The following is a 288358-nucleotide window of genomic DNA, read 5'->3' as shown; positions in this document are numbered from 1 at the left end:
CAGTTACTGATATTACTCAGAAATAGAAAAAAAGACACGTCTAGTATTTAAAGGAAAATAAATCTATAGCAATAATAAGTCAAATCTTCATTAAAGCGTATTCTCATTCTCATTATCGCTAATGTCCCCTCCATTATCATTATTAATATCCCCCTGCTGCTGACCGTCAAATTCGAAGTTGTATTGTTGTCTTAACAAGACTTTCATTTTGTCCGCTAATGGGGCTACTACTCTGAAGGTCAGCCGAAGCTTAATTTCCTGCCCACCGCTTGGTATTGGGGAACGTCTTGGCTTTGCATCTTCAACTGCTCCAGTAATCAATCCACCGTGGACCATGAAATAGTGGCACAGTTTACTCACTTCATGGGCAAGAAAAGTGAGAATCACGGTCCACCCTGAAATCTGATTTCTATAACCAAATTGTGATTTTTATAACGAAATTATGGTAGCAACCGCCAATAAAGTTACAGCCCTCCATCCACTGCTTCAAAAGTCTTCTCTAGCACATATGAGACTTCAGGTAAAATATGATGATCACCACCCCCTTGGAACCCCATAATCTGAGTCGGCGGGTTTTTTATGACTGGTAAAATTTTTGACCGGGAAAAATATGGCGGAATCTTCCAAAACCCACCACTTTATCCCGGTTATAATAATTCCGAGTAAGGTACATAATATGTGAATTAATTAGTATACATAAAGAATGGATGGATTGTCGCTAATTATGTGGTAATCGAGTAAATCAAATATTCCTGCTTTTCTTATGACAATTTTTGATATTTTTGATAAGATCGCAGTTATAAAAGTTTGTTTAGAAGTTCCAAACGAAACGCCCAGAACTGAACGGAAGCTAATTCGATCGAATAAAATGCAATATCTGCCAGCCAGCTATCGAATAGCAAGCAAAGTGATATGTGAATATCTCTCAAAATCCGCTTTAGTTAAGCCCGTGTTTTGTTTGTCACATTGTAACAGAGAGACACTGCTTTACCGAGAAGCGCCGCGCATGCACGCTTGTGGTACCGCTATGTGGTATTGTATGCATGACAGAGCTACTAGTGCGATCTGTGGAGTGTGAAGGATTGGTACCGCCTGTAGATTTGGATGCTAGTGGGGTGGTTACTGGTTAACAGACAACCGTATGTTTTGACACGCGACACTGCAGTCCTGAGTTTTGATTGGTCAACGTGGGAAACTGATTGGCCAGTTTGCTTCGTGAGTTCCGCAAAAGAGTGTGATTTATCTTTGTCATAGACGAACGTTGAAATACAATGGTTAAAAATAAATCTATACGATTTAACTAGCAATAACGTGAAAAGTGCCTTAAAATACTAAACTAAATTGAAAATGTAACTATATATTATATTGTTATATTTGGCAGTTATAATTGATATTGTGAAAGAGTTATCAAGAAGAAACCAAAGAAAATTTCCAATTGTTCGTCAGTTGGAATTCTAAACCGAGTTTTGAATGTAAACTCCGGATTGGAATATTATTTATGAGTCGCATAGTTGAAATGTATTCTTGAGTAAATTTCTATTGATCCCGTTTGGTGCGACAAGGAAAAGGCTCTTATCAGGAAAGGAATTATTCAACGTTACAATTTGACAACATCGTATTCATGATCTAAAAATTATATATAAAAATTATAAAAATTTAAAAAAATCCACACAACTGTAACAGTAGAAGCTATCAAGTAACTAATACTAATAGTGAAAATTCTTACCTCATCATGGCTTACTTACGAGCACATACCTCAACAGAAGACACAAAGATAATAAAATAAAAGAAATCAGTCCTTTGAGTATTGAGTAAAAGAAATAAATACTTTATAAAGATTATGAATTATAAAACTACGGCTACCCAGTCCAAAGGCAGCTCAGGTCGTCTGTTTAGATTACCCAAGACTTCAATATGATATCCCCTCACTCGATATGATTGTCTGAGTTTGTAAGCATGACTATAATAGAAAGTACGTGTCTAAGCCACACTGACATTTATCTTGAAACCAATTACTCAATTAGAATAGTACACGTGCACAGTATGTATAGCACGTGCATATTATGAAGCACATGCCTTTATTAGATTTATCATGATCGTTAAGCAGCTTGCAGACGCTATTAGATGTCGCTTTCCCGAATAATTTTATCTAGTAATGTAGTGGATAATGATACTTGGTAGGTTCATAAAATTGGACCGTCGGATATTATACCGTATCTTCGATTCTTCATCGTGTAATCTTAATTTAAGTCTAGAAATCACATACTAAATTTACCAAGGATTTGATGAGTTATTGATTCGTGATACCAGATGTCGGCCATCATCCGTTTAACATGTCCGTCTCCATGGTAACTGTCTCAGTTCCACAAAATTAAACTATTTTAATAGTCACATTTTCTTGCTCAGGTTGTAGTTGAAATTGGAGAATACCAGAAAACTTTGCTAAGATCATGGTAAACCGAATTAAATGTTAGGATGATTGTTAAGACAATAATTGTCTATTTGCTTATCCAGTTCAGGAGCACTTTTGTTTGTCCGATATAACATTGGTACAATAAAAACAATCTTGGCCAGCTACCTTCAACAATTCCAAGTTTAATCAACAGCCATTGTCTGGATGGTTGAAAAAACCAATCTCCAAAGAACTAAGTAAAAATGAATCAACTCACTTAGTTTATCATGGCTTTTGCTATCATCACTTTCACTTTCACTTTCAATTTCACTTTCACATTAACTTTCACCTTAACTTTCACTTTCATTTTAACCTTAACTTTAACTTTAACTTTCACTTTCACTTTCAAAATTACAACCAATTCTACAACTAAGAAGTAAAAATGGATCAACTCGCTCAGTTTACCACACAGATCTTGCTTTCAGCTTGGTCACTTGTTGAATTAAGGACGTTGCTAATTCTTTGCTTCGTCTTGCATCCTCGAGAGTTTAGTCCCCCGATCCTCGTTCGGCCGAAACGAATCGACTTCGAAATCACAAGGATACACACAAACTGAGTTTAATCAAGTCTTCCTCTCGAGGTAGCAAAGTGAAGCTATAAACTGTGAAATGCAAGTAGAAGGGTGAAAGGCTGAGCTGTTCCTGATGGAGGAACTGAGGCTTTAAAGGCTGACAATTATTTTGGTAATATTACCAAAATAAAGCTGAATTTAACATTACTGCCAGTTAGAGTTCTTATCGAAAAGCCGCCATGCCAGGGATTAGTGCCGGGTCAGGGGTTAGTGCCGGGTCTGGGGTTAGTGCCGGGTCTGGGATTAGTGCCGGGTCTGGGGTTAGTGCCGGGTCAGGGGTTTGTGCCGGGTCAGGGGTTAGTGCCAGGTCAGGGGTTTGTGCCGGGTCAGGGGTTAGTTCCGGGTCAGGGGTTAGTGCCGGGTCTGGTATTTCTATTAGTGCCGGGTCAGGGGTTAGTGCCGGGTCAGGGATTAGTGCCGGGTCAGAGATTTGTCGATGACAGAAAGTCAACATGTAAGTGCGTAAATTTTTTTCGAAAAGTACGTTACGCACTGCAAGGCCTTGCTGGCATGGGCCTTGCAGATCTGGCCTCTGGGCCTTGCTGACGTTTTCAAAAATGCCTGTAAAATGGCCAAAAAACGGGCTGACGTAATATATAAACGTGCCCTAACAACAAAAGAGCAACTGATAAGAGATATGATTATTCTGACTCTGATCAGTCTTAAATACAGTCTGATATAAGTTATCTCACAGCATATGGGTATGATGATGTGTAATAGTGCAATCGTCATGCAGCTGACTGACGCCGAGTAGGGTATTTTGGTCGTTCAAACTTAAGACTTTTAAGAATAAAAGCAGCCGTATTGATCCTCCAAACCTACAACTTTTAAGAGCTGTATTTTGCCGTTAAAATACCACTTATACTGTTTTACTTGGGCCGTAATTCAAAAGCCAATTTGACAAGAAGTGGAGCTCATCGGCTCACTTAACATCACTTATCGCTCGGTTGGGCGACCATGTCTTGCGACTTGACATGGCAATGCAGGCATATGATCCGAATACGAAATATCCTTATGTTTGGCATGGAGTAGCCCTAATTGGGTACTTCGTCATCAGTTATGATACCCAGGAAAAGTTACTGGCTGGTGGTGGTACTAGAGTTGGTTTAATTTAAACAGACGGTTTGACCTCGCGCACGACATTAAGCATGATTTGCACGCGTGGCGCATTCCAATGTTCAAGCAGCTAGCTGCTAGCACGTGACACAATTCAGCCAATCAGAGTACAGGAATCCGCAAAGTTAAAGTTGTGAACTTTTGATCGGCCCACAATGGGACTTTTCTGGAGATTTTGAGATAACTCAACAACTACGTTGTCTTAAATTTTCCTCCTGGGGAGGTAACGTTACTTTTACAAGACGAACATGTTACAAAAAACCGTAAGTGTCTAACTCTTTTACTTTCAAAGTTAGGCCCCATGCAGTAAGGGTTTCTGGGTCGCGTTAGGATCATTGGAATGTTTATCTACTCACCAAAGAAATTTTGTGTCTTATTAAGGTAAACGAGGATATTCGGCTGAATTTTGTTCCGGCTTCAATTTCGGGTTACGGCCCGTTTTAAAAGCTACTTTGACAGAAAATTCCACAAAAATGTATATATTACTATTTATCCAGAGGTTGAAGGTATCAAAACTTTTCAGAAAAGTTGTGTATCTATTGAACAATTGGAAGGTTGAGGGAGAGGGCCAGGGGGTTCAGACCTTGATTACTTAATATTGCTGACTAAACTCGCCCAAATTGTTCTAATCACTGAACAGAGGAGTGAACTCAGCTCAATTTTTAACTGAACTCGCACCAATTTTTCGAAAGATTAATTCGTAAAATTATGAACAATTTTGCTGGAAGTTCCAAATTGTGCAAAAAAGTGCGGAAAACGACTGTTAGTGAGATATGTGCGGGAAACTGCTTAAAATGTGAATATGTGCGGGAAACGGCTAAAAGTGCAATGGCGCAACCGCTGCACTTATATGTTGCCTTTGACTGAGATTTTACAGAGATGTTGTTAACCAGGCAATTATAAAGGTCAATGACCAGGTTGATATCATGCACTGGCACTGTTTGATCAGGCCAGATGTCTGGTTTATTCAGTTAGTCAGCCTTACAACTAAGAAGTAAAAATCATCTCACTCAGTTTACCATGGCTCTTGCTTTCATCACTTTCACTTTTATTTTCACTTCCGCTTTCACTTTCACAATAACAACCAATCTTATAACTAAGAAGAACAAATGGAGTTTACCCTGGCTCTTGCTTTCATGATTCATCACTTTCACGTCTTTCACTTTCACAATAATAAGCAATCTTACAACTAAGAAGTAAAAAATAAACTCACTTAGTTTACCATGGCTCTTGCTTTCAGTTTCATCATTGATTGAAGGGAGCTTGCTTCCTCTTCTGCTACCTTTGTTGCTCAGTCCGGACAAGGTAGGTCTAGCTATGCTGCTTCTCCTTCGGTACATCACATCGATATAAACAGGTCAAGTTCAATCAAGTCTTCCTCTTGAGGTACAAATGTGAAATTGTAAACTGTGAAATGCAAGTAGAACGATGAAATAGTAAACTGTGAAATGCAGACCATTGGTAGTGGACTTATATGATATGGGAGCACTAATTCCAGAGTCCAGACACCTGGCTGGTTAGAGAGCAAGTTGTCCGAGGTCAATGGTGTCGCTGTCAGTTCAGCTTCGAGTTCTAATTGATGGCCCGCTAGAAATTAGGGTCGTAAGCCGTGTAAATGTTCTAGAGATATAAGGGACGTGGCAGAGCTGTTCCCGAGGGAGCAACTTAAGCTATATTACCAGCTAGACAATTATTTTGGGAGTAAAGCTGAATTTAATATTACTGTTAGTTTGAGTTCTAATAGAAGAGCCGCCAGGTCAGGGGTTGGTGCCGGGTCGTGAGTTGTGTAACTGACTAGAGATTTGACAGAGCTGCCGTTAACCGGGTAACTAAGGGCCAATGACCAGATATCATGCACTGTTTGATCGGGTATAGCTGTCTGGTTGATTCAGTTATTCAGCCTTAATTATCTTGGTAAAAAAAGAAAAATTATGCATCAGGAATTAGTTTAATGATAAGGCAAAAGATGATTGAAAGATTGAAATGAACTTTCGGTCATAGTTACCGTTTTCAATTATCGAAATTTTTCGAGAACATGGACTATGGGTTCTCATAGAGACCTCCTACAATATACACAGTCCAATAACTTGAATCTAAGTAATTTCTGACATAATTCGTGTGTAGAATGTAAGGTTGCTCCTTCGTAATTCGTGTATATAAAGAACGGGGTAGTTTTATCTTGAGCTAAATTAGCTAATTGACCCGACAGCGTAGCTATGACAACAGCTCAGATTCTAGTGACCGATTTTTTTTTGCATTCTTCAAGTATATACATAACGTTGGAATGTCGTCAATAGTTTTTTTTTCACAATTATTGTATAATAAAATTTATCCTTAATGGGTTAGATGAATAACACTATTTTCTGCACAACTGAACTGTATTTTTAGTGATACTCGTTTGGCATGGATATATAACGTAACTGTGTATTTTTTTAAATAATGGAAAATTTTATTCATACACGCCCGTCGCCCATGCCCCATATTATTATTAACAATCCGTACAATTTAAGATTGCTATAATTGTCAGAGTGGCTGTATAACGTAACTCTATATTCTCAAAGTGGATCTTATACAAGTCTCGTCATGAAACTTAAAAGAAAAATGTCGAAAGTATTCAACTAAAAATATTCAAGTAAATAAAACTTTTGTTGATGACTAAATTCTAAGGTTTAGAGTGGCCAAATATTATCGAATCGATAGAATCAACACTAAAATTAAAACAGTTTTAATAGGACAAGCTCAGAGAGAAAATAATGGAATGGGATTCCACCCTTCACTAAGATAAGTATGTAACTGTCAACTAGACCAACTAGACCAACTAGACCAACTTGACCAACTAAACCAACTATACCAACTAGGCGACCTGTCCACGGCTACTATTACTTTGATCAGCCAGATTAGCTAGCCTGCAGGAGTGAGGTGTGTCTGACGCAGTAAAGTCTAATCACTAGAATCCGGAATCCTGATAACTCTAAGCCTGTTGAGTACTCTAATAATGCAGCTTAATATCGGCTAGTTTTGTAGTTAGGCATGCGTGATATAGATAATATCATGGAAAAATAAGTGAGAATGAGAGGCAGTGAGAAAGTGTGGCAGTGCAATTCAGCAAAACGTATTATATCATTGAAAAGTTCAAAGCAAGCACAAATCTTTGCAGGAAGCTAATTTGTTTTTGTCAGTTTATAATGCTCCTTTATAATGTTTTAATTGTTAAAGCTCAAACCCGCTTCCTCTAACTAAACTCTCAAAAGAAACTAAATCTAAAGTTAACAAGGTGTTTTCTAAAATGTTACCACCTTTGGTTTGAACTAGAAGGCAGCATGTTTGCTTTTAAACGTCAGCTGGATGCTAGATAGATAAGAAGCCATACCAAACTACTAATTGCCTACCAGGCCGACCTCCTAAGATCAGATATTAGGATAGAATGATGTTTTATACTTCCAGTTCTGTGCTACTATGTATTACGGTGTATTACTACGTCTATTACAGTGCGGTACTGGCGAAGTGGAGACGTTGGAGATACAGCACCGGCTATTATACGTTTATTATCTTATCCATTACAGTATTATATTATAGACAATTTGAACTTTCTTAACATGAGTCTTACAGATCGTATCTATGTCTCAATGGTTAACATATTATGTCCCTGAGGCTATTTCTTCTGTGCTCAGGAGGATGCCAGATAATATGGCTAGCCGATTTACTGACCTAGCTTCCATGTCCTAAACATGAGTCTTATAGATCGTATCAACCTAGTAGATGACGATATAAGATGGTAGATGAATCAGTGGCTCGCTTGTCCTTGTAGATAATCATGACAGTCATGATAGTCTTATTATCTTATTATAATACTTGTGGAGTGTATCTTTGCAAGATAACAATTGACCCTGATTTGATTACTTGTACGTATTGCTTCATTCTTGGATTAGATTACTGCGATGCAGACCAAATATCCGCACTGCACAACAGTTAAAGTTAGTTAACTTATATAATAATATAATAGGAGAGTTAGAATTAACCCAAATATCAGGGACACGAATGACAACTCCAGGATTTAAGAAACTAAACTTTCAACACTGAAAGCATTCAGATTCTTGCCAAATATATTTCGATTGTAGTCATCTTCGGTGACATTGAACCTAAAAAATGTTAAAAGGTTAGTGAAACTCAAGCCGTTACAAAATTAAGAATCCGGAACAGGTAAAAAGATCAGATTGAGGTTTATGGAATATAGGTAATCCAAAGGGATTGACAGTATTAAGGCCAAAAGGTCTAAGAGAATTAAGCAAATGTATGTAGCTATTTTCTTTCACTTCAAGCGTACTGGGACTGCAATTCTCTAAAATAAAAGTTCTAAAATAATCTAATCTAATTAGTTCTCTAATAATATAATATAACTTATATAATATATAATATAAACCTTCTTCTAACAATAACTTATAAACTTTATAAGTAACTGACCGTCCTGATGTCACCCTTAAACCTCCTGTCTTATCATCCTACAGGGACAATCGCGGCATGTACGGAATCGCGATTTTTCCCATTATTTGCGACAAATTTTATGTATAGTTTAATATACTGCGAAATGTAATTCGCGGTATCGCGATTATTGGCCAAAATAATCGCGAAATCCTTTTGTCCCTGCACCCTACTGAAGACGTCCTAGTCAACTCTGTTTGATAATACTGTAATTTGAATACGCTAAAAACCATGTCCTGCTTACATGATCATTGCAATGTGCAAGACTCCAAGTTAACCTGAAAACATGGTTGCAGAAAATAAATTGCAAATAGTAACTTAAGAAAGCAATCTAAATGATAAACTGATAAAAGGTTTATGTACAAAATACAAATGGCTTAGAACTTAAAATAAGTCTCTCTCTGTGTGCATAATTCTACAAGGTAAAGTTTTCAGTATAATCGATGGAGAGATTTAGATCATAATGGACTATGATCCGCCAAAATATCAAGTTGTAAACATAAAATCATGGAATTACTGAAATTACAGCAAGTTTGTAAGCCACAAAGTTCCCCAGATTATTACGGTTTAATGTGGAGCTCTATGTAGATTATTTTGAGGCGTATCTTACAAGTGGTGATTACCATGGCGACTGATTACCCAAGTGGTGATTACCATGGCTATCTGTCCGCTCATGGAATTAAGAGTCAAATATTTCACGTGCATTTCATATAATTTGGTGAAACTGTCCTTTGTGCATGCAAAATGACTTATTTTACTCCACCGTTCTTGAACTTAGCACGTGCAAAAAATATTTTGCTAAACAGCTCAAAGAAGTTGCACGTGCACAGCAAATTAGTTAGCTCAACTTTAGATAATATAATCATTACAGACGGAATTGGTATCATACTCCATAACCATTAGCTATGTTATTTGTTCGTTATTTATAATGCTTATGTTACATAATGAACCTTTATATTAAATAAAACAAAAGTTAATAAAACAAAAGTTGTAGATGAAGTGCTTTTAGCATTACCATTTAGTTTCTGTTATGAGTCCACGTAACTATAGTGGTGGAACTATCATTTCTAATGAGCTATAATATAACAAGCTAGGAGGCGAATGCAGGAAAATAAATTATGATAAAAATAATAATAATGATAAGGGCTTCAAGATTGCGAGGACAACAATATAATTACATAGAATTCGCAAGCAGAAGCCTGCAAATACAATTATGGTAACCTCAATACGTTTTATTGTAAAGTTGTAAGGGTTTACTACAAAGGGATCCACATTAAGTTGTCTTAATAAAATACAGTGAGGATTACAATATTAGCAATAAAATACAGTGAGGATTACAATATTAGCAATAAAATACAGTGAGTAATAATCATGGGTAGAGTGGACCGCTGCCAGTGTCTCTGTTTCCCATAAAATGTAATCGTAAAATATAATGCAGCAGTAGACAGGGTTAGTGTAATGAAAAGTTTGTGAAGTTTATTTTAAGAGTTGAGACATTTCTGCGATCTAATCAAAATAATGATTAAAACCGAGTTAAACTTTTAGAAACAAACCTCTTTGATATATATAAACCGAATCAACATTTTAATAGCCGATAGAATTTTCAATAAAATATTGATACCAAAACAAGCGTGTACTGTGTAATTGTAGCAGGTGTAAATTCGACTACCGAAGTGTCCCGGAAAATTACCACATTTTTCCATTCCGTTAATTTTTGCTGTAAAGTAGCAAAAAGTCGCTCCACAATCACTTTGTTGGAATTTTAATGGAGGAAAGTTGCCCACTGACCGGGTATAGGTTACTGGTTCTGAATGTATATAAGGGTATTTTATTGGTGTTCAGTCTATTTAGAGAATAGGAATATCCTGTCTAAGCCACTCTCTAAATATGATGCTCCGTTACAAACATGTGCAGTCGCAGAGGTTTGATAAAAAGATAAAACCTTAACTATTTGCCAATTACTAGTTTCCCTTCTCGTTCTAAACTTGTACTGTTGTCCATAAATGTATATTTTGCCTACTGGTGGAGTTTTCTAATTTTAAATGATAGAAAACAAGATGTCTTGGCGAGGGTGTTCTATGTCATGTCTGGACTCTGGAACGCGTGGGAGGTAGAGGTCAACAACAAATAGCCCTGCTAAGGAGTGTCAAATAACTTTATTTATAGAGGTTAATGTGACAAAGCCCCATTGCAATGTCGCTTGCAAAGTTATGATTACAGATAAAAGTAAAAGATTCGACTTACAGCGATGTGATTAGCGACAAAACCTGAGACCACAATCGAAATTATATCGTAGGTTAACTATAATAGCATAGTATGTATATGTCAATAGAAAGATACAAATATCTTTAGATAAATGCGTCACGTAGTTATGGCAAGAGTTGCAATTTATAACACCGTCTCTCAATAAATTCTTAACAAATTGCAAAGTTAACTATTTTGTCAAAAAAATTAAATGTTTATCAGCATTAAAAGCTGTTTGAAACGCTGTATTAGAAATATGATGGCAATTGTTAGACGGTAGCACATTTCGAACATCAATAGGACATTCCAAAATAACAAGCGCCTGTAAATTTACTCGATTTGCAGAAGTTAAAATTATGTTTTGAACAATAACTCATTAAAGAAGCATTTGAGGGCATTTAGTGCTTCATAACTAATATAATTAAGTAATTTATATAAATTTATATATAAATTATAAATATGCTAGTTGCGATCATTTTGCATCTATTTGGAAGTCTTTGATGTGTTCCTACCACAATTTAGCGAAATTGACATTCGGAGACAAGTTTTTAGTTATTTGAGAAAAATTGCTCTGGAAATTTCTCTAATCAGTTTCAGTCCGACAACTTATTGGGTTGGTTACGAGTTTTTATTGGGTTGGTTACGAGTTTATTCACACATTCAACTAAAAAATAGATATAAAAATATAAGTAAGTTCAAAGTTCAGACCGATGCTGGCGGCCCTAATCAGCCGCCACTGAAAGTTACTTAGAAAATGTGTTTTTAATGACATTTAAAAATATTATATTATAAAAATTTGACCAACTTTTAAGATGTGTATGGACTATGGAGGTACAGATTGGAACGAAATTTAGTGAGTTATTTATAGTTACTAAAAATACTACCTATTGAAATGTGTACGGATTGAAACCAAAGTCGGAACTTTTACTTTTAGCTTTGTTAAAATCCTATAACTTTACTTTAACTAGTTAGACTACCTATTAAGTTGTGTACGAACTGAAAACAAATTCAAAGCCTTTGCCAACATCATAGTCATACGATTTGATATTTATAGCGCTACTTTCACCCTGTATTTTTAACCTCTCTCACCGTGCCTGGGTAAAACAGCGCTTTTAAATAGATAAAAACAGACCGACTATCAAATGGAGATGAAACCATATCTAGACCTCCTTTCCCTCAACTACCACTAAAAGCAACTCTACTACCGGCAACGGTTGCTGTCACATACTGTCACATATATACAAATGTCGGAAGGCTGTGATTAGTGTGTGTCAGAGTCCAGATATCATTCGAGTGCGTTTATAATTAGACTATTTGTGTGGCGCAATGTGTGACGGAAGGGTAGGACGTGATAGAAGGTTAAATGTTCAAATGTTTAATGTTTTTCAATTAATTGTTTCAATTATTCTACTAGCTACAAAACCGATTTCGGTCACGAACTTCCGATACCAAATTTCAAGAATCGAACTGCATAGGCGATATTACATCCCAATAAAGGTGGTATTCATCTGAATCTTTATAAAATTCCAATTCAAGTGTTGTTACAACGAGAACAGATTTTCACAGTGCTGGCAAGCACGACCGTTGCATTTATTGTGGGTATACTATGTACCCCCTTTACTATTATACCCCCTTTACTATTATTCCCCCTTTACTATTATACCCCCTTTGGTACACGTTACAAGCCTATTTCGTGCACGCGAAGCGTGCACTCCGGCCGGAGGCGGCGGCCGAAGGCCGCCGCCTCCGGCAGGAGTTTTTCAGGCATTAAGAGTTAAGACTCATCGGAAGTCGTTCAGCAGATTTATTTTTAGTTCAAAACATTCTAATTTGGTGTCAAAGATGACAGGAATAAAAAATAATTATGTTGAGATTTTTAAGAAATTTGCATAAAATACTCGCCAGCACTGTTATACGAAATTCGGTAAAAAACCCAAAATCGCCATATTCAGGTGCCTAAAAAACCATGTTAAAATTGAGTTAGAGATCTGAAATTTTTCAGGGCGTCTAGACGTTGACCAAATCGACTGCAACAAAAGTTTCAGGTTTCAGGAGCATCGGGAAGTGGGTTTTCTAGAACCCCTGTTTTACGACAGATTGTCGTGATATCTATATAGATACATATCTATATTATAATTTAAACTTGACGAAATTTCCCCGGCAACGGGGACATAGAAGAAAAAACACCGAAAATCGACCTCAAAATGACCCTCTGGTGAAATCAAACCCAGCTCGCAAATGGAGTTGAAACCTCGCCATTTTTAGCAGGGTTGTAGAAAAAGGATAGGAATAGGCTATAGCATTCTTAGAATTTTGATTTAGACTTTAGATTTTTTATAATTAACGTCGGAAGTGAGGTAAAATAACCGTTAGAATAATGTCGTTATTTTAGCAAAGGTTTACTGCGCTGTTGCGTAGCAACGTTAAAATGCACGTGCGCGAGCAAAAACATCTTAACTACGCGCGTTGTTATGCTGTATGCTACGTCATAATTTCAAAACTAGCTCACATTTACGCTCACGCTATGACTTATATTCATAACTTTGGTTGTGATTGGTATTTTTTGATGCGGTAAAAAGTATCGTTTTGGGAATCCGAATACTAACAACGCTGTCGCCATTGTTAAATAAATTCCATTATGTCTACAGTATAACAGAGCTGTATGATGAAGAGAAATTAAAACATAACTGATTTTTAAAATTTCCTCGAACAAAGCTTTCGACTAGCGGGTTTCTTCGCTAGAGCTACACACAATGCTGACATTACGCCGCGCACACACCATTAACAAAAATATTGTTGATTTCTGATTACGCAAATAACTTTGCGCAGTTAAACATCACGTGCCATTTTAATTGCCTGGCAATAATTCAATTGACTGTCATTCTCGATTGAAATATCTTCCAACGATTAACATATTTTACTCATCTGTTGTTGTTTTTCAATGCCCTTTCGTGGATCTAGACCTGCTAAACGGAGATCTCTGCACAATCGATTTGCTGTGACAGTTAAAGATATTAAAAAGTTCAGACACCGTGACTCATCGTAAGAACCTACATATATTTAACTTTAAACGTCGTTACATTACCATTCTTGCTTTATAAATATCATCTAAAATTTGTTGTATCTGTATCTATCCACTTTAACATTAACATTTAATTTCACTTTCAGTACCGATGACTCGATCCTTACAGATCAAGATTCCCTGAATCTCACTCAACTTTCGCGGTGCCTTAACGTACCATTAATCTCTGCTAATCTAGACGAACATCCATCAAATTCTACCAGGTATTCGATTAACCCCCAAAATATGCGTTCCACCAGCGGTGGTGGAGACGACAGTGACAGCTCTGATTCTAATGACTCCGATTCTGGTAACTCTGATTCTGATGACTCCGATTCTGGTGACTCTGGTGACTCTGGTGACTCTGGTGACTCTGGTGACTCTGGTGACTCTGACGGTGATGACAATAACAATAGTGACAACGATTCTGACAGTATTCCCGATACACCTCAAGTTCAAACCAATACAAACCACTCACGCAACCACATGTACTATTCATATATTTTCAGTGAAGCAGGGTTCGTGAACTAAAGCATATTTGTTGGATTGTTTGACCATTGACTAGCGATGACCGATAAATTCGAACGATAAATTCGCTCCCTTATAGTGTCCTTTAATAAAATTTTCGACTACAGCGGATTTCAACGCGCGGTGTTATGCTGTATGCTACGTCAGAATTTCACAACTAGCTCACATTTACCCTCATGACGCTATATACCTATATATATTTATAACTTTGGTTGTGATTGAAATTTTTTTATGCGCTTAAAAGTATCGTTTTGGGGCTATATGATGAAGAGAAATTAAAACATAACTGATGCTTAAAATTTCCTCGAACAAAGCTTTCGACTAGCGGCGGGTTTCTAGTATATATTATATATTCAGAGATAGACGCTTTACCAGTCAATTGTAGCCTGTATTTAATTGTCCATAGATTCAAAAGTATAAAAGATACAGCCATTTCCGACCACAGGTCTTGAAAATAATTGTTTACACTTTAGTTTACATTGTATAAACAAATTATTTTACGTCATGAACACCCCTTGATGACGTCATCAAGTTAACCATTTTTAAAACTTGATTTTTGACAAAGTAATAACTTTTAAAAATGATTTTACACCATTAAAAAGTAATTGTATTCAAAATCTGAGGAAATTTTTACCTTAGATAATTGTTCAAGCATTCTGAAAATCTACCGGAATGTTTTTCTAGCTTGCTCCTTCATAAAGATATTCGTCATTGAAGTTTGTGCTTTTTTGAAGAATTATTTTATAAAAACGTCAATTTTGCGATTTAGTATTCTCTGGTGTTGGGCCATGCCTTGGGTTGTGGAACTCAGTTCTGCTTCCTATAGGTATAAATTGTGCATTAGGCTAGTTTAAAGTTAAAAATCAAAAAGTTGTACACGTGGGGACACGCCCAAATTGATAGAAAATTGCTAAAATCACTGAAAATTGCTGTTTTCGTCATTTTCTGTCAACTTTAGAGTGCCGTTGTGATTACAGTTCTTCTTGAAATACTTTGAAACTTTGCATGCTTATCAAACTATATATAAAACAATTACATGCAAAAATTTACGGCGATTCAATATTGGATGCGCACGCAACGTCCGCTCAAAGTTTGCACGTGCGAAAGGTGAGAATTTTGCTCATTCGTGATTTCCAACAAATTCTGCTTTGCCACGACAGTTTAATGTCATTATAAATGAATTTAATGCCAACTTGAATGAGTATTAAGTGGCATATTCAGTCAGTGATCGACCGATATGCTTACCTAAACACAAGGAAATGTTTTTAAAGGAAAAATTTCGAAATTGTTGAAACTTCCTCCTTATTAATGAAGATATCAGTTTATATTTCGACTTTATAAAGTACCCTGACATTATAATCAAAAAGAGATGATATTTGACCAAAACCCATAATCATGGGTAGAGTGGACCGCTGCCAGTGTCTCTCTTTCCCAAACAAAAGGAAATGATATTAATTTGATTGACCGTTCTCAAATGCAAAATGATACCGTGAATGAAATCGGTCGCTCGCCTTTCCCATTCATTTACAATTGTAATAGATTAAGAAGAACTACCCAAAGGCAGCTGTACTCGGCAATAAAGATTCAATAAACTTCAGCTAATTCAATAAGTAATAACTACCACCCTTACCCCGAAATACTAGGTATCGACCCGAACGCAACCCAAAGAGATTTTTACAGCATCTGATTGATGTACCTAATCAATCGAAACTTATTACAATTCGTAAACCGTGAATGAATGGGAAAAGCGAGCGACCGATTTCATTCACGGTATCATTTTGCATTTGAGAACGTTCAATCAAATTAATATCATTTCTTTTTGTTTGGGAAAGAGAGACACTGGCAGCGGTCCACTCTACCCATGATTATGGGTTTTGGTCAAATAAATTATTCACGATCTATATGTGACTGAGGAGCAGACATAACATCCACCACTGTCTCCAATAATAATTATTGGCTAGCATTTCACAGGCTTGGTTGACTGACATAGTACAGGTGTCTAATAAGACGTGAAATACAATCAGACTTATTAAAATATTGTTATTTGGTGCAGTTGACATGAACTCCAAATGTTAAGATTACATGGTATAGGTGAATCTATTCTGATTACTACAGTACTATTGTACAATGCCAATATTACTTACTGTTGGCATTGCAATATTAGTGTTTAGTGTTTAGTAGGGAGCAGCACGGTGCTCAGCGGACAAAGTTAGCGAGTTAAACAAGGCAAATAACTGGAGAAAACTAAATGGCTACTGGAACCGTATCATTATACCTGTACCTTGTTAAATGTAATGGCTCCTCATACTCATGTTAAGTAGATAATGCTAATCGACTAAGTATCATGTAGTCTATAGATCTTTTGCTCGATTGAAAGATTTTACGTCCTGGTCTATCAATAAAATTCTTCCAAATCAGTTTGATAAGTGTCTTTTGGATTCGTAGAAAATTTGAGCTTTCTTGAAATTTGGAATTTGATATCTAAAAAGCAGATATCCCACTGAATTTCTCAATCAGGAGTTAGAGACTTTTAGTAAAAGCTTTATCACTATATGAATGAATAAATAATTCGTAAATTTGATTCTCATTTCATGCATACGTGAAGCCTCATTAAATTGTAGTGTAAACTCAAATCAAGACTACAATGTAAAAAATAAAATAAAGTAATAATTTAAATTGGAACCTCTTGACCCTTAGAAATCATGTTGATCAAAACAACCCAGTAAATACAACACAAACGTCATCTAGGTGTTACGAAGACCACCATTAATCCACCTCCAATAATGAACATGAAAAGTTAATTCCAACGTAATAACCAGTGGTTTAATCCCCGTTAATTAACGGTTAATTAGCGGTTAATTAGCGGTCTCTCATTAGTATAACCCAGGATGTACCGTTCAGCCGCCATGGCCTGGTTAAGCTCCCTAACCAGTTCCCCCGGCAAAGAGTCAACTTCCTTTTTGAACGCCACAGCTTCTTCCTCTGAGATAGAAGTATCGCTTACACTGGGAAACGGAAAATCCCATTTTGCTCGATCAAATATAGCGTAGATGTCTCTCAGGCCTCTTTCAAAGTGCCCAATAAAGTGATAGTTCACAGTGGGGTCGCAAATCCTGCATATAGGGATGGAGGGGGCCCAGTGTGGGTTTAGATTATCTGCAGCATGAGGTCTGAATTCATCAGGAACGAGAAAGGACCAGACAAGGAACGCTTGTAAGTCCATGTAGGCAGGGTCTCTACCGCAGTCAACTATTGCTGATTTTAGGTACTTGTTCGCGTCCTCTCGCTCCCTATAATTTGCCATTGCAACGCAGATAGCCTTCCCCGTTGCCTGTCTGAAGTACTGATGGAATTTGTCATCAGTTTTACTGAAGAACTTGTCCCTGTATGCTGAGATTGCTTTCAAGATGGGGTCTCTTACAACAACAATTTTATAATAGTCCTTTAAGACCTGAGTTTGTCCTGAGTCTGAATAGTGTTTTAATATCGTGGAGTTAGGCCAGAAGTTAAGCTGGTGTGGGTACACAATCTTATTTATAGGACTAATGTCAGTTTTAAGTTTCTTTAGATTCCTGCCTGAACGGGAGAGGAACATCATTACCCTCTTGATATTAGAACTGAACGCTTTAGCAACTGCACAGTAGGCCAGCTTCTCATTATTAGCTAGAAACACCCTGTTCTCAAAAGGGTACTGCAAGTTCTCCAGTTTAGGGTGTGGTCCGTATACTTCCTTGCACCGGGTTCTCGCTAGATCTGCTCTCTCTTCTCCTGACAAGCTACCCAAGTCTGGTTCAACGTATCTCTCTGAAGCTGAACCATCAGCGTCTCTCTGCTTCACGGACAGTTTAGTTGGAGGTGACTCAGTCCACATGGTTGGTATTTTGATGTCGGATATGTTAAATAAGCAGGTCAAGCAATCCGGTTCAAAGAACTTCAACGACAACTCAAACATAACAAAAGAAGTAATCGCGACATGGAGAAGTATTCTCAACGCGTTCTTCATGGTTATACGGCGACGAAAACGATACCACATCTCATATCAAACAGTACCACATCTCATATCAAACAGTACAAGAAGACGATGATAAAGACTGGTCCCACACCGTTACACACATCAAGGTATTATACAGTACAGCCTCATGGAGCAGTGTACTATATATAATATATACATACAAGTGATATAGATTATAGGTACGTCGGTAGATTAACTGAAGTTTTTGTAGAGCCGTGGTATCACGTGTGGGTACAGAACTTGGACGAAGATTATCTTAGACCCCAGCTCAGCTAGACGGTACATAACACGTAATCGATTACTAGACGCGTTACGTGCCGTCTAGCTAGGACATAAGACCCCATCTCGCACTGTAGTACGTGAGTGTCGTGAGTACGTGAGTACGTGCCGCCTAGCTAGCTACGCAGACCGTGTTACGTGACGCGATACGAGACGCAGTCCTTGGTACTAGACATAAAACTATAAAAGTAAATTAAAACGGTTGCAAAATTTCAATGTTGCTGTAAAATGATACATATGTCGGCACTGTTTTGGAATAATTTATCTCATGCGATATAGAATCTTCATCCACAGGAGTCTTTCATTATTTTTGGATGAATAACAATTCGTATTGTGGTTTAATCGAGGACGAAACACAAACTTTGATTTAATTCACAGTCACACAGTGTTAGATTATATGATAATAACTCTAACCTATCTAATAACGCTACACAACCCCATAGGATAGTGTGCAGTGCAGTTGTAGGTTAGTAGATGTGTTAGTTAGCTAAAGTTTTGTGAACTAGCGTGCCCTTGGCATCGTCTAGAGAATCCTTCATTTATAATGGTATACGCATGGTCCCCAATCCCCACAATTAAACGATTAAACGATTCAAAAAGGTAATGAATCTTGGAAATTTCACCTGTCGCTTTTTTTCGGTTTTTAATTATTTGTATTTTAATGGTTAGCAACTGATCCTGAGTGATGTTATGACTTAATCATGACTCACTGCCCGAGTACAATAGCTGTAAAAGTATTGCTAGACAGCATCGCCAGACAACAGATTATTACAAAAGGATCAAGATTGAATAAGTAATGCTCTGGCGTGTAACATGTTGTGGTGTAAAAGCACTGGTAGGCACTAGACAATAGACATGGTATAGATTCAAACATTTTCATTAACAATTTTCATTTCCGCTGATAGTTATACTTATATTACATTCTTTAATTAGTTGCTTTTAAAGCTGAATTCCCTCCAAGGTATAACATAATATTGATAATTATTAGTAATATGTATTAACCATTAATAATCAGGTACTAATAATAACTACTAACAATTGCCAATATTGTATACATACAAATACAATATTTACAATTAATAGCAATACAAAAAGTGATACATCTGAATATCTTACCGAATTGACATCCCTTCTCCCAAATAGTGAGCTTCTTGAATTTACTATCCAACCGGGAATCCTGACTAGCCCTCCACACATTATCAAAAGGGCACACTGCCGCAGACATGTTCCGGAAATCCTCACTCCTCCCCGAGGAAACACTCCCGAGAGGTTGGTACGTGTCACCGTTGTCATGGTTACCACCGTTGGAAGGACCCAGAGAAGTGTCATGAGATCTTATTGATGCGTTGTTAGACCTGGGGAGACGCCTTAAAGTGGAGTCACGTCTCACCAGGCGGGGAGGAGGCTTCGGAGAAACGTTGTTGTTGTGTTTATGGCTGGAACTTTTGCTCCCGGCTGTGCTGGTCCGCTGGGAGCGAGGGACAGAGTAGTCAAACATTGGCATCTTCCTGCTTCTTCTGTATCCAGTCTTTTGTTTACCGTTACGAAGCTATGACAATGGTCGGTATGATTGTATGATTCCTGTACTTAGATTTCCCAGAGCCTGACAAACGAATCAAACGGAAACTAGAGAGAGAAACTAGAGAGTACATTTAAGTATAAACTAGCCCATATGGTAGTGGTTTTACTGATATCATTTACCAGCCATTAGAATATTAAAAATACCACATCCGTCCAGATTGTTCCTACGTCTAATTGTAGCTCTGTCTGCTCCTGGAGATCTGAGTCAAAAGGTAATTTCTCCGGCTGTTTGCCGGCTTGTATCTACTGATCCGGTTTTAATCTGCAGTGGTAGGTGCTGTAATCTCATCTAGATTCTGCTGCACAACGTGCTCCTCCGATCCAGTTATAGGTTGATACAATGCTATCCAGGATCAGGAGAGACAGACTTTCAATAATCCATATTACTTGCAGGGAAATTGCGTATAACTCTAATGATACTCGCGGAAATATGGGTTGAATATGGGTATACAGTTTTCACATAATTATATAATTGCAGTGAATCTAGGCGGAGGAGAGAGCCACAGAATGGCAACATCCTGGGGTGCATTTTGGTAGGCCATACTACAACTAAAAGGCCATCAGTAATAATTGGAGGCCTATCATGGTGGATTGGTTTTGGTTTTGGTTTTAAGGAGCAAATTTGTCCCATAGGTCCAGGATCGAGATCAGAATGTACAGGGTGGCCCAGAGTAAATGACCACCCTGTGGCTGTATTATAACTTATAGCGGGCAAATAGGCATGCAGTGCTATAAGGATGTCAAGGCAGGTGAGGGCTGGGGCACGCATATTAACAGATGTCAGTTGATACAGGATGTTGAAGCAACTAATCTTGACATATCAAACACATACACGCGTACACACGTACACACGTACAGTACCCTGCACAGTGTATTAAACACCTTAACAGATTATCATTTTATCGTAATAAACAGCCTTATAAGTTACAGATGTGTAAAAGATAGAACTGAATAACTACTCACATTCGTAATCTGCCTCGTCCAGGTCGAATGGGTCCCCAGTCACACTGAACCTGGGTACTTCAGATCTTCTCAGCAGGTTCCCTAGAAACTCATCATCTTTCTGTACGGGAGTTTCGTTGAAACTTCCCGAATGATTCGATTTCCTCTTTGGCTTCTTGTACTTTTTGATCTTTAAGTTGGCGTGGAACATGGTTTTCTTTTAGGGAAAATTGATGTTACTTTAGGGTGGTTGAATGGTGGAAACAAATAAATGGCAAGCAAATTTAAATGTCCGAACACTTTCTTGATTTTTAAACGTTTGCCTTTAGCACAAATGACAAAATCAACGGTACTGAACTAACATATGTCAGTTCTTTGAAATAAGCCGAGTTTTAATTGAGCGATGATGTCAGTTTATTATGTCGTATATATACGAATATTATTATTTGGGCCCTGGCAAATTATTGTTTACTCTTTATTTTTATTGCATTATATATTTTAATTACATACAATTTATTACATACAATTTATTCAATGGGTTGTTGAGGAAACCTGCAGAAATCAAACATTTCACACAAGACAAAAGTTGCGAAAACACGTCATAGAAGTTACATTTTTGATAGCATTTCTTTTGAAAAGTTTCAAACAAATTCACATGTCTGGTTACCTTAAAGTGATAATTGGCCTTAAAGTTAAATCATTAAACCGGATACTTTTTGAAACGCAATGAATCATTTCTAAAGGGCAATGTTACGAAAAATTGCGGCAAGTTAAGATTTGACACAGTTTGATCATCTCATCACCATGCAGCACTATTCAGTATTCACCAAATCACTTCTCACAAGTCACAATAAAAGCTGGCAGCTCCCTCCTTCGCAATATTATCCCATCTTAGACATAAGGACCAGGTGATGACGTGGTTTGGGTAAGGATTCGTCCCTAGGACGGGTCTGGCCTCCCTTGGACGGGTTGCCATCGTCCCTAGGGCGGGTCTGGCATCGTCCCTATAGTGGCTAATAGTAATCCTTGTTTTAGGAATGCTTAAATATACTGAAATCAATGACCGAATCCTAAACAATGCGACCGTCCAGCACTAGATCATAGTAGGATCGCATGCAACTAAGCATATGCTGTGATGCTCAGAATAGCACGGTGACAGGAATTATTATCAAAACATTCCAGCTCCTCCGACTCAAGTGGAACGAGTCTGGCAAGTGGCAATTAGAATCGAGAGTTCGAAGCCGTATGGCACTTGGTGGTACCTTGCATTTCACAGGGCGGAAGTAATGGCAATTCGGATATCCCCGTGTCAAAGGAGCACAAATACTCAAATACAAGCGATGATAAATTTACATGGAGTTAAACAAAAGCCAACCACGAGGGCATCCTGAGCTGAGGGCTATCTTTGTCCGGCCAATCTTCTCACTGTGCGTTCTTTTATCCGGCAATTAATGGGAGAGCTCGTGCGGGTTCCTCTCACTAAAGGTAGGACGGGGAAATCATTTAAATCTTGCCGAACACATGTGTGGTTTTAGATTGGGAACAAAAAGAGGTCGGGTCATGATGACAAGGTGCAGTTAAACGGTTGTGATTCAAAACAATTACACTGTCGTTGTGGCGGAGTAGTTGTGTTGTGAAGCAATCGTTCAAGTGTCTACTGCAGCTACAACAGAGAAAGAGAGAGCAGTTGATAAGAAGGAGAGTTTGTGATTATTTGATTTCGCAATTATTTGATGTTACGCTTATATTACGTAGGTCTTACGTGTATAACGGGCTCGCTGCAATTATTTGAGACTGAATAAAGTACGAAAGTTGTTGTCAAGCAGGAGTTTCAAATGTCCGCTGATGAGCTGATAGCAATATCAATGACAAGGGAAGTGCTGCAATTATTTGATAAGTGGGTTTCGACTTTCGGATACGTAACGAACTTGCTGCAATTATTTTTGCGAGGCTGATTTTTGGACGAAAGTTGCTATCTAGGAATCGTTTCAAGTATCTACTTATGATCAGGGAGGGTTTGCACACTGTAACATGAATACTTTAATAGCAAACAAAATGCGGCAATTACTGATTATTGGGTTTCGTATATATGCCGAACGTGCTGCAATTATTTTGATGATGCTAAATAGAACACGAAAGTGATGATTCGGCGATGATCAAAGAGTAATGTTAATGACAAACGAAACGCTGCAATTACTGATGATTAGGGTACGCATAGTTAACGGACTCGCTGCAATTATTTTGATAAGAGTACGAAAATAGCCATTTCGTAAGTACCGGTAGTAGTCTACCAGAAATTAGCTCAGATCATCAATCGCATAATCATGGAACAGCTTATTTTAGGAGCAGTTTACTCCCAATAGAAGACCATGGAACAGTTGAGCAGAATTCCGACAACAGCAAGAGTAGGAGAAGGTCCGAACATATCAACCGCATACATTTTTTAAACTGTTAAAATAATCTGTTCTCTCCTTTAAATATATTAAACTCCTCGCTGATCTCCTGTTAAAAAAACTAGCAGTTTAAACCTTTTTATCATAAATCATTTATGGTCGCTTTTCACCGAACTGTTTAAAACTATACAATTTCACAATTGATCAATGATTTGATTGAAATGATTTGTTCAACAATTTCGTCGAACCGAAAATGATTGTCTCCAATAAATCAAATTGACCAATAACCATTGATCAATGATCATTGTATCCCTCATTATAATGAGGGTACGTGACAGTTCAGCCTAAGATGCTAATCTGCGAATTATTATTATCTAGCAGTAACGCAGAATGCGGCATGCTGTGTTATTATAGTAGCATAGAATGCGGCATCCTTTCTCTTGGCACGAATTAGTTTATAATCTGCTTTTAATTGTAAGTATACAGAGTGGATTCAGATGAACGGTACATGATCCATTGTGTAGTGGAGTATTCACAAAAACTGCAGAGTTTATGGCGATATTAAATACTCTGTACAGTATAGTATAGTAGTTCATCATCAAAATTGTTTGACCGAAAGTAGATTAGTCGTTTCACGCGGCTCTGAAGGAGCAACCAAAGTCCACCATCATACAACTAACTTTATGCAGAAATTCATAAAGATATAAATATAATCCGGCAATGTGTGATACAGTCCGATATCTACCAACAGCACGCGATGCTAACAACTTCTGACAAACAAACACAACGACTACAGTTGTAAAGTTAGTGAACAAAATTAAGAAACAATGTTTTGCTTAGTTACGAGTCCTAGCAGCAGACTTCTAGCGGCAGAGTCTGTGAAATGAATCAAGAAGCAAGGTATAGTAGTATCCGTATAGATGAGGAGTTAAATGTGTTAAGGGTTACTCATACAACATCAGCTTTGCCTGTTTATTGCCGGCCTGGTCGCAAAACGACACGGCAATTACAAGCACTGGTGAGACTGTGAGAGTTTATTGTCTGACACTGCCCATCATCTGTTCAATGAATTAGACCGTAATTGTTGGTAACCAGGCCGTCGGGGAAGATAAACGAGAAGACGGGCCGGCGGAGAGGGTACATGAAAAGCTGTACCAGTCGTAAACAAAGATTATAGCCCTCGCACATTCAATATACAAGTCATAATTTTCATTACCACAGAATTATCATTCAACGATCCAAAATAAAAACCAATTATATACCTTGCTTCAATTTATAATACGTTTCTTTATTAGCATTTTGTTTAAAATCTTATATACGAAGTATAATTTTCAACATATTTTCACTGACCTTGAACGTCCTTGATGAGTAGTCCACCAACGTTGAAGCTGAAGGGGTCGTCCGCTACTATAACAGGGTCCCTGAAATCATTACGTTTTAGTTTCAGCTTCACTGTTTAACCTATTTTATTGAAATTTTATTGGTTTACCTAATTAATATTGATTCAATATTGAGTATTACTACATAAAATATCAACTGTATTTATTTTAAACAAATCAGTCTGTATTGATCGGATAGGATGACGTCTTCAAGATTACATCATGGCCATCCTCCGCTTATACAAAATTAAAATTTTCCGAACTGATTGTTCGTCCTCCGTACTATCATTCAATCACAAATGATGTCAACAATAACCAAATACCCGAACATCTGACTAGTATAAAGCAGTTGCGTAAGTTACATTTGTAAAAAGAAAAAATTCCCGCAATTAGCTCAATCAGTTTAAAAGAAGGGCACGCTCTGTACTGGCAATAATCTTAATCTAATAAAATTGGAGAATCAGACGGTCAATTAAATATTAAATAATCCCTCTATTTATTTATATCTAACGCATTTATAAAAGGTTACGATTAATAATTATTAATCGATCCCTTTATGAATTTGTATCTGACACAAAGATTAATTGATCCCTTCATGAATTTGTATCTGTCACATAAAGAAACCTGATTTCTTGGTACTTTATCCGATCGTTTTTAGGGCTAAAATGTGGCGTGCTGAATGAAAAGTAAAATATTTCAGTATTATTTTGGCTTATCTTCGTTGTAACTTTGTAAGTTGCTTATTCTTAGTAGTTGAGCTTATTCTTAATAGAGAAACCCTTAAAAAACTACTCCTAAACATACACACTCTTTCATGTAAATAGTTCCGAGAAATTCATTTTTGAAAAGCAAACTATTTACTAACATACTACAAAAAGACAAACTCGCAAAAATACAAATTCTTGAAAATACTCCTGACAAAACAAACACCTATAAAGACTACTCACGGTGATACATTTGCGTTCCTCTTCAGTTTCTTAACCCGCTCCCTTTCCGCAGCCATACGGCGCTGGTTCCGCAGTGCTGACGCCGTGACATTTACCCTGGGCATCTCTACCTGCAGGTCTCATGTTAGATTCAAACATTTAGATCAATTAAAGGGGAGGGGGCGGGGGCGTGAAATTTACCCTGGGCATCTCTATAACCTGCTTGAGTTGTGTTTAGATTCAAACATTTAGAGCAATTATATTAATCGATCGATCAAAGATTTAAATAAAAAATATCATACAATTATCATTAGCTGATGGTGGAAAGACGATTTTGAGAACATAAATAGTTTCCACTGTAAATCAGTACGGTCCGTTTATTTTGAAACTCTAGTTCATTGAATGAATGAACTAGCTTTCCCATGCATTAAAATTACATGTTTTATCTTTATCAATAGGCTTCCAGCCACAACCATTATAAGTTGTGAATCCGTGTCTGGTTTCAGAAACATGCTTTTCCCATTAGTGGTATAGTCATAATAGACTTGACTAATGACTTCTAGTAAAGTCTATTTTGATATGATCAGAGCAGGCTCAACAAGTTCCAAATTGTATGACAGAATCATTTGGTTTAATAGGAAGAATTTCAATAGGGCTGTGTCTGCCACGCAAAACAACTTGTATCCAATATAACCATTGAATAGATATTTGAATTCCCAACTAAAAGTATTTATAGGATATACTGAAGCACTGTGTCAAAATCACATCAATTGGGTTAAACTAATCAAACAAGAAACTTGTTCAGTTGTTCTAGCTATAATTTAATTTATATAATATTCATCTGTAAAAGCTGCGCCCCTTATTATTGCGTTGGTCGCACTTACTGGTAGAACTCTCCACGAAAGAGTAATTGAACATAAAGATTTATAATGTGGCTAATGTTCAATCGAACATGCGAGGTGAATAGATGCCAAAATTAAGCCACTGTCGAAAACGGAATTTGTTTGTTTACCAATATCCTCAATTTCAAACGAACATGTACAAATATTATCTGAATTATATTAGATTGCGGTCTATTATTCGCATAATCAAATCAAATCATAAATAATTTGGGCTGAAGCAGGGCGGCAAAATGTAAAGCAGTGTCTGAATTTGATAACGCAGAGGTTTGATAAAGAGTATTTAAATTCTAATTAAATTAAAGAAAGAGTTTTGTGAAACAGAGGTTTATTATTATCGCACTGTTGAATGTAAATCAAATCATTTCTTAAACTAGTACGTGGTTTTAAACTTTCAAAGAGGTAAAACAAGGAGGTACAACAAAAAGCAAAACATCAAATTATTAAAAATTGATTTAATCTAGAAACAATGTTTTCGATGATTGGCTTCCAATCTGGCAGATAGCTCACTTCCTGATCAACTGAAATTAAGAGAATTTATATTATTTTTCAGACAAAACCAGTAGTGAGGGGAAAGGAAATATGAAGTAAATTACCTGGTTAATCAAGGAACCTGGTAACTAGACGTTTTCCTGAGCAAACAGTAAAGTATGTGTTGCAAAAGTGAAACCCGGGCATTTCCTCAGAAATATTGAATCGTTCGTTTACTGTTAAACCAAACCACAGCATTACACTGCTCTTGTCAAATATAATCACAAACAAACATTAAAGATCCACCTTGGAAATATTTGTTAGAGGCCATGCCAGATCGTTCCCCTACAAAGAGATACAGCAAACTTTATATTGAACTAGTTCAACCAGCTGTTGTGACCTGGCAGGCTCCTGCTAAACGATCTTCTGAGGTTCATTAAGGTTCATTAAGATAAAGCAAGGTTTATGAGATAATTAGTTTTTAATTAATCTGCTCAAATTCCGCAAAATACGAAATGATTTTAATATGATGATAATATCACTATTGAATAATAATTCCTATGGTATAATATAAAAATCAGAATATTATTCCCTAGTTATTCTCTTGTGAAATGCAAACAAAGATTTTGAGGCCTATTTGTGTGGTTCCCTCTACATCAAAATACCAACAATACCAACTATGATAATGGGAATATACAGGCCAAATTCCACACTATATACCTTTAAATCCTAATAGTAGTAGTAATCCTAATATGACTTGGAAATAATATTTGAATATTTGAAAATTTGGATAATATGGCACTACTCGAGACCCTAATTAAATGCTGTCTGCTAGTGCATAGTCAACTAGTTTATCATAATTCACAGCCCTGCGTGAGGATTGGAAACAACGAGAGAAAATACTTTATATTACGGGTAAATTGCGTTCATAAACATTTAATTTAACCTGAATACAAATTTAAACAAAATTTAACTTTGCAAAGATTCGTATTTAATTAATAATGAAGAGAGAAAGAATAGTGTAATTGCCTGTAAGTCTGCGTAACTGTAACTCCATATAAATATGCAATAATAAATAAGGTTATAATTTTAGGGAGACGGTAGGTTTCTAGGAGAAAGTTACTAGGATACGGTCACTAGGAGACGGTTACTAGGATACTGTTACTAGGATGTTACTAGGAGACAGTTACTAGGCTACAGTTACTGGGAGACAGTTACTAGGATACTGTTACTAGGAGACAGTTACTAGGATACAGTTACAAGGAGACAGTTACTACGATACGATTACTAGGATACGATTACTAGGATGTTACTAAGAGACAGTTACTAGGATACTGTTACTAGGAGACAGTTACTAGGATACGATTACTAGGATATTACTAGGAGACAGTTACTAGGATACGGTCACTAGGAGACAGCTACTAGGATAAGATTACTAGGATGTTACTAGGAGACAGTTTCTAGGATACAGTTACTAGGAGACGGTTACTAAATACTAGGATACAGTTACTAGGAGACAGTTACTAGGATACGATAACTATGATGTTACTAGGAGACAGTTACTAGGAGACAGTTACTAGGAGACAGTTACTAGGAGACAGTTACTAGGAGACAGTTACTAGGAGACAGTTACTAGGAGACAGTTACTAGTATACGATTACTAGGATGTTACTAGGAGACAGTTCCTAGGAGACAGTTACTAGGATACAGTTACTAGGAGATGGTTACTAGGTTACTTGGAGCTTTGGAGGCTAGCAATGGAAAGTTCTAATCTGACACAAGGTCCATATTACAAGTTAGTGAGTTAAAGTGCCTGCGGAGGATGTAGTCTTTATAAGAACCAGCTGTAAGGACCTCGTGGTCAAGCTAAGTTCACCATGATATCATTAAGAGTTAATTTCTTATTGTTTCTGAGAACGCCGATCGGAAAGAACGCTACTTTAATGAATGAACTTCTAGTGACGCTGCTTAAAACGTGACAATAATTAGAAGTTTCATTCATTAGATTAACTTGTTATTGTCCTTACTAGCACTAAGACGGGATCTAATAACATTAAGTCTGACCAGATATAATCAGAGATTTGCTTTAAACAAGCTTGGTATGAGACAGAGAACGATTGAATCTGATAGTACAGTCTCTTCGACAGATCTCTAGCATCTGTTTTTTGTTGAACTAATAGCTGACAATTTCTGGGCCTGATGAGCTATGCCGGACCGCAAAGACAAATGCTAAAAAAGGTAGATATTTAGTATTTACCAACGTTCAAAATAACATGGTTAACAAGTTAACACCGGTTAGTACATTGTCTCGCAAGAAACTCAAATTAAAACTTCGGTTTTAATTGGCTGAACAAAATCCAGTCGCTACAACAGCTCACTTGGAGTCACTTAGAAACCAGATTTCGAGTGTGTACGCTGACATGCGAGACGCTATAAACCACGACTTTAACTACCGTATTATATATAATAACAGGCGGTAGATAAAGTGCACAGCAATACAAAATATGTTTACAGCTATGCCAAAAAGTTCTCTAAGCAGAAACGCAGCATTCCGATGCTTTTCAATGAGGCCAAGAGAACTTGCACCAATCCTGAAGTGATTGCTAACATCTTTCAGCGTCAATTAAGCAGTGTATTCAGTGACCCTTCAGCCACTAACATCAATGATGCATTATTTCAGTCACCATCCCTACAGAAACCATTCATTGAATATTGATGACATGTTGGCATTCTCGGTTGCTGATATAATGGGGGCTATCGGTTTTCATCCTAAAATCATCATCTCGATCGAGTCATTTCTTACGAATAGAATTCGAATCCAACATGTCTATCATTGCTTTTATTATAAGTGGTGCCCCCCAAGGAACAGTTTTAGATCCCATACTGTTTTTAATATTCGTTAATGACATCGCTTATAGCTGCGTGTTGCATTAAACGTTAAGATTTTTCGCTGACGACACAAGAATTTGCAGATCCATCAGTGATTCACATAATGTTACTGAGCTTCAGTCTGATCTTGACAAAGTCACTAAGTGGTCATCAAAAACAATATGGCATTACACGAGGATAAGTTTGAGTAGTGAGTACATATGTCATCTTGTCAACAAACGTAATCCTCTCTATGAGCTTCCTTTCCTTCCTCTCTGGGGTGGTCAGCAACTCTAATGGCCTGTCGAGTTTCGACGAAGCAGATCAAAGCTATCAAAGTTAAGGTATAATGCTTTCTAAACTCTCTCCAAGAAAAATTAGTCATATTATCGGCATTGATAAAACAAAGGTTAAATTTTACGGTCAGTCAATTCGTAGGCGTGTTAATAGAAACTAGAAATTAGAAATTAGAAATTAGAAATTAGAAATTAGAAATTAGAAATTAGAAATTAGAAATTAGAAATTAGAAATTAGAAATTAGAAATTAGAAATTAGAAATTAGAAATTAGAAATTAGAAATTAGAAATTAGAAATTAGAAATTAGAAATTAGAAATTAGAAATTAGAAATTAGAAATAAGAAATTAGAAATTAGAAATTAGAAATTAGAAATTAGAAATTAGAAATTAGAAATTAGAAATTAGAAATTAGAAATTAGAAATTAGAAATTAGAAATTAGAAATTAGAAATTAGAAATTAGAAATTAGAAATTAGAAAGATCATTACAAAATTACGTGTGTCAGATCCCAATCAGTTAAATGAAAGTTATTCAACCAAATAAAAAGAACATAATATCGTAGATAAATAAATAAATTTATATTATTAAGAAACTGTTTACACCATTAAAATATTCAAAACCCCTAAGAGAAATCAAGTCATCCTAAAATGGTGATCAGTACAGATCAAGACAGCTAGAGTTAAAATTTGTTTCTCCAAGCAACTCTATCATCGGCTAATATCTTAAGCTTATTAAGATCATTCAAAGAGTTAAGTTTTAAACCTCTACGGGTCAAATCATTCACAATAATCTTGAACAAATTCTTACGATGCGCACCGACGCGCCCTTTACAGTTTGTTGTGACAGCAAACTTTAACGCTAATGCAGCGGGGGAGTCATCAGCACTACGCAAGATATGACCTAGGAGCTTCCACCTTGCTTTAGGGACACGATCTGATAGCTTAACTGAGTTACATCTTAGGTATAAGTTTGCATTGGATATTGTTCCATGAGGCCAATAAATGTTCAGTAATGATCTAAGGTGTTTTCTATGGCAAATGTCTAGTTTTTCTAGTGACTTTGCAGTAGGAAACCAACTACTGCAATTGTACATGATGATTGATACAATTTGGGCTTCGTATACTGCTATCTTTCTGGTAACGGAGATATTCTGCTGAGACCAGATCTTGGTGAACTTATAGAAGGCATTGTTCCCAGCAATGCATCGAGCAGCTATATCACTTTCACTACACAACAATGACCCAAGAATCTTACTCTTCCGCCAATCTTCATTTCCACGTAACATGGTATCATCACGACCAGGGATTGTTTCTCCAACAGGAGCGAGGAAAACATGGGTAAATTCTGTTTTCTCTGTGTTAATGAACAGGTTAAACTCCTTGAAGACTTCCTTAGCTATTGGTAGGATAGCTTCTAAGGATTCTTTTTCCACGTTCATGAAGTTACAATCATCTGAATACGCTGACTCCAGTGGCATACCTTCTTTTGAAATAGGGGGATTGGGTATGTGTGGGGGAGACTCTGCTAGTCGATGGCGTAGTTCTATAAGAGCTCCTGCTAGGACAAGAGTGAAAAGCTTGCCGGAGAGACTGTCACCTTGAAAGGACCCAAGAAGACTCTCGAATACAGCAGATAGTTCTACTTCCACTCTGACCTTGAGCATGGTGTTGGTTAAGAGGAGTCTTACTAGCCTGAGGTCGTCGTCTGTGCATCCAGCTTTGACAAGAAGGTCAAGTATAGTCTGGCGTTTGATTGTGTCAAATGCTCGAGACATATCTATGCCCATCTTGTGATACTGGAAGTGTTTACGCGTGACAACCGATATCAACATCCGCTCAGCCCACACTAGATCACCACAACTTCTACCATGTTTGTACCCCGCCTGCGTGCTACCAGTGAAAGCATCAACTTTGTCTTCAATTCTCTCCAGTACAATCATGGATAATATCTTACGAGCACCATTTGATAGACATAGAGGTCGTAGACTAGTGACAGGACCAGCTGGTTTGCGAGGTTTCGGTAAGGGGGTGATGATGGCTTCACCTATAACATCAGGAAATGAATTGGTCTCCAATGCGCTATTTATGATCTCGGCATATTTTGACCAGAATTTTGTACCAGCATTTTTCAACCACTCGTTGTAGACTTTATCTGGATCAGTGGCTTTGTTGTTCTTGAGAGATTGGGCGGCTTTCTTTACTTCATCACATGTGATGGGTATGTCTAGGCAGCGTCCATCCCCTATAAATGCTTGAAGTGGTTCAATCCTCACACGTGAACTGCTTTTTCGTAGTAGTCTCTGATCACTTGAGCTTTACCAGCATCTGTGGCAACAAAGTTACCTTCTTCATTGTGGACACTGATAGTAGATTTGGGCTTAGTGTCAGCTAGAGTACGCACAGCTTCAAACATCTGCCTTGTGTCATCTGTTGACATGATGGTTCGAGCGATTGTCATCGGCACGTGTGTCAGCAAGGTTCTTGAGATGCTTACGGATGTCTTTCTGTAACCTGTTGATCCTTGTACGGACTTGAGTTCTGTCATCAACTGGGTTGTTTACAGTTAAATGCACTTGCATGGGTTTGTCTTACTCATTTTACAACTTCATCATTGCATTCATATAAGTGTAGTCCTCAAGACGTTGTAGGTCCCTCTGATTTTATATCATATGCATCGCTTTAGTGGTGTCATTAAACTTAATCTTCGTTGTGACAAGATTTGCAGATCCATCAGTGATTGACTATGTTACCTGAGCTTCAGTCTGATCTTGACGTAAGTCATAAGTGTCTCAAAAACATGTATTGACTTCGATGGGATAGGTTGGTACATGGAGTCTTTGTTATACAATCTTAATCGTTCTATGAGCTTCTATCTTCTTTGGGTGGCAGAATTATGCTGTCGAGTCGGCGAAGCATTGATCAAAGCTACAAGTTAATGGTATATGCTTTCTAAACCGCCCAAGAAAATGGTCTATTACGGCATGATAACAAGTAAATTTTACTGTCATGCATTCGGACGTGTTAATAGACAGAAATAAAAATTAAAATTAGCAAAATAGACAGTAAGAATTGATTAATATTAGGGAACTTGCAGAAATTACAATAGAGAAATTAGAAATTGAATGTTAGAATTAGATGATTAGAAATTAGAAATTAGAATTAAATATCTATAACAACATGTTGAAGCTAATTACAGCACTACAAAAATAACGAATGTATTACATTTATTGAGTATTATTATGTAATGGGATGAAAGTGCTTTAACCAAGTATAGCCAGTCCACACCTGGCTCCAGTCTCCATAATACGAAGAACGTTTTTAAATTATAAATGCTTTATTCGCCATGCCACTCTCTCATGTTTATTTTTTATTGATATTATGAAAAGGCATGTGTTATACTAAGAGATGGTTACTAGGAGACAGTTACTAGGAGACAGTTACTAGGAGACAGTTACTAGGAGACAGTTACTAGGAGACAGTTACTAGGAGACAGTTACTAGGAGACAGTTACCAGGAGACAGTTACTAGGAGACAGTTTGAGTTACTAGGAGGTTACTATTTGGCACTGTGTTTAAGTACTTTACTTCCCGAGTTCAACTGTTCAAGCTATTGATTTTGATTTCAGTAATTTGAAAAACAAAACTGTAGCTGTTATAATAAGTCCTAAATAACAAGGCATGTTAATGAGAAGCTTGCTGCCCTAATTACTCAAGAACATCAAAGTTAAGTACCCTTATTGCTCAATAACATCAAACGATCAAAGTTAAGTATGTAGCCCTTAATAAACGTGCAAAACAAATTATAAATGATTGATTGTTTAGCATTTTATTTTATTTTTATGCTTTATATAATTTGTTTTGCACGCTTATTATAATAAATGCTTTTTAATTTAGATAGCACTGATTATCTATAATTGACCCAATCGACGCTCATTTAGATTCTAGAGGCTATCACTATGATCAGTGGCTGGTGACTGGTGAGAAATGTTCTCAGCATAATGAGATAATGGGATGTACGTGGGCTTGATGTGTAAACGTGTCAAACAGCACGTGTCAAACAGCACGTGTCAAACAGCACGTGGGTGCGGTGACCATGGTGATAGCACGTGGTAGCATGTTGACCATGGTGATAGCACGTTTGTTGGGGACCGGCCCGAACTACCAGCCAATGTTTGCTCAACAAAAATAAAATATTATTATCTACTAAAAGTCAAAAACTCACACAAGATTAGATATTGTCGAAACTATTAAAATGGAGCTTATTTAACAAACATAGCTGAGCACAATTAAAGTTGCCTTTAAGATTGTAAAGTTGAAATTATCATATTAATGCACTTTCTGAGTGTAGAGTGGAAACAGGCGTATAGCTGAAGCTAGCTATTTCAAAATTTTGTTTGTACGACTGTAGCATGGTGAATGGTGATAGCACGGTGATAGCACGTGGTAGCATGGTGATAGCACGTGGGAGCATGGTGACCATGGTGACAGTACTCAATGCTTATGACGCAGGCATAACGTACTGTGGAGCAGTGACTGTTCAGGAGCTCGTATTTATCGCGAATTTTATGGCGGAAAAATTTACAGCACCCTGACAGGTTGCGGCGTTGTTACGCCAAGGGGCTGTAATCAATGATATTGGAATTTCTTTACGAAGTTCTGTGTTAATATTCTTTGAGTTTAACCCATCGATTCTGGTTTCAGCTATTTCAGATGAAAATGAATGATGACCCATATCAAGTACTGTAATCTGTATATATTTTCCAGTTAATTTTTTATTCATCCCGGGAGGTTTACACCCTCGAGTAACTCCTAGCAACCTCCTAATCACCTAGTAACTGGCTCTATATTTGGGCAGTTTGGCAAAAGTTTGTTGAGATCGGCACATTAGACTACAAAGCCTGTAATACGAACCAAATAAAATATAAAAATATAAAGGAATACAAGACGGCTATATAATAATAATAGAAATAATTGCTAACAGCCGACAACTAAAGCTGATATAAAATATCATTATACTTGACATATTATTATATTTTACATAGTATACATTAATATAATACAATATATTATTACATGATTTTCTATAGAATACTAGAAAATATATACATCTATTATATAATAATCTATCAGTGAGTTCTCCGACTGGATTTTATTTTACACACACTCATTTCTCGCCAATCTTTTGGTTGACATTTCCGGCAGCATGTAAAAAGCGTCAAATTGTGTCTGGACATGTTTAAAAAAACTCTTTATAAAACTCTCTGAACGACTCTGACTGTAACCGAATAGAGTATGATCAATGGAAGATGTTTGGCCCTATCCATATAATCCTGGTAACCTAGTAACCTAGAATCCTGGTAACCTAGTAACCTAGAATCCTGGTAACCTAGTAACCTAGAATCCTGGTAATCTAGTAACCTAGAATCCTGGTAACCTAGTAACCTAGAATCCTGGTAACCTAGTAACCTAGAATCCTGGTAACCTAGTAACCTAGAATCCTGGTAACCTAGTAACCGCCTCCCAGAAGCCAAGATTACAGTCCCACTAGCGGTATCTGATAATGTGCTTATACCGAGACAAGGAAAGCCTTGATTCAATTTATTTTTCGTTTTTTTTTAAAGAGTTGAGTATGAAATACTTGAGTATTGACTACTTTTGTGGGCTTGATGAAATTAATGATAAATCGAAGTGCAATGTTTGTGTTGAGAAATGTTGGGTTAAAGATATGTAAGCATAGATTAAACCTTTTAAAATTCAAGTTATTTTAATAATTTTTGTGTGTTAGATTCTGTTTAGTAGTTTAATAATGTTTAAATAATAGTTTGCGGCAAAAAACTTCAAAGAAAAATCGTTTCGAAAAACCCATAATTTTGAAGTCGTAATTTTATGCAAAATATCTGGTCATATAATAATATAAGGAGAATTCTTTATAAAGTACGTGACTGAAACAAAAAATCTGCAGGATATTCTCCCGTTGTCAGTGTAAAGTATCTTACTGACATGTGCAATTAAAGTGCAATCAGGAAAGAGAAAAACCGTTGAAAAACAGAAACAGCGGTAAAGATACACCAATAAGATTTCCTTAAATTATAATATACATAAATTGTAATATATAAAAAGCCTCATAGTTCTTACTGTTCAAGTAACTTATCGATTTTTGGTCAAATGGGCAATGGGCATGGGTATCGTTGGGCATGGTCTTAAAAACAGCTAAAAATTGAGTTATGATGTTCGCCGTCCTCTACTGAATAAGGGGCCATCTTGCATCCACTTAGGACGTCCGCCAAAATCTCAAATTTCCAGACCACCCCCTCCACCGGACGTCCGGATTTCCAGCTACTTTTAAGAGTACGTTTAAGAGTACAAATAAAACCAACTCAAATTCATTGTTAATAAAATTCAAAGAGTTGAAATAAAATTCAAAGAGTTGAAATAAAATTCAAAGAGTTGAAATAAAATTCAAAGAGTTGAAATAAAATTCAAAGAGTTGAAATAAAACTTTTTTGTTAATTCTGCCAAAATTTCCGGACGTCCGGATTTTCAGAAACCACCCCCCCCCCCTCCCCCTGTCCGGATTTGTCCGAAATTCCAAAACCACCCCCTCCCTATTTGCTGGACGTCTTAAGTAGATGGCCCCTAAGAGTATTATATCAGAAATATTTATTTTTCGATTTTGACCGTAAAATGATGAATTACGGATGCCCATTTATTCCTCAACTTTTGGTCAGATGGGCATCGATGGGGTCCCCCCCCCCCCCCCCCACACACAATTACTTTCTGAAATGTGGTTGATTTACTGAAATGTTGATGATTTATACTGAAATGTGGATAAAATACTTCAGATGAAAGTCGTAACATTCAAATTCCTCTAGCTATCAACGCAACAAAATTCAGATTTAATAAAAGTAACAGCTATGACAAAAGTCTCATCGCAAGGATCTCATCACGGTTAAGTCTAAGCTAAATGCTGTTTTTAAAATTGTGGGCGAGGACTTAACTATTTCTGCACCTTCTAGTCTAGACTCTAGATTAAGTAAATTATAATTAATGTATAATCAGTGATAATATTACGGCACTAACATATACAACTTTTTATCAAAAGCTGATGCTGTTAATAATTATAGACGGCATTTAGCTTTTAATAAAATCTTATAAATATATGCTTGATATAACTGTATGAGCTGTCTGTATAATAATGGTCCATTGTATAGATTATAAAGTCAAGCTAAGGTAATAGCACACAATTCAGGATGATATGGCAGGACAGTAATTTTTCGTTGCGTGTAATTCATTCCTTGATGCAATCATAGTTTATTTGCTGCGTCAAATTAATCTTCCGACGAAAATTAATGCAAGTTACGAGATGAGAAAAGTTGGATATGTGTACTATTTTCTTAGCTTAAAGAATTAGTTAGTCTAATTATATGGTAAATTAAAGCTAGATTAGTATTAAAGTGGCATTGCAGCACAAATGAAACAACCTTAAAGTACAGCTGCTTGGCATCCGCCCAAAAAAGACGCTTAAGTTGGCACACGTGTGCAAAAGATGTCTTTTAGGCTTGGCAATGTCCACTTTTCAGCACAAATAAAACAACACTAAACGCACCTGCCGCCCAAAAAGACGCTTCAGTTAGCACGTCTGCAAAAGATGTCTTTTAGACCTGGGCCCTGGAAATATCCACGTGCTGGAAATTTGCACGTGCTTTCCACGTTCCAAGATTAAATTAGGCCTAAATGCACATCACGTTGCTTAATTAGAGCTACACACCAAGTAGGCTTCAATATAATAGATCAGTTATCCAGAGCAGCTGAATATCAATATTAAGCAAACGTTTAACACAGTTAACCCCGCTTTAACATGATAAAATATCCGATTAACAACTTTAGTAGGTCAATAGTTTAGACTACTAAAGTATAGATCAGTAATCTAGAAGAACGTGTGTCAGACCACTTTCTCACTTTAGTACAGCAGAACGAGTCTGTTATGACCATGATATTAAGCATCACAAATACAAACTTAGCGAGGAGCGATAACACATGGCTAACCAGCTTATTTGCTTATATGGTTATAATATGTAATGACACATGGATATAACCACTATAACCAGAGAAACATTTTGTGTCAGACTATTTTATAAGTACAGCAAGTAAGTAAGTAATAACACAGGGTGGATAACCAGGGGAGGGAAGCTTATAAGCTTATATTATTATATACTGTATAGTTATTATTATATAGTTACATAACGGAAATAGCTTATATAACACGCAGCGGGAGGAGATTTGATTGAAAAGATCCGACATGTACGCGATTACCATGTCATCACCGTCTGAAAGGGTAACTGATCAGCAGTTATTTCTTTAATATTACTTTAATATTAATTTGATATTACTTTAATATTACTTTAATATTACTTTAATATTACTTTAATATTACTTTAATATTACTTTAATATTACTTTAATATTACTTTAATATTACTTTAATATTACTTTAATATTACTTTAATATTACTTTAATATTACTTTAATATTACTTTAATATTACTTTAATATTATTTTAATATTACTTTAATATTACTTTAATATTACTTTAATATTAATTTAATATTACTTTAATATTACTTTAATATTGCGAAATTATAGAGTCGTTATATGAATATCCAAAAGTAAAGACTTTGAAATTTATCAAAAATAGATAAATTGTGCAGGATGGATTTGTTATCAAGAAATACAGAGACACTTTTAAAAATTATAAATCTCTACGAGAAATACAGATAAACGCGTACAGTCTATTGGGAATTCAATCGACAGTATTTACTCCTAATATAAGTGCGACAAAAGAATTTGTCAATATCTCTATAACGTTATACAAGCGGGGCAAATTGTCTCCATGACCAATAAGTTATATCATAATATATGTAATATATAATATATAATTAGTAATATTATAATATATGCCACTGGGATCGAGCGTCGTCTACTAGATACCAGGGAATATCAATCAGTATATTGCTCAGGAATGTCTACCAGAAGCTTGCTCAAAGCCAGTAGGAGAGACTGCTGTTGGACGGTAAGCTGACGTGAGTAGTCTCAGACAGTCCTCGCTAGATTAGTAGGTTATGCACAATCTTTTCGGAGAATGAATTGCATCAAAAATGGAGTTTCTGAACTGATGCGAAGGGTGACACTGCAAAATTGTAGGGTCGTTTTATCAAAAAATAAATGAGACACTGTGAAATTTTAGAGTCGTTTTATCAAAAAAACATGACGAGGACACTGCGAGCCCCCACACAGCACCTTACAAGACATTTCGTCTACACCGGTATGATTTCATACGCCGGTGGTGCTGATTGAGGGTTCCCTTTTTTAAAGAGGAGTCTTCTAAGTACACAATGAAAAAGTGGGTTTCACATGCAACATAACCGATATTTTCTAATCTACCCTGTAGGAAAGTCTGGATTTTTATTTTCAATATCGTGATCGTTTTAAAATTTATGTTGGGTAAAGTCTATCGCTGGATTATATGCTAGACAGTAAAAAGATAACGTTGCACGAACCTTTCGATTGTGAAATTAAGCGTCTGAAGTGGTACTGACAACAGACAAACTATAAACATCAAAAACTGAAATTAATGGTAGGGAAATTTAACTAACAAATAAAGACCGTCACAAGTCTGTAACCAGCTTCAGAACAGCGCACTGATTGGTATGTAGTAGTAGTAGCAGTAGCAGTAGCCTCACGCTGTGCTCGGTATATTCCCAACACTACGTCCTTCCTTGCAAGTATCGAATATTTTCCAAGCATGGGTTGGCATGGTTACCAGCATGGGTTGGCATGGGTACAAGGAGGTTGGCATGGGACGATGTTTAGTAGACTAAGTCTGTATTAAATTGGAGTAGGGGAACCAAGTCTTTATTATAAAATTATAATGGGAGTACGGGAATTTATTGATTTATTAACGAAATGTGTCAAGGTCCTTAAATGTGTGTTCAAAGCCACACTCTTTCGGTACTCTGACGTCTAACATTCTCTAAATTGCAGCAGCAAGTGTCAATAATGTCTTGATTAGAGTACGTGGGATAGTATCTAGGACCCTCTTCTGTGGGAACTGTCACATCCAGAAACACGGCAGATAATCTGCGAGGATATTTTGGATTTTGGAGACAATATTGTGCCAAAGAGGAAATTTGTTGAAGAAATGACCTTTTTTTAGGCATAGAAAACGTTTTAATGGGAAAACATTGACCAGCGAAAAAAATTACAACTTTCTGGATGTGGAACTGTCAGTTCTATATAGCCATAGGGTTGTCCAGTCGACGAAAAACAGAGTTCTCGCTCAGTAAAGTAATCGGCAGTAGAAATCTGAGAATGGCTAAATAATGCTCAATAAAAAGACTTCAATAAAAGTGTGCGAATAATTCATGCTCATTGTCTCAGACAATAAGTGTCTCCAGACTTCCATCGGAGTTGGAAACATTTAAATATTTACGATTTAATCAGGCTCACAGTAAGTAAATCTTCCACAGTCGGGCTAGTGGGGCGGGGTGAACACGAGGTGGGGCGGGGACGCGGGGTTGAGATGGGGTGGGGTGGAGATGGGGTGGGGTGAGGATGGGGTTTGGGTAGAGGTGGGGTTGGGGTAGAGATGGGGTGGGGTGAATACGAGGTGGGGCGGGATGGAGATGGGGTGGGTTGGAGATGGGGTGGGGTGGAGATGGGGTGGAGATGGGGTGGGTGGAGATGGGGTGGGGTGGGGTGGGGTGGGTGGGGTGGGGTGGGGTGGGGTGGGGTGGAGATGGGTTGGGGTGGAGATGGGGTGGGGCGGGATGGAGATGGGGTGGGTTGGAGATGGGGTGGGGTGAAGATGGGGTGGGGTGGAGATGGGTTGGGTTTGGAGATGGGGTGGGGTGGAGATGGGTTGGGGTGGAGATGGGGTTGGGTAGAGATGGGGTGGGGTTAATACGAGGTGCGGCGGTGGAGATGGGGTGGGGTGGAGATGGGGTGGGGTGGAGATGGGGTGGGGTGGAGATGGGGTGGAGATGAGGTGGGGATGGGGTGGGGTGGAAATGGGATGGGGTGGAGAATTGAAGAACTTGTGAACTAATGACCCACTCTTTTACAAACATACCTCACTTGTTGCAATAGATTTAACGTGAATTAAATATAAAACACCCGGTACAAAGGTCTCTAGATAGTTGAATACTCATTATAGTCTGTAAGGGGCTTGTGTAATTATAATTTCTGATTTAAGCCAAGGAAACTGTTTCATTATATCTTTTTTTGCAAACTGCAGCAGGCACTACAGCTTTGAAGACCTCTATATATTTAATATTATAATGGTCTCTTTGTAATATCCCAGCATGTGACAAGGTATAGTTGTACTCAGTTTTGTAGATTCTTACTTGACAGTACTACCTCAGTGATAAGAAAATAAGTTCCTTCAAAACTCGCATATATAATATAATATAATAAAAACATGTTATAAACATATGTATATTTATATGCTATATCCATGGGAAATTGCACTGCAAATATAGCACAATTGTAATGTGATACATTTACTTTGACTGAGAGGTTCAAATGCGTCCGGGGGAAATTGCCACTCCCACTTGCAGTTTGGGGATTGGTCGTACTTATTATATTCTGTTGGAGGTTTCAAGTAAGTCCATTGAAATTTACCGGTGTGCTTATAATCTACCGAGAAACGGATAGGAAAACTGTACATCAAACTTTCGAAAAACTTGTCTTTTTGAAGCTTTCAACATCAAACGTTTCAGACAGTAGACCCCACCCAATCAAGGAAATTGTTTTAGTAATTTTGATGAATATTATCAAACAATGCGGTAAAACACCATGACGCCAGTCCTTGAAGATGCCGCGTGTCAAAAGATAACCTGATAACCAAAGATGGCATTGTGAAGAGGGAATCGGCTACAAAAGTTTCAGACAAAAGAGCAGACTATCACAGGATACCGATGGAGATATTACTCCAACTATTATTTAAAAGGTTGTCAAGTCCATACAGCCAATACCTTAATCTAAAAGTTTCTGTTACTCAAAGAATAATGAATTTGTATTGCTCTTAAGTTTACTAAGTTTACGAACTGAGGTCTGAGACATTTAGCCTGTCTGCTTTGCCCACAACCACCGAAAAGTATCCAAAAAAAGCATTAGTTTCAAAAATGCTGTCTGGATTGCAGCTCAGGATTCAAATGACAAGAAACAAGGACCCAGACAAAATTGTTTCTGCCGTGCTACGATTACAAAGATGAAAGAGCTATCTGCTAGTTGTTACTAATAACCAGCTAAAGCAGTATCTAAGTATTAATGAAACAAGGTACAAGTTACAATTATGATGTAGCTGTTCAAAGAAACTAATAAAAGTTAATAACTAGCTCAAGGGAATTACCCGTATGTGATGCGAATGAACTAGCTAGATGCCAGACTATTGCCAGTTTAATCCGTACTAGCAATAGAGTAAACCTACAACTATCACTGTTAAGTACTAAGGGAAGAGAGGCGTTAACATTACAACATTAACACTATTATAATATATGTGTGATTTATCAGCAATATACAACCCTTCTCAACAACATCTACCGGAAAGAAAACCACACGACAGAAGGAGTTGGCGTAAAAAGTATTAACAAATATAATTAAGAACTACAAATATAATTAAGAACGGGAGGTGGATCAAGTGTGACAGAAGGCAAGTGTGGCAGCTGCTAGAAAACTAACCAAGTGAGACGATACTTGGTACTGCCAACTTTTAACGCTTGTTAAGAGTGTGTAAGAGCTAATATAAACCTCAATTTACGTACCGTGAAGCGGAGGAATTCGTATACTAGGCACAGGTTGCACGCTGGATGCGCTGAGCGCTGTGAAGCGCCCACTAAAGTTAATTTGACACAGTTGAACAACCCAGTCACCTCCACGGAAGAGGTTGAACAACCCAGTCACCTACTCGCAAGAGGTACCTGAAAGCTTCAAGAGTAACGAGTCAAATGAGCCCACAATGCTTGCAATGGTATTGATATAATTAATACCTAATGGTCGAATGTTTAGCGGGGGATGAGAGTCGCCGGTGCAGTGACCGTCCCTTGTGATTTCGGTCCCGTTTATTGGGATTTATAACTGATTACACTGTATTTAAAGGTGACTTTTACAGGTGACCTGCTTTATCGGGCTATCGTATGACTATTGACTGCTGCGATTATTACAGTCAATATCTTGACTGTGTGGTATTCACATACTCCTCTTACTATAATAGAGGTCACTATAGTCTTATAGTAACACACGTGGGAATTAGTGGGAATTAGTCCGGTTTCCATGGAAGCTAAGTCAAACTTGATGGAACTTTGTGAAGAAGGAAACCTGGTAGTTTCTGTAATCAGTCGCGCGACCTCACGTATAACGTTAGCGATGAACACGGCAGGATTGTGATAATTGATTTCCTAAATTTATGTTGTATGCAGGCGACAAATTCCTATAACTTTATTCTCCGTGATGGGTGAACGTGTAACCCTGTTGCCATCTAATTCTTCTTGTTGTCATCTAATCTCGTACAGTATTATAGGTGTCTTGTTGTTCTACTTCTATAGCTAGGTGGCAAAATAATCCGGATTTTCAAGGATTACATGTTCTTTAGCTAGGTGGCAAAAGAACCCGGATTTTCAAGGCTTACATGTTCTTTAGCTAGGTGGCAATATAACCCAGATTTTCAAGGATCACAAAATATAAATATTCAACACGATTATAATGTGTTAAGGGGGGGGGGGGGGGGGCCAATGGGTATTTTTTTGTGAAACTTGATTTCGAGATAGCAATTGACCAACAAACTAAGACCAGTGACCGAACTTTTGAGGGGGTCCCGGACCCCAACCGCCAAACGGAGCGCGCATGGCAGCCACGCCCATAATTGGTCCAAATTAGGCCCAATTTAGCCAAATACCCTGAACATGCCCAAAACCAAGGTTTATGGTGCTCTACTTGTAGCTAGTGGTCTCCTGAACTCGTATATGAAATTTCATCAAGATTGGACAAAAAATGACTGAGTTATGAGCCAAAAACCATATGCCCATATTTGGGCATACGCACCAAATTTGGTAGATTTCGTCCCATAAATTAGTCAAATGTCAATATTTTTGAATGAAACTTACTTTATATGAAAGGTAAGCCTAAACTACATATTATCTGTAAGTTATAGCTTTATATCTGTTTAAATGTGGATACTAAGGCGAAAAAACCACAAAAAATGAACTAAATTGCCCATATCTCGGTTCGCGATATTTGCGGAATTGATCTCATTAAAATTGTAACAACTCAATCAGTTTTCAAAATTTTTGCATGAAATTTTCGGAATCGACTCGAAATCGCATTTCCACCTTATTTTAAATACGGATTTTTGATTTAGGCCTCCAAAAAAATTTGGCGGCCAAATTCTGAATTTTTGTGAGATTATTTTGGAGTTTGGCCGCCAAATTTTTTTGGAGGCCTAAATCAAAAATCCGTATTTAAAATAAGGTGGAAATGCAATTTCGAGTCGATTCCGAAAATTTCATGCAAAAATTTTGAAAACTGATTGAGTTGTTACAATTTTAATGAGATCAATTCCGCAAATATCGCGAACCGAGATATGGGCAATTTAGTTCATTTTTTGTGGCTTTTTCGCCTTAGTATCCACATTTAAACAGATATAAAGATATAACTTACAGATAATATGTAGTTTAGGCTTACCTTTCATATAAAGTAAGTTTCATTCAAAAATATTGATATTTGACCAATTTATGGGCCGAAATCTACCAAATTTGGTGCGTATGCCCAAATATGGGCATATGGTTTTTGGCTCATAACTCAGTCATTTTTCGTCCAATCTTGATGAAATTTCATATACGAGTTCAGGAGACCACTAGCTACAAGTAGAGCACCATAAACCTTGGTTTTGGGCATGTTCAGGGTATTTGGCTAAATTGGGCCTAATTTGGACCAAATATGGGCGTGGCTGCCCTGCGCGCACCGTTTGGCGGTTGGGGTCCGGGACCCCCTCAAAAGTTCGGTCACTGGTCTTAGTTTGTTGGTCAACTACTATCTCGAAATCAAGTTTCACAAAAAAATATCCATTGGCCCCCCCCCCCCCCCCTTAACTCTGTCAGATGGATATTAAAAGCAAAGATAGATAAATCAAATGGGATGACGCATGATCGGATATCTGTTCAGAAATCAGAACGACCACTGCTCGAAAGTGTGGTAGAAACTCAAAAGCTCACTTTGTTTTGACTCTAAAATCTACATAAGTCTAAAATCTACATAATCTCACGTTTTAGATTACTGGCGAAGACAACCATAAAGTACCGATTAGTACAGGTGTAGCGAAAGAGAAGAAAAGAAAACCAGAAAAGAATTGAGACAAGAAAATTTAGTATTTCCTACCAGTCATACCACCGTCTACTGCTACCGATCTGTTTCTTGTCTACTAAGTCATGTGATGCCCATATAAGGTAATTTCTTGTCGGCTACGTCAGACAAAAGAACAATAATCAATTTGGATGGTTTGGAATTGGGAGTTATGTAACCGACCGGCAAGACTGCAAATTGATAATATCCTGACGGAATACGGAGTCGCTATTGTCATAGCAACCAAGTCACGCACACGCGCACCGAATGGAACTGCTCACCTAAATAAGAACACTGAACAGCGTCAACTGTGCAATCCTACTGTGGGAAAATGTCCGAATAGTTTGGCTATAGTTATTTTCAGGGCCAGTTCATTAGGTTTATTATCACCAAGGTTTGAAGGTATTTTATGCTATGTATTATGTTATTATGCTATTTAAGTATTTACTGTTGATGTAAGTTGGTAATCACAGGCACCGTCTCAGTCAACAACAAAAAAAACACATACCTTGTCTGTACGACAATACCACTCAGGGAATATCAGGGAGTAGCTGGAGCAGCTGTGCTTGTAAATATTAATTGATTATCATTATGAGAAAGGAAGCCATGTTCGGGAGTTACTATCCTTATAAGTGTTTTCTATAAGTGTTTTCGGAATCAAAATTAGTAAATTTTTCCCATGAGGAAGTGTTAAAAGTTTAAGTGTAATTACTGCAACGTTGTTAACACCCCAGTAGCTACCAGGCTACTACACCTCTCCTTCAACCGATAATCAGACACAATGCTATTGTTCACTCGGTTAGCTCTGACCAGACTTCATAATTTCTGCCCAATTTCATGACAAGCAGTAATTTCAATATTTACAAATATTTACCAATACCATGTGCCTTTACCGTGTTTTTGGCGGGGCCTGAGAAGCACGAAAACAGAGCAACTCCAGGCGTGAACGTGTCAATATCAAATATATCAAATATTTAGGAATTCGTCAAAATAGCAACATAGTTTCAAGCCGAGTCCGGGCAAGGTCGATTATACCGAACCCAAATGAGATGCCGCAGCGGCTGGCTGTGTGCGGTTATTACTTCACAGCAGTACAATAGCGACTGTTACTTCCACTAGCCAGAGACAGGGTAAACAATGATTATCAAGTGGCTGTTCTGAGGTTATATAATATGCAGTGCAGGTAGCTAGCCTTTACCTCTGCAGTAAGGTTATGATACAGAATAGTTCTATCAGATTGAGTTCCATTACTAATATGCCACCCCACACAATCCAAGGAAATGAGCGTTGAAATTATTCTCCGAATGATTAGTGGCTAGCATTTACTAACACTTAAATCAGGAGATATGCTTATAATATGCTAATTTCTGGTTAATTATCAACCTGTCTGCAGGTTGGAATGTGAGAAATGAGTATTAGTTTCCTGTTAATGAGTTTAATGAAGGAGTATTAGGAGTCGTGTGCTGACTTTCGGTATCATGTTTTCCTTTTGGCTCATTATTTCCTATTCGGGGTACTTTCTTATGACCCTATATGCAAATACCCACTGTAAATGGCTTATAATCGATAAGAAATCTGCAATCTTGCAGCGTAGCAGATGCAGCAATGCGTCTGGATATGAATCTCCTGAAATTAACATCACGTATTACCGTATGATTTAGCGAGTTTTACGAGTTACTGAAATTAAATGTCAATAAAACGAATCATTTCGTCCGGTCTTGAACGGTCTGTTAAAAGACAAAATTCAACCGACACTTTAGCATTATCGGATTCAGTGATCCTTATATAATCAAAATTTAGAGCAGCCGGGATTTCGGAAACAGAAGCAAGAAAGCGCCGATGTCAACGATGACAGATATGCTACCTAGATCAGAGTCACGTATGCTGCTTTTGCTTTGAAAGTGCGCTGAAATTCAGCGAAATCAGAAAACTTGGTCCGGTGAAAGCCGGTAGGGTTGGGTTGAGACTCGGCCGGTACTTAAGCCGGAAGATTTAGAAGATCATTCCTAGTTCCATTATATCCGTACCTCATTACGCAAGGCCAGTAATGCGAAAATAGAAACAACCTCGGAAACGGAAAGAAATGCACTGTTAAAACGTAATATTGTGTAACCCTAGAAACGGAGTGTAACCATGGCAACTAAAAGGTGACATGCCTGCAACATCGACTGCAACATCGACTGGGTTTGATCACTAGTCCACAGTCAGAATCGACGGAAATTTCGATCGAGGTTTGGCAAAAATTCCCGGCTCGGTCGTTTCCGATAGAAATCAGACCTGGAAAGGCTGCAACAATAGACTTTAAGCTATGTCAAAACATGATAGTAACGGAAATTTCACAGATCGCTCACCAGACTAATTAGTATTTATAGCCAACAACTAACAAGTCAACTTTATTTTTAGCAAGTCAAGTTTGGTTTCACTTTTCTGACCGTGGCTTTAATTAATAGTTAAAAGTTCTATAAGTCAGTAATGTTAGCCCCATGTCTTGCTACGCTTTGACCTTGTATCGACTTTAATTTGCTCTGTAAATACACTTCATAAAGCCTAATTCCTCCCAAGTATCAAAATGATCACACTGGCATAAACTCATCGAGACGTGACCTTTTCAAAATTCAAAGTATCAGCTCAAAAAAAACAATTTTCTAGAAACGAAAATACAATATTGTGCAGGATAGGGGCTTGCAAAAGAACTGCCTGTAACATAATACTAATAGTTGAAGATACGTCAAGATGTGGCAGCAACAGCAAAATCACAATCGTAACCAGTCAAGTTTAAGTTTATTTTTAGCATATCTAGTTTTCCCCGCTTTTCTGACCCAAGCTTTAAGTTAAAACTTTCGTCGGGCAGTAATTCATTTCTATTTCTGTTAGAGAGGAGAGTAAACGCAAGTTTACTCTACTAGTAGTAGTAGTAGTTTAGTTTAAAGAAGTAGTAGTTTAAAGAAACAGTATCAGTCAATTATCATAGCCTTATATTGTAAACATTTATTAAATAAATGTAACGCTTGAACTATTTTGCCGACTATGATTCGCTCTGTAAACTCAAATACTACGCATGGTTAAGCGTTGTATAATGTTACATAGTATTATAACATTGTCACTCAGCAGGTGGTATCTGTATAAACTTATGTATTCTGTGTAAAATTATCTTTATCCCGGTTACTGCGACAAATAAAAATGCTCTTATTATGAAAAGGAGTTTACTCGACGTTTCAATGTAACTACATCGTATTCATGATCTCAAATTATTTGTTATATAGTAGTGTTGAAAGTATTAAACACTACTATATAAACTTACAGAGGCAAAGATTCGAACATTTTCAAGACTGTCAATACCTGCGATGCGGTCTTTAAAGAGAACATTTCAAGCAACGTGAAAACAAGGTTTTGCAGAGTCAGCACCTCGTGCCGTATAATAGTTGCCAATTGCCATGGTAACAGCAGTACTAGTTGCCATGGAGTTACCATGGTAAAAGCAGTTACTACGAAACCCTGTGCAGTCCCAATACTCCGCAGAACTCAAACTCGCTGCTTTGCTGGAGAAATGACAGAGAGGTCTCCTCTCTGTGGGTGGTCATACAGTGGGTTGGCCCTGTTAAAGCTTCACGAATCTCAACATAGGTGACATAGGTAGGTAGATCCTGATCGGAAGCGGGAGTTATCAAAGCTTTAAAATACCTTCACGTAAAACAGACGCCAAACTGACTATTTAGTATTTATATCGTCAATACGTCTCGTGCTTGAAGCGAATGCTGCAGGGACTACATCGTGTGGAGATGACACTTGTTGAACTAGTAAATAACATCTGCTTTTCCTTCAGACCCTTAAAAGTGGAACTTTCAAACTGAGGTCCAGCTTTCAAACTAAAGTCCAGGTTTAACGACAGCCAAACGGACGATACACACTGCACCGTGCATTTAACCCTAGCTGTAGCGTCCCTTAACATCACGAAATGCAGAGACTCTCAAATAGCCGAATACGGGAGAATAGTTCGACATACAATAAATTAATAAAGCAGTAACCGTGGACGGTGTTCAATACGCGTAAGCTACGCCACTCAGTAAAATGTATTTAAAGTAGGTACTTGACGCAAGTACTGACGATCTATTCCAATTTCCAGCTCCCCGGCTCTACTTCAGCCGGTTTAACTATAAACCACACTACATCACAACAATCCGACTGATAAATAATGTTCCTATCAACTATCAGGATATGACACGGTATAAACCAACTAGAAATATAGCGTATTTACTCACTTAAACCGGTATATATCAATAAATATATAAATAAAGAGCCGCAAGCGGACGAGATAATATACTCTTGACGACTGGTGTATTCCAGCAGCAGTAGTTGTAGTACTCTACTAAAACAATTATTTGAAAATAAAACGTCACAATCTAGCAATATTATACCACTGGTAATATACTTCAGTGTGGGTTTGAGGAGGTTTCAAGTGCCGGAGGTCACTGCTTATCGTTGGATTTGAGAGCGACCTGTGCTTGAAACCAGCTCAACCGTCCACTATGTCAATAAGCAGCACTGAAGACAGCAGTAGTATAAAAAGCACTATAACTAGTATTATAGTTGTTGTACTAGTAGTAGTAGCAGGTGTAGCTGGTAACCGGTTAATGTGGCCACATTACTGGACCTGTAGCGTTATACTCATTACTCCTTAACAAGGTGACAAGTCTGGGAGGGTGAAGTCGAGGTGAAGTAGCCCTCTTCTGCTCTTCCTCACGGTCACCTCAGTAACTACGTGCTAGGAGCAAGGAGGCAGGTGAGTGGTGCTGGAAAAGAGGTTGAGGTGAATGTTGAGGTGTGCGGGGAAGTGGGGTAGGAATGGAGTAATTCTGTCAAATTAGAGATTGGGGAACTTGGTCAGCGTGATGGCAATATAATTTTAGCAGTATTAAGTCACTTTTCCTGGCAGAGGCAGTATTAGAGTATTAGAGCTGCTGTACGTATGATTTGAGTCTAGCCAGAATACAAAACTATGTAAAGATATTATACTTATAGCCCGCTTTACAGTGCCAAGCTAGATTAACTAGCCCTGAGTTGAGTCTAATTCTCTAGCAAGGACTGAGTATTGACCAATACCATCAAATAGTCTGCATTCCATTCGAGTGGAGAGGTCTAGTAGGCATAATTTCAGAGTTTAACTGCGGAGAAATCAGGTCACAGTTTTGTGAACTGATTTCTTTGCATAATTTTAGAGTTTTACTGCGGAGAAATTGTTGAATACAAGAGAGATCACTGTACTGTGAAATGATGGATTTAGACTGCCACACTTTGTTTCTACAGGTACTCACATGTGAAATAAGCACGTACACAGACTGTTACAACTATTTCAAAAACCAGTACCTGGTACCAGATCCTTAGTCAGTAAACCATGACATGACACAAAAATTTATAATCCCCAACTATGCAGAGACAAAACGAGAGAAAACAATTTTAATTTTTAATGGCTTATAACGCGACGATAGAAATCATTGACCAGTCAGCCAAGCCCTTGTCTGTATGAGGTGTGATAATTGAGCTAACAAAGAGATTCCATGCCTCTTCAAGACTATTGAAGTAGTGACCAACAGAATCTGTGGGAAGATTTTTGCGAAATGACCGCATAAAAAGCTCTGTATAAGCTGTTGACCACCATTCACCAAATGTATGAGTTATAGTTCGGTTGAAATTAATGGTTATCTGGTTTTCATTAAATTTCATAAGCAGTATCGTGCATAAATACTAAATAGTGTACAAATCTTGATACACAATGCAACGATATAAATCGAGCAAGCTCGTCATATAACTTTAAAAGTATAAAAACTATCGCTAGCTCAGTAAGCATAGCTCACTGCAGAATGAAACGCAGGAAATATTTGTGAAGGAGCAGTACCCACTACTCGACATTTAGGGTGTACGTGGGGGTTTAATTATTCGGGGCTGGGGTTAGTCTAGATACGTCGGGCGACTTCAAGAAAAACACAAAGGGTTTTAACTTATAACGTACAAAAGTATTATGTATCTCGTACAAACATATGACATAAAAGTTAAATCTGGGTGTGTCGTGATTGAATGCTTACAGTTTCAGCTTGCATGCTGCACAAGGGAAATCCCAATTAGAAAAACTAAAATGTCACAGCCCAGACTTTGAGAGCCCAACAAACTGTTTTTACACAGTGCAGATTGCAGAAACCCGATTAGAAATACTAACATGAAACATTCAACGGCACGACAAATATACTTTTTATCCCAAGTCCTTAGCCATTAACTAGTCATTAACTTGTCTACCGCTTACACTTTACTATACTACTAAAGTATTGAACTACTGATTTATTAGTCTCATATACATGGAGTCTAAAGCTCCATGCTCCGTCTTAAATTTCACGTCTGGTAACGAAGTGCACGTCAGGGTTCCCGGTTCAAATTATCTGCTCCTTCACTCATATCTTCATGTTCTGTTTCTTTTACCTGCATCAATGCCTCATGAGATAAAGTCAAGGACTGGTCACACATTTCAAGGACTGGTCGCATATTTTAGTTGCTAAGTTGCCAAGTTGGGTCCCTCCTACAATTCTTACTATACTATATTTATAACGTAAATATACGAAGAATTCACCTATATTTGTGCTGTCTTACTATGTGTCCAAACCAAATTGATATTTATAACTTATAGTGTTTCATATGAAGTAAATTCAACTTCAACTTTACACTCGTTATCCCCCGTTCTTTTGCATCATAGGAACAGTCTTGGTCATGGCCCCTTTCTGTTTTAGAGTTAGGGTCCTCTTTTTCTCGTATTGTTTGTTGAAAGTGCTGACAATGATTGTAAGGGGGAGAGCTAGGAACACCATGCTGACCCAGATGAAGAAAGTTGCGAAGATCTTGCCCACGAAGGACTCTGGATATATATCACCGTACCTGAAACAAACCACGTGTTAGGCGTTGTCATGGTGACAAACCACGAGTTAACCATGTGTTAGGCACTGTGGTGGGAGATTATCTCATGTTGAAGCTGTAGTGAAGCGTATAAAGCTTATTAATTTATTTCTATTAATGCCACCTATTAACTTAATTAAGGGATGGTGAAAAGGCTAGCCCCTAAATTTGTGTATTTAACGTCGTGGATCACAGTAATCGTGGTGGATGATAGACAATCTAATAATTTAAACTATCTTAATTTAATTTATAAAGCAATTAAAAAGTCATAAAAGACGCGTAAGTGTTAGACACGTTCATTACCTATTAACTTAAACAAGTGATGGCGGTAAATATAATCTACAAGCTATTATAGGTAATATGGGTCACGTGATTCACACGTGGGCAGGTGATGATAGTCACGTGGGCAGGTGATGATAGACACGTGAGAATTAGTGAGAGGTCTGAGTGAATGAGTGATTGAAGTGCTCTAACTAGACTAGTAGTTACCGTAGTTACGAGACTAGTTACCGTGGTAACTATCGTTACTTACCCGACAGTGCTCATGGTAACGATAGCCCACCACATACCATCCACCCCACTAGTAATGAGGTTACTTTCACTGCCTTCCTCCAGGTAGTAAAACACGACTCCAGCAACTGTAATGTTCATAGCCCAGACTATAACCAACATGGCCAACTCACTGACACTCTTCATCAGCACCTCCGCAATCAATTGCAAGCGTTTGTTCTTCTTTATCAGCTTCAACACTCGTGCTACACGTGCAATTCTGAGTACTTTCATGGACTCCAGTTTGGAGAAGTCGACTAAGAGCTCTATGTAAAAGGGGGCGATGGTGCATATATCGAGCCAACTAGCGGGGGACTTGAAGAACTCAAGCCTGGAAGGGTGAGCAAAAGCTCTTATAAGTACATCAAAAGTGAAGAAGACAACAGTTGCAGTTTCCAGAGCAAAGAAAAGCTTGCTTTCCATTGAGCCTGGGATATCTGAGACGGCGTGAATGTGAGGGATAGTCTCCACTAACATGGTTGCTATGGAGAGCAGAATAAACAACAGATCCGCCCACCCGTACACTTTGCCTATCAGATAAGTACTGGGATCTTCCAGCGTGTTGTGTATTTCACCCCTGATACTCGCGTATTTGCTCTTCTTCTTGATGGTATGTTCTCCTCCCTCCATCAGTTCCTGAGCATCAAACACGCTCATGATCTTGAAGAACTCCACGTTGTCATGGTGAAGTGGGGCAGGCACGTTAGGATGTGGGTATAGCTTGCCGTACAGGTAGAAATCAAAGATGCTCTCGAACGCGTCCCGGTGAGTGTCAAAGAAATACTCGTTATACCTGGGAGAGTAAGCATTTAGAAGAGATCAATGAAGAACACTAGTAATCGCGGTTACCTAGAACTAATTGCCCGTTTTAGTTTTTTTCTTTTTAATGTAGAAGCAGGACAATTTATCTTTTACCTGGGGTCCCAATAGTTCTCAATCTCGCCGGATCCCAACAGAGTTGTTGGGTACTGTTCCAGATAGCACCTGGAATTAAGGAGGTGTTTAACATAACCATATAAGGTAATATCACCATAGTATCACTACCATATAAGGTAATATTACCATAATAACACTAGTACTACAATATAAACCTGTACCTTTCTATACCGAAGGGTCTACAATAAAACCTGTCTATAATGAAGGGTCTCCCGGACACATTGATAGTAATGAGGTTGTCTCTAATAGCACTCTTAGGTCCGGCTTGGTATAACTTCTTGGTCAGAAGGGGTATCTTATCCACACACAGGATGTTATCTTTCATCTGCTCCTCAGTGCTGTGGTCTGAAAGTAGGGGGTTGTTGGAGAGTAAGATGATGTTTTGGTGTGAAAATAAACGGTTTGTTAAAAGAGAGTCACCTCATTTTCGTGAAGTATCATAGCTTTATTGGGTATTCACTATTTTCCTTTCATTCAAAGACAAGTAAAGTGAAACAGATTGTTCGTCACTGATTTTATGAAACGTAAAGTTGTTCTCCTATGGTTTTAACAGTTAGAGACTCGAGTACTCTGTGATACTGTTCAGAGTTTCCATGACAACTCAGTGATACTGTTCAGAGTTGTCATGACAACTCAGTGATACTGTTCAGAGTTGTCATGACAACTCATTACTCAGTGATACTGTTCAGAGTTGTCATGACAACTCAGTGATACTGAATTTAACGTTCTCCATTCCTGATTGTACGGTTAGAGACTCAAGTACTCAGTGATACTGTTCAGAGTTGTCATGACAACTCAGTGATACTGTTCAGAGTTGTCATAACAACTCAGTGATACTGTTCAGAGTTGTCATGACAACTCAGTGATACTAACAACTCTGAGCAGAGCATTATGTCTCCTCAGAATATTCTATATAACAAGAAAGTTATATTCAGCAACACTTGAATTAACTTATAATACCATACGTTTATTTATTAATGTTATAGTCCTGTTTTTACTATTTAAAACTTGCAATAAGTGGACTGTCAACAATTAATAACTCCTTGTGGTAAATATAGTCATTGTTGTGTTCGGTCAGTACACACTAACCCGCTGTAAGTTTGCATACGATTGTATAACGTTATAGAAAAAATTGGTATTTATTCAAAATATTTAAAAGATGCCAACGTTTTTACTTAAATCATTAATTAAAGCAGCCTATTATCCTTAATACTTACTTTGGTATACGGGTGATATCCCGTACATTGTACATATAAATCGTCTACTTCCCCTTATTAAAAGTTAAAACTAAAGATCTTGAGTGAATTTTTAATGAAAAGTATGGAGCGTGACAACTTTAATTCTTGAAAGATGTCTGATTGTCGTAGAGTAAGGATAGGACAATATGTAAGTTTTTACTGTAACTTTGTAAAGTACAGAATTATGACATGGTAGTACATTTAGCATTTCAGAGTCAATCAAAGCGTGACTCTAGCATAGAGAAGTAGAAAAGATTTGTAGTGAATCTCTGCAAAGTGCTTAATATGACTATTACGTAGAGCTAAAACAAAGAATAAGTGTTGAGGTGAAAGTTGTAACAACCTGCAACCTGCAACCTGCAACCTCTACAGAACAGGACGCTTTATAAACCTGCCCCTTCTCCAATTCAGCATCATAATCTGAATCCAGCCTTTACTAAAACTATACCTAGTAGAAATGAAGCTCGTTCTTATCCTTGCCCTGTTTGGTGCCTCGCTGGCAAAGGAATCCTGTCTGAAAGCTGTCCTGCGATCTCCCAAAGAAACCCTGAAGCTGTATGACAACTTCAAGGTAGAGCAACACCTCGCGTTCAACCAGGTGGAGGATAGACTGAGGTTCCGACTTTAATTCCGGGAGAACGATGAGATGGTAGCAGATGCGAACTCTGTGGACGAAGAAACTGCCGTGTTTGCAGCTGAACTTCTTTTCTACAATGACTGAATCGGAGCAGATCTCATACAGAGGTCTGTAACAGGACACAACAAGAACGCTAAACCTGTTTTGACGAGCAGTGGAGAAGCTGATGCACCTGCAAGCAAACTCTGGACAGATGAAGGAAAGGTCACGGAAGTTTATAATAACGGGAGCTGCGGATCTTGCTGGACCTGGGGAGCTGTTGGTGGACTGGAGACGAGATATGCTGTGGAATCTGGTGTCCTGAGGAAGTTCGCTGAGCAGGAGTACTTGGACTGTGTGTACGAGGGATCTAGAGACAGTTGCAACGGTGGATGGCCTGATGAATGCTACGAGTACTCAGCCAGTAACGGGGAAAGACTGGCTGGCAAAGCTGACTACCCTTACACAGAGAGAGACGGCGTCTGTCAAGGCTCCAGAACCCCAGAACCCCAGACGCTATGATAGCTGCTAAAATCAGAGGAGCAGTGAAAGTAGGAGGCACTGGATAAGCTAACATCGAAGCTCTGGCTTCGGGTTCTGTCTCTGTGGCCTTTGAAGTGACATACAGCTTCCAGTTTTACTTTAGCGGCATCCTCAGGGACGAAACATGCACAGGTTGGCCCAACCATCCTGTCACAGCTGTCGGTTACACTGAGGATTACGTACTGGTTAAGAACTCCTGGGGATCCAGCTGGGCAGACAAAGGATTGTTAAGTTCGCAAGAAATCACCACAACTGTAACCTATGGGAGTACAGCAGCTACCCTAAACTTGCCTCAACTGGTTCCTCTGATACCGGAGGGTTATAACAGAGCAGCTGACTATAACGCGGATGGTGATGGGAGTGGTCCTGCTCCAGATCAAGACTGCGAGGACTCCTACACGGAAACTTGTCAAGAGTGGTGGTGCACACTGCACATACGAGCATATTGTTAAGGGCTACTGCCAGAAGACTTGTGGAAACTGCGATGGCAGCTGTAAGGGGTGTCCTTCCGGCACCATCAAGTGCTCTGACGGAGTCTACAGGCATGAACACATGTGTCGTTAGAATCGCATAATAACCTTCTTTGTATTAATGTTCTTACTTCATTAATTTATTGATCCAAGAAGGCTTGAAATAAGATTTTAAATTAAATAAAGCTGTGATGATTTTCACTTTTTGCCAATTAGAACGGTATTGAATCATAACAGCTGTACTTTAAATTCAACTACGATTAAAAAAATTTAACTACGATGTTGTCAAATCTGGCTAAATATTTAAAGATAGAAGACGATCGAGTTTAAAAATGGAAAATTAAATTCACTGATCTCGCCTAAGAAAATACTGACATTGGCACTCTGGCAGTAAGACTAAAAACAAGCATTAAGAAATATAACAGCCGCCTTCATCGTGAACAGCAATAAAACATAAATCTGGCCTTAAATACGACCGAACTTTAGGCCGGTCTTCAGTCTGAACCAACCCTGATCTCCGTCCTCCAACCCTCAATGTCTTGTTAAACATTCTACGTATGCATGGTACGGATATCCAACTTGAATTTTGAATTATTGACATCGCATTTAATGTTATTGGCATTAGCAGTGAGTCTTCAGACTCACTGTCCTCAGAAATAGGACAACCTTCTCGATTTTGAACAGCAATGAAACATAAATATCTGGGTTTAAGGCCTTGAGTACGACCAAACTTTAGGCTGGTCTTCAGTCTTGACGGGGTCTCAGGCCATCAATTCTTTGTTAAACTTTCTACGTGCATGGTACGGAGAGGATATCTACTGAGTTTAACAGAGTAACAGGTTATCCCTTATTGGCATATCCAACTTGAATTTAAAGTTATCGATATTACATGTTAACTTTCAAGTTATCGTTGTTATTGCATTTAAAGTTATCGATATTGTAATTAAAGTTATCGATATCGCATTGAAAGTTATGGAAGTTGTATTTAGAAGTTCAACTTTTAAGTGGTATGGAGCTGTGGTCATTATATTTTGTAATTCGGAAAGACACCCAAAGTTTGATTTCAACATTATAAAGCTTTTTAATATTTATGTCTGTCTAATGTCTAGCAGCCTTATTAATTCGAGCTAACCTGAGCACACGGACATAAAGGACGCCATCACTGGGGTGAGGGGGAGTCTGGATTTTTAAACCTCTAACTGTTACTGCCTTGTACTTGTAGACGTCTAGTGGCCACCAGCGATATGGAGGGTTTTTTAAAGCAACTTAATAACGAACAGAAGTGTAAATATCAAGTCTGGTACCTGGTGATGTAGTGTAAATTGGAATATGAGCAATTTTAAGTGCGCTTACTACTTTAATATTAGGTGCAAATTGCAATAACCGAGTTTACGAGTAATTGTTATTGTTACTTTATTTTATTGATCCAGGAAGGCAATAAATATCATCATTAAACCGTAACTGAGTGATAACTGTACTTAGAAATTATATGTTACGCTTCAAAATCTACAAACAAATTTAAAGGCAGAACACGGGTTTATGTTTAAAAGCTGGACAGCTCGGTAGAAAGCCCGGACGGAATTACACCGTGGAATTCAACGGCGCTGTGTCGGACTTTTTCGTACTATTAGTACGCCCCGTTGGATACATAATTGATAGCTTTTCTTGATATTGCTCTATAATTACATTTATATCTCTCCCGGCCATTGGTTCCGAGATTTGGTTGATCTTTGTTTTCTTGGGCGCCCTCCTTGAAGTCTTGTTGTTGTACATACATCTCCTGATTTATCCTGTATTTACCTGTTTATTTCATTTTCTGGCGTGAGCTGTCCGCCATGCTACGGTACGAGAAACAGCGGCAGTGCAAGATCCGGTTCTAAGAGATTTTTATGGTCGCGAAGAATCTCGCCAGGCTACACTGCGTCGGTGGGAGAACTATTTAGGTTCATGACATCTAACGCCCGCCCAATCATGGCAGCCCCATGACAATAGGTTGATGTCCGACCCGTTGTCCTTGGCCTATCTCGAGTCGTTGGGTCTAGGCGGAAACGCCGAAAGGGATGATGTTACCTTCTTGACTTAAACGTAATGGTAAATTTTTCTCAAAATCCTTGAATAAATGGGTAACCCCTAGTAATGTCTTTTCTAGCACTTTTAGATGTTGCAATGGTAGAGGTTGTCTCACTTGCAACAGTTTTAATCCTTTTAATACATTTAGGAGCAGTACTTTTAATAATGATTTTATCTTTGGACATACAAATTTTATATTTAATTGTAAAACTAATAATGTTATTTATGTTATTTATGTTATTACCTGTTCTACCTGTAAAAAACAATATGTTGGAGAAACAACTCAACCACTTCATAAAAGAGTCAATGGCCACAGAAATTGTGTCAAAGCCAAATCATCCACATTTTTATATGAACATTTTAATATTCCTGGTCACGTCTTCTCAGATGCTTCCATACAGATTGTAGATTATGTTGATTCTGACATGTCCACTGATGTCAAAAATGATTTACTTCTCCTGGAGGATTACTGGATAGAGAAGCTTGGGACAGCATTCCCTCTTGGTCTTAATGACAAGAAGAAAGGAACGGGCAACATCTCCCAAGATCGGGTTATGAATTATTTTAGTGGACAGATTGCTCGATACAAACGTGGCAGAGGGAATGGAAAGAAGAAAGTTCAGCCTAAGAAGTCTCTGGATACCATAGAGTCTGATATTAACAGGCTGAAAGATAACATCTCTTCAGAACATTCCATATACAAAACATTAAAATGTTATAGCTTATCAGATTTAGACACTCTCTACTCTTTGAGTCAATATAATTCAGGATTGATTTACAACGTATGTTCCTCTTTCTGTTCAACATTTTCCCCCAAATACCATCAGAACAAATCTGAATCCAGTAATAGAGAATTTATAATTGTTCCATTTAATTGCAAATTCATTGATAATCTTAACCTAAAATCTATTTTCTCTGACACTTCAGTCATTGATTTGCTTCCCATTTTGATTCAGTCTTTTACACCATTACAGATTTATTATGAGTATAATGATCCTATAAGTCTTTCTATTTGTAACTATGCTTCATTCTTAAAGAAACTTTCTATTTCTGATATTAAATCTATTTTAGGTAGTCCATGCGATTGTCACTCCTCCCCTTTCAATTATCCTCCTCATGGACATGTAGTTACTGGTAATTTAGATATTGTTGATAATGTTGAACTTAGGGAAGTACTTTCCTACGGTTGTAAATACAGAATTCCCACATTTAAATCTCCAGATGAGATATATATGTCAGTTACCGAAGCTGTCGATAAATTTATAAAATCAAAAAGTAGTAAGTACTGTCAAAAAGAAGTAAAGTTCAGCGATTGGAAGGAAAAAGTGTTATCAATAGTTTCCAATCGTATTGAATATTACAAGAAAAACTTTCCTGAAACATTTGAAATAAAAGAAAACTCAAAACACACTGGAAAAAGATGATGTTAAAAGAAGTCTTAAATTGCTGAAAAGTAAATACATTATTTGTAGTATCGACAAAGCTTCTGGTAATTTTTCATTTATTTGTAAAAAGTTTTATGTAAAAACTCTTGTCAATGAAATGGGTTTTGATCCTAATACTCTAGAATGTATAGGTAATGATACATATAAACCCTGTAGCGAAGACGAGACTCATTATGTCAATAAAATATCTGAGAGTCTAAAGGAGAGATTTAATGTACAAGTTGAAGATAAAAACTTGCGACTAGCACGCATCTTCTGGAACCCTAAGCTTCATAAGAACCCTTACAAGGCGAGGTTCATTGCAGGTGCCCGTTTTTGCGTTACGAAACAACTTAACGTCCAAGTTAACTGTTGTCTGAAACTTTTGAGGAAATACTTCAAGAAATACTGCGAGGCAATCTACAACAACAGCGGTATAAACATGTTTTGGAGCATAGATTCCTCAAGTGAATTCCTTGAAGCTATCAAAAATAGCGATGTTTATAATATACAAGTATATGATTTTACTACTCTTTATACCAGATTAGACTTGATTGAAGTAGAGAATATGATTAATGAAGTTGTTGATTTAATATTTTCAGACCGTAATAGATATATTTGTATTTCTAAAAGAGACAGTAATACATGTTTCTTTTCCAATAAAACCTATGATTGTCATGCCTGCTTTAGTCAAGATGACCTAAAAGAGGCTGTTAAATTTATTATTTATAACACTTATGTCGTCTTCGGTGGGATTGTATTCATACAAACCAAGGGTATTCCTATGGGTGGAAATTCAAGTTCCCCTATAGCTGATCTCACTGTTGGCAAAAAGGAATTTAATTATATGAAACGTTTACTTCAGGAAAAGAAAATGGGATTAGCAAAGATATTATCCAATAATAAACGATATGTTGACGATTTATCTATTATTAACTACCTTTACTTTCATAAATTGATTAAAGATATTTATCCTAATTCATTGGAGATGGAGCGAGCTGGTTCCAATAATAAAATCATTAACTACCTTGATTTAAATATTAATATTTCCACAGAAGGACTAGAAATATCAGTGTATAACAAAACTGATGATTTTAATTTTCATGTTGTATCCCTTACATTTCCTCACAGTAACATCCCAACCGAGGTTGGCTACAACGTTTTTTCAAGTCAAGTTCTTAGATATGGTAATGTTTGCACTAGATTGGATATCTTTACCTCCCATCTTCACAAAATATTAAAAATTCTAATTGATAGAGGATATAGCCGTGATAGACTGATTAAAGGCATTAAACGTTGTCTGAGGAAATATGATAACGTTTTCAGGAAAGTCGGTATTCTAGATGACCGTAACATTATTAAAGAACTCCCCTGATATCTTTTGATTTATTGAAACACGGGTACTAACTCTGCTAAACTGAACAAATTCTGAAACTTAGGTGAATAAGTGTACAACGTGCTAAACCGAAGTTCAGACTGACCAGTGAAAATGGGCGAGCGTACCAAGTGTCATTTTAATTAGAAGTTTTAGTCAGTGATTTATTATTGAAGCTTGTAATTACAATATCTAATGCTCCTATAAATACTTTAATTAATTGTTTTTCCCGTTATTCTTTTTCCTTCCTCTTTTCCTTGTCATCCCCTTTAGTTTTAAGATTCTTGCTATAAATGGCTACAGCTAACACTATTAATGCTAAGTACCAAACAACAAGTGGGAGGTGGATCGTTGGTACCATTAAATCGATTTAACACCGCAATTCCAGTCGCAAGCCTGGGACAACTACTAGCATAGTCACAACATCTACAAAGCTGCCATATAGCCTGACTGACAATTTTCTCGACTGACTGACAATGTTTCTTCTTTTTCCCCATTTAGAATACAAAGATTAGTACATTTTAGCTTATGATTAATATTATATTTTTACCTATAGTTTACTTAGATTAGTAGAACCCTCCTTTTATTGTTACATACACATAATAATTCCGCAGTAATTAGATCTTATAAAGTGTATTAATATGTACTTAACATAAGTATTAAATGGTTCACCAGGTTGTTTTATGTTACCCACAATTTCAACATCGACTGTGCGAGATGCTTTCCATTTATGTCAGTCATTCATAACTCCAAAAGGCACTCACGTCCCAACTGGGTACATATTATCACGAAATCGCTTCCTTTTTGATAATTTAAGGGGGCCATGACTTTGAAGGCCTGAAGGGCCTAATGAAAAAGTGTCGCCGGTATGTTGTCGAGTTAACCTTCCTAATAGTTCCGCAGTAATTGGATCTTATAAAGTGTAAAATGTTAAATTTTCCACTATCTACGTATTAAGGCAACGAAGGTGGTTGATAATATCTGGTATAAATCGATAGAATATTTTTTCTTGGTTTGCTACAAGACAACAATTTGAGTATCCCACAAACCGATTAGTAATTAACAAATTATCTAACTCTAAGCAGAACTCAGTTAAATCAAGTTTGTAAGAAGCCATGGAATTGTTGAGTACTTCCATTTATATGATTTTATTTATATGATAACTTAATGATTATGCAGTTGCATGCGAGTACTTCACTGGTTTTGTAAAACATTATTTGTTACTGTTGTTCTATGCATGACACTGTGGCAACGTGTTTATAAACTTTAAACAAGATACATGCTGTTTCTCTAAACTGTATGCTAAAGTTTACGATTATCTTCACCATTGTTAGCCACAGGTGTCAGATTCACATTTTCTGAACTCAATTTTCCGTCATAATCACCTCTCCCACAACTACACCATGTGGGGCTATAATCATTATCATCATTTTGTATATTTCCTGAGAAAGTGCATTATCATAACCATCATGTTTTATATTTCCTGAGAAAGACAGTCATGCAGTTACTTAATTTCAAGCATTTATTGAATTTAAAAAGTTGAAGGTATCAAAAGTCTCAAGAATCCATGAATATGCTATACTGGAAATTGAAATGAATGACGAAGAATGTTTATATATTTACGTAAAACACACCGTATGATATGATTTATATTTATTATTATTATGATTTATATCAAAGTTTTAAATCTGAGTAGTGCCTGGAATGATACTATGGTGGCCATAACAACAAACAAAATTCAGAAGTTGCCAATAGACCTTAGAGCTACCAATAACTTTTTACAGTTGTGGAACACAACAAGAAAATTTAAAATAATCTTGTGCGTTTCTAACCGAAATTAACTTTAAGGAGGCTTCTGAATTTTGAAACAACCATTTAAATATACAATCCTTCCATTGAACTCAATCAATATAGCAATATCTGTCAAATAATATATTATATAATAATATAGCAAATCTCCTAAATCATCTAAACGAAGACCCTAGACTTTAAATCTGAGCTGATAGATTAAAATGAAAGTTATCCGCTCACCATTGGCTCGACCCCCATGCATTTCTCCGTCCTTTCTGTTTCCCTTTCTGTTTCTGTTTCTGTTTCTGTTTCTGTTTCTGTTTCTGTTTCTGTTTCTGTTTCTGTTTCTGTTTCTTCTTCCTTCTCCCTAGTTTTCAGTTCTTTAGATACCTCCTTTTTCTGTAGGCTGATTACTCTCTTTATTCATGCTACAAGATTGAAACATGGTTTAAAGTTTTAATACTTTCAACGCAACTATGTAATAAATAATTTGAGCTGATCATTATGTAGTATGTAATCAGGGCGACAAGCTTGAAACTGACTGGAAGGGGTTCGTAATCCGGAATCCCCAGCATAGCAAACCTATTTTTCATTTGTTGATGTTCTAAAACATCCTGTGGGTAAGTAAGAATACTCCGAGTTACAAACGGTAAACAGTGCATGCACGCTTTATGTGATATTAGTGATACTTAGTGATACTCAATGATGCTTAGTGGTTTCGTGGATGTGCCAAAAAAGGAAACTGAAACAAATGTATTATATAAAAATATAACAACTGAATCGGATATCAAACCATGCTAAGAGAGACTGAGATCTCATTTGCGGCATACGATGGTCAAACGTCAGAATTGTACCGGAGGATTAAGGAAGAAAACGCTATTTAAATATGTACTTAACATAAGTATTTAACGGTTCACCAGGTTGTTTTATGTTACCCACAATTTCAACATCAACTGTGCGAGATGCTTTCCATTTATGTCCCAATTGTGGGATCTGTCAAATTTTAGGTTAAAACTGGATCCTGAAGACACACTGAAAGGCGACGGTCTAGCTTGCCAACACTGTGAAAAGGAAGCAAGCTATTAAAAAGTATAAAGTTAATTTCCGTCATGGCCTGATAAGGAACTGTTTATCATATCAACTGATATCTTGTTATTACGGATATAATCGAACGAGAAGAAGGATAGTTTGTTAGGAGAACAATTGTCTAAGCCAATATCAGAGTTTATACTAGTACTTAGACCCATAAAGAGGGCCTGAAATTAAATATTAGATCTCATAATATTTCAAGCAAGTGGCTGATTTATGGCAATTAAGCTCATTTATTATAAAATATGTTGCGCATATTTCGATATCGATATCGATCATAGATTTAGAGGCGGTTGAATAACCTTAATTAAATTAACAATTACCGCTCCAAAAGTCTATATTCTAGTTGGAACTAAGTACTAGAGGAAACTAAGTACTAGAGGAAACTAAGTACTAGAGGAAACTAAGTACTAGAGGAAACTAAGTACTAGAGGAAACTAAGTACTAGAGGAAACTAAGTACTAGAGGAAACTAAGTACTAGAGGAAACTAAGTACTAGAGGAAACTAAGTACTAGAGGAAACTAAGTACTAGAGGAAACTAAGTACTAGAGGAAACTAAGTACTAGAGGAAACTAAGTACTAGAGGAAACTAAGTACTAGAGGAAACTAAGTACTAGAGGAAACTAAGTACTAGAGGAAACTAAGTACTAGAGGAAACTAAGTACTAGAGGAAACTAAGTACTAGAGGAAACTAAGTACTAGAGGAAACTAAGTACTTTAATTATTATAAAGGGTACCTGATGGATCGTTGCTTAAGGAGGATACTTATGATAAGATGGCTGGGCCGGGTTAGAAACAGTGCTGGAGCGTGCAAGGTGACATCAAATGGAGACGTACATAGGAGTAAAGTACAAGTACCTACTAAAGGGTCAGGATGTTTACACGAGCGGGGGGTCGTGAATGAAATTACAGAGAAAGAAAGATGGGATCTAACGAATGACGAAATGGAATGTATGTGTAGTTCCCACTGCTGTGATCTAGTTATAATACTCTTTAACGGGGTAATGACATAATGGCATATCTCAGAGTCATCATTAATGATACAGATAGCATATTATTATCGCATTCAGGGCCGAAAATCCCATTTTGCACTTGTACAGGGATAGGGGGCGAAGCCCTCCGAAAATGTTGTGCCGTACTTAGTGTTCTGGAATGAATTTGGGCGATAGATAATCACAAATTAGCAGATTGTTTTTATGAAGCTGAGTACCCTTGTACTAAAGATTAATGAGTACATGAAACATACTTCATGTTGAGATGTTGATTTAGTAGGGTAGTTTGTGTAATCCTCCCATTTTCCACAAATAGCATGATTCATCGGATTCAAACGTGAATAGTTAGGATGAAGTTCCTAATTGGACTACATCACTCAATACTGTTAATTTTGAGACTTCAAAGACGTTAAAAAATGTGACAATATTGTGAATTGTGATCTAGGTATCTGGTATACTTATAGTGTTCCACACTCAACCCCCACTTAAGCGTTTATCTATGACACACCCCACAACACTTACCATCATCCTTGATTACACATCTTGATTCCACCGGCATCCTCCCACAAGACTGCCATACCCCAGAGGTAGGCAAAGCATTGTGGAGACAGCATTAATGATACTAGATATCTGTATCACAGAATAAAGCTGATATTAGGTTTGTAATAGGTTTGTTAAACGCCTCAGGATCAGTGGCGTAACATTGCAAGTTGGCGCCCCCCCCATCCCCCTTTATGGAGACATCCTGCCTACGACCGATCCAAATTTGGTCTGTAACAAGTTTCGTGACAGCACTTAACACATGAGCAAATTTATCAAGTTCCAATCCAATGTCTTCTTGTCGAGGAAGGTCTTAGGAGGTCGTCACTCGTCAGGCGGCCTCCGATAACAATGGCCATCAGATGGTTGCCCGAGACAGAGAAACATAGAACAACCCTTATATCATTTTGTGATATTTGTCATCCTCTAAGACTCTACTTCTCTAGGTTCGCCCTGAGAGTTTATCTGATCCGATAATATGTTCCATGGAAATCATCCCTAGACCCTAAGTGGTGCGTAATCATCAATTTGTGCTCGCTGAATCATTTAAGAAAGCAGTTTCGTCTTGATCTTGCAGGGTCATGTCTCAGAATACCGAACCATCACAATATCTACACTATATGGAAACACATTTATTACTTTTGGCTGACTATTATAAACACTATTTAAAGATGTAAACTGTTAGATGGAGTCTTGTTAGGCAGGAGCCTCTCCTAAATTGAAAGTCTTACTACGCCTACAGACCTCTCTTAACAGTGTTAAAATTGTCGTGAAACTCTTGCAGTTTGCCATTTGCGTCTAAATCATACCTTTGCGTTAGCTTTCATATCACTACATTTGCGTCTAAAGAAGACTTAGCATCAGCTCGTTTGGGTCAGAAAGTGTTACTATAGCAACAGTTTTGAAGAGGCTGGCTTTATAACTTTATCAGACCGGAGAGTTTAACGGAAAGATATTTAGATTTAAGAGTTTTCAAGCTGAAATATACATTATAAAATAAGATAACACTTGTTATATTATCACCACTGACAACAACAACACTACACTAGAGGAAAGATCATTCAAGCTTGTAAATATCTATCAACCTATACCAACACACACATCATCATATGGTCAGACAGTCTCTCCTCTATTCAAGCTATATCCTCGCCCTCAACGAGGAGTAGAACTACTAGAGACTGTTACGACACCCTCAATACACTCGGATCCACTAACACCTTAGAGATCAAATGGATAGCAGCACACATCGGATTGTGGGGTAATGAAAAAGCAGACGAGCTGGCCAAAAATGGCAGAACCAGTGAATCCACTTTGAATTGCCCAATTCCACAATCTTACATCAAACGCCTGATCAACGACAAAGTCACCAAACTTAATCAAGAATCATGGATTACTGATGGTCCCAGACACACTAAACTGACACTTGGACACAAAAATATCAACATCATCAAAAATCTCAACACTACAATCAGTAACAACAGTGCTTGTCCTAAATGCGGCGACGAAGAGGAGACTGTCTCACACTTTCTCGGACAGTGCTCGGCTATTACCCAAATAAGAGGTAAATATTTCCGGGACTAATACCTCTCTGTCAATGACATATTCGACAATCAACACATCTCCACCATTGTCAACTTTGCAAACCACACTAAACGCTTAATGGTGCCAGAGGAGTTGGACCAGACCGGTGTAACATAGCGACTACTTTAACGCCGTCTTATTTCGCCTCTCTCTTCCACACTCAACCACCACTTAAGCGTTCATCTATGACACACCCCACAACACTTACCATCATCCTTGATTACACATCTTGATTCCACCGGCATCCTCCCACAGGACTGCCATACCCCAGAGGTAGTCAAAGCATCCATATGCTATCGTCTCGTGGGCAAACCAGGCCCAGCCTCTCTTTTAAAATAATAAAAAAACAAAAAAACACTTGTAATGCCTATTTATGGCTCAGCAAAATAGAAGAAAGTGATGTTTCCAGAAGCTTAGTCGCTTCAGAATGAAACCTTACAATATACTGCGTCTCTCAAAAATGAGTTCCAAACTACAAATTATTTGATGAACAAGATTCTTAAAATCTAAATAGTAAAACATAGTAATTATCTAACGTAACAGAACTATCCCAGACAACAGTGTCACCAGGGTTAAGTATACTTTACCTTGGCGACTGTTACTATAGTAACGGGTGAAGCCATATAATAGTACGCAATGAAACTACGCTCACTCTTCTAGTCAGATGTCAGACGTACTTGAACTGTAACTTACTACGTTACTATAGTAACAGTTGCTAGGTTATTAGGGTCATTTTCCAACGTTATTATGACAGACTACTCAAATGAAAAAACGGCGGCAACTATTAGATATTTTTTAGTTCGTGATATTGAGCACTCTTCTGAGATTACAAGTACTCTGAAGTTTAGTCTAAATATCCGAGCCATTTCTACTTTACTATTCACCACTGTCCGGTGTGTCCATTCCTGTCATTCAGGTAGGTACACAGAAAATAACTCCGTTAGATTTACTTATATCGCGCTCCTATCTTTAGCCCAATAGATGTTAATGGCGACATATTAAAGACCACGGTAATGACTCTATTATCTACCTCAGATACTAGTCATGATCTCATCCATCTAGTAATGACTTCATTCACACGACTTGCTTTAATTGGCATCAATAATGGTTATTTTGAAATCGGAAATCGTTGTCGACTTAGTTTAATTCTTGTAACGGATTGACACGTTGATAATGGCGATGACTAGGATCGTCTCCGACCGTATTTTCTTCAAATCAATGGTTAGAAGCTCCATCTCGTTTTGTGCCTGGCAAACTGAATTCTAAATAAGCAAAAACGACAGAAAAACGAGGTGTGGCCACTCCATATAGTTTTACGATGTCCGGGAGCATTTGTATTGGCCAAACTTGCAAGGGCCAGGCTAAAATATTATGCAAATTGCTATGAAATTGTCGAAAATTAATGCAAAATTGAGATATCAAACGGTTATAATTTATAATGTTTATCCTGCATCACTAATTGGTTATGTCTGTTGTATGATTTGTCGGCCAGATAATTGATAATTGTAATAAAACGCCTTTCTGTCGTGCAGAATGTGCAAGGTTCGATATCAGCTTGGGATAGGATGTTACCATGGTAACACCTTGGGGTCTGATGCAACCCACCACAGTACCATGGTACCCGGTTGAGCTGAAGTTGCACATTTGCGGGTTACCCTGCTGCCCTACTACAATGTGCTGTTTCAGTTTAGTCAATAGTCACAGATTAGAGGTTTTCAATGGCAACTGTTACTATAGTTACGGAGGGTTATCATATTAACTCTGGCAATCCCCCTCCAAGTCGAACTCACTTGGACTTTGTTATTTTTATTGTACGTATAACATAAATAATATATATTAATGTCATGACAGCATTTACAAACCTATGTTTTAGTAAAATGCATTATTATCGTCAACGCAAAACAAACAAAGAGCTCTACAAAATACATGACAAAAGCTCTATAAGACCCGTAACAAGGTTTCATGTTTACAAGTTTTACACAATGAAGCTACAAATCAACGTAAATTCACTTCGTGACGTATGTTAATGTAAATTGTACATTGTCCATATGGAATTCACAGATCAATTCATTGACCTGGGATACCTTACTCAAAGGCCCAATTCTGCAGCTAATGGCTAGATAGATACAAAACTTAAGGGACGAAAGATATAGGTGATATCTCTGTCATGAACCTTGAGTCTACGTCAAATGAGCAAAACCTGATCTCCAGCCTTAATGCATATCTCCGGGAAATAAAGAATCCTGTTGACTGAACAAGATCACATTATCTGTCTCGCCCAATACCCTTTGAAGGAAATTGGGACCTTGATCATTCAATCTACATTAACAATTCTATCGGGTAATTCTGTATTGCTTCGAAATCTTTCTCTAGATAGAAAGTAAAACGAACTTACATGGATTCGATCGTACTATGTGGTATGTCTTGATAAGCTTCATGCGCACGTAAGCGCTAACATATGTATTTCGTGCATCAATGACTTGGAACCGCCTACATAAAACATCATGTTGCTCAAAGTATAGATTCATTTTGTGCGTATATAAAGCTCCAAAATAAATGCAAAGCAGACTCAAATATGACCGCATAAGTATCATTGTATGTGCAGGGTGAATTGAAAATAATGTTTGGATTGTAAAAAGCTATACATTTTTTTTATGAAGGAGCAAATTTTGAAAGATCAGTTGCTATCAATTTATAGACGTTTCATTCTGACTTCTCATTTGATCCTAACTGTATATAATGAAATGATAAGTATCATAGATACAATTATCGTATCTAATGACAGCTCATATCCGAACTTGATTGCTTAACATAAACGTACAAATAAACAATATTATGTTGATTGCACTCTTCACAGGCATAATTTAAGTATTTTGACTGCACTCCGTTTTCGTTTGATATCACTGTTGAAAAAATTTTGGGCAAAAGTCGCACAAAAATGAGAAAATAGAGGAGGCATGCGAATATTTGTCATAAAAATGTTTTCAAATTTTCCCAAATTGTAGGCTTAGCTCACATCTATATCTTTGCAGGTTTTAATCGGACGTATCAGAGCTACTTTAGCAATTGAGAGAAGCCAGAGAAGAAACCATAGATCATTTTTTAAACAACTTTTCAACCAAATTGTTCGACCTTTTAATCGACCGTTGAGGACACACAGTAAGATCTCATCCCAAGTTTTCAAGTCTGTGAATTTGACCTTAACCCAAATTACTAACGGATGAACATTGAACATTGAACGATTGAAACAAATAGTTTAAAGATAACTAAAACGCATATGTTGAGGCAATAAATTGAATTAACTTACTAATTTGACAACGCCCAAAGTGATTTTCCAAAGTGATTTTCCACTTGTGCCATGGTCATTACAGGCTTTATTTAGTCAATCTGTCAACTTTATGGTATGAAAACTGTAGAGTGCACAGGAATATGTTCTAAGAGTTGTTAAGTGCCAGAGTTAAGTAATTTTTATGAAAAGATGTTATCGCAAACAAAAAAGTCTATTGATCGGTATTTTCTTCAGAAAAAAATGTGTATCATTTGCTCGACTGTTAACAGCTGCTAGAAGGGTAGAAGGAGTAAACGCCGTCATCATAGCCAGATATAGTTAATCCATAAAATTATATACCGTATATAGATTTTTTAATAAATACAGGAATTACGTCATATATTATGCGGAACGAAAAGAATTTGGAAACTGATCACATCGTGTTGAGGGAATTGGAGCCGTAGAACTGTTGTGATTTATGAAGAGTATGATGACCGTTGTCATATTTCATTTAGATTTTATTGTTTCAGTATTCGAAGATAGTAAGTTCAGTATTGCGAAAAAGCGAAAGAAAACTGACAAAATTCCAAGCAGACTGAGAAAATTCCAAAGCAAACTGCCACTATAAATGCAAATAATTAGATATACCAACAGTATATCTATACAGTCTCTAGCGACACCTGCTATAACCTATATAAAAATATTTAACGAGAATATGTTCATTTACGCGTGAATTATTCACAACAACCAATGAGGTTAAATAAAATCTAGAAAGTTCCACACAACTGCAACCTCTCAAGTCCACCCCAGACTATAAATATCCAAACAAAGGGTCTCAACTGTCTATAAGTCTACACTGGCTGATACCAAACAACGGGCCACAAGCTAGCAGGCATCAACAGTCGGCACTAGAATATTCTAGGATAACAGTCATCGGATACCGATAGGTAAAGTTTAAGTGTAGTGATAGGCAAAATAGAGAGAGAGAGAGCGAGCCTAGAGCACAAAAATATAATACAGTATCAATTTTCATATGATATATAACTAACAACTATATATATACCACCCCCCTGTTAATATATATCTTCCTTAATTTCATCATATGTTATCATGTTTATAATATATGTTTATAATATATGTGATGGTATCCCCCCGGTTAAACAAGTACACTCTATCAGATCTATAATTGCCTCTCTACTAACAGTCCACCTGCAGTTCTCAGCTGCACGAGAGTGACTGTTGTTAAGTAGCACTGTAGCAGCACTACTACTACTATTGACTGTTGTTAGGGGTTGCTGTGGGTACTGTAGTTATGGTACTGTAGTTAGGGGGTTATTACGGCGGGTTGCTATGGGTACGGTTGTTAGGGGGTATGAACTAGCTGTAATTATTCAAACGTCAACACTCTCTAAAGGTAAGTTCAGGTGTACTATTATTGGTAATTTAGTATTTTAGTAACTATCTAGATACTTCTGTTTACTATTCTGGTACTCTTGATTCGCTTAGACCTTTAAACCGTGTCGTGCGTTGTACAGCAGGAAGATATGCGACTAGTAAGGTCCTGGTACTCAGGTTATACTGTATAACGGTACATGAGTCTGTTGACATAGCGGCATGATTTGACGAAGCCAGCTCGGTCATGCAATTTGTAATGTATTGCAACTTGAAACATTATTTTTCTGAGTTACATTTATGATCTCTTGTTTTGAAAGCAGGTCAATTGGGTTTCAGCAAGATTTAGTAATTTTTGGATCAATTTAAATTTTAAATGCAAAATTTGGCTTTTGCTCGAATTTCAATTTTATTACGCCAAGAAATGTTTAATTTGGCTTAAAATGACTTGGATCGCTTTAACATAACGCAATTGATATCATATTGTGTGATAAAAATGACACAATTGCATGATTAAAATCAATGGCATGAGATCAAACCCAATATTTTGATCGGATATGGCAGACAATTGGAATGGTGCCAATTGGAATAGTGCCAACTGCCAAGGTCTATTATATCCTCCTCCTACGGTCTGACTGACCAGGTGCAAAATTCCTTATGACGGCTTATTACTTTATTACGTTATTTGATTATAACATTTCTTTTGGTATGTCCTAATATGTCGCTTACCAAACCCCGAAGTATACGGTATACCTACTACACTACACTTTAAGCTGTACCCTTTTAACCTCTGTCCCGCATCAAAGCTTGATTCACGTACTTTAGTTTGACACACACTCTAGTTCGACAACTTAGGTTCGCTAGAAATCATCCCCGCTGAACTTCGATACGTGTCGAGCTAGAGTCCAGTTCTAGTTCGAGAAATGTTTTCCCTCTATTTCTTTAACCTTTCTCCCGCGTCCAAACTCTTAAGCTGGGAGTTTCAGAGGACGCTATCTCTGAACAGTGTACAGATTACAGGACCCTATATATAATATATGGGGTACAGGTAGTGTTGACTGTTGGACCGTGTAAATTATAACTGACAGGCCAGTACTTTGAACCTGTTACCCTGCTATTCCAACAAAAAGAAGCAATGAATAAGCAACTTCCGGCCAATATCCACTACCCCAGTAAATCAGTAAATCATGATGATATATTTAAGTATAATATTCCGGTTCCTGCCAGTCATTATCCAATATCCGGCAGTTCACATATTTCCAGTAAATTCCTGTTCTCCGCGCTAGTTATCCGTGTATTCCCAGAGTGTAGTTGTATTATTCCCAGAGAGTTCTATAAGTTGTTAACACACCTGTTCTGGGAACTACACATTATCCAACTCTTAATACTATACACTCGGGTAGGTCCACTGTTGCACTGCGTATTTTATATAGCTGCTGTTTCCTTTATCTTAATAAAGCAAATTAGCAAAAATACAATTTGTCTTAAAGCCGCCGCGTACTGTACTACTGCAGCAGTCGTGTGATTGTACCTATACGTATTCGGCTTCTACGTGTTGTACTAGTTTGTCTCATCACTCATGAGTAGGACCATCAACAACACTTTTAAGCTTCTGTTTTCTATGCTTTAACCTGTTTTTATCTACAGATTACTCTCTATCCGCTTTGAAATTTATGTTTCTGCATATTAATTATTATTATATTTGTGCATATTTATTTCACTGCATATTTTAGTACAACCTAGAATTTCACTTACATCACTGTATGATATCAGCTATGGCTCATAGCCATAGCTAGCGATATCTTTTGGTGAGTTCAACTCGAACGCAAAGCAAGAGGGCGGAGCTCTATAGATTTATTTGCTGGCGAAATGAAATATGTATATTCGCCCCTGATCGCACTTTGCTTGTGCAATCGCGAGACTACATTAACCCATTAGGGACGACGAGTTTTAAAGTTTGCCGATTTTGATGCCGTTTAACACACTAGGTCACTTTACAGCAAAAATGAGATATCCAAAAAAGCTAATCTGTATCTCGTTTACTTTAAAAGATACAGCTATGGTCGCATACGACCCACTCGTCCGGGTCGCAAACGACCCATCACGGTTTTTCGGCTTTAACTTCTGAAACAAAGACGTTAGGATAAAATAAAATAAAAAGCATAAGTTAAAAACATATGGTCAATACTGTGTGACTCTAACTTTTTAAAAATAAAGAATTTGGGTCATTAACGACCCACTCGGCTCACTTGCTTATTACTACATATGTCCATGTAACTTCTTGAATTCAGCCTAAAGCATGACATCATAAGTTCAAAATCGCCTCTCAGCAAGTGATAATCATCATAAACTGCGAAAAATCGGTTAAATGGGTCATTAGCGACCCACTAGGACCACAAAATTGATTAATTAAATATAATGTTGTAAAACTTTTACAAATATTAGTATAAAAACATGTTATATCTTGGTCATTACTCCTGTACGTTGATTTAAATTTTAAAATCGATCAACTGGGTCAATAACGACCCACTCGGAAGTTGAACCACGACATTAATTATCAGTATCATGTTGTTCTACCATCAAGAAAGACACTCGTAGGTCTTAATTCCACGCAAACCACGGGTGGCTGACTACTAGCCCTTCTGAGATCTGGAGTCTCACGGTAATCTGCAGATCACGTCACCCAATGACTGACGAATAATGGGCAGAATTGGATTGATAGGTAGGTGAGTTTATCAGCTGTTAGTACACGACCGTAAAGTCGTGAGACAGCAAACAACATGCCTATCTTTTCCCGATTCCTAGAACGTCCAAGAAGAACTATACAACTGCTGGATTCAGATTTCAGATGGCTGCATCTACTCTCTTCGCAGCTCCCTTTCTTTACTTCTTAGGGGCCGTTCATATATTACGTAATCACTTATTGGACAATTTTTACGCCCCCCCCCCCCACCACATAGCTATTATGTCAAAATTACACAAGCTTAATCATTTGGAAACTCCCCTCCCTCTCGGCCGATTACGTAATACTTGTTTTCGTTTTGAAAGCTGCCTCGTTGTTGCGGGGTTTGTTACCCAAAACGAGGTAGTTGTCTGAGAGATTGCAGGTTGCAGCACCGCCAGCCAAATGGGGGGGGGGGGGGGGGGGGGCTTTTTCCTTGTCCTTCTTCACAGAGCTGTAGATGTAGCCATCTGAATGCAGCAGTTGTTTAGTTATTCTCGTACTTTCTAGGAATGAAAAAAACATATTGGCATGTTGGATTAGAATATGCAATTTGACCACTCGTCTTTCAGTATTTACCCAAGGTTACATGATATCTCGTATACTTCGTTCAGGGGATTTTTCTTGAGTGACATGATCTGATCACCGTGGGACCCTGGGTCTCAAGCGGTGGGTTGTAGCAGGTCGTTTACCAAGATTCGAAATTGACGAAAAAGGTAACAGAATCTAATAAGCAACAACAGCAGCATGGCTATTACCTAGCAAGTTAGGAACGAGGGCCGATTCCTTTTCTTTTGCGGCACGGCCACGGTCCTTTCGGTACAGATTTCCACGCACCATAGTATTATAGTCAGGACGCAACTTCAGGCATATGCAGTAGTGTTATTCTCGCAGCTCTTTGATGAGTGATGACGGCCCTTCAGTTGGCCCTGGATCTCAGAAGGGCTAGTAGTCAGCCACCCGTGGTTTGCGTGGAATTAAGACCTACGAGTGTCTTTCTTGATGGTGGAACAGCATGATACTGATAATAATTGATGAGGTGGTTCAACTTCCGAGTGGGTCGTTATTGACCCAGTTGATCGATTTTAAAAGTTAAATCATCGTACAGGAGTAATGACCAAGATATAACATGTTTTTATACTAATATTTGTAAAAGTTTGACAACATTATATTTAATTAATCAATTTTGTGGTCCTAGTGGGTCGCTAATGACCCATTTAACCGATTTTTCGCAGTTTATGATGATTATCACTTGCTGAGAGGCGATTTTGAACTTATGATGTCATGCTTTAGGCTGAATTCAAGAAGTAACATGGACATATGTAGTAATAAGCAAGTGAGCCGAGTGGGTCGTTAATGACCCAAATTCTTTATTTTTAAAAGGTTAGAGTTACACAGTATTGACCATATGTTATTAACTTATGCTACAGTTTTTATTTTATCCTAACGTCTTTGTTTCAGAAGTTAAAGCCGAAAAACCGTGATGGGTCTTTTGTGACCCGGACGAGTGGGTCGTATGCGACCGCAGTTAGTAAACAGCGTCTAGCTCTGTTTGTGAACATCTGATTATCACGGGCTTTTCATATGTCTCAAGGAAATCGTTGCCCGCAACTATTTTGTCCTCAACAAAATAAGCCTACATAAAGTTTTAATGTCCCAATCAAGGCAAGAAGTAAAGTGAAATATTTTCCAATTATGACGACTAATTAGCCTAATTATTTAGTTGTTAGTAATTAATTGGGTCTCGACTGGAAAGTCAATAATGTAGCCCAATAAATTTTGAGCATATGTGCGAAAGATTCGTTGCGTTTAGTATTATGGTTTGTCCTCTATAGCCTCTAGAAAAGGTGGGTCGTAAACGACCCTATCGTCCCTAATGGGTTAACATACAGTTGACCATAAAGTACGACACAAGCCTTTCATAGATCTTCATATTCCATCCTATTTATTGGCTATTATTTGACGTTAAAATTGATAGACAGAATCGGCAATGTACGATCGGGTTAATATAAATATAAGCATGAAAATTGCCGTAAGTGTTAAGACTGTTCAAGATCAACATAAAACGAATATCGTATCTATATCCTATGATCCGAGAAAAAAAAATTTCACCTGAAATGAAATGACGTATTTATATCCCGCTCATACGATTAACCAACAACACAAGGAAGGTGGTTAACCATGTCAGAGCGGCTGACTGTGAGTGATGTGAGCAAATGTGTAAAATGAACAAGAGTATAACTCAATATAAGGCTACTAAGACAAAATTAAAACATCTTTAATTGTAAACCACACTAAACTAAAACGAAGCAGAAACCATACAATACATGTAGGTATAAAAAAAACAAAAAAACATAAGAACACACAGCTGAGTTCTGCGTTGTCGGGGCAACTATTTGTCACCACTAGTCTGACGTCCGTAATTATTAGCTTCGCCACTCGGCAGGATGCATCTGATGACAGTGAGCCCACACTGAGAGGAGCCGGCCAGCTCGAGTGAAGGACCAGGCGCCAGAAACAATCTGAAAACAATTTAGAAGTAGTTCGGCAGCTACTGTCAACTTGATCACCGTCCCTCTGTCAGGCTGGTATGTTCAGGGAATAATAAGTTCTTTATACTTTTATACAGTGCGTACGTGTTGTACAAGAGCAGGCGCCAGAAACGCGTCCCTAAAAACAATTTAGAAGCAGTTCGGCAGTTAATGACAATTTGAACTCAGGCGCACTTTTAAGAATTTTATAGATCTGCATTAAAATCAGGTACGTGCTGTAAAAGTTCTCTATACAGGGTGACGGGTGTTATACCTTATAACGTTAAGTTTCTCTATTTGATTTTGATACAACGATTACCTGATTAATTCGAGTGATGAACGTTATGCACGAGAATCACGATTGATGCAGCTATCACAGGAAACCGGCCCCGTTCTACCGTATTCATTCATTAGTAGTACTTATTTATTGAGTACCTACTGTTATCTCACTTATTGTCAACATTAATTAAATCTGCAACGACTTAAAATGTCGACATCAATATAGTTATTTGACGGCCATATCTTCCCAAAACGGGAAAGATTCAACTTGCCACAGAGATTTCAGAGACCTATGTAACAGTTCTTAATATTGTAATATACTGTTATAAGGTATCTAAATCTGATATTCTATATGTCAAGTGAAAACATAAGAATAACACAGTAACTTAATTCAACAATAGTACGAGAATTCCTATTACTCAGTATTACACTGATTGCACTTATTACTCAGCTATTGGATGATTTCATTATAAAAATTACGATGATCTCGACTTGGAACACCTTATGCATTTTAACACTATTGACATAACTTTGCCGTATTTGGCTAAGATTGCCAGTGTTAGCCTGCAATAGTTTATCGTAAACCGATTCGTTTTTGGTCCATGTTTGGTACTGTGTACAGTGTGTATTATATGTATTCTATGTAGCATGTAATCTTACAGCAATATACTAATACAATGTTTGTAGTGTAGGAGCTGATTATAGCGCGGGCTCGAAGCTTTAGCAGTACGATTGACTTGACAAACCTTTTGCTTAACGTGTAGGGAGTAGTGGCGTTGATAGTCAGAGTGGCCTGAAATATAGCGTTGAAAATGTCAACAGACTATATTCTTCTATCGGAACTTGACAATTGCGTTCGGTTTTAGGAATACCCTTGATTGAACAAACATTCGTTCAAATTTGTAACAACAACCCCCATGCAACTTATTATTTGAAATTGACCCCGTATTAACTGCTCATTAATAGCCCCAGTGGATACTGGACATATAACTATTTATGATAAACCCCTGATTTCCTAAGCAATGAGCTCCTCCTGGGACACATGGGTGTCCTACTTCCGGGACTCCGTTCAGAACATGATGCTTAACGAGGAGCAGATCAAGGAGTCCCTCCTGAAGGAGTGCCACACTAAAGCTGCCCTGTTTTGCCCCTCTTCCGGCAACCCTCTAGCCGCTGATCAAGGTATGGAACTGTGATTTTAAGGCCTTAATTTTCGTCCTTCAAGTTTCAGAGAAAGATTTCGTTGTGGTCATTAATAATCTGTTTAAGAAACTGATTCTTCAACTTGGGCCATGATATTCCATTCATAAACATCTCATTTTTGATTTGATAACTCACTCAATAATCGTAGTGCTCAATAATCTTTGTATTAATAATATTACTAATATGAGGTCAAAAGTAAGAATATAAAATTTCAGAGATTTCTTAGAACATTAAAAAACGAAACACAGGATTGCTATGCTAGGGGGGAGGGGAGGGGAGGGGGGGGGGCTACGTTATGTTACGGTTAGAGTCACATAGTTGGAGAAAATATGTTGTGAATCACAGTGCTGGCAAGCACGATCGTCGGTCATATTAATGTATTTGCTGGTATGGCATAAAAATAATTCTTTAAATGATATCCCCATAAGATAAACGACAATGTTTTGAGACTAAGCAATAAGGCACTCCAATCCATCATGATCAATATCTTGACAGGTAGTAAGTGACCTTGACATATTTTATTAAATAGCGCTGATTTGTTTGGGACCTAATAAATATTCCTTCAAAATCTAACACCAATTTGTTGATCCCTAAACGAAAATTTAGTTCTTAACCTGCACTGCACGATATGATATATCCTATAATATATATATTTTAACTGGATTCCAAGGAAGAAGAAAAAACGCCGTTTGAGATTAATTCAATTGATCCGATTCAAAAAGCTACTTATATAATGTAACATAATTACATGATAATATCACCACTCTAAAAATAATAAAAAATCGGGAAACCTAAACTTATAGAATTCGAACGAAAATGAGAATACACAAGATATCAAGAAGTTCAATATTTCAACCACATAGATTTGTAAAAAGGTAAAAGTAAAGGAGGTAAGAACACCGCCGCCAACAAACTGTCACACAAACTAGACGCAAAGAAACACAGGGACCTGTGTACTATTACACGTAAAACTACTAGTACACCTAGACCGCGTGAAAATTAAAGTTGGACTATGTACACAGTAATAATTGTTTAGGTCCGACACTAGCAGCACCCTAGACTACACAAAAAAAAAGCCATAGAAGAAGAAAACTTAATCGTCTAGGAGGACAACTGTCGTGCGTGTTGTGATACGAAAAGTTTTGCAGGGTTACACATGATTACCATGGTTACCAGCTTGGTTACCATGGTGACCAGTATGGTGACCAGCTTGGTAACCACCATGGTTACCATGGTTACCACAATGGTTACCGTGGCAACGCACCACGGTTGCTAAAGTAGCGTATGACAGCGACAGTTCTGTTCACCTCTCTCTATGCATCCACACTTTCGTAATCTGAAAAAGAAGAAGTGTCAATAATAATGTAAGGGTACTGAAGATGGTTATATTTGCATAATTACAGGGAGTATAAGATACCCACTGCCTTTGTGGGACACAACTGAGACGCTTGACAATACACAATACACTAAATAGACACTGCAGAGTTACACCATCTGCAGACAGGATCAGTAGACACAATGTCTATTTATAGATATTAATATTGTTATTTATAAAGAACAATAATGTTATGTCTGGTGAATTATCAATCGTTAACTTTACTGCTTTATTACTATTACCGGGGTGGGGCAGTCGATCAGATTACAGATTTCAGATGGAGAGAGTTCAAGATTATAATGGTAATAGGGGCTCCTAAATTACTGTTAGTGACTGGACTTATTACTCTTATACTGTACAAGGTGATGTACTTAGTTTTCACTGCTTTGTACACCAGTACTAAAAGGGTGATGAAGGGCTCCCTCCAAACGGGAGGAGAGGTAGAAGTTGAAACACAGGAAAATAGGCAACTTGGTAATATGGCGATTAAAAACTTATGGGTCACTAAAAATTCATTATTCATGGCTAGTACCCACTTAAGGGTAACCTATAACAATAGCAAATCCACTGCGATAACAACTTACCTCCTCTTGAGCACCAGGCCATAGCCATGCAGATCAGCTGGAAGAGCACGATCACCACGATCACGATGATAATGATAGACAGAGCGTCCTTAACCAGCATTTCGGTCGAGTTCAGACACCCGAACTGGTAAGCCTGGTCCTTGTCGCAGAGCTCTTCGTCGGCTGCATGGTTTTTACAACAACTGGCTGGCACTTGGGGAGCGAACTTGGCGTTCGTCCAGAAACCAGGTCCGTCAATTCTAGGGAGGTTTAACGTTAGAATCGGAAACATATAAAATATAATACGGACGGTTTTTATATGCAGGAGCTTTCAAAATACATTTGTTTATCAGAGTGACGTCAGAGTATTTAGCTTCAAACAGGTGAGAAGTTGAAGCTATATATGCTATGAAGCTGTATATGCTAAAGTATCCAACTTTTTAAAGTGGTGTATAAATACACGCGAAAGGTTTGGGAGTGCTGTTACATCAGAGACAAAAGGAAATCGCGAAATGTGCAGGATCGCGATTTTTCCTATTCTTTGCGACAAATTGTATGTGTCGTCTGTTTGGCTTGTCGCGGTATCGCGCCTTTTGGGCAAAATAATCGCGATTTTCTTTAATGTCCCTGTGTTACATACATTATTTTCAATGTTCAAAATTTCGCTATTAGAATAGAAACAAAATTGTGCTGTTATCATGATGGAGTTCCAGTAGTTTGGTTTCATGATTGACAGCTGACCAAGAAGTTTGTCCGGCCACAAGTATGGCCACATTCGGACAAATGAGGGCCGGACAAAAATCTTGTGAAAAGGCCCTGAAGGTATAAAGTAATCTAAGTCGATGTGTTTTTGGACGCTGATTCCGAATCACCCCCATAACAGCGGGTAAAAATGCTTCCCTGGAGAGTTATGGGCAAACATTTGTTTTGGTCACGTGACAGGCTAGTTAAATGCAAATTCGATTATTTAGAGCTCTGGTTAGGGTTAGGGTTGTGGTTAGGGTTATGGATAGCTCCGGGATTATGGTTAGGGTTGGGATTAGGGTTTATGTTCGGCTGCAAAACCATCAAAACCATAAAAACCAAAGTCGCGTGAAAATTTTGGGCGAGCGAATTAGTAAAAGATTAAATGCCGCACAAGTTAGTGCCGGACAAATTAGGACCGATAAGGTAGTTGCTATAGTTACCCGCAGCATTCAGCCTTCTCCTGATAGTATCAACAGTTGCACGGTCAATGGCGTCAGCATCAGGTCCCTTCTCATTCACGTCGTTGAAGGGGTCAGTTATAGCATCCTTAATCGTACTCTCCACTTTTCCCTTGTTGACGAAACCTGTAAGTACACTAGGTGTTACGAGTGTTTATCATTATGTAGTTGGTATTATTAAATAGCTTTAAGAGCCTGTAAAACATTATATGAGGTCTCACAAACCATAGATAAGAACACCAAGCTCAAGGACGATGATGATTCCCAGAAGAATAAGGTAAACATTAAGGAGTGAGAGTCTGCCTGTAATAGCTCCGAAACATCCGAAACATCCGATAAAGAAGAGGAGGACTCCAAGGATTATGAGGAATACAGCAGGAGTGGTTAGACTTATTCTGTAGAAAGTAGGGGTTAGCGTTACCCTTGGAAAAGAGGGGGTTAGACTGGGAAAATATATTTTTATTATTAAAGTTGTCCTCTATTTTATGAATCAAAATACTACCATAATTGATAATTTAGTTTACGATGGAATTCCTTTAAAGGTTCGTTTTTTGAAAGCAATTAGAATCTAAATATAAACGCAAAGAATTAATTTAAATTTTTGATTGAATACATTTTGTATATGGAATTTTAACTAAGCAAAATATTTCAAGTAGTAGTCGTAGTAGCCATATTATGTATGCCATGGAAATGAATATACATGTATAAAATGATAAACAAGTCAGATTTGTCTGTTTTTGTTGCTGACATTTAAAACATGACAGTTGTACAAGACATAAAGCCTCAAACTCATTACTTACAAATTACAATCTATACATCTTTGCTAAGTCAGATTATCAGGCTAAATTATACTCAAAATCATGTATGCCCATCATTATGTTGTCGCAATATTTTGCTCTCCCATGATAGAAATCAAGAAATTTATTTCATTAATATAATAATAATAATTGTGTATTTTGTGGAGAATGCGTACTGAGACGCTTATTCGTGCAAATTCCAATACCCAAACAATTTCATAAAAAACCCAAACATCAAAACAAACCAAAACAACTTAACGATAAAAACCCAAACATCAAAACAAACCAAAACAACTGTACGAAAAAACCTGCACAACAAATTAAACAACTCACCCCACATTATGGTAATCAGGGAGGTACTCCTTGCCACACAACAAAACTAAGTATGTGTAAAAACAACAAGTATAAGTAAAACAACTCACCCCACATCAGGGAGGTACTCCTTGCCCTTAGCCATGGTGAAGATGCCCATCCCGACCAGTACAATGCCGGTTAACAGGGCTATTGTGTTGATGATGATCAGGATCACCTTGGCGAACCCTTGTATGCATCCCCGAACCGATTCACACATCGTTTTAAAGCTAGTGTAGTTTGTTTTTTAGAACATGAATATGGTGTAGTTACATTGAAATGTTGAACAGTTTCCTTTATCTTGGTCGCAATATACGGAATTATCAGAAATTTTGAACTCTAAACTAGTAAATGAACAGCGGTTGATAACAGAAATAATGATAAATCATCGATATTTGAGCTTTCAGATAAATCGGTGAATGCAGAGGTGTGATTTAATCTTTAATATGCTTTTAATAGAATCTTTCTGAACGTGTCAAACAGTTTAAAAAGGCACGAATTACGTTCAAACAGAGAAATTTCGTTCAATCCAACAGTCAACAAATTCTAATTTTACGTAAGTCGCGAGCATATGACCATGTGAGATAGAAATTAAACATGCATCATCATTCCATCATTATTACCTCATTTGTAAAGAAACAACAGAGATAACATGTAACAAGCAACCATTGATTTTATCTCTCTTATAGTCACTTAGAGTAAAAAGAATAATATCATAACCAAAATTGCATATCATAATATGAATATACACTACACAGTATTATACTGTTATATAATATAATATATGTATACAAGCTATCAAATCACATTCGAAACGAAACCTGATCTGAAATTTTTCATTGATTTAGTTTATGGAAGAAAGTGAAAACTACGTTTTAGCTGTCAAAGGTCACAATTATTATGGCACTAAGAATTCACAAACTGACAGGCGAAAATTAACTTCGAAATCCTCAAATCATTTTGACGGCTCTTGTCACCATTTCTCTAGCCAGTAGGTTGCTTCAATTAACATCACAATGCGTAATCTGCAGACGACATTTGAAAAAATTCTAATAAATTCATCGATGAATTCTTTGTGAACGTATTTATAGCGTCCTGCGTATTGGATCCAATACGCAGGACGCTATAAATACGTTCACAAAGAATACTCATCTATGAAAATTCATAATTATAACCTAGTGATATATGTTTTGATTTACATATTTGTTATTCAACTGCAGTTATTTAACAAGAAGGGTTATTAATTCAACAAACAGTTTTGTTGCGTCTCTGTTTCGGATCATACTTGTCTAGTGTCTAACTGACATATTGATATGTTGATCAAATCACGATCAGTGACGGCGACTTTATAGAATTTTGCACGTAGATTATATTTGTTTGATCAATACGTCTAATATAGTGCTTACAAATAATTGCTAATCATTATCCTGTTACAATATTTTGATTTTTTGTTATATATTATCAAAGATATAAATCGGGAAATTTATTTAATTAATATAATGTACAACCTGTCGAAATTCTCATATATCCCATTAGGGGCCAATTATATGCACGTATTGTGTCGTAAATCAACGAAAAATGTTCCCTTCAAATAAAAGCGATGCCAAATAATAAAACTACAACGGTGCGTTATAGAGGGGGAATTATACCAAATAACGTATAAAATAACATCAATGGAAAGTGAATATTGAGTATCTTAAAAAGTTAGAGTTTACCGCATCTTTAAGTTTTAGGCATTACACTTTACAATTACTGTGCTACACACTATTATAATAGTCCTCTATTTTACATTAATGCTGCGTGTTAGTGTAAAGTAGAGAAGTAGTGCTGTGTGTTAATTCTGCTCATCACTCAAGTTAGGATTTAGTTTTTTTATTGAAGGAATATGCAAATGATAACCACCTTTGTTTGTATATGGAATGAGTTAATGTGTACCATATGGTCAAACTCGCGAAAATTCGAACTTTGATGAGGAATGTTTATTTGGAGAAGTAATTATCTATATTGGATTATTGGAGGATATCATTTCAATTACAAATTGATCATTGGTCTTATGGTGTAAAATATAATGTGGATCTGTGGGATTAAGGTATTTGGTATTTGTAGCACACGGGGAAATCATCAGGAGAGTTTATAAGCGTTCCTTCAGTTTAATCACGTGTATTTACTAAAGATAGCTATAGCCTTTAGGTAATCAGCATCAAGTTACTTACATATTTTATAATATTGGCAACTAATCAAGACATTTAACTCCTATGAGCTAAAGAAAGGTAGTGATTTCATTACAAAACTATTGCCGGAGCTGAGACATGACAACTGCATGGTTAGATTGCACGACATCAGTGGTAGAAACACATATCGGGGGTTACTAGATACTTAGATGTATGGAGTTTTTCTTAAAATAGTCCTCTTACAATAAGTAGATATGACACTGACAGGTAGATCAAGATACCTGTCGTCATAAGTTAAAGGCTATATATAAGCGAAGGCTGCATCTTGTCCAAATTCATTTGGCAGATGGATACTAAAGGCGAATGTTTTTAATGATTTTGCACGCAAACTGCAAAAGGCCTAGCTGAGCAATTTGGCTATAGAGATCATTTTCAAACACAGTTTCAAGAACGATTCAAATGATACGATTTTAAATGCATATTAGGGACTACAAGCAGCTCTCGCGAAATAAGTGTAGTTCGAAAAAGGGATGCATATTGTATTATCTCGAAAAATATTTCAGGAAATTTGCTTCCAGAACTGAAATCTAGCGATGTGAAATGATAAATCCAGCATTTTCTCTAATTAAAAATGACATATTTCAAGACCAAATGTAATTAAGTAAACTTATCAATAGATTCCCACACTTGATAATGCAATAATATTTGTATCCACCTAAAAATAAAATTGGGATTAAATTCGCTGATAAACTAATCGCACGACTTTACCACTTCTTAATGGTTATATCAAATATAGAAGTATTACAAGTTATAGTATTACATCACTTAATATGCGACTGCAAGACTTGCTGCAGCAATCCCCCGATTCACCAACAGAACTGTAAGATTAGGCAAAAAAGATGAGAAAAACAAGGAATGTAAATTTAGACTACTGCAAAGGGCAACTATCGTGCAGTTAGACAAAAAAGTTGGCCCCTTTTCGCCCCTTGTCCAGATTTTATGGGGAGCCCCCACCCCCAGCCCCCCCCCCCCTCTTCCTACACCCCTGCCCGTAGCACTCAACAGCCAAGGTATTATTGTATCATAACAACTTGTACTTAAATGTCCTATTCCTATGATATGTTGATAATGATAAAGGGACACATGAAGAACGAAACGCTCCTGAAACCATCAGGAAAATATGAATAATGACCACCAAAATAAGTAACAATTAAAACTTTTCTATTCAGCGTTAAACGATGAAGCTGAGGTAAAGAGGTCGCTACCCCGGCAACACATTGTTACAAATAGCTACTAATAATAACATTGCTCTGTTGTAAAAACTTAAGCAATGGTCAATAGTAAAAGAGTAAAAGAGCATTGATAAACAGTGGCTGCATAGTAAAAGAGTTGACCAGCTGAGTGTAATAAAAAAGTTCTGTCTTCAGATCATATAATTGCTAATGACCTGTGAAACCTATGTAATCTTATACACAACTCAATCTCATGAAGCGACGTGCGTTTGTTCAGTTTTACACATCATAGAAAGTTTAAAAGCTTTCACACAGATTAATATGAGATACACTTCCTCGTATTTAGAGGGTGTGTTTAGAGTAGGGAGGTTCACAAAGACAAAATATTGTTAAACCATTGCTATCTCCGGCTTATCTGTTGTTCTTAAGGTCGAATATCTACCAAAACCATTGGCAAGCTTCAACTCGAACCGAAAACACCTGGCCATACACTTTGCCGTCCAATCTCAGTTAGCATCCCAGTTGGTGTAATGAGTATTACTTAGCAGTCTCTGCAGTAGGGAGACACTATTGTACACGCAGTTATTCTAGGTGGTTGTAGATGGAGATATCTCATGAGGGCTAATTTCTAGTGTGTAAAACACAGCTCTTTAGAAACCATCTGCCGGACTATAGACCAATTATCATCACCTAGAGGCTAGACAGTTTTTAAAATAGTAATCAATCAGAAAGGTAACTAACCGCCTAACTCTTCCCTACTAAATAATCAATAGAAAGGTAACTAACCGCCCAACTCTTCCCTACTAAATAATCAATAGAAAGTAACTAACCGCCCAACTCTTCCCTACTAAATAATCAATAGAAAGGTAACTAACCGCCCAACTCGTCCCTACTAAATAATCAATAGAAAGTAACTAACCGCCTAACTCTTCCCTACTAAATAATCAATAAAAAGTAACTAACCGCCTAACTCTTCCCTACCAAATAATCAATAGAAAAGTAACTAACCGCCCAACTCTTCCCTACTAAATAATCAATAGAAAAGTAACTAACCGCCCAACTCTTCCCTACTAAATAATCAATAGAAAAGTAACTAACCGCCCAACTCTTCCCTACAAAATAATCAATAGAAAGGTAACTTACCGCCTAACTCTTCCCTACTAAATAATCAATAGAAAAGTAACCAACCGCCCAACTCTTCCCTACTAAATAATCAATAGAAAAATTACTAACCGCCTAACTCTTCCCTACTAAATAATCAATAGAAAAGTAACTAACCGCCCAACTCTTCCCTACTAAATAATCAATAGAAAAGTTACTAACCGCCTAACTCTTCCCTACTAAATAATCAATAGAAAAGTAACTAACCGCCCAACTCTTCCCTACTAAATAATCAATAGAAAAATTACTAACCGCCTAACTCTTCCCTACTAAATAATCAATTAAAAGTAACTAACCGCCCAACTCTTCCCTACTAAATAATCAATAGCAAGGTAACTAACCGCCCAACTCTTCCCTACTAAATAATCAATAGAAAAGTAACTAACCGCCCAACTCTTCCCTACAAAATAATCAATAGAAAGGTAACTAACCGCCTAACTGTTCCCTACTAAATAATCAATAGAAAAGTAACTAACCGCCCAACTCTTACCAGGTTTCGACCACTTTAAGTCTAGAGACGTATTGAGGCTATGTAACGGAGTGGCCGGGGATCAAGATGTGTTTTCAGGACTATCGTGGGGCAGTGACCCAGACTCACCCTCAGGTACCCTTACTGTCAATCTCAAGATAATAGTTTTATTAATTAAATGATAATGAAATCAAAAATTATCGTATTATATACAATATCGTATTATATACAATAATTCGTATTATATATAGTAATTTCTGATTTATTTATCATTTGGTTGATCAAATTATCATTTAAAATCAGTTGATTTGATAATAAAATCTTAGTGAATTCTAATTTTACTCTTTAAAAAACTCAGGTGACAAGCTGCTCTTTTTCTACTGTCAAGATGTCTCAGTGTCTATTTTAGCGCTTGCTGAGATAATTTGAGCATTTAAGTCAGGGAAGCTATGAAATTCATAAATAAACTGCTATATATATCAGTATAATGTGTGCAGTTTTTAAAATAACTTTATTTTACTCAGAAATAAGCTTAGTCTCCGTGGACAAGATTTGTCGAGTCAAGTGAATTTCAAACTGAGCATTTAAGTTATTTAAATAAAGGGGATTCCAAGATATTAATGGATTTTGGCACAGACGTTTTTAGTTTATCTATAAACGTTTATCTAAGATTTCTGTAAAAAGATCTATATTAGGGAGTCAGAGGGGGTTGAGGTTTTATATTTTAAACGGACTATTATTAAGTCCCCAGGACAATTCTACGACATATTTAGCGCAGACATTCTTAAATCATTTAAAAATTCACAATTCATTAATAAAAGTCATTCTGGGATTTTTTGCTAAATGATCTATTTAAAATGTAAATATTTTGAGGAAGCCACTAAACGGTCTTGTTTGCGATGTTCCAAATGTCTACTATAAAAACGCAGTGTCATCTCTTGACTCACATGTTATTAGGGAACTATTGGCCTAACTTAGGGCAAAGTGATAGACAATATCTCAGCTCCTAATTGTGCGACTTAACACAAGTTTTTTCGGGAGAATACAGCCTCACTAAAACTTTATCACGCTATGTATCAGGGTACATTATAATCCGACTAGTTACTATATAAGACTATCGTTACTGAGTAATACCTATTATTTCAGGGTACAGCATAATCCGACTAGTCACATACCCCCTCAACAGCTCAGTGTATCCAGATTTGTCTGCCAATATTCTTTATGGTAGAAATAAGGTATGTTCAGCTTAATAATTTATATACTTTTAAAATGATTCGGCTGTGGTCCTACTGAAAAATTAAAAAAATTTTTTTGACAAAATTTCACCAAATTAACGAAATTCTAAAAAGGTCGGAAATGTTCTCACTGATCATTTCCAGTTACTTTGAAAATCTATGCTTACATCACCTAATGATTACTGTTGCTCTACTTCACCTAACATCCCTCCGCAGACGTTCCCAGAAGAGAGTATATTCGTGTGTAACTCGCTCACAGCATGCGTTGTAATACTGTTCAGATTGAAGGGGGCTAACAAGGGGCTCATCCACAAGGCCATGAATCACTTTGTGGAGGCCATCTCTAAAGCTATTGATTTAGGAGTGTAGCCCTTTCTGTCAGGTTAACTTCTTCACCGTGTCAAGGGGCTCATCTCCAAAGCTATTGATTTAGGAGTGTAGCTCTTTCTGTCAGGTTAGCTTCTTCGCCATGACAGATTTAGGAGTATAGCCCTTTCTGTCAGGTTAACTTCTTCGCCATGACAGATTTAGGAGTGTAGCTCTTTCTGTCAGGTTAACTTCTTCACCATGACAGATTTAGGAGTGTAGCTCTTTCTGTCAGGTTAGCTTCTTCACCATGACAGATTTAGGAGTGTAGCTCTTTCTGTCAGGTTAGCTTCTTCACCATGACAGATTTAGGAGTATAGCCCTTTCTGTCAGGTTAACTTCTTCACCATGTCTGTTATACAACTGATCGACAGTTAAAGCCAACTGTGTGCTCTGTAACGAAGAGATTGATTTGTCGAGAATTTTGCCAGCATGTGGACTTTTTGATGCGACGGAAAATGTTCAAATATGGCGCAAGTCGTCGTATAATAAGCGACGACACTGAAACTGCTCAAAAGCTTTTTGCTGCAACTGGAACATTTGATTTTTAATGACATTTTCCTATCAAAGTAAATTAATATGTGTGATTTATGTGAGACTTTCATTGTTATGATTTGAGTGATGTACGCCAGTTTTATTGAGATGCATTAATTACTTTTCGGATTTGTGGCTTTTGTGTGCCACTGAACGGTTACTAAGTAACGGTTACTAAGTTACTGAACGTTAAAATTTGTTGTTTACTCAGATTGATGTTTTTGAGTTAAAGCAACTGGATTGGTAACAATGATGATATTTTTTATTGCTCAACCAATATTCATAAAATTATGCAGATATATATGGAAAAAAAGATGAATAAAATGCATTAATACCTGTCAAATAAAAAGAAAAATAAATACATAAATGATCCATATCTCATGTCCCTGATAGGGTTGCCATTATCGGTACCAAATTTTGTATCGCGATAATCGATAATTTTTTCAAAATTATCGCGATAATATCGGTTATCGGCGATAAATTTGGCAATATAATTGAAGTAATATTTGTATGCACTCTGCATACTTGAATTATGCTCATGTGTTATGTTGCATCTTGTGATGATTACTTTGTTAAAGAATCAATTGCAATATTGCCCTTTTATTTAACAAGCCCATATTTCATACTCATAGACAAAATATGTTCTTAAAGACTTATTGCTTCTAGCAAAATTTAAAAAAGAAATCAGCATATGCACGACGTATTTATTTGATAGTATCAGTTTCCTGCCTGTTAGCTGTGAACAGATCTATCTCCCGAGCAAGGGTATCTACTATCTGTCCTTGCTACCGTAGTCGAATCGCTGCCCTAATGTAGGTCTGATAATTGTTTTGTCAGCGGGATAGGATTGGAATCTGGCATCTGAAGTTGTAGGAGTCCAACGATACGAAGTGAAGGTTCTTTCTCTTGGCATATCGTGTACGTAGCTTATCGAGAAGGGTTCGAGAAAGTGGCGAGTCTTATATTTCAGATATCTTCTAGCTTTACTTGCTGTCAATAAACTAAATAATCACTTCTGCTTGAGCGAGCTTGCTGTCTCTTTTACACAAAGACTCAGTTACAATCTTGAACGGTGCGAGAGTCTTGGTAATGTCTTTAGCTAACTCAGTCTCTTCTACATCCAGTTTTAGATTGCCTAGCTCCAAGTCATCTAAAATTCTGTGCACTGCATAAGTTATCCGGTCATATCTCTCCAACATACTGCACAGCGAGCTCCAACGGGTTTTGTAGTTTCGTTGCAGTCTGAGTTCCTTTTCGTGCAATTCAACAAACAACAATAACTACGTCTGACCATACAACCTCCAAGTTACCTACTAGATGCGATAACGCAACATTTCAATGTTCACTTCCACAAATTCATACACACTACACAGTACACACTACACAGCACGTCAGCAGACCATCACACTGAAAATTATGCTAGCACTGAGTTTTAACTTAACAAACAGAGAAATAGATTCGAAAAATATGTTGAATTTTGGCCATTTTACCCTTTAAATAAACATTTGTTGATTATCGCGATAATTCTCGAAAATTATCGCGATAATCGATAACGATTTTTGGGAAATTATCGCCGATAATTATCGGCCGATAATATCGGTTGGCAACCCTAGTCCCTGACCATGTCAATATATGAGTTTAGCAACTTTTCAAAACAATCACAAACCTCTTGGTACTCTACCGATGAGTAACAGTGTACACTAGTTACTCTACGAGATAAGGAAACTAAATGGTCGTCAGTTATGGAATCATGTGGTCATTGAAAGTCAACTGGATCACATGACAGAAAAAATGCTGAACTTTTTTTGCACGCTCTCAATAATCAATCAAAAAGATAACGAGTCAATAAAACACGCACAAGACAGCTCATCAGGGTATAAAACAATATTTAACAAGACAGACAATAGATAGAGACAACTAATTACAATAGAGGCTGTGTGTTAACTTCTACTCACCTTTAATATTCACATAGTTGCCTCATTCCATGAGCAAATTTCCAAGCGGTGTACATTTTTGTGGAACGATGATCATATATTTTGTATCAACTTAGAATAATATCGCAAAACGCAGCAATAAAAGGTTATTGGAAAATATTCAAATTATTTTAAATTAATCGGATATTTGAAATATGTTAACTCATTAAATAATTATGATATTCATGGTTGAACTTGAAACTAAATTGCTGTCAAAGTTATGTTAACATAAGGCCAACAAAGACGAATCTTTTAGTACTAAATTAGTGCTTTTAGAAGACAAATACCTCACGAGACATATTTATATGGTACGAAATTTGAGGATTTTTGGAAAAAATGGGAAAAAATCCCCATATTTTCGTACTGAATTTCTGAAATTTCGTACTGCATTACTGTATTTCTGAAAAAAATCCCCATATTTTCGTTCCCCCATAATTTCGATCCCCGCTGATTATGATCCACATAAATATGTCTTGTAAGGTAGTCTTAAATAATTTTCTAGCTCGAACACAAGGGTCTTCAAGTATTATAAATTTGTCACTAAAAGATTCGTCTTACCAAGCTGATTACGATTCTGTAAAAATTATTTCAAAAAAGCTGATACTTTTTGAGTTATAGGCATTTTAAGCCTATAATCTGCCTTTTTTGCCCCTTTTTTACGATGAATTTTACTAAGTCGTTTGAGGCCACATTTCATAGCTTAAACCTCAAATCTGAGTGAAATCCTACTCCAAAAAGTTTGATATGATCATCAGCTACACTCACAAAGATTTTTCGAAGCGATATCTGCTGACCCGGGTGATTGGTGAAATGTACAACTTAAGAAGTAGGCAAACATTTCAATTTTTCTTTTTTCGACCTTGTTTGGTCTGTAACATCGTCATTTATCGTTCAAATATATAATCCTTTCAATGGCTTCTTGTACGGATTTTAAGTAATGTTCAGTCAAAAAATCAGTCAAAAAACGTTAAAAACGATTGAAATATCGGTATAACACTAACAGTGACAGACGGGTCCTCAAAAATATTTTTTAATGTATCAAATCTTATTGTTTTGATGTATACTTTCTTAATATGAAGTTAACAGCATGTTCAGGACATAAAAGCTTTTTGTATATGTCCCCTTAATGTAAAGTGTTTAACAAGTTTAACAATGAAATGAGATAGTTAAACGAATATGTTGGGGAATTAAACTGATCAAGTTTGAAGAAAATCAAATATTACCTACCATAAATGACTAGCGAGCACTACAAGTACATCTTAAAAATTCGTTGTGTCTCGTAGTTCCAGCACTTCCACTAGTAATATTGCACTCTACTACATTTCAAAAAACAATGTTGTTCACGCAACCAAACAGCACTAGCTGGTAATTTAGCCGCCCCACTGCACACGTGCAGATCACTATAATTACACTTATATCACTATAGTTACACACAGCAACACACGCAACAACACAAGCTATAGCACTAAAAACAACCCCTTTGTCCGGACCACACACAACTACTGCACGGAGCTTTTTCTATTATCTATAATTAATTTTAAGCTACGAGAACTATAGTTCTTATTAGGGGACCTCGTAGCTTAACTGCTGGGTGTAACTGTGTACTGTTAATTTAACTTTTACATGGTCACCAGCTGATGATGATCTTTAGACTCAACACTCATTATTATAGCTGGGAGATAATAATTAATACTAATAATTAAATTTGACCGTGAAGTTATGAACAGGTGTGTAAAGCAGGTCTTTAACAAAATGTTATTGAATCACTGTAATATTCACATGGTGATGACGATACTTAGAGGCTGCAATAATGATGAGTACTGCCTGGATCTCGGTGAAACTAATTTGATCCACAATATCACGACAGGCCCTACTATAGATGTTTTATCTTATTTACCTGAAAAAATGGTGGATGCAACATTCAACAACAATTTTCAGTGTGACTTCGGCCTAATTAGAGAATACGGGAAAATCATAAAAACAATGTTTTGAAAATATTTCCTTGTGTTTGAAATTGATAACATAATTTTGTCAATGTCACACGTTTCGTATATTTATTTGATCACTCCGCAAATACTTGTAGATTATTGATAATCGGAGATGATGTAAATATATTTGAGAGTGTTCTACTTCCACGATCTTACAATTTTCCTCTTAGACAAATATTATATGAAGACGATAACCGTGATTAAGGATTCCAGTCCTTCCAGTCCTTCCTAAGCTGTGTTTTACGTAATACTGTATGAACGATCTCTTGAACTGTCAGTTGGAAAGTGATTCGCCTGACTCATGACGCATGCAAGTGTCAGTTTGGGCACGGGAAATAAAATGTATTTAATAGTGCAGCATACCTATTATTAACCAAGCATAATATCAGGGTTAAGATTAAAATTTGACGTTGGCTACTTCGAGTGACAGTTTGGTATACAGATTGCACGTCAAACAACTTGACGACTTTAAGTTGACGCTGCTTCGATGTCATGATGGGGAAATAATAAAACTTGGCGTTTATGAGAGGTAAGAGTTTTAATCAATTAAAAAATAAACTGTGGAAGATCTTGTAGTCTTGTTATAAATCAAGAGGCTTGCATATAATGAACATATGTCAGTGCAACATGTCGTTTCTTAGAATGGGGAGGATTCTGTGCCCAAATACCTGAACCCGACCGATCTGTGCCACAATTTAGAGGACTTTTTGGGGGTCATTGCTATACCCATGTGTATTGCAAGATTGAAATTTTTAAAATGATATAATTAACTAAGTTCAGAACCAGTGAGTAAGAATATAGCACAACTAACCATCAGAAATGAAGTAGGAACCGTTAAAACCTGATTGAATAGATAGGTAAAACTAAAAACACTATTTATTTACCACCCAATTGATCTACAAATAACAAATGGTATGTATAAAATTACAACATCGAAAACACTATCAAAGACAATTGATATATTACACGCACGGTCTAGGGAGTCTATTCTTTACACTTATATCACTATAGTTACACACAGCAACACACGCAACAACACAAGCTATAGCACTAAAAACAACCCCTTTGTCCGGACCACACACAACTACTGCACGGAGCTTTTTCTATTATCTATAATTAATTTTAAGCTACGAGAACTATAGTTCTTATTAGGGGACCTCGTAGCTTAACTGCTGGGTGTAACTGTGTACTGTTAATTTAACTTTTACATGGTCACCAGCTGATGATGATCTTTAGACTCAACACTCATTATTATAGCTGGGAGATAATAATTAATACTAATAATTAAATTTGACCGTGAAGTTATGAACAGGTGTGTAAAGCAGGTCTTTAACAAAATGTTATTGAATCACTGTAATATTCACATGGTGATGACGATACTTAGAGGCTGCAATAATGATGAGTACTGCCTGGATCTCGGTGAAACTAATTTGATCCACAATATCACGACAGGCCCTACTATAGATGTTTTATCTTATTTACCTGAAAAAATGGTGGATGCAACATTCAACAACAATTTTCAGTGTGACTTCGGCCTAATTAGAGAATACGGGAAAATCATAAAAACAATGTTTTGAAAATATTTCCTTGTGTTTGAAATTGATAACATAATTTTGTCAATGTCACACGTTTCGTATATTTATTTGATCACTCCGCAAATACTTGTAGATTATTGATAATCGGAGATGATGTAAATATATTTGAGAGTGTTCTACTTCCACGATCTTACAATTTTCCTCTTAGACAAATATTATATGAAGACGATAACCGTGATTAAGGATTCCAGTCCTTCCAGTCCTTCCTAAGCTGTGTTTTACGTAATACTGTATGAACGATCTCTTGAACTGTCAGTTGGAAAGTGATTCGCCTGACTCATGACGCATGCAAGTGTCAGTTTGGGCACGGGAAATAAAATGTATTTAATAGTGCAGTATGCCTATTATTAACCAAGCATCATATCAGGGTTTAGATTGAAATTTGACGTGGCTACTTCGAGTGACAGTTTGGTATACAGATCACGTCAAACAACTTGACGACTTTAAGTTGACGCTGCTTTGATGTCATGATGGGGAAATATTAAAACTTGGCGTTTATGAGAGGTAAGAGTTTTAATCAATTAAAAAATAAACTGTGGAAGCTCTTGTAGTCTTGTTATAAATCAAGAGGCTTGCATATAATGAACATATGTCAGTGCAACATGTCGTTTCTTAGAATGGGGAGGATTCTGTGCCCAAATACCTGAACCCGACCGATCTGTGCCACAATTTAGAGGACTTTTTGGGGGTCATTGCTATACCCATGTGTATTGCAAGATTGAAATTTTTAAAATGATATAATTAACTAAGTTCAGAACCAGTGAGTAAGAATATAGCACAACTAACCATCAGAAATGAAGTAGGAACCGTTAAAACCTGATTGAATAGATAGGTAAAACTAAAAACACTATTTATTTACCACTCAATTGATCTACAAATGGTATGTATAAAATTACAACATCGAAAACACTATCAAAGACAATTGATATATTACACGCACGGTCTAGGGAGTCTATTCTTTTAAAAATTGATGACTGTTGCGCATCTTAGGAATTTGTCATTGTTATCATTGTCTGTGCATTTTGAGTGTACATTTTAAGCACATTATATGTTTGTGTAAGACTTTTGTCCTTCAATTCCGCAAGCCTCCTCTGATCTGCAATTATTTTAAATGGACATGTAGAAACAATGGTATACACGTACATTATACACATGTATGCAAAATTGATAACAAAGAAACATGTGTGTTAGGTACTCAAACTCAAAGGGGGCTTTTAAAGTTTTAAGGCTAGAAAATACTTCGGGACAGCCACAAATAATTTTCATGTCATTTGGTTCTTAACAAAATGAAAATAATTTGCAATTAGCTGCAAATTTTCTGAAAAAATCGATATTTTTACGAAAATTGCTCACCATGACATTTTTTTCTTAGTAATAGTTTAACTAGACCGTGTTCTGATCACTTTTTTCTTAAATAAAGCTACTAACTAGATAGTCGAATGCTTGATCCCGCCATCGTACAGCTCATCTTGAGGTAGACTAGATAACACCATTCCCAAAAATCTTATAATGAATGAGCTTCAAAAAATATCCGTGTAAAAGTTATGAGTAAAGGACGTCATAGTCATACTTTGACGTCCTTTACTGAGATATTGAAATAATTGTTACCATTGACGTGTGTGAGACAACAAAACAATTTGAGAGTCTTTACTTTAAATGATATAAGTATTACATCGTGACGTCAACTTCACAATCTAAGTAAACTTAGACAGTAATCTTGGAGAAACTGCTAATTACTAGTTTTTATAAGGGAACCTCGTTGCTTAAACTGCTAAATACTAGTTTTTATAAGGGAACCTCGTTGCTTAAACTGCTAATTAGTTGCTCTACAAAGATTGTCAGAGTAGAAGCTTATAAGGGTCCATGCTTGTGCAGGAGCTGCATTTGCACTCAATATCTGTGTTTTGGTGACCCTCAGGTCCTTTGGTTACATACATTTTGTCCGAGACAATTTCAACTTTGACAATCCATGCTTAGATGACAATATTATATTTAACTAATTCATTGTGTAAACTTGTATGTAATTGACTGATTTGAAAGATTTCAATAAAAAAGGAGAGAAACATGAATCACAACAAGGAATGCAGGTATCAGTGGTAATAGTCGGATATGATCCGGCTTCGATATCCGATTTATGTCCTTATTTTTAGCCACTTGGTAATTATCATACCTAGCAAACTTTATTTGTTATAAGAGTATTCATATTATGGTGGCTCTCTGTCACCACTAAGACACTTAGTCATTATTAGCAATACCTAAATGGTTATAGCTAAAGAAGTTGTTGTTATAGTAGAAGATGTAAACCGTAGCCTCAGAACATATCTATGGTGGCTCAGGCCCGCCATCGTTTTAAAATCGATTCAAGAAAAAAACCGATGTCAAATCATTTTCCATTTTAATATTAAATTGAAATTTCGTGGCTCAAACCCGCCATCGTTTTAAAATCAAAAATGAAATGACATGAACTTGGCTCAAACCCGCCATCGTTTTAAAATAAAAAATCACTCATATATGTGCGATAATGATAATTTGAGAGAGGCACAGTCAAGAAATTTGTTTCAGTCTTTGACAGACTGGCAATTCTCCAGGACCAGACAACTTCTATTCTTTAACTTACATAGTTTGATAACTTTACCATATAAGATGGTGGCTTGAAGACAACTTCTATTCTTAAACTTACATAGTTTGATATCTTTACCATATAAGATGGTGGCTTGAAGACAACTTCTATTCTTAAACTTCCATAGTTTGATATCTTTACCATATAAGATGGTGGCTTGAAGACAACTTCTATTCTTAAACTTCCATAGTTTGATAACTTTACCATATAAGATGGTGGCTTGAAGACAACTTCTATTCTTAAACTTCCATAGTTTGATATCTTTACCATATAAGATGGTGGCTTGAAGACAACTTCTATTCTTAAACTTACATAGTTTGATATCTTTACCATATAAGATAGGGCTTGAAGACAACTTCTATTCTTAAACTTCCATAGTTTGATATCTTTACCGTATATGATGGAGCTTGAAGACAACTTCTAGTCTTAAACTTACATAATTTGATATCTTCACCATATAAGATGGGAGCTTGAAGACAACTTCTATTCTTAAACTTTAATAGTTCGATAACTTTACCGTATAAGATGGAGGCTTGAAGACAACTTCTATTCTTAAACTTCCATAGTTTGATATCTTTACCATATAAGATAGGGCTTGAAGACAACTTCTATTCTTAAACTTCCATAGTTTGATATCTTTACCATATGATTGATTGATTGAATACGCCCAATGGGCGCTGGTCTGTACCGAAATATAAAAAACATACAATATAAAATTATAGAGAAACATAGAGAATAAAATTCTAGCAGGCCTCCGAAAACTATTTAGCCTTGTGTGTCGACGTAACTAGAAAATAGCATAAAAATATGAGTTGCAGTTCAGGTTCTGTTACTTTAACATTTACCAGTCTCAGCACTGAAAAAAACACACTAAATAAGCTTTCAACGCGGTTCATTTATTAATTGTAAAAAGTGGTAAATCTACACACGGCAACTCCAGTCAGCACCAAATAACACTCAACATACATCATACATTAACTCTTATCAGGAGCTTTGGGACGTTTGAGATGATAAGGTTTTATCAGCCGTGCAGATCTTTCTGTCGCGTATGAAATAATGTTTATTTGAGTCTTTCTGGATCATCTGTTTCATCTCCTTAACAAGTTTACTATGCGCAAGCTGTTCCTCTTTGGTTCTGTCCGGTCCCAAATAAACATGTTTGAAAACGTCACTGTCTCTGAGGTTTCGTGCACGCATCAAAATCAAGTCTACCTCACTGGCACAACCAAATTCGACCTTGATAGGCCTATTCTTACCCGGTTCCTTCCTTCCGATTCTGTAGACCTCACCAGTGCGGAGCACGGGGAAAGCGTCAGTTCCGTAAAGTATGTCCTTGACAACTTTGTTGAGCTCAAAATCGGCTTCTTTATCACTTTCATGGCAACCGTAGATCATCAAGTACTTCGATCGTTTCTTCTCTTCATTTACAGTCCTTACGGCTTGTTTGATAGAGTTTTCTGTTAAAGGTTTCCCGCTAGGACGCTGAGCAGTGTTTTTCTTGACAACATCCGTCCAACTTTTCATTTCTGATTTAACTGTCTCCTGAACTGAATTCATCTGTCCTTGTTGAGTTTCAATAATTAGTTTCTGATCCGCTATTTTCTCCGATTTCATGACATCAATTTTCCCAGCAGCACTTTTACAAAGTTCAATATTCTTCTCCGCCAATTTCATTAAGCTGCCGATGATTTTGACGAGTGGATTTTTGTTAAGTTTCATTAAAGCGGTCTCAGTAAAGTCAGATCTACATGAAACATTGGCAACCTTGAATATTTTCTGAAATTCTGATGTCATCTCATGGTCCATCGCGTTGAGCCGGTCCACTGAAAAATCCATGCTACACAGTCGGCGCTGTTGAAAGTCGACGTGGCGAGTAACACTTTCACTGATAACGATCACTGATAAGCGAGCTAAAAAACAGTGCAAATACAAATTGGTTTACTGCGAACTACTGTTTACTATAAGATGGTGGTTTGAAGACAACTTCTATTCTTAAACTTACATAGTTTGACATCTTTACCATATAAGATGGGGCTTGAAGACAACTTCTATTCTTAAACTTCCATAGTTTGATATCTTTACCGTATATGATGGAGCTTGAACTGTTGAAGACAACTTCTAGTCATAAACTTACATAGTTCGATAACTTTACCGTATAAGATGGAGGCTTGAAGACAACTTCTATTCTTAAACTTGCATAGTTAGATATCTTTACCATATAAAATGGGTCTTGAAGACAACTTCTATTCTAGTTAGGAAATTTAGGACTTTGCTTCGATTTCCACATGATGCAGTGCTAATACACTGTTTAGGTTGATGGATAAAATTAGTTTCATACATGGAATTGAAGTCATTACTTGGTTAAAGGGAGATGGTGTCATTTTTGTAATCTGTCAGAAGAGTACTTGATAAACGTTGCGTTTCCCTTTTCCGGCGAAAAGAGAAATGCAACGTGTGTCAAGTATGGTATACCGACCACGAACTTATGAGAAATTGAATATCAATTGTGCTAATTTCACATGGCAGATGTTCTGTCGTCAATAAATGAGCGCATACTGAATGACTTTTTGAATCTTCAGTAGTTTGATAACTAAAGCTTAAAGCATAGAATCTTCAAAATGTAAAGTCAACATTTTCCATCGAAATCTAACTTCAGAGATATACTAATTATTTCTTATTAAGATATGGTTGGCTTAAAATCTTCCAATGCGAGAGTCTGACTGTTATCAAAGTTAGATCATAATAGATCTTAGATCTAACTCAAGAACTAAATTCTGTAGTTCTAAAAGAATTACTACTATACGTAACCCCAAAATAGATTCAGTTATTATATTTTTCTCGATTATTTGGAATTTTTGACAATCTAATAAGGAATAGAAAGCAGGGTACACTATTTTTAGAAATTATTGCTGGGAATTAATAAAAATGTCATTAATCTTTGTCAAATTATGTTGTATGTATACTATTACCATTTTTGCGACAGTTAATCTGATATAATGAATTATCTCTTTAACATTATTTAGCATTTTTAATTTTATGAGACCCGTGTTTTGTTTTTAACTTTCTGCTCCGATGAGGAGAGAAAGTTTTTTGAGCAGAGCCGCTCAGACATGAACTGTAGCCTACTTTTTCAGGATATCAGTAGAACCTAAATTGAGATTGCCCAAGAGAGAAGACATAAGTGCTTTGGTTCATAAAAATGCATTCCGTAATCTCAAACAATTAATTTACAATAAGACAGTCCCCTGTTTGACGTATGATCTGACAGCTTTACCAAGGTACTAGTTTATAAGCACAGAAACAGAAAGTGAACTACCTACCGCGAAGAATTGTACGAAATGTCAAGCTACGTTCTGATCACAAAAGTTGTGTTGATAGAAAATGTGCGCATGATTTATTTTTATTGTAATGTCAACTTTTTGAATCATCTACAGTTTAATCTTGAAGGTTTGTTTTTCATTTGAAATTTAAACCACTAATTATTATTCGAATAGTTTTGTTGAGTTCTTTATGACCCCACTAGGTTCGGTTATCTTATCGAACGCATTTAAAAACCCTTGATAACTGTGAAACGTTTTTTTGTTGGCAATTTTGTAAAATAATTTCTTCGGAAGCCGAAGAAAGAAATGACAGAATTCGATTTAGCAAAAAACTTGTTTCTATTGATCCAATGATATCATTTAGTACGATAGAAATTCACCAAAATTGAAAAATAGACATATTCTGAATGATAAGTTCGTATTGGAATACTTTTGGGAACAAATATGAACGGACTCCTAAACAGGCAGACTTTATTTAAACAGACATGAATATGGACGCTAAAGGCCTCAAGCGTTCACGCAATGTCCTTTCAAATAAAGTCCGATTATACATATATTTTTGAATTGGTGCAATTGGGAGATTTAGGATATTTCTTCTCCATATAAGGATGCATCATGCAGTACTAATGCATCGTTTATGTTGAATGATAAAATTGCTTTGATTATTTTCTGCGATGTGCAGGGACCACCTTTAACTGCACCTTAACAAAAGCGTAGTAGTTTGTATTATTATTAGCAGCATTGACCGATTTATTATTCTGACAGAGCTTGCTCTGATAAATATTTTGATCACTTCAGCATGCCAGTATAAGACGAACCGAATCAATTTTACAAAATACCAGCGATCTGTCAGTTTATTGTCGACCACGAAGTCATAGGAAGTTTAACATCAGCTGCACCGAATATTCAAATATTTAGATGGCAGAAGTTGCGTCGACAGTATATGACCACATAGGTTATACTTATAGTGGCTTGTCCGTGACAATTATGTTCGATATGTCTTGAATTATTTGCAGATTGGTTAAAGCTCAATGTAAAGCTTAAAGCGCGGATTACATCAGAAGTACAAAAACATTTCCCATCAATTAAAAAATCTAACTTATTTGGAATTTCTACAATCTTATAAGCTAGGAGAGCGTTGTCAACTATTATTAGAAATTGTTGCTGGGAGTCAATCGAGCTGGGAGGCAATCGACCAAAAATTTCAACTATACCACTCACGAACTCCGATTTTATGTCATTTATTGCAGTGGGTGTGCTGTAGCTCACAGCAAACAGCAACACAATAAAAATATTTGTAGACTGTGACGTGCAAGCGAGCATTTAAATTAAAGGGTCTTTAAATATATAAAATAATGACCTCATAATTTTAATATTTGTTGTATAGCAGCGAATAAACCAGAATTAGACTTGCCTTCTTGTACATCATGACTGTAACATCATAAAAGTGTAATATTATAATAAACTATACAGAGTGTGTAATAAGAGAATTGATTATGTTCATGGTATAGATAAGACCCTTCAGAACGGAATTGTCGTTAAAGGTAAGATTATGTTGATTTTCATCGTTTTATGGAATGGAAATGGCATATCTTTACTACTAAAGTGGCCGGTTTCTGGCCTATTTAATTTTACAGGCTGAAAGACTTTTCCGGGGATCGTGTGTCGGTGTTTCTTCAGAATAATACCACATTAACAACAATATTGTTGCTACTTTATTAGTTTTTAATTACAAGTCTTGATATAGGTTGAACACTGTTTGATCAGCTGGAAATTCAACATACCAAGAGACTGATTTTCACTATTCCACCATACAAGGTTGTATTGTATAGCCCAACCAAGGTCAGCAGACCGCTACATCCACAACCTGGCCCACGAAATCACGTTGAAGAAGCTACGTGCTCTCCACACATCAAAGCCGTCCACGTAGTTACCCCACGAGATTTTAAATCAATTTTATAAATCAATTCGATAAATTACAGGGACATGCCGGATCATGATCACGAAATAAACGTAACAGGTTATGATCACAGATTCTCATGATGTAGTTTTACGATGAATTCAAGCCTCATATTGTGTGTTTCCCTTCGTGTCTTCATGCAAAATATGATCATGATATCTATAAGCTTATAAACGTGACTCAGCATACTCAAAATTCAGACCATCATCTTTACCAACAAACTGCGAATTGTCCTTAGATAGACCCCTCCCCCATATTAAAAACTCTTTCATCAAATTACCTAAGTTAAATATTTTGGAATCATCATAGACTCTAAACTTCTCTGGAAACCTCACATCGAAGCAGCATGTACAAGCAAAGCGATTCACTCAGCCTGCTGCAATAAATGGGGACGTTGAAACCACTCATTGCATCTACAAGCAGATTATCATTCCAGGCATTGCTCACGGTTGTATTGCGTGGAGCACCTACTGGACTGCAACAACTCTTTATGAAACCCTCCTCCCTCATGTTCAACGTACCGCACTCCTTTTAGTCACGGTGCTGTATACTTATATACTGATAGGCCCGCTTCCATGCAGCGTTTGACTTGTTTTGGATAAGAGATCATCTAATACCGGCTTTTAAGATCTCTCGAGACTCCCTCTTGAGTCTTGATCCTTCTTGATATTTTCAATAGATGCCCGTAATCTAGCATCACCCTTCACCCAGGCAGCCAGGCTATGACTTCCACAAGATTAAATCCATCCACATTCCACAGAGGACAAGAACTGCTTTCTCTTCGGTCCGTGGAGGGGTCCTTGTTTATCCCTCCTAACTATTTATTCTCTTTACTGTATCCTATTGTATCCCACATTGTTATATTTCATATCAGTATTCGGCTAGTCTTTAGTACTGGCTTTGCCACGGCTTTTTAGCTTAGGTAGGTCAGACTTAAATATATATATAAACGTGGAAGAGAGCTAATTCCCTCAAAGAATCAGGTGTTGTGTTCCCTCAGCGTTACCGCCATTTTCTTAGCGGCATACCTTAACAACAATATTGTTACTATATTATTAGTGTTTTGACGTAGAAGAGAGCTCACTTCTTTCCTCGTTTCCTCAGCGTCATTTTCGGAGGGACATACTTAAACAACAATACAGTTACTACATCATTATTGTTTAAATTGCAAATTTCGGTAGGTTGAACATCCTTTGACAGATCTGTCAACAAATTCAAGATATAAAGAGACAGATCTTCACTATTTAACCATATAAGGTTAGAACAATTCTTGGAGTTGACCTGTTTGATAAATTTGATATCCTAACAAAGGTCTTCGTCCCATGACTTTTTAATCAAATCAATTTGATGAAGTCACAGGGAAATGTCAGTTCATAACCTCAGTAATAAATGTGAGAGAAGGAACTATCTTTCCTTTTGGAATCACCATATGAGGGTGAGACTTGAGATTATGATCTGAAACAGTTCATATTGCCTACCACGAAGCTGTATGAAATTGACAATGAAGGATTCTGTTTAGTTGACAATAAATTAGCCATTCTCAAATTCTAACATTTTTTTATCAATTTTATGAGTTTCATAAAGACTTCCCATGCTTTCTGAGAAAGATACATCTTCAGTACTCTACAATTTATGTATACATTACTTTGTACCTTCAAAACCCAGTCCCTCCCATCAAAATAAAACACCCAAATTATTCTTCATATAACAGCAAATAAGCAAATACAACAAAGCAAATACCAACCGGCAAAGCTACACACAAACTCAACACAAACATTGACAAGCTAATGCAGGAAGACTCCTTTCACAACACAGTAAACCCAGCAGTAGCCCGATAGGATCCTGGATAAACCGGAGATCAATACTATCTGGCGGAATGTTATACCGTACAAACGCTCCCCCACAGGGTGAGTGTTTGTAGATTATCCTACCGAGCACTGCTGAGTAGAATGGGCTGTCAAATTCGACATAACAACGTTCTTCCCCACGGACAATCGCTTGCAATATTTATTCTACAATTCTAAAATTTATTCTACATAAATCCGACTAATGAGGTTCAGTTTGATTAACCATGTATTAGTCAGCATCTGTAATCATTGTCATAAGTTGTAAAGACCCGATTTCAAATTGTCTGGTCTGATGGAGTGACAGATCAGTGGGCCTAGTTTAATAATTGACAGATTAACTTACCCTTATTCGGAATATTCATCAGAATTACATAAAATGAAATCTTTTATCATAATATTTCATAATATCAAATTTTACCAAAACCCATAATCATGGGTAGAGTGGACCGCTGCCAGTGTCTCTCTTTCCCAAACAAAAGGAAATGATATTAATTTGATTGACCGTTCTCAAATGCAAAATGATACCGAGAATGAAATCGGTCGCTCGCTTTTCCCATTCATTCACGGCTTACGAATTGTATAAATAAGTTTCGATTGATTACATCAATCAGATGCTGTAAAAATCTCTTTGGGCTGCGTTCGGGTCGATACCTAGTATTTCGGGGTAAGGGACAAGGGTGGTAGTTATAACTTATTGAATAAGCTGAAGTTTATTGAATCTTTATTGCCGAGTACAGCTGCCTTTGGGCAGTTCTTCTTAATCTATTACAATTGTAAATGAATGGAAAAAGCGAGCGACCGATTTCATTCTCGGTATCATTTTGCATTTGAGAACGGTCAATCAAATTAATATCATTTCCTTTTGTTTGGGAAAGAGAGACACTGGCAGCGGTCCACTCTACCCATGATTATGGGTTTTGGTAAAATATCATCTCTTTTTGATTATAATGTCAGGGTACTTTATAAAGTCGAAATATAAACTGATATCTTCATTAATAAGGAGGAAGTTTCAACGATTTCGAAATTTTTCCTTTAAAAACATTTCCTTGTGTTTAGGGAAGCATATTGGTCGATCACTGACTGAATATGCCACTTAATACTCATTCAAGTTGGCATTAAATTCATATATAATGATATTAAACTGTCGTGGCAAAGCAGAGTTTGTTGGAAATCACGAATGAGCAAAATTCTCACCTTTCGCACGTGCAAACTTTGAGCGGACGTTGCGTGCGCATCCAATATTGAATCGCCGTAAATTTTTGCATGCAATTGTTTTATATATAGTTTGATAAGCATGCAAAGTTTCAAAGTATTTCAAGAAGAACTGTAATCACAACGGCACTCTAAAGTTGACAGAAAATGACGAAAACAGCAATTTTCAGTGATTTTAGCAATTTTCTTTCAATTTGGGCGTGTCCCCACGTGTGCAACTTTTCGATTTTCAACTTTAAAACTAGCCTAATGCACAATTTATACCTATAAGAAGCAGAACTGAGCTCCACAACTCAAGGCATGGCCCAACACCAGAGAATACTAAATCGCAAAATTGACGTTTTTATAAAATAATTCTTCAAAAAAGCACAAATTTCAATGACGAATATCTTTATGAAGGAGCAAGCTAGAAAAACTTTCCGGTAGATTTTCAGAATGCTTGAACAATTATCTAAGATGAAAATTTCCTCAGATTTTGAATAAAATTACTCCTTAATGGTGTAAAATTAATTTTGAAAATTATTACTTTGTCAAAAATCAAGTTTTAAAAACGGTTAACTTGATGACGTCATCAAGGGGTGTTTATGACGTCAAATAATTTTTTTATACAATGTAAACTAAAGTGTAAACAATTATTTGCAAGACCTGTGGTCGGAAATGGCTGTATCTTTTATACTTTTGAATCTATGGACACTTAAATACAGGTTACAATTGACTGGCAAAGCGTCTATCCCTGAATATATATATATATATTATGTATGTATATATGTATCACGACAATCTATCGTAAAACAGGGGTTCTAGAAAACCCATTTCCCGATGCTCCTGAAACCTGAAACTTTTTTTGCAGTCGCTTTGGTCAACGTCTAGACGCCCTGAAAAATTTCAGATCTCTAACTCAATTTTAACATGGTTTTTAAGGCACCTGAATATGGCGATTTTGGGTTTTTTACCGAATTTCGTATAACAGTGCTGGCGAGTATTTTATGCAAATTTCTTAAAAATCTCAACATAACTATTTTTTATTCCTGTCATCTTTGACATCAAATTAGAATGTTTTGAACTAAAAATAAATCTGCTGAACGACTTCCGATTAGTCTTAATGCCTGGAAAACTCCTGCCGGGGGCGGCGGCCTTCGGCCGCCGCCTCCGGCCGGAGTGCACGCTTCGCGTGCACGAAAGAGGCTTCCAACGTGTACCAAAGGGGGTATAATAGTAAAGGGGGTACAATAGTAAAGGGGGTACATAGTATACCCCCAATAAAGACACCGCTCGTGCTTGCCAGCACTGTGATATTTGCAGAATTACGTAAAATGAAATTTTGTATCATAATATTTCATAATACTTCGTTTTTGCATTTACCGAAATTTTGCACAAATCTTTTGCACAAATCTTTTAATAACACTGGCTGTGAAGCAAACCACTCACAGAGTATTGTTAAATTTAACACCGTAACAAAAAAGAAACATCAAACAATCAAAACATGGAAGCCGTGTGGGGCTCACTTTCGCGGGAGCGTTTCCCGGAAGCATTGTTTTCGACAACGTAACGTTTTAAGGGGTGCAGGGGGTTCACATTCGATTGCTCGAAATGTAGGCACTTGGTAAGCATAGCTACAGCTAGTAAGTCATATCCAGGGTCCAGGGGAACTTCTTTGGGGGAACTTGGGCCATTACTACAACTTGATTTAGAGTTGGAGTCAGTGTCAATGGGGATCTTTCTTGAGATTGTGTCTAGTCCTTTTCTGTAGCAGTCCAGCAGGGGTTTAGTTAGGGAGAGGACAAGTTTCTGCGCTCTAGTCGGGGCCTTGCGACACTTGTGGAGTTTCTTACTCTTTACTCGGATGTACTTCTTTTCTTTTTTGGGGTAGACGAAGCGATATGTCACTGGTTTCTTCTTTATGTCCACAGTGCTGGGCAGAGTGGGAGGGGGCAGGATAGGACTGGGAAGGACTGGATGTGCCGCCATTTGATGTGCCGCCAGAGGGTGTGCCGCCAAAGTTGTATGGGGATTAGCCGCCATGGCGTGATGAGCTGCCGTCAGAGGTATGGTTGCCATAGCAGCTGCCGTCAGAGGAATGGTTGCCATAGCAGCTGCCGTCAGAGGAATGGTTGCCATAGCAGCTGCTGTCAGTGGGATTGTAGCCATAGCGTGAGCCGGTCTTGGTTTCTGTATCAGGTATTCTCCAGCTCTTGTTTTGGGCGGAGGTAATCCAGATAATCTAGGTGGAGCTATGTCACAGTCAGGGATCACCCGTGGTAAGATGTCCGGGGCGACGGTGCTGAAGTTAGTAGCTCGGGGGTACCCGAAGGTGCGGGGTTGACTGTACGGTCTGGATCCAGCCATGGTCATTGCCGGGGGGTTGTAGTTGTAGTCCATATTGTAAGCAGCACTCCACGTAATCTTGCTCTCCAGGGGACGTTTAGGGGGTCTAATGAAGGGGGCAGCAACTTCTTTGTGTTGAAGGATTGGTAGAAGGGGGTTGCAAGTGGTGGGGTAGAGCCCGCTGTAGAGACCTGAGTGCCAGCTATCTACTGGGTTGCAGCAGGGGATACAGCATGGTATGACTGGTAGTGGTAGTGGAGTGTAAGGTAGAGGAGGGTAGGGTATGAAGGAGGGTTCTGTCAGGGCCAGTGGAGGGTACATGTTCCTCGTAGTAGACATGATGCAGTCTCCTGAGATAAGTCCTTCCAAGATGGCATCACTCACGAAGCGCTTCTCGAAGGGTGCAGACTTAACGGGGAGGCTCCCTACGAACTCCTCAAGGTTGAAGTTCTCCTTTCCGTCTCCGGTATTTGGGGGTAAATTGTCCATGAAGCTGTTGGGCCTGAACATTGCGATTTCTGAAAGAAAGTTTTCGTTACCTACCACGAAGTTTTATAGTATTTTAAATATCGAAATCTGTTACCTACCACGAAGCAAGGATTTTTTTGATTTGATTTTAAATAATTCTTTAAAATTTGAACAATATGCACTTATAGAAATAATAATGATTGCATAATATATTAATATATTCAATAATATTTACCTTGAAAAGAGAGTTGTCTGTTCAAAAATGTGCTGCAGGCGATTTGCGTGCGGGTATCTTTATCGTATAATCAGCGACTAAAGGTGAAATCAATAAAATTAGTATTACATTTATTTTTTCTGTATTACTATTATTAAAATGTTTAGTCAAAAAATTGTATAATCACACAATAATTGCAAATTAGAAAAATTAATCATTAGGGTACGTTCACATAGTACGTCAGGCCATTTCATACCGCCTTCGTCGACGTAATATGTTAACCTATCCTAACATAAAATGCTTCTGTTCAGAAAATGTTTCTGCTCAGAAAATGACTCTGTTCAGAAAATGACTCACCATTTAAGTATCTGAAATGTTCACCTCAGGGAATCCTTGATTCCGAAGAAACTGTTGATTTGAGCACATTGAACAGCATACAAATATTTAGCTCAAGATGAAAACCAAAACGGTTCGTCAAAAAAATTGCTCGACACAGAAAATAATTTGCCAAAGAAAATTGCTCAACATAAAATTGCTCAACACAAAAATCATTTGATGAAAATCAAAATAATATTCGACACAGATGTTGTTCGCCACAGATAGAAATGTGTCAGCACATGGAAATGTCCACACATAGAATCATGCCCGCAGAATCACATGTAACGCAGAATCACATGTAAGGTGGACTACATCTAGTCACTAAAATAGTTACTAGTCATTACTAGTCACTAGTCACTAGTCATCACTAGGACTATGGTCTCAAGATTTCCTTGGACCTCATAGAAATCTCATCACCACAGAAAATTGTGTTCAGCACAAATTGCAAATATTTTCCACCACAGAAAATTGCTCACCCGTAGAATCGTGTAAAATGTTGTGTATAGTTTCAAATATTCGTTGGGCAGCATGTGGCTCGGATTTCAAATTATCCAATTTGAAACAGCAGAACTCTTGTTTAGTTTACACAGATGGGGTCGAACTGGAGATAGCAAGGTTCCTCAACTTGAAGAGTTGTGATCCTAATTCAGAGTTATTGATTTTAAAGCAAGTTAACGAAACGAACGGAATTAGAACTTTAATCGATACTGATAGTCTAAGAGCATTACCAGACTAATATTACCAGACTAATATTACCAGACTAATATTTTTTGAAAACCAAAATATTTATTAAACTAGTTTAGATAAAATTGAATCATAAAATCAACATCCATTTGCATTTTTTCCTGATTAATTTTTTAAATTACCCTAAAAGACATTTTTCGTAATTTTTCTAACATAGATCAAAGCATTTCAAAAAATTTTGAAAATTGGTTTTTAAATACGGTAAAGAAATTATTTGTAACAAAAATAGTGAAATATAATTTAAGCTAATTTTAAAACACATTTCAAAACTTGCTGAATTTTGTGCTCTAATGTCTAATGCCTATGAAATGGTATCTGTAATATGGACAGATATTTTGATTAAAATGAAATAATTTCATTTCCCCGCTTTTTAAACGGTATTGGAACTATATCTGTTTAACATGGAGAAATTTATTTAAACTTGGCACTGGAACACGCAAACACTAAAAATATTAAACCTAATTTAATTAGATAAAGTTTAAAGAGCTAGCTGCCACTGCCAGTTGCCACACAGTGGAACTCTTGACCACTCGTGAACAACAAAGTTTCAAGAGGGAATAAATAATAATAATGACTTTCAGTTCCGAGCCTCTATAAGTACTAGAATCATGTCCCGCGCCGCCACGCGTCAACATGGTTATAATCATTGAGCTGGCAGGTTGGAGATATAACGCTGATTCGCGTTGCTATGGTTACTGTAATTCAGCATGGGTGGCATAGCAAAACGTCAAGCGAGCTTGTAATTGTCGTTCGACACGGGATCAACCAGGTCTTTAATTTTTAAGAGTTTATGAACTTTGATGCGTTACAGGGTCGCGCCAGCGATTGATTTGAGTAACTAGGCAACCGATTTTACCGGGTCTTTAAAATTTTAAGAATTTATTAAATTTTGATGCGTTGCAGGGTAGCGCTGGTGATTGATTGCAGTTACTATAAGCAAAATTTTTAACCTGGCTTGGTTGACGTTGGATGACGCGAGAATCCTACTCCCCTACAATTAGCAAAGTCTGCTTACTAGTTTTATAGTTGGAGCTAACCCGGCGGTCTGGCTAAAATAGTATCATGCTTTTATATTTCTCGGACTTTGTCATCATCCTAGCTGATGGCGTTATCAGTTATTAATATGATTCCCGAACGCTTCTTAGGCCCCAGCTGAGTATTTATCGTATCGGGCATATTTGCTTTCACTTTCAGGTCCACTCGTTCAGGTCACTGCACAAATCTTTTTATTCTTGCAGCTATTATATTATTGCAATTTTCCAGTCTGCTTATAAATGCTTTAACTTACCTTATTAATTTTAATACGATGCTTACGTCGAATCCCGCGAAGATTTTATTTGCAGTCGATTTAGCTAGTATTAGCAAAAGTTCTTTTTTTAAAACATTTTAATAATAATATTCGATAGCTGCATCAAAAGTAAAATCGAATATAGTTTAAGAGTTGAAGTAACTGCAGAGCAGTACAAGCTTCTAGCAACAAAAATGTATCATATAACGTTATTCAAAACAAAAAAGAAAATAAATGAACATCTTAAATATCTGATAGGTAGCCTAAATAAAAAGAATACAGATACATGAACTAAAACAATTTTTTCCATCCTACCCTATCAGAGGCTAATATTCTTTAACAAAGGATTTAAACTGTATACGGTTAATATCCAAGAAAGTAGAAGTCCATACTATTTTTTTAGATATTAATACATTTTTTCAAACGCACGTAATTTTCTTCAAAACGTACGTAATTTTTTAAAAATCTAAGTAATTTTTTCAAAATCTAAGTAATTTTTCTAAAATCTAAGTAACTTTCTTCAACGACCATAAAAATACAGGACTCCTATTCAGTGATATATTCGAAAACGTTAGCTGCGATTCTGTTTTTGGGTAGACTGTTTTCTCTCGTGAACAAGAAGGAAAGTTTTGGGCCGAGAAGTCAAGTTTTATTTAACTATAGCTCGACTACTGGATTTTGCCAGTGATTATGGTTGTTCATTTCAACATGTGACTGTGTTCCGTCACATTAGGCTTCATTTCAGGATTTTTTTGTAATTTAGTTTTGTCTGGCATAAAATTGAAATTTTTGTTTAACTGAAATTTTTGTTTAATAAAATTGAAGTTGTGATCCACATTGGTTACCAATACCTTGGTCATGGTGATGCTACACTTACAGCTCTGTCCAATTTACAATTACATTGTGCATGATGGCTCTTATCTCACAATTTCTCCAATATTTAGGTAATTTAGGTATTATTTAGATAATATTCATGTTATCATATGTATAATTACTTCAGCTGAAATAAAATTTGCATTCTTGAATCTTATGGGCTCAAAGGGATTTGCTGTTCTTTTAATTTTAAATATGGTTTTATAATTATAAATATTATACTGTTCATAAATTCGATATCAAACCCAGCTGGGTTTGGATATTAGTATTATTAACCAATAACCATCATCTGGTCTCATCAAATACCAAAATCAGTACCGTTATGCAAGCTTGAACGATCTAGATCGTACTTAAGCTTGTAATTGTATAACGATACTGATATTGGTATTTGATGAGACCAGATGATGGTTGTTGGTTAATAATGATAATATCCCTTTATACGATTGACTATTGTGACAAGTTTTATAGATTGTAGATGGCTCGAGCAGATTGCGCGAAAGAAGAAAACAATTTTACCCTGACCATATGTTGGAAATTATACGTATGGTGATTCGGAATCAGCGTCCACAAATTCGTTGATTTAAGTAGATTACACCAATCGGGGGCTCTTCTGTAAGAATCTCACCATGTAATCAATGCGGCTCTTTAACCCTGCTTATTTATATCCTTTAGCTACATTAAGTATATGTCAGAGAACACAATTAATTAATAGTCAAGTACGTTCCCACTGGTATGGTGATCCCCTGTCTCAGTATCTCTTTCAACTGTCAACTTATAGTTTGTGACAGTTGAGAAGTGAGACCATAAATGGCTCCGTCTTTCAAGATCCGATCTTGGAAAAGTGGGTTACATGACAGATGACACATTTATATTAATAGCTATTTGCTTCGAAAGAGAACAAATAAAAAGTTCTGATTTAATACACTCATTTTATATCACCACGTAGATTGTGGTCAATATTCGAGACCTTTTTCACACAGTTGGATTTTTCACTGTTAATATTGTGGGCGCTATTTGGTTGTTTTTGCAGAATTCATAACCGCGTCCGTGCTAATTTTAGTCAGTAAGATAATAAGAAGATAATACATTATCAAAGGGGTTGATATTGAGGGCGACGCTAGTGGAGGATCGAATTCAAGCTAGGCCCAACTGGATATATATAATGTATAACGTTTGAAACGGGAGGAAGGACTATAAAAGATCATAATGCTACTCGCTTTTGATTCAAACTAGTTTAAGTTAAGAATGACACCTCACTCCTAAAGCAAGTAAGTTAAGCAGTGAAACGCGTGCACTCTTTTAACTAGATTAACGATAACTTGATATCGTGTGGATGATGACAAACACAAAATCACAAAAAACTTTTAGATAGAAAGGGATCCGCCCAGTTATTGGTCATTTTTATTTTCAGTGCAAAGCCTACTTAAATTTATTTTGGATATTTGTGTTTTAGAAAATGTAATAAATGCCATGAGTTGGCACAGAATTTGTTTCCCTGTCCAGAAATGTAATATTTGAGTATTTGGGCCGGAGTGTGCTTTTTGTGAAACAAACACGCCACTTTTAATTTTATTTCGGTGTGTTGATATATTTACAATCCGTTATAAATAAAAACTAACAACACAGATTTGACTTACTTGACTTAAGGCGGGTAGTATTCCCGAGATCCATTGACAACAGTTCTCCACAGCTTTCTGTCCTCCATCAGTCTAGCTATCTCATCTACTGATTTCAGCCCAGTATCTGCTTTTAGGTTATCTAGTAGTGTTAGGTAAGGTCGCCCCCTGTTAGTATGCCCATGACTCGGCTTCCAGAGGATCAGTTTGTTCAGTGTCAGCTCCGGATGTCGGTGAGCATGACCTGCAAGTCTGAGCCTTCGTTGGGTTATCTTGGAGCTGACTTTAGGAAGATCACCGTACAGACTGTGGTTGCTGACATGGTCTCGATATTGATTGATGTTAAGGGCCATTCTTAACATTCGTGTATAGCAACCATCAACCATCTTCTCCAGCCTTTTCGTCATAGTCCAAGTCTCAGAACCGTATAGAAGCACCGACTCGACTAGTGCTGTGAACACTCTGGTCTTGATAGACTTTCTAAGGTTAGATTTCCAAAGTTTTTTGAGAGTGTGGCATGCTCCCCATGCTCTTCCTTTCCTAACCCTGATATCACTCTCACTGTCTCTGATTCTAGAACCAAGATAGGTAAAGTCTTCCACGTGCTCTATTGTGTTGTTACCCAGGGACTTGATGGTATCAGGGTTCTCGATGTTCTGAGTAATGAATTTGGTTTTCCCTTCATTCATTTTAAGTCCCACTGTAGCAGCAACTCTTTCTACCTCTAGCATCAGCATCTCTGCCTCCTTTACAGTATCTGCTATCAGAGCAATGTCATCTGCAAAACCAGTGTCTGTTATCTTCTCCGCCTTGACTCTCCTACTCCGATAAGGCTTAATGGTAAATCCTATTTCAGGATGCTTGCTTAAGGCTTGTCTCATGCAATAGTCAAGGGCTATAATGAACAAGTATGGTGCTAATGTATCCCCTTGAAGAACTCCTGCCAGGATATCAAATAGCTATCCCCATCTGGTGTTATAACTTTGCCCTTCGTGTTGACATAGAGAAGATTAATGATATCTACAATACTGTCCGGTATTCCATAGGCCTTTAGTATTTGCATCAAAATTCCCCGGTGAAGTGAATCAAAGGCCTTCTTAAAATCAACAAACACCATAGCTACCGGTAAATTTCTCTGTCTAGCCCCCTCTAGAATCCTTCTGAGTGCCAAGATGTGACAAGTAGTGGACCGTCCTTCCCGAAAACCATTCTGAGTGTCCCTAAGTACCCCCTCTATAGCCGGCTGGATCCTATTAAGCACCATTCTATTGAGAGTCTTAGCTACGAGAGAAGTCAAAGATATCCCCCTCCAGTTTCCAGGGTTGGTCAAGTCTCCCTTTTTGGGAACCGGGATGATGTTACTTATCCTCCACTGATCTGGCGCAATACCATCTGTCAGGGCTTTGTTGCAGAAGGACAGCACGATTTCATCCAGGTCGTATCTTTTGAGGACTTCAGGTGGTATGCCGTCATCACCTGGTGCTTTACCTTCTTTTATCCTGTGTTTAGCAGCTTTAAGCTCATCCACAGTAAAAGGTTCTGTACTGATGTTGAGTCCTTCAAATTGAGTCTCGATCCTAGGATGCTCGTTTTCCACATCCGGTATACTCCCTAACAGATTCGTGAAATGCCCAAGCCAATTTTTCTTCCTTTCTTCGGCTCCGTTGCCCCTTATTTGAGTTGCCCCCTTGGCCTTCCTGCCAGTTATCTCATTTATGACATTCCAACTTTCTTTGTTTTTGCATCTGTCTGCAGCCATTTCGACCCTTCTAACCTTGGCAACTAGATCTTCTTCAAAGATGTCCTGGTACACCTGATCCAGTTCAGTTTTTAATAGCTTAACAGACAGTCGACTGTCTTCACTAGGATCCCGGTGATAGACAGTCTCTGCTTGCTGCAAGGCTGTACGCACGCTTTGAACTCGCTGATCACCCGCGAAATCGTCACGTCTCTTCTTTTCTCTCTTAGGCAGTATGGCTTTGTTGGTATCAGCAATCGCATCAACAAAATGCCCATACAGTTCCGTAACCTCACTTTCATCGGTTTGCTCGCATAAAGCAGAGTACCGATTCTTGACTTCTACTGCATATCTCTTCTGTAGGTCTTCATCCGATTTAAGTGCTCCCCAATTATACCAGGTTTTCTTGGGTTGCTTTTTTGCTCGTCGAAGAGATAGCTTGATCTTAGACAAAACAAGTCTATGATCAGTACCCAGTGTACTAAAGAAGCTGTAGACTTCAGTATTTTTGACACTGTTCCTCCACTTCTTCCTCACTAGAATAAAGTCTAACTGAGACTTATTCAGGGTTCCATCCGATAGGTGAGTCCACATCTTACCCCGCTTCTTTCTGAACCTGGTGTTTGTAATCTCCAGATTACTTTCCAGGGCAGTATCCCGAAGCAGCTCCCCATTTCTGTTGGTTCTCTCATGGAAATACCAACCAAAGTCATTCTCGTCCCTCTTTGATAGATGAGCGTTAAAATCCCCAATCACCTCCAAGAAGTTGTGAGCAGGGATCTGTGAGACTGCACACCTTAGATCGGTATGAAACTTCTCTGCTGCTTCTACACTATCTGCCTCCGTAGGTCCGTAGACACAGACGAAGGTTGGTTTAGGATTACCATTTAGAGATATCTTAAGGATTCTCTCCGTTACTGGTGTTATCTCCGTAGTTGCGTCAAATGCCTTGCTAGTTAGGATGAATCCCACTCCGCCCACTGCTGCCTGGGCCCGATTCCTAGTAGCTGATGAAGTAATTAGATAGCTGCTCTTGCCAACTCTCTCTACTTTGACAGGCTCTTCATGGACTATCCTGTGCTCTTGGATACCTACAATCTCTGCTCCACTCTTCTCGAAAAGATGTACCATCTCCAGTTTCCTCTGAGCAGTTCTTATCGTTCTAGTGTTAAGAGTGCCTACCCAGGTAATGTCGGTACATGAAAATAAACTTTTTTTGTTGTTTTCGTTTATGTTGGGTGTTTCAGGTTGATTAGGCTCATCATTCACCAACCTTCCATTCGGATTTAAGTTGGTGAAATCATTACCACCTTCACGTCCAGAAACAAAAGTAGGGGCTGATACCCTAGTGCTGTAAGAACTATTCATCATGTTTCTTTTCTGTTGGCTATGTGACACGTGAGCCACCTGCGCCACTGGAATGGCTCTCTTGATAGCTACTTCATCAGTAGATGTTCCCACATACAGTAAATAAAACGGAAAGATGACAGATGGTGCTCCCATAGTTCCGGAATCTGTTACATCTTCATTAACCCAAATCACCATCATCACGAGCTCGTTCTGAGGATGCCCGGCTTTTTTTCGGGGGTGCACCCCTAGATCCGCTGTGTTCAGTTACAACTCCATCACTGAAGTTGCATGCAGCCCCACCTCGAGCAGGATGTGGCTCTTCACCACGCACAGACGGTCTGAATGTACAGAGTTGAATCTGCAGCATCCTAGGTTTACCCGTAATAGAGCAAAACCTTTGGGGCCAAAAGATTTCTGAACTGTAAATTTAATTTGTCGGGCCCTTCATGACTACTCATCGAGAAAGTTTAAAATTTCCCCTGCACGAAGCGTTGCTATTCAAATTCGTGTTTATTGGTCAAAAACGGCCGGTAAAAAAATGTGTGAAAACTTGAAAATTGGATTGGTTTAACTTTACGATATTTGTAATTATGCTCTATATGGTACATCTCTGCCGTTTTCTGACAAAAGTGCTTAAGTAACACAAGGTTCATTTTGTGCAAATTGACTTTAAAGATTTCAATTCTGTAATTGCTCTGGGCTAGCTATTGTCGAATTTAAACTGCACCCACTATGTTTCTAAGGTACTTTGTCGACTTTTGAGACTTATGACAAGGTTTCATCATCCTAACTTCTCGGAAAGTGCCTCAAAATCACAAATTATAGTTTGAATTTCTTAGAAAAGTGCTTAAGTACAGTCACATCGGCAAATACTACATGTTCTGATGAAAATGACCCGTTAAAACCATTGGTCATCGAAAGTAAAACGAAAAATTAGCCTAAAACTGTTGTGATTAAACATTGGTTGTAAATAGGGGACACGCTGAAATAGAAAATTTGAAATTTCGTTTTCTGAGAAAAGTGCTTAAGTGATTGATTGAGGAGCACTACCCGAAGGCATTACTCGGCACTAACGCCTTAAAATCTTTAATTACAATCAAATATAAATATATGCACACAATGTATAAAGTATTAATAATGTATAAAATATGATTATGCTATTAGCAAATTTAAATAGTATTAGTACTATTAAGAATTTTAAATAACTCTTATCTCTTGACATAAATTTAGAACAGCGACACAGGGTCTGAAGAATGCGCGGTGATATTTTTATCTTTTAAAAGTTGTAAATGACAGTGAAATTGCGTGGTGTCGATAGCATTGTAAAATATGCTCGAAAATAGTCATATTTTGTTATGAGGTTAAAGTTTTGTTGCTCGTTATTATGATCAACGTATGTTGTACCAAATTATTTAAATTTCTAAAAGTACGAAATTTGAGTTGTCCCAGTCCTTGTCATCCGGTTTATGTGCTTGTGCAGTAAGCACATGCTTGTTGACTGTAGACTTGAATGAATTTAGGAATTTGTCTTGTAGGCAATTGGTGACAGTACAGCCAGTAAGTACAGCCACATCAGAAAAAGCTCCATGTTCTGATGAAAATTACCCGTTCAAACCATTGGTCATCGAAAGTAAAACAAAAAATTAGCCTTAAACTGTCGTGATAAAACATTGGTTGTAAAAAAGGCCCCTTCCAGCCATTGCCACTGCGAATTTAACCTAAAACCTGCCCAGTTAATAGCGAAGACTGCCAAATTACCACTCCTGCCTAGTAATCTAATTTACTCAGTGCAGATCAGCAGTATATTACACTAAATCCGCAGGTTTTCTCTTAATTTTTATTGCAAAACCTGCCTCATTAACTAGTGATCCTGCATCAACAGCGCAGGTATTTGTTATTTGGCAGGTTTTCTATTAACTTGGCAGGATCTGTTATAAAATTATCAATCCTCGCCGGATAGATTACGGCAGTGATAAAGTTAAATCGGCAGGTTTTCCATTAACTTGGCAGAATTTGTTATAAAATTATCAATCCTTGCCGGATAGATTACGGCAGTTATAAAGTTAAATCGGCAGGTTTTCCATTAACTTGGCAAGATTTTTTATAAAATTATCAATCCATGCCAAATAGATTATGCTATTATGGCAGTGTTAAAGTTATAAATCGGCAGGTTTTCTTTTATCTTTCTTTTAAGTTCTTAAGTTATTTGGAATTTTGCCTATTTGGCACCAAAACTAAAAGTCAATAAAACCGAGTTGATTAGCACAGTCAAGAAATTGGCCGGAGTTAATAAAAAGCTGACAACCACTGCACTGATTGGTACCGAATCTCCAAATTAGAGGTATAGAACGGTATATACAGGGTGGGCCAAAAGTCAGTACCCATACGTTGGCCTTAATAGCTCCGCCGTGTTTTATATTTGAGAGCTGTTGCTTTGCAGATGGTATACTGTACTTACTGGTTCGAGGATTCCGTCGTCAAAATTTGAAAATTCGAATATTTTAGACCACACCCATTCAATGTTAAAACACCTGTATTGTTATCTCTGAACATGCTGAACGCCTAATTTTTTCAGAGACGGTAGATTATCAAATGTTGCATATGAGCTGAAAACATGAGGCAAAACGGATAAGAAATAACGAATTTATCAAGCATTTTCTGTATCTCGTTAACAAAATTGACTGGGTGATTATGTGACACCGTGACACGACACCTTAATTGGGCACCCTTAACAATTCCCATAATGTTTAACGGGGTAGTTAACGGGGTCACCTTATCACGTGATTAGGTAAACCAATCACCTGATCACACGTAATGAATAAACTCGTTATGCTTCATATCTCGGTCATCTGAGAAGCTACAGTTCTAATTCTTTCAGGACAAACGTAATTCGAATGGCCAAACACAATTCAATAACATTTAGCTTCATCCGGCTATCCAAACTATAAAATAAATGTGAAAATGAACCTCCATTTGAAAAAAATGAACGTGAATATTTTTCGAGTTGACAAATTCCTCGAACCAGTGGTGGTACTAAGTCATACCAGAAAGAAGTATTAAAATTGAGCACTCAGTGACTGAGCTATAAAGGCCAACGTATGGGTACTGACTTTTGGCCCACCCTGTAGTATGGTACCGCGACAATTGACCCCCCCCCCCCCCGACAAATGACCCCCGGCCCCCGATGCAATTGACCCCGACAATTGACCCCCCCCCATGTAATTACACTGGGGTCAATTCAGGGTTAGGGTCAGGGTTAGGGTTAGGGTTAGGGTTACTGTTAGGGTTAGTATAACTATAATAAATATATTTTTTGGGTCAATATATATATTTTGAAACTTTCTGCATTGACAAATCGGCAATTTTGACGGCGAAGCTGGCGTTTCTGAAGTTTATGACCATCACCAATCGATCCGTCGTGAAAATTTAGATTTGTTAGTACCGATTATATAGTTTCAGTTGGCAGAATCAACATTTAATGAAACGTATAATGGCACTTAAGCACTTTTGTGAGAAAACGAGCCCGTTTTCACAAAAGTGCTTAAGTGACATAAATTGTTTTCTCCCAGGCCAAAAGACCCACGATCACCAAATTGCTGTCACTAGGCCAGTTTTGGACGTAGAAAACAATGCCACCATTTTCAGTTCCCGAAATGGAACCATTTTTGAAATAAACGGCACCCGTTTTCCAAAATGTTACTTAAGCACTTTTCTCAGAAAAATTACCATTTTTTGCATTTTAGGGGATTCCAAAAAGGGGGTTTCGGGGGGTCGGCGAATGTATCCAATGGTCCTCAGGGATAGTTCTTGACCCAAAAACAAAAGTTAGACCAAAAAACCCGAAATTTCCAAAATGTTACTTAAGCACTTTTGTCAGAAAACGGCAGATCTGTGATTTAATTTGCATGATTAAAATGTAATACAGCCACAGGCCATGAGCTAAGTTTACAGAAGCAATTGATTTTTAAAACGATTGAAAATTGAATATAGGCTAGCTACTTTCTACTTTTCTAGCAGGACTTATAACTTTACTTTTACCAGTACGCTGGGGTTTCCACCGACCAGAAGCACCCTAAATTGTGGTCCGGGTCCGGTATGCACACGTGATCCACAAATATTCTATCAAGATCTCATTATACGTGAGCTGAGAGTCCTGCCTGACAGCATTCATTAATGGCACCACCTTTGACTATCGAACCTTAAATTTAGCACACAACATTTTGTTTCGTATACATTTTTAATTTCACATGCACATTGCACATCCGTCATATTAATTTCTAAATTATTTAATTTATTGATTATCTTCTAACTGTCTAATATTGCTAGTTGCTACTATTAGAAAGCACACAGTTTTGCGTCGCTTACAGTAAAAAATACTCTGAAAACTCTACTCAAAGTGAACCAACATCGAACGGACCTCCCGCTACGTTGTTCTCAGACTAGACAATCAGATAAAAGGGAATCCAGAAAATGTTGTGTATTAACTTGTCTAGATTCACGTGGAGGGACTTAAATTGATTTCGACAAATCCGACTTACGCTCGGGGGTGTATCAGTCACAGTAGCGTGATCGTAGTAAGCTTGGGTCAAAAGTCAAAAGTAAAGTGATCTTGATTCTGCATAATATTAATATTCAATCGTTAAAGACGGAGGTTTAATTTTTCAAATAAGGGCGTGAAATGTTTTTTACTTCTTCCACTACGGTGAACAGGTTTGGTGTGTTGGCCGTTAAGGCCTCTGAGACTTAAGTATGTATGATTGGGCGACTTCTGTCCGACAGCGACACCTGTCCAACTCCAAAGTTAGGTTTTTCGGACAATAGTTTATGTCGGATCCAACTATACGATTTTCTTGAAACTTTCCAGATAGCAAGATAGCTTTAAAACGAATAATCTGTGCCAGTTTGTGTGGATTTCTATGTACATGTGCTAATTTTAAATGAGGGAAGAAAACGTTGGTCCGTCAACGACAACAGGACCCCGCAAAACATGTTCTAACATTCTCCACCGACTACGGGCCACTTTTTCTGGCAATGGTTCAGCATTGCAGCGTTTATACAAGTTTTTGTTGGAGATGACTCCTGGGTACTTTATATTCAAAATAGTGCGAAGATGATAAATGTCTGCGGTGAACAGCATTTAGTTTTTCAAGGAATATTTTTGGGACGGCCCAACAGGATGAGTTGTACATTAGACGTTTGTTTAGAGGCAGTTTATCACTCCAGGCCTTCTTGTAATTGTTGAAAGCAGCATATCCCAGGTTTATGCGACGCTGAATATCAGCTTTGCTACACAAGACGGACCCTAGAGTGATACTTTTCATCCATGCTTCATTCCCCGACAATAATTTTCCATCACTGTCGACTTCACTCGTACCTACTAGCTAAATAAACATGAGTGAAGTCCGTTTTGTCTTCATTGACAAAGAGGTTCCATTTCTCTAGTATAGCTGTTGCATGGGGCAAAAAAGCTCTTAAGTTGTCTTCCTCTTCATCATTGAAGTCGACATCATCAGCATATTCAGTATCAAGTGGAAGGCCAGCAATAGTAATGGGGGGAGTTGGCCTATCTAAACTGATTGTTATAGTCCATCTAAGTTCATTCAAAGCACCAGTCAAGACGAGGGTGAACAGACAGCCGGATAGACAGTCACCTTGGAAAGCTACAAGGAGACTTAGAAACTCAGCTGAAAGAACTCCATTTACCTTCACCCGTAGCTTTGTGTTAGACAACAACAACCGGGCAATCCTCAGCTCATCCTCAGTACAGCCATACAGTTTCAGGAGTTCAAGAATCGTAGTGCGTTTGATCGTGTAAAATGCACTAGACATATCTATGCCCATGCGATGATACTCCCATTTTTTCCTTTGGAAAACCGACAGTAGAACTCACTGACACCAAACAATATCAGCACAAGAACGAGCGCGTTTATATGCACACTGCTATGGACCAGTGAAGGCGTTTACTTTTTCTTCTATCCTTTTAAGAGTAGCCATAGACAGAATTTTTCTGCTGCATTGGACAAGGTGAGTGGACGTAAATTCTTCAGAGGACCAATGGGTTTTTTTGGGCTTCTGTAAGGGTGTTATGGTAGCCTCTCCAATGGAAATGGGGAAAGTATGTGTCTCGAAACCACTATACCAGACAGTAACATTTCTTCGTCAATAAAGGTGACTTTCCTGGCCTTGTGCTAACATCAAGAGAGGATTGGTCCTTCGTGATTCTTCTGATAACGATAGAACTGTATTGGCTTTGTGAGAGTTTAAGCATATACATGCCTCACGTAGTGTAACATTCTTTAACATTTTTCTTCTCCAGTGAGGGATATCATTTGAGAAAATTTTATGAACAATATCCGAAGTCATACTCATAGGATGATTTGTTGGCGACAAGCCAAGAAAGTACTATATGACACAAAACTGGTCTGATTTATGATTTATCTGTTAAAGTGTTAATGCCGTAGAAAGCACACACATTCCATCTGCATCAATGATCTGCCACATTCTTTCATGAATCTTAATGAAGGGCTCTTACTTACGTTACTGGTATGTATAAACTTACAAGAGGCTGATGTGATACAACATTGCAGAGCTGCTTATCGAATTACACACATTTGCACGGAATGATGTTGAACCAGTATAGATTATATTGTGTTCCTACTCTTAATTGTGTTTGAGTTTCTACGATTTTTGTTGTTTCCTTCTTCACAAATATATTTCAAGGGTAGTCATTTGTATTATATATCTACTCTTGTTTGTTTTAGTTGTTGTTATTGTTGTTTATAATACCGTCCCGAATCTCGTAACGAGAAATGGTCGAACTCAAGGGTTGGGTGTAAATTTAAGTTGTAAGTCCTAAGAAGAGAAGCACGTAGGTACGGTACGTACCTTTGAAACTGAGCCATAAAGTAGAAAAATTACAATTTAGCAAAATTTTTAAAGTCGCAGCGAGTTAAACATTGTTTGCTGTTCTGAAATGTTTACTCTGATTCAAAATAATTTAACTGGCATGACACTGACAGTCTAAAGCATTTGTTCAATCACGATATTATGAAATAAGCTCTATCAACTATTAGCTTTATGCAGTATAAGTTCGTCACTTAAACATTAAACGTTAAAATGTCTTCCAATTTTGTACCGAATTTTTGTACCGCAAGAGGAAAGGTGCAAAAGTATAAACTCGCTCAGTTAAAACTGGCTGCATTAGAGTAAAATATGTAATTCTGAGCGCCTATCACGTAATACGTATCCAATAGTAATACTTAATAGGCTCCACTGCCAAATTACCTAATTATGTACAAATAGGGAGAGAGAGAGTTAGAGAGAGAGTGTGAGAGAGGGGGGAACAAAAGTGAGACACTTTAGTATCACATTTGGGGTACAAAACCATTAATTAAACCACTCACAGCTTACCACCGCGGGCCGATTTTTTTAAATTTGCTTATTGGCTTCGTCAGAGTTTTGTCGAAACTATACCGAAAAAAAACCAGTCCCATAACTCTTTCCGTTTTTTTTATCAAACCGTTAGGACATTATACCCACACACTCACAGATTCATTGGGATTATTAGTATAGATACACTTTTACTGACACACTGGACACGACAACCCTTGTTCTAATTTCACGAATCCAGCGAGATTCATTTGACAAACGTCTGCCCCAAAGTTGTATAATGCAGTTTTCACCCTTCTAATTACTTTCTAATATCCTGCGTCACTGTGCGTTACAGATCATGAGATATTATAGTGTATATATCAATTTGCTCGCAAGTGCAAGGATCGTAAGCTTTATAAACGCGACTAAACGTTTCACCAAATGTGGAAAAAACTAAAAGTTTATTTTCCGTAATTACAAACTTTACCGGGGTAACCACAGGGATCCAATGCCTGCGGAACGCGAGTCTAATCCTTAGTTCCTATTGTCAGCTTTAAGGTCGGAAATGATAATGTATAATATCGATACCAAACCAAGTGTCGAGCGATGCAGCATGGTAGCCTCGCAGTTGATTCCTGGGTTGTAGTACATGTTTTTCCAGATTTTCTTCTTAATCTTATTTTTATAAGGATGGTAGTTTTTGTTATCTACCTAGTACCTACTCTTAAGTTAAGAGTAGGTACTAGGTAGATGATTAAAAAATAGTCTTAACGTGTATGATATCATAAATGATAATTATAAATTATTTGTTAATTGTGGAGTTATAGTGAATATGGTAGATGTGATGGTGGTCACATGGTAGATGTGATGACAGATGTGATGGTGGTCACATGGTAGATGTGATGGTAGATGTGATGATGGTCATAGCGTTGCCACTATAAATAGTGGCAACATCAAAATTATATCACAATCAGGTAAATATTAAATCTTTAAAGGTAACACTAACAGATAATCCCGTCCTTTATTAGATTGAAGGCAGAAAAATCTCAAACCGCTGCAGAGATGACAGTGAAGCTCGAGTTCAACAATGATTTCACCTACTTCCTTGAAAAGGATGAATTTAATGATTCAGTTCAGATTGTAACGGAATCTGAAATCATTAAATGTAGTGCAGTGTTATTAGCCCAACATAGTTCTGTGCTCAGAGAGTATATAAAAGAGGACAATGAATTATTCCTTACAGACAACAAACACGTCAGAGAATGTTTGACCATTCTTTATGGTGGTTCAATCAGTCTGACTGAGGAAAACTTCCAAGATATTCTCAAGTTCATGGTAGCATTTGATATTCCTGGAGCTCGAAAGCAGGTCTTGGATTGGATGTCCGAAAATAGATGGAATTTGGACAATGCAGGCTTGTTGATCAATGGTTCTATGGTTGCCATCAAGGCCATTAAAGGCAAGTGGACGTGCTCAAAAGAAGAGATTTACAAACCGTGTAGGTTGTTCTTCGGACAACACCTACCCAAAATAATCGTACCAGATAGCACTGATGAAAGGTATAAGAACCTTGACAGTGCCATAGACGATGTTATCTCAGGAGTTGTAGACAAGAAGGAACTACTCACTCTACTGCTTCACCAAGATCTTATCCCTGAATAAATTCCGTGGGTCAATATGCTCCTAGACCAGTTCAACTACAAACTTTTATTGGATTCGTTTGAAAAACCCGAAATTTCAAATGCAATGTCCCTATGTCCTCGCACTCAATTTGAAGACCTTTTTGAGAAAATGGAAGATTTTGACCATATAACATTGAAGGATTACAAGCATTTAAACAGATATAAGATGAAAATTAATGAAAAAATAACCGTGCTACAGTCATTAAGATTCATGAAAGAAAGTGGAAGTCTTTACTCGTGCTGGAAGATCCTTGATGCAGTAGGAATGTTTGTGCTTTCTACGGCATTTACAGATAAATCAGACCAGTTTTGTGTCATAGAGTGTCTCCTGTCTTGGCTTGCAAGCAATAAATCATCGTCTGACTTGGATATTGTCCAAGAAATTCTCTCAAAGGCTATCCATCATTGGTCAGGACACCCGCCGGAGAACATAAACGTTCAAGCATACTGCACGGTCTATGTAGGGAATGCTATGAATATGCTGCAAATTCTACCAAAACAGTATAAAGCAATTAATAAGATCACGAAAGATCGATCAATTGTCAATGTAACGAGCTTGACCAAAACCACCTTCGGTGAAGATATTTCATTAAAATTATTGGTACAAGATCAAGCGTCAGGGGCTCGGTTCAATGTTAATGTTACTCTGTACCAGGATAGAACACCAAAAGTTAGCTGTGATCAATCCTTCGGAAACCGTAACTACCATCTTTACGTCTACGCTTGGAAAATTGAAAAACGAACAGTACACTCTTGTGTAAATGGCCAGAACCATATGACCACTAAAACTACTAGACTGCCTCTTTACTGTGATCCAGACAGCGCTTACAAAACACTCAAACTTTTCCCTGTGGCTGAAGAATACTATTCATGTCTTGTACTTAACGCTCAATATCATAAAGACCAGGACAATATAACTTTCTCAGTTATCTGGGTTAGTGTCTAAGACTATTATTATAGTACTATATAAACTTGGTTAATACGTATCTATGTATCTGTTGGTTCTTTGTTTTGGTTTTGAATGTGCCCCACGGGGATGAATTTATTATTACCATTGGTATTACATATCTTTTTTGAGAAAACATTGGCTGGTCCACGAGCCAGTCCCCAACACAACACAATGAAGGGCTCTTATTTACGTTACTGGTATGTATAAACTTACAAGAGGCTGATGTGATACAACATTGAGCTGCTGATCGAATTACACACATTTGCACGGAATGATGTGGAAGTTGGAACCAGTATAGTTATATTGTGTTCCTACTCTTAATTGTGTTTGAGTCTCTACGATTTTTGTTGTTTCCTTCTTAACAAATATATTTCAAAGGTAGTCATTTGTATTATCTATCTACTCTTGTTTTTTTTTTTGTTATTGATGTTTATAATACCGTCCCGAATCTCGTAACGGTAAATGGTCGAACTCAAGGGTTGGGTGTAAATTTACGTTGTAGTTCCTAAGAAGAGAAGCACGTACGTTACCTGGGGACCCCAGGCTATTATGTTCATAAATAAAGATTCGGCGGAATGACAGGCTGAGCGCCGCCCAGTAACACGTACGGTACGTACCTTTAAAAATGACTGTACCTTTGAAACTGAGCCATAAAGTACAAAAGTCACAATTTAGCAAAATTTCGAAAATCGCGGCGAGTTAAACATTTTCTGCTGAACTCTGAAATGTTTACTCTGATTCAAAATTATTTAACTGGCATGACACTGACAGTCTAAAGTATTTGTTCAATCACGATATTATGAAATAAACTCTATCAACTATTAGCTTTATGCAGTATAAGTTCGTCACTTAAACATTAAACGTTAAAATGTTTCCCAATTTTGTACCGCATTTTTGTACCGCAAGAGGGAAGGTGCAAAAGTATAATTTGTTTGTTTGTTTGTTTTCAAGTGAAAACTGTTTTCACTGAAGTTTTCACTGAAGTGCTGGAGCGTGCAAAGATAAATCCAGTAGAGACGTACATAGGAGCAAACCGCCTGCGTTGGTTTGGCCATGTCACCAGAATGCCAGACACTAGGCTTCCTAAGTACCTGCTTAACTGGACCCCTGCCCATGGGAGAAGATCTAGGGGCCGTCAAGGCCATTGAAGGCAAGTGGACGTGCTCAAAAGAAGAGATTTACAAACCGTGTAGGTTGTTCTTCGCACAACACCTACCCAAAATAATCGTACCAGATAGCACTGATGAAAGGTATAAGAACCTTGACAGTGCCATAGACGATGTTATCTCAGGAGTTGTAGACAAGAAGGAACTACTCACTCTACTGCTTCACCAAGATCTTATCCCTGATTATATTCCGTGGGTCAATATGCTCCTAGACCAGTCCAACTACAAACTTTTATTGGATTCTTTTGAAAAACCCGAAATTTCAATTGTAATGTCCCTATGTTCTCGGACTAAATTTGAAGAACTTTTTGAGAAAATGGAAGATTTTGACAATATAACATTGAAGGAATACAAGCATTTAAACAGATATAAGATGAAAATTAATGAAAAAATAACCGTGCTACAGTCATTAAGATTCATGAAAGAATGTGGCAGTCTTTACTCGTGCTGGAAGATCCTTGATGTAGAGGGAATGTGTGTGCTTTCTACGGCATTTACAGATAAATCAGACCAGTTTTGTGTCATAGAGTGTCTCCTGTCTTGGCTTGCAAGCAATAAATCATCGTCTGACTCGGATATTGTTCAAACAATTCTCTTGAAGGCTATCCATCATTTGTCAGGACACCCGCCGGATAACATGAATGTTCAAGCATACATATATAATGCTATGGATATGCTGCAAATTCCACCAAACCAATATAACGCAATCAGTAAGAATAAGATCACGAAAGATCGACAAAGTTTCAAAGTAGTATTGACCGCAGCCACCTTCGGCGAAGAAATTTCGTTGAAATTATCTGTACATCATCAATTCACTGTTAGTGTTACTCTGTACCAGGATAGAACCCCAAAAGTTAGCTGTGATAAATCTTTTGGGAACTACCATATGTACGTCTACGCTTGTAAAAACGTTTACGGACAAGCAGAAAACAGGATCACTAATTCAACTAGACTGCCTCTCTACTGCGATCCAGACAGCGCTTACAAAACTCTCAAACTATTCCCGTATTGTCATGGCAGTGGCACTGCACTTGTAAAGGGCCTTGCAGGTTTCAAATACATGTCCAATGTCATAGACTTACCACTGCAAGACAGTATAAGTTTCTCAGTTATCTGGGTTAGTGTCTAAGACTATTAAGTATATAGACTTGGTTCATACGTATCTGCTGGTTCGTTGTTTCGGTTTTGAAGAGTAGAGGTTATAAGTAATGTAAGGCTTATTTGGTTGGTGTAATATCCGGATCGCGTCGAAAAGTTGTTTATAAGTCGCATTTAATTGTGATGATTCTGATTAAACATTTTTGATCATTATGTTTTTGCGACAAGTGAAATTGCTCTTTTTCAGGAATATTCCCATTAAAAGGGCATTTTTATTTTTACTAAGCGCAAAAACGGAATGACCAAAAATTTTAAATCAGTGCTTATTGGCTGGTTTTATTGTTGTGAAACCTGATCTCAAAGTATGTGTAAAAATATTTCCTTTTAACAAATATTTTAGTCTATACAGGCCATTTTATGTTCTAGCCTGACATATTTTAGTAATAGTAGGTAATAGAGTTTTAAAGTTTATACTTCTATATTCATTTCGATGCCTGTTTTGCTTAACATTTGTATTTTCCTTTATAAGTTTTTTTAAATAAATCTGCTTGTCTACTGGCCCTGACGTTGCGAGTTCGAATCCCAGTTGGGCCAAAATTTCAAAATTGATGGCAGCCGTCACTCACCAAACCATGGTGTGAATGGTAGTGGCTTTCATTAGAGCTGCGAAAATAACACGAGGCGAGTGCATGTGCCAGGGATTGCGTCCCGACTATGTTGCAGGGAAATCTGTACCGAAAGGACCGTGGCCGCACCGCAAACGAAAAGGAGATCGGCCCCTCGATCCTAGTTTGCTAAGTTCGCCATTTAATTGTTGTTGTTGTTTATAAATTTTAGCTATGACGTGACAGTACAGTAGTTAGAAAACAGTTTAATGTGACTGGGTCGGGCTAATCCCAATTGTCATATTAAGAGAGATCAGAGAGATCAGAGAGAGATAGAGAGAGAGGTAGAGATAGTTGTTTGGGAAATGTGACGTCATTGAAGGGCGGATCAAAGAGAAAAGTTGCCCATTCAGAACCCTATCTTATAAAGAGAGCTCCTCAAATCGTTATTAATAATTATATAATAATTGAATAGTCTTTGAGCTAAGAGATATCTAAGAGTCAATAATAATTGTACCTAGTCAAGCAATTTTTACCTAAATCGATTTCAGAACTTTTCCCTCCTAACACACCCAAACAAGGAACGACACACGAACAAAACTTAGACTGGTTATCAATTTACTCACAGACTGACCTGAGATCTAGCATCTTTTATAAAGGTCCAATGCTCGCTATTTCAGAGCATAACACTCGCATTACATGCCCATCCAGTATATTTTCTATCAACATATATAAGAATTCGTCAAAAAAAGTACTACTAGACTTGCAAAGTGCTGGCTGCAACGACGAATGGCCACCATTTTTACTCCACAACCTACCTGGATTACGTAAATCACAAAGAACATAGTCAATAATCACTCAAAACCAAACTCATACAGCTCAAATTAAACAATCTGAATCAGGACAACATTTCAAACCACCTGCCATTCTAACAGCACATTCCTTATTTCACTGCCACATAGCGCATATCTACACTGATAACACACCTAATTGCGGTGAGGCAGCATCATAAAGTTACCAATATCAAATATGTTTGCAGATCAGGGCCAGTCGACTCGACCAATAAAATTTTAATCGAATAGTTTTAATAGATAACATCACAATTATAATCTGCGTGCCCCTCGGGGATGAATATTTAACTTATTTCAATTATATATTACTTTTGAGTAAACATTGGCTGGTACTACGGACCAGTCCCCAATCAATCAATTAATAATTTAATTACTAGACTAAAAATTTGGATGCTGGGATTCATCCTAGGGGGCCCTTGCCAGTTTTATTCTACGTGAAGAGGAATTTTGGACGCTGATAAATGAGATAAGTTACAAATTCAAATAATCGCTTGATCCCAGAAAACCTAACTGGCTAGGCCATCTCAGGAACTAAAAGAGTTGTTCAGTTTTTTGCAAACTGTTCGTAAATCTTATTGTTAAAAACGTTTTCCCACCAGGTGGAACATTGGGAAACTTGGTCCTTTCAAGTTATTTCAAAATGTTGGATTTTGGGCCAAATTAAAACTTCCAGGAAGTTAACAATAACTTTGTCAGCCAAACAGATCGAAGACTGGAATTTGGTCATTCCGCCATATCTCCAATCGTGTATATGAACACAAAAGCCTGAGGTCCCCAGGTGAACCGCTCATAATTTGATTCGTCCTAAAAAGGGCCAATATATCATACAAACTGTCAAAGTGCAGGGCTACATTTATAACTCTAAAGTGAAATGTCTTTAACCTCCATCACGTAGATTTAACGAAGGAATATATCCACACTTCATGAATATGGGTATATAGTTATTAGTTATTCTGCTGTTTTATTCAGTTCAATAAAAATTCGTTCATTAAATTCCAGACATAATGCTGTGTCCAAGAGAATTGTAAATACTCATAAAACATGTACATCATTAACAGTGACTATAACATTTTATGAAAATTCTCACAGTTTCGCAACTGCGAACAGTAAAAAGTGGTAAAACTGTAACACAAGAAATGAAACGTCTTCGGTTTTATCGACGCAGGAATCTTTTCACTTATATTTCTAAAGTCTTAATCTGGTTCATTGTTCTGCACCTCTAACACTAAGGGAACTTTACTTCCAATCTTCCCTCCCTCTGAACCCTAACGAGGTGCCGTTCAAAACTTTCTCTCAAATCTCACCCTCAAATCTGATCTCCTGAGAGACCCTGAAACAGTCCCCTCAGTACCTCCCAGCCTATCTGTCTAGGTTCTCATACTGTTCCAGTTCGTCTCGAATGTTCTCCAAGAAGTGATTTATCTCTGCTACTCTGTGTCGGTTCCTCTGCACCTCTCCCTCGCTAATTCGGGCGTTGTAGCTCTCTTTGCTGTTCCCTACCCGGGTCACTATATCATCCTCCTGAAGGGGCGGGGCATTAGATTGTGATCACAATTTTAGTTAACGTTGTCGCTGGTTTATCAAACGTTAGCAGGCAAGTAGATAGAATATTATATAAGATATATTTCCATTAAATCATAAAATGAAATTTGTCATTTTAGCAGAGTAATCATCCCTTGCAACAGATTGACGCAAGGTCGTTTTAGAGTTTTAGAGACCTGACATTGATCTGCGTAAATCAGCTGCAGACTACGGGGATCATGTAAGCCACAAGTGAACACTTATATCTTGCATCACCCAGTTACTGTTTATCTATTTCTTTACATTTTAAAGGGGGATTGAGCAAGAGTTCTTGAGCTATTGATTATAGTTATCCTTTTAGCACTCACAACAAATATTTATAACAATCTATCTCGAGTAAAACAATCTAAAAAGCTATAAAATTCACTACCAAGTTCTAAAAGTAAACTAACCTTGTTGTCAATTCTCTGGTTGTGTAAGTCATGGGACGTATTAACAGCGTTTGTAATCGTATCTTTGTCAACAAACAGCTGAGGGGTTTTAGGTGTTATGTTATTGAGCACGCTGTTTTTTAAATCTGTAAGACCAAGGGCACAATAATACAATATTCAGTATAGTGGGATTAGACAGAGCTAATTAGTGTTCCTCCAAAGAGGTAATACCACCGCCACACAGTTTCTCAAGTTCACGTCCATAATCCGGTTTCTAGCAGGTGATTAGGGCTGTAATCACGTTCACTAAATATAGACCTCCGAGTTCACCTCCGAGAATCCCAACAACCACCCGGCCTGATGGGCCGGCTCAGGAAAATAAACTTACCAATCTGAGATCTTCTGGTAGCTCTTCTTCCAGCTCGTTCTTCACCACTTTCTCCATGATGAGCAGCGCTGTCTCTGTTAACTTGTCGTGGTGCATCAGCTCCAGCTCTCTGCACTGAAGGGTTCTCGGGTTAGAATCATGAAGCTAAAGGGTTATACTTTTATAATCATGGAGCTACAGGGTATACTTTTATAATCATGGAGTGATGGAGCTACATGGTTATATTTTTATACTGGATCAAGTTTAACATTTTACAAGTTATATACCCAACGAGAGAATAATTGAGCTTGCTCTCAACCCTCAACCCTCAACTTAAGCATTATGATTAAGATGACTATTCAACTACGAGGAAGCTAGTTAGACACGTTCTGATATTAATAAACCGGATAATTTGTAATTCTTATTTCACGTCAAGCTTATCAAGCTAGTTTAGTACATACTGGTGTGGGTTGCCTAGTTACATGTTATATCAGTATAAGTGTTTAACATCAGTAAATGTTATAATAAGACCGTTCACTTCCACAATTCTTATTTTCTCCCCTTTTATCCTAGTTTTTAGCTTGAATTGCATGTGTAAGGTGTTACTGATATGAATGGGTTCCAATCACCATAAATTTTAACTATATTAAAACTGTTTTATGTATTTTTCATAAGAATTACAATGGTGTAGTTATTGACAACTAACACTAGAATTACTCTAAATCTCAATATTTGGTACTCAGATTTAATCCAAGAACCGGCTTTTTAAAGGTCAACATAATTACTATCGGTTCTAAAGAGTGGTCTCAGGTGTATGCTAAACGTAATCGTTATTCTCAATGGAAAATACAACAACTCAAATCCGCAGGAACTCCTAATAATTGAAATCGCTGCACTAGTAAGATTGTTTCTTAAAGCAAGACTCTGACCCACCAACCTGCAGTAACGCGCGCTTTGCAATAAAGTGATATGTTCCATTGACCAAGTTAAACTGTGGCTACCAAGATCAATATTTATCCTCATTTAAGAGCACTACTTTTATTGGTTAATCGTGTTCACGTGTCAGCATATTTTTTAAATTTTTTTAAAGGGAGGCTGGGCCAAAATAGCCCACGAGAGGATAGTTGACATACGTTGCATGCCACTTTTCTCTGATATTGGGATACGAAACATGTATCAAGAGGATAGCATTGAGATGCTCTGCCTACCTCTGGGGCGTGGCAACCCTGGGGAAGGTTGCCGGTGAAATCAGAGTGAATGGTGGAGGATGGTGTAAAGGTGTAAGAAGTGATATGAGTCAAAATGATACGCTTAAATGCCAGTTGGGTCTGGAAAAGTAAAAGGAGACGAGACAGCATATGTGATCGTTTCACTGGTAATGTTGTCAATGGTGTTTTGAAGTGAATTTCTATAATATTCAGTGTTATCGGCTCCAGGAGTTGTGACGGTGAAGTGCCGTCCCAGCATCATGGTTGGTGTTGTTAGGTCTCTCGTTACTCTAGGTGTCAGCATATATGGCTGCCCATAACTTACAAGTTGCAACAAAAACGGGGGAAATTAACAATAAAGTCCAAATCTCACAACTTTAGTCAACCGATTGTTTTTTTTTGGGGAAAAACAATAAAAACAAACAAAAAACCAAAAAATGTAGTTAAATCTCAAGCTACCATTTTTGGCAAACAAAAAGAAATATTAAAATCCATATTTCACGATTTTGTTTGTTTTTTTCCGGTTACGGATAATTTTTGAAAAGGTATGAATGGACTCCCTTTACAGGTAAGACAGATTGTGTCTGCTAGTCTTTTTGAATTTGAGGTCACTAAGCATCTATGGAAATGTTTATTTGATAGTGAATAGAACAGTCTAGCCTAATTTCATTGCTTCCCATATTTGTTACCTTATTAACCTTCCTATAATTCCAACATCTTAAAAATTGAGTTATGGTTTAAAAGGTTCTAACTGGATCGTGCAAAAAAGATCAGACTTATAATTTCCCCTATTTATAATTTAAATGACACATCTCAATAACCATGGCAACTTTCTGCAAATATTTCAAGGATCCGACAACTACCTCTAGAACCGTTTAAATTTATCTAAGTGGTCGTTTAAAAATTTTGGATTATTTGCTCTCAGTCTTATATAATGATAGCCAGAAATTTGATGTAAGGTATGAGCAATATATAGATTGTAATACTTGCAGCAAGACTTCCTGAGTTGACAGTGTCAGAATTATTTAATGACAGCCGGTTATTCTAGTCAGTATAACTCTGCCATTCGCCAAGCTGCCAAGACTTGTACAGCTCCTTGATATGAATTAGCCTGATGTTTATGTGAAGCTTAAGGGGGGGGGGGGGGGGGGGGTCCAGCCTGAATTTTTTTGTGAAACTTGATGCTGACATAGGGGGGGGTCCAAGGGGAACTTTGGGGAGTTTTGGGGAACTTTTTTTTGGGGAACTTCAGGAAACCTGGGGGACTTTCCCAAAGTTCCCCAAAAAATTATCAATGAAACAAATAATTTTGGGGAATTTTGGGGAACTTTTTTTTGGGGAACTTCAGAAAGTTCCCCAAAATTCCCCAAAGTTCCCCAAAGTTCCCCAAAAAAATTATCATGCCAAAAAAAATATTATTATTATTTGAATAATTTTGAATAATTTTGAATAATTTTGAATAATTTTGAATAATTTTGGGGAATTTTGGGGAACTTTGGGGAGTTTTGGGGAACTTTTTTTTGGGGAACTTCAGAAATCTTGGGGGACTTTCCCAAAGTTCCCCAAAGTTCCCCTTGGACCCCCCCCCTGACATACCAGTTGACCAACAAACTAGGTCCCGTAATCAAAATTTTGAGGGCCCACATCACCTTCACATGCCCAAAACCCAGAGTTATGATCCAAAAACTATATGCCCATGATATATTATGGGCATACGCACCAAATTTGATAGATTATGGTCCTTAAATTGGTCAAATGTCACTATTTTTAAATTAAACCAACTTTATATAAAACTACTACTACTACTACTACTATGTCGGAGCTAAGTCCGATCTACGCCAGATAACCCCTTCCATATATCCCTGTCCCGCATCAGGGTTCGCAGTTCCTCTTTAGAGTTTGTCCCAACTGCCTTCAGTAACATAGACAAGTAGCTTTGTCTTGGTCGGCCTTGCTGTGCTCTACCGTGCGTAGGTTGAAGGTTCCCATAAGACTAAATAACTGGCAAGTAGCTCAGGATGTCGGATGCAGTGTCCCGCCATTTTTAATCTCCTGATTCGTAACTTGTTTGACAGCCTTGGTAGGCTTCCATACTTACTTGTACTTGATTAGGTCTCCTCAATCATTCGAGTGGCCTGCACCAATTGAACTCCCGTTTGTGACGTATCATCTCCCTTCAAAGTTTGCGGTCACTAGCCATCTCACTCGCTCCTTCTAGGTCTATGTCAGTGTTTCCTTTAAACGCTGCAGCATCATGATGTTCACTGTGGCTTCTTTCGTGTATGGCCGTTGAGAGGTTGCTTCACCAATGACCATAGCCTCAGTCTTTTTACCATTGATTCTGAGACCTCCCTGGGCACCATACATACACAAAAGGTCAGTTGTTTCTTGAAGACCTTCCTCGCTGTTATCCAGTACAGCCATGTCATCTACATAGTCTGTATCTAACACAGTGATATCATCAACAAGCGGACTGATAGATCTTTGAAGAACCGCTCCGTGGGACACCACTTTGTTGCTTTCTGTTCTCTCAGCGGCCACATTGAGGCATACATTAAAAAGAGGGGGACCCTGAATGTCTCCTTGGCCACTGCCTGAACTTACTTCAAACCATTCTGACAATTCATCATTGTGTCTAACAGCACTAACAGTTCCATTAAAGAATGCCTGTATAATTCGAATGTATTTACATGGCAAGCCATAATGACTGAAAGCTTTCCAAATCTAATTCCTGTCGATAGAATCAAAAGCTGCCTTGAAGTCCACAAAATTTACATACAGGGGGAGATTATATTCAAGGCAGTTATGTATAATAATGCGGAGTGAATAAATCTGATCAATGCATGATCTGTTCTTTCTAAACCCACACTGATTGTCTCGTAGCAAACATTCTAAACCGTCACTTATGCGTTGTAATATGATGATGTAATATGATGATTTGAGGTATCACCCTTCTTTGGTTCAATTATCACGATGCCTTTCAACCAGTCGACAGGCACTGCTTTTTAATTTCAAACTTTAGAAAACAATTTCTCCATCCTATCCACAAGACCACTTGCCCCATACTTTAACTGCTCATTAGAGATTTCGTCAATCCCAGCACTTTTGTGGTTCTTCAATTTTTTAAGACAGTTTAAAATCTCAAGTCTAGTGGGGGGACCATCACCATCACCAAAATAAGGAAAGCAGGGAACCACTTCAACCACCTGTCCAGGTCAGACAGGTCCGCATTCGTGGGGGAGGGTTTAATAGCTCCGAAATGGCTTCCATACAAAGTTATATTGCTGACCTTGTCCTTCCATGAGATACCCAGCACCATACGCAACATCTCTGTGTATGTCCCGTCCAACCTATTCTCTTGAGCCTTTGTCAGTGTCCATGTTTCTGATCCGTAGAGCAGTACTGATTCAGAAGCCGCTATGAACAATCTAATCTTGAGGCTCTTTGAGAGTTTTGATTTCCAGATATCCCAGTCTATGTAGGGCACCCCAAGTTGTTCCCTTTCTAACCCTTATCTCCCTATCTGTACTCTCAATCCAGGAGCCTAAGTAGATGAAATCATCCACATTTTCTATGGCTTCCCCGGATCGGGTAAGTCTATACTATGAGATATATAGCTTAATACTAAATAATACTTATAGAAATGTGGAAACTAAGGCCAAAAGACCACTAAAAATGAATAAAACTGCCCATATCTCAGTTCGCGATTTTCGCAACAGTGGCTTTTTCATTTTTCAAAATTTTCCCATGAAATTTAAAGAATAGCTTTGGAATCGTCACGTTCGGCCCGGATTTTTTCCATTTACACGCTTTTGTAAAAAGGCAATAGTGAAAGGTACGAATGGTCGTTTTTGCAGAAAAAGAGGGATTTTGCAGAACGAGGTAGGTGGGTTTAAATATGTCGTCTGTCCTAACGTCCTTAATTCTGTCCGTTACCATGACAACAAGACAACAAGACGCGTGCAGCGCGCAAGGGTTAATTTTTGGTGGCCAAAAAATATTTTTTTGCACATCATTTTATTTTCTGGCCACCAAATTAAAAAAAGGCCTAACTTAAAAATATGGGCCAAATGATAAGGTCTTAAAACGATTCCAAAGCTATTCTAAAAATTCATGGGAAAATTTTGAAAAATGAAAAAGCCTTGGGCTTTTTGGTAAAGTCACTTTTGCGAAAATCGCGAACTGAGATATGGGCTGTTTTCTTCATTTTTAGTTGTCTTTTGGCCTTAGTTTCAACATTTCTATAAATATTATAAGCTATATATCGAAGAGAATGTATCTTTTAGGCTTACCTTTCATATAAAATTGGTTTCATTCAAAACTATTTAAATTTCACCAGAAGCTGTAGAAGTCTCGATCCCAGCGGCTTGATAAATTTTAAAGAGGTCATTTAAAAATTCTAAAGTTATGATAAAAGGAAGTCTTGCAAGTATTATAACCTATAGCTATGGTATATTGCCCATACTTGACATTAAATCTCCACCCATTTACAGCTATTCTTTTAGAAAATAAAAAATTTTAAACGATCGTTTAGAAACTATGTCCAAATCTCGTATATATTTGTTCTTAGTGGCTGAATTTAGTTCAATGTAGCACGTGCTGTATACTAGCTTGTTAACTACTTGGCTGGGTAATATTGAGTGAGAGTGGTCCTGTGATTTGATTGGCCACTGCTTTTATTGGTTAATCGTTGTCACGTGTCAGCATATATATGGCTGCCCATACTTATAACATTTAACTTTACTTGTCTTGTCCATACAACGACTAAAAATAAACGAAGGAGCAGTATTTAATCTTATAAAGAGATTATTTAAAACTGGTAGTTATTTAGTAATGGTTTAAAAGGTTCTAACTGGATCGTGCGAAAAAATATCAGACTTATAATTTCCCCTATTTATAATTTGAATGACACATTTCAGTTACCATCAAACCATGGCAACTTCCTCCAAATATTTCAAGAATCCGACAACTACCTCTAGAACCGTTTATGTTATTTAAGCGGCCGTTTAAATATTTTGGATTATTTGATCTCAGTCTTACATAATGGTAAGCGGAGATTTTATGTTAGGTACGAGCAATATATATATTATAATATTTGCAAGACTTTCTGAGGTAAAAGTGTTAAAATTTTAGTCAGTATAATAAATGAAAATCTGACATTTGCCAAGCTACCAAGACTTGTACAGCTCCTTGATATGAATAAGCCTGATGTTTATGTGAAACTTAATGTCAAGATATCAGAGAGGCACAGGGGCGCTCTACTTACTACCGCTGTAACAAATGAAATATTATTGAAATGTGACAAAAATAACTAAACATGAGTCAATAGTATCTATAAATACTATTGACTTATGTTTAGTTATTTTAAACTATAATATGTTATATATAATATAAGCGGCAGTATTGCGACAGTACTGCGACAGTACTGCGACAGAACTGCGACAGAACTGCGACACTGACAGTACTGCGATGACAGAACTGTGAGTGTGACAGAACTACGATGACAGAACTGCAATGACAGAACTGCGATGACAGAACTGCGATGACAGGACAGCGATGACAGAACTTTTTATGACCGTAAATAAATTCTGCCGCAGTACCATGTATCTCTACAATTTAAAGTAGGCTCGACCCCCAAACCTATGGGCACGTTACTTGTTAGGCTCCTCTCCCTTTCATATAATGCCGTGTATATTATATATATATATTATGTACTTATTGACTTATATTATATATGGACACGTTCATTTGAGTTTGAGGATATTGGTAAATATAAGTGACCCTATTAAAAGGCACAGTGTAGTTGACTTTGTCACACTATGAAATTACACAAACCCTTGATGGTTAGGATAATCGTCCCATCCTCTATGCTAACTTTGTCACTTAACGATATCTTAATCAAGTGATAAGATATCGTTTAAATACGGCAGGCACGGAAATGGTTACATTGTCACACTATAAACATGTGACGGAGTAAATATGGACCCCTTGCAGCCGTTTTTGACCAAATTTTTGATTGTCCAGTTGATTGGATGGGTACATATGACCATTACCTACATATTTGACGACTTTTTTCGTTAGATGGTGCACTCAGGTTTACTCTGTCACACATTTAAGAAAACATGTGAAGAATGTTTAGGGCACCCTGATAAGCAATGCTGAGTAGTGTAGGTTTATTTGATGGCCCGGAAGTGCTAGGAATTGTTATTATATCATATAGTCGTAAGGAATTAAAACACAGAAGGCACAAACAAGTTTACTTTGTCACATAATCTTGATGATATCTGAACATGTGTGAAATTAAACAAATATTGATATACCAGCTTAAACCCCTTATATTATGTACTATGGATCAAACAACACTGCTAGTACCACGCACCAGTCACATAAATCATTATCGGGTGGTAATATGTTAACAGTGTCACAATTAAACTACCGCAACATGGTCAAAAATAGGGTAATTTCGTCACAAACAAATTATTATAACTCTGTTAGCTCCTTGCTGGCAAAATAACTAGTTCATTGATGATAAAGTTACATAGTATTCTAATAGAGGTATAGCTCTTCAAAATAGGGGCAAGACATGTTTACTTTGTCACATCAGTTATTATAAGAGTTAGGTAATCGTCATCAGATTAACAGATCTTTTTCGTAGTTTGGATCGATTAATATAGGCAATAAAGCATCCTATGCCAATTTTAACACACTATCTTGATACTGTTGGGGCAGGGAAAGTTAATTTTGTCACATTTCAGCGTCTTTGACAAATTAACCTAAAATTGTTAAACTTGAGCTCTGATGTTCTGGACAATATTCTACCGATTTTTTTCTGAAAGAATGTTGAATTCTAATAGAGTCATAGAATATATAGATCTTCAAAATAGGGGCAAGACATGTTTACTTTGTCACATCAGTTATTATAAGAGACTATTTTATTCTATAATCATTGTTTTTAACCTATTTACGATTTCGTATCATTTTTTGTGACAATGTAAACATCAACTGATCTTAACTTGCATCAACTACATTGTCATCATGTAAAGTTTTCCAGCCTTTCAAACCAAAATCAGATATAAATAATTCGCCCAAAATTTAAAATTCCATATATTGTGACAGAATTAACCTCATTTCCCAATAAACAAGTGCCTGTATTAGCTAACTATTCGAAACAACATATTTTAGGGCTACGATTGGTAGATCAACCATCAAATAATGAGTTAAAAGGTTTTTGAGGACACCTCACAGTAGAATAGAGGTATTGTATTCTGAGTGTGACAAAGTTACCCAAATATTGCCTTGTAACCGTTCGATCCCTTTAACCAATGTTGTATCATGATTGTTAGATTGACCTAATCTACTATATTTCAGACCAAGAAATGATAATTAGACAACTGCAGTTAACTAAGTCACACAAAATGTGACATTTGAACCATTATGGGTGCCTAACAACAATAGATTTTCTTTCTGAGCAGTGCATATGGGAGTATGTGTTACGTGGCTAATGTTCAGAACTTCTGAACGGGCTAGGTTAATAGATGTCAAAATTAAGCCACTATCGTCGAAAACGCTATCATTTTTGTTTACCAATATCCTCAAACTCAAATGAACGTGTCCATATATGCAACTATATAGTTGTCACTGATGATATCATGCTTTCATGATTGAAACAAGTGTTTGACTCAACCGGTCGTTTTTATTTGTATAATACTCAAACATTATGATTTCGTTTATCTATATACATGTAATAAAATCTTTGCAGCCATGCAGATTATTAGTATTACGTAGTTGAGATTAGCAAGTTTTTGATGTTGCGGAGAAGTCTTTAAATATTTTTATTGCACCAGAAGCTGTAGATGTCTTGATCTAGGCCGCTTGATAAATCGCAGAATTAATGACTGTCTGGGTAGTCAATTAAATTGTAAATTTTAAAGAGGTCATTTAAAAATTCTAAAAATATGATAAAAGGAAGTCTTGCCTGTATTATAACCTATGGTATATTGCCCATACTTGACATTAAATCTCCGCTTGTTTGTAGCAAATTGAAAAAAATGTAAACGATCGTTTAGATATTATGTCCAAATCTCGTATAGATTTGTTCTTAGTGACTGAATTTAGTTCAATGTTGCACGTGCTGTATAGTAGCTTGTTTACTACTTGGCTGGGTAATATTGAGTGAGAGTGGTCCTGTGATTTGATTGGCCACTGCTTTTATTGGTTAATTGTTTTCATGTGTCAGCATATGGCTGCCCTTAACTTCAAGTTGCAACAAAAACGGGAGGAAAATTAAAAATAAAGTCCCAATCTCACAACTTTAGTCAACCGATTGTTTTTTTGGGGGAAAAACAATAAAAATAATAAAAACAACACAAAAAACCAAAACCATGTAGTTTAATCTCGAGCTACCATTTTTAGAAAACAAAAAGAAATGTTTAAAATCCATTTTTTTGGTCACAGATCATAATGATCTGTAACCGGGGAAAAAAAATGATCTGAGATCATTTTTGAAAAGGCAAAAACAATAATCGGAAACTGCCATTGATGATGTTTTAAAAAAAGAGGAGAGTAATCTTTCTCGAAAAGTATGAACCTAACCAAAGTTTTGTTAGGTCTATGTATTGACTTATTGTTGATGTTTTATTGAAATCACAATTTCCTGAAATTACCAACTTTCAACTTCTTTCCAATCCTACTATTATTCTCGTGAAATCTTTGGCAAGCATTTCCCCCCTTTAAAACTATATATTAAAACTTATAACACAGACCAGCGTTTCAGGGTGACACATTTTCTTTCTTTTCTGCCAACTAAATTGCCAAGCGCTACCAAAATTGATTTTATCCTCAATATATCTCACCTATCTATTAGAGTAATAACACTCAAACACCATGTTTTTGTTTTTTTTTAATTAGGAATTGTTAAAAAAGTGAAGCCACTGGATTTAGATAGAGTAGAGGCCAGACTGATTGATAAATTTAAGACTAAGATTTGGGGCTTAAATAGGATAGCAGTTGTTAGATGATTTCATTTTTTATATAGTTTCATTTTCATGGTCTAGATGTGTTGTCACTGAATTTTAATATTGAGTTTTGATTCTTTGTACATGATTTTCCCCATATGAATTTTGAATTTTGATTCCTTGACTGGCGAGTTTTCAGACATTGGTCAGTTTTAGTTCATAAAAGTTTTCTGACTTACGTAAATTCAGGTCTCATGATGTAGTTTTTCAACGAAGATTTCAACCGGAACCTTGTGTGTTTACTTACTGTGTGTCCGACCAAATAAATGTTTTTGTTTATCTGTATACATGTAAATTGTAACTATGTAATACAATTTTTGCAGCCACTCATTACGTTTAAGTTTTTGATGTTGCGGAGAAGTCTTTAACTATTTAAATTTCACCAGAAGCTGTAGAAGTCTCGATCCCGGCAGCTTGATAAATCGCAGAATTAATAACTGTCTTGGTAGTCGAATAAATCGTAAATTTTAAAGAGGTCATTTAAAAATTCTAAAATTATGATAAATGGAAGTCTTGCAAGTATTACAACCTATGGTATATATTGCCCATACTTGACATTAAATCTCCACCCATTTATAGTTATTCTTTTAGCAAATGAAAAATTTTAAACGATCGTTTAGATATTAAGTCCAAATCTCGTATAGATTTGTTCTTAGTGGCTGAATTTAGTTCAATGTTGCACGTGCTGTATACAATCTTGTTAACAACTTGGCTGGGTAATATTGAGTGGGAGTGGTCCTGTGATTTGATTGGCCACTGCTTTTATTGGTTAATTGTTGTCACGTGTCAGCATATGGCTGGTCCATACTTATAACATTTAACTTTACTTGTCTTGTCCATACAACGACTAAAAATGAACGAAGGAGCAGTATTTAATCTTAAAACGAGATTATTTAAAACTGGTAGTTATTTAGTTATGGTTTAAAAGGTTCTAACTGGATCGTGCGAAAAAGATCAGACTTATAATTTTCCCTATTTATAATTTGAATGACACATTTCAGTTACCATCAAACCATGGCAACTTCATCCAAATATTTCAAGAATCCGACAAACTACCTCTAGAACCGTTTAGATTATCTAAGCAGCCGTTTAAATATTTTGGATTATTTGATCTCAGTCTTACATAATGGTAAGCGGAGATTTTATGTTAGGTACGAGCAATATATATATTATAATATTTGCAAGACTTCCTGAGGTAAAAGTGTCAAAATTCTAGTCAGTATAATAAATGAAAATCTGACATTTGCCAAGCTACCAAGACTTGTACAGATCCTTGATATGAATAAGCCTGATGTTTATGTGAAACTTAATGTCAAGATATCAGAGAGGCACAGGGGCGCTCTACTTATTACCGCTGTAACAAATGAAATATTATTGAAATCAGAAATGTGACAAAAATAACTATACATGAGTCAATAGTTTTTATAAATAATAAATTGACTTATGTTTAGTTATTCTAAACTATAATATGTTATATAGTATAAGCGGCAGTATTGCGACAGTACTGCGACAGAACTGTGATGGCAGAACTTTTTATGACCGTAAATAAATTCTGCCGCAGTACCATGTATCTCTACAATTTAAAGTAGACTCGACGCCCAAACCTATGGGCACGTTACTTGTTAGGCTCCTCTCCCTTTCATATAATGCCGTGTATATATGTGTAATGCTGTTAAATACGTAGCGTTTCAAGCAAACGTATGCATATAATGCAAACGTATTTGTCGCCGAAAATTCGCGTATTTCGGAAAAATTTTAGACGTATTCCGGACAAAATTTAACAGGGTCTAAATTCAATTTTTTCGGGATTATTGATTGGAAACTTCACATATTCTTACGTATTTCTCTCGAACATTGAATACGCCGTATTTTAAGCCGATTTTTTGACGTATTTAACAACGATGTATATATCATGTATATATATATGTACTTATTGACTTATATTATATATATGCAACTATATAGGGTATATAGTTGTCACTGATGATATCATGCTTTCATGATTGAAACAATTGTTTGACTCAACCGATCGTTTCAATTTATATGCAACTATATATATATAAAAATATATGTATAATATTTGCAATATACCTCGCCTATCTAACCGAGTAATAACACTTGAACATTATGTTTTCGTTTATCTGTATACATGTAATAAAATCTTTGCAGCCATGCAGATTATTAGTATAATGTAGTTGAGTTTAACAAGTTTTTGATGTTGCGGAGAAGTGTTTAAATATTTATATTTCACCAGAAGCTGTAGATGTCTCGATCTAGGCAGCTTGATACATCGCAGAATTAACTGTCTGGGAAGTCAAATAAATTGTAAATTTTAAAGAGGTCATTTAAAAATTCTAAAAATATGAATCTAAAAGGAAGTCCTGCAAGCATTATAACCTATGGTATATTGCCCATACTTGACATTAAATCTCCGCTTGTTTGTAGCAAATTGAAAAAAATGTAAACGATCGTTTAGATATTAAGTCCAGATCTCGTATAGATTTGTTCTTAGTGGCTGAATTTAGTTCAATGTAGCACGTGCTGTATAGTAGCTTGTTTACTACTTGGCTGGGTAATATTGAGTGAGAGTGGTCCTGTGATTTGATTGGCCACTGCTTTTATTGGTTAATTGTTGTCACGTGTCAGCATATGGCTGCCCTTCGCACAGTATGTAGCTGCCAGTGCTGCACGCCGCCGTTTTTTTCCAAAACGGCGGCGACGTTGTTAAAATCGTCGGCGGCGTAATCGGCGTGAGGTCACGTGATTTCGCAGATTAAATTTTTCGCTTAAATAATGGAGAGCAATTTTTGACAGTTTCAAAAAAATTCTTGCTAAAATTACGAAACGGCGCATTCGGCGTATAACTATAAACAGGTTCATGCCGTGTACGCCGTTTGAAAACGGCGGCGGCGGTGTTCAGCACTGGTAGCTGCTGTTACGGGGATTATCTGCTCGATACATTAGAATCATAAAAACCATCTTTTTAGACGTATTTTTTATCTATTCTATTTTTTCCGATCTGCAGGCAACGTGCAAAAGCATTTAGTGTAATCACTCTGCTCCGCAAAAACTTTAAACAGCCATCACTTAATCAGTTTTACACATAGCTAATTGTATCAAAATTACACTAGCGTAATTATCATTTAGAAACCCCCCCCCCCCCTCTCCGGAGACAGGTTTTTTGTTGTGTTAAAAAGCCCAAAAAATAAAAAAAGGTCGTTTTTTGAATAAAGTTATCTCAAACTGACATTTCCAATAAAACCAATCCCAATATCATTATTTTCCAAACCTTTTTTTTTCTTATGGGTTATGAATAAAAATTAACAACCCAAATCTCGCTATTTCCACCAGCGATTGCTTTTTTGGGGTTACAACTCATTTTTGCTCCAGTTTTTTTCTTTTTGAAAAAAAAAATTAATTTTTTGATTAAAATAAATCAGGGTAGACCCCGGCCCCTAACATTTTATCAGGATGGAGTCCTTTTAATCACCTCCAGCTCCCCACACATAGCGAAGAGTATTATATTTTTCTATAGGATCAGGATCATTTCTATAAACAATTTACAGAACTCATAGACATAGTATATTAATTGATGCTATGAATTTTGACTGATTAAATTTTGCCTGCCAATTTTTAAGTTTGGTTTAATAAATTATGATGATTATATATGAATTTTACTTGATAGAGTGCTTATCTTAAAGTTAAATGTTTTTACAGGATGTAGTTTTACGAAGATTTCAAGCCTTACGTTGTGTGTTTCCCTTCGTGTCCAAAAGCATTATATTATACATTTATCACATGCCTTCTCATGCGATATCAAAACTTTCGCCCACGAGGCTTGCCGAGTTAGCGAAAGTTTCGATATTTCCCGAGGCTTGCCGAGGGTTATATCGACATTTTCAATCACGAGGCTTGCCGAGTTTTGAAAATGTTGATATCGCATGAGAAGGCATGTGATTAATGTTTTATCACACTTTCTTTGGAGCCAAATTTGGCCGGGAAAGCAGAATTTGATCAAACGTTAGTTATAAATGTCACCAAAGCAAACTAGACATGTCGAACTTATTTATGTTTATAATATTCAAGCTATATATAGCTCTCAATGAGTTAGTATTTCAGATATCGAAGATACAATACGTACAATTAAGATCTCACGTGCTCATCACATTTATGACACAGTGAATGCTGTATGCCGCGCCCAATTTGCTTTATACTCACAAGTGATACGTAGTGCATTGAATATTATTATATTTATCGACCATGGGACTTGTACTTATTGGCGTCTAGAATATTCCGCCACGATCACCGCGTCTTATTAATCACAAATTATATCCTGCATATTAATTGGTGTGAGGTAATTTTATACTTGATCATTACTACCGAAAATATACTATGTGTAGAACATCCGTTCAAGTGTTGATTAAATACATCAGAGTCCTTATCATAAATGTGTATCTGCGATAAGGTGAAAGTATTTCCTAGTTCTTGTATTTAAATAGAGTTGTGGAGCTATAATTAGTATCTATAATCTATCAGTCCACATTATACACCACAGGCCCTAATTCACATCAAAAATGTTATCGTCCGTTTTGATTCTTGACTGTCTGTTATTTCAAAATGATTTAATCAATGCAACTTGCAATCGTTGACAAGTTAGAATTTTATCGAGTATAGTGTGCTTTATAGTTCTTAGTCAGTATTCATCTTCCTTGCCATAATTTGCCATTATTTGGAGCCAAATTTGGCCGGGAAAGCAGAATTTGATCAAACTTTAGTTATAAATCTCACCAAAGCAAACTAGACATGTCGAACTTATTTATGTTTATAATGTCCAAGCTATATATAGCTCTCGATAAGTTAGTATTTCAGATATTATTAAAGATACAATACGTGAAATTAGAATCTCGCGTTTCACATTTATGACACAGTGAATGCTGTGTGCCGCGCTGAATTTGCTTTGTACTGATACCTAGTGCATGCGATATTAATGTGTTTTCCGCCTATGGGTCTTGTACTTATGAGTCTAGAATATTCCGCCGCGAGCGCGTTTGATACGTAATTACATCCTGCAAATCAATTGATGTGAGGTGATTCGTATACTTTATTTCTATTAGATATATTTTGAGTCATTAAAACTGAAGATGTATAATGTATAGAACATCTGTTTTAGTGTTGATTACACCCTAGTCCTTATCATGTAATACTAATCTGCGATAAGGTGATAGTATTTCCTGGTTGTTATATTTGAATTGGGCTGTGGCGCCATGATTGTCTATTTATAAGTCCAAATTTTCAACTGTTCATGTTGTACTCGTACTACACGCCCTAATACATATATCAACAATATTATCGTCCGTCTTGATTGTCTGTTATTTCAGAATGATTTATCACTGGAACTTGTAATCATTGACTTTTATTGAATTTTATCGAGTATTAAAATATTGGATTTTATCGAGTACAGTCTGCTTATATTCATCTTGCCATTATATGCTTCACTAGAAATTATCAGAACAGCAGTAATATAATGTATCTCTTCAATACAACTCTAGATTGTTTTAATATCAAGAGCAGACATCCGTACTCTTTAGTATTGTTTATGAAAGTAACTCTTGACTTAATAGCCCGATAATCGGCCTGGTAATACCATTTTAGAACGCACTTCACCAGCCTTTTATAACTTTATAACCACCCTGGTCATTGCCAGGCAGTTCTCCCGTACTGTTAGCAATATTGAATTGGTCTAAAGAATGGCAGCATATCAATCATCGGACCTAAATTTGCCCCAGCGACCAGACCAATTTATAACTGAATTAGCTGATTAAGTTACGCCATTCGTCCCTTGATATCTTTATATACATAATATATTTTATAGAATGTTTTTGTTGCACTAACTAAACTTCAGTTAAAACTGGTGCAGGGATAGAATTTTCACTCTTTATTGTTCAGAATTTATAAGTCTCTTTATATATCAGCCACGAATTTCGCAAGCCATTCTAGGGGAAGCCGGTTTGGAAAATCCTAGTATAATTTCTGCACAATTACTATATGGAATATGGCTCACAGAAGATTCTTGTTTTGTGTGTTTTCTTCCTTCGAATAGATCAAATATCGTTTCTGTGTTTACTACTTTTTGTGAGGGTGACTGTAGTTTGTTCTGACACTTCCTTTTTAATTTCAAGTAAGCGATTAAGGAAATTAATGAGCCTGATTGATTGTATCGCTGACAAGTACCAAAACTTTGTGCAACTTTCAAGTCTGCTTGTAAACTTTGATCTCGTTTTCAGTAACCTTAAGTCGCTTGAAACTCGTACAAACCAGGGAGTTTTTACTTTGTTTCATCATCCGAAGCCTAATTAGGTTTTGAACTATGAAGTGCAGTAAAAAAGCAACAGCTTGAAAAAGTTTTACAACAAAAAATTGTATTTTGCTTAACACATCTCAAACGCAAGGAAATGTTTTTAAAACAAGGTATAAATATATATTTTTCCTAAATCTGGAAAATTTATCTGATCATTGCATTTACGGTCATAGACTACTTCTGGTTGTTGATTTAAATCTTTATTTAAATCAGTACCTCACAGTAGTAGAACAGTTGTTGAGAGTGGGCTCCTTGTTCCTATGGGAATATCAGACTCTCTCAACTGATTGATATTTCATGCCCCCGGGTGAGAGCTAGTGCTCCCCATCGGGGCATGCAATATCAATTCTGCTTTCCTGCCAAATTTGGCTCGAAAGTGTGATATTAATTGATATTATTATAAATATCTCCGGGATTTCGACGCGGGATCATATTATCACTCAGCCCGGCCCGCTGTTAGATAAACATCTCAAGGTGATATCATCCCGCCCCGGAAATTTGTATAAACCCGGCCCGCTTTTCAGTCGTAACTGATGTTTATCATTCAATTCTCCGACTTACAATAATCAATGATACTGCTGATTAGAACTCGATAATAGTAGAACAGTTAGACGCGCGATCACGTGGGCGCGTCACGTGCGTACCACGTGCCACCAATAGCATACGCCGGGTCTATACCACGTGACACGAAAGCGCACCACGTGATATGAAACATCGTAACCGTCCACTTCTTTTACACGCTAATTCCTGGGAACGTTGCCAAAGCAGCTAATTCTTGGAATTTCTCCAACGCGTGGCGTGAGAAGTTGGCGACTAGCCAGCTACCCTTGTCCGTGCCCTAAAAATAGTATTGTTTTGCTTGCTCTCCTTCCAGCTCTTGTTCCTGCTAACGTTCAAGCTATTGCTCCACTATGACAGATCGGTTTGACATTCAGATTGATGAACTGCTTTCCAATCGTGTTCCGGACAGTACAGTTAGAGTCAACAACTGGGCTCTAAACAAATTTAATTCTTGGCTTCAGTCATCCAGATTTGCTCGTGACTTCAATGACTTTGACCAAATTCCTGTTCAACGACTCAACTACATTTTAGAGTGCTTTCTTGTTTCTGTTGGATTTGACTTGAAGATGAAGACTATGTATTCTGTCTAAAAGTATAAATCCCTTGTCGAAATCGCCGGAGATAATTATAATCCATAAACACTTCACGCTCAGGGCTAAATAAATGTAATCCCTCAGCTGGCGCTTCGGGATTACATATTAACACAAAACTCGTGCGCTGCGCGCACTCGTATGTGTTTATCAGATCATCCCGCTAGCGCGGGATGATCTGTTATATAAACCCTTTGCGTGGCGGGTTTATGTTATTATATTGATTGATATTATTGTATTGATTGATATTATTATATTGATTGATATTATTGTATTGATTGATATTATTATATTGATTGATATTATTATATTGATTGATATTATTATATTGATTGATATTATTATATTGATTGATATTATTATATTGATTGATATTAACGATACATTTGAAATTATCTTCAGTTTATCTTATGTTTAGAGAGAGTATTTTAGCTTGAATAAAATAAGGCCCGTACTAAAAGTAAAGACCTTAATAAGGCTAGTCCCTACGACTAAAAATAAGCGAAGGAGCGTGAGTTAAACTTATAAGCTGTCAGTTTTGTAGTTACGGCTTAAAAGGTTTTGGTAATTTCGCTGCGCTTATTTTAAATAACATAACCATGGCAACTTCCTGCAAATATTTCAAGAATCCGACAAACTACCTCTAGAACCGTTTAAATTTATCAAGCGGTCGTTTAAATATTTTGGATTATTTGATCTCAGTCTTATATAATGATAAGCGGAGATTTGATGTAATGTATGAGCAATATATAGATTGTAATACCTGCAGCAAGACTTCCTGAGTTGACAGTGTCAGAATTATTTAATGAGATCTTTAAAATGTTCGATTTATTCGACTGCCACAGAACCGGTTTATTTAGATATTCTAGTCATTATAACTCTGCTATTTATCAAGCTGCCAAGACTTGTACAGCTCCTTAATCCTTATGTGACACTGTGTGAGTTAATGTCGTAACGGGAGCAGGAATACCAGTTTAAATGCATTTATTACCGGACAAAAAAATATCCGAATATTTTTAAAGAACTGAAATAAGGATCTAGATTGTGCAAATATAAATATTTTTGAGTCTAACAAATATTATATGAAAGGTAAGCCTAAACTAAATATTTTCCAGTATTGGACATTTCTTGATAATATGTGGATTGTGACGCCAAAATACCAACAAAAAATGAATAATATCGCTAATTAAGTGTCAGCACAGACTTGTTCTGTTCGATTTTAGGCTTCAAAATTTAAATAACGGGTGATGAATAAAAAATGGGACTTTTTCAAGGGTCTTTTTAGTGTCGATAAAACTATTTTTGGTTCAAACCAATGAAACAGCGTTGTAAAGCGGGCAATTTTAAACAAGTATGGTCAATGACAAGCGCCCATGAGCCCATTTTGATTGGTTCAGGAGGGCTTCTTTCTTCAAGCTCAAAAATCCGTCTGTACAGTTAAGCCTAAAATCGTGGTGGCGCAGTCTCTTCTTTTTGTGCCCTAGGGCCCATGTATGCTTGCTAGCCATATTCTGGGCATGTACATGTGTTGCCAGGTTGAGATTCACTTTGGTCGATCACTTTTGGGACGAAATTAACCCTATGGGCTGCAAGTAAAGATGTGGTTTTCGCAGAAAAATACGATCTAGCCCCATCCTAAAGAACCCAACCACCTTCCACCCTTTGGAGATATTTTCTTGTAGGAACAACACCAGGCAAGGCTCCAAGCACTTTGATTTTTACATGGTACCATTATAGACCTGCTAAAGCCGATAGTTTGACCTAGCCTCGATCTTTCACACGGTAAAATTTTACCCCTCAGGTGGTTTTGAGCTCAAATATCTTCTTACTGGTTTTAGCTACGCTGATGGGTGTTGAACCCTCGTCTTAAGCATAAAATTCCCTACTTCTTGACGTATGGACACCAGTCAGACCGAAATACTTCTTCTCAACGATAGAAAAATATAGCGTTTAGTCAAGATTATACATATTTTCGAATTTGCTCCGAATTCCCATTTTTGGGTCTTATCTCTAATCCTAGGGGCTTTGACACCTTTCAGACAACAAACATTTAGTCATGTGACTGCCCTGGAAATATGACCGAGAGTACAGCAAAAACGGATCACCAGGGATCTCGGTAGGGGAACTGCTTGTGGCTCACCAGCAGTTCCTACTGGGTCATTTTCGTAAGTGCCATAATATTAATACAGGATGGCCTTTTTGTCTCTGTAGCTCTGGCTACCGACCTCTGCTGCTAAATTCGCTTTATTAGGATGTGATAGATAGGAAGTTTAGGATACTCTCTGCTAAAAATTTTTTGGTATGGAAGCTTTCACTACCCCAGCAGGGTCCAGGGGCTCCGCCCCTTGGCGGGGGCTAGGGGGGCGCAGCCCCCGGAAAATTTTTGCGAAATAGGGTGTTTTAGACGACATTTGGCATTAACGAAATTTTTAGGACAGCAATAAACTGGGATTGAAAAGAATCAAGTACTCACATAAATTTGGTAACTTCACAACAGCAATCTGCATTCTTCAATCAGAATATTTCACTGTGTTCCAAAACTGACAGGATGTTCCTCTTTGATTTTTATACAATCGAAAAATTTTCTTCGAAAATTTCCTCAATTAATTTGTCTTTATTCCAAAAAAATATTTCGAAATTTAGGAGTAACTTCTCAAAATTTCGTCTTTTCCTCCCGTTTTTTCCTCCCAAAAAAATTTCCTCCCAGGCTGCCTGGCAAGATGGCGTGTTTCTGGATGTGGGGAGTTAGGGTTCAAGATTTTAGGAATTTATTGTGTCATCAAATATTATTATTTTAGTCTCTAAAGTTTAGTCTCATCGAGACGAGTACGATCCTTTACAAATTATTTCGAAATAACCAATTTTTAAAAATTCCAGGTTAAAAACTGTGAATACTGTTAATTTTGGTGCAGCATTTTTGTGTTTTTCATGCCTCCCGAGTCCCGGTGGATTTAAGCTATTCACATTTTTAAAGGATACCCTAACAGTACCGTATATATACGGTATATACTATATATACACCCTATATAGCACCCTTTACAGCCTTGCAAGGGGTTCACATATTACGTAATCAATGTTTTGGCAATTTTACCACCTCCCCCCAGCTTCAAATTTTGTGAGTTACATCTATTGAACAAAATTTCAACCGACAAACTACTTAATGAACCTTTTAAACCTATTAAACGGCTGTTTAATAATATTGTGAAATATTTTCCCTCATAAGCAACATGTCAAGCTGTCCCTTCCTTGATTGGGTACTTTGTGCCATGTGTGGATCTTAATAATTGGGCGAGTCTTAGGACTCCCGACAAACCATTTTGCGAATCGTTTAAACCTATTAGACGAACGTTTAGATATTTTGAAACATATGCTCTCAGGAACGCAGTGGTTCAATGTAAGGCATGAGCAATATATCTAGGGTATAAAACTTGCAAGACTTCCTGCGATCCGCAGTGTCAGAATTGTTAAACGAGCTCTTTAAAATTTACGATTTATTCGACTGTCAAGACGGTTATTATAGTCGCTAATTTTGCGATTTATCAAGCTGCCGAGACTTCTACTGCTGGGCGCTGGCCGTAAATAAATATTTAATAAATTGCCCAAAGCAGGGGAGCATTATCAAACTAAACCTTTCAGTTACCTGCCTGGCTGCATTATCCATGTTATAGAGATCTATTATGGTATTTTGGCAGATAATCGAGCTGTATAAAGAAGTTTGTTCAACCTATTTGGAAAGTAAGCTCCTTATCTAAGTATCTAGAGCCATAATCCCACTTTCTCCTGATTCATAGATATAAATTATGATTTCCCTTGAATGGGATTTCAAAGAATAGCAAAATGTGCAAATAATTTAGTAGTTAATATTGGTTAATATTGGTTAGTGGTTACAATCGGTTATTATTGGTTACTATTGAGTATTGGTTAATGGTTACTATTGGTTACTATTGGTTACTATTGGTTACTATTGGTTAATATTGGTTACTATTGGTTAATATTGGTCAATATTGGTTAATATTGGTCACTATTGGTTGCCTGTGGAGGCAGGAAAATAATACCCACCCAGTAACTCGATGGGTAAATAATTTTAATGACTTGTGCTATAATTCTTATACAATATAATATATATCCCACAATATGACTTCGACTGAGTGATTCACATAAAGTTGATTCTTCTGATCAACTTGATGTGACAGGAATTATTGCTGGTCGGTCAGAAAGTGGATATTATTTGTCATTTCTTTGATCTTCCTTTGAACACTGGCACGCAATCAATATTTATTTATTTTTTGACAGAATTTATTAATATTTCTTTGAAATTATTGCCAGCAACAGAGAGTGGCAGGTAATGCGACACAGAAATTAATCAATTTTTCCTGGTATTTAAAGAATTCGATCAGATGACTCATTCAGCTGATGCCAAGTAATGAACAAAAGAACGATGCTTGATAGCTAGAGCTCGTCTTTTCAGCTCAGCTGCAATTTGAGACGTCACGGTAGGAGCAGTGAAAAAACTCGCCAACCGTTGTCCCGAAATCTTTTGTGCCTAAGGCACATGAGTCATGGATCGGGGAAAAAAATAGTACAACCATTCAAAAAATCACTCAAGCTACCACCAGATTACTGCACTGTTTTCCAGTGGGGACGGGGGGGGGGGGGGGGGTAAACATACATTTTTAAGTTCTCACAGAGTCACATATTGTGTGATAGAGACGAACAAGTAGAAAAAACCAGATCAAAATCACTAGTTTGGTCTTGTTCTCTTCTTGGTTCCATTGTCCACCACTTTACAATTCACATCATGACACCCAACCACCTCACCATTTTATTTCCCCAGTATCTTCTTTTAAGATGCCTTACCATATATAGGAAGGCAAAGCATTCTCTTACTATTTTGAAAAAAGAGGGAAATTAGGGCCATAAGTAACTGATAACAAGAATAAGCTCAAAGTAGTAGGTTAACTAGGCGCCCCAAGGTTGGATATAGGTTACCTACTGGATTTAAAGCAATACTATGACATACTGTCTCAACTTTTAATTTAATTACTCAACTTCTCAAGCATCGACAGAAGTAAGTTTGCCATGGTTGGAGTCCCAGTAAATCCCCCCCCCCCCCCCCCCCCCCCATGTAACTTATTAACATGGGCCGCTACCCTCCCCCGCCACACCCCTGTGTTGCAATACTATTAAATATTTTTCAGTAATATTTGTTGAGTGAGTATTTAATATCTACTACTACTCGCTCATAATACTCTCTAAATGAAGTAGTTATCCAGCATATCATCCTATCTTAAATAATTTGTAAAATATTTGTTTAACCACCAAGTTATATGGCTAACAAGCTAACCAACCAGTTTAAAAGCAGCAGAGACAGGTTTCAAATTAACCCCTTAACTTTGTCAATCAATGATATTAAATATTAAACTTTCAGCAATGTCGACGAACTTATTGGTCTGAGATGGCAAACTCTAAGAGATGGCAAACTCTAAAACGCTAAGAGAGACACGTGGAGCTGAGAACGCTCTTGACGGATGATACTAAAACCCTGAGAAAAAGAGCACGCCGGGTCAGTCCATTAACGATGGACAAGAATAACTCTCGCAGATACCTTAGCCTACCTACATTGAGATCATCAACATAGGTGATATCTCCTCTCTGTGGGGTGGTCACATCGTGTGACCACCCCACAGAGAGGATATCTTTCTGTCATTCCTCCAGCAAAGCAGCGAGTTTGAGTTCTGAGGAGTGTAGCCCCTGATAAGCGGTTTATCGGGAAGAGATAGCATAAACTGGGTAAGCTGCGATTTTAATTGCTCCCGGTTACATTTACCTGGTACCTGGTTGCCGATGCAATTCATATGGTAAGGCATTGCATTCCAAAAGTTTGGGCCTATGACTGCAAATGAATTATCATACAGTGACTAATTTGCTGCTGAGCTGTGTCTGCGTGTAGATGGAATGACAACAGGGTTTCCAAACTGCGCGTTAATTTCGTTGCTGGTGTGGTGAAGTAGAATCTTCCACACATGAAGTAGAATGAACCGCTTCCTGCAATGCTGTAGTGTACCTAGTTAAGTATAAAAAGGCGTGCTCCGGGACGGTCTAAGCTAAGGAAAGGGATCAGGGAGTTGTAGCTAAAGGCTATCAACCCAACTAGCTATATAGTCAAAGATAGCCGTTGAAGATGGTCCCATTAATAAAGATCAGGTAATCCAGTAATCCTTGCGGTGAAAGCTTTCTGTACGCGTTCAAGCTCCTGGGTGTCACTTATCTTGGAAGGGTGACATAGCGGCAGTAAGCTCCTGGGTGTCACTTATCTTGGAGGGTGGCATAGCGGACAACAAGCTCCTGGATGTCACTTATCTTGGAAGGGTGGCATAGCGAACAACAAGCTCCTGGGTGTCACTTATCTTGGAAGGGTGACATAGCGAACAGTAAGCTCCTGGGTGTCACTTATCTTGGAAGGGTGGCATAGCGAACAACAAGCTCCTGGGTGTCACTTATCTTGGAGGGTGACATAGCGGACAGTAAGCTCCTGGGTGTCACTTATCTTGGATACATTTTTTATCTTGATAAAATTCTGCTTATCTATTAGTATTCAAACTCTTAACTGTATTATAGTTGGTTTACTTATCAAATAAGATCTTATTCAGTGTTTTAAGTTTGCTAACCAGCACAATACTTGCATTGATCTTTAAAGTTCTGTAAATTTGTAATAATCTCATTTAGTTACTGGGTATTCACCTGAGTGAAGTAGTTCTGAACTATTTCCGTGAATGTTCCGGACATGTCGCTCATTGTCCTCTCGAAATCTTTATTTACCTCCTGAAAAATCAAAACAGTAATAAGAAAGTAAAAAGTAAATATTAAAAACAGTAAAGAGAGATAAACAAAAGCTTCAACCTTGATTTATTTCTTGATATCTTTGATTATTTTCTTAACAATTAAACGGTCATAATATGATGAGTTAAAGGATCATGATAATGATCATATTGATTTATTTTGTTATATTTTGGTTTGTAGGGGACACCAAGAGTTTGTGATATTTGAATGACATTGTATATTATGAAATGACGGAGGATTTGGTAGAGTATAACTTTTGCCAAATTTTATTGTGGACAATTTGGAGTGAACAATTTTTCTTAGTTGTCGAATTGATGATGAAACGGTGTTTTACAATACAATATGAAGTAATGTGATGATATATTTTTGTATTACATTGGGTATGAAATATTCAGCGAAAAGAAAACAAAAAGTATAAAATATTTTAGTTTGGAAACTTAAGAGGTATAAATAAGTTTTATAGTTGTAAGAAAATTGTAAGACAATTGAATAAGCAAGACGTATACGTGTAGTTATACTTATAAAATTAGAAACAGTTCTCAACGAATATGACACACAAGTTTTTAAATGATTGATAAACCAGAACAAAAACACTTATTAAACTTAAAATGTTAAATTCGAACGTAATAGTAAGATGCATCAGATCTAAACAGCAACTGAAAAAAGTAAAAACCATTAAAAGTGTGTAATTGCGGCCCACCAGCCACCAACACCCTTAAAATATTAACCATTACATTCTATTATTATTATACAATGATATGCGTTCATTCTAATAATCATCTTCAACGTTCAATCGTTCAACAATCCGCTAAAATATATCTTCAAACTTACACAGCTATGCATGTTCCACCAGACAGCCAGAACCTTCCAAGATTTAGAAGAGGGTTTGTAAAAGGAGGATGGTAATTGGTAAAACTTCCTTTATACTTCCTCAGAGGTCTGCCTGGGGTCACGAGACCCGGAGACCTGGACCTGAGAACTCCAATAGTACCAGCTGAAGGGTAGATTATATCTACGCTCTCGAACCCCTCGACATAACTGCATCGTAGGAAGGGGGAGGAGCAGAAATAATTTCTGTAGTGGAATCCGGGGCAGTCAGATTGGGAATTACAAGTCCTTCTTGGTACGCGTTATTGTATGAAGGAGGTTCTGCTGTGGAGAGTTCAGAAAACATCCTTGAAAAATCTCCTGGCCTATCTCTTTCTCTTTCTCTTTCTATTTCACTTTCTCTTTCTGGGGGTGTCCCTGGGGGTGAACAATGGGGTGATGGCATCATTGCTGCATTCCCATCACGTAATGCAGACGGCAGGGACAGGGTAGGAGAAGCAGGAGAGAGGGAGGAGAATTAGCAGGAGCATGAGAAGGCGGTGAAGGGGGTTTCAAATGTTCCTTTTCAAAGGTACGGTACCAGAACACTAACGTGAATAAAATAGAACCGTCATGAAACGCTTCCCATATGTTCAGATTACATCCAAGTATTTTGAAGGCAAAACCGTACAGTACCGCATGAGGAACAAAGTACATCATCTTGATGAGCATCCAGAGGGGTAAAAAGAGGGTTTTAAAAGGCTCGTCCCCTCTTCTTGTGACTGGTCCTACTGATAGGGTGCCTAACACGAACAGAGCTATGAAGGGTAGGATGAACAGGTAGTCGTTATTTAGAGATGTGTTACTGTAGAATATCTTATTAGTAGGTTCAAACAGATCACATGATTTGTATCCCATTCCAATAGTCGTGTTTACAGGGTACACATAGTTTTGTAACCATGGAAACCAAGGCACTAGTTGGGATTTGCTGTACTGTATTGTACTGTACTGATCACAATTCGCCAGCATTTCATCGTAAGGGAACCTGTGATAAGAGTCAGGAGAACTCCAGTTAAGAGACATATTAACGTAGTACCTAGACCTCCACTGAGATATATTAGCGTGGGTCCAATTCGGAACCTGGGAGTCAGACTCCGAGAGTGCAATCTGCAGATATGAGTTTAAGTTAGTTTTCTGGTTTTTAAGATGGTGTTTCCACTCGGAGTTGGTAGGGCTGTACACGAAGTACCCGGACACACTGGAGAGATATCCTGTATCATAGCACGTTACAGGTATCCGCTGTATCTCTGTTACATTGCAGAAACCACGCTGTAAACCTGACACTTTCCACAACATTGAGCTGAATATGGTACAGGAAAATACAACGAGACCTGAAAAACACAGGATAAAACCAGACTCGACTATGAGACCATTCTTAGTCACCCTGATACTCTTGCTGCAGTCTCTGATTCTGGTTACATTGCACATTTCACCTTTAAGATATCACAATATATTATACTGCATATACTGCGGTTTGTGGTTCGTCACGTTTAATCTCATGCCATGACCTATGGAGTATGGAGCTATGGGATTGGTAACAAGAAGGATAAACACCTCGTCTTGAAGAACAATTTTTGTACAAATTAACAAATTTCAATATTTTACAAGTTCTACAATAACAGCTCAACTTTACAAACAATGTCAAGCAAAATTGTGGGGAAAACAAGAGCAACAGAGCAAAAAGAAGAGCAATACGTTAAAAGATATGGAATGACTCATGATCTTCCTACTCTTTACACAAGTTGTGCAGTATACACTGGTTGTGATGTGAGCGGCCCCAAATGAGCTGTTATAAGATATCATGTATATAGCTACTAGTGTGTATTGTAGGAATGTTTATTGACACTGCACTGTGCACTCACTGCACTGCACTGTGCAATGTGGAATGTGAGGTGTACATTACATTGTAGCTAAAACACATGGACACAGCCAGTACACAGAGACTACACGTTTTTAACTTCTCGGTAAAGCAGTAACAAGTTTTGCAACAAGGAAGTGCATTATAGGGATGATAAGGAGACATTGCATATTCTAAATACCATTCTAAGTTGGTAAGTTGAGAACTCAAGATACAGATCGTCAGTGATAACTAATAGTTATGATTACAGCTCCAAATAATTTACTTATACCTGTGCAATTAAGAAATAAAACGGAAACTAAAGAACATAACCATGACTACAATTAATTAAAATTGATAAGATGAAAATAACCACGGCAACGTAAACTCAACAGTCATTGCCTAGTATGAAGGTACCATCGAAATAGTAATGAAGCATATAAAACTAGATTAGAGTCGCATAATAATCGTGACTTCGTGTGACGTAACGTGAGAGGGATTGTGACGTCACGTTAGATTGTGAAATGTGACGTCACGTAAGACTCACCTCTAGCTGTTCTGCGAGCTGTAATTCGTATCCCATCAGTGTATCCCACACAGTGTTCAGTTCCTCCTGTAGCTCTGAGATTTTGGCATCAATAACTCTAGCATCACTCACTTGACCTAGTTCAGTCAACACCTGGGCAGTGGGAAAGAAATTGAAATGATGTACACTTATGAATATTCCCCGTGATAAACTCACAACTTCGCAGACGTTCAGGATTTTAGGGAATTTCTGTTCCAATTCTGCTAAAAATTATAACATTTGAGAGACACACTTCTGAAATGTAACTCTAACCTTCTTTTTGTAAGCTAGAAACTCGTTAATGCCAGCCACACCCTGCACCTTATCGGCCTCTTTGGCCTTGTTAACAGCAGACTGGAACAGACTCCTCTCACGTGCTCTATTCTGAGCTTCCTTCAGGCCAAAGGTCACCAGCTCCTCACAAATCTTACAGAATTTGGACTTGTAGAGCTCGTATGCTTCTATCATTTGTGGGAGCTGGTTTAGTTTTGGACCGTCAACATCCTCGAGGAAGAGGTCGTCAAAGAGCTGACCACCCATGAGACCGTCAACAAATGCTTCCTGGGAATTAAAAAGCCGTGAAAAGAATTGAAATAAAAAAGAGGTTTTTTTCGTTTGCGAGTTTAAAAAGACTTATTTCTTTGGAGAATATTCCGAATAGCTAGATGAAAGAGTAATATGACACAATTTGTCTCCTTATTCTATGCTTAGTACTATCAAAATCCAAAGTTTGAAGGCAGATTTTAAATAGGCTAGAATCATATATGAATTTTTACCCATACCTCGATCTTAAAGAAACGACGCTAAATTTGAAAATCCCACAAATGTCTCTATTCATAAAGTCTAAAAATTGTTCAATTTTGCCGATGAAAAATAGAATCAACCAAAACAGTCAATGACCTTACCCTGAGTTCCTTTTCCTCAGCGATTCGAGAGATTTCTTTCTCTTGCTTCTTCTGATCGTCTCTCTCGTTGTGCTCGATAACATCTATAGCATCCTGGTACTGAGTTATAGCTTCTTCTCGCTGTGAACAATTAATAATTTACAAAGTGCGGTCAAAATTAGACAATAACTGTTCATATATGTATTTAATATTCAGTCGATGGCAAGGAGTAAGACAGTCAAGTTATTTTTATATTCTGAGTTCAATTATTGACAAAGCTGAAAGCAAACTAAATTATAATCTGAAAAGAACTTACCATATGACCGGAAACAAGTCTGAAGTCGAGATAAGTAATTGAGGGTAGATGGGCCACAACATATGACTTGTAGTCACCTTCCGCAAACGGATTTCCAGCGACATTCAGACAGGACAGTTCACGGAATCTTCTCAGATAGACTACCTAAGGAAGATTTAATTTACATTTCGCATGAAACTGATGTAAGACTCACTATACTAACACACTATGTAAATTGTAATATGTATAGTCTATACTAACATATTGTGTACGTCTAGGATGCTTCCCAGGCCATGCTTGCAGATTTGTCAACGGACGCGCGCAGCTATCGCTAGTTTTTAAATGCTTAAACGCTACTTTCCATAATGGAAAAAACCCGTTTCCATAGTAACGAGTAGACCCTTCCAAATAAATGCGCGCGAGTTTGTTTACCGCTGAATTCACCAACTGTCGTCCGACAAAGACAAATTGACCGCACTCTCGGCTGGCAGTTTGCAAACTTAACAATGATTTAAGTTGTAACTCACGTTATCAATTTGAGAAAGGTTATTGTTTCCGATGCTAAAAACATGCAAGTTCACAAGTTTGTCCATGTTTTCAAGGACAGTGATCTGATTGTTGTAAAGCGTCAAATCCTTCAGCTTGGTAAGTTTTTCCAAGCCCTCGATCTTTTCAATATTGTTGAACGATAAATCTGGAAATACAACTAGAATTATTTATTGTTGAAAACCCTTCATACCAATTATTTACTCAAACCTTGTACTATCGTTAGGAAATTATTTTCCAATCTAAACGATGAATAACCAATATTTGAACAGTCCCATTTACGATAAATGGGCTCACCTAACCATTCCAGATGAATAAGTGAGTCCAGGTTCTGAATCTTCTCAATTATATTGTTATCCAAGTTCAGTTTCACCAGATTGGTAAAGAACCATAAGTTGTCTATCTTTAAAATATCTGAAAATGTTATCTTTTAAAATCTGTACCATTTCAGTATACTAAAATAAGCCAAATTTGGGAAACTAGTCTTCTTGTTCATTTAAAATTCTCAACAGATCATTCAACAATTATTTCCCTAGTTCATCAAAAGAAAAACCACTAACTCTTGAAATCGAGTCGTAAACTTTCCACCTCACTAAAATCCAGACCCTCTTTCTTGGCAATTCTACCAGCCTCGCTGGCTGTTCCTTGCTCCTCAATGCACTGTTTCAGTAAGTCTTCATCGATAACAGTTGGTTCTACTGTATCGTATAGCCTGTTCATATCTCACTAAATGAAATCTAATTTAGTGTCAAGATGCACTTGGTGTCTGTGGTGAAATGGTGATTGTTTCGGAAATGAAACACTTTCATATTCACATAAAACTTATAGGTATTTGAATATGTTTTCTGTTCAATTAAGGAGTCGATTGCATATTATCTAATAACTGAGGGGGAGAAAGGGGGTTTCTAAATAATGATTACACTGGTGTACTTTTAACATAATAGCTATATGTAAAAGTGATTACGGAGGGGGGAGGGGTTTACAAATTTTCCAAAAAGTGATTACGTAATATGTGAACGACCCCATAAAAAAGCACTGAAAATGCAATTGATACACAATACTTAAATATGAAAACATTATATTATCGTATTATGTACAGATCTATATATAAATAAAAACAATTGTAAGCATATTTTTCTTGCTTTCAATTACAACAGGTGGCCATCGAAATAGTGCATGTCCTCAAAACGCCCAAAAGGTATAATTTAACTGTGAAAAACTGGATTAAATCTGCAAATCATTGAACAGCCCGATTATTGAAAAAAACTACCCAAAATTTCTTGAATCCAGGACCATAACACAAGTTTCAACAGTCTCCCTTCAAGTCTCCACATCTCAACACTTAATTTATCCCTCATCTTCCTCATCCTGTCTGACAATTGGGATACCGTCCAACTTCTTCAGTTTCACCAGTTTCTTCTCGATCTCCGCCCTCCAGGTTTGGTCCAGGGAGTGTTTCTCCTCAATCGGGTTGCTCACCATGTTCAGATCCACCAAACACGGCAACTCGGCTAATTTCTGTACTTCCGACCAATCCTTAACTTGGTTATTGGACATGAAGAGTACCTTCAGTTTCTTCAGTACTCCGATTCCTTTCATTTTCTCGATCAAGTTGTAGCTGATCCAGAGTTCTTCGAGCGTGTCCCCCACAGGTTCTAACCCACTGAAACTCTTAACGTTATTTCGACCAAGCGACAGAATCTTCAGAGATTTCAGCCCGTTCAAGTTTGTGATTTTCTCAATAGCGTTAGTAGAAAGCGACAGTTTCTTGCAGTTGTTTAGGGTAGAGAGGGAGGCATCCATCTTCTCAATTGAGGGAATCTGACAAATCAACTTTATCTCCTCCGCTTCGGCAGCTTTTTCTCCCATTTTCGTCTCCCATGCTGCTAGAGCTTCTTTTATTGTTGTTCCTTTGGTGGACATACCTTACTAAAGAACTATTTGTTAGGAATTTTAACGATATTTAATTTAAATCATCAAACATCGATAATCAATAATATGTGTAGCTCATCCAATGAATAACAAAACAGTCGGCTTATTTGCAACGACCATCATTGGCAGTTTCATCCAAACCCCCCTCCCCAAGTTGAGATAATTATCGATATTTGTAACAACAAAAGTGTTACTAGCAATTCAACATCCAAATAGTAGTAGGTTCATAAAATCAAATAATCTTTTAAATCTTATAATAATTGGTCGTAAATATTCATGCCAATAACTAAAAATTTACTCAAGACTTTAAGATAACCTCACACAGAATCATCCCCAAATTTATCACCAAAACAACATTGAACATCCTTCACTGAAGACCTAATGGTATTCAAAATACAGTATCAAAAACACACTTTACTGTTAAAAAAAGGGCTCAAATACAGACAAACAAAATACTAAAATAGTGAGAGATAACAAGATAAGGATAAAGATAATGTTAAGAATGAGAGTGTAGCTGTTTCTCCTCTTGTTCTTCCTGTAAAGCTATCAGAGAGTCGATAGTAGATGATATCTTAGCAGCAGCTCCAGTAGTCCCGTGTAACCTGACAGAATACTTCATGTTAGAAACAGAAATAGAACACCGGTAATACTTCATGTTAGAAACAGAAATAGAACACTGGTAAAGAGAGGAAACCCAGATTATACCTAGAATAGAACCCGCGTATATCCTGGGATGCTCTTCAAGACCCAGTGCAGATCTGGTAGTTTTCTTGAAAAGTAACGTTAATTGATAATGTAGAATAAGTAGCCGTAGTAGAAGGCGGAGGAATAGTTTTACAGTTACCTGTCGTACACGATCATCTCAGCTAGTTTACTGACTACAGCTGTGTTATCTAACAACTTCCCGCTCCTGTGCTGGTATTCTAGTCGCTGTGCTAGGTTATCATTGGTGGTTCTGAAAGGAGTCATAGTTACAGCAGTGTTGTCATGGTCACAAGTAGCTTCATGGTGTGAAATATCTGTCTATAACTTGGCATATTTTGTTAAAGCTTTGTGTGACATTTTAACCAATAGCTATTTGTAATATGAGGTCAAATTTACATCAATAATCGGACTTTCAACAGCATTACAGTAAACCCCCGATTTACCATAGTGCGGCGTTCAGTCTGGGGAAAGGTAAATGGAACGGTAAATCGGGGATTTTGACTTTTATCCCTTCGGATCACATGGTTTCTCTCCGCACAGAATTGGATTCAATTAGTAGCTAGTCACAAACACTCAAGGGATAATTAGGGGAAGTCCGGAAGTAAGGACCCTGACAAGCTTGCTTGAGATCTGGGACCCATTTATAAGCCGTATTTCAAAGGATCACATGATATCAAACTAAAAATGTGAACATTTTTCCAAAATTTTGGGGGAAAGGGCAGACCGAGGTACGGTATATCAGGGTTTTACATGGCTTGAATAGTATCATCGTCCATCGTTCGGGAAATAATTTCTCGTTATTGCATGAGGATGAATGGTTCTATTTGCTCACCTGATATGGAGACATCTGAATGATTATAATTGATCCGACTATTTGCTCACCTGATATGGAGTCGTCTGCATTCTTCCCAGTACTTGTTCATGTCACGTGTTATCTCCTTGACACGTGTTCGTGACTTACTGATTAGTTGACGGTAGGTTTGTCCTTCCAGTGACGGGTAGCTAGAGATCTCCTGATGTTTTAGATGGTAGAAGTAAATCAGAAAATCTACAACTATTTCACGAGAAGTCTCTAAAACTATTTTGGTTGGCGTTCAGCTCGGATACAATAAATATTACGAAAGGGGAGAAATTAAAGGGAAACAGTAGAAAAAGACAAAAAATAAATTAAAGGAAAACAGTAGGAAAAGGAGAGTACATAAAGATAAAGGGAAATAAAATAAACCTTTCTGTTCAGTAGTTTAGAGATACCCACGTCCTTAGCAAGGTTCTGTTCCCTAAGACAATACTCTACCAGAGGGGAGTGTCCGGACAAGTCAAACTTAGTCAGGACAAAGTCTGGTCCGGGCTCCGCCGAGTGGGACTGGATAGAACAAGTGTATTGGCATTAGAAATTAAGATATTAATTAAATGAACCAACGATTAGTAGAATACAAAATGAGGACCATACATAAGTAAATAGCACCAATCTCTGCAAACACCAAAACTTGATGGAACGTCCGGGCAATGTCCGGATGATCCTCCAGCTCTTACCTCGATGTTCCGTTTTCCTTTGAGTCTGGGTAGGGTGTGTAGAGTAGACCTGGGATGACGGGACACACTGGCTGCTCTACCAGCTGCAGGGGACACACTGCCGTGAACACTCAGATCTAGTTGTGCGATACAGTCAGTTTCAGGGTAGTGGGGGTGTATTAAATAGGTTACACTTTGTAACTACATGCTTTGATTAGGGTTGTAATCTCATGCCATGTTGTAAATTTAAGCATGCTTACAGACATCAAATTTGCATGCATGATGCATGCAAGCAATTGGTTTAAAATTATTTGATACATTTCATCTGACCTATTCTATCTGGCGCAAATATATCAACATGCAATTATTCGATTTTTATAAGGTAAAATACCCTAAATTCTAAACTATTCCACCTACTTTTCCTGGAGGTATCATGAGTAACTTGTTTAGACAATCTACTAGAGGACAGGGAGGTGTGGGAGTTGTCCCCCTTGTGGGACTGTTTATCCGTTTGTTTGTCACGTGCCAGACCAGGTGACAGTTTGCCGGAGGTAGAAGGGAATGTTAGGATGCTGTCCACCGAGGACTTGTCGCGCACTGATACTTGTTACTATGGTTACCAATATCACTAATTAATCAAACAAGCCAAAACACGTGCATAATCAAACACCGTGCTAATAATTTAAGTAGGACGTATCGTAAACCAACTAAATTGTAAGTTTAAACCTAAATAAGGCTCCGACATGCTGTTCATGCTGAATCATCTTCCACAGAAATTAAGTAATTAAGTAATTAACTTGTTAATTAGTGAAGTGAGAACACTACTCACCCTTCTGTTTTTGGTTGTTAGCATCCTTATCTATACTATCTTTCCTCATATTGGGAGGCTCCAGTTTACTGTAGTCCCAATATAACCAGTGTCGTATACTCGGCTTAGTTCCTGTCATCCATAGGTTCACTGTCTCCAACACATCCTGTCTGGGGTTGTCATGGTAGCAACTTAGAGTTGTCATAGTAGCAACTTAGAATTATTGTGGTGACAAGCTGTTGTCATGGTAGCAGTGAATGAATATGAAGAAAACTAAACGCCTCATATCAGCACTAAATATTTAGTGTTTACTTGAAGGGAGTGTCGTATCTTCTCCAAGACACAGGGAAAGCGTGGCAGTACGCAGCGTAGATAGCCTGTGCTATAGCGTTAGGGTACTGTAGTAACAACTTCTCTCTGTTTATCAGCCTGGTGGGAAGGGGCAGTTCAAACACAAGGAAATATTTTGTATCGAGAAAATTTGTTTGTTTTTAATGAAGAAAGCTGTGTTGTTCACAGCTCAGATAATGTAGAATTTAGGACAACTGTTTTTTAGAAGTGGTGATGATGTCATTATTCTTGATATAGCTATCTTTACTGTGATGTCGGGTAAATATTTCTGCCAGGAGCTTTAGCAATTGAAATTGTAATTTGCTACCGGTGTCTGGGCTGAGCCAGTAATAATGTTTCCAACTAGTATAGGGTCGCACCAAGCCATTTATCAAGAATTTGCTAAATACTGTTATCAATTATGCCCAATTACATAGTGCCTTAAGATAAACAGAAAGTGCATACTGGTCTCATCATTACATTGTCCAGACACAAGCTTCCTTTGTACATATATATTTTTCTGCAAGCCCTATTTTAATGGACATTGTAAACCACTGGTCGTCATAGCATCACTTTATTATCAGCATATTTCTAATTCTCCTGATTATTTTGGGTCACATTATCTCAACCATCTAGCAGGCAATAATATAAGACACAGAAAGATGACCTCCACAGTGACTAGGTGATATTAAGAGGCAGTGAAACTAGCGGGCTGCGATGATGGCATCATTAATTATATTGGCTCTGTTACAACGCTTCGTGTTAATATAAAAACATGAATAGGATCTGCTATGTAATCTAACACTGAACAGTGAACTTACCTGAAAGTACCGTTCAGAAGCATGGTGTATGTTCTTGCTACTCTTCCGAACAGAAGTGATGTTTTCTCACGCAGTTCCCGCTCATAAACAAAGCTAAGTGACTCCGGGGGAGGCTTCTGGAACCTGGTGACATTTTCTAATTAACATTTAATTAATATTTACCGTTCTGCTACGTGTTGTTAGGTTTCGCTTTCTTGTTTTTCCTATTTATCATGCGTCAGAGCATGTTGTTATCCATTATCTCGCGATAATCTCGCTTATAATTTGTAATTAGTTGAGAATTTGGACTCGTTCTTTTTGACGGAAACCTAAATTAGAAAAATTCACGTCATCAACCACTTGTTAAGTTTTCCAGTATTTAGTGCCCTTGTAACTGGATGAATGATAGCTGATGTCGTCCTGTCATTGCTTACAGTCTTACTCCTGCGTCAAGACTCGTTTGAAATGGTCGCCTTTGGCGTTTTTGATGGTCGTTTAAAAAAAGCTTCATCACGAGTAGTAAGACTCTTACTTTTCGTTTCTTTTTTTTTATTTTGGTTTTCAGTTGTTTACTGTTTAATAATTTCACATTTTAAGAAATGCTAACAACATATTTTAACATTTTTAGTTTTTTCGTTTGCTCATCCACGTACTCTGTTACTTTGCTAACGAACATAATTTTATTCATGTAATCGAGAGATAAGAACTCTTTAAATTTTCAGCCGTTATATTATGCCCCGATACGAATTCTAGAAGGTTACTTTGATTTGTATATAAATAATTACAACACTTGGTATCTGATGAACTCTGGAGATCTCTAAGAGGAACACACCTGTCTTGTACACCTTTAAAACTGGACCAACGGGGTTTACTAACCTGATCATTGAGGTATAGTTATAGTAGTTAGTTAGAATTATTGAGGTATGAATTATTTGTTTTTTCAAACTCCATTTTATCGAAATGTTTTTTTTTTCCAAAATTGATATTGAACTTATCCCGATCCCCGTACATAAAATATATGTATCAGCAACAGAACTATTCGTAATGTATAACTGCTATGGATCCTGAGACTACAGGATGGATACTGGAAAGTTATTAAGATGAATGTTTCTGAACATTTTGGAAACGGTAAATGTCCCAATTTTTTCATTTTTTAAAGAGAGGCTGGGCCTGGGTGGCCCACGAGAGGATAGCATGTGAATGCTGTCCAAATCAGCAGGCAATATTATTCAATAAATATTATTTTCCTATTCATAAATTCAATACCGAACCCAAATCTTTCAAGCTTGTATAACGATACTGATATTGGTATTTGATAAGACCAGGTGATGGTTATTGGTTAATAATAATAATATCCCATTATACGATTGATTATCGTGACAAGTTTTATAGATTGTAGATGGCTCGAGCAGATTGTCCGAAAGAAGAAAACAATTTTACCTTGACCAATAGTAATACCATATGTTGGAAATTATACGTGATTCGGAATCAGCGTCAAAAATTCGTTGATTTAATTTTAAGACAATTAGCTAATTAGGGGGGGGGGGGGGGGGTCATGAGTAATTTTGAGAATTTTGGAATCTGAGAAAGTGAGAATTTGACCATTTTCGCCAGGAATACTCAAAAATATCTCAAAAATCATTTTTGAATCTGTATAATTCAGATTTCTCATTTTCTCAAAAATTGTTCACTCAAAAATTACTTTTGAATCTGAGAAATTCAGCATGGATTTCTCGTTTTCTCATAAATTGTCCACTCAAAAATAGCGATATACCAAATCATTCTTCATATCAGTGCAATGTGATCCAATGGAGATGAGAATACATTTTTGATAATGAGTTTTTCGCCTCTCCTGGAAACCTTTCTCAAAAATACTGCCTCCAGTCTCCACACCATATATTCAAAAATGAGAATTTGGCCATTTTCGTCGGGATTCTCACAGTGGCGTCACGTTGCCTGTTGTTGCGCCCCCCCCCCCCCCCCCCCCCCCGCACACGGGGTCAGCGGGGCCCATGTTACGCCACTGGATTCTCAAAAATACTCATGATCCCCTAATTATACACCAATATGGATTAAATTACATACAAGAGAGCAATATATTGTACCGGTATATTATGTTTGCGTATTCACTATGTTGTTGTTTCTATCCCCTTAAACAGAGCTAATTTATAGTATTTCGTTCTGTGCGACACTGGATCTCGGCTTAAGGGTCTTCGTCGCCGCACATAGGACAAGCACTGCTGCTTGATTTGCGAATGGTGTGGAGGTGTTTTTTAAGCCATAATGTCCCGTGATGAGGTGCACTGCAGTTCTGTAATTATGTCTGTTGTGGCTGAGTGTAGTGTTAAGATTTTTGATGATGTTGACGTGTTTGCGGCTGAGTGTCAGTTTGGTGTGTCTGGGACCATCAGTTAACCAGGTGCCCTGATTTTTCGTGACCGTTATCATCTAATAAACAGAAAATGCTACATAATTAGGCACGGGATGAAACATGATACCCATGAACTACATTTTAAAAACCGTGTCACAATATGTTGCAGCTTAAAGTTGTCTTTCCATTTATTGTTTGACTGTTTCGTTAACATCAACATCTTATTCTTACTGTTCTTTTAAAACAGTTCGGGTGGTCTAAATAGCTAATACGCTAATAGCTTATTATAATCCATAACTCCATAAGAACATTTCCATTGTTAGATTGTTTAATTCGACCAGTTACAATTACTGTTAATGTTATTTAAGATTATGCTGAAAACGATAATTCATTACTCATCAACAGTCAACACCACAAAATCATATTTTTATAGGAGAGTTCGACTATTGTTATGACAAAGAATGAAACGCAGTATGAAAAATATCTACGGAACGGAAAGGATGTTTTTGATACGTACTGCACAGCCGAAGATAAACGGCCCTCATTGTTTCCCAGAGTACCTCAACATAAGTATATAGACCTATACCCAGACCAAGATCTGCCCGGGACCGGCAGTTTTGAGAACGACCGTAACCAGCAATTTAACTATGAGGCTGAGGTAAAAGTGTACAGGGCTTTGGAGAAACTGGACAAAAACATTATCGTATTATCTAGTTTTGAATATACTCATTTACAATACCATCTGGGTGATTTAAGTCATGACAAAAGAAAGTGTCAAAAGTGTAAGAAGATGGCAGCTAACAGAGAAGGCGAGTGCGACTTTGTTGTGATAGCTCCAAACTGCTTTGTCGTCATCGAGGTCAAGAACATGAGCCATATTGATCCTGACATCACTGACAAAGATAAACAGTTTCAAGCTGAAGCATTAACCAACACATTCAAGAAATCACTCCAACAAAGAAAGAAAATGGCAGAACTGATAAAAAGATTCAGTAAACCGAAACGCCTAACAGTTCTTCACTTCACTGCTTACCCTAATTTTGAAAAAAGATTCAAGAACGATTTCCAAATAAGTGGAAATAATAAATCCACGATCATTTTCAAAGAAGATATTGATGACTTCAGTAAATGGTGGGAAGATAATGTAAGTGATTTAGTCATGAATTTGAGTCCAGAGTTCCGCACCAAGCAAGAAGAAGTTAGAAACTTATTTCTCGCTATGTGGTGCACAGAGAAAAAGAAAGCTTGTGATAAATCGAAGTGCAGTTTGGGCAGATGCATCTTAAACATTGACGAGCAATTGCGATCAGGAAGATTCACCTTCAGGACGAACAACCCTGAAGTTGTCCCAACACCGCCGCTTTACAGAAAATTCTTAGGAGTTGACAACTTGACTATGCAACAATATGAATTGATTAATTCCACTGAGACGTTTCAGTGGATCAACGGCCCTGCCGGAGCAGGCAAAACTGTTGTATTGATGGCAAAGATACTACAACTAGTATTGTCGGATGGAAACAACAAAGCTGTCCTGTTCAACTTTACAAAACTGATTGAAGATGTTGAACCCTCAAGACGCCAGGAAAAGACACTCGAGAAGGCGGGTGTAAAGCATATAATCATATGTGCCACTGACCAGGATACCTTATTTACACGGTCACGACCCCATATCCTGGAAATTCACGCTAGAGCGGAAAAACTTGATGATGACGAATGGGAAAAAAGCTTGGATAATGCACCGTCAGAACTTTATTGTGAAGTATTAAAAAATCTCGTGGATCACCAAGTGGTTATAGTTGTGCTTCCATATAGTGAAAAGCATCTCGATGCTTTTGACCAAGGATGTTCCTCTGCTGAGTTGTTGAAAAAACTGGTGACTTCATTACAAGGAATCAACATATTTATCGACGATTTTCAAGTGGTGATGAATTGGGATGGAGTGGAAGGATGTAAAGATAAAGGATACGTATTCATTGAATCACTCGTTGAACTGTCAAAAACTCAGCATGTCTGGGTAGCATGTGATATGGTCCAATGTAACTACAATGCCAGTAAAGAAAGCACTCACGATGGAGATAGCCTAATAGCAAGATTATTTAACGAAAGAATTTCTTCCCAGCATCTTACAACCATGTCGAAAACCTTGAGAAACACTTACTTATCAGGCACCTTGACAGTAATTCGTGAACATATTGTTGGACTGATGAACACCAAAACAAAGTTTGTGAACAAAGTTTTCCCTTCACAGTCCCCCGGTCATTACATACATGGACCTCAAACAGTCATACATTTTTTAGAAACCGGTCACGAACTGATCCCAGACATTTTCGCTAAGGAATTGGATAATTTATGCGGTGATAATATACTAGATAAAAATGCCGTGGGAGTTGTTCGTATTAAAGATATTTTGTTCGCAGACCTCGCCAATGATATGTTACAGTCAACAGACATTGAACCTAAGGAATTGAAGTCATCGTATTCTGCAGAGTGGCCAGCAGTTATTGCACTCCTTACTTGGGGGAAGAGCATTATACTAGGTGAATCAGGGGAAGATGATGTGGGCAGAGAGCACTCTGAAGACTTAGAGAATTTATACTTAGCAATTTCAAGAGCGAGAGTAAAGTGTACAGTAATTATGTACCCTTATGGTGGTGTAAAAGACATTAGTGTTTGTCGTCACTTGAAGACTTTATTGAAGAAGCTTGAAGACTGTGCTGATATTAGGAGATATAGAAATGACAAGTTAAAGGGAAAAGAAAAGGAGTAAAAAATCATAATATTATGTAAAATATGACTTTATTAGGCCCCATGTAGCCTCCAGGCTCGACAAACCCCGACAAACACCGACACACCCCGACAAACCCTGACAAACCCTGACAAACCCCGACAAACCCCGACAAACCCCGACACACCCCTGACAAACCCCGACAAACCCCGACGTGTCGAGATATGTCGTATCATGTCGGGCCCACCGGCTACATGAGGCCTTTTATTTTGTTTCAAATTAGGAAAATTTCCCTATTCAGTAAAATCGTTAGATAACCAATTAAAATAAATGTGGGACACTATGAATCATTATGTAACAACAATCATTTTTGTCTTTAATAATTAATGGATATTACAGATTTGGCAAATATTTGGAGTTGTTTTTTAGTATCAATGAAATTTCAAATTCTTCAAGTCTAAAAAGTATACGCAACTGATCCACTGGTGTTTCAAATTGACTTACTTTTTGAGGAAGAACCACCAGAAGAGGTCGTGAAGAATGTCTTGACTTTCTTCAGAAAAGAAGAAATCCTTCCACTCCCTCATCAGGCCCGGCTGTAATATCAAAATTAAAGACAGCAGTATAGGAAGCAGTTAAAGTGCTGAAAGATGAATCTCAGAGTCTCTGTGATCTCTGAGTCAGGGATCACTAAAGTCTCGTTAGCTGGGAGGTGATCACCCAATCATTAACATTAAACCCCATTCCACCACTTCTACAGTTATTTTCGGAAATTCCTTCGTGTAACACTAACTGTAAATGAGTATTTATTAGCACATACCTTCTCAGTGATTCTGATGGAGGATGTTACAATTCTCATAATGGACTGAGTCTCTACTTTCTGGGGCAGATCACAGGGGGTGTCAAAGAAACCCGGGTATTCTTCCATCTCCACAAATATCAGCTTCTTTAGTCCTGTGTCCTGCGGAGTGTACATGCTAACATATTGGGGGGGGGGAGGAGGGGGGAGGATTTAGTCCTGTGTCCTGCGGAGTGAACATGCTAACATATTGGGGGGGGGGGCGGTTTTCTAGTCTTGTGTTCATTGTTCATTACAACATAATAAACTTACCTAGCATGAGCACTGATTCGATCCAGCAGTAAGGGTTCAGATAAAATAGTTTACTAAGTTTCTACTTTCTAAACGTTCGCAATTCTGCAATTACACCCTTAAAAGGCTTCGCGGTTTCTCATTGTCTCAGTAATTCAGTAACTTAAGCCATGAAATATTAAACTTATTAAACTTTTGATGAAGTAAATCTTGTTTCTAAGTACCACCAAAAGGAAATTAGCTTGTTTAAACTTTTAATAATACCGCCGTTCCTTTGCTAATATAATATAACCGGAAAATGTGTGATCTTCTTCAGTCATGATTTTTAGTGAAACACTCAAAAGTTAAATAATTGTTAAGGTTATTAACCTGTTGTTGTTCCTCCTGCTCTATCTTAGATTCACTCCTAGTTAGTAACGTAGTAACTAGGTTTTGTTACTTAGTAACCTGATCACTTCGTCACTAAGTAACTTAAGTTACCAACCTGTTGTTGTTCCTCCTGCTCTATCTTAGATTTACTCCTAGTTTGCTGAGGTGCAAAGTCTAACTTTGGTTCCTTGTGTTGGTCTATCAACATTCTGCATACATCCCTCATGTTCCCAATCTGGTATTGAGCTGAAATTAATCATATTAGTCTAACTAATTTTCATTTATTTGTTTCGCACAAGACAAACGCCATCTTAGGGCGCGAGGAGAGTTAGGACTCCTCGGACTACATCAATGTAATTCCTTCAGTAATTTTATCTCTTTGTTTTAACTTTTATTTTTAATTATATATTAAAATAACTAGCAGGGTACCCGTCCTCCGGACGACAATAATTATTTACTATCGCTGACACCACGTTTTCGCTTTCTAAATTTATTGGGTCAAATTTAAAGACAGCATTTTCAAATATTAGAATTGCAATTAAAGTTATAATCAAATTTACACAACATTACGATAGAAATAGTAAATAGTTAAAAAATGCTTCGAATATGTGCAGGACATCTGTCAAAACTGTTAACAAAGTGCCGTAATACTAATAAGGACTAACTCTAAGAATCAAAACACATAGCATATAAATTATAAGTTGATGTGTTTAAAGTATGGCATATTGGTATGGTGGGTTATAAAATATAGATACCTACTTAGAATAATGTACAATTATTTACAGGGTACAAATTTTTGAGAAGTATAAAACCATTTAAGAGTAAAAGGAGAACAGGTTGGTCATGGTAGTGTTAAAAGTAATAAATGCAAACAGTTCTATACTTCTTTTCGTAAAGTTAAATTTAAAAAATGTCAGTAAATCCAATTCCAAACCAAATTCATAAAACAAAGTCGCTGTTAACATATTATCTGTCCAGTACTTCTGGGTAAACAACATTATCCGTCAACCCAATGTCCAATGACAATACTCTAAGCGCGTCTTTCTCCCCAACCCTGCTTTGCGCCACATAATATTGGCCGTGGGAGAAAAATGGCCGGTCCAAAAAGATCCCAACTTTTTTTAGCGTTTGTCCTTGGGCCTTATTGGACGTGATCGCAAAGCAGGGTCTTAGAGGGAATTGCCGTCTAGTCATGTCGAAGGGAAATGTTCCATCCGTTGGTTTTATAGGGATGCGAGGAATAAATAGTTTGTTTCCCTTGTAAGATCCTCCAGCAACCACGGCTTCTATGATATTATCATGCAATACAGTAACGATGTATTTGGTGCCGTTACAATGACCTTGCTGAGGCTGCAGGTTCCGAAGAAGCATAACAGGGCAACCGACTTTCATTTTCAACTGATGGGGTGGCATTCCACTTGGTGACAAAGTGTTCAGATACTCTTGTGGAATGTCAAAGCTGTCTTCGGAGCTCACTTTGTCGTGGGACTTGTAGAGTCTCTCTTCGCCCGGAAACGTCGCCATGACTTTGTTGTTAATCAAGTCAACAGTTTTGTTTGTAGGGCAGATCAGGCTTCTACTTGCAGTCCAGCTGTGATCTGTATACTGAGTTTCAAGGTCTTCGAACACCCAGTTAATAAGAGCATCTAAGTCACCCTTGAAAATCAACTCATCCGGGATTGTTACCCTGAACTGGCCACCTTGAGGATGAATTGGAAGCAGGCCATCACCGCAAGATAAAAGATAATCAGTAAATTCTTTGTCTTCGCTGTTCTGGAAAACACGCATGTTAATGTCAAGTTTGAAAACGGTTGCATGTTTCCACAGATAAGAACTCTTGAGACATGAATTCACTATCTGTCCTCGGCTTCCTTTCACTACAACAGGGAGGCTCTGTCTCCAATCAGTAGCCCACACCATTGTTATCCCACCAAACAGTTTGTTGTTTCCTCTGACAAACTGAAGTGATCTGTCAAGTGTCTCAAAGATCATTTTGTTGCCCATGCTTACTTCATCAATAATAAGCACAGCTGTTTCTTGTAACAACTTGCCAGTAGCGTCCCGTTTTGAAAAGTTGGCCATAGAATCTTCAGTCAGCTTAAGCGGAATTTTACAACGACTGTGCAGAGTTCGGCCGTTGTTTAGCAGAGTGGCTGCTATCCCTGAAAGTGCAGTTGCCAGGGCTATCTTTCCTTGAGCTCGAACAGTGTCGAGGATAAGGTTGATGGTGTACGTTTTACCCGTACCACCGGATGCCTGAAGTGCAAAAACCTTGCCAGAGTTGTTAGCAACAGAATCCATAACAGCAGAGTAAAATAGATGCTGCTTATTATTGAGTGACTCTACACGCCCTTGTAAGGAGTGAGCAAGAGCCTCTCGATCATAAGATGTTTCATCCCTGACAACCCTTGGTACGTTAGACCTTGGCAAAAGGTCTTCCCTCACAGCGGGAAGAAGGAAATCTTTCACTAAGTCTAATTCATCCTGTTCGAATCTTTCTTTCAGATAGAGGAGCGCTTGGTTGAACATAAGCTCAGTTGGAGCTTCAGCATTTTCAGCTCTCATAAAGTCCTCAACCAACTTCTCGCGATGGCGTTGCCAAAATAGGGGAGGGTCTGCTGGCCGACAGTAGATAAGGAGATTCGCAAAAACGTCCCTAAGTTGATTGCCAAACTGAACTGTGCTTGCCTCCTCCATCACACAGTCCAACTCTTCATCTGTTTCCAGCAGCCCAAGTTTACGGCAAGCTTCTTGAAAGGTTGGACAAACGTGGCCATTTATCGTTCTCAAGTTTTCAAAAGAAGTTGCCCCAGATTTGTTGTAGAGCAACATTCTTAAGAAGAAGAGTTCAGATTGCTTAGCATTGCAGGAAAAGACTGGAATACGTCCAACAGTAACTCCAGTTTTTCTCTTCCGCCAGCGTTTGTCCTTCTCAATCCAAGTGTATTTGTCTGGGAAGTCTGGATAGAGTACTTCCCTGGCCTCTGGATCCTCTGCGTTCTGATTGAAATATGCCAAAAGTTTTGTAACACGTGGACCACGGTTTATGGCTTCCTCTTCCTCACCTTCAGCAAACAACTGCATCTGCTCCCCCTTCAGATGACAGTCAAGTTTCATTACTGCTGGACTTCTATGAAAGAGGTCAAACCCATAGAGTCTCCAGTAAGCCTCGGAAGCTGAGAGGTAACGGGCGTTGGAATAGGTCTCAACTTCATCCTCTTGCTCAAATGCCGCAACTACTCGGTCTGGACCCTTGTTTATGTATTTGAACAGGTATTTCACACACCTCGTTGAATATACTACTTCCACGTTTATATGCGCCTCGTAAATTAACGATAAGAGTGGACTATAAGGTACAACCCAAGAATTGTCCAGCAGGAAGAAGTTCGGATTGCTTTCGCTTCCCATATTCACCCTATGAACTTGTCCTCCATCTTCTGGTGATCGACGACGATAAACAGGAGGGCTGTGTTGGGTTAGCATTGTATCTGCTGACAGATTCTTCGGGAATTTCTTGGAGCATTTCTTATCAGCACCTTCACCAACCATACACGGTGAGTTCCTGTTAATGTTTCCGCAAGGTCCATGTATATTGTTGGTGGTTATAATCTTGTGCAGCCGAGGGTTAGTCAGGAGATCTGGAATCTCTGCGCAAACTATCTTATCAACATCCTCTGGTGTGCGAGGTTTGTACTCATCTGTGAGAATTACAACAATGTGAATATGAGGCAATCCCCTTTTCTGAAATTCTACTGTGGCAGTATAGCCCCGTATATCTCCAAAAACTTTGTTTAAGCAAATGTCTTTGAGTAAAGCATTCAATTTCAATTTGAAAACTCTAGCACAAAGATCTGGCCGATCAGTGTATGATTCTCCTGGATCCAATGCTTCCTGTATTTCTTTCCACTTTGGGTTACAGGTAAACGTTACAAACAGATCTGGCTTCCCTAACTTTCTAACAATACCCATTGAGTCTTGGAATCGTTCTCGATAGTACCTTGGCGAACCGTAGAAAGAAGGAGGTAATATAATGCGCTTTCCTGCATTGTTCAGATCATTGTCCGCCTGAGCGTCTATGAGCCCATTATATTTTTCTGCCTTGATTGTTTTCTGGTTATGCCGCACCCAATCTAAGCGGCTACCTTCAATCTTAGCCCACATATCGCACACAAACTGCTGCGTCAAACGTCTGTATTTCATTACTGAGTTCCAGTCGTCCCTAACCTGCATCCGATAGCAGTAGAAATCAGAAGCCGTTAAGGTCCTATTGTCAGATCTTTTCATACCCAACTGAAAGCCGTCATCACCTTTTGGAAACATAATAACATAATGTAATGGATCATATGACCGATGAACTGGACTGATCCTTCTTACCGCACCTCCCCTCTCGTGCAAAATAACATCCATGTTCGCAGTGATTTCCCCCGGCAAAAGTACACCAACTTCTGAAGCTGTTGGCAGGTTGTATGTTCGTGCGTGGGCATCAGATGGCCGTCGTCGTTCATCGGCATGCAAAACTAATTTAACATCAGGTGAAATGCGCATTAGTTCCAGTCCAGACTTCAATGAGCAGATGTACGGATTGCAATCATGTAATGTATTTTGAATAATCTCAACTGTCTGCTGATCCAGAGAGCTCATGATTTCCATCCTGTTTCCAGTTTCGTGGTCAGTATCGTGGAAATACAGTTGAGCAAATTTCGGGCTTTCACCATCTTGTGGCAATAAGCTGCCAATTCTGTGGTACATTTTGCCGCGAACGGTAAATGTCGGGCTGAACCCCTGATGTTTGATTTCTTGCCCACAACCGAGTGATGCTAAAGCAAAAAGATTATTGTATGCTCGAGCATTTTTGAGGAAATGGGATCCGTTAACATCGAATAATAACTGAATCTGCTCTGGAATTGGTGGTAAGCGTGGCAATTTCACTTTGCCTCCGCTGCAACATGTGTTCTTGTTTTCATTGTTCCAGAAGTATGCATTACAGTGGTTGCATGTAAAATCCCTGATCGACCCTTCAAAGGTGTTACAAAACTCCTCCGGTAGTTCTGTTTCGTCGAACTCGTCGACAGGTATTTTTGAAGCTAGATTGAACCAAGCTCTCCCAGTTCGCCCTCTAAACTGCATTCTGTTCAGTCCTCTTGTGGCGTGTGACGGATACCCCCGACGTTGGCGTCTTCGTCCTCTTGTTCCCCTGGACCGCAGGTTTCTCGATAAGTTTCTCGGGGTTCTAGATGGGCTTGGACTCCGTTTGGATTTTCGACCAAACCCACCTCTCGTTCTCTGGCGACCTAAAATTTGAATAGTTTTAAAATTTTCGTATTTGAAATGACTATTTACATATTTGCAGCATGCATCAAAAATAAACTATGTTTTAATGACAATCAAGTATTAGTAAATATAAATTCGTAAAATGACCTCTTAAAGCATTCGGGGATCTATCAACTGCAACTGGGACATCTCGTCGACAACGTTTTGAAGGGTGCTTACTGTTATCACTACCATCATCAGAGAGAAGTAGATTAGTAGTTTCACTGTCATCTGAAATAATTATCTCTAATAATTAACGTATTATCAAAATATGATAATTTCAATCCTAATTTATAGTAACCTGCAAGTATATCGTTTACATTACACAGTATTACAGACCTGCTATAGAATTCGGGCGTTCTTGCTGAGCAGGATGATCAACATTTAAAGTTAGATCCACTGATTGAACGTTGCTTCTCCGAATTCGTTTGCAGGAAGGCTCACAATTTTCCGCTGAAGGAAAACCCGTTACAGGCTACACTAAATAAATTATGGCTAATGCCTTCCTTAGTTTCTTAAATTTTGAAAATATTAAATATGTTATGTACTATATATTATATAATTGAAACTAACGTGAAACTGTAAGCTGCTCCGGGAATGCTGGACCAGGTTGTTGACTGTCGTGGAAACTGTTAGCGGTACCCATTCTCCTGACATGATCGCGGTTGTCTGAATACAGACACAACCTATCGAGTCGGTCTTCGAAAGACTCGTTAGCAAGTCGGATAACCTGTTTTTTCGTTAACTGCTCCAACCGACAATCCCTTTCCTCCTGAGACTCATTCATAACTCGGATGGCTTGACCGATTGATAACTGCTCCAACCGACGGTCTCGCTCCTCCTGAGACTCATTCATAACTCGGATGGCTTGACCGATTGATAACTGCTCCAACCGACGGTCTCGCTCCTCCTGAGACTCGTTCAGAATCTTTTCTTGCCTCTTCCTTCTGTCTCTACTTAAACGTTTTTCTCGTTGCATCTCGGACTGTGCAAGAATATCCCGCTTTCTTTTAACAGGCCTTTTGTCTGAAAAATACTTTTATATATATATGCATATGTAAAGTGTATACTTAAAGACTAAGAAATTTAGAAAAAATTTAAACAGTTATGTTTTTGCGAAAATTCAAAATATTTCCTATGTCGATGTTTATTTATTAACCTGATAATAAAGCTCCGATAGAATTTGCCGCTGTGGAACCCCTGGGACGACCCCTAGGACGACCCCTAGGACGACCCCTAGGACGACCCCTAGGACGACCCCTAGGACGACCCCTAGGACGACCCCTAGGACGGCCTCTTGTGCGCTCTCTAGTTTCATTGATTTGTTGGGGAGCTTCATCAGATTCAGTATAAACCGGACCTATGGTGGATTTATTTAGTCGCACTGTACAAATATTATTAAAATGAGAATGACGACCCAGTCTATGTCTTACATAATGACTAAAATTCTCAACAATAAATATATTTTCTTACTTGGTGCCGAACGAATAGTTCCTCGGGAGTGGCCTCTTCTACGAAATGTTCCTCTAACAGTGACAGGACTTAAGGTGTTGGGAAAGTCAAACTCTCGTCCTGAACAGTTTGTATGTTCACATTTTATTAGTCAACGTCTAAGCTTCAGCTTAAAGACAAAATTAAAGTATAGTTGAAGATATCAAAAATATTGCTCACCTTCCTCGTTCCGGGGCAGAGGTGTGCTAGATGAGCACGGTATAGGTAGGTCTTCCTCCTCTAAGATAAGAGTAGTAGGTCTTTCAGTATCATTTCTCTTCCGCTTCATAATTGCATTTACTACGCGATACATTATTTTTGAATTATTTATATCATACAAAGTGCGAAATTAAACTTTTGGCAGCGCTTCCGCCAGTGGCAGCAGCATCTGCCAGTTCTAAATCGTATTTTTGTTTCAATTGGCCCCCATGTGCAAAAAACAGCACACTACTTTGGAGTCGAAACAATAGTGTGCTGCAGTGAGTGCATAGAATTACATGCATTGATAATCTTATCAGCAATGTATAAAAAGATAAGTTTCGACAATTAGTGACGGCATTTTTAGTAGTAGTAGCTGTAGTTTGTAAATAGGGATTGGTTTTTATACTTGTATTTGCTAATTAGTGCAGATAATATTGTCTTAATATCGAATGGTGTCAAGACTTCAAGAGTTAGAGACTAAACAAATTGTTACCTACCTATTTAATTCGCGTTTTTGACACCACTTGGGGGTCCAAATTTTTGGCATTAAAATCATTATTCCTTGGCCAATTTTTTATTTTTTCATACTGATTTGGAGGCCATTTAAGCATTTGACCCAGCTAAAAAAGTTTCAGTTGTATATCTTTTACGGTTTTTGCGGAAAGTCGCGTTAAAGTTGATGCCGTGGTGTCAGTAAAATGGCACAGATATATATATATATATCGTCTCGCTTTATATATAGTAAGATAACAATCAAAATATGGTACTTAAATTGGCCTCACACAACGTATCGTTTTGGTGTGCACAATTTATCGTCAAAAACTAGAAAAAGTTAACAATCTTATGTAGTATCATATTGCACATTAACACAACCAAGCATTTTGTACCTATCAGGAAGCCTCAAGGCTTAACCCGGTATACCACATACCTGTATTTTTCATGATTTCCAGAGCAACAACGCAACAAATCAGTTTTTTGAGAACAACTATAAAAGTAAGCATTTTAGGACAGATATTACTATGTCTAATGTCACGTGTTATTGAAGGTATTATCTATCAGCTCTAGAATGTGGCTGGGTTGGTGAGGAAATTGACATCCCAACAGTAAATAAAATTCCGACGTTGACTGTTTGGTTCTTTTTCAACCAACGGGTTTGCTAATACTAACAAACAAATTAAGTTTATAAATACGAATCATGTTACGAAACATTTTGAAGTCAAGTTGCCCTAAAAGCTAGACTATGAGACACTAAACTACGAGAGACGGCAGATTTAATAAACAAGTATGTACGAGACAGAAGACGCTGCAGTTAGAATGTATTAGGAACATGTGGTGGGTGTACAGAGTGACAATAACGACTAGGAGCCAGGAGGAGGAGACTGCTTCATGTAGCATGATGGCTTATTGTCTCCTTCAACTGAGTACCTATTCATAGAACAAGTACTCAGCTGAAGAAGTATTCAATAGTTGACCCCAAAGTCGATCAACTTGCACCTCACATGCACTTCTATTAACCATCAGGTGAACCTGACAGATGAGCTCACGTGCACAATTTAAAAGTATTTGCGCGCGGTTTTAGAACTGCATGCAATCGGGCCTGACCGATAAGTTTCTTCTCTGCTATTGGTGCAATAATCAGAATTTCACTGCACTTTTGACGAAATGGTGTATCTGTTGTGCGTGTCATAAATCGTAATTAACAATTGTGATGTTGCTAGTTTACTGATGTTGCGAGTTTACTTTTAACTTCACTTCCAATTCTTTATTGGCCTGCAATTTATTGCAATTAAACCGCAATCTGATTAATCAGTTGGACAATAAAATGTTATCCAATAAACAGTTGTTTGGACTTGTTTTTGTTTGACATAACGTGATTTTCTGTCACAACTTATAATTATATTCCGTTGGTAATTATCCAAATCCGTCGAATATCTTGTAATTCCATTGGCAAAATACTAGAGAAAAAAAAACCTAAACTTGAAGTGAAAGTGAAAGCGAAAGCTAAGAACTCACGTGTAGCCTTGGCGAGTTCCCTCTCCTCTGCCTCCTCTTTCTGTATCTTTGCTAATATGACATCCTCCCGATCATCATTAACCCACAATGGTGCTATCTTACGTTCTAGTAAGTTCCACACTGACGGCTTTACCACCTGCTTTTTAACCTCCATTAAGAGATCACGCGATTCACATTAACCAATCAGAGGATAGGGGTTGTGGCACGTGGTTCAGGTTGACCAATTAGGTGGTTGCTGGGTTACGGGGGCCTCCACGATATTGCTCGGTTGGATCATAAAATCTCTATAATGGGGTAGAGTAGTTAGCGGTGATGATATTTTAAAACTTTGTTTAAAACTTGATTGCTACAAAAAGACGTCTTTGAGAAAATTGAAATAATCTCAGCTCAGTGGTATATTGAAGCATTAAATACTTCTATACTTACAATGTTGCAGCTTTAATTATTCACTTAAATGCCACGAATTTTTCTCTGTCAGAGTTTCAAATATTTCAAGAACTTTTAAGCCCGATAATCTTGCAATTTTGTGATTTGTGTCGGGTATTCCATTCCGAACGCAAAGGATAAAATATCTAAGTCCTATCTCTCATTAGCTCATTATAAAGATATCCGAGTATCTAAATGATTTAAAACAAGTTCTGTTGAAAACTTGATTATCCAAAGCAGTAGTCACAATAATATATTCGTTGTGGGCCGTTTTCCTGTCATTGATAGTATTACAGCGGATGTGTTCATTAGGGTCGTTTAAATTTCATCCTGCAACACAAATAGAGTATAGACTGCTTCAGCACTGTATGATACTTTCTTACTTCCTTCTTTCCTTAGTTTGTGTATGTTTACGTTTAGTTACTTTTCCGCTACTCGTGCACTAAGATTCCTTTTGGTTTTCACATTTCCACTGCTTGTTTAATCGTTAATTGTCAATTTTTAATGTGGTTTACAATCACTTGTTGATGATACAGTTAAGTTTTAGATTCTTTCAATAGTTCTACGATATAATAATTGGTTTCATTTTGATCGATGTGACTGGCTATTGGTTCAAAACTTTTATCGCTTTTTAGTCACGCAGAATTCTGCATAACGGCTCAATTCTCATATATTAATTAGGCAAAACTGAAGAACTCATATTATATAAGATATGTAAATTATAATAAATTGTCAATTGAATGATAATTACACAGCCGAGAAAGCATTACTGTATCACATACTGTAATGTATCGCAAATTTAAATACATAAACTGCCAAAATTATAGTTACGATTATATTTTCTAGGAGAAGAGTTCTTCTGTTAGTAGGATCACAAATCTAAACATTTGTATCATTTTGCCATCCAGAACTGAGCACTGAACATGAACGGCGTAGCTATTCTGATATGATAAGTTTATTACTAGAATTGTATACCCACTTACCAGTTGCAACATTTAATTAAATAATTAACTGTTCAATAGGTATAGAATTAATAAATCACTTTCCATGACGACATTTATATATATTTTTGTCTTGCAATTACTGGAATATGCGTGTTTTCTCGCAGTGTTGTTAGTTGCTCAAATGATTTTCGTTAAGTTTATTGCTATTAATATTTTAATTTCTTTAGCGGAAAGTGATGTTGTTCTCAGTTCAGGTGAGTTAAGCATTACAGTCAGGTAGGTTCCTTTACAAATGAGACCTTATTTAATATGTCTCACCTGACACTATCTATTATTTATTGTTTCTTCAACAAAGGCACTTGTCACTGGTGATTTGATAATAATTAAAGCTCCTTTACTTGGTGAAAACTATCAGTAACCAAATGTTTTAAAGAGGTTTAATTTGTTAGTAATTTTTAACATTTCAGCTGTTTTAAGTTATGCCCTGAATGGTACAGACATATTCCCGCCTTCAAATCTCCTGAATAGGAACACCTCTGACTTATCTTCTCTTCTTCTAAATAACGCCTTCTTCAATGGAAATGATACAGTTCGTTCCCACGGACGCGGAAGAGGGACCAACAAGAGACCAGGGTCACCAGAGTTACCAGGGTTACCAGAGTTACCAGGGTTACAAGAGATAGTACCCTCTACAACCCGCCAGATAAACCCTGCATACCACACAGCTGGACCAGGACCCGCTTTTGACAATGATATGAGGGTGGCAGCGGAGGTAGTCCTCAGTAAGTGGGATGGAAGTGCTCACGGGGATGAGCTATGGTGGCAGGCTGAGTTTGGTGGGGTGGTCTATATCGCTACTGTGAGTTTTAATATTTTTGATACCGATCTTTTTTACAAGAAAACCTTCTGTACTATGATTCGAAACTTCATTCAAATAAAGAAATCAGAAAATGAATAAAAGATTTGACTACTTAAAGCATGATAATCCTCATCTGAATCTTCTGTTTTTCCGATAACAAGGCCACTTATCCTTATCAGTTGACCCTACATTCCTACTACTACACCAGCTGGTTCAACAAAACGTGGGGTTGTGTACAGAACAAGAAGACGTACAAGTTCTGTAAAGATGAGATGTCCTTTGTTGATGTGGATCTGTACCAAGGGTCAAGTTTTGTTAAGAGATGTGGTACACTCGTGCAAGGACATGGACTCAGACAGCAGGATCAGGTTTACAGGTATAGGACATTGGTTATAGATTGGAGTATGATTTTGTAAACATTTACTGATTTGGTTTTCTCCTACGCTAGCACACTCAGCGGGTTTATAAGATGCGAATGTTCCACGAGCGTTTTATTTTCATAGACCTGGTCAGTAAGGAAGTTTGTTTATGGGAGAGAGCTGTCAATAAACCTGTAGTATTATATAATAAGCATTCAACTGTGACCATTTCAACTGTGACCATTTCCTCATTATCCCCCAGATTTACTTGCGATGGATATGGGGACAGGATATCTTTATCAAAGAAACACTCTAAAACCATGCTGCTGCTTCATGAGATAGTTATAACTGGAATTCAAGGTATTTGCTGAAGTCAGATTATTCTTACAAAAACTTTTTTGAACATTTCAAGCATTATGTTTAAACTGTGAAGCATGATACGTTTAAAACTTTACAAAACCCACGAGTTTATGCTGGACTCGCGGTTTCAACTTTGCATTGTCTCGCATTTTTCTTCAGAGTAGGAGTGATAAAGTTCATGCAGTAAAATAATCAGATAATTTTTCTAGAGGGATACAAATATTTGCAGCGCCCAAAATAAATTCACACAGCATTTGAGAGATCCGGAGACCCGATGTTGATTATAGTGAAGCACATGAAGCATTATGGAACGTAGTGTCAGGGAACTGTATCCTTTGCAAGCACATTCACGCAACATCATGATATCACAGACTACAAGAACAACAACAATAATAACGACAATAATAACGACAATAATGACGACAATAATAACGACAATAATAACGACAATAATAACAACAATAATAACGACAACAAGAATTGCGCCGGTTAGCGGACGCTAGATTTCCATCGCCCGTAATTAATTACAATTAACAATCGTTTCATATTGGTTAAATTACCAAATTTCTTTGGGGCGTTACAGTGAACAAAATGGAGGGGTTGCCGTTGTCAATTATTTGAATCGAAAGTTAAACGACCGGACACCGTAGCGCAGCCTGTGCGGTGATATGCATGATGCAGTTAAAAGGACATCTGTCCGACAGCGACTCTTGTCCGACTCAATATGTTACCAGAAAAAAAAGACATCTGTCCGAAATTGTGATCTAATTGCAATACGACACATTTCCATTTTCCAATTAGAGACATGATCTGAACTGAGATATGACCTGAGCTGAACTCTACCATAGTTTATTTTCATTTGATGTCAAAAATTGGACAATAGTTTAAATGTTATATAAATAACTGATCTCCATACCGCTCTCCTGTGTGTAATGTAGGCTGTGATGTGATTGGCAGCTTGTTACAGCTTGTTAGTGTACGGCTAGCATGATCCTGTCCTCAAATAGTCAATCACGTATCGATGGATCAGATCTCAATGGATCAAATCAGCATTATATTAGGACTGTGGGAGCAACGTCACAAGATTACACGTGAGCTTGTGAAATACGAACGTGATCTGAAATTGCAAATGTGATCCGAAAGTTGGACAGATGTCGCCAAAAACGACTCCTATCTGACAGCGACTCTTGTCCGAAACCGGTAATTCGACTGTCGGACAGATGTCACCCAATCAAATCTGTGGTAGTTAATACAATGTGAATCATAATAAAATGTATCGTTCATTTCGTCTAAATATAATGAATCAATCTATGGGCAATCATGTTCAACATGATAGTCATAACATCATAATTTATACAACAACATAACGGATTACTAATATCGGGTTGCACCAAGCACCCACAACAAAATGAGAAGTTTGTATCGCATGAAGTTAACGAAAGCTTAAACGACAAATATCAATGCGAATCAAAATGTATAATAGCGAAAAGAGATATACATGCGCGCCGTACACGATTTATTAGCTCGATTCTTGGTATAGAGTGCACCTTGACATAAAAGCATTGTAAAATGCGCGCGCGACCATCAGAAGATAATTTGTAAAGGAGCACGTGTTTGCGGAGGTTAATGCATGTTTTGCTTTGTGACACGACGAAAAACCTATACCCACTATACCCATTCTCAAATCCTACCACTTCTAACCATCTATTGCCTTTTTAGGCGATGGAAAAAATAACGACAACAACAAAACAATATGACACATCCCGGACTTAAACATTACAATATAGAACCAACAAATTGGAAGACATTTCAAGTTATATTTATATTCCACTACCATTACTTCTGAAAGCCACAATCCGTAGCTCACATTTTTGAATATCACTTCAGAATCACCTTTAACTCTAATTGGCGCTGTCTTGGACCAGCCTAAAAGTACCGGCGGAAATAAGTCGGATGCTAAGGACTGCCTCTCTGGAAACAGTACATATGCCCAGCTTGCTGCAAGTCACAATTGGTTGACTGTTACACTCGAGAAGCAATCCAAGATTACCAAGGTAGGTTTAATAAAAATGTATTATAATTTAATGACATGAAATACCATCTCGGCACTTGGAAAGTCTCGGATACTTATCCAGTATCTATAGTCTATAAAGTCTATAAAGTCTATAAAGTCTATAAAGTCTATAAAGTCTATAAAGTCTATAAAGTCTATAAAGTCTATAAAGTCTATAAAGTCTATAAAGTCTATAAAGTCTATTTAAAGTCTATAAAGTCTATAAAGTCTATAAATTCTATAAAGTCTATAAAGTCTATAAAGTCTATAAAGTATATTTAAAGTCTATAAAGTCTGTAAAGTATATAAAGTCTATAAAGTCTATAAGTCTCTGTTCTTACAAATATCTATCCCAGATAGAGCTGTATGCCCCAGATGATGAGAGCGAATTAACGACGATTAAAGATGCGGTTATATATGTGGGACAGTCCTACTGTGGGGTTGCAGATGGAAAACTAAAGAACCAGTCCATGACACGCTATGTGATCAACTGTCGAACGGTAAGAGTAATGTGTTTAAAGTTTATTGTCAATAACAGCTGAGATGAGGGGCTCGCTGACGGTATATGTGACTGTTTGGTGCTACAAACTGACTGGTTAATAGATGTCAGGTGTCAGAACAATCATTACCTTCTAAATAGCAGATTATACTTCAAGAGATGATGATAAATTCACAAAATATTCGCATAATATTCAATATTCATGAATAATAGCCAATCTTCAAGTGTTAATTGTTAATACAACTGACAACTATTTTAAATTCTTTATTAAGAACGATGGTTTACTGGGACATGCAGTGAAAATACAATCATCCAGCAAGAACATGAAAGTGGCCAGAGTTTTGGTCTTTGGAATTGAAGAGGAGGGTTAGTTACAATGGTTACGTTACCTTGGTTACCATAGTTACATTCTATTAACTTATTGTCAGAGGCTTACATCCATGATAACTTGATATTTTGTTTATTAGTATTAATCTTCTTTTAATTCTGGGCCTCCTGAGTCCTGATATCCATATTGATATTTCAGTCGCCCCAACAATCCCAAATATGGAAGAAAGAGAGTTTATCCCAACCCAAGCACCTGTCCAAACCAAGACACCGTTTAGGGTCCCGGATATGGAACCTGAAATAGAGGAGCGAGCAGACGGTAAAACTTAATTATGCTATTGTTATGGTGGTAGTGTGCTCTTCTTCATAGTTCTTAAGATGATGCATATCGACTTTTCGTGGAAATTGAGCCCACTATTCACGTTCGTTTTTCATGTCTCTAACCTGAAAATATGTTCTGCAAACGCTAATAAACATTAAATTCAGGAGTTAAAATTGCAGTGATCACAATCGAAGAGCCTATCCCCATTAAAGTTCTACAAGATATTGGGAATCTCCCAAATGCAACTAAAACTCCTCTTGGCTTCCTTGCCTTTGCTGGTGAGACTTATATCTGATCGTAAATATGATCATAAATATTATCATTGCTTTGTAAAAATGGTTACTATGGTTACTGGTTATTGCTTTGTAAAACTCTTAATTAAATTAAATACCGGGAGCATCTAGAGAAAATAAACCCACGTAATTTCAAATCATAAAATTCCAAAATAACTATAAAGAGTAGTGTACAAGTTTGCTCATAAGGTCAAGTTCGGAGACAACCTGTACATAAAATCAGTCACTAATTACACTCATTTCACTGCCATAAACGGTAAAATTAATTATAATTCCTCTGAAAGTCCAAGGGGTACAGGCTCTTCAGATATTATACTCCAAACCTTTCTATAATGATATCTGGGTTCAAAATTTAAATAACTCAACCTTGGTGGAGACAGTGGCCACCTGAAAATTACAAAAATAAAGGAGCTGTAAATCACTTATGAAAAAAATATTAACTCCAAATTTCACAATTTAAAGTTACGTAAGACAGGTGGGTACTCAAAAAGTGCCGGTTGAGCAGGTTTGTCTGCTCAACACAGGTGGAGCAGCTCACTGACTACATGAGCTAATATAAGTGACTAGAACTAACCCACTCATGCTTTTTAATTGCTCCAAAGTCCTAATATTTAATATTATGGGTTATACCAATCATATTTCATAGAATAGGATCCTCAGAATCGGCTCAACCGAGGTGGAGACAGCATAACATGCAGTTCAAAATCTGTTATTTTGTAGTTTAGGAGCTGTAGAGTGACTGTGGCAGTCCATTTGCAATACCAATGATTCTAAATCATCTACCAACTCATATTACAAGGCATCCTTGCTGAAAAGTACACTCAACATAGGTGGAGACTCAAATTTGGCAAATTTGGGTGTAAATTTGACCTCAAAAGTCAAGGTTCTCCACCGCGGTTGAGTGGTTGATAGCTAGTTTGATGAGTTGTATACATGGTCAAGTTCGGAGACAACCTGTACATTTTTTACTTTTTTAGAAGTGTGTGGTGGAGCCAGCTCAACACAGACTGAAACTCCTTGATTATATGGCTGACAAGACATTTTTCAGGACTTTCTCTGAGTAACAAAAAAAAATTAAAAGGTTGAACGGTTGAGCAGATACAGGTGGTATTAAACAAACCCTTAAAAGGTGGAGATTTAAGGTGGAGACTGGCTCTGGTTGAAGAAACTTTTGATTAAGGTGGAAAAGGTTATTGGTAACATAAACTACATCAAATTTGCAATCTGATAGTTTTATCAATATTTTATTTAAGTGCTCAACCGAGGTGGAGAAATTAAATGCACTTTTCAAAGCTGCTCAACCGGGGGTTGAGAAAGGTTTAGAGAGTTCTAGGTTAGCTAGAAAGTTGCGTCTCGGCCTTTTCTACTTCCCGTTAAATTTTGTTTTTTCCATTGACGCTCAACAGGGTGGAGATCTTTCATTAAGAAACAGTAAAAAGCCTGTCAAACATGCCTAAATTCATTGGTTTTATCACTAATTCTAATCTGCTCTGTTAACTGCTACTGAAGGGGATCATAAAACTGTTACCCCTTCTGTCTTAAAGCAAAGTGTTCTAGCAAATGAAAAAATTATCAAAGTTGTGAAAAGGTACTCAACAAGGTGGAGAAATTGTTGATTAAACATTAAAACATTAAAAAATGCATTAAAACTGGCCCCACCGGGTTGAGTTGAGCTTTGGCAGTTGATTTTTGGAAGAAATAACATTGGGTGACCCTTTAGCATGTATACAACTCATCAAACTAGCCATCAACCACTCAACCGCGGTGGAGAACCTTGACTTCTGAGGTCAAATTTACGCCCAAATTTGCCAAATTTGAGTCTCCACCTATGTTGAGTGTACTTTTCAGCAAGGATGCCTTGTAATATGAGTTGGTAGATGATTTAGAATCATTGGTATTGCAAATGGACTGTCACAGTCACTCTACAGCTCCTAAACTACAGAATAACAGATTTTGAACTGCATGTTATGCTGTCTCCACCTCGGTTGAGCCGATTCTGAGGATCCTATTCTATGAAATATGATTGGTATAACCCATAATATTAAATATTAGGACTTTGGAGCAATTAAAAAGCATGAGAGGGTTAGTTCTAGTCACTTATATTAGCTCATGTAGTCAGTGAGCTGCTCCACCTGTGTTGAGCAGACAAACCTGCTCAACCGGCACTTTTTGAGTACCCACCTGTCTTACGTAACTTTCAATTGTGAAATTTGGAGTAAATATTTTTTTCATAAGTGATTTACAGCTCCTTTATTTTTGTAATTTTCAGGTGGCCACTGTCTCCACCAAGGTTGAGTTATTTAAATTTTGAACCCAGATATCATTATAGAAAGGTTTGGAGTATAATATCTGAAGAGCCTGTACCCCTTGGACTTTCAGAGGAATTATAATTAATTTTACCGTTTATGGCAGTGAAATGAGTGTAATTAGTGACTGATTTTATGTACAGGTTGTCTCCGAACTTGACCACATGCTAAAGGGTCACCCAAAGTTATTTCTTCCAGAAATCAACTGCCAAAGCTCAACTCAACCCGGTGTGGCCAGTTTTAATGCATTTTTTAATGTTTTAATGTTTAATCATCAATTTCTCCACCTTGTTGAGTACCTTTTCACAACTTTGATAGTTTTTTCATTTGCTAGAACACTTTGCTTTAAGACAGAAGGGGTAACAGTTTTATGATCCCCTACAGTAGCAGTTAACAGAGCAGATTAGAATTAGTGATAAAACCAATGAATTTAGGCATGTTTGACAGGCTTTTTACTGTTTCTTAATGAAAGATCTCCACCCTGTTGAGCGTCAATGGAAAAAACAAAATCTTACGGGAAGTAGAAAAGGCCGAGACGCAACTTTCTAGCTAACCTAGAACTCTCTAAACCTTTCTCCACCCCCGGTTGAGCAGCTTTGAAAAGTGCATTTAATTTCTCCACCTCGGTTGAGCACTTAAATAAAATATTGATAAAACCATCAGATTGCAAATTTGATGTAGTTTGTGTTACCAATAACCTTTTCCACCTTAATCAAAAGTTTCTTCAACCAGAGCCAGTCTCCACCTTAAATCTCCACCTTTTAAGGGTTTGTTTAATACCACCTGTATCTGCTCAACCGTTCAACCTTTTAATTTTTTTTTTTACTCAGAGAAAGTCCTGAAAAATGTCTTGTCAGCCATATAATCAGGGAGTTTCAGTCTGTGTTGAGCTGGCTCCACCACACACTTCTAAAAAAGTAAAAAATGTACAGGTTGTCTCCGAACTTGACCATAACATGTTATCGTCCAAAAGGTTATGTGGATAATACCATGGATGAGAAAGCCGAGGAGGCACCTTCAAGAGATAGAGAGAGAACAAAGAAAAGAGCAAAGTTTGATCAGAATGATTTAGAAAAAGCAACTCAATCATTTCTACGCTTCAATGGCCATGTTGAGGATGGTAGGTTATGAAACTGACGCCAGATTTACATTAATTGGTTACCGTGCACTTAAATGTTAGCTCATTTACGAGATTACGTCATCTCACGTGATGGCGTCATCTCACGTGATTGTATTTTATTAGGTGAAATTACGGAAGAGATGGTAGGGTTCATGCAAAAGGACAGGTGTGGGAATGCTGACCTGGTATTTGATGAGAACGGAGAAAAGTGTACAAATCAAACAAGCACTCTTATCATACCAGCCGAACAAAAGACATTAGTTGCGTTTATGATGCCAGGTAAACACAACTGATAACATTTCAGTGACTCCGGTTACTATGGTTACTATGGTTACTGGTCATGTATGACAGTGTTGTGTTTAGTTTGTTAGTTTCTATCTTCATTTCATTTCTAGGAGTGAACTGGTAACTTGGGAATCTCCCAAATTTCGAAATTTTGTGACACAGTTGATTAGAGAATTATCAAAACTATAGTGTATTGTGCGATATCGATTAATTGAATCCTTGGCTGACGAAGTTATTAGAATTATCTTATTCCAAAATAATAATGCTGATCTCCATAGGGGCAAAGGAGAGTGCTTCGTTAGTGGCTGAATCTGAATCTTACTATCTGGAAGTAGACATTAAGTTCAATGACGTTAGAAACGGAAGAAGCCGGTCAGTTTTCCTCGGTTTTAACTATGATACCAAAACTGCAAACGGAGACGATACCCCTCTAGAGATAGTTGCGTTGAGACTCATGAGTGGGAAACTATGTGCTCAGTTCCTTACTTTATTTTATGGTAAGTAATAAGTATATTTATCAATCTGCCTGGACTATTTTAAGGTTAGGTTTGGCCTTTGTGAGATATTGATTATCCTTATAAATTGTATTATTGTAGGCTGACTTCATTAAGATATAATGATAATTTCACTTTTCAGGTCAATTCTTATCAAACTTGGTGTCCAAAGAATCTTTGTTAGATTCATGTTATATTCTGACAGAAAATGACCTTAAAACCCTTGCTTTCAAGGCCAGACTTGATGTTTATAAGCAACTAGGAGGGATCCTGGGCAAGGTGCATGTTTCAATCAGAGGAAAAGAGGTGGCCAAAACTGTGTATAATACCTTCCGGGAATTATATCCACTAAAACTCGGGGACACCGAGGGCTGATAATTTGCTCATTTTTCCCGCAAGAGAAGCGAGGGTATTATCAGCCCAGACTCAGACTGGCTGGCGGCAAGTTTCAAAACAAATAACACTGGCGTTCTATATATTAGACACTATATTGTATGATGCGCACGTATCGGATTACACCCCTTCTGCAATCGGAACCGGAACGTATTATAAAATATAATACCTCCGCAACTTCGTGCCCGCAAATTCCCTCCAGCAAGCTGTCGGGAATTATAGCGCGCAGCACTCAGTGGCGGAGGTATTATAGTATTATAATACTCAACTGATATCATCGGTATGTCATGAAGTCCGAACATAACAAACTCAATACACTTAGAAGTCGTTCGCATATTATGTAATCACTGGAGCGGGTTTCTAGTGTACTTTTAACACAATAGCTATGTGTAAAACTAATTACGGAGGGGGGGGGGGGGGGTAAAATTTGGCCAAAAGGTTATCACGTAATGTGTGAACGACCCCTTATTAAACGAACTCTTACAGACATAAAATTGTTTGGCAGTAAGTGCATGATGGAATCTCATAAATAAATCGTCAGAAGAATCCTTTTCAAAATAATACTTTTCAATCTCCTGTATTCTTATTTTGATGAATAATTATTAATTACATTAGGCTGCTGTGATAACACATGAAGGAGACCACGATATAATGCTGTCTCGTCTTTGCAAGAGATGGACATTATCTAGTGGCGCTACAAAACGTATCAAACCAACTCGCAGAAAAAGATTTTCACTCTCAAGTCACAAGTGGGGAATTGTTGAAAGCACTATGTCTATAAGATTCAACTTCCAGAACTTCAGGTAATTTTAATGTGAACAGTTATCTGGTTTATCACACCAATAGAAACGTTTGGCCATATTGATGTAATGACATTCACATGGACTAAACTTGTGTTAGAATTTGTTTGGACTGCAAAATAATTTTGCAGCAAACAAATTTTTTGGCTCCAAAATTGGTAAACGAAACTTCTGTTTCAGTTCCATTCTCAAGCAAGATGGGACACGGCAAGAGGTTCTCAAAGCATTGAATCTTTTCTCCAACACCGGTTTTAATTTCCAAGAAGTAGCACCCACAGCAAGTGCTGAGATAGTGTTCATGTTTATCAAAGGACTTCATGCTGACAGTAGAACCTACCACGGTGCAGGTGTAGAGAAGGCCCATGCCTATGCTCCAACCAACAGTGAAATACATTTTAACGATTTCCAGAAGTTCGGTATTAGTGAGCATGATCACGGAGGTAGAGCTGTTAGCATGTTTTATGTTGCTGCCCATGAAATAGGTGGGAATATTTGTATCTAGTAATTATTGTTTAACATAAATAAGTTAGTGATAATTGGTTTTAACTTAATGTCAAAAGAGTGACCATGTGATTTACTCGTTATTAATCTGTTTTAGAAAATAATTTATTAAATACAAACTCCAGGGCATGCTCTAGGAATTCTCCACTCCCAACAACAAGACGCACTCATGCAGCCAGGGTACCCTAAAAATGCGTTCCAGATCCAGAATATGCACAACGATGATACCATGGCAGTTCATACTTTGTACCCAGGTTAGCTTAAATTGTATATTCAAATGAGCATGTTCGATAAGTTATTTAAATAATGATAACAAGGAAAGTATTTAATTATAATTTAACTCTGATCGTTTCCTAACAGTCCATGATATTACCACTAACTAACAACCACACACGCTATAGAGTTACCTCAGTCTGGTGTCGGAGCGGTAAACATGTTTCAAAGCACAGTAGTTAAAGGAATACAGTACACTCCCAGAACCACATTTCCAACAGAATGCCACTCTCAAATAGATGCTGCTGTACGCGTGGGAGGTGAGATGATTAGTTTCATGACGTGTGGTATACGTCATGAATATTGGATATTCAGTATTTATGAAATACTGTGTTTATTGATCGTTAAGTTTCCACTACATTTAAGCTGCTGATTCTATTCTTAGACACATCAGAAAAATCCCTCAGATTTCGCATACATAGTATCCGGACCTTTTATCTGGAGAATGAGACAAGAATCAGATGGATGGTACCCATTTGATGGGTATCCGAAAAGAGTGACAGATGTGTTTCATCAGGCTCACGGTACAATTGAGGCTCTATTCATAATACCCCACGAGTTAAAGATTACAGTGTTTGCACTGTATGCAGGTAACTTGATAGCTAGATACACGGTGGTACTGAAGGAGGGGACAAAAGAACCCTATGTTTTACTTACCTGGGCGGGAAAAGAAAGGAAGGAAATTTTGACAAAAAAAACTAAAAGAAAAACAACAACTGTTGACCAAATTATCAAAGGAGCATTCGCATACGGAGCTGACAAAACCATACTAGTAGCAGACAATCAACTGAGTTATTTTGAGGTTAGTTTTAATTGTTGAATCTAAGGGCCCACGTTAAAATTGATAAATAAATATTTGAACAAGCAGGGGATATTTGGCTTTTAAAATTTAGAAAGAGAATTTATAGAATGATATTTTTGAAATCCATAAGCACTAAGCAGCTATACGCCAATACCATTTCTAACTTTGTAATGAGAATTATTAATAAGTTGTATAAACTATAAATCAGTTTGTAAAACCAAAATATGCAATTTCAGTTATCATGGAAGTTCAATAAGGCAGGGACCCCTAATTTAAAAGAGATCACAGAGAATACTGACATGAACAGTTTAATCGGACGAAAGCTTAATAGAGAAGCCTTTAACGCTGCAATGACATTGAATAAGAGAGATACAGAGGAGATTTACATGTTTGAAGCCAGGGTATGTTCAACTTTGCTTAGAGAGATTTTCATAATAAAAGTTTCGTTCAGTATTTTCTGATAGTTTGAATGGTAAATAAGTACACTGCCGGCTAATACATAGTACATACATCTTACATGGCAAGATCTCCATCCAAAAGGATTAGTCTGTGTCAACTGTGTCATCACTTTGTATTATACAACTTCGGCGGGTAACATTTCTCCATCCCTTTCGATCTGCAGCTAATCTTCTCATACAATCAATAGTGAGTTCATTCCGATCCAATCTCTGCTCAGCATCTTCAAGTCCCCATGCCATGCATGCCCACAGTATTTAGCAAGATTGTCCGTTGTTTCTTGCAATCCCTTAACAGTGTCATCCATTCCTACGATGTCATCAGCATAGTCCAGATCAACAACACATTTTTCTGGTTGTCTGGAACTTTGTCTGTGCTCAAGAGTAAAACCACGTGATATATTTTTAAACTTCTCGGCAAGTTCTAATCCCCAGTTAAGTAACAGGTTGAAATGGGGGGGGGGGGGGGGGAGGGGGGGCTTACACATCACCACGTCCAGTCCCTGAATCAACATCAAAGTGTTTTAATTGTTACTTATTTTGGTGGTCATTATTCATATTTTCCTGGTGGTTTTGTTCTACATATTCACATATTGTGAGCATGTCAGCATGTGTACCTTTATCGTTACTAAGATATAGACATCATAGGAATAGGACACGATCACATAAGAGTTATTATTATTATCATTTGATGGAATGCTACTTCCACTTGAAAAATAACATAGGTAGGATTATATTAATTTCACGGGCTCAGTACAATTGGATACCGATAACGTAGACTCACAATAATATTTTAATTTCTAAGCGAATCATTTTTGTCAGTATTTCGTATGAACTACTCAATTAATGATTTATTTTATATTAGCCCTACTTAAACGCAAGGAAATATTTTGGAGTGTTGCCGACTATATGACTAACTTTTGCACCTAAGCAGTAGCCCTCGGGGGCTAGAGGATACGGGAGCCGACTGCCACGCAGAGTATTCCTCAGTGTATTCGCAGAATGTTAACCCGCTCAGTTCTCGTACACGTCTATACTTATAATGTTGCAACAGGGGAGAGATCTCCCCATCTTTTAAGTGCTTTTAACGGAGAAGGTAGACAGATAACTGTTGCCCTCTTCCACGAAACTTGTACTTAACTTTTTTGAACTTAAGCTAAGTTCGCACTTAGCTTAAGTACGACAATTTCTGCTGTCCACGAAACTAGAGACACTTAAGCAAACACAAATTTAGGACAAACCTGTCGTCCACGAACGGGTATCATGCAGAGTACTTAACTGTCACGTGACTGAGGTAACGCAGGTCACACTAACCAATGGTGTGATAGCAAGTAGGAACCAAATTGAGCACACCCAGGCAGATTCTATTAGTATTATTGATTATTTCATTTCCAGTTATTTGGAAGAGGGACATGCTATCAATTGTCAGGTTATATGTGATATAAATGAGCGATTTCTGGACTCTGTTGTGCGTTGGCCCGGTAGTATCCATGATTCGACCATTTGGAAATTAAGTGGGGTCAAGACCTTGGTCAAAGATTTTGTCAAGAGCCAAGGGCTAAACTATAAGGGTTAGCTTCTTGGTGATTCGGGGTACGGCCAGCGAGAAATCATGATGGTTCCACTGCTTGAAGAAAATCTCACTCCGAAAGAGAAACGGTACAACGTTGCACACAAAAAGTGAAGATGTACTGTAGAAAGGGCCATTGGCGTCCTGAAATCGAGGTTTAGGTGTCTCTCTCATGTAAATATTGACTGAAGATAACTGTTACTAAGACCTTCAGCTTATTGAAAAACACTCCAAATTTACGGTTTATATGTTTTTAAAACCCTCGAAACTGTTTACTGTTCCTCAATCACTATTTTTAGTTATCACAAAATTCGATTTTACATTTAAGTTCGACTTAAGTACAGCTTAAGTGAGGTTTGGACTGGTCTTAACTTTTTACTTAAATCTCCCTGATTTAAGTCCACTCTTAAGTTAATTTGGGGCTTAAGTAAGTATCGATTACAATTACGCTTCCAACACGCACCATATATGGATGCTAACGCAACTTTAAGTGCACGCTAAGTTTAACTCCCAAAGTCGTACTTAAATATTTAAGTAGGAACTTAAATCATGCGACTTAAGTAAAAATTTGTACTTAAGACTCAGTTCGTGGACGACAAACGAAGGGTTGTACTTAAATTTGTACCTAAGTCATTCTTAAGTACACCATAAACTGTTCGTGGAAGACAGGTTTCTCGATCTACCTGTCAGTGTCGTATCTACCTACCTGTTGTAAGAGGACTATTTTAAGAAAAACTCCACACATCTGAGTATCTAGTAACCCGGGCAATATGTGTCTCTAGTCTCTACCACTGATGTCGTGTAATATAACCATGCAGTTGTCATGTCTCAGCTCCGGCAATAGTTTTGTAATGGAATCACTACCTTTTCGTAGCTCGTAGGAGTTAAATGTCTTGATTAGTTGCCAATATTATAAAATATGTAAGTAACTTGATGCTGATTACCTAGTATAGGCTATAGCTATCTTTAGTAAATCCACGTGATTAAACTGAAGGAACGCTTATAAACTCTCCTGATGATTTCCCCGTGTGTTACAAATACTCATACTCAAGTACCTTTATTGATTGAAATAAATTTTCGTGCACATACAGAATGAATGGTTAATAATTTAATATATATGTAGACCAAGCTCTGTGCACGGGATGCTTCCTGGAAGAATCCAGTTCTTTTAGCGGGGCACCCTACCTAAAGCCAAATTGAGATATAATAATCATATTCCTAGAGAAATAATCAGAAATCGAATACCAATCAAATAATATGATATATACCTATGAGTAGTAACCATATTTACTATGCAAAATGCCCCAACCACATAGTGTAAATTTATATAGAATTCAAATTCCATATCATCATTAAACCTCAATACCTAGTCAATATAATAGCCCAAGCAAAATTAAATAACTTCTTATATACCTTACTGTCATACTACAAATTAATTAAACATTTGAAATCTGTTGACCAGAGAATAAATTTCTAAGCCTAATGCAAGTGAAATAATTTAGATGCAATAATGAATGCCTAATGTGAGTATCATTTGTCAATGTCCTTGTAAAAAAGTCTGTACAAGAGATATGAGTAACTAATATAGAAGAAAAAACAGGAAGTTGTCGTCTGTTGTAAAATAAATAAAATATCTAGAATATAAATTAGAATATAAAATAACATTCAGTCAATGTGTCGTCAATAAACTGTACAATTATCAAATGTTAAAACTGGGTGATACAGTCACCAAAAAAAATACTAAGTATGATCTGATAAGTTAATAAATTAAATGTGGTCTATAAAACTACCACTAAGTATAATAGGTCAATAAATTAAAAGTGGTTTATAAAACTACCACTGTGGGAACCCCTTCTCCAGTTAAAACATGTCAGTCATGTGCAAAATCAATCAGAATGGTAAGGTGGTAAAAAAGGGAATATCTTTTCGATACATCAATTATATATGCCTCAGATTTAAAAGAATTAGAAGTTACTTAGTTATCGGCGACTATGATTGCAGTGTAAAATTTGTCATATGAATTGTCGACGGTATAATTAGGGTCTGTTGTTATAGATGATAGTAGCTGTTTCTTATAATAAGAATTAAATTTCTTTAAAATAAGATCCATATCATAATTTACACTAGGAATATTTTCACTTTTCCATACAGCTTCAAAAAGATCTTTCAACCAAGGCAGAAGTCCAGGAGAACCGTACTTTAACTGCTCATTATGAACCAGAAATCTGATAATTTATATTACATATTCTGATATTTATACATGTCAGGATTCATCAGAAATTCAGAAGCCTAGCGATTATAAAATTCAGATAACATTACTGATTACTCTTTTATACCGTGTTCAGTATTTTCAAGTAAATTAGCCGGTAAGGACAGTTTGCCTCTTGTAGTCCAAATTTACTTTCCTCATTGCTAGAATTCATTCCTGAACAAAAAATTTTAAAAAATTGTTCCAGATTCTCCCTCCTTGCATGTTGCACCCTCGTTGAGAGTGAGACCTATATTACTGCAAGCACATTGTTTTCAAAATTTGCAGGACTTCTCCTTTGGTCCTTAAATTGGCACAACAACATCTTGCTGGATTTATCATTTCACATTGCTAAATTTCAATTCTGGAAGCAAATTTCCTGACATTTTTTCTCGAGAGAATACAATATGCATCCCCTTTTCGAACTACACTTATTTCGCAAGAGCTGCTTGCAGGCCCTAATATGCATTTAAAATCATATTATTTTAATCGTTCTTAAAACTGTGTTTGAAAATGATCTCTATCGCCAAATTGCTTAGCTAGGCCTTTGCGATTTTGACACCACAATTTTCAGTTTTATACCTGTCACGGTTTTTGCGGAAACGTGTTGTCAGAAAAATGGCAACAGTAAAATGGCAACAGATATACCTATTATATCGTCTCGCTTTACATATAGTAAGATTTGCCGTTTGACTACATCATACCTAATACTATATGACTTTCCATCTGTGTTTCAGAACGTGTGGCAGGAGAAACCCTTCACAACGCCAGAAGGTGGTAACCGAAGATGGAAGGAAGTTCCAAACTGGTTCAAGATTGCTGGCTGGTGTCGTCGCAGAAACACATGATCCCAGTTGTAATGAAACTCTGAACAATTTTAATTTAGCTCGAAGCTAATGTACTAATGTATAATGTACTAATGTACAATACAATGACATTAGGGTTAAAAGGCCTCACTTAAAAATTTCTCTGTGAAATAATAAGCCTCTTGTTATTTAAATCAAAAAGTATTATTTTTACTGCTTTTTAGTTCGCTCAAAAGACTTTAAACTCTCGGGAATCTGGACAGAATTCAAAAAGACTGTGTCAGGTCCAAGAATACTGACGGCTTACCTGGATTGTGTGGGTGTCGAGATACACCCACTTATAAGAGGGGAAAAAAGAATTAATTGTATTATTCTATCTCAGATCCATTATCATATCATATTAGTTGATGGCCCAATCTTTAATGATCACAGAGAGGCCAGATTTAAATTATGGATCGAGCGCTCATAGATGGGTTTTGAAAACACCCGGAATTTCGGATATTACGTTTATTTTGCAATAGGGGCCAGTGGCTCTCGTGAAAATTGTATTTTACGTCTTATTATTATTTGATGTAAAGTGGGTTTGAGAAACACCCACAATTGCTTTCACTTCCTGTATCCTAGTAGGATAATTCACGATACTTCATACGAAGTTACACCCTTCTCCCTTTAGGAGTCCTGTCCTATAATCGAATGATAATTCGGTGAAACTATCAATTTCGTGGGCCTAAGTCGGGACAAAATCACCACCGATTGTAAAGCTATATTGTGGTAAAGTCGCGAGAGGGCAAAAATGCTACCCACTGTTCCAAATACAGAGCAGGTCCATTATTCTGTTAAGCACTTGGTGTGTACGTTGCGTTTATACGATGAACAATTTTAAAATTTTTTTTCGACCGCAGACTTCCTTTTGGCTTTTAGTGTTATAAATAAATAATTTGAAATGTTCTGTTTAACGTTCATGATGGACGATGGTGGATCAAATGCGTTGTTAGTTGTCAATAGATTTCACCAGTCAGCCGAATTATTGCGTGTGTTATGACCTAGTCGACAGAAATTTTGTCACTTTTAGTAATATGAATCTTGACATAGTCAGTAGAAATAGTGCGGTTTTAATGCATCTAGAGCCGTTTTAGGACGCCAAAATCGTCTGGTTTCCCCTCCAGCAGGGACCGCTGGCCATTCGGGGCCTGCCCCTAAACCCCCTGAGTCAGTCGAGGTGGGTTAAAACCCACCTTGCCTAATACACCCTACCCACGAGCCGCCTCTGCACCGCGAAACTTAACTTTGGGGTAACATGTCATTCAATAATGATATCAGAGCGTCATTGTAGTTCCTGAAAACATTAATCCTGTCAAAAACTAATTATTTTATAACCAATAAGTCCACATATTACCTCAATAACATATTACCTCACTAAAAACCATTGGTAATTCTGTCTGGAAAAGCTTCGTTAAATGAGCACGAGATTTAATTAGATCTACTGCAGTAGTGGGTGCTCTGGGACAAACTCAAAGGTAATTCTAAAATAAAATTACCGCAATTGTCCTAAACCGACATTCTCGTACATTTTACACATATAGTCATTAGTCATAACGTAGTGTGCGAAAAACAGTTCACGATTACAGAATGATCAAATTAACATATTTTGATCAAATTATCATATTTCCTTTTCGTGTAATTCCGTATTTCTAGCTTTGTTTATCACTTTCTCCCCCTCATGTTGCTTAGGTTTTTGCACTTGATGCAGTTTATCGCTTTGTCGCTTAAACATCGATTTTTTTAAACAGCCGATTAATCAGTATGACGATCCATATCCAGGTAAACAAACACGTGATTATTCTACAAATCGACCCCTTATTCTCATGAAAGGACTTTCTGATAAATGTCATGGTGCGAGACACGACTTTTGATCCACTTGTTAGCCTGGATCTTGTTTAGTTATTGTTTAACAGAAGCACCGCTCATGAGCAGTTGGAATGTAGCCGTATCTTTTCCTTTCAAACCTGTGGAAGTGAGGATATTGTATGTTATTATGTTATTATGCTGTTTTCTGACATGTCCGTATGAATCTAGATATACACGGATAAGACTAAGATGAGCTTCACAGAAACATTCAAAACTATTTTAGTTGAACTTCAGATACCGTGAGAGATATGACCGGAATTACAGGAAGGTTTGAACAAATGAAATGATTATTTTCATGCAATGTTCCTTTAATTCTATATTTGGGCAGTTCCACGATAAAGTTTCACTAGGTGATTTTATAAAGTTGGTCAGATGGCTTCAAAATTTAGTCTATTTGATCGACAATTGTCTATATTTTAATGCTCAAAGCTATTTTACAGCTAAATATAGCTTTAACTACCAAAAAAAATTCACCAAAGTCACACCACATTCACATCCTAAAAATGGCTTATTTCAAGACACGGCCATAACTGTCGATAATAACATGGAAACAACCTAATTTTCATCGAACAATAACATTTATGAATGTGTTACTTGATCCTGAAATCATGAAAACACCAGGAAATAGGGTTCTGGGAAAAAAATTTACCCCAACGAAGTGTCCCGTAGGTCACAAAAAAGGTATAAAAAGTTTTATTATGAAAAATAATAGGCATTTCTTTTTACCTAACGCCTTGGAGCTATCTCGCCGTGGCTGCAGGAGGTAGCATGCAAAGTTTTATCATGATTGTATGATGAGGTTTTGAGATATCGAGGGGGTGAAAGTGGTCCCGTAGGTCACAGGGGTGTGACCTACGGGACAGTCCTGTAGGTCACAGATAATTAAATCGAAATTTTGAGTGAGAGTTACTCACAGTATATGTTTTAACATGTATCAGAGTTTATGTAGCATTTTTCCGCTGCCACATTAACTCTTTGTTTTGATTTTACTTCCTCCATTTACACATACACATCACCTCTCACTTCTCAGTTTTGATGTTTCTATTTTGTTTCTCTGTGTGTCACTCTTTCTCCTGCATCAGATAATTACGAAGTTAAGAGTCTTAAGTTTTTCTCAGATGGCACAGGACAGCATTTTAAACAAAAATACACCCTCTGCCAAGTTGTGACATTAAACTTCCCAGAGCTGGAAGACGTTTCTTGGCATTTCTTTGCTACAAGTCACGGAAAAGGCCCCATTGATGGGCTAGGAGGTACCATCAAACGAAGAGTGACAGAGTATGCAATGGCTAATCGACAAGTTGATGTTGTCAGCACAGAGGATTTTGCTCGGATATCAAAAGAAAGGTGTCCCAACATCTTGATTGATTTTGTCCCCAAATCTGAAGTTAAGCAGTTCATCGAGAAGAACAGCATTCGAGAAGGATGGAAAAGTAATGGTAAAGATATACTCACGGCTTCATCAACAAGATCATGTCATGTGTTCAAGAAGAGAGGTAGTTACAGTATGAAGTTTGGAGCCCACTCATATGTTCCAGATAAAGAAATGAAAAACCATCTCTTCATTAAGGAAGGAGGTGTTGATCATAACCCAGAGTTTGAAGTTGATCAGCAATCCATTGGATCACTAAGTCCATCAAACATCAGTCTCATAGACGTGCCAGATTATGATATCACACCGAGTATAGACGTGCCAGATGATGAGAACATACCGAGCATAGACGTGCCAGATGATGAGAACATACCGAGTATAGACGTGCCAGATGATGAAAACATACCGAGTATAGACGTGCCAGATGATGAGAACATACCGAGCGTGTATTCAAAGGGTGAATGGGTCATGGTATCTTATAACAACGTGAAGTATCTGCCAGGTATGATTCTAGATCATGATGAAAAGGAAAAAGAGTATTTTGTTAGGTCAATGGTCGCAGGTACATCAGCTGGTTTCTACATCTGGCCCTGCAACTGTGATGCCCCTTCATCAAGCCTCAGTGAGTGTGACAAGTGCCGAGATGACTCGTGGATAAAATCTGATCAGATCACCGCTAAAATTGCTGATCCAACACCCGACCTCAGCAGAAGATCAAAGGGGTATAAGTTTATCCAAGAATAGTAGAACTGTGTATCATTTGAACTGAATGGGAATTTGTATAATCTATACAGCATGTGTAAAACGTATATTAAATATCAATACAATACCTGTAAGTTAGACATGTGACTTTTATTTTACGTAATTAAAGACAGGGTTTCTATTTCTTTAAAAACATTTATTGTAAAGGTAAAACATGATTGATTTGTCATTTTTTATGTTATGTCCCTTTTTAATTGATCTTCAACAACTTAGATGTATTTGGAAAGCAGATACAAGGACCAAACAGCGATAAAAATAGTAATTTCAAAAAGTTCCACTTTTGTCCTGTAGGTCACAGTCCCGTAGGTCACAACTTTTAGAGGCTGTATCTACCAAATACTTTGATAAATTTACAAACCTTTTACATCCTAGAATAGCCAAAAGGATTTCTGATACCTCAAAACTAATTTCGGAACTCTACAGCAGCAATTCGGGATAGAATTTTTGGCTGAATGTTCCAGGTCCAAAATAGGTTGCACGGGAGTGTCCCGTAGGTCACAGGCCTGTATCTCAGCACTGGTAAATACTATGAAATTGAGCTTCTACATAGCGTTAAATAATCGATTATCGAGGAGATTTAGCTATATAGCCAGACTTTCTTGGATAGCATGTAGTTACAATCAACTCTCAAAGTGGAAAATACGCGTATTTTGTCCCGTAGGTCACAGTGGAACTGCCCATTTATTCTATAGTACTGTTGAGCGTATGTATTCCGTAAAATCAGTAAAACAATTCTTCTCGGTAGATCCAATCCACCAGATACATCAACTGTAGCTCAGCAGCACGAAGGATAGCATACATTGAGCACCGGGAAGTAATGAACTCTAGAAGCAGTGATGGAACTGGGAAAGCATTAACTTGATGTTTTAGCGGGTGAACGTATCCTTTGAAAGCACACACATAATCATACTACAGACACTCTGACAAAGACAGCAATGTCTTCACTTACAATGGAGATCTCATCTGAGATAACATTAACCATGTACAATTTGAAAAACTACAGATTTGATGATTTTGGGAAAAAAAAATTTCAAATACAAAACTGATAGATCAAATAACCTTCTATTTACTAATCATGAATGCCTTGTAAACCACACTGCTCATCTAAGTAATCATCTTCACAGCTGCTGGAGCCTTGACTATAGTTACGGCAGAATTGAAGGACCCTTATAGAGGACCCAATGGAGAACCTTCACATGGAGGGAACTGTATTAATGATGATTCAACTTACGGTCAACTCGGTGGTAACAAAAACTGGTTGATTGTAACCCTTCAGGAGCAGGCTCAAATTACCAAGGTACAGAATTAAATTTACAGTTTTTTGGCTAGTTTACTAATATATTATGTTCCTTGTTATAAGACAAGGAACAAACTCTATAGAGACCTTCGTCCCCTTTAATAGCCTTCATAATAATATGTATGTTCAGTTACAATACCAGTCGATCTGAAACTTTCTTTAGTTTCGAAGCTGAGATATTTTAAACGTACAATGTACATATATATTATATAATATAATATCATTAGTAAGGACGTTCAATACAATAAAGAATGCAATCAACATCAAATATTTGAGCACAAAAACTGTTGATAGTAAAAATCATTCATAAAATAAACCAAATCCCTTCTCAGGTAGAGATATATGCACCAGACTCTGAGACCCCTCAGACTGCTATAAAGAATGCCCGCATTTATGTAAAGGGATCAACAGGCAGAGTCTTTTGCGGAGTAGCAAATCTTCAGACCCAATCCGGAATCCTGTTCAACGGAGTGAATCGTATGCGCTACAAAGTTAACTGCCAAGGGTCTCCATCCGGGAATCAAATTCACATCCAATCATCCAGAAACAGCAATTATATGAAAGTAGCCAGAGTTGTGATTTTTGGGATTGACGGAGGTAATATTTTATCTATTAATTTAATATTGTTTTAATCTTTATACACTTCCAATCTAATATCAACGCAGCATGATATATATTTGTAGCCCCCCCCCCCTGCCCCAGCCCCCAGCCCCTTCCACCACCAACCCCCCCCCCCCCCCCTCTTTGTAGTAATTCAACTTCCTGATTTCAAACGTTAGATGTAGCAAATATGATGAACAAAACATATTATATACCAATACACCACAGCTGCTGCTCCTGCACAAATATTCAATGAAGACAATGTAGGAGACCCTGCTGTACTTGAGAGAAGAGATGATGGTAAGGTGTTTCATAACTTAGTAGTAGGAACACAAAAGGGAATGTAAATTGATGAAATACTTTACCAATATTGTTGATTTATCAAGAGAGATACTGTTGACCACCCATTGATTGAACATTCAGGAGTAAAGGTGTGGAAACCAGAAATACAGGAGCCAGTCCCCTTCGAAGTGTTAGAAGAACTTGGCCAGAAAGAAAATGCAGTTGAGACTCCCATTGGTTATTTTGCTTATGCTGGTAAGGCTAAATGATTGAAACTTAAGTTTTGTAACTGCAAGTTCTTCTTATTAACAAGTTGTTGATTAGGATTGACACAGAAGAGCAATAAACACCCTTTCAAGGACAAGTACTACAACCTGGAAATAAGAATCCTTTGCTGCGTTACAGTAGATTCATGGTAAACCCATAAACGTACACTTAGCTTATCCCATTATATTCTCATAAAGGTTACGTGGACTATTCATTGGGCCTGGATACAAATGCAGAGGAAACCAAACCGGACCAACCTAAAGAAAACCAAACCAAACCGAATTTTGGTCAGAATGATTTACAAACAGCAGTTTCTTCATTTCTCCGCTTTAATGGCTTTGTCGAAGATGGTAAGTTTAGAAGAATGGCAGTTTCATATTCAGTTGTTCGCGGAATATTACTTTCAAATATCTGATCTCAGTTTTTAATAAAAATACAATTCTGTAAAGCTAAGTACAGTTTACCAGATTGCATCTTTGTCAGGAGAGATAACAGATGAAATGATAGAATTCATGCAGAAGGAAAGATGTGGAAATGCTGACCTAGTAATAGGTCAGGATGAGGATAAATGTACTGACGAGTCAAGTAAAATTAAGACACCAGCTAATCAAAAGGCATTAGTTTCCTTCCTGATACCAGGTAAATATTTCACTGTGTTCACATAAGTTTCCTACACAATACCAAGTATTTGAAATCTAATATCTGAGTGTGGTTAGTATGTGAATAGTATCTAAGATAATGATATCAGCATAATATTTAAAGACGAAAAGACAATGTTGAAATGTTGAAATTCAGGCAGAGAGTCGACAGAGAGAGCAGAACCTGAATCATATTATTTGGAAGTAGACGTAAAGTTCAACAATGTTAGAAACGGACGAAGTCGTTCTATTTTCCTTGGTTTTAACTATCAAGCTGAAAGTGCAAACGGAGGAGACAAACCTCTAGAAATAGTGGCTTTGAGATTCTTGAATAATAAGCTTTGTGTACAATTCCTCACTTTATTTGATGGTCAGTATACTTTTAAATCTATTCATCTTTTAAAATCAAACATTTTAATAACTGAAATATTGAATATGTCCACTTGCACAGTAGATATTCCTCATCACGAAATTATAATTAATATCTCAGGTCAATTTGTCTCAAACTTGGTTTCCAAGGAAACTGTGTTGGAATCATGCTACACCCCTAACTCAAATGAGGAGAAAACACTTTCTTTTAAAGTCAGACTGGACGTGTACAAGGACATGGCAGGGATTTTGGGAGTAGCATCTCTTTCAATAAAAGGAAAAGAAGTGGCTAAAAATGTATATAAGACTGGAATAATTTCTTCGGTAAGCTTTTAATTTTAACACTTACACATTAAACAGATATGGTGATGATAGCATCTTTAAAATTTCCACAGTGCTGATAGAAATAATCCGATCAATAGCTGCAACCATCATAAAGCGCTTCAATCACGTATGGGTAGTCATGATCAGGCATTGCCAGCTAATTGTGTGTCTCATGGCTATACGTTTTATGATTTGCTTATTTATGTTTTAAGCGAAAAAACAAGATGGATCCATCACCTGTATTTCACACAGGCTGTGGTGATGAGAGATCAAGGTGACATTGAGGTCACTTTGTCCCGAATTTGTAAGAGGTGGACATTATCTGATGATGGTTCAACTAGACGTATCAAACCAACCCGCAGAAAGCGTTTTGCAATCTCTAAGCATAAATGGGAAACTGCTGAAAACCTTATAAGATTCAATTTTCAGAATTACAGGTAAATTGAAAAATTTGTAAATATAGAGAAAGCAAAATCACATTGTACGTAAAATCACATTGTACGTAAATCACTCACCTTAACTTGAAATGCCAAAAAATGTCTCAAACACATTCCAGTCTCTGTTTCAGTACCGCACTAGGGCAAGAGGGCACAAGGACTGGGGTTATCGATGCATTACAACTTTTTTCTGATGCAGCTGGTTTCAATTTCCAAGAAGTGGTTCCAACAGCGACAGCTGAGATAGTGTTCATGTTTATCAAAGGTATTCATGCGGACCAGAAAACCTTCCACGGTAATGGTTAGTTTGCATGAGGCTGCAACACAAATAAATCTAGCATTCCCCTTACATTATATTTATTAATCAAAAATGTGAAAAACAATGATATATATAATAATCAAGGATTTATAGAAATGTGCAGTCGTTCACATATTACGTAATCAGCCGGGGGGGGGGAGGTGGGGGATATCATAACAATGATTTCGGCTAATAATGATCAGGGTAGCATGAAACGTAGTGAAAAGAGTTTTCCAGGGGAAAAAAGTCAAAAAGGGGGGGGGGGGGGGGTCAGGCCATATGGCCCATGATTACGTAATTTTGCTGTCAGGCGGGTTTTGATTACGGTTGACTACAGAGGGGGAACTGGGGAGGGGAGTAAACATTGCTAAAATATTGATTAGGTAATATGTAACGACCCCATATTAATCAATCAAATAATTGAAATGTATGAAATAGTAACATGCAACAATCGTTATATCATATATATTGTACATCAAACAAATTAAAATTTTTAACATGTTTATACAGGGTGGCCCAAAAGTGACTACCCACACGCAACCTCTTAATAACTCACGTAATTCGTCTCTTAATTGCACCAAAATTACTTATACAATATAACAATATACTTTTATACATTTTTAGGAGTCGAGAAAGCTCATGCCTTTGTTCCAACTCACAGTGAAATTCATTTCAATGATTTCGAGACGTTTACTATGGGACAAGCAGATGGAGCAACTAGCATGTTGTATGTTGCTGCCCATGAAATTGGTGAGGATATTATCTTGTGTTTTGGTCGAATAATTGTTTTGAGATTATTCTATTCTTGAATCTTCAGCTTGTGATTTACAATCGTTTCATAACCTGATAACCATGTTTAGAATATTTCTTATTATAAAACCCTTTCAGTATACAGTAAAGGTTAACTTAAATTGTACTGTACTGAGAAATAAACATTGTGTGTCCTAAGTATTAATTAAATATGCTTATTAAGGGGGGGGGGGGGGATTTCAGCCTCAACATAGCAGTTGGCCAATAAACTGGGACCCGTGACCACACTTTTGAGAAGTTCTGGACCCCAACCGCCAAAAGACCACTAAAAATAAAGAAAACTGCCCTTATCTCAGTTGGCGATTTTCGTGAAGTGACTTCACCAGAAAGCCTAAAGCTTTTTCATTTTTCAAAATTTCCCCATGAAATTTTCTGAATGGTTTTGGAATCGCCTCAGGACCTTATTGTTTGGGCCAGATTTTTGAGTAAGGCCTTTTTTAAATTGGTGGAAAAAAATGTTTTTGTGCAAAATAATTTGTTGGCCAAAAAAGTTTTAAAGGCCTAACCTCAAAAAACGAGGTCTAAGATTTTCAAAATTGAATACAACATTTTTAAAGGTCTATATCTCAAAATATTTTATGAGCGATCTCCTTTAAATGGTCCCTAGAACATATCCTGAAAGTTTCAGGGTGATTGCTCAAAAAATGTGGGAGAAGATAGATTTTTAGACACGATTTTTAGAATTTGCGATTGAAAATCGCTCGCGCAATACAATTACACATTGGGCTCATAAATGCTGACCTTAGACCGGCGATAATTTCGGCTAGGAACAATATTTTTCCATGGGACCAAAAGCAGCTGATAGATATCACTCCCCTCTATCAGAAACAACTATAAAGTCGATTTCGATAGAATTTTGATGAAGACCCCCCCCCCCCCCCCGGCCCCCTTAAGCAATTTAATTGCTTTAAATAACAACATAACTTAGGGCACGCTCTTGGAATTCTCCACTCACCACAAGCGGATGCTTTGATGAAAGCAGGATATCCACTTAACGTACGCGCATTTAGCTTCCAGCATCTGCATGATGATGATGTCAGAGCAGTCAAAACATTGTACCCAGGTACCTCTATTAGAATAGCAATGTAAAAGAAGTTATTATGAACTTAAGCGATCAAAACTAATCCATAATATACAATTTGCATTCTGGTATTGACATTTACTGTACAATGTTTTTCCAGAATTTTCACCTTTCATGATAATTGTCACACTGGAGTGTTTAAATGGAAAACCTATTGTATAAGTTGCAATAATATTATGATCCATGTTTGCAATTATTTTGCTATTAAAGTTTACATTTTATATCTTAACAGAACTCTCTGGTACTGGAAGACTAGAAAAGTTATCAACAGTAGCTAAGGAAACAAAATACACACCCAAAATCCCATTTCCAACAGAATGCTACTCTCATATAGATGCCGCTCTACAAGTAAAAGGTGAGAGTTTAACACATCATATTTAGCCTTTTTTCAGGAGATATCTGAGATAATGATGGTGCCAAAATGGGGGGGGGGGGGGGGGGGGTTATGGCACTTTTCTAGTTTTCACATAATATATGATATCAGGGACAAAAGGATTTTGCGCTCCTGAGATATCACGCTTTTGTCGATTTTTTAAACGTTTACCTCCTCCCTCTGGTCTTTATAAATCGAAATGAAATTATAGTTCTGTTTAGATTTCATCATGGTTTATTACTTCAGAATTTGCATTTATTGTATCTGGACCAACAATTTGGAAAATGAGGAAAGAGTCTGATGCGTGGTCTAAATTTGATGACTATCCTAAGAGAGTGACAAGTGTATTTCAACAAGCGATTGGTGGAGTGGAGGCTATTTTTAAAGTTGAAGCCAAAAGCGATATAACTAAATTTTCAGCTTTTGTGCTTCATGGCAACAACTTGATATCTAGATACAACATTCTCCTACGTGACAATGCAGAACCATTAATTACCATTAATTGGTCGGGGAAAGAAAGGAATAGTTTTTTGACTAAAGGAAAGACTACAATTGACCAAACAATTAAAGCAGCATTCACATTTGGAGACAAAACTATACTAGTAGCAGATGACTTGCAAAGTTACTTTGAGGTTAGTTTTGATTATCACAACATTTGGGTGTTGGTTGTAAATAAATCTTCATGGATTCATCACCAAGTCCATACTTCTCCTCAGTCAATCAAAAATAATATAATATATGCAAAGTAAGAAAATAAAGTTTCGAAATATTTCAGCTATCTTGGAGATTCAGACCAAAAGATGGGGAGCCATTGTTAGCTGGTATAAAAAAACTAACTGATATGAACAAATTATTTGGACGATCGCCTCCAAAAGCATTTAATGCTGCCATGACATTTAAAGTGGTTGGAGAAGACAAGGAAAACATATACCAGTTTAGAAAGGTGAGTTCAACTTTAAGCTTCACTTTTGATGTTTTTCTGGAAAATAGTCTTGTTTCATTGAGCATTAATGGTGAAGCCTGGTTTGGTGTTTAGAAATGTTTTAGATGGGCAGTTAGTTATATTTAGACCCTCTAGAAGATATTTCCAAAGGTGGTTCAGTGGTGTAACAAAGGGCCCGCGCCGCTGACCCCAATGTGTGGGGGGCGCCATCTTAGGGGGCGCCAAATCGTCGCTTGAATGCTAGCATAACTGCGCGTTTTGCTCTAAAAACACACTTTTTCAATTTTTAGGTTGATAGCATCTTATTTACCTGGGCCTGGAGGCTATATTGTCAATTGTAGCCGCTGATGCTAGTACGTCACTGTATTTTTTATGCTTTGTTTCAGGACGTCGTGTATCAAGAAGAACCGTTCCCAAATCACATCACCGAAGGCGTAAATGCTACGCGTACATGGAATAAAGTCCCAGACCATTTCAAAATCGCTGGATGGTGTCCTATAGACTGGTAGTTAACATAATATAATAAACACCAACATTTACACCAACATTTTTGTTTCCTATTTTGATGAATAATACAATTGAGCCATATTATTTTTGATATTTGTGATTTGAGCGAATAATATGCAATATTTTGGTCATTCGAACATCAGTCATTTTGCATGAAATATAAACTTAAATTCATAATTTAAAATTCAATAAACAATACATTTTTTATATATATAGAGGGGGGGCCAAAAGTCAGTACCCATACGTTGGGTCTTATACCACCGCCTTGTTTTATATTTGAGAGTTGTTGCTTTGCAGATGGCAAACTGTACCTACTTATTCGAGGAATCCGTCACCAAAATTTTGTTGAGGACTGCTTCACATAACATGTACAATGTACATTTTTTTTGTTGATAAAATTCAAACAATATACACATAACAATGATCCTATCATATATAAAAATTCGATAAAAATCTGATTAAATTTTATTATTTATAAAAACCCTTTAAGTAGTAAAAATAGCCAAGCAGAGAAACGATCGACGATGCGAAGCAAGAATGCTAGTTTGCGCGGCGCGTCAGAGTCCTCCAAAGGTACTATACAATGTACATGGCTTCTACCGTCCCAGCTTTCGATTAAGTGTAGTGTTTGATGCATGCATAAAATAATAAACTGTAAACTACTAGCATGGCATTAAAAAATATATTACATTAACTGTGCATAGCTTGCTAGTTTTAAGATTTTTTCCGTTTCTCTTCTAATTGCTGTACAAAAGCTTAATAAAAATATGAACACCGCGCATATGACTGGACGGTGCTCAGCCCATGTCAATTTTACATATACAAATTTTGTTGAAATTTGGTCACGTTTAACGGGTGATTCTCGTAAAATAGTTGACCATTGTTAATGATCTGGCCCGGCGCGCGCTACTTCGTAACACTTGCCGTTGGGCCATTTCGAGAAGAAAGCGGCGCGCGCTACTTCGAAGAAATTTAGACGAGTAACATCCGTCAAGTAAAATATCTGTTCTATATATTGTCGACGAGTCCAACTCGGCGCGCGTCCTGGTAGCTGTTATAAATCTACAAGGTCACGTCAGCTTACGTAAAGATTTACAATTTATGTTTTACTAAACCTAAATTAGTTTGAGCAATTTCGATCATGGTCATAATTTGAGCTATCAACGAATTTATACCTATTTTGTCATTTTAGACCTTTTAATCAAGGCCAATCTCTCCCAACTAAATAAGGTTTGCAGTAGTTAAGTATTATTAATTATTGAAAGGTTCTGGCAAATTTTCATTATGATTCATGTTTAAGAACTTGAGATTTAACGGGTGATACTCGTAAAATATCTGTTCCATATATTCAATATTGGACCGTTGATTCACATAGCCATGTGTATACGTATGCGTACTTCGGCGGTTGCGCGCTACTGCAAGCGAGAGGGCTCTGGTTAGAGCAAGACCGTTGAAGAGTCCAACTCGGCGCGCGTCCTGGTAGGTTATAAACCTACAAAATTATGCAATAAAAATCAACGAATTTCGTCTTACTGGGCCGCGCTCAGCCTGTCATTCCGCCGAATCTCTATTTGTTTTTGAACATGATAGCCTGAGGTCCCCAGGTAAATTTCGTCAAATTACTATGTACTATACGCGACTTTTAAAGTACCTACCATACCTCCAAAAGCCGCGTACCATCAAATATGGCACCTTATAGTACTCGGAAATATTATGACTGGGATAAAGTGGTGGGTTTTGGAAAATTCCGCCATATTTTTCCCGGTCATTAATTTTCCCAGTCATAAATTAACCCGCTATAATGTTCCCGAGTAAGGTAAACTAATAGTAATACATTTTGATGCTTGGTGGGTTTTGGAACATTCCGCCATATTTTTCCCGGTCATTAATTTTCCCAGTCAAAAATCAACTTTACGGGTGATACTCGTAAAAAATCAACCCGCTATAATATTCCCGAGTAAGGTAGGCGAAACTTACTGATCATTTCAAAAAGGTATGACAAATTTGGTACTGGGAAAATTCTCAATCTGTAGAAAACGATATGGTACAAAAATTTTGAATTAAATCCGAGCAAGTTTATTTTATCGTGCAGCACATGCACACCCCCTATCGCTACTGCAAGCGAGAGGGCTCTGCTTTTTCATACGTTGTATGATAGCCGCCGCCTAAGGTCCCAGGTAATGGGGGTCCCCGACAATTGGGGTCACGACGTGATACAAGCTTTGGTTAATGCAAAGGTTACATGTAACTAATTTTTCAAGACGCACGCGAAATTTTGTTGTTTGTACGAATATTACCAGTTAATAATTCAACTTTAAATGCAAACCGCAGACAGTACCTTACCTGGAAACCTCAGGATATTATATTTATGTTCATAATCATAGAGATTCTACGAAATGACAGGCTGAGCTCAAAGTGAGTACTTACCTGGGGACCTCGGGCTATCATGTTCATAAACATAATAGAGATTAGGCGGAATGACAGGCTGAGCGCGGCCCGGTAAAGTGAGTACATAATATTAGAACGTCGGCTCTTAAAGGGATGGATTGAATTTAATTTTGTAATTGTATCTTCAGGCCCAGGCAAAATAAAAACCATTTAATTTCTACTAACTTGGAAATGGAATTGTAAATCTGTTCACAGTTAAGCTAGGCTACATATTTACAAATGACAAGAGTTCAAAATCAAATCGCAATTCAGTTATATAAGTATCATCTTACTTCAAAAATGTAAAGCATAATTAAAATCCTTGAGGATGCAGCAATCTCTAAATCTAATTAAGTTGTAATTGTAAACCATAAACAATTGGCGCGGTGCCGTTTATATTGTTGGACTCGTCGACGGCCGTCCAATATATGGAACAGACATTTTACGAGTATCACCCGTTAAACTTGTACTTGTAGTAGTCCCTGTGCGTGGCGCTCTTTTTAAGCTTCATGAACTTAAGTAGCGCGATGCGTTACTGTGCTGCGCAGCGCACTCAATGAGGCTTCTCACAACTAGATCGGCGAGATGCGCTACTTGTGCCTCGCTAACTGTGCCTCGCTGAGCTGCGATGAATTGACATCGTCAATTAACATGAACAGAAGAGCGAGCTGTAGACTAGCAAGCTAGGTAAACAAATCGTCAAATCACTTGAATACTTTTGAAAGAGAATGACAAACTCAAAAACGTTACGCTACTGTATAACTATATCCAAGCACAATATCTAATATATAGCGTCAGTAACTTTTGTCGAGGTGCCTAGAAAGGGAGCTTAAACGATTCCCCGTTCAATTTTGGTCGGCACAGTGCACACGTCAACTTATAATTATTATTAAGCAAGTTATATATAACTATTTTATACTATCAAATTCAAAATTTGATGTGCTTTCTGTGGAGATATAGACTATAGTGTGCGCCTTAATTAATTTGAATGCCTTCGATCTAGAAATATCTAGAAATATAAAATGTGGAATTTCCTAAACAACATATTTTGAAGATAATATTCTGCTGGATGAATTGTAGAGAGCACAGCTTCCTCCGGTATCTGAATTGTCTGCGTATATGCTGAGATCCATTGAACCTGAAAGATGTTCAATGTAACTCATTGCACACAACAAAATGAATAAATAATGTACATAAATATTAAATTAGAACATTGTAGGGATATTGAATTGATACAGCCTTCTGTGTTCTGTGGCCTGACGATTTATTTCAATGTTGGAATGGAAATTCATAATCCTCATTTCATTAGCAATACTAATAGGGCCGGAGCACATCCCGTATTGTATTAAATTATTATTTTGCGATAGTATCTTTTTTTAAATAGGAACATAAAATGAAAAACACAATTTGTATACGATATATCACCTTACAGATAACACGATAGTGTTATCTGTTACGAAGTGCAAACGATATTTTTGTTGGAGATGAACTTACTTATAGTAATGAAGTTGAACACACCTTATTAACCACTAATAGGTGGGATGGTGCCCACGAAAGTTAAGCACAAATTTGTAATAGATCATAGATCGACCAGCAATATCTAATTGAAAATATAATAGTATTAATATTAAATTATCAGTGATCAATCATATTAACAATAATTATATATTTCCCACCTCGATAATTCCGAGATATTCTGTTCCTCTGTGCACTTCTTCCGTTGAAGTTCCTCAGCCTACTACTTTGGCAAGATTCCGAGTCTCTCTCAGCGCCTCTTCCACAGGACTCAGCATCCCTAGCTGCGCCTCTTCCACAGGACTCAGCATCCCTAGCTGCGCCTCTTCCACTGACATCCACCACACTGTCCACAGCTCTGAGAAGAAGTGGGGGAGGCTGGTACACTTTTCTGATACTCCGGGTTATTGAGCTGTCTGCCAGACTATGTCTGTCCGTCTGTCCGTTTGTGTCGCAGTTCCTCCTTCTGCCCTGCCTACAGATTTTGTTGTTAGAATGGTCACCTTCAAATGGTAAGAGTTTTGAAAAAAAAGAATAGTTTCAATATATATAAGAAGTTTTGAAACTGAAAGATTACACTTACACGGATGTGTCGAGATCAGAGCTGGAGAGGTTGTTGCCAGGAGACAGTCTTTTAAGTTGTTTTTTATGAACGCCTCTTCCACCGTTGTCAATTCCCCTTATATCGTTTTCTTCGCCTCTTCCACAGTTTCTTACGCCTCCTCCGTTTTCTAGACTTCTTGAGTCCCCGTTCTGCTGGACTCCGTCCAGACTTCCAGATTGGTCGCTCCTAACGCTAGAACAGGTGAAAGAAATATCCATTACTTGTCTTTTGGGAAGTTTAGGTGTTGAGGAGTATATTTTCTGATATAGTGGTCCATTGTTTTCTCCTCTTGGCTGCTGGGTAGGATGTACCAAGTATGCCGGTTGGGTCTTGTTCTGCAGAAGAACAATCAATAGTTTTGATTTGTTTTACAAACATAATTGTCATTAGTAACAAGTAAAGTAAAGAACTGAACATTTTCAAGGTAAAATAAAGGAGCTAACGTGAGGGTCGAATGCGAGCTGTATGTCTATGCCACTGTGAGAAGGAGTACTGTTCCTGCTTGAAGGAGGGGTACAGGAGGACGCTGAAATCAAGATTAAGCTAATTAAAAGTTCCCGAAAAAAACAAAACTCTGTTTCCAGAACCCTCAACTAAATGGGAGGTTACCGTGGTTACCCACTCATGTAACATGAGGAGACTCTGGTTACAGCTTTATAAATATCAAATATTCGGAAATTCGCACTCTTTATAACACTCTATTGTAGTCGCTTGTAGTTTGGTATTTGTTAAGGGGGGGGGGGGGGGGGGGGGGGGGGGGGGGGGGGGGAGCCTTTGTTAACCACACCTTCGCAGCAATAAAAATAAATGTGTGAAAGTTGGACTAATATAAGTATTCGGTTGAGATAAAAGTTGTTATACTTATTAATTTATTATCACTAGTATTTTGTGAGAAACTCACCTTTTGACCGGTTAGGACTCGTTCTCTTCGGTTTGGGCGGTGCTAAAAAGAAAGCTGTTCACACGTTAGAAAACAAATAGGAATTAATCAATTAGTTAATTATTCAATTAGTTAATTAGTCAATTAGTTAATTAGTCAATTAGCTAATTATTCGATTAGTTAATTGGTAAATTAGTTAATTAATTAATTAGCAATAAGTATATTGAAAGAGTAACTACAAACTGACTACTTTACTATGGTCTGGATTGTCATAGTAAGTGTTTTACAACAAATACTTACGAGTTTTGTGGAACATCTCAGTGAGAAATGAGTCCATAGCGAACCCAATATTACCTGCCCCACTGATAACAGGATGTCTCTCTCTGTCATCACCTGATAACAAATAATCAGTCGGCTGGAGGGGTGGGGAGTTAACTTAATGTGGAGATCAATGTTTGTTTTCACGTTCAGAGTTATGAGAATATACTTGACTAGATTCGGCTTTTTACGGAGAACCACGGCCACGGGGGAGTATCACCTCAATAAATCTATAAATGTATTTAATTGAAGTCGTGAAAATATTTAGAAACTAACGCTTATTTAAACTAATAACCTGAGTAGAGTCCTAGGTCAGTAGTGAAAGAGTCTGCTATCTCAGCTATTGTCTGGAGAGGAGAGAGGGGTCTGGTGGGGTAAGTTGGCAACTTGCCAGGAGAGTGGCTTCTATTGTCGGGTTCTGGTATAGCTTCGTAGTAGGACGACTGCAGGGGAGTTATATATCACCACATAAGGTTATGTAACCATGGTAATACTTCCATATAAGGTGGAGAACGGAATTGTGTTTTAGAGGCGTAGAGTTGGGGTCGTTTCAACTATTGTGAACATTGATAAAGCTCTAATTCACATTTAACTCAGAGGTAACGAGAAGAATTAGTTTTGTTTGAAAAGATATCACACAATATAAAGGTACAGTGTACAGTACCTGTGCTAAGCTCATAACTTCTGATTGGGTATGGTAAGGGGGCGGAGAGTTCATCGCTACCTCCTTTCTCAACCTAGATAATAGGAGGCGTTAGAAAATGCGATTATTGACACAACTTTGATTATAAAATAGAAACTGAAGTCCTAAGATAACATGGAGCATTAACAATTTAATGAAAGGTTTAAATTGTGACAAAGACGTATTGAAAGAGATGGGGCCGGGATCCAGGTAAATTACTGCAATATTTGCAACACACATCAGAAAAGTCACTATACCAATTCACTAGAATAAGGAGATATGAAGGATATACGATTAAAGTGTGATTTGACACCTCTCTCGACAATAAGGCCTTATAATTCCGTAATTATAAAATAAGGTTACTAAACCACCCAGCTTTACTAATGGGATCACCAATACAATCTTCAATAATCAAACATCTTACCGACAACTTAATTCTTTTTCTAGATTCAATATCAAATTGATCGTTGTCGTAATTGTTTATTGTACACTACCAAGATTGATATCTTCACAAATATTGACACCACAAAGTGTCATTAATGATGAACTGTTTTCAAAACTGCCATTTAGATGGATCGAATACATTTGAAAGATTGACTCCGAAAATAAGGTAACATGTGATGCCCACATAAGGTAAAATAAACCAGATTCTAACCTGTCCACCTGCGCGGCTAGGTTGTTGTTTTGTTGCTGAAGGAGCAGCATGTGTTTCTCATCAGTAACCTGAAGAGCAGGGCAGGATGTGTACTGCAGGGGAGTCTGGAGAGGGAGTCTCCCTTTCCGTGCAAACCAGTCCTCTGTTGTGATGGTCTCGTAGTCTCCCGCTGATTCGTACTGAATGTAGTTGTCAGAGTGGTGTGTAAATCTGTATAAGTGTGAAGGTTCTCGATGATAAGACATATGTAGCAACGAGGGTGACATTTCGATTGAGGAGCCTATGAAAATTTGTGAACAGAAATTTGACCGATTTGATGAATTTTTGCCCAGTGACCAATTATTCAGCTAACTGAGGATGGTATGAGACCAAATTGAGGTACTCCAAGTCAAAATACCCCACAAAATGGAAAAATCATATTCTCCCATTTCTTGTCCCATTTTCAGTTTTTGAAACGAAATTGGCCAGGCCGAAATTTAGCAGTTTTGACCGAATTCCTCTCCTGAAACCAATTAGCCACTCAACTTTAGATGCTAAAAGACACAATTGAGGTGCTGGAAGTTTGATTCCGGTCGGAGGAAGCTTACTTCAGAAAGCTTTACAAAACGAAAATTCTGATTTTACAAAGTCTGTCCCATTTTCAAATATGAAAATTTCTGAATTTCAGTTTTAAACTATTTTCACAACTACAATTAAATACATTTATTAGGTCCCAATGTCAAAGCGATAGAAGAGACTATGACGTGACCGTTTGTATCCTAAGCAACGCATCTACTTCCTGGGCTACAGTATTGACTTCGCCATTTTCTCCTCCCTCACCGCCATCTTCTCCTCCCTCTTTCCTTCACTATGGATCTGAATTCTGTTACCAATGTTTTAAACTCGTTTTCATTAAAAGAGCTGAAAGCTCTTAAGGCCAGTGTTGAGAATGTCATGAAACTTAAGAGGGATTCTGTTAAATGCGAGGACTTCTTGGAGTTGCATTCAGATTTTGTTCAAAACAAGAGTGTTCAACATGGCACGTTGATGTCTGAACTTGAAACACTTATGGCCAAGCAAACTGCTGTGAAAACTGCCACAAAGTGGCTCACTTCCACTGGAGAAGAATATGTATGGTCTTCCTCAAATGGACACACCACGACTAAGGAGCCAATCGATATTTTAAATTATCCTGGGATATCAGAGCTTATGCATGATATCAACTCCAAGTTTGGCTGCAAGCTAAACTCATGCCTAGCAAGCATGTACAAGTCTGGTGCTTGTGCAACTAGGTACCACAACGACGACGAGGTGTCTCTTGACCAGTCGCAAGGTATTTATGTAGTTTCATTTGGAGCTGAGAGGACCCTCGACATAATTCCAGAAAATGGGGATAAGCGATGTAACAGTAAATGCCATATCACCCCAAAGGACTGTAGTTTGTATATTATGAAACCGGGGTGTCAGGAATATTGTCTTCACAAGGTTCGTGCAGAGAGATCAGCTAAGGAGACTCGGTATAGCTTATCTTTTCGCTGCCAGATACCGAAGACAGATACAAATGTAGTCAGGGAGCAGAATGTCCTCACTACAATTCCTATGCCGCCCACCACCACCTCAACACCAACCCTTTACTACCGAAATGCTCCAAGAAAACCGAAGAGCAGAAAAACCACTGTCCTGTTTGGTACGTCAATGACAAAACTTGTACGGACAAATAAGTTGGGATTCCGGGGAAGGAAAGTAATCAATGTGTCCCAAAGTGGTGCAAAAATTAGAGATATCACTGAAAATATTCAGCATTTTCATAAAACTCATGCAGCTGCAGAAGCTGACGATATTGAAAAGATTATATTGAGTGTTGGTACAAATGACATAAAACATTCTAAGTATGGGGTTCAGTTCCTTAGGAAGTATCTTAATGACTTAATTGACACCACTAAGCAGTTATTTCCCGCTGCAATTATAATTATCCAATGTTGTCTTCCTATTAAGTGTTTATATTCCTACATAGCAAAGAATGTTCTAGATTTTAATAATCTACTTAAAGACTTATGCCTAAATAATAATTGCGTGTTCTTAGACTGTTTCTCAGACTTTTTAACTCGAGACTTTAGATCCTGTAATGAACTTCTATACCATGATTGGCTTCATCTCAACATGAGAGGAGTAGGTTTATTGTCCACTTGGCTTAAGTTTGTTGTAAACGAACACAGTTTTGACAGGGTTGTAAATAATTTTCTGGGAATTTAAATCTTTGATCTTTTCTTTCATTTAATATTTGATTAAGACGTTGCGCCTAAAATTAAAACTCAAACAAATCTCTGATTTAATCTTTTTCTCAATTTTATGCCTCCTATTTCAGGTACATTCGGTCACTGCCCATTTTCCCATATGTTAGACAATGAATCGTTTAGACTTAGAATAGGTCTTTTTGCATGCAAAAGGCCTCGTACACAGTCAAGAAATGCACATATACATATCAACACGTTTATACCTAACAAAATTTACACATTCAAGTCCCCATACACTCCACACATCAACCACAATTCTCATAATCATATGTTTCTCTTCTATTCTCTCATCATGACTTACCTTCTCCCAATTCTTCTCTCCACAACTAGGTCCATGAACACCGTATTCCCCCTAGATTCTAATATTCATTCCTCTCTACTCCTTGACAGCCCACGTTATCTTATACCATTTCTTGCTTGCTCCCACATCAAACTTTTCTTTGTAATTATCTCCTCATGGTTTATAAGAAATGTTCTTCTCCCTGGTAAGATGAATAGAGTCAAGTATTCCAGCCGCCTCAGGCGTCTAGTATCTTTATTCATTCTTTGGGTTTTCTCTCTTAACTTTCTTTTGATAACTCTTGTTAATCCTTCTATGCTTAATCCAGGTCCCAACTCCCTATCTGTACTCTACCAAAATGTCCAAGGTCTTATTCCTTTCAGTAACCTAAGCTCCTCCCATCCCCTTCTTGATGGTAATAAGATTTCCGAACTTCAATCCTTTGCTAACATAGAGCAGCCTGACATAATTGCCCTAAATGAGACTTGGCTCAAAAAATCTATTTCTAGCAACGAAATCTTTCCTTCTTCTCAATATGAAATCTTCCGCAATGACCGCACGAGAAAGACTCATCCTCAAGATCCTAATAACCCTAAAAAGTTTAGGGAAAATGGAGGTGGTGTTCTTTTGGCTGTTCGGTCTGATCTCGATGTCACTACAACCCGACTACCAGTTAGCCTAGGTGCAGAAATGCTTGCCGTTAAAATTGCTTTTCCTAACAAAGAGAGTATTGTAATCTGTACTTGTTATAGAGTAGGAACTCTTGGGTTACCTAATCATGATGTCATAGTTAGTTATATTCGCAAGCTAGTTTCCAAAAAGAATCCCCCTAAAATCTATGTTATTGGTGATTTTAATCTCCCCCATACAGACTGGCTATCTTCATCCAGTACCGTACCTATTGAGCAATCCTTCATAGATTCTTTCAGTGATCTTTCTCTCTCCCAGTTGATCACATCACCCACCCATAAAAGTGGTAATACATTAGACATTCTTCTCAGTAATTATGATAACACAATTGATAACTTGAATGTCTGTGATCCTCATTCCGTGTGCAAATCTGATCATTTTCCTGTCACTTTTTCAATTAAAAGCTCCTTTTCCCGCAAGAAAACTCCTAAACGTAAAATCTATAATTATAAGAAAGCAAACTGGGACATGATTAATCGTGAATTATGCTCGATTAATTGGCAAGTCCTAGAATGCCTAGATCCTGATTCGTCTTGGAAGTTAGTTAAAGACTGCATTATGAATTTAGTTGATATACATATTCCTAAAGTAACTATTAAATCAGAGTTTCAACCCCCGTGGTTCGACAGTGAACTTTTTTCTTCATGCCGTAAAAAAGATAGACTCAGAGCTAAATTTAAAATTTCTGGTTCTATTTCTGATGAGTTAAAGTTTGTTACTAGCCGTAAAGATTTTAAGAGGCTTTCATCAGCCAAAATAAGAGACAATCTTTTCAATAGTGATGATCCAGCGCTTATAACTAAGAAGTTTTGGTCACATGTTAAGTATAAATCTAACTCCTGCCGTATTCCTAATTGTGTTAGTTATTCTGGACAGCTTCGGTTCAAACCCAAAGCTCAAGCTGAACTTTTCAATTCTTTCTTTTATAACCAGTTTTCGGATCCTTCACTTTATGACACTGACATCTCCTATGTCAATGATGTTGATTTTGATATTGACTTCGATCATCGGGATGTTCGTAAGCTTCTTTCAAATATTAATTCAAATAAAGCCCAGGGACCAGATGGCATACACGGTAAAATTCTCAAAAATTGTTCCGTAGGTTTAGCTTACCCTCTAACATGCATTTTTCGTGGATCTTACAACAGCGGCTACATTCCACAAGAATGGAAACTTGCAAATGTTGTCCCAATATTTAAGAAAGGTAAGAAAAGTGAGGTTGAAAACTATAGACCAATATCCCTTACTTGTTTAGTCATGAAAGTTTTTGAGCGCATTGTTAAACGTAAACTGCTTTCTTTGACAAGTACCCTTCTTGATCCCAGGCAGCATGGTTTTCTAGAGCACAAGTCATGCACAACCAATATGGTTGACTTTTGTGATAGCCTGGCATTGTCTCTTAACGAAAACATTATCAATCATGTTGTGTATTTTGATTTTGCTAAGGCATTTGATTCTGTAAATCATGATATCCTTCTTCATAAGCTAAAGACCTTATATAACATTGATGGTACACTTCTCAAATTTCTTACCAATTACCTTCAAGGCCGTTACCAAAGAGTGGTTATTGGTAATGAGATGTCATCTACCCTCTCAGTTAATTCTGGTGTCCCCCAGGGCTCTATTCTTGGTCCCTTACTTTTTGTATTGTTTATCAATGATATTCCTCTTGGCCTTTCGGATAATACTGATATTGTTTTGTATGCCGATGATACAAAAATCTGGCGTAAAATACATTCATCTTCTGATAATACTAATTTACAAATGGATATAGACTATCTCTCTGACTGGGCACTAAGAAACAAAATGCGATTTCATCCAGCAAAATGTAAAGTGCTTATTGTTTCAGGAAAACCATCTTTATCTCCTCCATTCGCATATAATCTTGATGGCTCTCCTCTTGTGTATGTAGAGTTAGAAAAAGATCTTGGAGTCGATGTTACTCCTAAGCTAAGTTGGAATAGTCAGTGCGACAGAATTTATACTAAGGCCTGCCAACAACTTGGTATGGTCAGAAGAGATGGCCATATTGTCATTGATCAGAAACGTCGCCGGGCGCTTTACCTCTCCCTGGTTCGTAGCCAATTCGAAAATTGTTCCATAATCTGGCGCCCTTGTAATAAATCACTTAGTGATAAATTAGAAAGTCTCCAAAAGAGAGCTATTAAATGGATTCTGTATGAAGAGGGCCGCAGTTATCCACCTGAGCAATATGTCAAAAAGTGCAAGCTTGTCGACATTCTCCCTTTGTCTCAAAAGTTTGACTTGAATGATCTTATTTTTTTCCACAAAGTTCTTAACAATTTAATTCCTGTATCGCTGCCTCACTATCTCTCTTTATATCAGGGCACTTCTCGACTAAGACGTTGCCACCTCGACAGTCTGTCTATTGTGTCATCAATTTTACCTAAGTTAAGTCAGAATTCACACACCACATGTACCTCAAATAGCCCACTGGCAAAATCATTTTTCTACAGAACCCATATACTGTGGAATGGACTCCCTTTACAGGTAAGACAGATTGTGTCTACTAGTCTTTTCAAAGCTGAGGTCACTAAGCATCTATGGAAATGTTTATTGGATAGTGAAACAACAGTCTAGCCTAGTCTCTTTGCTCCCCATATTATTATTATTTTTGTTTTATTAATTTTGTATCTACCTTCCTATACTTTCAACATCATATCACACTTCACCCGCACACCTTCTCACACATTAATGACCATTTCAGACCTGTATCTAATGTATCTGGAATTTGACGTATTGAAATACCAATTTTGACTCTATATCCACAGTTATTCACCATGGATTTGTTTGTTCTTAAATAGTTTTTCATAAATTTTTGGATTTAGATTAATTCGATGTAATGGGTCCAAGTTACTGCGGACATAGTTCACTATGTGTTTACCGTGTTTGGGTGCCCATCATATTTTACAGATGGGGGCGATATTTTGAACGATTCTATTTTATATTCATCTATTGCTGTACTCTGTAAAATTTGAAAAGTATTTAATAAAAAGAACAGAAATTTGACCGATGTGATGGAATTTTTGCCCAGTGACCAATTAGTCAGCTAACTGAGGATGGTATGAGACCAAATTGAGGTACTCCAAGTCAAAATACCCCACAAAATGGAAAAATCATATTCTCCCATTTCTTGTCCCATTTTCAGTTTTTGAAGACGAAATTGGCCAGGCCGAAATTTAGCAGTTTTGACCGAATTCTTCTCCAGAAACCAATTAGCCACTCAACTATAGATGCCATACGACACAATTGAGGTGCTGGAAGTTTGATTCCGGTCGGAGGAAGCTTACTACAGAAAGCTTTACAAAACGAAAATTCTGATTTTACAAAGTCTGTCCCATTTTCAAATATGAAAATTTCTGAACAGAAATTTGACCGATTTGATGGAATTTTTGCCCAGTGACCAATTATTCAGCTAACTGAGGATGGTATGAGACCAAATTGAGGTACTCCAAGTCAAAATACCCCACAAAATGGAAAAATCATATTCTCCCATTTCTTGTCCCATTTTCAGTTTTTGAAGACGAAATTGGCCAGGCCGAAATTTAGCAGTTTTGACCGAATTCTTCTCCAGAAACCAATTAGCCACTCAACTATAGATGCCATACGACACAATTGAGGTGCTGGAAGTTTGATTCCGGTCGGAGGAAGCTTACTACAGAAAGCTTTACAAAACGAAAATTCTGATTTTACAAAGTCTGTCCCATTTTCAAATATGAAAATTTCTGAACAGAAATTTGACCGATTTGATGGAATTTTTGCCCAGTGACCAATTAGTCAGCTAACTGAGGATGGTATGAGACCAAATTGAGGTACTCCAAGTCAAAATACCCCACAAAATGGAAAAATCATATTCTCCCATTTCTTGTCCCATTTTCAGTTTTTGAAGCCGAAATTGGCCAGGCCGAAATTTAGCAGTTTTGACCGAATTATTCTCCAGAAACCAATTAGCCACTCAACTATAGATGCCATACGACACAATTGAGGTGCTGGAAGTTTGATTCCGGTCGGAGGAAGCTTACTACAGAAAGCTTTACAAAACGAAAATTCTGATTTTACAAAGTCTGTCCCATTTTCAAATATGAAAATTTCTGAACAGAAATTTGACCGATTTGATGGAATTTTTGCCCAGTGACCAATTATTCAGCTAACTGAGGATGGTATGAGACCAAATTGAGGTACTCCAAGTCAAAATACCCCACAAAATGGAAAAATCATATTCTCCCATTTCTTGTCCCATTTTCAGTTTTTGAAGACGAAATTTGCCAGGCCGAAATTTAGCAGTTTTGACCGAATTCTTCTCCAGAAACCAATTAGCCACTCAACTATAGATGCCATACGACACAATTGAGGTGCTGGAAGTTTGATTCCGGTCGGAGGAAGCTTACTACAGAAAGCTTTACAAAACGAAAATTCTGATTTTACAAAGTCTGTCCCATTTTCAAATATGAAAATTTCTGAACAGAAATTTGACCGATTTGATGGAATTTTTGCCCAGTGACCAATTATTCAGCTAACTGAGGATGGTATGAGACCAAATTGAGGTACTCCAAGTCAAAATACCCCACAAAATGGAAAAATCATATTCTCCCATTTCTTGTCCCATTTTCAGTTTTTGAAGACGAAATTGGCCAGGCCGAAATTTAGCAGTTTTGACCGAATTCTTCTCCAGAAACCAATTAGCCACTCAACTATAGATGCCATACGACACAATTGAGGTGCTGGAAGTTTGATTCCGGTCGGAGGAAGCTTACTACAGAAAGCTTTACAAAACGAAAATTCTGATTTTACAAAGTCTGTCCCATTTTCAAATATGAAAATTTCTGAACAGAAATTTGACCGATTTGATGGAATTTTTGCCCAGTGACCAATTATTCAACTAACTGACCAAATGTATTCCTATATAAGGTAACACCACACTCTCATTGTTATATTTAATGATAAACTAACTGCATCTCACCTGAGACACGGTAGATTTAGGTCTGCCTTCTGAGGGTACCCTGAAATGTATGGACATTTTAACTTGTATAAACTGTTAATAATCATATTCTACTCTTTTTTATTTAGATGCTTATCACTTATTTTACTTCGGTTTAAGTCGCTATAACATCGGATCAAAATTAGATTGCAATGTTGTCATATGTCGTGTCAGCTCTGCACGAATGGGTTCTGCTTCATATCTTCCGGTATTTCAGATTTACAGATAACTTGTGCGGTGTTAGAATTGACCTCATGAATAATTAATTAGGAGCTACCAGCTTTTGATCGAAAGAAATCCACTACCGGCAATAATTTATATACAATGTCATTTCGATTCAATTATTTTAAGCCGCGCACATGTGGTTGCGCACACTAGTCAGTAATAATAATTTGGCGCGTGCTTTTGAGCTAGACTCCGCCTGGATCTCTCAGAGGAGCAAAGGATGCAGATACTTAGGGTATATTCAGATATTCTCAGTTTTTTTGGCGAATGTGAATCTTTCCCTGATCTTGTAATTTGTCGAGATTGAGATATTACCAGGCACCAGCATTATTCTATATTGTAGCTTATTCTGACTTGAGCTATTAAAAACTAGCTCTAGGAGCTCATAAGACACTAACCTTGTGGAAGGTTTGCTGGATTTGGGTCTGAAGTATGTTTTTACCAATGCGGTCAAGTCTTTAATACTCTCTGATTTGGTGCCCTGCGGTGAAATAACTGTTAGAATGGGTTACTATTTAATATAATATATCGGGATTCGGGATCATATGAAAGAAGACTGAAGTCCTAAAAGTACACCTTAAGGGGCTGTAAAAGCTCAAAAGTGCACCCCTAACGGCTAGTTCTACTTGTGCCCACTTTTTTCCCACTTCTGGCTTTTACAATTTTGTTTTTTAATTTAGAAACGACTAGTTCTTTAATTGTGTATTCAGTCACAAAAAAGGGAAGTAGTTCAGTATTTGAGGCAAGTCACGAGGACACTTCTACTTTAACAGCTGTTACTACTACTAATACTATTACTACTAGTCTGACCGTAGTCAGTAACAGGGCAATAGCATGGCAATAGTGTGATTTGTTTGGGGAGGAGAAAATGCCTCTCTGTTGCAGTCATATTATGAAGGGGATGAGGAAAACTCTGATTCACCTGATAAAACACGAATACTAATAATAAAATGTAACGATTACAATACTTCAGATCAATATTTACACACCCTTCAAGCTCAACATATCTATACTATAATTTAAACTTGACGAAATTTCCCCGGCAACGGGGACATAGAAGAAAAAACACCGAAAATCGACCTCAAAATGACCCTCTGGTGAAATCAAACCCAGCTCGCAAAAGGAGTTGAAACCTCGCCATTTTTAGCAGGGTTGTAGAAAAAGGATAGGAATAGGCTATAGCATTCTTAGAATTTTGATTTAGGCTTTAGATTTTTTATAATTAACGTCGGAAGTGAGGTAAAATAACCGTTAGAATAATGTCGTTATTTTAGCAAAGGTTTACTGCGCTGTTGCGTAGCAACGTTAAAATGCACGTGCGCGAGCAAAAACATCTTAACTACGCGCGTTGTTATGCTGTATGCTACGTCATAATTTCAAAACTAGCTCACATTTACGCTCACGCTATGACTTATATTCATAACTTTGGTTGTGATTGGTATTTTTTGATGCGGTAAAAAGTATCGTTTTGGGAATCCGAATACTAACAACGCTGTCGCCATTGTTAGATAAATTCCATTATGTCTACAGTATAACAGAGCTATATGATGAAGAGAAATTAAAACATAACTGATTTTTAAAATTTCCTCGAACAAAGCTTTGTCAAGAACACACGATCCTAAGGATATCTTGGTGCTGTCAAGTCGGGGCAATATTGCAAAGAATCCCGTGTTCAAGGATTGTCTTCATAACTAGCTATTACTTATTTTCATAGCAATCAATTTTCATATAATAATTTCATATAATGATAATAATTTTGAATTAACGTTTTGTCAACCTACGTAAATATCCATTTATTAACCTATTTGATTTAGGATCTAAAGTCATTTGATAGATTATGTCATTTTACCAATTTCATTCAGCACAAATTTCCTTTTTTATTTATCACAATTCTTTCATACGTAAAAACTTCAATTTGAACAGATCTATCAAATGAGACGATGAGGGACCTGACATTTACCGAAATGATTCAAATGTGTAATTCATATATTTTCAGTGAAGCAGGGTTCGGGAACTAAAGCATATTTGTTGGATTGTTTGACCATTGACTAGCGATGACCGATAAATACCTATATATATTTATAACTTTGGTTGTGATTGAAATTTTTTGATGCGGTAAAAAGTATTGTTTTGGGGCTATATGATGAAGAGAAATTAAAACATAACTGATGCTTAAAATTTCCTCGAACAAAGCTTTCGACTAGCGGCGGGTTTCTAGTATCTAATATCGTATTGTCATCAAGATATCCAAGATAAAGTTCATAAAACACTGTAAGTGCTGGCATAACATTGTTCTATTGTTTGATTGTTTGTTAAAAGTTTCTCCAGTATTTATGTTTAAATCAAACAGTTAAAGGTCGTGCGTTTTTGTCTACAGAAAAGAGAACCTGCAATTCTGGACACATTCCCAGCTTGCATGCAGCACCCAGTAGCACCCAGTAGCACTCAGTAGCACTCAGTAGCACTCAGTAGCACCCAGTAGCACCCAGTAGCACTCAGTAGCACCCAGTAGCACTCAGTAGCACCCAGCAGCACCCAGTAGCACCCAGTAGCACTCAGTAGCACTCAGTAGCACCCAGTAGCACTCAGTAGCACTCAGTAGCACTCAGTAGCACTCAGTAGCACTCAGTAGCACTCAGTAGCACTCAGTAGCACTCAGTAATGGTCCTGCCCTACAGAACACTCGACGCTTTATAGAAAGAGGAGGAGGTCTGAAGAGAGGGAGGCGGGGTACAGAAGTGTCTAGTAAATATAGGTAGCTGGTAGAGTCTCACTCCTTATATCTCCTTTTTCTTCCAGGACAAACGTCTGGTAAGAGGCGCTTGTGCGACTGCGTTGTTGGCCTCCACATCAAACGTGCCCACTTGTGACAGCCTTCTTTTGAACTGGGGTTTTACTTTAGGTCTATCTTCTAGACCTTTCTCTAAGTTGGGGATTTTTAATTTTCCTACCTGAGAAAGTGTTCTCTTGAAAGGTGGTGGTTTTTTCTTCTCTAAATTGGCGGGAACTTTTAATTTGCCCACATTTCTCTGTTGACTCTCGTGTTCTGACTCACCAAATTCAGGGATTTCCAACTTCCCCGCCGTGCCATATTCTCTATCTTTCTCTGGCAAGCCCCATTTCACCTTACCGATATTTATTTCCTTCTGCTTCTCCTCCTCTTCCCGTTTTTCTGCTTTCTCCAGACGTTCCCTCATCTTTCTTTCTCGTTCTGCTCTTTCTCGTTCCAGTGATTCTCTCCGCTTTGCCTCACGTTCTGCCTTCACTAGTGCTTCTTTTTCTGCTTTTTCTTTCGTTTCTCTTTCTGCCTTCTCTTTCGCTTCTCTTCGAGCATTTTCTTTCGCCTCCTTAGCTTCTCTTTCAGCCTTTTCTCTTGCTTCTCTTTCAAACTTCCTTTTCGCATCTCTTCCAGCATTCTCTTTCGCTACCTTAGCTTCCCTTTCAGCCTTTTCTCGTGCTTCTCTTTCAACCTTCTCTTTCGATTCTCTTTCTGCCTTCTCGTTCGCCTCCTTGTTTTCTCTTTCAGCCTTTTTTCTTGCTTCTCTTTCAGCATTATCTTTCGCTATCTTAGATTCTTTTTCAGCCTTTTTTCTTGCTTCTCTTTCAGCATTATCTTTCGCTACCTTAGCTTCCCTTTCAGCCTTTTCTCTTGCTTCTCTTTCAGCTTTCTCTTTAGTTTCTCTTTCAGCTTTCTCTTTCACCTCCTTAGCTTCTCTCTCAGCTTTTTCTCTCGCTTTTCTTTCAGCTTCCTCTTTCGCTTCTCTTTCTGCCTTCTCTCCCGCCTCCTTGGCTTCTCTTTCAGCTTTTTCTCTTGCTTCTCTTTCAGCATTCTCTTTCGCTATTTTAGCTTCTCTTTCAGCTTTATTATCCGCTTCTCTTTCAGCTTTCTCTTTTGCCTCCTTAGCTTCTCTCTCAGCTTTTTGTCTCACTTCTCTTTCAGCTTTCTCTTTCGCTTCTCTTTCATCCTTCTCTTTCGCTTTACTTTCTGTGTTCTCCTGAGCAAGCATTTCAGCTTCCTTATTAGCCTTATATTCTGCCTCAATTCTATTACTATCGCTTTCTTTTTTAGCTTTCTCAAGACGTACCAGTGCTTCCTTCTCCTTTGCATCACTCTCAGCTTGTTCTCTAGCTTCACCTTCTGTCTTTTCTCGTGCTTCTCTTTCTGCTTTTTCTTTTGCTTCTATTTCTGCCTTTTCACTAGCTTCTCGTTTAGCATTATCCCTCGCTTCTCGTTCAGCTTTCTCTTTCGTCTCCCTAGCTTCCCTTTCAGTTTTTTCTCTCGCTTCTAGTTCTCTTTCTGCGTTCTCCTTCGCAAGCCTTTCAGCCTCATCTTTAGCCCTGAGTTCCGCCTCAATCCTGTACCGTTCGGCTTGTTCTGCTGCAATACGGTCTGCTTCAGCCTTTTCTATAGCCAGTCTCTCTATTTCTTCTGTCTCCTCTTCAGACCTCATCCTCTTTTCCTCATCCTCTCTAGCTAACCTTTCTGTACCTTCTTTAGCTAACCTCTCTGCGTTTTCTTTTGCTCTGCGCTCTGCTTCTTCTTTCTCGTTCTTTAATCGATCCCTTTCTGCAAGCTCTTGTTTCTCTCTCCCTCTCATCCTCTTTTTCCTTCTTCAATCTCTCCATCTCTTGTCTTTTTCTCTCCCTCTCCTCTTTCTCCCTTTCCAGTCTTTCTGTCTCCTCTCCTTCTCTTCTCTCCCTCTCCTCCTGTTCCTCCTTTTCTTTCTTGGCTTCTATTTTAGCCAGTCTTTCTGCCTCTTCTCGAGATAATCTCTCTGCGTTTTCTACTGCTCTACGATCCGCTTCTTCTTTCTCCTTCTTCAACCTTTCTTCCTCTTGTTGTTCTCTCCTCAGTCTTTCTGTCTCCTCTCTTTCTCTTCTCTCCCTCTCCTTTTGCTCCTCCTTTTCTTTCTTTTCTTTTATTCTTGCCTGTTTCTCTGCCTCTCTTTGAGCCTCCTTTTCTTTTCGCTCTCTCTCATTGTTCCCCTTATTCTCCCTAGCCAGCCTCTCTCGCTCCTCCCTCTCCCTTTGTAACCGTAACGTCTCTGCAAGTTCCTGCTCCTCGCGCTGCCTAGCAGCTGCTTCTCGCTCAGCATGTCTTCTGATATTTTCTCTCTCCTGTTCTTCCTGTTGCCTCCTCAGTTTCTCCATCCTTAACCTCGCTTTTTCGTCCCTAGTCACCCGGAGCTTATCTAAACGTTGCTGTTCCAGTCTTTCCCATTCTCTCTGCTCGAGGGCTACTGTCTCCTTTTCCAGCGTCTCCCGTTCCAGACGTTCCAGACGACGTTTCTCCCTCTCTGCTGCCTCTTTCTCGTCTCTCTTTTCAGTCAATCTTAATCTTTCTTGTTTATTCTTCTCGTATTCGTCTAGTTCATTGTCACCCGAGAATTTAAACTTTTTTCTGTTCACCAGGGCGGACTCATCAAAATCACAACAATATGTGAACTTCTGAGCATAAACGGGGCCCATATTCCAATAAGCAATAACGGGCTTTGCTCTTGGGTAGCTGACTATCTTTATTTCACGCGAGTTCTTCCCGTTCATTCCACGGCTCGTTCCAACGTTTACTTCACAGTTTAAGTAATTGTTCATTCCACCATTCATTTCACCATTTATTCCACCATTCGATCCATGCTTTATTGTATCGTGTGTTCCATAGTGTATTTCACCGTACAAGTAACTGTAACTATAGACACCACCCTCCTCCTCCTGGTAACGAGAGAGTCTAATAGGGTCCCACCTAGTAGGGTCCCACCTGGTAGGATCCCACCTCATCAACCTCCTGTTGTTCGTAGCAGTGGTGACCTCTTTAACAGCAGTTTCCTTGGTAGGACACGTGACTTGTCCCCGCTCTACAAACACCACTGTCTGGTACCGGGGGTAGGTTGCAGTGGGCATGGCTGCTCTGGTGTTGGTTATACCGTAGCCATAGTTTCTCACTCTGTAAATGTGGGACATGTTGGAAGGTTTGCGGAGTGGACCGTAGGAGGAATGTTTGCGGAGTGGACCGTAGGAGGAATGTTTGCGGAGTGGACCGTAGGAGGAACGTTTGCGGAGTGGACCGTAGGAGGAACGAGGTTGAGTTGCAGGGGAGGAGTACATTTTATCTACCGAGGTAAACTTGTGAATAATTTTATAATGAATAATCATACTATCGCAGTAGAGCATATTTACTTACTTACTAACATTTTTTCAAGGTTAGTATGTTAACGACAATGTTAGTTATTCATGAAGTTTTTCATAAAGTTATTTATAAAGTTATTTATAAAGTTATTCATGAAGTTTTTCATAAAGTTATTTATAATGTTATCTACAAAGTTATTTATGAACTGTTAAAAATAACAGTTTAACGATACAAGAAGTGTTATATTCTATAGAAAAGCAGCTACCAACAACGAAACATTGACACAAACTCTTCACAGCTAACCTTGTCTAAACAATCTCTTTTAAAAGAAAGGAATTCGCAACAAAAGTAAAATAATATTTAAATTTTGAGCATTTAAACAAATATGTAGATTATAGAGATGAATGGAAAGAATTTATTTGGAACTGTCAACATCCCCTAAAATGTCAATTATGGACATCACGCACTGATAACGGGTAGTAAGGGTGGTTCGCTGAAAGGTTAAATAGCACTAAAAGATAAAGGTGGTCGTTCTGATCGGAATGTTTCTTGGTATGCTACAACTGACGAGGATTGTACCAATGGCTACGTTTAGTAGAAACATTTAACCGCACCTATATGTTGCCTAATTGGATTGTATCAACGTGTTAACCTAAACGTTGCCTAGCAACGTGTTTAAAAAGTATCTGATAGTAGAAGTTGGCAAATCTAACCTCCCTGTGGACAAGGGACGATAGGAATGTTTGTTTTTGGAACTCTCCTGAGGATTTAGGGGGACCATATTAATATCCTATTTCAGGCTTTAGCTTCTCTTGAAGTCAGTTATACCCCTACGTCCCAACCATTAATTTAAATATCTCCGAACTTTACGATGGGTCATCAGTTTAAAGAAAAACCTGCCTCACTTGAATTTTGCCTCTTGCACAACGGCCAGAACGATAGAAAGTAAGAACCGACTCAACAAAGAGTCCCCCCCCTCCCCCACATCCCCCTCCCCTTATTCACGGATAAGTTACCTGTCTGATGTACTCCTTCAAGGGGTGAGTTTCGTCGTGGTTTTTATACACCTCCCCTTTCAGAAAACATTCCTGGCGGGATGGTTGGAATTTAGTTGTAAACGTTTCTTCAATAAGGTAAGTTTAGCAATATTTATCAAAATATAGTTCCCAATTGAGTACTGTGCAGTGATGTGTTAGCAGATAACCAAGTTGGAAATCGTCAGTGATTTTAGAGTCTAGACATTCTTGCAGATATATTTTGTGAACTTAGGGATACGTTTTTATAGATTAAATTACTCGAGATCATTAGAATGTTAGCGTGTAGTCTAATTGTTGTGATCTATTGGCGTATTATATCGAAAGATGGTCTGAACTAGTATTTTGTTCTGAATTCTTTATTTGAGTAGTAATCTTTATTTGTTAGGGAAAATATTGTTTTACGGGTTCCATCTCTATAAATCATTTTCCTACCACATTCCTTTATGTATACATCGACTGTTATACTGCAGTACTCATTTTCAAGCTAGTCTTTCTTATAAGTAGTAGTTACGTTTCATATTAAAACTGATAAATTTTCACTAAATCCACGTCACCAAGAAGATGCTGGAACCTCTAGATAACTGGAACTGCCGGAACAGATCAGAACTTCACTACAACACTAACAACACTTTTCCGAATAAGATCCTCCCAGTTGCAGACCACATCTTCTCTTTTCTAGGGGCTGTCATTAACATTTCACTGTTAATCACCATCTACATCAGGTCTAAGTGGCTGGGGACCACGCCCTTGTCATCAACTTTCTGTGCTAACATCTGCATTGCTCACCTCATGATGAGTGCTAACACTTTCTTTCTCTTCGAAAGCGGCAAAGCTCCTCTTAAAATATCCGGACAGAATTTCTACAACGGAACAAACCTCTACACCTACGTAGCAAATGGAGTGGAGGATGTGTTCCGTGTGGTAAGAGTCAGCTTTGTCCTCCCTATCTACATTATCCGGCTTATGTACGTGGTTATTCCTTACCGAGTGGTCCAGCTTTCCAGAAACGTGCTTAATTCGAGGAGGATCACAATCTTATGTGTGGGTATTTGGGCTGCTGCTGTAGGCTATGGTGGTATCGGGTACTACTATCAGTTGAAGGTTAAGGACGCGCATTTCAGTGGTGATAAACAATTGGAGGATTCGTTGAACAGATATGGCTTTGTTTTTCTTGTTGCTTTACAACTTATACATTTTGTTGGGGTGATAGTATCCTTCATATCTGTCCTCTACCTGATAAAGATGGTACTAAAATACCGTCCTTCCGCCATTATGTCTGACAACACACTGTCCCCCAGCCAAAGTACCCCCAACAGCACTCGTAAGATGATCTACCCTCACATAAAATCAGCCGCACTACTCCTCTCTCTCCTCTTCCTCTCAGATCTGATGTTTGATGTTAACTTTACCCTTCACTACGTACTAGCCATGAAACTATCCCTCTCCCCAGGTAGTGTTACCTTATATGGACATCACCTGTTACCTTATATTATATTATGTCCTCTATCCAGGTAGGACAGTCAAATATGTCTAAATTTAATTCTCTGTCGGAAATAATTCGAATTTAAGCGATGCCAACGGGAAATGGTCGTCCCAGAAATCATCCCGGAGAGAGTTCTCAAGATTTCCTACGTCAGCAAAATCCACTTTTAACCACTTTTAACCACTTTTAACCACTTTTAACCACTTTTAACCACTTTTAACCACTTTTAAACCACAGGCTGCTACCCGGAAGTATGGATAAAAATGAGGAACTACCTTGGTTCCCCCACCAACTTCATGTACTCCTACCACTGCCCTGACATTATACAGGGTATATCTACCTGCCTTATCTTCTTTCTACAGAAACCAATGAGGAAAACTGTTGGGTTTATGTGGAGATACGCTTGTTTGGTGGTCACATATTACATGAGAGTTGAGTCAGCTTAGTAAGCTTATTTAGCTTAGTAAGCTTAGTTAGCTTAGTAAGCTTAGTTAGCTTAGTAAGCTTAGTTAGCTTATTTAGCTTAGTAAGCTTAGTTAGCTTAGTAAGCTTAGTTAGCTTAGTAAGCTTAGTTAGCTTAGTAAGCTTAGTTAGCTTAGTAAGCTTAGTAAGCTTAGTTAGCTTAATTAGCTTAGTTAGCTTAATTAGCTTAGTAACCTTAGTAAGCTTAGTTAGCTTAGTAACCTTAGTAAGCTTAGTAACCTTAGTAAGCTTAGTTAGCATGTTTGGTGGTCACATTTTAATTGAGAGTTGAGATAGGTTAGGAGTTGGAACAGTGTCGTCTGTGTATAAAACTGGTTTTACTCAAACTTGAAGATGACATATCTTAATTAATCTGACTTAATCAATCGTAAAAATATAGATTTCTTTTAGTATAGTGTTTTATTTCTTTGTCCTCATTTTAGCGACGTGAATAATTTTAACTCATTGCATTGGATTTCAAATATTACTTTTTTATTTTTTGACGCACATTCAAAGATTCTCTTTTCTTTTCTTTCTGCGAAATTTAATTTGCGAAATAGATGTGAGGCTGAAACATTACTGGTTTAAATTTTGGATTTTTTAACTGATAACAAAGACAATTTTCTAACTGGACGATTGAAGACAGTTTGTTTGAGGTGATTATTTTATATTTTGTAAAAATTTTAAACTTTTCTAGAAACACAGTTATTCTTTAATTCGAGTGTTTGTTACTCAAATTGAATTTAAATAGAATATGTCGGAGAAGTTTAAACAAACGAAAGCAAACGATTTAATTAAAACTGAGGACTTCCATTAGTTCGTAATCTAATTATAGTAGCTCGATTTTTATGATTCACTGTAATCTATAATACTAATAATTAATTAGTAATTAAATACTTAAATAATTAATAGTCACAGAGGGAACAAGACCAATAATTGACCATTAATTTGCTTGTGAAATTGAGAGATAAGGTTTAGCCACGAGAACAAATTTTAGCAGGAATGTACATTGTGGATTATAACAACACTCCTCAACAAGAGGAGTCCTACCACGATATGGTTTAGAACTTTAGAGTGCATGAGAAGAAATTTTCTGGGACTTTGTGCAATGTTTAGAGTAAATAAAAGCAAAGAATGGGGTGGAAGAAGAGTGCCCACACAAGCAAGGAAGAGAGGGAGGTAAGGAGTGCCCACACAAGCAAGGAAGGGAGGGAGGTAAGGAGTGCCCACACAAGCAAGGAATAGAGGATGGTAAGGAGTGCCCACACAAGCAAGGAAGGGAGGGAGGTAAGGAGTGCCCACACAAGCAAGGAAGGGAGGGAGGTAATGAGTGCCCACACAAGCAAGGAAGGGAGGGAGGTAAGGAGTGCCCAAAAACCACAAACCACATGTTTACTCTCCACTACTCCAAATATCAATTAATACAAGCTATGGTTTTACATCATAACTTAATAGTGTATTACATGTACGTAATACCGATTAACGGTAATACCGTAAGCACAGTGCTTTTACCGCAATTACCGTAATACCGATTAACGGATTCGGTCACTTCTAGGTTTGTAAGTTTATACAGTGACTTTACAGTAAACAGATTACAAACTACCGTCTGAATTCTGAAACGTCATGATATGTTAATTTGTATAAGTAATATCTATAACATGTTTATCATAATATGATATATATGATTTAAGCATAGGCAACTATCCAATGATATACACGTCTGATCATCCAAACATACAAGTATGATTTAATATAATATAACCAAAACACACTAAATTTTATACAAAGCCAACAAATCGGCCAAATGCTGATTGTCTATTCTAGCACAAGTTCAAAATGGGTAAACTCTTGCCCTTTAAGTTACCTACACGAGTTTTTCAGTTTCCTAATCCAGAACACGTGTAATATCTCACAAGTCACGTGTCATATTGCAGATCACGTGACGTTTAATATCTCACATTTCCCAACTATGATCACACGTGGACACTCTCTGAAAGCCTGGTTTGTCAGACATCTCCAGACCACCAGCACCAGGACCCCCTCCACCCCCTCTCAGTGCACCAGACTCTATGTTATCTGTAGCACCAGACTCTCTCCTCCTACACCAGTACACTGTACAAACTACAACTAGAATAACACTAACACTACCCACACTAGATACTGTGTACAGGATTATAGTTAGCTGTTCAAGTGCTTCTTTACAACCTGTTTTCTGGTGACTTGTTTTATCGTCTGATCCTTTTGTGGCTCCCTCACAATCCTTATCACTTAGTTCTCCTCCCCAATCCTCACTACTCGCAGTTCCTTTTGTAGCTCCCTCACAATCCTTATCACTTAGTTCTCCTCCCCAATCCTCACTACTCACAGTTCCTTGTCCACAGTCCTCATCAGCTCCTCCACAATGTGAACAGTCTACTTCACTATTAGTCTGATCAGTAGCTGCAGTATTGTCCTCTGTTAGATCAGAACTTTCAGTGGGCTCATCTAGTTCATCAGGAGACAATGGAGATGGAGGTGCAGTACTACTACCAACCACAGGAGTTGGAGGTGCAGTAGTAACCACAGGAGCTGGAGGTGCAGTACTACTACCAACCACAGGAGCAGGAGGTGCAGTAGTAACCACAGGAGCAGGAGGTGCAGTACTACTTCCAACCACAGGAGCAGGAGGTGCAGTACTACTACCAACCACAGGAGCTGGAGGTGCAGTACTACTTCCAACCACAGGAGCAGGAGGTGCAGTACTACTTCCAACCACAGGAGCAGGAGGTGCAGTACTACTACCAACCACAGGAGCTGGAGGTGCAGTACTACTTCCAACCACAGGAGCTGGAGGTGCAGTACTACTTCCAACCACAGGAGCTGGAGGTGCAGTACTACTTCCAACCACAGGAGCTGGAGGTGCAGTACTACTACCAACCACAGGAGCTGGATGAGGAGTAGTAACCGTGGTAACCACAGAAGGAGGTAGAGTAGTCTGATGTGATCTCCTGCATCCTGTAGGAGTGACCACATACTCTGCATTACACGAGCAGGAGAGATAGGTGTAATAGTAGGTACTTGAACACACAGCGGACAGGTCACGTGTAACATTGTATACCACGTGACCCTCCACCTGACTACACCTCACCTCCACTCCTCCCACCACACCACTGTAGTTCTCCGTGAACTGGTACAGGAGTTTAGACTTCAGGTTAGTAACCAGGGCCAGCTTGTGGTAACCTAGTCCCCTACAGATACACTCTGCAGACTGTGTGTTGGGTTTGTAGCTGCCACTAGAGCTCCTTCTACACACGTTTAGAGGCTGGGTTAGAGGGTCACGTGACATCAGTAGAGCTCCTGAGTTGGCGGGGACTCTGTCTTCGCTCCAGATAGAGAACGTGTCTTTTAGTGTTGTAGTAATAGTAGTGTCTTTTAGTGTGTTCTCTGAAACTTAGTGTAGGGTAAATATACAGGATAAGAGGAAGCTTCAAGTGGAATAAGTGAGTAGTCACCAGTTCCTTTAATAGAGTAGAAAACGTCCTGTTAGATTCGTATCCAGACTAGGCTATTTGGAGATAGTATCGTAAAATAGTCTCATTTTTCACCTGAAGAATGGGTGCTGGAGGACAAAACGGTGATAATGACCCAGGGTAGAATAAAGTAAACTACTTTCATATTATATAGTTCAAGCAACGTGAAATGATGATAGAAACGGTTAATAACAGTGTTCCAGCAGGATGTACGTGATATATCCGCTCTAACGAGTTCAGCTGATATCTTGACAGTGAACTACTGACTCACTGTTCTGTCATGAGAATATATTGTAGCTACTTGATATTGTAACTACTGGTAATAACGACTATTTCTCACCTGTCATACCGTCACACTGCCAGGTATTGTTGGCTCTACAAATAATTATTAACCAGTCAGTTAACCCCGGCAGAATTCTCATTCCTTTTGAAAATATTGAGGTAAATGTAAGATGTAAAAGGAATGTTCTAACAAGTTGGAGGGAGAGGATTGACCTTAAATATGTTTACAATTGAATTAAATGAATAATTTTAGTCTATAATAATATTCTCTAAGTTATTTATGATACATTATTAGTAATACATTTTATGCTACAGACTATGGCTTCTGATTTTGTTTAAAAGTTCAAAGGATTGATCAGACCGACTGACAAGTTTCGGAACAGTTTTTATGATCTTTAACTGTATTTTATTATATTGTAAACTTAACGATATCTCCCCAGCAACAGCTAAAATACTTTTTTTAAGGGACTAAAAAGTGAACCTTTGTTCACAAATGGAGTTGAAATCTATCGATTTTTAGCAATGTTCTAGTATTATAAACTGAAATCTTAAACGATTATTTTTACAATTTAAATTTTATTGAAGTAACAGTAAATTTAATTCTCTGATCCAATCCAGAAAATTATATTTTTGCAATGAAGTCTACAGCGCAGATATTGAGAATTTAGACACTACTTTCAGAACTCAACAGTTAGACCTCAGTAAGTGTTAAGATTCTTCACGTGTAAAAAATCGCTGGCATTCTTCCAAAATGCAGTGTATTGTTCAGTGTATACCAATCCATCATTCACTACGACTTTAGAGTCTAGGGGAGAGAAATTTGTGAAATCCGGATTGGAATATGGTTTATTATTATATGAGTCGCATGGTTGCAATGTATTCTTGTGTAAATTGGTATTGATCCCGTTTGATGCGACATCAAACGTTTGATGTCGTTTGATGTCGCATCAAACGGGATCAATACAAATTTACACAAGGAGAGAAATTTGTTATAAAGTTGGGAATATCACCACTGAAATGGTCCTGCTAACCATAACACGTGACCTCCAGTGTAGTGTCGTACCCCGCACACTCCGCTATGCGCCATCAGAGGGGGGCGCTTCTTGTCCCAAATTGTAGCTCTTTTTTACGAAACATCGTCGGATATGGCAGGAAAATGTACCATATCCAAAATATTTGGGATACAAAAACATAATATCAGAAGACGTGACATTCCACATGAGATAACACGTGACAAGCACTTAGACAGGTAGTTGGCACGCTGGAAGAGAGAGAGCAAGCTGAACAAAGATAACGACCTAGTTTTGTGAGGAACGTGTAACCTCCTAGTCGGCATGGCAACCGTAATAGTCGCCATGGCAACCGTAATTAATGATGGCCAGACCCCCATCATAGAACTAGAGTATGTATCAGTATTATCTAGGACATGACGGTATTATAACTTACAGACCACAATGACGTACAGCATACAGGGGCTATGTAATACAAGTGGGATTATCATTATCCTCCCACTTTTGAGATAATGTGCATGACATCCTTAATACAATCTCACAAGGACCGTTAACATGCAATTGAATGTGCGATGTCTCCTAAACAAGCAACCTTCTTCAGGTGTAACTATTGCCCCCTGCATTGTATCTAAAATACACATCACGTGTGATGTTAACATCAAGCACCATTCACCCTGGCGTTAACATTACATTTGCTCCAGCTCGGTTGCGAGCCTTCAATAGAACAGAACAGTGTGTCTAACTTTACAACCAGTAAAGCAATGATTCAACTTTACTTACCGGAAATGGTGACCGGCAATTATATACCTGCCAACAATGTACCGGGCCTTTAGATCGATAGGTTCTGGGTGTTTACTGCAGCGATAATTACTCACCTCTCACTACTTACCTATTTGGCTAAGGCTACGTAATCAGGAAAACGTTTTTTAGAGTACTCTTACTCAATAGTTTTAATAAGCATCAAATTTGTTCAATAAAATTCGAATTAAGATAAGTCTTTATTTTCAGCAGGGTGATGGTTGCCATGGAAACTGAAAATTCCCATGAAATATGATACTCAGAACTTGACAAACGGATTATCTGTTATCTTTGCGAGCGTGACACAATGAGGGATATGATGTGAGCAATTCAAATGGTAAATTAGGAACAAAATGTCCAAACCTGGAGTGGGGAATAACACAACTTTGAGTTTAAAAAATATTATTTGAGTATTATCAATTAAATAACTAAAGTAATTACAAAATAAACACAGCTAACCTGACAGAGGTCTAGGTTGACGCACTTTAAGCAGCGGTATCTTAGCCCCAGTATAGGGTAGCATTTACACGCTCCACACTTAGCCTCGTGCTTCACTGAAAACAGTAAACCAATCAGTTCCCAATAAATAAATACTCTTGTAGGTACTACCCGTATTTACACTCAGAATTGAGTTGGATTATTTCCCGATGCGAGATTAGGGACGGGTTCTATTAACAAAGAAATTCCAGTGCAAGCCACCACTACTATACCCTCCCACCGTTACATCGTACGTGTTTTGAAACCCGAATTGCAATCTTGAATAAAAGTAAAGGGTCCCTTTCTCCATCTCTAGCTGAACAAGGGTTACAACAAACAATTGCAATTAATAAGTGTGATCACACTACTGATTACTGGTGGTGCTAGAAGCAGGGTAAATGTGAATTGTGAATCTACGGGTTTGTGATCCTCACTGATTAATGCGAGTGTACAAAGAACTTATTACTTAGAAGATTTATTGTACAGATTAGCTTACTTTAATATCTCATAACGTTCTGACAGATTAGTTCTGTAATCAGTCACATTGTGGCTAGAGGGTTATTTGTCACATAGCAGCTAGGTGATTTGTTTCGACTCAATTTTAGTTCTGACAATGTGAGATCTATTGAAAGAGCTTCAATTCCGTTTTAAACGTCGTAAGAAATATTACTCAGAATAGAATAATACCAGAAATAAAGTGCAATATGACACGGAGTTATCCGGTCTGTAACTGCTTATGGTATGTGGCTTATTATATCCAGTGTGCTGGATTAGTTCATTTACAGGTGCAGCCCCAATCTTTATAAAGGAGCAGTCTCAATCTTTATAAAGGAGCTAGCTACAGTTAGCTGATTCATGGTAATGTTATTTCAATTAATTAAGATGTGCCCTGTTCAATAAAGAACCAACTGGTAATATATTTAGGCACCATGGTAATTGTGTTGCCAGGTTATTTATAAGATTATTTAAGTATTAAGTTATTGGGAGATGGGATGAATGTAGCAAGGGATTGTTGTTATGATGATGCACATGACTTATTCAATGGTAACTAACTAACTGAATAACTCTTACTCAGTTGGAGTTGATCAAAATCAAATTGTTGAAATTATTTTATCTTCCAGAAAATCATCAAATTGGCATAATATTTGAACATGCAACATTCTATTACAAGAATCCGCAAGAATAAGGCATTTTAGCAAATTGTCTCTAACTATTATCATGCATTAGAGGCTAACCGACAGTTATAGTTATTGGGTTTCAATTCTCAAAATGTTGGATCAAGATCAAACATTCCAATATTTGGAGCTACTCTCATAATCCCACGAGACAAGCAGCCAGATTTATAGTCGTAATTTATTATTCCTGGAAATTAATCTGGAAGAACCATCAAATAAAGTTATTTTAGGGCCACGATTTAACCTGGTATTTAATATACAGACCTTTGAAGGAGTTTTTTAATCAATCAGCTTATTATAATTAATTAAGGTAAATTGCATGGTCTCCCCCAGGTCATTCCCTACCCCACAGCTACAACTGATATTCGGGTCTACCACTCACTGAGTACCACTGCTACTAACACTACTACTCTAACTCACTGAGTACCGCTACTATTCTAACTCACTGTGCTGAGATATGTTGAGTCTGTATAGAGTAGGAACCCAGGCTAAATACTCCGGTTCTGATAGTATCCACCTCTCATACTGTTGTAGTGTAACACCGCGGTGTAGGGGCATGTTGTTGAAGTAGAAGCAGCTCTGTGCTACAGTCTGACTACCACTGGAACCTGGTGAACAGAAGTAAAACAGAAAGGTAACAGAAGTAATTATAGATGGGGATGAGGTAATCTGAATAACCATTAATTTCGTAAAAGTGTGCGTTATTTTCAGCTCAATCCATTAAACTAACTCAAATCTTCAGTTTCTTCAAATACGTAATGTTAATTCGGTCTGCCATACTGTGTTAAAATGGATTGTAACTTCGCTGTTATGTAAATATAGTGTAATATTTATTTTTGTCTTCTCAAATCTTGTAATAGATTTCACCGACAAAACACACAGAACGTCAGTGGACCGCGACAATATGCCTGGTGGCAATACTGTTTTAACAATAATTATGAGTTTTAAACTCTTCTATAATGCTTACAAGTTCAGTCACGAATACTCGTCAAAATAGGACTTGGCAATGAAATCTGAGTTAGTGAGTTATTGGGGAGATGGAGCTGGACAACGCAATTTTTCGCGACTTTTATTTTCTGTTGCTTTTCAGGCTGCACTGATAAGTTGATTGCTGTCACGTGTCAAGAATATAAAGGTCCCAGCTAGCAATCTAGTCTCCATGATTAAAAACAACCTTTATTAAATTTGTAAAGAACTTTACAAGAAAATGTAAAATGAATCATACCAAACATGGAAGATATTCGAAGAATGTAGAGAATGTATCTACATACCTAGTGAAGTGTTCTCGCCACATGACAAGATGAGATAAGAAGAGAGATGTAACATGTGAGAGAGCTGCTTGTGTGTTAGCTCGTACCCTGACATCCTCGTCATCTCGAATAGTACTGCGGAGGAGATAGGGGGTTAGATAGCATCAACTAATCTCACCCATTTTACAGTGATATTGTTTCACACCGATTTCACCCTTGGGAGTCGAGCTTGTTCGTTGATTAGTGTATTGAAAACATCGTGTGTTAATGGTACATTCACAGAACTACACAACGATAATCCGCCTCCCCATCAGACATATTATATAAATATAATACTACCAATACTAATAGGTCTACTACTCACTAGGATAATAGGTATTTTACTTAAACACATGTTTTTGGAACGCTCTCTCCCTCCCCCATAAAGTCGTATTGTCTGATCTCATTTCAGATTCCGAAAACACAGAGAAATGATTTTCTCACATGTTTGTTTTAGTTTAATGTGAGATATCTATGGCATGCAGTGTTCATTTTGCATGAATTTTAAACCTTTGTCACGAGTATTAAATATAGGAGGGGCTGGCCTAATGACGTTTATCATACTGAAACATGATCTCACTTGCTTTACTCCACATTTAAAAAGCAGTTTAACTTACAACACATCTTCTACTCATAAGCTCTTTGTTTAGTAACTGTGGTTTTAGCTTCTCCACAGAAAAACAAACTATTTAAACATTCAGAATAAATAATCACAACTCTTTTTCCCAAGCAGCATTTTATCCAGTAAACAAGCAGAGCTCGCGCTAAACATCATGAAGGGCATCTAACATGTACTTGGACACTAACAAATCACGAGCTTGTCTCAACTTTACGTATACGATAGGTGTCACGTTACTTTATACTCTACTTAATAGTTAGAACTATATTTAGTGAAAATCTTAGACGAGTAAGAGGCTTAGTGGTGTGAGCTGTTTATACTAGTGTAACATGCAATATCAACTTCATGTAAAGTACCACATTGTACTAAGATAAATACTCATCATGCAGGTTATGAACTGTAGTAGCCTTAAAAAACTATCACAAGATTATCTGTTGGCTGTTTAATTTGTATACTAAAATTATAATTTTTATACTTAATGCTATGTTGCTGATATGATATTAATAGACTTTTTCAAAAGTGCTAAAAACACAATTAAAACATGATAGGAACTATTGTCAAAGATTTAACTAACGGTGATGTTTGGCAATAGTTTCAGAGTTACACAAAAGGATAACAGGAATATTCAGTTGAAGAGCTGTGAGGGCAGATTGAGGGTAGAGGATGGAAAACCAAGATAACATCAATCTAGCACACTCATCCTCGTTTATCATTACCTCGTCTCCCACCTCCTAATAATAATATACACTATCATCTTATTTGTTATTAGGATATATCAGTAATGAATGACATTGTATTGTAATGATGAAAAATGTCTGGATTTTGGAGCAACTCATAGAAAATTATATCATTGCCCCCAAAATGATTGTGTATTTTGCGTACTATCATAATTTGTGTACTATCATGACTAATTCTTACAATATTTTTTAATTTTGTGATTTATAATTCAGAACTAAAAGGGTCATAAAGCTGATAGTGACCTGTGCAACAGCCTGGAGAAGGGACGTAACAACAGAGCTAATCTCAGCTGGTTGCAATACTAAGTTAGGGTTCTCAAGACAGTGTTCTTCTACCACTGTCTTCCACATATCTGTAGTTACATGACACACTGAAATAGGGATAAAATCTCTTAAATTGATAGTTTCTATTCCCTCTAGGTCATCCATCATGTTGTGTCATTCAAAAATGAATTTTGAGAAATTAATAACCAAAAACATGGTAAATTTTCGATTTCAGATGTTTTGCCTTTAAACTCACGTCTAGTTTTCTTCTGAATGTATCTAAGTTTCATAGCAATCCTGTACACCCCATAGGGAATGTAGTTGAAGTCCGCTAAACTCCCCAGCATATGTTGCAAAGGGTCGGTTATGAATACCATATCCTGCGTATGAATAGAAATACATGACTAAACAGATTCTAGTATCTACAACGAAAACAAAAGTGTGATAAAATATTGGAAACACTTGCAAGTTAAACAGTTATTTATGTAATATTAATAAATAATAATAAATAATAAATACAACATTTATAAACCGCCTTATAGCTAAATCATATAACTCGATATAATTTAATCCTGGAGATAAACTCCAGTGCTTTCTAAAGCGGCTCTTACATTAACTGAGCTTAGTTTAATTGAAAATTAGACATGACAAGTTCATTTTACCTATGTAAATGCAAAATCAATCAAATGCTAGAGAAAAGAAGTATGTTTTAAGTTTGGTCTTGAAAGATGTAACTGACTCAGCTGATCTTATGTCGTATGGCAAGGAATTAAATACTTTAACTGCACAGTGACTAAAAGCTTTCTCTGTGTTTACATAGTTAGGAGAGGGCGGAAAACTAAGGTAAAAATAATCATTATCAAGACGTACATTTTTAAAACTTTGCTGCCTAGGAGATATCAACTCTTTTAAGTAAGGAGGAGCTATATTATTTAAACACTTGTAGGCAAGTAGGGCAATCTTAAAATCTATTCTAAATCTAACTGGTAGAAAATGAACTTTCTTGGACAAATTCTTAGGTGAAATGTCCTGGGACAGTCCTTCTCAAGAAGACAAAGGCACATCTTCTAATTATGAATTTGTGGAATGTCAATTACACAAAATTCAAAACCATTTTACTGAAGAGAAAAGGTCATCCAAGCAATATATACAGATAATTTCAGTAATGGTCATTGTCCAACCATAAGGTTAGACACTCTTACCAATACACAAACCAATTGGTTAAGTAATAATAATAATAATTCTATACAGTTACATAATTGAAACAATTATGGCCCCTTATTATTGGTTAAGTAAACAAAACGGTAACAATATAAATCTGAGCCGCATTCATAAAACCCCTTTGTTATAAAACATGCATTCCATTCGCAATTAAATATACAGGCTTATTCAAACAATATACATATAATATAGCAATGACCCTATATAAAAATTCTTTAAAAATGGTATAAATTTTAAAAACTGAGATAAAAAATAAAACCCTTAGAATAATATATAACAAATTCACATCAAAACAAAAAGCAGTTTAGGCCCCATCCAACAAGCACTCCATGACCTTTTAGGGTTTAGGAGTGTTGATCAGGTTAAGGTCCAAATCACTTATTGCCGTAGGTGGAAGAGTTCTGGTACCTCTGTAGAGATAATGCCTAAATATGGCACGGCAAGGAAATTAACAGAAAGATACTTGGCGGTGGCTACAAATATGCAAGTAATACAAACACGCAACAGTGTATTAGACAACATGTCATTGTAAGCTAATTGAAGTTCTCATCGATTCACGATCCACTATTCTGAACTGTCTGGATCAATAATAAGAAGTATCAAAGAAAAATTGGAAGCGGGCTGGTAAAAGACATAAAAGCAGCCTTTGGGTGCATGTTTCAATTGTAAGACTAACTAACGCAGATATGATACTGGTGTGGTTGCCACTCAACATATCCAACCAAGTGAACTCAGTGAAGCACATCCTTAACTGAATAAATCCCGAACTAAAGAGATCCACTGAAACACCTTATTGATGACCAATTGAAATCAGGCACTCAGCGCACTAACTGGAAAGGTAAAGATGTATTTCATTTTTCTTATTGTGGAAATCGTTCGATACTTCCAGAACACTTCACTATGAGGATCTAAAAATCATAAAATAACCATGAGCAGAAAAAAACTCCACCACCTATCAATAAAAGGATGGTCCAGCTTCAGTAAATCAGTGATGAAACATTTACAGTGAACAGCTTTGCAATCGACCATAAAACAGCCATACCAGCTGGAAGGGTATACAGAGCACCTAAAGTGAGCGCCACAAAGCACAAGTTTCCGCCCAAAACAACAAGGCAACTGAACCTTGGTTTTCTAAGCTATTCTATCCGACAACATATTGAATGAATTTCTACACCGCTTCCAAAAGCAGAAATTTGATTCCCACTGTGTATTTGTATGGCGAGGGCTCAAATTTCACTTCACCCTGTACTGACTGTCCAGATGTACAACAGATAAAAGGAACAAAATGAGTGAGCTAGTCTTGAAAGACCACCCTTTCCACAACATCAAAAACCAAGGCTATGGTGGTAACTCAATGTGGATATCATGGAGCAGACTTCGTGAGTGTCTTTGATCTAGCCACTGGAAATAACAAAGGATGCTGAAAATTCCTTCGAAATAGAGATAACAACTTTTAACAGTTTATTATAATTCCAACAACCAAACTAAACCATCCCTATGATTTGCGCGGGTTCAATGTTTGGACCGGACAAGCATATATGTTCAGGGTGACAAATTTCATTTTATGATTTAATGGAAATATATCTTATATGATATTCTATCTACTTGCCTGCTAGCGTATGATAAACCAGCGACAACGTTAACTAAAATTGTGATCACAATCTAATGCCTCGCCCCTTCAGGAGGATGATATAGTGACCCGGGTAGGGAACAGCAAAGAGAGCTACAACGCCCGAATTAGCGAGGGAGAGGTGCAGAGGAACCGACACAGAGTAGCAGAGATAAACCACTTCTTGGAGAACATTCGAGACGAACTGGAACAGTATGAGAACCTAGACAGATAGGCTGGGAGGTACTGAGGGGACTGTTTCAGGGTCTCTCAGGAGATCAGATTTGAGGGTGAGATTTGAGAGAACGTTTTGAACGGCACCTCGTTAGGGTTCAGAGGGAGGGAAGATTGGAAGTAAAGTTCCCTTAGTGTTAGAGGTGCAGAACAGTCAACCAGATTAAGACTTTAGAAATAGAAGTGAAAAGATCCCTGCGTCGATAAAACCGAAGACGTTTCATTTCTTGGGTTACAGTTTTACCACTTTTTACTGCTCGCAGTTGCGAAACTGTGAGAATTTTCATAAAACGTTATAGTCACTGTTATAGTTAATTTTGATGATGTACATGATTTATGAGTATGTAAATTTTCTTCGACACAGCATTATGTCTGGAATTTAATTAATGAATTTTTATTGAACTGAATAAAACAGCAGAATAACTAATAACTATAAATCCAACATTTTTAAATAACTTGAAAGGACCAAGTTCCCCAATGTTCCTCTTGGTGGAAAAACGTTTTTAACGATACGATTTAAGAACAGTTCGCAAAAAACTGAACAACTCTTTTAGTTCCTGAGATAGGGCCTAACCAGTTACTGTTAGGGTTTTTGGGATCAAGCGATTTTTTGAATTTTTAACTGATCTCTTTTATCAACGTCCAAAATTCCTCTTCACGTAGAATAAAACTGGCAAGGGCCCTCTAGGAAGAATCCCAGCATCCAAATTTTGAGTCTTGTTAAATTGTTAATTCTATCATGTAAAATCATGATAGACTCTTAGATGTCTCTTAGCTCAAAGACTAATCAATTATAATATAATTATTAATAACGATTTGAGGAGCTCTCTTTGTAAGATAGGGTTCCGAATGAGCTACTTTTCTCTTTGATCCGCCCTTCAATGACGTCACATTTCCCAAACAACCCTCTCTACCTCTCTCTCTATATCTCTCTGATCAGTCTAATCTCTCTCAATATGACAGTTGGGAATAGCCCGACCCAGTCACATTACACTGTTTTCTATCTACTGTACTGTCACGTCCTAGCTAAAATTTATAAACAACAACAACAATGGCGAACTTAGCAAGCTAGGATCGAGGGGCCGATCTCCTTTTCTTTTGCGGTGTGGCCACGGTCCTTTCGGTACAGATTTCCCTGCAACATATGCGGGATGCAGCCCCAGGCATATGCACTCGCCTCGTGTTATTTTCGCAGCTCTAATGAAAGCCACAACCATTCACACCATGGTTTGGTGAGTGACGGCTGCCCATCAATTTTGAAATTTTGGCCCAACTGGGATTCGAACTCGCAACGTCAGGGCCAGTAGACAAGCAGATTTATTCAAAGGAAATACAAATGTTAAGCAAAACAGGCATCGAAATGAATACGGGTAAACCGCCCCTAAAATGTCAGCCACCCCTAAAACGCCACTCTTGATTGAATAGATCCCATCTTCTTAGAAAGTATCTTACCTAATCATTTGTAACTCCTAAACATACAAAAATATCATTCAGACCCTGCCACATCCTGAAATTGAATCTAAATGATGCCATAAGGCCATTATTTTCACTTTGTACGAATTTTTTACTTTTGAAAAAAAGCGCACAATTTTATAAATCTGGAATTCATTAATATTAACTCAGTTTTGGTCTAGGATAGTGATATTTACATATTTTAGCAACTTTGTACATATGACTGGAGATATGGAAAGTTATACATTACTCAATATTACTACCCTCCCCTAAAATGTCAACTGGCCGCCCCCTAAAATGTCATTTTATCAGATTCTGGCTTTGAGACTACAAGCACCATAAAATGGAGGTACCAGCCTATTAAACATCATATTTAGCATCTAATGGTAATATTGGAAAGCTTTGGCAGCTCAAGGAATTAGTTTTATTTTATTAATTGCAATAAACATCCCCTAAAATGTCTAATTATCCCCCCTAAAATGTCATTTTAACCTGATCAAATTACTCAGGCTTTTCCTAAGATGCAATGCATACTCACATTTCGTTAATTTAGTTGATGTTAATAATTAACAAGTGCCAAAACAAGAGCTATTATCGCACACCATGCGAACAAAATACAAATTTGACATTTTAGGGGAGAAAAAATGACATTTTAGGGGAGAAAAAAATGACATTTTAGGGGGCATATCATAGGTTTACCATAAACTAGTAAGTACCAAAAACCGTAGTTTTTGACATTCAATTTTGCTAAAAGCAGTCAAATCTAGTCTATAGAGAAGGTCAGATCGATTACTGGGTTGGCTTAGTTAACTACAGGTCACTAAAATTGCCAAAATGCAGGATGATGTTAAAAATCCCAAAAAATGCAATTAAAACATGCAATTTGCACAAGGTTAAAATCACATTGAATCCATTTCTTTTGTGCCAATAGTTAGTTTATAACTAGATAATCTAACTACAGGTGTAAATTTTGTTGACTGAGTTAATGTTTTGCCGTAAGTTCTGGGTATTCAAAAAAAAGTCCCCAAAATGTCACAAAAAGTAAATTGACTAAATTCCACCATTTTTTTTTTCAACAGAGAGAGAAATTCTGGTCGACACCTCTCAGAAATAGGTTATATTTGTTCCAGAAGTGGTTAAAATTAATAATTGAGCAACATTCTGAGTGCTACACAACCTGTTTTAGCTGACGTTTTAGGGGTGGTGCACGTGACATTTTAGGGGGTGATTACTGTTTTGAGGTACTTCCTTTAGTGAGTGAATGTTTTCAAGTAGCTTAATGTTTTAATAAGACAAAACAAATAGTACTAGTGACAAAAGATAAATCAGGCCTCCTGTACATTTTGTAATTATCACACATATAGAGTTGACATTTTAGGGGTGGTGTTTTAAAAGTGACTCCATTTCAACGTCAAAAAAATTGTACCTGATTTTATTTTCAAATTTCCAAATCTTCCTGGCAGGCTAGAAACAGGTTTAAATATTATTCCTAGACACTTCAGAACCTTGTAAATTTAGCCCTAACTCGGCAATCTGGGCTCAAAAAACAGGTGACGTTTTAGGGGCGGTTTACCCGTATAGAAGTATAAACTTTAAAACTCTATTACCTACTAAAATATGTCAGGCTAGAACATAAAATGGCCTGTATAGACTAAAATATTTGTTAAAATGAAATATTCTTACACATACTTTGAGATCAGGTTTCACAACAATAAAACCAGCCAAAGCACTGATTTAAAATTTTTGGTCATTCCGTTTTTGCGCTTAGTAAAAAATAAAAATGCCCTTTTAATGGGAATATTCCTGAAAAAGAGCAATTTCACTTGTCGCAAAAACGTAATGATAAAAAATGTTTGATCAGAATCATCACAATTAAATGCGACTTATAAACAACTTTTCGATCCGGATATTACACCAACCAAATTACTATTAGCCTCACATTACTTATAACCTTTACTCTTCAAAACCAAAACAAAGAAAAACAGATACAGAGAAACGTATTAACCAAGTTTATATAGTAGTAGTACTATAATAATAATCTTAGACACTAACCCAGATAACTGAGAAAGTTATATTGTCCTGGCCTTGATGATATTGAGCGTGACGTACAAGACTTGAACAGTATGCTACCGGGAAAAGTTTGAGTGTTTTGTAAGCGCTGTCTGGATCACAGTAAAGAGGCAGTCTAGTTTTAGTAATAGTGCCATTGTTATAAGTTGTTTGTGAGCTTTCATTTTTACAAGCATAGACGTAAAGATGGTAGTTATGGTTTCCGAAGGATTGATCACAGCTAACTTTTGGGGTTCTATCCTGATACAGAGTAACACTAACAGTGAACTTAGCCCCTGACATTAGATCTTGTACCGATAAATTGAATGAAATATCTTCGCCGCGGAAGCTTTGGGTCTGCAAGCTCAATACATGGCAATTTGATCGATCTTTCATGATCTTACTGATTGCGTTATATTGGGTTGGAAGAATTTGCAGCATATCCATAGCATTCTTTACATAGACCGTGTATGCTTGAACGTTCATGTTCTCCGGCGGGTGTCCTGACCAATGATGGATAGCTTTTGAGAGAATTTTTTGGACAATATCCATGTCATACGATGATTTATTGCTTGCAAGCCAAGACAGGAGACACTCTATGACACAAAACTGGTCTGATTTATCTGTAAATGCCGTAGAAAGCACAAACATTCCATCTGCATCAAGAATCTTCCAGCACGAGTAAAGACTGCCACATTCTTTCATGAATCTTAATGACTGTAGCACGGTTATTTTTTCATTAATTTTCATCTTATATCTGTTTAAATGCTTGTATTCCTTCAGTGTTATGTTGTCAAAATCTTCCATTTTCTCAAAAAGTTCTTCAAATTTAGTCCGAGAACATAGGGACATTGCATTTGAAATTTCGGGTTTTTCAAAAGAATCCAATAAAAGTTTGTAGTTGGACTGGTCTAGAAGCATATTGACCCACGGAATATAATCCGGGATAAGATCTTGGTGAAGCAGTATAGTGAGTAGTTCCTTCTTGTCTACAACTCCTGAGATAACATCGTTTATGGCACTGTCAAGGTTCTTATACCTTTCATCAGTGCTATCTGGTACGATTATTTTGGGTAGGTGTTGTCCGAAGATCAACCTACACGGTTTGTAAATCTCTTCTTTTGAGCACCTCCACTTGCCTTCAATTGCCTTGATGGCGACCATAGAACCATTGATCAACAAGCCTGCATTGTCCAAATTCCATCTATTTTCGGACATCCAATCCAAGACCTGCTTTCGAGCTCCAGGAATATCAAAAGCTACCATGAACTTGAGAATATCTTGGAAGTTTTCCTCAGTCAGACTGATTGAACCACCATAAAGAATGGTCAAACATTCTCTGACGTGTTTGTTGTCTGTAAGGAATAATTCATTGTCCTCTTTTATATACTCTCTGAGCACAGAACTATGTTGGGCTAATAACACTGCACTACATTTAATGATTTCAGATTCCGTTACAATCTGAACTGAATCATTAAATTTATCCTTTTCCAGGAAGTACGTGAAATCATTGTTGAACTCGAGCTTCACTGTCATCTCTGCAGAGCTGCAGCGGTTCCCGATTTTTCTGCCTTCAATCTAATAAAGGACGGGATTATCTGTTAGTGTTACATTTAAAGATTTAATATTTACCTGATTGTGATATAATTTTGATGTTACCACTATTTATAGCTTTATAGTGGCAACACTATGACCACCATCACATCTAGTTCTACCATCACATCTACCATGTGACCACCATCACATCTACCATATTCACAATAACTCCACAATAAACAAGTAATTTATAATTATTATTTATGATATCATACACGTTAAGAGAAGGTACTAGGTAGATAACAAAAATGACCACCCTTATAAAAATAAGATTAAAACATGGCAGTGGAGCCTATTAAGTATTACTATTGGATACGTATTACGTGATAGGTGCTCAGAATTACATTTACTCTAATGCAGCCAGTTTTAAATGAGCGAATTTATACTTTTGCACCCTTCCTCCTGCGGTACAAAAATGCGGTACAAAATTGGGAAACATTTTAACGTTTAATGTTTAAGTGACGAACTTATGCTGCATAAAGCTAATAGTTGATAGAGCTTATTTCATAATATCGTGATTGAACAAATACTTTAGACTGTCAGTGTCATGCCAGTTAAATAATTTTGAATCAGAGTTAACATTTCAGAACAGCAGAAAATGTTTAACTCGCCGCGATTTTCGAAATTTTGCTAAATTGTGACTTATGTACTTTATGGCTCAGTTTCAAAGGTACAGTCATTTTTAAAGGCACGTACCGTACGTGCTTCTCTTCTTAGGACTTACAACGTAAATTTACACACAACCCTTGAAGTTACGAGATTCGGGACGGTATTATAAACAACAATAACAACAACAACAAAAAAACAAGAGTAGATAGATAATACAAATGACTACCCTTGAAATATATTTGTTAAGAAGGAAACAACAAAAATCGTAGAAACTCAAACACAATTAAGAGTAGGAACACAATATAATCTATACTGGTTCAACATCATTCCGTGCAAATGTGTGTAATTCGATAAGCAGCTCAATGTTGTATCACATCAGCCTCTTGTAAGTTTATACATACCAGTAACGTAAATAGGAGCCCTTCATTAAGATTCATGAAAGAATGTGGCAGATCATTGATGCAAATGGAATGTTTGTGCTTTCTACGGTATTAACACTTTAACAGATAAATCAGACCGGTTTTGTGTCATATAGTGTCTACTTTCTTGGCTTGTCGCCAACAAATCATCCTATGAATATGACTTCGGATATTGTTCATACAATTTTCTCTTGGAGAAGAACAATGGTGAGACTGATGTTATTCTGATATACAACAGCTGCTAAAATTGGTTTTTAGACGAAGTCTCAGAGGCCTTAACGGCGAACACACCAAACCTGTCCACCGTAGTGGAAGAAGTAAAAAACATTTCACGCCCTTATTTGAAAAATGAAACCTCCGTCTTTAACGATTGAATATTATGTAGAATCAAGATAACTTTACTTTTGACCCAAGCTTACTACGATCACGGTACTGTGACTGATACGCCACCGAGCGTAAGTCGGATTTGTCGAAATCAATTTAAGTCCCTCCACGTGAATCTAAACAAGTTAATAAACAACATTTTCTGGATTCCCTTTTATCTGATTGTCTAGTCTGAGAACAACGTAGCGGGAGGTCCGTTCGATGTTGGTTCACTTTGAGTAGATTTTTCAGAGTATTTTTTACTGAAAGCGACGCAAAACTGTGTGCTTTCTAATTATTAGTATCAATATTAGAAAGTTAGAAGATAATCTAAATCAATAAATTAAATAATTTAGAAATTAATATGACGGATGTGCAATGTGCATGTGAAATGAAAAATGTATACGAAACAAAATGTTGTGTGCTAAATTTAAGGTTCGATAGTCAAAGGTGGTGCCTTAATGGATGCTGTCAGGCAGGACTCTCAGCTCACGTATAATGAGATCTTGATAGAATATTTGTGGATCACGTGTGCATACCGGACCCGGACCACAATTTAGGGTGCTTCTGTTTGGTGGAAATCCCAGCGTACTGGTAAAAGTAAAGTTATAAGTCCTGCTAGAAAAGTAGAAACTGAAAGAAGCTATATTCAATTTTCAATCGTTTTAAAAATCAATTGCTTCTGTAAACTTAGCTCATGGCATGTGGCTGTATTACATTTTAATCATGCAAATTAAATCACAGATGTACCATATAGAGCATAATTACAAATATCGTAAAGTTAAACCAATCCAATTTTCAAGTTTTCACACAATTTTTTCCGGCCGTTTTTGACCAATAAACACGAATTTGAATAGCAACGCTTCGTGCAGGGGAAATCTTAAACTTTCTCGATGAGTAGTCATGAAGGGCCCGACAAATTAAATTTACAGTTGAGAAATCCGTGTTGTTAGTTTTTATTTATAACGGGTTGTAAATATATCAACACACCGAAATAAAATTAAAAGTGGCGTGTTTGTTTATGTCTCCACAAAAAGCACACTCCGGCCCAAATACTCAAATATTACATTTCTGGACAGGGAAACAAATTCTGTGCCAACTCATGGCATTTATTACATTTTCTAAAACACAAATATCCAAAATAAATTTAAGTCGGCTGTGCACTGAAAATAAAAATGACCAATAACTGGGCGGATCCCTTTCTATCTAAAAGTTTTTTGTGATTTTGTGTTTGTCATCATCCACAGTCCACACGATGTCAAGTTATCGTCAATCTAGTTAAAAGAGTGCACTGCGTTTCACTGCTTAACTTACTTGCTTTAGGACTTAGGAGTGACGTGTCATTCTTAACTAGTTTGAATCAAAAGCGAGTAGCATTATGATCTTTTATACTTATAGTCCTTCCCCCGTTTCAAACGTTATACATTAATATTATATATATCCAGTTGGGCCTAGCTTGAATTCAATCCTCCACTAGTGTCGCTCTCAATATCAACCCCTTTGATAATGTATTATCTTCTTATTATCTTACTGATTAAAATTAGCACGGACGCGGTTATGAATTTTGCAAAAACAACCAAATAGCGCCCACAATATTAACAGTGAAAAATCCAAATGTGTGAAAAAGGTCTCGAATATTGACCACAATCTACGTGGTGATATAAAATGAGTGTATTAAATCATAACTTTTTATTTGTTCTCTTTCGAAGCAAATAGCTATTAATATAAATGTGTCATCTGTCATGTAACCCACTTTTCCAAGATCGGATCTTGAAAGACGGAGCCATTTATGGTCTCACTTCTCAACTGTCACAAACTATAAGTTGACAGTTGAAAGAGATACTGAGACAGGGGATCACCATACCAGTGGGAACGTACTTGACTATTAATTAATTGTGTTCTTTGACATATACTTAATGTAGCTAAAGTATATAAATAAGCAGGGTTAAAGAGCTATATTGATTACATGGTGAGATTCTTACAGAAGAGCCCCCGATTCTAAGATGAGAAGTACGGACTCGTTTAGGGGGAAAAGTACGTACTTGTACGCAACTTTGAAAAGTCCGACTCATACAACGTACGATTAAGATAGAATTTTTTTGTTTTTAATTATTATCATCGGGGCTGTTGTAAAATGTAATTATTTGCCGATGTTAAAGAAAATATGCCGTTCGCGAACAAATTAAACACACATTGGACATTACACAATTCTTAGGTAAAACAAAAATTCTACAAAATTACCAGACAATTTACTTATTGTTTAAAAGCTGTTTTGAAAACGCTCAATATAAGTCCGTAACTTGCGATTTAGAACTCTTCCATCGATTTCTAGAAGGAGAACTTTTCAGTAGAATTAAAAAGTACGTACGATACGAGTAAATTGAAAAGTCCGACTCATTCGTACTTCTCATCTTAGCCCCGATTGGTGTAATCTACTTAAATCAACAAATTTATGGACGATGATTCCGAATTACCATACGTATAATTTCCAACATATGGTCAGGGTAAAATTGTTTTCTTCTTTCGCGCAATCTGCTCGAGCCATCTACAATCTATAAAACTTGTTACAATAGTCAATCGTATAATAATAAAGGGATATTATTATTATTCACCAACAACCATCATCTGGTCTCATCAAATACCAATATCAGTATCGTTATACAAGCTTAAGTACGATCTAGATCGTTCAAGCTTGCATAACGGTACTGATATTGGTATTTGATGAGACCAGATGATGGTTATTGGTTAATAATAATAATATCCAAACCCAGCTGGGTGATATCGAATTTATGAAGAGTATAATATTTATAATTATAAAACCATATTTAAAATTAAAAGAACAGCAAATCCCTTTGAGCCCATAAGATTCAAGAATGCAAATTTTATTTCAGCCATGAAGTTATACATATGATAACATGAATATTATCTAAATAATACCTAAATTACCTAAATATTGGAGAAATTGTGAGATAAGAGCCATCATGCACAATGTAATTGTAAATTGGACAGAGCTGTAAGTGTAGCATCACCATGACCAAGGTATTGGTAACCAATGTGGATCACAAATTCAATTTTATTAAACAAAAATGTCAGTTAAACAAAAATTTCAATTTTATGCCAGACAAAACTAAATTACAAAAAAATCCTGAAATGAAGCCTAATGTGACGGAACACAGTCACATGTTGAAATGCACAACCATAATCACTGGCAAAATCCAGTAGTCGAGCTATAGTTAAATAAAACTTGCCTTCTCGGCCCAAAACTTTCCTTCTTGTTCACGAGAGAAATCAGTCTACCCAAAAACAGAATCGCAGCTAACGTTTTCGAATATACCACTGAATAGGAGTCCTGTATTTTTATGGTCGTTGAAGAAAGTTACTTAGATTTTAGAAAAATTACTTAGATTTTGAAAAAATTACTTAGATTTAAAAAAAATTACTTAGATTTTGAAAAAATTACGTACGTTTTGAAGAAAATTACGTGCGTTTGAAAAAATGTATTAATATCTAAAAAAATAGTATGGACTTCTACTTTCTTGGATATTAACCGTATACAGTTTAAATCCTTTGTTAAAGAATATTAGCCTCTGATAGAGTAGGATGGAAAAAATTGTTTTAGTTCATGTATCTGTATTTCTTTTTATTTAGGCTACCTTTAAGATGTTATATATATTTAAGATGTTCATTTATTTTCTTTTTTGTTTTGAATAACGTTATATGATACATTTTTGTTGCTAGAAGCTTGTACTGCTCTGCGGTTACTTTAACTCTTAAACTATATTCGACTTTACTTTTGATGCAGCTATCGAATATTAAAATGTTTTAAAAAATGAACTTTTGCTAATACTAGCTAAATCGACTGCAAATAAAATATTCGCGGGATTCGACGTAAGCATCGTATTATCATGTTCATGTCGTATTATCATGTTTCAGCTTTGCTGTTGAGGTTGGTGCTAGAGGTGTGGTCGCAGCAAGTTTGGAGTGTGCATCAAGGAAGATTGGTCTGACTGGGAGAGCCCTCAAGAAGTTGGTCAGAGATTGTGGGAAGGATGCAGCCCATTGTTCAAGATGGATTTATCTGCTGTCTAGGAAAAGAGAGTGGGAGATGAGAGCTGTTTGAGCTTTATGACTTCACCTAACAGCCAGAGGTGCCATAAGCTAACTCGTCGTAAATCGCGAGCTCTAGCAGGTATCCTCGGGTGATTGTCAGATCAGATGGTGGTCCAAGAGAGACTGCTGGGGCACCTGACAGGAAACCGTATCGCAATGAAAGCCCCGAATCGGTGTCAGGTTTGTGACTGAAGATTCTGATCAAGCTCAGGGTTGAGTCTACACAGTGTCGCCACTTGCCGATGCCAGTTGATGCGAGAAGACACTGATGTAAGTGGGAAGTTATGTCTAAGAAACAGCGTGTGGTTCGGGTGCCGGTTGAACGCATGTAAAAGGGAGGGTATATCCGTATTTCGCTGCTAGTGATGCAGTCCTTAGCCCGGTAGCTAAGGCTTCCCCGTTTCTCGCTCATTTGTGCTCCGATGGGCTTGTGACCTCTGCGGGGGTCAAGTGCAGGATGAGGGACATGGCTGACCAGGAGAAGGTTGTTTTTGGGAGATAGAGTAAGGTTGGTTTGGTGTTGTACCTTCGCAGTTTAACTGTATCTTTACTCTATGCTACTTTATGATACTGCTGGGATTGGCCAGCTACCGTGGGGTAAGGCCCACCTGATTTGAACAGATGCTACGCTTGGAATTGGCTTCTGGGTTGGGTTGAGATCCGTGCCTGCAGCGGTTACTGCAATAGAGAGGTGTGATGGGGTTTTAACGAGCGGAGACCTCAGTCCACATCGGTCCTGCGCCTCCTGCCTCTCTAAGGTTCCGGGAGTCCCTATTTAGGGACGAGTTGCCCGGGTGAAAAATAAAGGCTTTGTGGACACCCACCACGTCCTGCCACGAATCAGAAAAGGACTTATACAAACAGTCGAGAACTCTCGACCCCTGATTCTGATGTAGCAGAGGAGTTTAGCTGCGTGTGTGGTCGACGCTTTACAACGGAAAGGGGTAGGAACATTCATCGAGGAAGGATGAAGTGCTCTTGGGAAGGGGAGCAACCGTTAGATGTTGCATCTGTAAGTTCGGTGGAGGTACCTGGCCAGGACGATAACCACAGTGCCAGGGATATCCAGGCCCTTCTTTCAAAGAGTTCTTCTATTGACCCACCTGCCCCTAAGAAGCCCAAGGTGAAGTGGCCGGCCGCAAAGGATGAGAGGTGGGTAGAGTTTGATGTGAGTGTTAGTAAGAGAGTGAGACAGGAGCAGAAGGGGAAGCCATTCCAGGAGAAGATGGTGAGCCATTGCGACACGGTGTATGATGATGGTGTGAAATGGTTTGGGCTCGTGATTGATGGTGCAGAGTCAGGTAAAGGTCTCAGGTTTGCCAACAGGAGACAGGAGGAGATTGATAAGTTGGTCATTGAGAGGAGAGTGCTGAGGAGGAAAGCCAGGAAAGCTTGTTCCCAGTCTGTAAAGGATGGTTTCAATGCTTTGCTTAGAGGCCTGGCAGAGAAGCTGTGTAAGTTGAGAAGAGCAGAGGCAAGGAGGAAGAAGCAGAGAGAAGTGAGGAGACAGAGAGGTGGGTTTACTCGAGATCCTTTCAAGGCTATTAAAGGTATTCTTGAACCAAGCCCTGTGGGAGAGTTAAAGTGTAGTAAGGAGGAGTTAGACAACCACCTGTCTAATACGTATAGTGATGCCAGTCGGGCAGTTCCTCTTGGCGTTCTGAATGGGTTACCTGAGGCAGCTCCTAGCCCAACTGTGGGGTTTGACAGCAGGAATATAACCAAGAAGGAGTTCGAAGAGGTTGTTAAGAAAGCCAGAGGTAAGAGTTCACCTGGTAACAACGGCATCCCGTATACGGTGTACAAGAGGTGTCCAGGAATATCTCAGAACTTGTGGCATGTGCTGAGAGGAGGCTACAAGGCTGAGGAGTACCCAGACAACTGTAGGTACTTTGAAGGGATCTACATTCCTAAGGCGGATGGAGATTTTGGACCCAGCACAGGACGGCCTATATCGCTAGGAAACATTCAGGGGAAGATATACCTCGCTGTGTTGGCGAAAAGATTAACCAACTTTGTTGTCGCTAACGGGTATGTGGATCTCTCTGTGCAGAAGGGTGGAGTTCCTGGTGTACACGGATGTACAGAGCACTTTGGAGCTATGTGGGAGGTGCTCAAAGATGCTAGAGTTAAGAGAAAGGATCTGAGTGTTGTCTGGTTAGACTTGGCGAATGCTTACGGGGCTGTTCCACATTTACTTATTGTGAAAGCACTCCGCTTCTATCATATCCCCGAGAAAGTTATCAACATCGTAATCAAATACTTCTCGGAGGTTTACGGAAGATTCTCCTCTAAAACAGTGACATCAGAGTGGCAGCAGTTCGAGATAGGAATATTTATGGGCTGTGTCATCTCGGTGATCTTGTTTGTGCTATGCATGAACCTTTCTGACGAGTACTTGAAGATGAAGGTACCCAGGAGTGTCGAGTACATTAAGGATGGAACAGCTATACCACCCCTTAAGCTGTTTATGGATGATAGCTGCCTTACCACGGCTAAAATGGTAGATATGCAAACCCTGCTTGATGTTTATCAGGAGTTCGTTGTGTGGTCAAGGTTCAAGCTTAAGTCGTCTAAGTCTAGGGCACTAGTCTACCAGAAGGGAGTGACAGTGGAGTGGGTTGTAGAGAGTTCAGAAGGTAGTCAGGCGAGGTTGCAGCTTAGCGGGGAGGTGATCCCGAATGTATCTGAGAAACCAATCAAGTTTCTAGGGAGGTGGATTCGGGCAGAAGGAAAGGACAAAGCTATAATCGAGAAAACACACGAGGATCTTGTTACATACCTCAGTAGACTCGATCTTAGCTCCCTCACCGGCCTGCAGAAATGTTGGGGGTATCAGTATATGGTCCTTCCAAAGATGAAGTGGCCACTTGCCATTTATGATATCCCGATCAGCACTGTTTCTCGCTGGGAGCAAACAACTAACAGTCATCTCAGAAAATGGCTAGGAGTGGGACACACGCTTAGTAGCTCTTGCCTGTTTAGTCATTCATCCAGTGTTGCTCTCCCCATCGACAGCCTAACCGACACTTGGAAAGTAGAAAAGTGCCGTCTCTTGCAGTCATATCAAACATCTCAGGATGCTTTGATCAGAGCGGTGCAACCCCAGGTGCGGTCTGGGAGAGTTTGGAAGGCAGATGCTCAGCTTCACGAAGCTGAAAGAGACTTGGTGTGTGAGTCAGTGCGAGGTATGGTGCAACCTCTTAGTAGAGCGGGAATTGGTTTCGGTGATTGGAAGAAGCCCTGGGAGAAGATGTCAGAAAAGGAGCAGCAGAGGGAGGTGTTGGATAGGGTTAAAGAGAACATCAGGAAGGAAAGAGAGGTGCAGTTGGGTACGTTGGAGATGCAGTCCAGGTGGGGTAATTGGAGAGAGCTGGTGACAAGGACTGACATGAGCTGGCACACGCTCTTCAAGTATGGGGACTCATTAATCGGTTTTCTGCTTAGTGCTGTGTATGGCACGCTTGTTACACCAGCTTTAGCATCCAAGTGGAGCGAGGATGAGGATGGGATGTGCAAGCTGTGTGGTGACAAGTTGGGAACTGTGCCGCATATTCTGGCTGGTTGTCCTGTGGCACTAAGTCAAGGGAGATACCGATGGCGCCACGATAAGGTGCTTAAACAAATAGCAGACCAAGTGAAATTCCATTGTGAGCGGAGAGTCAACAAGAGGAAGAGCTCTTGTGTCACTCGGAAAGCCATTGAGTTTGTTCCAGCAGGAGGGAGGTTTAAGGAGGTGAAGAGGTCGAAAGTCAGTGAGTTTGGGATTCTGAGTGGGGCCACTGATTGGATAGTATTAGCAGACCTGGATGAGCAGCTGAAATTCCCGTCGGATATAGCAACGACCAGATTAAGACCAGATTTGGTTCTTTTCTCGAAAGCTTCCAAGAGAGTAATCTGGTGGGAGCTTACAGTACCATCGGAAGAGAGAATAGCTGCATCCCATGAGCTGAAGCTTGATCGGTATAACAGTCTACAAGCGGAAATACAAGCTAATGGGTGGTCATGTTTCAGCTTTGCTGTTGAGGTTGGTGCTAGAGGTGTGGTCGCAGCAAGTTTGGAGTGTGCATCAAGGAAGATTGGTCTGACTGGGAGAGCCCTCAAGAAGTTGGTCAGAGATTGTGGGAAGGATGCAGCCCATTGTTCATGATGGATTTATCTGCTGTCTAGGAAAAGAGAGTGGGAGATGAGAGCTGTTTGAGCTTTATGACTTCACCTAACAGCCAGAGGTGCCATAAGCTAACTCGTCGTAAATCGCGAGCTCTAGCAGGTATCCTCGGGTGATTGTCAGATCAGATGGTGGTCCAAGAGAGACTGCTGGGGCACCTGACAGGAAACCGTATCGCAATGAAAGCCCCGAAACGGTGTCAGGTTTGTGACTGAAGATTCTGATCAAGCTCAGGGTTGAGTCTACACAGTGTCGCCACTTGCCGATGCCAGTTGATGCGAGAAGACACTGATGTAAGTGGGAAGTTATGTCTAAGAAACAGCGTGTGGTTCGGGTGCCGGTTGAACGCATGTAAAAGGGAGGGTATATCCGTATTTCGCTGCTAGTGATGCAGTCCTTAGCCCGGTAGCTAAGGCTTCCCCGTTTCTCGCTCATTTGTGCTCCGATGGGCTTGTGACCTCTGCGGGGGTCAAGTGCAGGATGAGGGACATGGCTGACCAGGAGAAGGTTGTTTTTGGGAGATAGAGTAAGGTTGGTTTGGTGTTGTACCTTCGCAGTTTAACTGTATCTTTACTCTTAAAATTAATAAGGTAAGTTAAAGCATTTATAAGCAGACTGGAAAATTGCAATAATATAATAGCTGCAAGAATAAAAAGATTTGCGCAGTGACCTGAACGAGTGGACCTGAAAGTGAAAGCAAATATGCCCGATACGATAAATACTCAGCTGGGGCCTAAGAAGCGTTCGGGAATCATATTAGTAACTGATAACGCCATCAGCTAGGATGATGACAAAGTCCGAGAAATATAAAAGCATGATACTATTTTAGCCAGACCGCCGGGTTAGCTCCAACTATAAAACTAGTAAGCAGACTTTGCTAATTGTAGGGGAGTAGGATTCTCGCGTCATCCAACGTCAACCAAGCCAGGTTAAAAATTTTGCTTATAGTAACTGCAATCAATCACCAGCGCTACCCTGCAACGCATCAAAATTTAATAAATTCTTAAAATTTTAAAGACCCGGTAAAATCGGTTGCCTAGTTACTCAAATCAATCGCTGGCGCGACCCTGTAACGCATCAAAGTTCATAAACTCTTAAAAATTAAAGACCTGGTTGATCCCGTGTCGAACGACAATTACAAGCTCGCTTGACGTTTTGCTATGCCACCCATGCTGAATTACAGTAACCATAGCAACACGAATCAGCGTTATATCTCCAACCTGCCAGCTCAATGATTATAACCATGTTGACGCGTGGCGGCGCGGGACATGATTCTAGTACTTATAGAGGCTCGGAACTGAAAGTCATTATTATTATTTATGCCCTCTTGAAACTTTGTTGTTCACGAGTGGTCAAGAGTTCCACTGTGTGGCAACTGGCAGTGGCAGCTAGCTCTTTAAACTTTATCTAATTAAATTAGGTTTAATATTTTTAGTGTTTGCGTGTTCCAGTGCCAAGTTTAAATAAATTTTTCCATGTTAAACAGATATAGTTCCAATACCGTTTAAAAAGCGGGGAAATGAAATTATTTCATTTTAATCAAAATATCTGTCCATATTACAGATACCATTTCATAGGCATTAGACATTAGAGCACAAAATTCAGCAAGTTTTGAAATGTGTTTTAAAATTAGCTTAAATTATATTTCACTATTTTTGTTATAAATAATTTCTTTACCGTATTTAAAAACCAATTTTCAAAATTTTTTGAAATGCTTTGATCTATGTTGGAAAAATTACGAAATATGTCTTTTAGGGTCATTTAAAAAATTAATCAGGAAAAAATGCAAATGGATGTTGATTTTATGATTCAATTTTATCTAAACTAGTTTAATAAATATTTCGGTTTTCAAAAAATATTAGTCTGGTAATATTAGTCTGGTAATATTAGTCTGGTAATGCTCTTAGACTATCAGTATCGATTAAAGTTCTAATTCCGTTCGTTTCGTTAACTTGCTTTAAAATCAATAACTCTGAATTAGGATCACAACTCTTCAAGTTGAGGAACCTTGCTATCTCCAGTTCGACCCCATCTGTGTAAACTAAACAAGAGTTCTGCTGTTTCAAATTGGATAATTTGAAATCCGAGCCACATGCTGCCCAACGAATATTTGAAACTATACAAAACATTTTACACGATTCTACGGGTGAGCAATTTTCTGTGGTGGAAAATATTTGCAATTTGTGCTGAACACAATTTTCTGTGGTGATGAGATTTCTATGAGGTCCAAGGAAATCTTGAGACCATAGTCCTAGTGATGACTAGTGACTAGTGACTAGTAATGACTAGTGACTATTTTAGTGACTAGATGTAGTCCACCTTACATGTGATTCTGCGTTACATGTGATTCTGCGGGCATGATTCTATGTGTGGACATTTCCATGTGCTGACACATTTCTATCTGTGGCGAACAACATCTGTGTCGAATATTATTTTGATTTTCATCAAATGATTTTTGTGTTGAGCAATTTTATGTTGAGCAATTTTCTTTGGCAAATTATTTTCTGTGTCGAGCAATTTTTTTGACGAACCGTTTTGGTTTTCATCTTGAGCTAAATATTTGTATGCTGTTCAATGTGCTCAAATCAACAGTTTCTTCGGAATCAAGGATTCCCTGAGGTGAACATTTCAGATACTTAAATGGTGAGTCATTTTCTGAACAGAGTCATTTTCTGAGCAGAAACATTTTCTGAACAGAAGCATTTTATGTTAGGATAGGTTAACATATTACGTCGACGAAGGCGGTATGAAATGGCCTGACGTACTATGTGAACGTACCCTAATGATTAATTTTTCTAATTTGCAATTATTGTGTGATCATACAATTTTTTGACTAAACATTTTAATAATAGTAATACAGAAAAAATAAATGTAATACTAATTTTATTGATTTCACCTTTAGTCGCTGATTATACGATAAAGATACCCGCACGCAAATCGCCTGCAGCACATTTTTGAACAGACAACTCTCTTTTCAAGGTAAATATTATTGAATATATTAATATATTATGCAATCATTATTATTTCTATAAGTGCATATTGTTCAAATTTTAAAGAATTATTTAAAATCAAATCAAAAAAATCCTTGCTTCGTGGTAGGTAACAGATTTCGATATTTAAAATACTATAAAACTTCGTGGTAGGTAACGAAAACTTTCTTTCAGAAATCGCAATGTTCAGGCCCAACAGCTTCATGGACACTTTACCCCCAAATACCGGAGACGGAAAGGAGAACTTCAACCTTGAGGAGTTCGTAGGGAGCCTCCCCGTTAAGTCTGCACCCTTCGAGAAGCGCTTCGTGAGTGATGCCATCTTGGAAGGACTTATCTCAGGAGACTGCATCATGTCTACTACGAGGAACATGTACCCTCCACTGGCCCTGACAGAACCCTCCTTCATACCCTACCCTCCTCTACCTTACACACCACTACCACTACCAGTCATACCATGCTGTATCCCCTGCTGCAACCCAGTAGATAGCTGGCACTCAGGTCTCTACAGCGGGCTCTACCCCACCACCTGCAATCCCCTTCTACCAATCCTTCAACACAAAGAAGTTGCTGCCCCCTTCATTAGACCTCCTAAACGTCCCCTGGAGAGCAAGATTACGTGGAGTGCTGCTTACAATATGGACTACAACTACAACCCCCCGGCAATGACCATGGCTGGATCCAGACCGTACAGTCAACCCCGCACCTTCGGGTACCCCCGAGCTACTAACTTCAGCACCGTCGCCCCGGACATCTTACCACGGGTGATCCCTGACTGTGACATAGCTCCACCTAGATTATCTGGATTAGCTCCGCCCAAAACAAGAGCTGGAGAATACCTGATACAGAAACCAAGACCGGCTCACGCTATGGCTACAATCCCACTGACAGCAGCTGCTATGGCAACCATTCCTCTGACGGCAGCTGCTATGGCAACCATTCCTTTGACGGCAGCAGCTGCTATGGCAACCATACCTCTGACGGCAGCTCATCACGCCATGGCGGCTAATCCCCATACAACTCTGGCGGCACACCCTCTGGCAGCACACCCTCTGGCGGCACATCAAATGGCGGCACATCCAATCCTTCCCAGTCCTATCCTGCCCCCTCCCACTTTGCCCAGCACTGTGGACATAAAGAAGAAACCAGTGACATATCGCTTCGTCTACCCCAAAAAAGAAAAGAAGTACATCCGAGTAAAGAGTAAGAAACTCCACAAGTGTCGCAAGGCCCCGACTAGAGCGCAGAAACTTGTCCTCTCCCTAACTAAACCCCTGCTGGACTGCTACAGAAAAGGACTAGACACAATCTCGAGAAAGATCCCCATTGACACTGACTCCAACTCCAAATCAAGTTGTAGTAATGGCCCAAGTTCCCCCAAAGAAGTTCCCCTGGACCCTGGATATGACTTACTAGCTGTAGCTATGCTTACCAAGTGCCTACATTTCGAGCAATCGAATGTGAACCCCCTGCACCCCTTAAAACGTTACGTTGTCGAAAACAATGCTTCCGGGAAACGCTCTCGCGAAAGTGAGCCCCACACGGCTTCCATGTTTTGATTGTTTGATGTTTCTTTTTTGTTACGGTGTTAAATTTAACAATACTCTGTGAGTGGTTTGCTTCACAGCCAGTGTTATTAAAAGATTTGTGCAAAAGATTTGTGCAAAATTTCGGTAAATGCAAAAACGAAGTATTATGAAATATTATGATACAAAATTACATTTTACGTAATTCTGCAAATATTTGATATTATGAAATATTATGATAAAAGATTTCATTTTATGTAATTCTGATGAATATTCCGAATAAGGGTAAGTTAATCTGTCAATTATTAAACTAGGCCCACTGATCTGTCACTCCATCAGACCAGACAATCTGAAATCGGGTCTTTACAACTTATGACAATGATTACAGATGCTGACTAATACATGGTTAATCAAACTGAACCTCATTAGTCGGATTTATGTAGAATAAATTTTAGAATTGTAGAATAAATATTGCAAGCGATTGTCCGTGGGGAAGAACGTTGTTATGTCGAATTTGACAGCCCATTCTACTCAGCAGTGCTCGGTAGGATAATCTACAAACACTCTCTCTGTGGGGGAGTGTTTGTACGGTATAACATTCCGCCAGATAGTATTGATCTCCGGTTTATCCAGGATCCTATCGGGCTACTGTTGGGTTTACTGTGTTGTGAAAGGAGTCTTCCTGCATTAGCTTGTCAATGTTTGTGTTGATTTTGTGTGTAGCTTTGCCGGTTGGTATTTGCTTTGTTGTATTTGCTTATTTGCTGTTATATGAAGAATAATTTGTGCGTTTTATTTTGATGGGAGGGACTGGGTTTTGAAGTTACAAAGTAATGTACACATAAATTGTACAGTGCTGAAGATGCATCTTTCTCAGAAAGCATGGGAACTGGGAAGTCTTTATGAAACTCATAAAATTGATAAACAATTTTTAGAATTTGAGAATGGCTAATTTATTGTCAACTAAACAGAATCCTTCACTGTCAATTTCATACAGCTTCGTGGTAGGCAATATGATATAATGATATGTTTCAGATCATAATCTCAAGTCTCACCCTCATATGGTGATTCCAAAAGGAAAGATAGTTCCTTCTCTCACATTTATTACTGAGGTTATGAACTGACATTTCCCTGTGACTTCATCAAATTGATTTGATTAAAAAGTCGTGGTGTGGGACGAAGACCTTTGTTAGGATATCAAATTTATCAAACAGGTCAACTCCAAGAATTGTTCTAACCTTATATGGTTAAATAGTGAAGATCTGTCTCTTTATATTTTGAATTTGTTGACAGATCTATCAAAGGATGTTCAACCTACCGAAATTTGCAATTTAAACATTAATGATGTAGTAACAGTATTGTTGTTTAAGTATGTCCCTCTGAGGGACCCTCAGAAAATGACGCTGAGGAAACGAGGAAAGATTAAGAAGTGAGCTTTCTTCTACGTCAAAACACTAATAATGTAGGAACAATATTGTTGTTAAGGTATGCCCCTAAAAAAGTGGCGGTAACGCTGAGGAAACACAACACCTGATTCTTTGAGGGAATGAGCTCTCTTACACGTTTATATATGTTTAGGTCTGACCTACCTAAGCTAAAAAGCCGTGGCAAAGCCCGGACTAAAGACTACTGAGCCGAATACTGATATGAAATATAACAATGTGGGATACAATAAGATACAGTAAAGAGCATAAATAGTTAGAAGGGATAAACCAGGACCCCTCCACGGACCGAAGAGAAAGCAGTTCTTGTCCTCTGTGGAATGTGGATGGATTTAATCTTGTGGACGTCATAGCCTGGGTGAAGGGTGATGCTAGATTACGGGCATCTATTGAAAATATCAAGAGGGATCAAGAGGGAGTCTCGAGAGATCTTAAAAGCCGGTATTAGATGATATCTCTTATCCAAAACAAGTCAAACGCTGCATGGAAGCGGGCCTATCAGTATATAAGTATACCTTTTCGGACCTTATTTGGACGGAAATTACTTGAACGCTGGAGGCCCTAGCGTTCATCTTAATGTCCGTTCAAATAAAGTCCGTTCAATTAATGTCCGTCCAAGTTAAAGTCCGTTGAAATTTTTCCATTTCGAACTTTCTGTCCAGAATATGACAACTTTGAGAACTTTATTGTGCCGTAAGTTAACGACGGAAAGGTTCTCCTTGGTCTGCCGGAGGCACAGAAAACTCTACTACTACCACTACTATTATATGATGTTTTCAAGGGTCACTTGGCGGAAAAAAGTCAACGAAATTATGGCACTCAACAACATAGTTCATGAACTAGTCCCCGCCAACATGACAAACTTGTTCCAGCCTCTAGATATTACAGTAAATCGTGTTGCCAAGGACATTGTCCGACGTTGCTATAGTTCATATTACTCGGGGGAGGTAATGAAACAGTGCTAGGAAAGCTCCACGTGATGTTAAGGGAATCAACCCACCCCCAGTATGATAAGGGTTAAGTTGTTTAAGATAAAACCACTTCACGCCGAATGGCTTGTAAAAGTTAACACTGAAATGCTGGACCGGGGTAGTTTGATAAAAAAAGGTTTCCATAAAGCTAGAAATCACTTTAGCAATGCCTGGAATGATAATCTGCTTGTAGATGAAATAAGTGGTTTCAGCGTCCCCATTTATTGCAGCAGGCTGAGTGCAGTGCTCCATGCTGCGTTGTGCAATAGAGACAAAACAAGCATTGAATCATTAGCAATTGCGCTTCTATCAACTCATCTTTGGTATCAATGATAATGGGGCTTGGTTTGCCTCTTCTTTTGGCCCCTGAGTTCGTTAATAATATGGCCGGTTTTCTTGCTGTTTTTCCACAGTTGTATACGATTTCGTTACATTAATGCCAAAGGTTGAGCAGCTTTAATGATAGCTTTGAGCATCCACGATAATCACTAATACTTGTAGAGCAAGAAATTACACCAGGGTTCTTATTAGTAACGTGTCAGACCACTCCTTACCAGTTCAGGCTTTCTTTCTACAGACTGGATGATACTTCTGTAATCCATGGGTTAAGTTTGGGAGTTCTTTTTGTCACTTTTGGTACCTCCAGTTAGCAGGTTTTCAAGTGTCCTGGTCAAAACATGCCGTGAACTCAACAAATTTTTGTGTGAAGGCGTGAGATGGTTTACCCTCACCTCAAGTTCAGATACAAAGCTTTAATTTGGAACTTGAGTAATCATAATAGCGGACATGTTTCTGAGGCCTCGTCTTGCGGAGGGTCTCTACTGAAGTGAAGGTTAATATAGGGCATGCTCAACCAAGCGTTCTTCAATAACACCTGATAAACTAATTCCTCAATTTTTATTTTGTTAAAATGTTATCGATGCAGGAACTTTTACAGTTTTGACGAAAATGGTTGCAATGGAGATAGTCGGGTAAAAAGCCATTTCTGAATAAAGTCTCCTCAAAGAGAGCTGGGAACTGGTAGATAAATTAATATGTTGAGTTAAAGGCACCCAACAAATTGACAGTTTTTCCCATTTAGCTGCTTTGCAAGTAATTCAAGGTTTCACAAAAGCTATCAAAGCAGCCATTTAGGGTCGGAGATGACTCCATGAACAATATTGCAGCTGCGCTATCTGTGGTTTCAACAAAGAGACTCTCAATATTTGTATTACAGTGTATACATTTTCTAAGACCCACAGTGTTTAAATGGTCAGATACAAAAGTGCAACACTGGCGGTCCTTTTTTCTTACCTGCCAATGTTTCTTGATAGAATCCTGTGTATGCTGGATGTAGGTACCGACCCTGACTGATGCAGGATCATATTGTTGCAGCAAAGACAAATCATTTCAAACGAGTGCCCTATACTTTTTGATTTTATTTATTACACATCTTGATTCACCGGCATCCTACCACCGGACTGCCATACCCCCGAGGTAGACAAAGCATTTTCATAATCTATCCTCTCTTGGGCCAACCAGGCCAACCCTCATTTAAAAAATTTAAATTAAAAAATAATAAAAAAAGCAACTTAATAATTTTTGAAAATTTTAAAAAGTTAAGGAAAATCACGTTCAGGTTGTAATATATTCAGCTTTTCAGAGTTATATAAGTGTCGTGTAATTGGTAAAAGAATATTAGACGTTGTATTTAATTGTATTGTCATACGTTGTATTGTCATACGTTGTATTGTCATACGTTGTATGACCCGCCGCGCACGGAGTGCGCGGCTCCCCCTGTATCCGTTAGAACGATACAGTGAAACGACCGTGGGTGACACAACGTGATACAAGCGAGGTTGGTTGCGAGAAGCATAATTAGGTGCGCGGCGCGGACCAGTAACGCATCGCGCTACAATGCATTGGCCATTGGCGAGTTCTAGAAACAAACTTTGAATTTATTTTTTCTTTGCAAAGCAGAGCATGAAAAATTTTTTTCGAATGGCTGTGTAGCAAAAATATTAATTTGCGTGTTGAAGCGGCAAATGGTAACATGTAACAATTCAAAACATAAAATGTTCTCAAAATTAAATTTTGTGTAAAATATGCTTGACCTGGCTCCGTATTGTATATACTATAAAACGCTGATAACTCGTTATTTTTTATTATTCACCTTACTGAGGCAGTCAAATAACGCCGGCTTTTATTTTTTTATGGAATGATAATTTTGATTGTTATTAATAAATAACCAAAATTTAAATTTGTTTTCCTAAAATTTGTTTTTTTATTTTACATTGATTGAATTTGAAATATTTGCTCCGTGTGCATAAAACAATCAAAAATACATTTCGCGAAATTTAGTAATACAAGTCTTAAGTTTGAAGTTTCATGTATAGTTGTAGGTTTACAACCTACCAGGACGCGCGCCGAGTTGGACTCGTCGATGGTCCTGAATAATATATATAGGGATCAGAGATATTTTACGAGTATCACCGTTAATGTACTAGCAGGAACCCCGTCGAACTCCCTAAAATGGTGTCAAGAAGACTCAAGAACCTAAAACAAATTATTACCTATTTTGTATTTAATCGCGTGTTTGACACCCACGTGGGGTACCAAATTTTTGGGCATCTAAAACTCCTATTTTCTGGCCAAGTTTTTATTTTTTCATGCTGATTTAGGAGGCATTAAAGCATTTGACCCAGTCAAAAAGTTTCAGTTGTATATCTTTTTACGGTTTTTGCAGAAATTCGCGTTAAATTTGATGCGTGGATGTCATAAAATGGCACAGATAAATATATATAATAATATATATATATAGATATATATATATATATATATCGTCTCGCTTATATATAGTAAGATAGTATTATTATGCCGACAGAGTAATTGACGATGTCAATTCATGGCAGCTCGCGCGGCCACAGTAAGCGCATCTCGCCGATCTAGCACAAAACGCATCCGGCTACAACGACAGAGTACTAATTCATCCATGCAAAGAATACAAACCGTTAGCGAGAAATTTCACAGTTTTTGAGCTCTTACTGAATTCGCTCGCCGCGGCCGAAAAATTATCACGTGATTTTGGTTTTATTTATCGGGTGATACTCGTAAAATATCTGTTCCAACTCGGCGCGCGTCCTGGTAGGTTGTAAACCTACAACGGTTTTATTAGCCTGTCACGTGACTAAAACAGCTTTAAGCCATAACTATAACTCCCATAAAAGAATTTGTCAACAAATTTTGTTTTACTTTAATTTTGTTTTACTTTAATTTTGTCTCTCTTTCTTATTGCACTGAACATTAACATAAAACATCGAAAAAAGGTCCATGACATGCCACGTAGGTATTTCAATTTTGAAGTGTGAACCAGTGGTTTTAAAGTTTTACTAGGGAGGCTTGTATATTTATTTATTTACTTTTATGAGTCTATTTAGGAAAAAAAACAGCAATGTTCTTGAGAGAACTCCTTTTCCATTACTGGGCTGCGCTCAGCCTGTCATTCCGCCAAATCTTTATTTGTTAATGAACATAATAGCCTGGGGTCCCAAGGTAACTTTTCCATGACCCATTCACAACAGTCAAATCTAAAATAAATTCAAGCAGCTACAGGAAAGAAATTTAGATTGTAATATTTAAAGGAAGCCTGAGGCATTTTTGCACGTTCCAGAATGTTGATAACGACCCGAAAATCAATAATTAACATCTTCCCCAATCAACCCAATCTACCCCTTCTTCTCACAATTTGTTTAATCTTTAAAATTGTAGGGTGCTTAATTTATAATAGTTATGCAGTATAGTACTAATGCTATGTAATATTGTTTAAAATGCTCTCTTTAACGATTTTGGAGCAACATTTTTCAACATTGTTAAAAATAAGATTAAATTATTTTGCAGATGATCTCAAGTAGTTTGGAATGCAGCTAACCATGGCAGTGTACTGATGATATTTTAGAACTCGAAATTTGGGAGAGTATTAGGCACTTAAACTTCAATCCTGGCCAAGTGTAAATAGTGCATATTAATCTGATTAATAATCAACTTAAACTAATTGTAAATGGAGTAGAACTAGAAGTATCTGCACAGAAAAAGACTTGGGGGTTATTACCCATAGTTCCTGCTTTGGGAATGAACAGATAAAAGCATGTAATTTCTAAAGCAAATCGTATGATCTGCTGGATTGAAGGAGTAGTTATCAAGAACAGATTGTAATATAGCTATTTATAAAGCTTTTGAAATAAGACCTCAACTTGATATTGTGTCCAATGTGAATCCATTGCGGCTCATGGAATGGGGACTGTTTTGGAGCTGGAGAGCGTCCAGAGGCGGTTTTTTTAACCCGTCGTTATTGATGAGGTGGGTACTCTTCCATACAGCGTAGACGGGATATCCTCAATCTGACAACGCGGGCAGAGCTGCGAATACGTGGGACCTTATTGAAGCTTTTTAAAGTAACTAGTGGTTTATGAATATGGATCGGGTTGTTCAGAATGAGAAACAGATCTGGTCTTAATCTTGTTTCAACCAATAGAGGTAGTAAGAGTGAAACTAAATGAAGAATCTCCAGTCTTCGTTTCTTCCGGACGAGTCATTCATTATTGGAACAAACCTCCCTCCAGATGACAAGAAACTGCTTGACAGTTTTAAGTTTTAAGTTAGATTAGAAGGATTTAAGAAAGAAATGATTTTCTAAAACAGTGTAAAGATTTTTATTTTTGAATGTTTTCAAATGAAGTTTTAGGGAAAACTGAAGGACCCAGTTATTTAAGCAATAAGGAGATTATTATTAGATTATTATTATTATATTTATTATTTATATTAGATTGTTATTATTATTTATTAATTAATAAATATTGGACTATTCAGTTGTTAAGTAGATTAAGATTAATGAAAAAGCCCTGGAGTGGGGGGGGGGGGGGGGGACACCAATTCATGTAACGTTCTGCACTGGTAGGATGGGTGACTGTTTGAAGTAAGAAGTAAGTATTAAGTAAAAGATTATGACATAACAAGTGTCTACAAAATAATCATTGCACTAAATATGAAAAATAATTTAAATAAATTTATTTTTCCATCAAAGCCCATATTGTCGTTCCCAAATCATTTAGGTCTCCGGAATTAAGTCGAATATAATATTTCTTGTAAGGGAAACATTTGTTTGTTTCCTTTTAAAAATCTGTTGTTTTCATGATGGCAACCCCCCACCCCCCCATCGTTTCCATACGCCACTGCATTTAACCCTTGGTGAGTTTGAAATTAACGATTTTTGAATCTTGTAGAGTGTTCCCTTTTTTAGAATAACAGTCTTTATTAACAATTGAAAGGCTTAACTGAAGGTCCACAACTTTTAGATTGTGCATTGGCGACTTATTAAGTATTACTGGCCCAAACTATCATCTTTCCCTCACTTTTTTCTCCAAAATATATAAAAATTAATACCAAAAAGCTACGTTCATAAAGTATATGTTCATACAGCTACGATAAACAAAAATATAAATATTACAAATGAACAACTTCAAACACGACAGCAGGATTCCAAACAAAACACAGCACACAACCTAGTGTAAACCTAACAACCACAGTCACCTTCCCAGTTCCAGTACTTAACAACCCTACCCGTCATGTAATGACTAAATTAGTCTAAATTATCCACTTTCATCTGGCCAATCTTAGGGTAGACTCCATCAAGACTTCGTCATGATCATGACAATTCAATAGGGTCCTCTGTGCAGCAAGGTGTAAATCCAAACTATCCTGGTGTAGTTGTTGTTATGGGTCTTACCATGCAGTAACCAGGGTCTTGATGGCAATTGGCAGCACCCCTCCGAGGAGAGCAACCACACATGACCCATGACTGGTTAGTGGTCAGTGGTAGTGCAATAAACAGCAAGTTAAACGGTAAATACAATGGAGTGTCAACTGTTAACAATAACCTAGGGCCAATAAATTTGGTTCAAAACAAATTTGGTTACCATAAATTGTTGTTACCCTAATTTTGTTAACATAATCTTTTCTGCAAATTTCGCAAATCTTTTTATCTACAAACAAGTTTAGGTCACATTTTTCGACTTTTTTGAGACCAGGTTGCCAGTCCATTTTTTTGATTTTTCTCCTGATTTCAAGCGAGATTTTTGTTTCCACAACGGTCTTGCATCCCAACAAATAGGTCAGCTGTAGGAACGGTTGAAGTCATTATATTAATTAAAAATAAAGAAGCTCAATAATATTCATGTCATATATGCTGTACGAAATTTTGGTCCCTTTAAAATTTTAGTCTCATGAAATTTGGTTTACAACAATTTTAGTCAAAATTTGACTAAATTTAAATGGTAGACTAAATTTGTCGTTCTTATTATTATGATTGACAGCTTACAAAAAATTTAATTAACTTCATGCTTCTCCTTCAGGTATGCAAGCAGAGAGTGCGACAGTATAGAGAGTGGCCAACAATTCTCTCATATGAACACCAGTTTGATTTATAGACATTATATATGTAGAATCGGCATTTCTTCATAGGTCCCCATATGCGCATTCTGTATCAACACTCATGCAAAGTGGGATAATTTATGTTGCAGGAAAGGATGAGAAATTATATTTATGCAGCTGAGCTTCGGCAGGTCACTTTAAAGTGTACGAGCTTGTAAAAGCAGAAAACTTGGGATGTGATTAAAAATAGTTTTAATCAATATTTATAGTTGAAATGTATTCCGGAATTACCCATCACATTGCTAGAAATTTCAGCACTGTAACTGTCAATAGATCAACATCATTTTTATTGTATCTAGACTTTTTACTCTTGAGAAACTTACAAATTATTGTCTAGGTAACTAAGTGAACATCACTTGTCTAAAGACGGTGATGTTAAAGAGAATGAATCCTATTTTGAAAATGCTTCCATTGCTCCTGATCATGCCCTCTATCCCTACAACTCATTGCCACGTTTGTGTTGGCTGTGGGAGCTTGTTTCAACACCAGATCACCTAATAAACACTGGGAGCACACTCCCAAGTCAAGGCAAACTTAAACGAGAAACAAATCTGTGAATCCCTGCAAATCAAAATGGAGTTACAGATCCGAAGCTTGCAAGCATTTCACATATCATGACATGCCTAGAGTGATGTTATAATTCAGCACATGTTATGACCTATGCCAAGCTGTGCAAACTGAGTCAAACAGATGTGATTTCTATTGCATAACACTGGGAACTATATACAACCAGTTCAGTTCAGGCCAGTAACGATACTCAGAGAACCGATCAAAAGAAGAATCAAGAAAAAAAATTTGTCCCCTGCCACCACCCCCTCATGCACGACCCTCACAAAACCTCTTCCCTACAGAAATTGATTTTTCCTCCTCAACCTCTGGTGTACTAAAACATGCCCGATGATATCAATGGAAAAACATATAACTCCTTATTTTTTCGAGAAAAAACGTCCAAGAAAACCAAGAACTCATTTCACAGACACACAAATAAAGATCATGAAAAAGTTTTTGACGACAAAAAATACTATCAGCAAGTGAAAAGACAGATAATCCGCCCACTGACGTGAGTCTGCACGAGGAGCAAGTCAAGAACTGATTCAGAACGAAGGTCCCGGCGGAGAAAGGACTGCAGACGCCCCTGAAGAAGTTAGCCCCTCAACGCAGCTCGATCACATGATCACAGACTGAACACTCGGCCCATCCTATAATAGAGTGGAGTGGCCAGGGGCACTGCAGTCAGGTGGAAAGTGTTGACTTGCAAGCAAGTGAGGATCCTTTTACCAGAGGACCGAACACATCCTCTCTCAGGACTATCAAACGTTAGAGAATATTTAAACATTATTATTAGTTGATCTATTAGTTTGTAGTTTGTATCTAGTTGAGTTTTGCTGTCAAATTCAGTATGTAGCCATGAAGCTTCATGAACGTAGTTGTTTTGTCAGTAACTGAACGCTAAGTTATGTTCAATATTTCTATCAGACGAACCTAAGTACAGTTTTATTTCCTGCTTGTGTTCTCAAGTTATATGATATTTGAAACGAAAATATATATTTATTCATAATAAAGTATCGATAAGTTGTTTTGTTTTTAATGCTGATTGTTTGCCATGTCCCCAGGACTGGTCAAGTAATTGAGAAGGTGACCCCAGAATTTACTATTAAGATATTAAGCGAGAATATAAAGTAAAAGCAGCTAAAATTGGCCTTACAGAGATTTCAACAATGACATAATCAACGCAACATAAATATTGTTGTAAATTCTGGTCCACCATGCCAATTTGCATGTATAAATACAGACTAGATATATAGTCAGTTGACAGCTCACTCCCTCGATCAGTTGCCATGGGCTACACTGCACTAGCCAGTCCCCGAATATTCACATAATCATTTCCTTGAACTGATTGGGATGTAAGCATTTTCTGTAAGGGAAATTGAATAGCAGTAAATTATATAATAATCTCGAGTATATGATACATAGTATAATAGCGCGCACTCAACAAATGTGGCAATAGTATTAATCACGAAATCCCTTTATCATACACTAATTTGTTTGAAGCGGTGTAATATGCTTTCTTCACTGATTAATAAAGTATGATATAACATATTATTATTTTTAACTCTTATGTTTTATCGTTGACTTTAAGCGATCCTGCATTTTATTGTGATATAGGGGGGGGGGGGGGGGGGGGGTGGGGGGGGGGGGGGGGGGGGGGGGGGTAAGTTTTAATTCGAATTCTTATCTGGCATCGGTCTTGAAGTCCATCGTTGATACATAGATTCACTAAACCCGCGACTTGACCGTCAGTAAATATTTAGTCGTTACAAATACTACTCCACTTAGTCCTATAGGAATAGCTAAGATCCATAGGAGCTATGCGATCTCCTCGTTGACTCACCCGGATGTTAGGATACTTGATTGAGGGTTAAATGAGAGGCCCAGGAGTACCTCTAAAAGATGGAAATCTTACAGGATACCCCTTCATAAAACTACATTGTATTGAACTGTAAACATAGTACTGGTAACTATTACTATAAAACTATTAACACTTTCCGCCACTCCAGCAGGCATAAGGAGGTACAGATGACCCCTACGTTGAATCGGAGGGTGTGCGGACGACGCAAAGATCATTGTCAGGAGCTCATTACAAAACGAACCCAACGAAACAATAAGAGAGTATTTTGTTTGTTCATTTTCATAACCCACACCGAAAACAATAGAAGAGTTGAATGGGGTTAGGAATTTTTCCGTAAAAGAAATAACATTAAACAACATATACTACAAATAAATTATTTTTGTTCCAAACGAAAAGCAATTATTAGTTATTTCTTAGCACGTGTAAATAATATCGAATTTGTCGGTTACGCGACAAATTTTTTATCCCTTTCGGTTTAACAGCTCTCGTGTTGTTGTTTTCCTCTGATCAAACTCGTCAAATCTTTATTGGATTGTCCAAATTTACATCATTCAATGCGACTCAGCAACACTGAAGCTTAAATCCACCTCTAGTACACTTGTATTATCCTGGGTCCTTGCAAGGGTAATTTCCACACCAGTATTTAAAGCCTGCCTAGCCTCATTAGATTAAATCATCTTGAATAGTTTGAACTACCACATATAAATAATCATGGGTGCCAAATATTTAAAACATGATATCATTTAACCAAGTTACAGACCACGCAAGGCACCGTAAGTAGAAGTAAATAAGATGGTATGACTAAAGGTGTCTAAATGATCACTTAATATAATATCACGTCCCCCTATATGTACTCGGTAAACCTCTTATTAATCTCATATAACTCACTGTGCAAGCTAGATCATGGTGTAGTATACCAGATATTTAAAGGTATACAGTGGGGGCGGGGGTGTCCTCCTCGTAAAAGCAGGTCACCACGTAACGAACTCTATTATTTACGCCGTACCTTAAAAGCATAAAACCTCGTTTAAATATAAGTTATATGATATAAGTATACCTAAGAGTATAATGGCTTATTGGCCCAACCAAGGCAATGCTCACATGTTTCCTTGTGGTCCATAAAAAGAAATGACATCATGGTCACAGACTCTATCATTTAAATCATTCGGATTAATTTAAAAAACTGCACTGAAAGAACATCAGAACCCAATTAATAGATCCATTTAAGGTGGAGATATTTGTAGCAGTGAACAATGTTAGGTGGGTGGTCGTGAAGTAGCCCCTATTAACCGTATAATAGGTTATATACATTAATTAAAATATTTACTCTGCTACAGAGATTAATAGCTGTAAGTTGAAATCATTACTGACGAAACATTAAGAATTGTTGATACATGAGGATTTCTTCTTGCTATCTCATTCAATACGGCCCCGAACGGCCCTAATTGTGTGTGTTAAATATTTAGATACACTTTAAAATAATTAAGTAACAATTAAGGTCAGGTTTAATTTATGAATCTTAACTAACAAATCTAAATCTAAACGGTAACCTTTACCCTCGCATCAATTTCTGAGCAAACCCACAAATTATTAACAATTATTATATATTTTAAACCAAGTTAAAGTTAGTCTAATAATAATACCGCTGAGTATATAATGATATATAATTATGAGTAGTTGCAGTATAAATGATAATAATATGAGTAGTTGCAGACATATATAATCCTCCCTGATCCAATCGCTTGTCTTCCACCATTATTCCAAGCGTGCCTCCTTCTCATTTGCCTTATTACTGTGACTCCGCAACCCGCTACTATATGTATTTTGCGAGACGATACAATGGTACATTAAATAAACTACACCGGACAAGCCGAGAGGTATTGATCAGCAAATAATGCATTGTTGTAAGTGATATATTGGTGATGTCACCTTGTGTACTAAAACCACGTGACATTCCCTTGAGACAGAAGAACGAACTGACGAGTACACTGTTCGCGAGTTAGGTGTGTACGGGGATCTAGTAATTAAGATTACAACTAATAACACGCTAAATGCTTGCGGAGTAGGCACCACTCACGCCTGATTTAACGTGGTATTGCTTAATCACAGACTGATCCCTGTAAACACTGTGACCACTATGTACCTATTTATTAATCCACAAGTATTTCTGTCTCTGTCACACACAAAACCTCATTCCTGTGATTCCCTTCTAGAAGTTAGGGCGTCTGCTATTAAAACCTATCATTAGGGAAGGAGGAAGGTAGATAAAGGTATTCAGGGTAAGTAGCTAGTAAACGTGCACAAAATTGTACTGTTAACCACGTGCTACTTAGCCTAGAACAGTAGTATAGCCGTCTAGACGATGAAACGTGTATTATGGTACTTTCTACTACCCTACCAGCCCTCGGTAGGTTATGTACATACCCGCGCATCATATAACATAAATTCAACTACAATTACCTTCCGACACCCGAAAATACATTTTCTATGGTAATTCTAGAAGCTGTAACTCTTGTAAAACACTTGGAATTATCTTTCTAGTTTCATTAGTTATTTTATAGGTGTATTTTCAGTATCACGAGTTAGGAGGCAATAGGATATTGTTAAATCCGCAAGTTCGCTGGTAGAAAGGTTTTTGTTTTTAAAACAGTGGAGAGAAAGATACAATTCTGTAGAAAAAATGGAAGACTCAGTTTTTCCTACCAGAAAAATTCTTCTTCTGGGTTGCAGCTTACATCGGGCCCCAGAACAGCTCGAATGTGAAGAGCAAGAAATGAACGAACGGGATCTCGTGGGTGATATTTGGGGTTTTATGAAGTTCATTGGAAGGCCGACTATAACAAACATTGAGAGAGTGGGAGTAAAGAAGTCTGACAGCCCTCGATCACGGCCGATAAAAGTTACTTTGCGAGATCCTGAAATTGTACGTGAATTTCTGAGCAGAGCAAAAGTCTTGAAATCGGTTGATGTGGCAGACTACAATTTCAACTACAACAAACTCTACTTATCTCCAGACAGGTCGCAGGATGAGCGAATCTCTCGCCAAAAGCTCGTACAGGAAATGAAAGAGGGAATCAAGAAGGACCCGAGCAAGAAATATTACATAAAAAACAATAAAGTTTGTGTCGCTGAGTGACTAATTATTTGAGAAAGTCAAGCATTTGTGTATGTGTGTGACGTTAATTTCATGGAGTTAAAACTTTTTGTATAACTGAGAACAGAGGTTAGAGGAACTACTGATAAGAGTATGATTAGACTGTGTTGCGTTATCAGTTGACTTTTTGCATCACTCTTCTAGATTATACGTAATAGGGTAACTTAGTTATAGAATAGGATTTTAGTTGTTGCAAGCATTGCACTAAGGTTTTAAGTTAGGTAAGTAGGCCACGAACTGTTGAGCAAACTGGGCTGGAAGCCCAAGCAATATGCAGTTCTGGTCTTGAGGCTATTTTACAATGTTTTATAACATGTGCTTGCAACTAG

General features: G+C 37.6%; 18 protein-coding genes, 1 long non-coding RNA gene and 1 pseudogene across 27 annotated transcripts in view; 9 read left to right on the top strand and 11 right to left on the bottom strand.

Annotated features, from left to right (window-relative positions):
* The window catches only part of LOC134817069 (uncharacterized), a 109358-nt gene extending 40834 nt beyond the window's left edge, over positions 1–68524 (bottom strand). The window contains exons 1-3 of one of the 5 annotated variants that reach the window (XM_063826165.1): positions 25985–26090; positions 25662–25712; positions 25009–25079 (exon numbers count right to left, since the gene is read on the bottom strand). In XM_063826165.1, coding sequence (XP_063682235.1) covers positions 25009–25079; positions 25662–25712; positions 25985–26088 — 226 coding nt within the window. In that variant the 5' untranslated portion in view covers positions 26089–26090. Of the gene's footprint in view, positions 1–19858; positions 19977–21286; positions 21479–25008; positions 25080–25661; positions 25713–25984; positions 26091–68511 lie in introns of those variants that run through there. The other 4 variants (XM_063826171.1, XM_063826169.1, XM_063826170.1 and 1 more) reach the window with 4 other exon arrangements.
* Positions 17027–18501, bottom strand: LOC134817121 (carbohydrate sulfotransferase 10-like). The gene has a single exon (XM_063826231.1). It carries the CDS (start codon positions 18482–18484, stop codon positions 17300–17302), a length of 1185 nt encoding a protein of 394 aa, XP_063682301.1. The 5' UTR covers positions 18485–18501; the 3' UTR covers positions 17027–17299.
* LOC134817450 (uncharacterized) lies at positions 30434–32436 on the bottom strand. The gene is made up of 2 exons (XM_063826590.1): positions 31603–32436; positions 30434–30502 (listed from the first exon to the last, which is right to left on the bottom strand). The coding sequence occupies exons 1-2, from the start codon at positions 32434–32436 to the stop codon at positions 30434–30436; spliced, it is 903 nt and encodes a 300-aa protein (XP_063682660.1).
* Positions 40997–41620, bottom strand: LOC134817449 (uncharacterized). Its single transcript, XM_063826588.1, has one exon. The coding sequence runs from the start codon at positions 41618–41620 to the stop codon at positions 40997–40999; it is 624 nt and encodes a 207-aa protein (XP_063682658.1).
* LOC134816581 (potassium voltage-gated channel subfamily D member 3-like) lies at positions 51880–64265 on the bottom strand. 3 transcript variants are annotated; one of them, XM_063825492.1, is made up of 6 exons: positions 64076–64265; positions 63370–63486; positions 54500–54653; positions 54288–54356; positions 53356–54165; positions 51880–52805 (listed from the first exon to the last, which is right to left on the bottom strand). In XM_063825492.1, exons 1-6 carry the CDS (start codon positions 64095–64097, stop codon positions 52601–52603), a joined length of 1377 nt encoding a protein of 458 aa, XP_063681562.1. In that variant the 5' UTR covers positions 64098–64265; the 3' UTR covers positions 51880–52600. The 3 variants fall into 3 exon arrangements, 2 of the variants coding, with proteins under 2 accessions (XP_063681562.1, XP_063681563.1); XM_063825493.1 differs by having other exon boundaries at positions 51881–52805; positions 63430–63486; XR_010160422.1 differs by lacking the exon at positions 63370–63486 and having other exon boundaries at positions 52391–52464; positions 52537–52805.
* Positions 57054–60669, top strand: LOC134816807 (uncharacterized). The gene is made up of 2 exons (XM_063825801.1): positions 57054–57247; positions 59394–60669. Exons 1-2 carry the CDS (start codon positions 57054–57056, stop codon positions 60667–60669), a joined length of 1470 nt encoding a protein of 489 aa, XP_063681871.1.
* Positions 68525–79252: 10728 nt separating the features above from the next.
* LOC134817448 (uncharacterized) lies at positions 79253–90361 on the top strand. The gene is made up of 4 exons (XM_063826587.1): positions 79253–79412; positions 88782–88892; positions 89904–89992; positions 90209–90361. The coding sequence occupies exons 1-4, from the start codon at positions 79253–79255 to the stop codon at positions 90359–90361; spliced, it is 513 nt and encodes a 170-aa protein (XP_063682657.1).
* LOC134817094 (tetraspanin-3-like) lies at positions 80122–83969 on the bottom strand. Its single transcript, XM_063826199.1, has 5 exons — positions 83796–83969; positions 82802–82971; positions 82559–82702; positions 81393–81631; positions 80122–80769 (listed from the first exon to the last, which is right to left on the bottom strand). Exons 1-4 carry the CDS (start codon positions 83942–83944, stop codon positions 81504–81506), a joined length of 591 nt encoding a protein of 196 aa, XP_063682269.1. The 5' UTR covers positions 83945–83969; the 3' UTR covers positions 80122–80769; positions 81393–81503.
* A 42750-nt stretch (positions 90362–133111) lies between the features above and the next one.
* On the bottom strand, positions 133112–164749 carry LOC134816660 (dynein regulatory complex subunit 3-like). Its single transcript, XM_063825602.1, has 11 exons — positions 164568–164749; positions 164305–164421; positions 163989–164155; positions 163483–163626; positions 163188–163307; positions 162556–162843; positions 162265–162396; positions 158915–158995; positions 134464–134577; positions 134097–134174; positions 133112–133644 (listed from the first exon to the last, which is right to left on the bottom strand). The coding sequence occupies exons 1-11, from the start codon at positions 164725–164727 to the stop codon at positions 133483–133485; spliced, it is 1563 nt and encodes a 520-aa protein (XP_063681672.1). The 5' UTR covers positions 164728–164749; the 3' UTR covers positions 133112–133482.
* A 319-nt stretch (positions 164750–165068) lies between these two features.
* LOC134816363 (dynein axonemal light chain 1-like) lies at positions 165069–165930 on the bottom strand. The gene has a single exon (XM_063825178.1). It carries the CDS (start codon positions 165928–165930, stop codon positions 165355–165357), a length of 576 nt encoding a protein of 191 aa, XP_063681248.1. The 3' UTR covers positions 165069–165354.
* On the bottom strand, positions 165069–185950 carry LOC134816362 (protein FAM227A-like). Of its 2 annotated transcripts, none has more exons than XM_063825176.1 (13): positions 185665–185950; positions 176765–176895; positions 176011–176151; positions 175695–175786; positions 170116–170238; positions 169277–169393; positions 168986–169134; positions 168574–168759; positions 168178–168293; positions 167870–168007; positions 167527–167657; positions 166784–166894; positions 165069–166541 (listed from the first exon to the last, which is right to left on the bottom strand). In XM_063825176.1, the coding sequence occupies exons 1-13, from the start codon at positions 185816–185818 to the stop codon at positions 166436–166438; spliced, it is 1695 nt and encodes a 564-aa protein (XP_063681246.1). In that variant the 5' UTR covers positions 185819–185950; the 3' UTR covers positions 165069–166435. The 2 variants fall into 2 exon arrangements, with proteins under 2 accessions (XP_063681246.1, XP_063681247.1); XM_063825177.1 differs by having other exon boundaries at positions 168574–168753.
* Positions 185951–187215: 1265 nt separating this feature from the next.
* Positions 187216–189000, top strand: LOC134817445 (uncharacterized). Its single transcript, XM_063826586.1, has 5 exons — positions 187216–187288; positions 187502–187893; positions 188073–188269; positions 188515–188612; positions 188822–189000. The coding sequence occupies exons 1-5, from the start codon at positions 187216–187218 to the stop codon at positions 188851–188853; spliced, it is 792 nt and encodes a 263-aa protein (XP_063682656.1). The 3' UTR covers positions 188854–189000.
* A 1368-nt stretch (positions 189001–190368) lies between these two features.
* On the top strand, positions 190369–198264 carry LOC134817444 (uncharacterized). The gene is made up of 12 exons (XM_063826585.1): positions 190369–190666; positions 191022–191165; positions 191437–191530; positions 191691–191810; positions 191978–192091; positions 195386–195532; positions 195656–195811; positions 196096–196314; positions 196454–196590; positions 197320–197507; positions 197685–197986; positions 198131–198264. The coding sequence occupies exons 2-12, from the start codon at positions 191136–191138 to the stop codon at positions 198262–198264; spliced, it is 1641 nt and encodes a 546-aa protein (XP_063682655.1). The 5' UTR covers positions 190369–190666; positions 191022–191135.
* A 577-nt stretch (positions 198265–198841) lies between these two features.
* LOC134817126 (uncharacterized) lies at positions 198842–204300 on the top strand. The gene is made up of 3 exons (XR_010160471.1): positions 198842–199080; positions 199317–199481; positions 204091–204300. It is a non-coding gene; the product is annotated as an uncharacterized LOC134817126 (long non-coding RNA).
* A 3052-nt stretch (positions 204301–207352) lies between these two features.
* Positions 207353–216517, top strand: LOC134817443 (uncharacterized). The gene is made up of 17 exons (XM_063826584.1): positions 207353–208061; positions 209326–209498; positions 209831–210095; positions 210327–210398; positions 210522–210635; positions 210845–210997; positions 211131–211286; positions 211443–211655; positions 211776–211978; positions 212231–212415; positions 212547–212710; positions 213338–213463; positions 214452–214586; positions 214837–214959; positions 215224–215609; positions 215753–215920; positions 216307–216517. The coding sequence occupies exons 1-17, from the start codon at positions 207353–207355 to the stop codon at positions 216427–216429; spliced, it is 3468 nt and encodes a 1155-aa protein (XP_063682654.1). The 3' UTR covers positions 216430–216517.
* Positions 216518–219032: 2515 nt separating this feature from the next.
* On the bottom strand, positions 219033–251617 carry LOC134816361 (dystrophin-like). Of its 2 annotated transcripts, none has more exons than XM_063825175.1 (18): positions 251498–251617; positions 251221–251348; positions 250815–250971; positions 249604–249717; positions 248779–248940; positions 247140–247234; positions 239116–239187; positions 232374–232456; positions 231733–231772; positions 223509–223687; positions 222836–222908; positions 222467–222614; positions 222154–222246; positions 221875–221916; positions 221417–221499; positions 220953–221308; positions 220531–220844; positions 219033–219992 (listed from the first exon to the last, which is right to left on the bottom strand). In XM_063825175.1, exons 1-18 carry the CDS (start codon positions 251586–251588, stop codon positions 219889–219891), a joined length of 2334 nt encoding a protein of 777 aa, XP_063681245.1. In that variant the 5' UTR covers positions 251589–251617; the 3' UTR covers positions 219033–219888. The 2 variants fall into 2 exon arrangements, with proteins under 2 accessions (XP_063681245.1, XP_063681244.1); XM_063825174.1 differs by having other exon boundaries at positions 219036–219992; positions 221875–221928.
* Positions 234683–237493, bottom strand: LOC134816360 (axoneme-associated protein mst101(2)-like). Its single transcript, XM_063825173.1, is given in 3 exon segments — positions 234683–235871; positions 235905–236559; positions 236561–237493. Coding segments are annotated over 3 exon segments (2658 nt in total). The 5' UTR covers positions 237445–237493; the 3' UTR covers positions 234683–234752.
* A 14253-nt stretch (positions 251618–265870) lies between the features above and the next one.
* On the top strand, positions 265871–269053 carry LOC134817442 (uncharacterized). The gene has a single exon (XM_063826583.1). The coding sequence runs from the start codon at positions 265871–265873 to the stop codon at positions 269051–269053; it is 3183 nt and encodes a 1060-aa protein (XP_063682653.1).
* Positions 269054–271973: 2920 nt separating this feature from the next.
* LOC134817297 (uncharacterized) lies at positions 271974–274361 on the top strand. Its single transcript, XM_063826432.1, has 2 exons — positions 271974–272050; positions 272236–274361. The coding sequence occupies exon 2, from the start codon at positions 272244–272246 to the stop codon at positions 273618–273620; it is 1377 nt and encodes a 458-aa protein (XP_063682502.1). The 5' UTR covers positions 271974–272050; positions 272236–272243; the 3' UTR covers positions 273621–274361.
* Positions 274362–274984: 623 nt separating this feature from the next.
* On the top strand, positions 274985–283650 carry LOC134817441 (uncharacterized; annotated as a pseudogene).
* Positions 283651–288358: the final 4708 nt, after the last annotated feature.

Source organism: Bolinopsis microptera, chromosome 6 (genome assembly GCF_026151205.1).
Source record: "Bolinopsis microptera isolate Bmic1 chromosome 6, MBARI_Bmic_1.0, whole genome shotgun sequence".
Taxonomy (NCBI): domain Eukaryota; kingdom Metazoa; phylum Ctenophora; class Tentaculata; order Lobata; family Bolinopsidae; genus Bolinopsis; species Bolinopsis microptera.
Note: the sequence above shows the minus strand (reverse complement) of the source record. Positions and strands in the feature narration are given on the sequence as shown.

Excerpts from the sequence above, each read along its gene's own strand:
- LOC134816362 (XM_063825176.1), bottom strand. The coding sequence starts at position 185,818 with ATGGAGGTTAAAAAGCAGGTGGTAAAGCCGTCAGTGTGGAACTTACTA. Across the intron at positions 170,239-175,694 it reads TGGTGGTTCTTCCTCAAAAA|GTTCCAGAAGCCTCCCCCGG; the intron begins GTAAGTCAATTT and ends AAATGTCACCAG. Across the intron at positions 166,895-167,526 it reads TGCAGACGACTCCATATCAG|AACCACCAATGATAACCTAG; the intron begins GTGAGCAAATAG and ends GACTCCTTTCAG.
- LOC134817445 (XM_063826586.1), top strand. The coding sequence starts at position 187,216 with ATGATTTTCGTTAAGTTTATTGCTATTAATATTTTAATTTCTTTAGCG. Across the intron at positions 187,289-187,501 it reads TGATGTTGTTCTCAGTTCAG|CTGTTTTAAGTTATGCCCTG; the intron begins GTGAGTTAAGCA and ends TTAACATTTCAG. Across the intron at positions 187,894-188,072 it reads GGGTGGTCTATATCGCTACT|TTGACCCTACATTCCTACTA; the intron begins GTGAGTTTTAAT and ends TATCCTTATCAG.
- LOC134816660 (XM_063825602.1), bottom strand. The coding sequence starts at position 164,727 with ATGAACAGGCTATACGATACAGTAGAACCAACTGTTATCGATGAAGAC. Across the intron at positions 162,844-163,187 it reads CTGAGGAAAAGGAACTCAGG|GAAGCATTTGTTGACGGTCT; the intron begins GTAAGGTCATTG and ends TTTAATTCCCAG. Across the intron at positions 158,996-162,264 it reads AGCTCGCAGAACAGCTAGAG|GAGGTAAATAAAGATTTCGA; the intron begins GTGAGTCTTACG and ends TTGATTTTTCAG.
- LOC134816361 (XM_063825174.1), bottom strand. The coding sequence starts at position 251,588 with ATGCTGGGGAGTTTAGCGGACTTCAACTACATTCCCTATGGGGTGTAC. Across the intron at positions 239,188-247,139 it reads TCAACCTAGACCTCTGTCAG|GAATGTTTTCTGAAAGGGGA; the intron begins GTTAGCTGTGTT and ends CCATCCCGCCAG. Across the intron at positions 221,309-221,416 it reads AGCTCGCATTCGACCCTCAC|AACAAGACCCAACCGGCATA; the intron begins GTTAGCTCCTTT and ends GTTCTTCTGCAG.
- LOC134817448 (XM_063826587.1), top strand. The coding sequence starts at position 79,253 with ATGAGCTCCTCCTGGGACACATGGGTGTCCTACTTCCGGGACTCCGTT. Across the intron at positions 79,413-88,781 it reads CCCTCTAGCCGCTGATCAAG|GTTTCGACCACTTTAAGTCT; the intron begins GTATGGAACTGT and ends AACTCTTACCAG. Across the intron at positions 89,993-90,208 it reads TTCTTTATGGTAGAAATAAG|ACGTTCCCAGAAGAGAGTAT; the intron begins GTATGTTCAGCT and ends ATCCCTCCGCAG.
- LOC134817121 (XM_063826231.1), bottom strand. The coding sequence starts at position 18,484 with ATGTGGTATCGTTTTCGTCGCCGTATAACCATGAAGAACGCGTTGAGA.
- LOC134817444 (XM_063826585.1), top strand. The coding sequence starts at position 191,136 with ATGACACGCTATGTGATCAACTGTCGAACG. Across the intron at positions 195,533-195,655 it reads CAATGGCCATGTTGAGGATG|GTGAAATTACGGAAGAGATG; the intron begins GTAGGTTATGAA and ends GTATTTTATTAG. Across the intron at positions 195,812-196,095 it reads AGTTGCGTTTATGATGCCAG|GGGCAAAGGAGAGTGCTTCG; the intron begins GTAAACACAACT and ends TGATCTCCATAG.
- LOC134816581 (XM_063825492.1), bottom strand. The coding sequence starts at position 64,097 with ATGCATGGGGGTCGAGCCAATG. Across the intron at positions 54,357-54,499 it reads AGACCCTTCATTATAGACAG|GTGCTATCTGGAACAGTACC; the intron begins GTTTTATTGTAG and ends CCTTAATTCCAG. Across the intron at positions 52,806-53,355 it reads GTTACCATGAGCACTGTCGG|GTACGGTGATATATATCCAG; the intron begins GTAAGTAACGAT and ends GGTTTGTTTCAG.
- LOC134817450 (XM_063826590.1), bottom strand. The coding sequence starts at position 32,436 with ATGATTGTACTGGAGAGAATTGAAGACAAAGTTGATGCTTTCACTGGT. Across the intron at positions 30,503-31,602 it reads CAGTATACGAAGCCCAAATT|GCCATTAGAGTTGCTGACCA; the intron begins GTATCAATCATC and ends GAAACTCGACAG.
- LOC134817443 (XM_063826584.1), top strand. The coding sequence starts at position 207,353 with ATGGCTAATCGACAAGTTGATGTTGTCAGCACAGAGGATTTTGCTCGG. Across the intron at positions 208,062-209,325 it reads TGCCCCTTCATCAAGCCTCA|CTGCTGGAGCCTTGACTATA; the intron begins GTGAGTGTGACA and ends TCATCTTCACAG. Across the intron at positions 209,499-209,830 it reads AGCAGGCTCAAATTACCAAG|GTAGAGATATATGCACCAGA; the intron begins GTACAGAATTAA and ends ATCCCTTCTCAG.
- LOC134816363 (XM_063825178.1), bottom strand. The coding sequence starts at position 165,930 with ATGTCCACCAAAGGAACAACAATAAAAGAAGCTCTAGCAGCATGGGAG.
- LOC134817094 (XM_063826199.1), bottom strand. The coding sequence starts at position 83,944 with ATGTGTGAATCGGTTCGGGGATGCATACAAGGGTTCGCCAAGGTGATC. Across the intron at positions 82,972-83,795 it reads GAGTACCTCCCTGATGTGGG|AATAAGTCTAACCACTCCTG; the intron begins GTGAGTTGTTTT and ends TACTTTCTACAG. Across the intron at positions 81,632-82,558 it reads GAGAAGGCTGAATGCTGCGG|AATTGACGGACCTGGTTTCT; the intron begins GTAACTATAGCA and ends AAACCTCCCTAG.
- LOC134817297 (XM_063826432.1), top strand. The coding sequence starts at position 272,244 with ATGTTCAGGCCCAACAGCTTCATGGACACTTTACCCCCAAATACCGGA.
- LOC134817442 (XM_063826583.1), top strand. The coding sequence starts at position 265,871 with ATGAAGTGCTCTTGGGAAGGGGAGCAACCGTTAGATGTTGCATCTGTA.
- LOC134816807 (XM_063825801.1), top strand. The coding sequence starts at position 57,054 with ATGGTGATGGGAGTGGTCCTGCTCCAGATCAAGACTGCGAGGACTCCT. Across the intron at positions 57,248-59,393 it reads TGCTCTGACGGAGTCTACAG|GAGCAGTACTTTTAATAATG; the intron begins GCATGAACACAT and ends TAATACATTTAG.
- LOC134817449 (XM_063826588.1), bottom strand. The coding sequence starts at position 41,620 with ATGTTTGTAAAAGAGTGGGTCATTAGTTCACAAGTTCTTCAATTCTCC.